The sequence below is a fragment of the Xiphophorus hellerii genome, chromosome 19 (genome assembly GCF_003331165.1).
Source record: "Xiphophorus hellerii strain 12219 chromosome 19, Xiphophorus_hellerii-4.1, whole genome shotgun sequence".
Classification (NCBI taxonomy): Eukaryota; Metazoa; Chordata; class Actinopteri; order Cyprinodontiformes; family Poeciliidae; genus Xiphophorus; species Xiphophorus hellerii.
Window position 1 is genome coordinate 9,731,336 of NC_045690.1, and position 238,104 is coordinate 9,969,439.

A 238,104-nucleotide genomic window follows, 5' to 3' on the forward strand; every position below is an offset into this window, starting at 1 on the left:
CAGTGATGGCTTTCCTTTAGGAGCAGTTAAAGTTTCTCCTAGTGGAGATGTGGGGACTATCAATACTTAGTATTCTGTCTATTCTGAGGATTTACTGTCTACAAAATCCTCTGATTACTAAGGATTTTGGAGAATCAGTTTCTCCAAAATTTGGAGAATTTAGAGAATCACTACAACCCCTGACTTGTCAAATGATGCAAAAGCTGGCCAAAGTATCAGAAAGTCAAGTCAAAAAAGGACTGTGTATGTTTTGTGCGACCAACCAGTTGTAGGACTTAAAAAAGTAGATGGGAGTCAGCAATCGTTTTCCAATTAAAAGAATCCAAAAGTGAGTCACATGATTTAAATTGGAAACAATTGCTCATCCAACAACTAAGGCTGCCAAATAATGTTTTGAAAGTATGTGTACAGAAACTTCTCACATGGATTTTATGCATGGTGTTAATGTCAATGCCGCACCACTCAGTTTTTTGTCCTACACTGATGGTGTCCATTCTGAAAGTTCACAGCTGTGCGGGATATCTTCTTATGATTCATGAATGGCTGAAGGCAGTGCAGAGGCGGCTCATCTTGATGGGTTTACAATGAAAATGTTTTGTGAGAGAAGCTATTAGACACTGTCTTGTCATGCAGTGCAAAATGTTCCATTAAATCTTTTACTCAAAAGGTTTTTTAATTATTGTGGTCTAAACTGTTATTAGTTGTTGGGATTTGCACTTAAGTTTCTGCTCTGTGTAGACAGAGGCTGGACTCCCCAATAAGACCTTCTCCCTGAATCTTTAACTCAAATCGCTTTGACTCCTGTCAAGATTAAGTGATATACTGACTAATAATATATCATAATCACAAATAATCTTCAAATAAAAGTGTAATATCTCTTTAATTAGGGATGATTCAGGGCTGTCTTTGCAGACAGAGTTAAGTGTTGATAAATAGTGGCTGACACTCCAACAGACAGTGATTCACAGAAGATAGCATTCACCTGTGCACGCACACAGACACCAAAATAAAATACTTTGGGTTGATAAGCCATATCTCATCTCCTCATGGAGAACCCATCATAGTGATTAAACAGGAAATCTGAAGGACAGAACTGTCTACGATGTTGCTCTGGGGTCCCCTCTGACAAGTGGAGTTTTTTCTGTCTGGCCAGGCAGACCTGAGGTCACATGGAGGTTGTGTAAATATACGCTCTCTCTTGGTGGGATGCAAGCTTAAACAGATTTTTCCATGACTCACCCCAGTGAATGAAGCATGCCTAGCCAAAATAAACTCATAACGCTGGTCCAAATCGACACAGGGAGCTGTTTAGGTAGCATAGCAGGGGACAGAAAAAGTTTTCTGTCGATTGATCTCAGTCATTGTTGATGCTCAATGATTCTAAGAGAAGAAGGTTTCCATTGGATGTGCTCAGTGGTTCTTTCCTTCTGATGTAATAGGCATCAGGCCCCGGGGAGCCATTTTGTAATTTCTATTTTTGTTTTAAATTCATCCTTTCATCCTTTTTTCCATCTAAGCGAGCATATTAACAGGCTCTACCTGAACTGATTTAGGTAAATAGGTCACTGAAACGAAGCAGCATACTTGCCAGAGTGACTTCTCAATCAAACAAAATACCCTTGAGAAAATAAAAACACATAATAATGCAATCTGAACACTTATGAGATAATGACTTGAAAAATATTCATGCCCTTCTTTTTTTTTAACCTTTCTTAATTGTGAGAGGAAGGAAAAGGTTTTTGTAGCAAATTTACTAATTATTTGTCAGTGAGGCATGTTTATTGATGATGGTTGCTAAGTAATATCTCTTTATAAAACATCTGAGTCCTTCACAAAACATCCACATTTATAAATAGATTAAATTACACAACGAGGGACACTGTTTAGGTGAAGGCACAGGATTTTGTCAGGGGTTTGGGAGTAAAATAAAAACAAAGGTGTCTCTTGCTGTTTTAGTCTTATTTTTCTTAATCTTCACAATTATGGTTGACTTTGTGTTGGTATTTCATATAAAATCTCAATAAAACACATTGAAACCTGTAACATGATATAAGGTGGAATTGTTCAAAGAGATGTCCAGAAATGGCAGGTAAATTATCGAGGGGTAAAAAAATTCAGTCCTCATAAACCTTGAGTATATTCATGCTTTTGATCCAAACTTTGTGTCAGTTTGAGTTATGGAGCCTAGGCGAAAATTCAAGCTGGGAGACAACACACAGCTGACCCACATCATCCACTCACCACGCCCCCGCCGCAGCCAATCAGGACCAGCTCGCCGCTCCAGCCAGTTGTTGTTCACGGATCCCTTCAAAAGGACAAGCTACCTTGGGTCTACCTGCTCATCAGCCGTGCTTCGACCCGCCTCCTCCCCATCTCCACCTTCATCCCGACAGACACCTTCCTGGCTCCCTCTGTGCTCCTTCATCTCAGGGTTCCGTTCCACCACCAGTATTCGGACCCGGGGGAAGACTACCCTGAGCTTCTCCAACCGATCACCTGGTCTTGGTGATCCTCAGCTCACAAGTCTTCTGCCGGGTTAGAGCGACAAAGAACTTTGTACTATTAAATCTTCTAACTGCTATTTTTCTCTGTGTGAGTCTATCCAGATTGAAATATTAGACTGTTCTCAATCTGCTTTCTTAAACAGCAAGTTCATGACATCATTACCTATGAATGCCATTGATTGTCTACTTTCCTAGCCTGACCCACAGCACGACTCAGGTCATTTGTGGTGACCTTTGTGTGTACTTTCAGTGACCCCGCATAAAGACAAATTCAGAGGAGAAGTCAGACATACGTTCACAAGTTTGCACAAGAGTTCTTGTTTGGACATTATTCTCATGAGGTTTCTCTCAAGGCAGACTGAGGTTAGTCTTAAAGTCACCTCACCTCAAATCCAATCTGTTTTTAACTGTAACAGACTCTGTAAAAAGAAACCATTTGAACCATGATTTAAACCTTTACTAACAAACAAGTCCCAACATGCAGCAAAATCCCAAAAAAGGTGTAAAAAGAAGGACACAAATGTTTTTACACGAATAATGTTATTGCACCATGTGAGATGAACATTTTTATAGCCTTTTGGGGTATATAATGTAGATATGTACTATACATCTACCAGCTGTGCAAATCTAGAGACTGAAAATGTAGCAATTTAAGACGTTTTCCTTGGCACATCATATTTGTTAAAGTTTGTAGCATCTTTCCAAGGGGATGGAGTCTGCAAACATCAATTTCAAAACTCTTCTACCAGTTGGATTTGTGTCTAGACTTTAATTGGGTCATTCTAACCCATTAGTGTTCTTTATGTTAAACCATTCAGTTGCAGCTCTGTATGTTTAGGTTTGTTGTCCTGCTGAAAGTTTGACCTCCAGAGCCAGCAGCCATTAGCAAATGGCTTGAGTGGACACCATGGAGAAGCACTGTTGTAATGACGTACAGAAGGAGGAGTATCGCAAAGGGTAGGGGGTTTTAAAAGAAACAGAGGCCAATTTGAAGGTGTCAGATGCTATTGCGATGCAACACCAAATTTTTTTAAGTTGTTTTTGATTTATATCTGTAACATAGTGACTTGATTATGGTATAAAATAGCCCCATATGCCTGGAAAATATATAACACTCCCTCTTTAAGTCTTTTGAATCTATCTCTTACAATTTCTTCTAAAAAAAAAAAATCCTATATTCAACTCAGTTCATGTCTTCTCTGAACAGCTTCCATATCCTGGCATCGCTACACTATGATGTTGCCGCTACCATGTTTTGTCAAAGGGATAGTGTATTCAGGGAGATATGCTGTGCTAGACTTGTACCTTAGTACTTGCATGTAAGTACCAAGGTAAAGTTTACATTTTAGTCTCATATTCTCATTCCTTACATGGATTCAAACAAAGTCTTTTTCCATGCCACTTCTGCCTGTTGGTTAGTTAGAAGGCCACGTCTTTGAATATTTCCAGAGCAATACTGTTCCTTTCTTCGTATAATGACTTGAACAGTGCTGCAGGAGATGTTCAAGGCTTGAGATTTTGTTTATAACCTACCTCCACTTTACATGCCACAACTTTATCCCTGAATGTTCTCGTATGTCCCTACTTTTCCACATCTGTGAATTAAAATAGTGATGTGAAGAAAAGCATATGTTTTAATATGTTTTTTTTAAAACACACACTATGTATAACGTGTGCTGTGCATTTTCAAGTAATTCCATCAGTTGTTGCCATCTAAGGTTTCCCATCTAAACTTTGAATCTATTCCTACTGTTAAGTTTGCCATCTAGTGTTCATAAATGCTGAACTGCAGCACTAAGGTGTTTTGTATGAACATAAAAGTATAGCCTGTGGGAAGCTGCCAAGCACTGCCTACATTCTGCTGTAAATTCCTGTTAAGCTTCTGTTTTGCAGTAAAAATTTGTAGCAACAAGCTTTTTTAACCTAAAGTCATCCAGAAATGTATATAGACACTAAACTAGTTAGACACTAAAACAGTGTATCTTTGGAAGTTGGTTCTTACTAGGCTTCATTGCATATATTGATAAATATTTTGTAGTCTTTTTTTCTCTTAATTGTTAAGAAAATATTTTAGTCTTCTAAGCAGAAAAGTAATTCTCCCATAAACCTATAAATTACCCGAAACAGAAAAGGCATGACACCAGAAGAACAAAAACTTTTTAGAAATAAATTTTACATAATTTAACCTCCGATTGGCTAAAGCTTTCACATTTTACAAGTGATGTCAAACCTGCTTCCAATCTGCAGATGACTTCCATGTGTGTATACCCTCTGCATACTTCAGTAGGTCATGCATTCTTTCAGCTCACATAAAATGTATCAAGCCAGAGGGTTAAAGTATGCTTCATCTAATTTCAGATAATTTCAAAAGGCCTATTTTCCTTTATGCTGCATTTACAGAGTCACACAGTTGTGTCTGCTTCACTCATAAAAGCCTGTATATTTATTCTACTAAAAACATTAAACTCAGCTCAGGCATTAAATGAAAAGCAGATTTCTTTCAATAATCATTTTTCAGTCTTTATATCTCCTAAGACAGTTTGATATGTATGGATGTTCTGCCAGAAAACTGACAGCAGGACACACATGGAACTTGGGGAAAAAAATCGTCTTTCATGTGCACTTTTGCTATCCACACATATGTTCTTTATTATATGCTCTATGACAGCCGGTACATGGAAACTCGTATAGAAAAACAGACTAAAACAATGAATGGAAACTAAAAAATAGAGATTTTAATGCTTGATAATGTAATAAGGTGAAAGAGGAGTCGGCTTTACATGAATTATTAGTCACAGATATCCTTTTTTTTAAAAAAAATGCAACAGAGATTGTGAACACTAGAGGGCGTAAGTGCACTCAGAAAAACCGAAGCAAACAGTCCCCTAAATATTACAATCAATTGTCTAGTATTTGCATGAGATAAACATGCAGACATGTAAGTCATTGTTTATCTTTTTAGACTGAAACAAGGAAAATAATGAGTCCAGCACACAGGAGAGCCAAGCTGGAGCACATAGCGCTTCTTGAATGAGAAAGCAGATGGGAAGTCACAGCAATGGTGATCCCAGGTCTACAGTTGTCACAGTTTTCACCACAGAAAGAGCAGGAGTCTCTGGTGTGAAGACTATCTGTGTTGTATGTTCTTGTTGTTTTCCTTGCTAAAAACATACAAATAAATGGCATGACAAGTATACTAGATATTTGAATCAACACTAAAATGGGAAACTGTATTTGTAACATGACATTTATTTCCAGTTATACTCACTCGGTTCATAGTAGTCGTAAACCTGCAGCACAGCATCCTTTACATGGGCTACTTTAAAAGTTTTTACGAGAGGAAGTGTGACACAAACTTCTGCCTTGGTGACCTGAAAATGACATAAGAAGATCAGTTCTTCAAGTTATTATGCAGATGAGGCATAACATCGTGACCACTTGTAGGTGAAGCGCATATGATGATCTCTCCAGGAAAAGAAGGACCAGACTAGTGGTCATAATGTTATGCCTCACAAGTGTGTACTAAAGAAACTAACAAGGCATTAGGCAGGCCTGCTGATGAAAATTGTTTTTTTGTTTTTATATATATCTACAGTACAGACCAAACGTTTGGACACACCTTTTAATTCAATGAGTTTCCTTTATTTTCATGACTACAGACATTGTAGATTCACACTGAAGGCATCAAAACTATGAATAACACATGTGGAAATATGCACTAAACAAAAAAGTGTAAAACAACTGAAAATATCCCTTATATTCTAGTTTCTTCAAAGTAGCAACCTTTTGCTGTGATTACTGCTTTGCACACTCTGCATTTTCTTGATGAGCTTCAAGAGGTAGTCACCTGAAATGGTTTTCACTTCATAGGTGCCCTGTCAGGTTAATAAGTGGGATTTCTTGCCTTATAAATAGTCATGAAACTAAAGAAAACCCATTGAATTAGAAGGTGTGTCCAAACCTTTGGTCTGTACTGTATATATCTATAAAAGTTGCAGTTGAGGGCATATTGAAATACTCTTCATACCTGTCCTGCAACTACAAAAGGGTGCCCTCTGCTGATTTTTTTTACATAACTCAAATGCATTCTTGTTTGATGAACTATACATATTATGTAAACATCTATGCAGATGAAGAAAAGAATTTAAAAACTTACAGAATTCAGGTACAAGCTGACTCTTTCAGGCCCTATGTCCACTCTCCTGATAAAATCCGCCTGGACTGCAGCTCCAGAGAAAAGACTGAAACCACTGAGCATCCCCACTTCCAGTATAGCCATACCTGTGTGAGCTATTGCTTGATTATCCTTTAATCTACAGAAAGTAAAATGAAATGTAAAAGTTTTACAAAAAAATATATAAAAATTCTAAAAGCATTCGGCATTATAGAGATTACCTTGTGCATACAGACAACATTATGTGATTGGAGTCATTGTGAGTAAGATCAACGTTTAATATGAATGCATCCTTGTCTGTGGTGAGCTCGATGTCCTGTGTGCTCTTTGTGTTGTAAAAGATGTTCACCTGGATGGAATCATAAAATTATTTTAAAATGGAAGCAAATAATTCAGACAAAGAAAGGTAAAGATGATAGCTTTAAGTGCTCCCTCTTATCTGGATTCAGCACAAGCTGACAGATAATATCTGCAGTCCAGATGTTAACTGATGAGCAACGGTTATCATCTGTACATTTACATGTGTTGTTTTGAATCCACTCTTCTAATCTGAGACGTGCTGGGGCATTTATCATGCACAGCTGCTGCTATTAATTTATTCTGATCATGTTCCTGTGGTTAAACAAGCTGTCAGCAGTTTGTAGAACCAGACATAAAGGAAGAAGAAAAACATCACTGCGCTGCAAGGGTTCAAACAAGAAATCAGAAAAGGATTACTGCAACAAATGCTTCTTTCAAAATAACAAACTTTACCTGAAATATGGCAAATCCTATTCCTTCCATGGAAATATTTAAAGGTAAATCTTCATCAGCATTAATCTGATAACACAGAATTGAATCAAGAATAAATAAAAGTTCAGCTTTTTAGAGGAATATAACAATCAGAGGTTTACATACAATCTTTATCAGCATAGATGCTATTTTTATAATTTGATGATGCAATGATTCTTCAATAATTTTTAAACAGAAATGTTCTGCACTAGTTTGATTCTAGTTTCTTCTTTTCAAATACACACAAGATTAAAATTATGCTGGCATACACATGTAGTGTATGCCAGCTACACACTTTTAGTAGCTGTAAGCAAACTTTTGGCATGTGCCTAAATGTTTGGCACATGCGGCTGCCACCATCATGCTTGACAGTACAATATTCTTAAGTTTGAAATTCTTCCCTTTGACTCCTCCAAACATATTGCTTGTCACAAAGGAATATAAGGTTGCCAGAATAATCAATATCTAGGTAACATCAACATAATCTTGCACACTTTTCTAAGTATTCTACATTTGAAATAATAGTTATGCATATAAACATAAATGATTGATTTCCTGAGATTTGTTATTTGTTACCTCTCTGCTTTGATAAACTCGATAGTTGGTTGAATTGATGAGAAACAGCGATGCAGTTGAAGACATGGGGGAAGATATATTAACCCTAAGATTGATGGCATTTGCACCACTGAATGCAGCGTAATAAGACAGAACCTGGAGAGCAACTACAGTGTCCTGCAAAAAATAGAAGCAAAACACCCTACAATTATCTCACTATTTACATTGTAAAACTTTGTACCAGACAAAGGTGGTAATTCATGAACCTTCTCAAGCCCGGTCTCACCTGAGTTGTTCCAAAGCCACCTAGATAGCTTCTCTGCATACTCAACCACTTCATGAGTGGAATACTTTCGATGAAGCTGCCAAGCAGAAATTGAACCAGCAGCACATAGGAGGCCATTTCAATCTGTGTTGAATGTTGCTGCTGGTTATTAGATCTCAGGCCTCCAGAGATTGTCCACATCATGACATCATCTTGGGAGGAGGGAATAGACAAACCATGAGAAAGTTTGCATCTACTTCAGCTGCTTTGTTAACACATGTCCATGTGCCAAAACATGTTTGTTATTTCAAGAAATGAAGGGTTATTCTGATACAATTTCAAATGAGTGTGGACTGATTTGATCAAGATTTAATCAGTCACAGCTTTGCAGATTATTTTGCATTTTTTATATCGTAAAATGCATTCTGACTCACCTCTGTAATCAGCTCTTCTAGTGAGCTCTATCATCACTCTCTCCAGTACACTACTTTTGCCCAGAGCTAAAGCATAAGCCACCAGACACAGGGTGTAGTTGCTGACAATACCACTGGACACTTTGCTCTCCAGGTATCTCAGGCTCAAAGACACATTGTTCGCATACATCTCCTATGCAGCAAGTAAATGCAAGCAAGTTATATTATTGCTGAAAATCAAAGCATTACATGAAACATCACATTACATGAAATGGACAGATCTTTTTGACTTACGGAGTAAGTATCGTCCTCCAGAAATGCCAGAAGTACATAAGCAGTAAGAGCAACGGGACTATCATCCTGACCTTCCCGCATTTCTGTGTGGATAAGCTTGCCGACCTCAGTAAACGCCCCTTGGGAATCTTGGTGTTTCAAGAGCCAAGCTGTGGCTTTGGTTAAGACTGTCTGGTCCACCTGCATGTATGGCTGAGCCTGGAGGAAATATCGCAGCACAAGGGCTGTCAGCCTGGTTCATAAAAATAGAGCAAAGATAAAGAGATAAGAAGAAATGATGAAAAAGAAAACAAATCAATTTCATCAAAATGCAACCAAATTATGACCTACCGAGTGCTACCAGAGGTGTCACTTTGTCCAAAAGCACTAAAGGAACCATCATCTCTTTGGTAAGAAAGCTGTTTCTCATAACCTGTAGTAAAAAAAGAATAAAATACATGTTCGTAATTAAACATTTAAGTGGCAGAACATTTACGAGACATCCCAAGACATTTAAGAAATTAACTTTGATGAAACACTGTTTTACGTTCTACTACAGCTATGTCCAAACTTTTTGCTGTCATCCAATGGGAACTCCTTATGAGCCAAATAGAATCTTTTCTTTTTCATAAAGAGGCTAAAATAATTTTGTTATGATTTTTTTTCTAAATTAATCAATTATTTAAATTAAATTAACCATTTAGCTAAAATAACTGCAATATTTTAACAAAATGAACAAAGTAACCCACATTTTGTCAAAATGGATCAGTAAATCATGAAAGAAAAAGTTTGTTTGCTGTGCTCAACAACAAGAACAGGATGTGTGTTACACAAAGTATTTATTGTACTATTACAAACATTTATATTATAAAATTTAAATTAAATAAAAAAATTAAATAAAGAAAAATAGCTTGTTCTGAACTGTTTACAAAAAGATTTTTAATTGTTAGTTATAATCCTACCATGTAATATTTATACTAATTTTGAATTACTGTATTGCACATAGGCAGTCAGAGGGCTTTAAGTTGCCCTAAGTCACACTTTGGACACCCATGTTCTCTCATAATGACTATGCATCACAGGATAACAGAGACACACAGGACAAATCTAGCCATTAACTGCAAATAGCTTTGTGAATTTCTCCAACTTTATTTGTAGTTTATGACTGAAATTAGTGTTGCACTCCAACTTACCTTGCATCATGTAGCGAAGAGCTTTGTTTCTGATCCCTTCATCATCCTGGCCTGATTTTTCCAGGTACTGGAGCACAAAGACACTCGGAGCAAAGTGAACCATGTTCTGCTCCCCACTCCCAGTAGGCAGATGAACCAGTGAATCCAAATTTTCAATTGACAAAGCCAAGATGTCACCTGTTAGATGAAGTTAAAGACGGGACAATTAAGCAGTATTGTATTATGTTTGATATCAGGATACAACAGTAAATGACCCAGTACATATAATTTTTTAATGTATAGGATAATATTTGCGAAAAAGCCAAATAACCCTATAAGCAAGGAAAGAATACGACTCCTATCTGTTTGTGTTAGGTGAGCCAAGTTAATATTATTAGATTATTAATTGAAGAATGAGAATATTGGAACATAATAAGATGAGCCAGAGAACATTAATGTATCTCTGATTATAAGTGTAAGAAACATTTCTAATTGCAAACTGACACAAAGCAAATGATGAACGTACCGACAAGTGCTACATGGGCCCTCTGGCTTCCTGGTACCAGATTTGGAGGAAAAGAAAAGGTCACAGATCTGGAAGAGTCTTGTTTCTCTGGTGTCATTTCCAAGAACAAGGTGTGAGAGAAGGTCTGTTCAACTCCTTCAGGCTAAATAAATAAATATAAATAAATGTAGATAAATGTATTATCAGATTGATGGAATGCCATATTGAATTTGCTTCAAGTTAAAAAAAGATATATATATGTATATATTTATTTTTTTTTGGTAAACTTGGTATGTCTATTCCTATCTCCTCATACGTCTTACCTTCACCCAGATTTTTTCAACAAGTCCATCTGAGGCTTCTGCAGACACAGCATCCACAGATATTTCCATCTCACCAAGAGCCAAAGGCCTGATAGGGAATAAGGCTGAAGCAGACTCATGACTCCGTAAGGTAATTTTCTGAGCATTTATAATAGATGCACCCCTTTGGTCCATTAAGACAAACTCAAAGCCATCACCCTGGGCTACCAACACGATCACCTACAAGAGTTAGACCAAAAATAAAATATATAAAGCACAAACTTAAAGAGCTATTGAACTGACTCCAAGTTACTTGAATTTATATTCGAAAAGAAAAGAAAGTATATGTCCTATCCAAAGATGTATTCAATTAACCTCAATTTCTTGCTCTAAATGGTTGATGACATTGACTTCCAGGATAACCTCCTCCCCTTTGATTAGGTGTGAAGGGACAACAAAAGACAAGGAGAAGTCGTTGGATATGGTCAGCTATCAGTGCAAAGAAAGAAGACACAATAATAAGTTGGGCAACAGAACTGGTTTATATTGAAGCACTAGTAGAGGCAAACATTATAATTTCATTACCTTTTGTGGTAGAGGAGTGAAAGCCAACCCCAGGTTCTCAGACACTGACACTGCTACAGCTCCTAAGCAGGTAACACCATTAGGTACTGTTATTTTCCCACTGGTCCAGTTCTTATCACTGAAAGACATGACGAGATAAAAAGATGTTTTGGACCATCGCTTTAGCACCACACTCTGTTCAGATGATTAGCTTTAATGTCTTACCTAACGGTTATATCCAACAATAGCAGAGATTCAGCAGTCTCCATCCAGTTGTTCCAGTATTGCTCTAAAATGGACCTATTAGATTTATCTTCTTCTTCACGTAGTTGACACAGAAAAAAGAAATCACATCATGTACCATGTATGAGGAAGAATTCCAAATGTGGAATGAAATGTATGCTATAAATGATTTTAAGATGATTTCATAATTATATATCAACTCTTACTGTTTCCAGGTCCATCTTCTTGGTTTTTCAAATAAAATCTTGCATTGGTCATCATCTTAAGGTAATATTTCTGCATGAAACAACACATCTTACTACACTTACTTCTTGAATTTATTTACAACTATTTACAAGAAAAATAGTACTTGTATTGTTTTCATTGTCAACCAGATTCTAAATTAAGTAAAGACAGACATACATTTACTCTGATACTTACAGAGACTCAACACAGAACACTACAGAGTATTACAATGACCTGTAGATGCCTGCTGGAATCTGCCAGAAATTCATTTATGGCTTAAGATCTGTAAAAATCTAAAATTTAGTTCCTTTTGTGCCATAAAGTCTACATACAAACAGTTTTATGTGTGATGGGGTATAAAAAAAGCATTCACTCGACAAGCAAGGTGCATTTTGAGTTTGAATTGTTTTAAATGGCAGGAATGTGTTTTTTTTTAACTGCCTCTGCTCTAAGCAGTTTGACCTAAAAGCAGACGTTCCCTTTGAGAGTACAGACTCACTGAATTGGAGGCATGGATGTTATTTTGATAACAGTCTCGGGACCATAGTTGCCTAAACGATCTCAAATGTTTTAAATAATTGATTCTTCACACAATACAGGCCACCAGATACCTTTGTTTCCTTTATATACTGTCATCAATCACCCTTAGGCTCTGTATAGTTCCCCACTGCTAGAACAACAAGTCATCTCCAAACAAAGCAGACAGATACGTTACATCATGATCCCCCCACAATGTCTTAAAGAAACAGCAGTGCTTAGATAACTGGAGATATCCCTTTGTAATCAAAACAAAGGAAGCAACTTTCTCAGAAATTTTAAAAGGTCACATTTCAGAATTTTGCAAACAAAAGTTGAACTTAGACCTTTTCTCTAATCCAAAGTGTTCTACTACCTGTTCAATTTTGTAGTCCAGGTCAGACTGCAGGTCATCATTTTGCATCGCTGTGACTGTGATTCCAACTTGAAACCTGGATTCACTGCCAGCCACACTGAGCGACACCTGCTCACCGGGCCGGGCCCTCTCACTGCTCCAGTTTAGAGTTACCTGAAAAGAGCAGGTAAACATTCTACTGGCACATCCATAAGGAGCGTTACATGTTTCTGTTATAAGAAACAGTATTTAAGCTGGTTTTATTGATGAAAAAAATGATAAAGCAACATATTTTCACACATGGTTGTACTGATGGATAGAAATGTAGGCTGTGTCACTGGTAATTTCCCAAGCAGAATGGCTGTAGTAGACAGTGACGCAGGCCTCAGGGTACCAGGACAGCTCTGGTGTGAGAGTGACTGAAGACGAGAAGTTCTTTGTCCCGGCGGCCACCACCTGACCTTTAGAGCTTATCTATAATTACAGTAACACAAAAGAGGCATCATATTTATAGCATATCTTGTATCCACTCCCAATTAAAGTATCCATATCCTTTGAATATTTTCACATTGTGTCACTTTATAACCGCAAACTTCAACGTATTTTATTGGGATAATTGTCCAACACAAAATATCAGCGAAATGAGATTGGAAAATAAAAAGTACATGTTTTTTTATCATTATTACTAAATAATTAAGTGTAGAGGGCATTTACATCCTGCCCCCTTATTATGATACCCCTAAGCAGAATCCAGTGCAACCAATTAACTTCAGAAATCATCTCATCAACAAATAGAGTAAGACAATATATTTTTTTATAATATTATAATATATATATCAATGTTTATTTGAAAATATTAATGAACAAACAGCATCATAAAAACCAAGAAACACAGGAGAAAGATCAGGGATAAAAAAAGTAGTGATGTTTAAAGCATATAGTTATTTTATAAAACACTATCCTAAGGTTTAAACAGCTCAGAGGAAATACTAAGAAACTGCTATCCAACTAAGATTACAGTCCATTGAAGAGAGCATTAATCAGAGGAAAGACTAACTAGGTTCATGGTAACTCAGGAGGAGCTACAAAGATCTACAGCTCAGGTGGGAGAATCTGTCAACACAGCAACTCACAGCAATTCTCATCTTCATAGGGGGGACACAAAAGTGAAAAAAGTGGTTTATCTACTAGTCCATGCAATAACTGACACATTTTAACTAACATACCACAAAGTGAAGCCTCTTTGGTTTGATGGTGCTCTCCACATTAAGTTGAAGTGGGAGTCCAATCTGAGAGTTAATGAGATGAACCACAGAATCTTATATTATTTCCACATGCAGTTAAATCCACAATGGTGCAGAATGTGTTTAAAATTTACCTGTGCAGGCAATGTGTTGATTGGGCCGATCTGAATATATGAGCCAGTAGGGGAGGAGTAGTTAGTGTACACCTTCAGGGTCTTCTCATTAATCTGGTATCTCGCCTGAAGATAAAAGTAACATGAAGAGTTTGAAATTGCTTCTTCTGTCAGATACACATCTTTGATTCCAGGAATTGTGTACTGTACTGAAGCCACTTATGTTAGATGCAAAAAAAAAAACTCAGAATGGTACTTTTCCTGGAAGATCTACTTCTGTGAGCTATGACTCATAATACTCACCTGTATGAATAGCATCTCTACTTGATCTTGTAATTTAAACCGTATGAGGACGTTGCCATTCTCAGGCACGGAGAAAGTAAGACTCGTAGTCGTTGAGTTCATCAAAGAGGATCTCTGAGTGACTTGAACCACAACAGAGTGCTTCAAATCCAGTGAGCTGAGAGACTTTCTGTCATATCTAACAATCCTGAGCTGTGAAATGCAAGAGCAGATTTATATATATTTTTGTAGGAGTTTAATACATTAATGCTCCTGTAATTATGAAATCACTCAACTTACATTTGTTGAGAAGTTTAAGGATGGCTTCAGAGTCGATGGGAAGTTAAGGAACATGAGCTGGAATTTGTTTCTCAACACATGAACTTCAACAGTTTTATTCACAGTAAATCCTGGAGCCACAGCAACAGAAACAAAATGTTGTGGTGAAGTGTTGAGATATTGAAGCCATTGTTTAAAATGAAACATACCTGTGGAGCCACTTTTAAACTGGACAGCAATGTGTAGAACATGACTGTTGCTAGTTGGTAAGAAGGAGTACAGAGCCTGAAGTTGATCTCTGCTGAAGAAAAACTGGGCTGACCCATAGATCTGAAAGAGGTAGGTCTATACTTGTCTATTCTTGCTTTAATTTACTTTTTATTTAAAATAGATAAGAGTCAGTCACTAAATCTCACCTGTTTTGTTTTGGTTTGCATAGATGGAGAGGTTATGTTGTTTATCAAAGGCTTTAAGGTGACATCTAAAGTTCCATGTGAAGGTTGTCCATGGGGATGACTGGAAGTAAAAATATTTGTAGAGAAAATAGTGTGAAACAGACTCAAAAGCTAGTTTACTAGGAACACCCAAACAATTGTTGGTCAATGCTTTGTTTCAGATTACACTGGAAACAAAGCTTAAAGGACAAACACTGACATTGCTGTAGCACAGTTAAACTTACAGTACTCTCACTGATCCTGAGATGTCATCTCCAAGAAGCACTTGAGAAGATGTTTTGACCATCACATCAAAAGGAGAAGCTCCTTCATCTGTCAAACACGAAATTATGAGAAAAATAAATATTCTATTGCGTTTGCTGAGGTTCTGCTCACCTGGATTTGTTGTGAATCAAGTAAAGTTCAGTGACATCCGGTATACTAAAAATAAACTCTGTTACATTTCCTTCTACAACACTGAAAGTTCTGGAAATTGTGATATTGTCATAATCTGTATAATATTTGGGCTACTGTTTCATCTGTGATTCCTATTTTGACATTTTGTTGTTTATTTATTTATTTGTTATTAATTACTTCAGTTCTCTGTGTGTTTTGCTGCTTGGTTTACTATAATTTGAGTATCAGGTTACCTTGGGGTATGTTCATACTCCCTGATGTGACCCAACTACTTTTTTAAAATAAAATACATAAGTTGAATAATTTAGGATTTTCTATTTTTTCTGTTAAATTTACAAGTCAATGTAATCAATTACAAATTTATTAATGGAACTTGACTTAATGCTCAACTAAAAACCCACCTGTTTAGGATTGTATTTGAAACGTAATCAATTACAAATTTAACCTGACTTAATGCTGTGTTTTGATTATTGATTCTATGTTGCATTGTGTTTCAGTGTTTGTAATGATGTAAAGCACTTTGAAATGCCTTGCTGCTGAAATGTGCTATACAAATAAAATTTGATTGATTGATTGATTGAAGTCAAGTATTTTTTGTCAGTTTTAAAAGTGCTAAAAAAAAAGTCAAATTAAATTAACAAAATAATTCAGTTTGACATTGACATCAACCAGTATCAATCAATTCAGATAGCGCTACATGTTAATTGGTCATTATATAAATGCTATTTGTAGAATCATTACCATGATGTTCCACAATGAAAGATTTCTCATCAGTTACACCCTGTCAAAATGAAAGAAAAGTATTTTTTTAAATTATTTTTGAGAAAAATTCTTTAACACAACATGATAAAGAACAAAAGGGAGTCTTTCAATCTTACGTTCACTGTTGCTGCGATCATCCATTGTCCAGGGCGAGACATCAGGGATAAACTGAATTCTTTCAAGGCAATCCCTAGATTTCCTGTGGAGTTCCAGCTTTCAACAGGTTTCCCACTGGGATCCTGTGTGTTAAAGGCACATTAGTCAAGGTTTTCACCTAACTAAACCAGGGATTTTCTCTAGAAAGCCTGCCTTACCAGCAGTGAAATGTCCACCCTGCCTTTGTATGGTTTGTTATCCAGTTGGAAAGTGACAACTCTGACGTTGACGGTGTCGCCCGGTTTGTAGCTTGATCTGTCCGTTTGTATGAATAATGAAACCGTCCAGAGGTTGTAGGTGAGGGATGTGGTGTTTGTGAAAAGGAGGCGATTCTCGCTGTAGCCCCTCACAGTTAAGTTTAGTAGTGAGTTTTGTGATAAAGAGCCAGGATACTGGGAAGATAGTCAGAAAATAATATCAAACCCGGATATAAACTTTCAGACAATTTTAGCAAAATTTTACTTGGGATTAAGATAAATAAAAATAAACCTCACAGGTGGAAGACTGAGGATAGTTGTAACACCTTTAAAAAGACAGAATTTTAGTATTCACTACCCATTTCAAATGTTAGCAAGGAAATCAAACTTGAATTTGTGAAACTGTATCACCTCCTTGAAATTGCCCTTTTTGCATGACTTTAGTGTTGCCATGTGCCATCTCAGCTGTTAAATTGCCATGGAAGTCAGCAAAAATAGTGATCGCGATAGTTGTGGGTGTACCAGCATTGAGGACCTCTGGACCCGAGATCAGAAACAACGTTGTACTTTAACAAAACAAAGAAGTGACATTAACCAAGCAAACTGGTTAAGTTGGTCTTCGGGGAGAATAAAAACTGTCACTTCATTCAGAATAAACAACACTGCTTACTTGGGTGAATCTTGTGTCAAGCCAGAAGCAGCAAAAGACAGAACGAGGGTCCATATTCTGTTCATGTTGTTCATCTGCGATCTCGTTTAAAAGTGAAACTTCAGTTCCACATCCAAAACTTGGCATGAGAAAATCCGTCTGACCATTTGAGAGAAAACGCTCCAACTGCTGTACTAAAACTAACTATAAGTTTTACCCAAATGTTGTCACACACAAATTCCTTGACAAAGATGAAGGGCGGAAGAGGACGTTCTCATATTCTTGGTACCTTCGGCCAGAGGGACAGGTTTCGTATTTCTTACCATTCATAGTGTTGTCTAAGCCTTATTGAATGCATAATCTGTGTCAAACATCTTGAATGTCTTAAAGCATACAAGCTTCTGTGGAATATGTGACGCAAACACGATTTGCAGGCTTTAAACATTTTATCAAATTGCAGCCACAAACTCCAGTGTATTTCATAGAGACTTTACATAAATGTGAAGAAAGGAAAATATACATGAGTTTCAATATTAAAAAAGTGTGCATTTCTCCCCAGTTTGCTCTATTTTTAGCTGTATTTTAACTCTCATCTCTGTCCCTGCAGATGAACATCATCTCCACAGCATGAAGCTTTCACCACCATTTTTCCAAAATATATTTTGACCTAATTTTTTCCAAGATGGCTCTGGGAGTATATTTATGGTGTCTGCATCCTCACAGTGTGATACTGCCATGACCATGTTTCACAGTGAGAACTGTGTGCTCAGTACAAGGTGCAGCTTTGCTTTTTGAATTTGCAGATAGGCAAAATAGTTTGATTTAGGTCTTTTCTGACATCACTGGTATGTCCCCTTCTTAGTAAGCTGCAAACTGGCCTCTGGCTTCAGTCAACAATTGCCGTTCTTCTTTACTCTCATCCGTAACTGCCAAATTTGTGGAGTACTCTGTTGTAGACATTATTTTCCCATCTGAGCATTACCAAATCTACCCATGGCCTCTTGACTTCTATTGATGCTCAGACTAGGTTGACGTCAATATCTTTTTACTTTTCTACTTTACATTTTTAGATGACAAATTGAGCTTTGATCTTTGAGGTGTCAAAAGCTTGGGATATTGTTTTATAACCCAAACCTGGAGATGATTCTACTTTAAATCTCTTCACAACTGACCTGTCAGCTGTGATGCTTGGCCCTCATGTTGCCTTTTGTTCACAAATTTTCTCTAACAAACCTCTGAAGATTTCAAAGAATAGTTGTATTCATAATTAAAGTTAAGTAAACTCCATTGCTCTTTAGCTGACTACTGAAGGTAAATCAGTGAGCCTAATCTTATTTAAAGGTAGCAGACTAAGGAGATGGATAGAAATGCACTCCAAAGATTGTAGTTTTAACATTAAAAAAATTGAAAAATTCAGGGGATATGAGAATTTTTGTAAGTTATTGCAGCATTTCCATCCATTTTCTTACACCCTTGTCCCTAGCGGGGTCGGGAGGGGTGCTGATGCCTATCTCCAGCTAACGTTCCGGGCGAGAGGCGGGGTACACCCGGGACAGGTTGCCAGGCAACACAGAGACAGACAAACAACCATACACACGCATACCTAGGGAGAATTTAGAGACCAATTGACCTAACAGTCATGTTTTTGGACTGTGGGAGGAAGCCGGAGAACCCACATGTGCACAGGGAGAACATGCAAATTCTGTGCAGAAAGACCCCAGGCCCGGAATCGAACCCTGGACCTTCTTGCTGCAAGGCAACAATGCTACCAACTGCACCACTGTGCAGCCTATTGCAGCTTTTATTAGAATAAATTATGCATTTTAAATCTATATTGAATTAATGTGCTGATCGTCACAAATATAAGCATGTAGAATAAGAGTTTACACTAAGGGTCCAGGTGGGTTTAATCACCAGGGAGTGATTAAATGTTTCAGAGGGAATCCTCAAGTTGGCATGCATTACCTTGTTTTTACCAGTAGGTGGTAATAAAGCCCTGCCTTTCAAATCAGATGCTCCTCCCAGCTCCTAATGGGGGAAAGTCTCACTGAAACTAACCACCATAAATGGATAATTTTCTTCATTCTTGTCACAGTAATTGTTGTTAAATGGCGTCACACAATTACACAATACTCACAGTAATATTTTTAACACTTTATTGCTTTGGAATAAGCTGTTCACACTAGTTACATATTGACATTATTTTACAGTGCAGCATCCAAAATTTGGCACATAAATCTTTGGCAACAGACATGTAGCAACAGCAGTTATGAATTAGTGAGGAAGCAGAAAGAAGTGTGATGGTGTTGAAACTGGATTTAAAGGCTTGTGTAAGCAAGTATTTGTCTTTGTCACGTTAGTAATTTTGTAATTCAGATCCCAGAGTACAAAATTCACACTGGCAGACTAAAAGGGTTTTCAGGTTGCATGTGGTCATAATGATCATTTTAGACCTGACAAAACCCTTGCTTCAGTCAGAGTCATTCAGTACTAATCTTTACTATGTAATCTGAAGGCACTTTACATATTAAACAGATACAATTCAAAGAAAAACAATTATATATATATATATATATATATATATATATATAGTCTAATCAAATCAATCATAAAGATGGGTTAAAATTCAGATGCTGATTCATACTGAGTTGTTTCATTGCAGTCAAATTCCCTTTTGTGACACAAACTGGTCAAAGGTTATCTATCAAAGTAAGGCCAGCAATTTCCATTACATTATTGACTTCACATCAGCTCTTCCTCTTGAGACATGAGGTGACAGTGGATGGTAGACTGCACTGTATCATTAACTTTGCAGCAATCTCTCATCCTGAGCAAGCATTTGGTAATAGTGGAAAGGAATGACTCCCTTTTAACAGGAAGAAGCCTCAAGGCTCTAAAAGAATCCAGATATGTAATGTAGAGCAATGGCATCTCCAAAGTGCACATCCGCAGAGTACCATGGCGTCCAGTAAATATTGCATTTTGCACATATAAAAGCAAAAGGCAAAACATATAGACAATTAAAACCATATGTAGAGGGAAAACTGCTTTTAGAGTTCTTTTAGTATACAGTACCAGTGTGGAGACACTTACAGTAACATAGCATCCTCCACAAAAGAATGCTTGGAAAAAAAGATATTCAATGCTTTTGAACATTGAAGGGCATGTTTCAACATGTATCAGTGCCGGAAACCCATAAATCCTACTAATAAATATAAAAAGTCGCAATCTGCCTATCCACAGTTTTCCAAAGCACTGTGGATTTAATTTATAAATTAAATAGTTTTATTTAATTTATAAATGAAAAAATTTCAAAAGCAACATTTTTGACGCATTTAGAGCCTTTAGATTAATCTTAATGGGAGGCTTAATTCTTCTGAAGACTTCCTCATCACTGCTCTCTTCAACAATTCTGTTCTGCACTGTCCAACAGATGACTTTATTATTCTTCAACTTGTTTTTGGACTGCCTTCTGTTTGCTTTCTGATTTTTTAGGGAACTAAACAAAAATGTATGTTTTTTGAATATCTTTTGGAAAGAAAATTTCAAAGAAAATTCTTAAAAGTCATGAAATAAGCCCTTTATTGATCATTCTCATTTTAAAAGATAAATATCTAAGAAATCGCTAAGTGTAAGTAATTTTTGGATCCTTTGTTTGTCTTCAACTATTGGTCATACATTTTGTATAGTGCACTTCCTTGATTTTATTACAAGAGCCAGTAGCTGTTAAAGCACACAACGCAGGTAATAACCCGTTGTTTTGACCTTTTCCAGAATAATTATATCTGGACCAAAATGCCAAGTTGCCTATTAACTATCAATTATTGCCACCATTTGGCAGAACTGGTGGAAGTTATAAAAAATGTGTACATTCTTCAAAATATTCCCCGTCTATCGCCTCAGCATCTCATGCAATCACATCTCAAAGTGATGATAGATGCTCTCCACATAACCCAGCACCCTCTGCCAGTCAGGCCCACCAGCTCGCAGCATCTCATCTGCTGTCTGTTGGAGAAATATTTCAGATAAATTTACCAGCTTGAACACAAACCAAATGTACGTTGTGCATGGAATAAAGGAAGTGACCTTTACCAGTGATGGGGAAATCCCCACAGCCTCTCCTGTTTTGAATGCCAGGCTGAGATTTTCTCGCTAAAAAAGGGACAAGTTGTTAAGTTAAGTTGAACATGAACAATAGCTTGGTCTTATCCGCAATACCAACAATGTGTGCATTTTGTACCTTGTTCTCAGGACTAAGGCTGCTGTAAGGGACGTGTGAAGGGAGGTAGGTGTGATAGACAGCACAGAATGCAAGGCCATCTGCCCAGCTGCTGCTGAAGTTTGTGATGTCAATATTCTGAATGAAGAGGAAAGGTTCATTTAACCTACAAATGTCACTCAACTCAGACAATAAAGAATCGTTCCATATTTTACAATCGTATTGTTTCAAATCAATACAGGATATGATTTTTCCGCTATTTGCATCTTGACTTGAATGCAGCATGCATGCCCATGTGAACTATTTGCCTGAAAATATATTTGGATTGATTTGTTGAGATCTAAGGCTCTAGTGATACAGAAAGGTATTTAAGGCTTGATGTCCTTTGAGTTTTGTTTGTTTTCACTTATGTAACATTTTGTGTTTTAGTGACTTCTTGTGTTTTTGCATTTTTGGTTACTCTCTCATTTGTTATCCAGTTGGTAATTTAGTGAGTTCATCTTCTTTAGTTAACTCTAGTGTGTTTCCCAGTAGCGTTTTCATATTGTTTTAGTTATTCTGCACCAAAATATCATCAGCTCAATCAAGATCCTGGCTTTCCTCCATCAGCTGCAAAGTGTTACTAATCAAACACCTGCTCCGTGGTCAGTAATCAATGCCCCAGCTTAAATACATCCCATTAAAGTCAGCTCCCTTCCATATTCACCTATTTGGACTGCTTTATATGGTTTTCCTTTATATCCCCCATTAAAACATAATTTGATACCACCTGCCTACTTCCTGTTAGTTGTTAGATCCTCATTCCAATCACATATCAGACTCCATGCAATTAAAAATATATGTAAACTGTATGACAGTTAAAAACAAGCTTCATGTAGCCCTTTATAATTAAATTTCAGTCATCAATAATATGGCTTTATATTGAATTTAAATCAGCTTAACATTAGTGGCATACATTAAGTTTAGTACCAATTACAGTTTTTAGTTCCTATTTCTTTTCATTCCCATCTATCTTTATGGTCACTAATGATAAAGGCCTTCAAATACTCTGTATTTTAGTTGGGTTGTCACCCAACTAAAAGCAATTCCAGTCCAAGAACTGGAAGACATTCTTTAGTTCAGTGTTTTCCATCCCTGGTCCCCAAGGCACACTGCCCTGCATGTTTTAGGTATTTCCTTGCTTCAGTCCAGCTGATTTCTATTGATGACTGATTAACAGGCGTTTGTTGTACTGCAATCAGTTGAATCAGGCACATTAAAGCAGGGAAACCTCTAACATGTAGGACAATGTGCCTTGAGGACCAGGGTTGGGAAACACTACTTTAGTTATTGCTTGAAATGTGGAAAGCCGAGACAATGTGCTAACAGTAATCTAGCTGTACTTTAAAGCATTTATTAATTAAAATATACTAACGGTGTTTTCAACCTGTGGAAACTGGGCCATGTGTTTAGCACATTTGGAATCCACAAAACACTAAACTGATTCTTGAGTCACCTTGTATCCTTGGGTTCTGCTCTGACACCAGCGGAGCAGCGAGTTTCTCTTTGAGCCTCCATGGCGACGTAGCAGTAGGTTGAAACCATCCTGGGACCTGACAGCAAGATAAAGAAAAAAGATCTATGAGCTTAACTTTTTGGTTTTCTTGTCTTTGTACAGCATTTTAAAAAAGGCAGGAAATTTCAGTAAAACGTCATTTGCAGCAGGGGGCATTTGTTGTCCTTAAAATGGAGACTTCACCAGACAAATTGGATGAAAAGAAACAAAACAACTTTAACAGGATGTGGCAATTCCACTGGCCTTGATGTCAGAGGAGCATGTGGCTAAGTGTGTGGACTCACTTTGTGGGTGGCAGCTCGGTGAGGGCTGAGTTGTACTTATTTAGAGACTCTTCACGTTTTCCTGCAAAGAAAACAACAGGATTTATAAAATCTCTCATCAGCAGTAACCATTTTTTAAAAAATATACTATAAAATATAACACCTTTATTATGTGCTCTGATCAAGTGGTCCTCAAAACAGCTGGTAAATAATTTACCCACACAGAAAAAAACAAACATTCTATTGATCAATTTATCTGTAAAATCTTAAAGAACATTATGTCAACCTTCTAAAATATCACATGATGTAAAGTAAAGCAATGCATTGACAAGACAACATTTACTTTCAAATACATGACACACACAAAGGTATCAGAATTGATTTGACCCTGTGCTTTTAATCTTTCTTGTCCTTTAAATTCTCCTTATCTTCTACTTGAGAGGGAAAAAACAGAAAACGTCCTTTTGGTATATAGTGTAGCTGCATAGTGTTTGCTTTAAAACTAAAACTTCTATTTTCTCATAGACCAGCAAAAAAAAATTTCCATTCATGCTCAGTGTTTGTTACATTTATTTGTTGAACTAAAACAATTAAAATGTATTTATTGTATTTAATTTAAACAAATTGATTCTTACACATTGTGGTCACGTGTTGTTCAATGGATTCCAATGCCTTTGACAATACAGAAAACACAATTTAATCACCAGGTAATCCGGGTTTTTCCGGACATGCCAAAAAACGTTCTGTAGCATGAGTCAAAACTCTAAGACACCTGGGTCGGACCCATATTTGAAGGCCGAATATAGGCCCTCAATTTCCACATCTATCAGTGCAGCTGTCCGAGGTTGGATTCTAGACTTTGGGATCTTTGTTGCAGGTCTTCTCTCCTCTTTCTCTCTCTACCTATTTCCAATCTGATCTGCTGCAAATAAAGGCTAATGCCAGAACAACCTTTAAAATGAGACACCTTATATTCTGCACCAATGAATCTTCATGCAGGTACTCCTGAAACATCACAGTAATTATCCTATAATAAGATAACATTATCTCATGCTATGCTACATCTGCACTGACAAACATTCACTTACCGCAGCATGTTGATTGCTTGGAGCAGCTTCAACAACCAGCAGTTCCAAACATTTAAGAACTTCTGATTATTTCCAATATTTATTATACCATTCGGGGGAACTCAAAGAACATTGACTTTTTATCTCATGATGGTAAAAGTAACTGTGTCCTGAAGAAAGTCAACACTGTAGATTGAGAGTTTCTTTCCAAATTCATACACAACGTACTATTACAAATACACGTTTTTTCCTCCTAACTCCCGATGGTGTCAATATAGGCTAGCAACAGATTAATTGTGCATCTCCAATCATCAAATTTAATGTAAATGGGCTTGAAAAAGATCAGTAAATGTCTTCTGATTTGAAATTTCACCTGTAAAATGATGCAAGCACATTGTTAACCAATAGTAACCAGTCATTTTGCTTAGTAATCTCCAAACAGAGTCCTCCTTTAAAAAAATCAAAGCATTTTCTAACTGAGACAATTTCCACCTCCCACAGTAAAATGTGGATCAATGTTTTGGTCAAGCCCCAGCTATCAACTTTGACCAATTTCTCTTTCCTAACTGAAGAAAAAGCATCACTACAGCACAATGCCATTACTCAAAATTATGAAGGCCACAGAATGCACCAAATTTTACTAAAAGTTATAAGAGCAAATGGATAATTAAAACGCTCTCTACACTTTGAAGTTGTTTATTTCCAAAACCTTTTTAAAGTATATTTCTTTTTCCTTCTAATTTACAATTATGCACTGCTTTGTACTGATGTATCACAAAACTATAATTGAATTGTGTAGTTGAAAAGGGACACAATGTTCAAGGGGTTTAAAGAACTTGCAATGAGAAGACAAAAGCTAATATGAACAAAGATGAAGAGCAAAACCCCACGAACCACAATCAGTGTGTGCAGAAGTTTTATAGAGAAACTAACCAGCATCACTGGAAAACTTGCCATCTTGCCAATCTAGACTTTTTCTTCCTCTTAGTTGCCCCAAGTTCTAGAAAACAAAACTTGTTTTAACTGACAGCATAGATAAGGGTGAACTGAACTTTAAATATAAAGTAATTAAAATGATTTTTTTGCCCAGAGCTTGTATCTCACCCTGTTGGTTGACCCCAGTGTTGAAGTGGAGTTAATCTGGAAGGTTCCATTCTGGTTGGCAGCATTGTCTGAAGACGCAGGCAATCTAGACAGGCTTCTAACACATAATAACAGACTTTAATACCTAGCAATTTTTCACTGGACAGTTGTTTCTCTCAGATCCAGCTTTGGATTAATCTGATGAGGCTGTCCTCATGTGGTCCCACGAATTTCTGAGGAAACAAATTCAGAAGAAACCACAGCAGCATTCCACCTCAACATGGTAATTGTTATCCTTCTTTGTATGCCAAAGATAATAATTACAAAAGACACAACAGTTTTGTTCAGAAAAGTCTATCAAATTACACACAACAATTGTACCAAGTGCAAATATATTTCCAGATTTTGGTCATTTTAAAGAGAGCAGTGGGCTTAAGAGTTTGTCTCACCTTGACCTCTCTGAAGTTGTTACCCTTCGTGAATTACTGGACTGAACATCTGGTCCGTCCTGATCCTCATTGGTCACATTTCTCAGGGAACTTCTAGTCATACCTTTAGAGTCTATTATTGAATCGTCCTCAACAACATTCTTCACTACGAGATTCTGACTCTTACTTTCCATCCTTTCTCCCCTAAGCCTGCACAATCCCCTGACCCTGCCCCGATTGGTCCCCTCTTTGCTTTCAGAGACATTGGATTCTCCATTGGATCTCTTTAGCTCCTGTCGTGTGTGAACTTCAGTTTTGTCTTGAACCTCGGTAAAAACAGACAGTTTTTGTCTGGTTTCCTTTAGTTCTCCTTGTAGAGTGACGAGCTGATTTTCAGCCTCTTTCTGTCTCTGCTGAGCAGCAGTCAGCTCCATCTGAATTTCCTTGTGGGCCATTCTTAACACCGTAAGCTCCTCTTCTGCCTCGGCTTTCAGGCGGTCAGCCACTGACACGGCCACCTGAAAGTCTGCCTGGAACTGCAGCCATTCCCCACGTTCTGTCTGAAGGGAAATAGTTGGCGTTATTTAAAAAGTGACATTTCACCTAATTTTAAAAAAATGACAGAGATTTTTAATGCACTAGTGATCTATAATTATTAAAAATATCCAAATGTTTGCCCCCCCAAAAGATCAGCTTTTTTAAGGTTAGTGATCAGCCAGACATCTCTAATAGGTGCACCTCAAGGGATTTCCTTGGTTCAGCACATGTGATTTCAATTGATGGCTGATAAACAAACTTTTGCTGAACTACAATCATCTGAACCAAATATGTTAAAGCAGAGAAACATCTAAAATCTGCAGGCCAGTGCCTTGAGGACCAGGGTTAGGAAACACTGAATTAGAGGATGAAAGGAGGTGGCTGCTGGTTGTTCTTCATATGAATATAAAGTCTATACAGTACCTTTAGCCTTCTGTGTTCATTGTGTTTTCCCATGTGCTTTTTACACTTTGCTAATGCTTACTTTATTCTACCTCTTAATGTTACCATCTATATCTCATCCTTTGTAATTAGTCTGGGAGTCCACAATGTATATCTCTGACAAACATTACTTGAGCCAATAGCTAATTTCCTTCCTGAGGAATTAACAATGCAAAACTCTTCAGTGTAGCAATTGCTACTGAGTAAGGAAGACTTAGCTGCATTCACCACGACTCAGCTGTTTAAAAAATGAAGGAAACAGAGGAAACAAAAAAAAAGCTTCAGAAGCTTCTCGAAAGAAGACTGGGTGGTCTCATCTAGTAGAAGCCAAATATGTCAGATACCAGGAAGCTAAGTGTATTGGGGAAAATTAGTTTCATCTTTTTAAAAACTACATTTCTGTCAGAGATTGTTGGTAGTACAGATTTCAGCTTTTATGTAAGAGTCAGCTTATTTCCTACATAAACTACGTCCTACATGTGTATCGTCTGTTCTGAAGCTGGCATATTTATATCAAATTAGGTTGTGAAAAGGAGCAATCAAATATCCATTTGGCCCACACAAGTTAAACCAAACTAAACAGCAAGTCTCAGCATGTTGAAAGGAGTGGAGCTCCAAGTCACTTCTAAAGAAGCATAACTAAATGGGTCAGAAGTGTTTAACTTTTTCTTTTTCACACCAGTCTTGTATTGTGAAACTGCATTCTATGTCTCAACTCCTTGGGCTGTGATCCAAAGATGTTCTTTTGTTTTTTTTACATCTGAGCAATATATTTCTGAGTAAGATTCTCATCAAACTGACTCTGTTTCGCAACTTCAAGGATGACAGAAAAAAGGTTTGTGCACATAGCATACTGAAATAAAGGGGAAAAGGCAAACATCAAACAAACAGGGATCAAAAGAGGAAATCTGAACCAGCAAAGCCAAGAGGTAACCGATAACAGACTATTGTGAAAGTCAAGGCAATGATTACTGTAAGACGAAACGCTAAAGGATATGGGGAGGGAAAGCAAAAATAAAAGTGTTTTAAATCACACATATTTAAAGCAGAGCTACGTGAGCCAGGGAATTGAGACTGAGAAGCAGAGGAGCTGGGAAGGTTGGGGAATTAAATGAAGAATGGATGGAGATGTGAGGAGGAGGGGAAGTCTGAGCCAACACGTTCCCTCATCTGACCAGTGACTCCAGACCGCAGCTGGGCTTGATTACACTGAATGCACATACACACACACACATAATATTATATTTCTTTTCCTCACTCCCACACATACACCCCTCTTTTTGTTCCACCTCAACATCAAACCTCACTGTTAACTTTACTGAAAACATTAAATGAAAAGAAACATGGTGTTTCCTGTTTGAAACTGTGCAAGTTCTGAATTAAGGAAATCCTAACCCCCACCGCTGTTTTTCAACGCTTGTGTCTGTGCAGAGTATTTCTTATCTGAATGTGGATGCACCAACTAGAGCATGTCTGTTTAAGGAAACAGGAAGAGGTGCTCCTCAGTTCATACCAAGATAACAGTGTGGATTTACACACAAACTGACCCAGTCCCAAAAGGCCTGACCTCATGGTCCCCTGCAAGACCAGATGAGGTATCCAACCTTGACAGGGACAAATGTACATCTATGCCTGTCTCCAGGCACAGCTGAAATCCTGACTGATCCTGGGAAAGGTCCAGCACACTTGGAAATGTCCTCTGAGTATGTTCCACCCATCTATCCCTTGTTCACCTCCACACCCAGTTTTAAGAAAACCTTCTTGAGGGAACTATCCCAACTGCGTAATGTTTCTTTTCTTCCGTTTTCTACTTTTCCACAGCCTGTAATGTGAATTCAGAGTGTTTGGAAAGCTCTTGAGATGTAGTGCCTGACAATCGGAAAATATCTTTTAAAACATTTTGTCACAGTAAAATTAGAAGAAAAGCACAAGTTTTGTGTCTATTTTCCTACAGTAGTTTTAAATCACTTTTTAAAGAGTTTAAGTAGGAAAATGTATTGAGCTGTGCTCCCAACTGATTATTTCCTATTTCGTGCACAATTGCTACTTCCAACTCCACCATGTTGAAAATGTTATCAAGTATTTTCCTTGGTATTGGTATCGAGTTTTAAATCTAAGTATCGCAACAACACTGCAATCTCTACTTTGAATCATGGTGGTGGCAGCATTATGCTGAGGAGATGGTTTTCTTCAGTACGGACAAGAAAGTTGGTCAGAGTGGCTGCAGAATATTTGGGACTGAAGCAGTGGTTTACTTTCCAGAAGGACAATGACCCAAAACATATAGCCAGAGAATGATTTAAATCAAACCTTATTCATGCGTCATCAAAGTCAATTAATTGAAAATCTATGGCAAGATTTTCATCTAATGTTCACTCTCCATCCAATCTGACAAAGTTTTAGCTATTTTGCTAAGATGGACTAGTTTGGGTTTCTTGACACTCAAAGTTGTTGAGAGTCTGACCCCCAAAAGACCTCCACTTTAAATGGCAAATGACACACTGGGGTTAATCATACTGACATACTGTAATAAATTTTGAAAAACAAATACGCTTTTTATTTATGTACTAATATATACATTTATAGATTCCAATGGCACAAGTTCTACAAACAACTCAACTTGAGGGGAGCCAAAGCCTGCAGATGCAATCACCAGTGAGCGACACTACAAATCTAGCAGAAAATGAACAAAATCCTAGCTGGTGCACAGTCTTCTTTGAACACGTGACTAGCCTGCATGACCTCCATGTGCAGGGGCCCTTTTTAAGGCTTGTTTGCAGGAGCAGTCTAGCGAGCAGAGAAAAGAGAACCAGCAGATCATTTCTGAAAATCTCCAGCAGCGTTCACCTGGAACTGATTCCGAAGAACGGCTTTGAGAAGGTATAACGGGAACACAAATTCACCCAGCCACCCACGCGGTAACACATATACATGCAATGAATAAGCTGATTTCGCCTTTGCTAGTTAAGACAACTGAAAACCATAAGCACAGATGGTGCTCTGCTGCTAGAAGTGCATAGGGAAAGCATTCTGACTCTCGGATAGACAGAGCATGACAGGAAGTCTTTTGAAAGTGGCAAAGAGAAAGCACATAGAAGAACCTTGCTGTAAAAGGAAGAATAGTAGGGTACTTAAACTGAATAAAAAAAGGGTTAAGAAATCTGGCCAGATATGGTGAAGAAAAATTCAAAGTTGAGCTCAGATAAAAGAATAAAATGAATGAGGGGAGAAGGTGAGACAATGTAGGAGAGGAAGCGTGAGATGAGTCAGGAAGGAGTACTGCTGCAAAAGTGATAATAAAACTATGCGGATTCGTGCTCTGTTTGTATTTTATTTACTTCAAACAGGCACAAAATAATCTTAAGGCTTCTATAAACAAGTGTTCATGCCCCGGGACCTTTTTTCCACTTTGTCACTTTACAACCACAAACTTTAATATGTTTTATTCAAATTGAGCTTCGCAGCATCTCCAGAGTCATTGGGAGTCTCTGATTAAAGTGCTCCTTGTGGGATCAGTCAGTTTACTACTGGAATTGTCACACCATGCACTGCTTTGTGTTTGTCTATTAAATATCCCAAATTAAAAAAACAGTGACATTTGTGATGGTAATGTGACAAAATGGCAATGAAGTTCAATGCACTGTAGACACAAAAACACTTGTGCCGTGCAAGGGCACAAGTGTTTTTTTTTTTGTTTGTTTTTTCAAAGCAAGGGAAAAAAAGGGGGAAAAAAATTGGCTTTGTAAAAATCTGCATGTATTTTCCTATGGGACACAAACAACAACATAGTCAGTTACACTGCAGAGCGCAACCCCCTCCACCTCACAGCAGAGCACAGAACAAAACAGGTTTTGTCTCCTAAACAACTGACTGTGAACCCCCACTCTCTACATAGCAGTTCCATTTTCCGCAAAAAGAGAATCCCAGGCCTTCAGAGAAGAGCGGGAGGGTTTAATAAGAGGAGCTCTGCTTGCTCATATCGCTCTGCTGAGGGCTCATGTAAACACAAGTGCTGAGCTGCCCCATTTCCACGACATGTTGGCCCCCTCTCAGTACTGTAGTACAGTTTTTCTAAGGTTTCCTGACCTGTGTGAGTCTGATATTACTAAGACCCTTATTAGAATGTGGGAAAGTTTACAAGAGATTGAAGAAATGATAGCGAAAACTTGGAGTGAATAAACTGTTCACATCAGTGAGAACTGGGCTACAGGAGAAACAATCTATACATGTAGACTGTGTCAGATTTTTAATTACAGATGATGGAAAAACATAATCTGCAGCAGATGAAGTAGGTGCACTTTAGGTCACATCCAGCTGTTCTAATCTGAGGCAGAGCTAGAGGAAACTAAGAGCATCTGCCCACAGACCTCATAAGGGAGGGAAAGGCATTAGAATTGAGTGACTGACAGGAAATTACCAAAGAATATCATCATCCTCATGAAAACACATAAAGCTTTAGCAGTAGAATAGAAGAATTCTCAAAAGAATTCAATTTTATTCTCATTGTACTCAGGTCATTCAGGTTGGGAATGTTTTTAAAATAGTTGAGTGTTTAGGAGGAAATGTAACTTTGAAGTTGAGACTTTTAACTTCTTACATCAAAGTGGGGCACAACTGCCAACATTATCTCATGTAAGGTGATTTCAGATTATTTCTCTCTCTTTCTATCTCTCTCTCTCTCTCTGGCCTCTGAGGACAAGCAGAGGACAGGAAAAGCTTTAATGAACAAGGCTGCAGCTCCCAGCAGGCAGAGTGGGGCTCATTCCAAAGTCTATTGTGGTTTGGGAGCTGGGAAGTGATAGAATGTGTGTGTCGGTGTCATCTCACAGCTGAAGGGTTATAGCAACCAACCTGGCTTGTGGATAACTTCCTGTTTACTTAAGAAAAGTAATTTATCAAATGTGCTGGGGAAAACAAGATTACTGATATCAAGCATGTTTCTGGAGGTCTAAAAACATAACATCTCATTGCATTATACAAAACTTTATTTATAGACTGAATTGTTTTTATTTTGTAAGTGTTGAATGAAAATTTAGTGGAAGTTCCATGTCAATAGAAATATTAGAAATGCATTTACTATGAGAACTGCAATTTTACCTGCTGCAAAGGCAAACTATAATTCTTGAATGATAGAAATATATGTCAGCACAGCCCTAATATGACTATTCATGACTAGTCAAAACTCACAGTGGGGACTAGCTATGTAAGCACATAGCTCAAAACTCACAAGGAAAGCTATTGCTTACCTGCAAAGTAGTCTTTAAACTTTTCACTTCAGTAAGCAGTTGCTTTAGTATCTCTGAGGTGAAAACAAAAATTATGAGAAAGAACATGCAAATCAAACAGGAAACGTGTCAAAGAAAACTTCTGCAGCTCAGAATCACTTTGTATTAACTACAGGATGAGAAGCTTTGACCAACTAAGACAATTCTTGCCTGTTGTGTTTGTGGTCCCATCCTTTCTGTCTGTAACACCCAGTGTAGTCCGGCACTCCTCCAGCAGTTTTGCTAGTTCTTTGCTTTGTTTGTCTTTGTCTTCATTACCCAGCAGAAGGGACTCATTCAGACTACTGTTTCTTTCTTTCTTGCTCTGCTCCACAGAGCTGGTGGAAGGTGGCGCGCTGCACACCGACGAAGGACTCTTTATAGGACTAACCGCCACACTCTTCACTTGGGAGCCTGAAGTTCTGGATGTAGGGGTCGGTAGGCCGCCATTTCTCCCTGAAGAAGCTTGCCCCTTGCCTGCCACAATACTGCCAGTTTTCTTGAGAACAGGGCTCACTGCAGGACTGACTGCAGAGCTGCTTGGGCCACCTGGTGGAGGAGGCTTCCAGTCAGGAGGGGGGATAGGGCTCTTTGGAGAGCATTGGTGTGGTTTCTTCCCACTCAAAGTGATAGTTGCAGCTGGTGATGGGGATAAAGTAGGTGATGTGGCAGGAAGTGGAAGTTGGGGAATGCTGCTCTGAGGAGATGAAGGTGGAGTGTGGAAACTCTCCAAAGGTGCCCCTAGGAATAAAAATCAATTAATGAAAAGAGACCAATTCTAAGTCCAATTGAGAATCTGTGCCATAAATTGGTATTGTTGTCAGAGCTGCCAACTATGGAGTCTGATAACACTTGAGTTTTTCTGCAAAGAACAGGAAAGGATTTCAGCACAAACATATCTGGTGGTGACATAACCCCAAAGATCTTCAGCTGTAATTATAGCAAAAGAGCAAAGCATGTACAGTTTTCATGCTACTTCACAATATGGTGGTTAGGGTTACACAAAAAAAAATTGAGAAATGTTCCAAGGGGTATAAATCCTAAAACAGTATTTTTAAAACAACTGAACGTGGAAGAGCCTGCAAGCATCATATTTTATGATCCGCAGCTGCAAGACACAACAAAATCAACAAAAAAAGCTGAATTGAAGCCAGAGTTAGGAAAATAAGCATTTAGTCGTCGCTAGTCTTGCTTGTTGACACTGAAAACAATATTCAGTGGGATGGCTCTCGCAAAACACCCAGGCTATAATCATGGAGTCAAATGCTGCAACGTTCATTTCCCACATTAAATAACACAGGAGGTGACATTTTGAGCATTGCAGCATTGGGCTTCCAATAAATTATCAGGTTAGGCACAAAAGCAGACATTATTTTCTCTTTCTGGGTTCAGCAATAATTATACCTTAACCAATAATAGGAAAAGGAGAGAACAGTGTTTTCTTTTCTTTCTTTCCCATGTTTGGGCAGTCGCTGCTTGACTAGCAAAGGGATTGTTTTTTTCTAAAGTGATGTAAGAGCTGCATTTGAACATTTGTAAGTTATGCACCACCTGCTGCAAAGAAAAACTCACTCATGAAGAATGACAGGATTGTCTAATAAAGATCTAATGCTTTTTTTATCTTCCATTCCAGCTATAAATATGCGCTCTCACTCATGTGTATGGGTGGTAAAGTGACTGAATAAGGTAGGATCTGAGTTATTTTAACAAAGTTCGTTTGTGTGTGTGAGGGTGTGTGAGGGCGTGTGCGTGCGTGTGTGTGTCAGACAGTATTAGGCCTCCTATGATTAATCCGCTGCCCTTGCAGTGAGCAGGGGAATTCTGCCGATTCATCACAGCTGGGTCGGCAGGCCCAGGACGAATCACACAGGGACGCAAGGAGAATGACCACTCACTGAGCAACACGAAGGAAGGCTGCCAAGATTCCTGCAGCCACACACATACAGCCTTTGCCTTTCCTTTCCTTTTCTTCAGTTTCACAATCACGACCAAGCCATCTTTTGGGAAATTTGTGTAGTTTTTCTTCTCTTCTCCTTTTTAGATACATTTTACTTTCTATATTACAAAAATGTTTTAAACATGATAGAAAAAAAGGGTTGAGTGGATCAAATCATCATTTACACCTCCCCAAAATGAACCACTTTCCAAAAAAGGAGCTAGAGTTCAGTTTACCATTAGTTTTAATGCACCCTAAAATGGTTTCCGACTGTTAGGATTTCTGTTTCTTTCTTTTTTTAATTTACCAATATTTACACACAGGCTGCCTATTTGCAGTACAATATTCATGATGATTCCACAGAAATAGGTTTTTCTGTGGAACATAACTCTATTTTTTTTGTAGAGCATATTATTCAAAAGAAATTGCAGCTTAGGAATCTGAAATGTGCAAGTGCAATGCTGCTTGCCATGTCATTGGTTATTAGCACTTCTAAATTGCAATGTAGCCAATTTACACCTGCCATTATTTTCTTTGATGATGACTGGCTCTTCCCTCAATAGTAAAATATAAGGGACAGATAGTAACTTCTGCGGTAGTGCTGACGGTTTCTATTATACATATTCAGTTAAGGTATTTATTTTGAACTATCAAAATAAAAAGGTGTTCTTAGAGGAGGTAACTTTGCAGATATTAGCTATTCACATTCAGCTGCGGTTCCTAACCCCTGCAATTACCAGAGGTCTACGCTATCTATTTCTCCAGCTAAAAAAAAACATGAGTTACACTGAACAGGCAAATTGATTTTAGTTCTGAGTATCTCTAGCTTGTGTTTTTGAGGACAGAGAAAGAGTATGGGTTAGCAAGTGGGGGGCCAGCAAGTGGATGCCCAGGACACCAATCTTGCTAGAACTGCCCCTGCTGAAAGCTGCATTTGGTGTGCTGACCTACCTGTGTTCCCATGGTTGTCCTTGGTGGAAAAGTTGCCCATCTTGCATTAACAGAGATTGGGCCGGGGAAGCGGCCTTGCAGGTACTTGTTGCTCTTCGTCCAGACCAGAGCTTAGGTGACCTGCACACATCCAGTAATTTGTCAGGTGAGGTCATGCAGCAGCAAACAGGCTCCTAAAAGTGTGTTTACCCGGCGTTAATAACGGACATTCGCCTGTTAAGAAAATCACAATGTTTACATAAGGAAGCTAAATTATAGTAGCTACTTGGGTGAAGTACTGAATTGAATTTAGACGGTCTAGTTTAGTCTAGTCTAGAGAGAGGTCAAAACAGAAAACAAAATAAGCTGATAGGAGCTTCAAATTTCAGAAGAAGAAATGCGCTTAACAAGCAAACGCACCAATCCGAGCCACTGTACACTCAACTTGTCCGAGCTGAATAAAATCAAACATCTTAATTCTAAAAACCTCTTCTCTCAGCTCAGAATGTTTTCCATCGCAAAAAAGTTTATTCTTCCATATCAAAGCTGCTAATTGTAACATGAAACTAGATACAAACCTTTAAAAGTGAAATAAGTAATTCCAAGAATCTTCAGATCTGCTTAATAAGTCGTCCTTCTGCTCCTTCCCGCTGTACTTTGTGTGTCTGAAGCGCTGCCCAACCAGAGGCGCTTCTTCTGCTGCTTTCTTCAGTGTAGAGACGCAAAGGCGGCTGCACTGATCCAGCCGCAGCTCTTGCCGTTCAAACTCAAACACAAGCAAGACTTTTCCCCTCTAAGTGTCGCCATGAGAGTAAACATTATAAAAAAAGGGGGAAAAGAAGAAAGAAAAAGTTTCTATCCACGACACACTAAAAATATTTGTAAACTACATCAACTAAAAACAAGTCCACATGTCTGTCCACTGGAGGGCACAGTTAGGCTGTGCTAGTGGGGAAAAAGACAACCCTCTGGGAAGTTATGACCCGCCCTCATTTGTCCCTGGACCTGATGAAGCAGATGACCTACTGACCCACTGCACCACAGAGCTTCTGCTTTTATTATTTAAATATTTATTATTTGAAAATTCTTTACAAACAAAATTTTTAAATATGGTTTTGAAAATTATTTACAAACAGAACTCTGAACACCTGTGGCTTTTGATTTTAAAGCCCCTGAGTTCGTAAAATTATTATTTTTTGCCTAATAATATTATTGGAAGTTTTTTTTAAACATATAATATTTTTGTATGTAGTCCATGACTACTATTTATCCTGGTGACAGATTCTTAGACCTATTAACAAATGTTAATAACAGAAAAAAATATCTGCACCAACATTAAGTTGAGCTCGAAACGCAATGTTGTTGTTGTTTTAACCAGTGATTGATTGCTCAATCACTGAACAATCAAGGAAAATCTAAATGTGGAATTTTGTATTAGAGTATCTACTGTGCAGTTTATTTATTTTAGTATTTATCTTAAAAACAAATTTGTGCATAATTGTGAAATTAAGAAAAGGGATATAGGGAATTCAAAACAACAAAACTCATGTCCTCACTCTGAGGAAATCTCAATTGTGAATAATATCAGCGGAGGTAATATGCTGCCGGAAGGATTTTCTTCATCAGGGTGATAGAAGCATACAGAGTTGAGATTAAATACAGGATTACCCTGTAAGAAAACCTATTAGAGGTCTTGAAAATTTTGAAGCGGGGTGTTGGTTCAGTTTCCAGCAGGACAAAGTCCCTAAACATTCAGCCACATCTAAAATGCAACAGTTTATTTCAAAGCATTTGCATGTGTTTGAACGGCCTAGTTCAAGTCTAAACCTCAATCCAATTTAGATTTTTTATTGTGACAAAAAACTGAATTATCCAAACATGTTTTGTCAGTATTCTACAGGTCACTGCAGATTATTTTCAAGAAGCACTTTTAGACTTTTCTCCCAAATTATAATGAAAAACTATGCAAAAACCATGATAGTTATTTCCAAAGTTTTGCTCCAAGTTTTCCTTAATATTCAGTTTAGATGCTGTAATCTTTTGATCTTATTGTGATAAGTGAATATAGGTGCAGAAATTGCCAATTTTAATATGACAAAATGAATACAAAGTACTTCTAGTCATCTTTTAAATTAGTTTAAAATTAATTCCTATATTTATATACAGTATATGTGAATATATATAATTCATGGTAGCTATATAACATGCAAACAGGTTCGACTTGTAAAAATAGTTTATATTATATATGATTTCTTTGTTTTAAAACTGTTTGTTTTTGACTACAGAATGTAAACATTTGCATTTCTCCTCAACAATGTTGTCATATCTTTCTAACAATGAACAATTTTAGCACATTAGGAATATTCTCTTGCTTCCCAGCATCCCATCAAACCAAAACAACATGGATTGTAATTTAACTAAAAACATTTATTTTTTTATACAAAAAATAGAAAAAACCCACAAATGTTTGCAAAGGCTGTTCGACTAACATTTGTGACTAAAGTGCAACAGCAGAAGTGATCTTGTGCAACATGAATTTATTAAGTATGAACTTCTACAGACAACATCTCTCCTTTATTTAACAGAGCTGAACTACAGTTCACTTATAACTAAATGTGCACTGGTTTGTGACACACAGTAAGCTGACAGGATGAATATGATGCCTTCAATCATCCCCTGCATTTTTAATCCACCACAACACAATATGTCAGTATTCTGTAATAAGGTGCAGAAAACTGAGAGAAGCTTTGCTGTGGTGGGGAGAGGAGCTTCTTCTCTCACTCTGATTGAGATCAATACGTTTCCAGAGGGCTCGGTGTGCAACGCTGCAGCATAGTGAGGATTTATCAAAGCCAGTCAGGTGCATTACACAGCCTTCAGCCCATGACCACAACGATTTCACAAATCCTCGGAGTGCAAAGCCTGAACATGGCACCCAAGTTCTGACTACTTTTTATCCTACAACAGGTAAAAAATGATTTGTCATACGTGTTACTGGTGGATTTTTCAAAATTTGTAACCATTATAATCACATTATGTAACTATAAAAAGATGCTGTCCAGGGCAATTATTCAGCATCTGATGCCAGTTGGAGCTGTCAGTGTCCCCTGCTGAGTGGATTATGACCGTTTTGGTGGAAACCTGCTGCGCTATTCTGAAGAAGCACCACTAGGGCTTTAAGACACTTGCAACCTGCTGCAACTCGCCACTCATCAAATTTGGCAGACAGACAAGGCTGGCTCTTCAGATGGATAAAAAAAGACTGGTCAGACATTCAACTTTCTCACCATCAGTTCTTTTCAAAATTCATAAATGTTCTCAGAAGTTCCTCTGCACCTCTTGCCAAGACAGTGTAATCCTGTGCAACCAATAAGGCACAGCACACGTTCTCAACCACACTCAGTGCCTCGACAAATCTCAGGTCCCCTTTTCCCTTTATGTCTACACAATTAAAAACACCAACATTCATTTTTTAACTCTGCTTATGACTCAGAGAAATGGCGGACACTGCAGGGTGAACGGCACATTGTTTGGTCACATAGGAACTGCTTGAGTTCCTCAGGTCTTTGTCTCTCTAATTCCAGATTAGAATAATGAGCATGTGTTGATTTTCCACCAAGGTTAATCCCAGTAGGACAGTTTATCCTGAAGGAATCACCACTCTGCTCTGCCTGACTGCCAGCACCAAGGTCTCAGACACAAAACCCTGCAATCATAATCCTGCACAATGTAGCTGTGCATGCATAGTTTACATTCTTGGATTTCATATTTTGAAACTGTTGTATCATTCGTCCTTCAGTAACACTCTCCATTGATAATATAGTCTGTGTTGTATGGACTACACCTGATCCATGTCAGAGAAAATACCATTGAAGTCATGGGCATCAATGTGCTGCTTAAGCACTTACAAGTAGCTGTCTGCTTTGTAAGACTCAAAGAAAGAGGGGCAATGCCAAACTTGATGCTTTTTAAATACCACAACTTTAGAATAGGGAAAATATTTCAAAATTAAACAATCTGACTCACTAAGTCAAACTCAACATGACTCTGGGAAGTTCCAGCATCTGTAATATACTCATCCAGTCACTCTTACTAACAAGTGTCCTGTCAGTGCCTTAAAGTTTGAGTTATTGTTACATCTATTGCACTATGTAAGGAATTCCATGTCATTATGGTTTTTATTTAGGGTAAGTCAGGTTACACTTACTCATATTCAGAGAGCACATGGGCCTCACTGCAGCTGCAACGGGCCAGCATAGCTACAATCTGAGATCTGAGGAAGTGTAGCTACAGGAACTTCACCTTCAATGCTTTATTTTCTAACTTTATGACATAGTAGATGTTTTTTAGGGAAATTTCTGGCCCACAAAGGACGGAGGTGGGATCTCCTGGGAGGTGGGAGCTCGGCGGGTTACATCCAGGACACAGGTCCTATGTGTCACAGCGCCAGGACCGCCGGCGTCAGTGTGCGTGCCAACCCAGTGCAGCACACGAGTGGAGGGCCTGTGATGAAGGGCCAACTGCCTGGAGCTGTAGCCACACATTCCGATCCCCACGGCCCCCAGCAGCATAGCCATACCAGGCATGGTCTTCTCAGCCGGAGGTGTCACAGGCATGTTATGGAACGCCTGGGTCTGACAGGAAAGAAAAAGCGACAGCTATCAGTTCTCCAACTAAACTAAACTGTGATTTTTCTCTTTAGAGAAAGAAAAGACTTGTCATTAGACACGAACAGTTTCATCTATGCCGCTTTATGGGACACAAAGATGAGCAAATCATAAAAACGTAATCCTTTCCATAGCTGCTGTGTCACAGGCAGTTAGGAAGCAATTCTTGTGTTCACTCATCCACTGCTCATATCTGTGTACAATCCAATGGACTGTCACCATCCGGGTTTCTCGGTTGTTTGAGACATAAACAACCACCACAGTGCAAAAATAAAAGCCGTTCCACAATTACAGGCACAGCAGCTTGGAAATATCTCCTAATTGTGGATCATGAATGTATATTAAGATAGCGCTGTGTTTCATCATCTTGTCACAGCGGAATTTATTGAGGCAATAGAGTGAAATAAATGTCAGCATTATGGCACCATATGGCTTAGGGGAAATCACTTTGTCAAAGCCAGTGCAGAAACAACTCATGGGAATTTTCTTAAAACCAGGATCAAGTTCAGTCATTAAAGCTTTTTCTTTTGTCTATTGGGTATTAAAAAACTTTGCTTCTCATGCAAAACATTAGATTATTTGCAAACAAGATTGCTCAAGTAGTTAGCTATGAACCTGGAACATACAAATTGAGATTTTGTTTATGTAAACGTTGAAAGAAAAGTTGTACTTTGCTCACCTGCAGCAGCCTGATGTAACCGGGAGTGAGTGTTGGGAGTCTGAAAAACATCTTGGAGCCTTCCACCATGGACTTCTTTTAAAATCCGATGGAAATCAGAGATAAAGGCCGGATCACCTGGGCTCTATTTTCTGAAGCTCCTCTCCCTGGACTCCCTGGATGGGATCCCCCACTGACGAATGGGCGGCCCTGGGTGGATGTGCTGACTGTCCAACCTATACTCTGTGCTCTGACATGAGACAGCCTGGTTAGCCCTTATACCGACTCCTTCCACTGTTTGCATAACAGGAAGGCTGCAGGAGGTGAGACTAAGGAGATTAAAGGAGCTGGGACACATGAACATGGACAAACAGAAACATTTGGAGATGTTTTCTAGATGATGCGTTGACATTAAAAATAAGATTGTAAAAGTGCATGACACTGCTCAAACATTTTATATTATGGTCAAGAGAATGTTTTGGAATAGACTCTAGGGGATTAATACCCCTGAACCTTTCCAGATTTTACCATAATATAATCACAGATTTCAGTGCCTCTTCCTATTAGGACTTTATGGGAAATTATATATTTTGTTGTACTTTTTATGAATGAAAAAGTAAAAATTAGGTCTGAAACCTCTATAAAAACCCAGCCAGTCAGCTTTTAGTAACCCAATTGGTTAATTGTGTTTTAATCTTAGTATGAGTTCTGCTAAAGCTTGCTAGAGAACATTAGAGAACAAATAGCACCATAATTGCCAGAGAACTTTGAACACAGCAATAATCGATACAACATCCAAAAAATAAAAAGGATTGCACAACTACAAACCTATCAAGATATACTTGCCTGTCTAAATTGGCTGGCCTTGTAATGACAATATTAATCAAAAAAGCAGCCAGTGGTAAACCTGGAGGAGCTGAAGAGATCAACATCTTATGTAGAATAATCTGTTGAAAGGACGGCTTCTTAGTTCTGCATTCCACAAACACTATAAATGTGTGATGACAATACATCCTGAGTTCACCACATGAAACATAATAGCATCATGCTGTTCTTCACCTGGGACAGAGAAGATGGTCACACTTGATGGGGAGAGTGAAATACAAGGCAACTGTAGAAGCTGTAAAAACCTTGAGAGTGGGGTGGAGATTCACCTACTAGCAGAAGCAGAATCTTACAAATTAAGCCTGGGAATGTTTAGATAATGCGACAGACTGGCGACCTGTCCAGGGTGTACCCCGCCTCTCGCCTAGAATGTTAGCTGGAGATAGGCACCAGCACCCCTCGCAACTCCTCTAAGGGACAAAGGTGTACAGAAAATGGATGGATGGATGTTTAGATGAAAAGATCAAAGGATATTCATTTCTGAATGGCTCACTCAAGTATAAGTACAGCACATTAGCATCATGTGTAACATCTTCTCCAACTACTGCAAAAGTCATCTAAAGTAAAAAAAAACACCAGATTGTGTCATCTGAATTTGCTGTTATTCTGTTGATGTCCAACATGGCCTCTTTTGCTATTTCAGCTGTTTTTATTTCAGATTTAATATCTCTCTTGACCGCCTTGACCACAGGGTTCTCGGTTCCAAATTTAATAATGAGGAAGCATTGCTGTGCTGAATATCCCTCGTTGTGGTCAAGTGAAATAGTCTCCAGAGTGAGAATCCTACAGTAACCCTGTCTCTCATCAATGATTATAAATCTGGCTCCTAGTTCATGTATCCATAAACAGTGTCAATGTCTGACAATAATAGGTCTTTTGATGCCAGAATTTTTTTGTTTGTTTGCGCAAAACAGATGCATATAAAAGTGCAAAACAAGATAAATCTGATCCAAAAGGCTGTTATGTAGCAGTGCGTAAGCCAGAAGATTTCTCCCCCAAAGCCACAAATATGAATATAATGATCAGAAAACAGATTTGTTGCCTGGAAAACTGAAATATCTACTATAAGACAAGTTAATAGGGGGAACTGGGAGAGAAAAAGAAAAATAGGACCAAGGCATGTTGGGTTTACTTGGCCAAGACCTTATGTATAAGAGATACTTTAATGAATGACGAAATCTAAATCATTGAGCAGTGGCTAGCAACCAAAAATGCTAATCTGGAAATGTACTGCACCAATTAATATTCTCAGAGAAATCCTTGATACTTAGTGCTGTGGTGCATTTGCAATTTCCTGACACAAGGGAAAACAATTTAGATAAAAATATATTTATGCAACCACAAACAACTATAACTACTTACTACTACTTAAAATATAAAAGTACAGCTCTAATAAAATGTACAATGCAAAAGTAGACTAACTTGTTGTATACTTCAAACTGAATTTCTTATTTATGACAAAATCAGCAAAGTATGCAAATGTACAGCTTTTTTAATAAAACAGGTTACTCAATAGATAATATACGTACATATTCAGTACAAAAATGTGAGGAGGATTATCTAAACCTGACACTTATAAACTCGCTGTTGTTGGGAAGATAATTAAGCAGTTGATCCAGCACTGAAAGGCCTCGAGCTATTAAACTAATCTAAAATCGGTCCATTAATCTGCAAATGATCACCCCTGTTTGATCTCACATAATCTCACAACGTCTGCCCTTATTTTCTCCTCTGGCTAATATCATAACAATGAGAATCTGAGCTCCCATCAGGTGCAGCACCTGGTCTCCATTCATCCACAAACACAGGCCACAGATGGCTGCCTTCTCTTAAAATACCCAGTCATCGCCCACACATATGTGTTGTGAGTCGTAACCTGTTGCTCTCCACTGGTGTGTGCTGTATCCAGAACAACACTTCCACTGAAGGTGATAAGTCTCAAGCAGCTTTGGCTAAGGCCACCGAACTGTCACCGTCCAGCTGAGATAATTATTTGGCCTTTCTCTGAACTCGTTGCTGGGCTGTAAGCTGTGGGAAACCGTTTTAAAATAGCTGCAGACAGGCATTCTACGGAAATCGCGTTAAATCCCCATGTGGTATAGGTTTAAACTGTTTACCAACAAGAGTGCAAATGTTACCATTTAAAGCACACAACCGGAGACATAAAATGCTCAGTATACACTCAGTGCATGGTCTGGGTTCCTTTAGCATAAATTACTGCATCAGTGCAGCGCAATATGGAAGCAATCAACCTGCAGCTCTGTTCAGATGTAATGGAAGCCCAGGTTACTTTAATAGAGGCCTTCTGGTTGTCTCCACTGTGGTCTAGTGTCGCCCCCCCCGAGCTTTTAGGTCGGATGATTTTGCTGGTTAATCAAGCTCAGTAACACCATGGTCATTAAGCCTGGATTTTTTATTGGCAGTGTGCTACACTAGAGTTTCTTGGTAGATGGCTATGATAACTTTGTACTTAATAAAACACAGAGGCTTGTGAAGTGACTCCCTAAATCATCACTGACTCATTCTACAACCTTTCAGACTTTTACAAAGATTAACTTCATCTGAAAGGACTTTGGATCACTATGCTGTTCCTTTTCTTCTTCAACTATATGAGATACTTCTGACATTGTCTCAGATTCAGGAGCATCTTAGCCCAAGGACAGTGACAAAATGCTCAAGCGTTGTATACATGTCTGATGCCTCTTACAGAACCAACTCCAGCCAAACACCATTCCTTGCGACATTAGACTTTTCATTAGTACGTTTTGATAAAGCACTCATAGCAATGTTTGATGTCAGTCACTGTCATAGCCCTAACAGTGGATTAAGAATCTTGTGTTGGTCTGGTGTAAATGTAACTCTTGAAAAATAATGTTTCAAGTGTAATGAACCCCTAGAACCAGATTTTGCTTACTTTTTTAAATAAACTACTTAAAGCAATCATTTTATGTAGATGCTCCAGAGCATAAGAATTAAATGACAGGGAAGTTAAGAAGGTTACCTAACTTTTAAAAGACTTAATTAAATGTCAAGAACCCCCTGGTGGTTAATGGGTGTTCACTGACTTCATTATTCCTTTGAGGCATTGATGTTTCTTGGCATCGAGACAAGCATCTGTTAGTGTAAGCCATACGTGTGTGGTGGGTACAGCGCGTCTGCTGTTGTAGCATGCAGGACCTTAGCAGGACACTTGTTGGAAATCGTGTTGAAAAGGTGTGAGGTCTCAAAATTGCAGAAGCAAAACTGTAGCAAACCCATTGTTATAGGTTTCTTTTTAAAATCAAATTAATATGATTAAGAAAAGTATAACAAAAAAAGCATTTTACACAGTTGATATTTGCTTTTTGACAGGATTTGTGAACTACAAATTATATCTACGTCAAAATAAGTCTGTTACATTATTCATGTTTTTTTCAACTTCAAGATAACTCATAAATGGAAAAAACGTAGAAATTGGGTCTTGTTCGCATAAATAAGGACAGAAAAATCCTTGACACAGCAATCCTTAAATGAAATCTTTTTTCATTTATTAAAAAAAAATTATAATTTTCAGTAGAGACCAAAAAATTTCCCAAAAAGCACAAATAACCCCTCTGTACAGTGTCTGGTTTTTAGTTGCAGATGGTATTATTGCTGTGTGGTTGGAAGTCTTGTCTCCTTGTCTCTCTGCATAGGAAGAATCTCTGTGATCCAGTATTTGAACAGGGAAACAACAGCATTGGCTTCCTCTGAAACACAAAAGGACAGACTGAATCCCTTCGGTTACTGCTGACAGCACAATACCACATGAACAATTATGGTTCATGACTGGTTTTTCTCACCAAAAATGTGTCAGCACATCATTTGAAAATCTGCTTCCCACACATTTATTTAGAGACATCCTCCATCCAAAAGACATGGAATCCTTTTTTTTTTTTTATTTCTTCTCAAAGTTTGAGCTCAGGTTTAACTTGTGCAAAAAGTAAAAACAAATGGCACAAGGAAGGCTTGTTGAGATGGCATTATTCATGGAAAGACTCCCAGGGTGAACCCAAACATGCTTAAAGGAAATCTGCTTTAAATCTGATCTTGAAGTCAATTAATTGCTATCCCTGGGGGGTAGATGGAATAAGAAGAGCTTTGGGAACTTTATTTGAGGAGCTTTAAAAGCACGCATTCACCTGGATTAGCTCCTGCATGACAGTGAATCTGGGTTACACTAAAGCACAAGATACTGCTTGAATAAGGTGGATGGTGTTTGAAATGCTGAATAAATCCTAAACATGTTCAGTTCAGTGATTCATAATGATGATGTCAAATTTAGAAGAGATATGAAATGTTTTCTTGCTTATACCCCTGACGGATTTAAATATAGAATTATTTTCATTGAACTAAGAAGTTTCTTTGGGATAGGAAATAACATACAATAGATGCAAGAGTGTGCCATTAATGTAGGATCAATTATATTCAATTTTAATCAATAATGCTTAATAAATGTAGTTCTTGTTTTAATTTACAGCTAGCTTTTTGCATGTTTCCACTGGTATTGTGTTGATTTACCTTTTGTGATTAGTTGTTGGAAGCCTTACGAATCCTAAAACTCCACATCAGAATCAAGTTGTTGATCTGGTTGGATCAATCCAAACCTTTAATATTACTTCCAGTCAGAACAAGCACCTTTATCAAACTAAAAGATGACTTTGAACATAAATCTGTCAGGGCTGTGAATAATTCTGGCCTTGGCAGTAAACATCAGTAGTCCGGGAAGAAAACATAATTATGACATAATATAAGCTAATAAAAAACACAATGAAGATTGTCACATGTTAAGACCCAGGGGTAGGCCTGTCACGATAGCAAATTTTGCTCAACGATTAATTGTCTCAAAAATTATTGCGATAAACGATAATATTGTTTGAAGACCTTTTTACACTGATTTAATGAAAATGACGAAATAATGCATGCAATTTCCTGCCAAAGTTAGATACACTTTATTTTCAAAAGAAGACTTAACACTTGAGCTGCTAAACAAAATAAACAAAACAACCAAAAACAAAAATAAAATGGATTCTCAGTCTCCATTAACAAAAAACGCACTTGAAAAAAAAAAAACTAAACATAAAGCCAAAGTGGAAATAAATACTGCATTCAACCAAAAGATTATATGAAGTCTGTATACTATGTTGCCCTTCAGTAATAATTAGATTTAAATAGAGAAGATGGGCACATCTGACTACCTGATGCAATAATTCACACTACATGATTTTTTGCTGCTATTTTTCCCCTTACAACAATCTTAGATCGTTGGTCTTTCTAAGATTGTGTGGTGTGTTACGGTAGATCGTCGTTGCCGCTCCGATCTAAATCAGGGTGTTTTCCCCGACTGGGAGCGTGACGCAGCCTATTGAATGTGACAGGTAGCCAATCATAAAGCACGGATTCTCCTCCACGCTTTCTGAGGGGAAATTACGTCGGGGAATCCCAAACAGCTGACACGGCGCAACCGGTGGAAACAACATTAATGTTTATTCAACATGCAAAGAATATAGAAATGACAAGGAGAGGAGTTGGAGCGAAATTGCTACCGCAGTTGATAAACCCGGTAACTTTTCAGCTGTTCTTCGTTAACGTGACGTAAATAGGTTATAATGATTTTCATTCAGTCAGGACTTTACGCTGACACTGGCCACATGCATTGCAGGTAGATTGTAGTAAAGCATTGATTAATGCCTGGTTTTAAAATTAGTTCACTGGACTTGTAGCCATTATTTTGTGCCCATTGTTGGACACCACACGGCAGGAACGAACCCGATCGAACCGTTAATGTGTTGTCTGTCAGGTTTTGAAAATGGGCCGACAATCAGCCGGCAGATCTAAGATCTTGTCGTGTGTGCTGGGCATTACACTAAGGAAATGAGGAAGGGAGGAGTCAGTGGAGAGCACCGGAGTTGAGCCTTTTTTCATTCAGTGTCATTAACAGAAAGAGAAAAAGGGAAGAGACGATAATGCCGATAATTAAAATGACGTCGATAGTTTTAATTTATCTACGATTAATTGATTTACCGTTTATCGCCACAGGCCTACCAGGGGGTATGAATACTTTTACAAGGCACTTAATAAAGCTATGCATCGTCTAACCTGTCTAATCTGGTGCTGAATTTTACTTGGATAAACTACCTTTTGCTATAAAAATAAGATGCCTCGTGTAATGGAATTAAAAAACAGTCTATACCTGTGAATAGAAGCATGACTCATACAGTAGGAAGATAGCTGCAGTGCTAGGGAGTTTAAAAAGCTTTGAGGCAGATGTAAAACGGGTGGGTGGAGAGGATTCTTTTGCAAAGCAGAAAACCAGTCATTTTGATGACACCTGAATCCTCTGGTTGGACTTTCTTCAAGCTCATTGAAGTAAGTCCGTGCTCATCCTATTCCTACAACACAATCTGCTTGCCCTCCTACCCCCAACTTCTCAGAAAAGGTTAGAATGAAATAGAGACAGGAGGTGTCTGGGGATGCAAGAAAGGTTTTGACTGGTGATGGCCTTAAGGCAAGACAAAACATGTTTGCTAAACCAGGGGAGGTGCAATATGGGCAAGATCACCTCTAGTATTAACCAAACAGAGACAAGTAGGTGCAGGTTTAGGCTGAAATAGGCAAGTGAGGGCAGGTATAATCAGCTGAGCAGTAAATATTAATAGGAGGCAAGCAAGAGCAGAGCGAGACAAGTATTAACCTGCAAGGATGTGTTTGAGAAGTGCCAGGGGCAAGCTCCAGCAACAACCATGGAGCGTCATTTAACAAACGCTTCTTACTGACCTATTTCCATTACACTTGCTATAATAATTTGACCCACCTTCAGACATATAGGCGTCGTTGTTGAGCTCTGCGAGTGCCGTTTCTAGACTTTGAGCTTGATTCTGTTGAATTAATTTTTTAAGACTGTACAGCTTGTTGAGAACAGAGTTTGGGTTAGATCCGCTTTCTAGACACCTTAGAAGGCCATCCACTGTAGCAGAAAGATGAGGAATCTTGATTCCACGAGGAGAGGCTGAAAATACAGTAAATTAAAAGTGGTTTGATATACAAGACATTAATGTAAAGTTTAAAATCTTATAAAGGACTAATATTAAAACATCTTCAATCTATCTATCTGTATGGAAAACGTTTGAGACAACATGGACAACACAAAGGGCTTCGAACACAATAAAAACAGGAGGGGGCTTCAGAAATATGTGTGACCAACCTGTCAGATTCAGTTGCGAAAAATGTTTGTTTACATAATAAGCAGCGTTATATTGTCTAACTTTTGTGAAGCTGTGCAAGATTTAAGTTTTTCCTAGATTATGACTTTCCAGTCCAGCTGACAGATCTGAGTGCAGTAACCGTGTGGACAAAGGTCTTGCTGGTCAGACAGCAGCCCAATATAAGACCACATTGAGGCTCTTAATTCTTCCTTTGTTCTGGTGCTGGAAGCTTCAAGTGGTTTAGAGTCATCAAATTCTTTCACCCTTTTCTTAAACTACAAGGAGGGTGAAGATTAGAATCAAAATTAGTACTTTTGTTATACTGAAAAAGTAATAAATCTTGGTAAATGTTAGATATTTCATTTTTCAACATTAAAATTCAAGTCACAAGAGTTGTCAGAGTTGAGTGTGCGACAGAGAACTATTGAGCGAGTGTTCGTGAGATTTAAATGCACACAAATTAAATTATTGTGTTTACATTGATATGTGCAGTCAGATCAGTGCCACTCCACACCGCATGCTCAACAAAAAGGCATAAATATCACAACACACAGAAAAGGCTGGGGCAGCAAAATACATTTGAATACACCCCCAAGCCAATCAGTGACTAGCAGTTTTCTGATGTTGCATTTCAGCCCGACTTAGCTCTCTTGAAGTGGGGCTGATGCCACATAACCATTACTAGTGGAAAACCCTTAGAATAGGGCAAAGTGGATAAGAGCCACATCATTTGTTTGGTTACGTCTTTCTTTGGATCAGTTCAGTAAATATGTTTTGACTAGGTTGACTCATTTCCAGTTAATTCTCTTTCAATCACATATTCAAGCATTCCTTTAAATGATGATCCTAAGTCTTAAACCAAAGAAATATACAGCGATCTTTTTGATTCTTTTATTGGAGCGTTAAATAGATGGTAAATGGAATTAAGTTATGTAGCGCTTTTGCAGTCATACTGACTGGGCCACATTCACCCATATTTATAGACCATTAGGAAACTTGGGGTTAAGTGTGTTGCCCACGAAGCAGGAATTGAACCTATAATCTTTCGATTTCAAGACAACTACTCTACCTACTAAGTCACAGTCATCCATCCTGCAGGGAAATAATCCATTCTATAGACTGAGAGCTGCTTTAACAAAGGGTACATGCCTCAGTGCAGAGACAATGATCAATGTCTACAATGGCCTGCAGTGGAGGTGCCAATACTCACAGTCTGACGAATAGATTTCCAGTGTTGTCTTCAGGAACTCTGACACCTCAGCAGCTTTTCTCTGGCTATCTTCCTCCTCCTCTTCATCTCTACTGTAAGTGAACTCCAGAGCAGCAGCACGGGGCATCAGTCCTAAGGACAGCAACTTCTCTTTGTGCCTCTTCTTCTTCAGCTTTCTCTTCTTGTTCCTGCTAATGTGCTCGCTTCCTTTGTCCACTGCCACCTGACTCTGACCTGACCCGTCGCTCACCGGAGGGCCATCTTTCCCAGAGTCTTGAGAAGGGCCTGGCTTCTTCTTTTTTCTTCTTCTTCTCCTTTTCTGGTCTTCCGCCTCCCGGTCTTCCACCTCCTTTTCTTCATCTTCCTCTTCATTGCTCCTATGCACACTTTCCTCTGTTAGAAGCGAGGGTAAATTGCTCGTTAGTGAATGTTTGAAACTATTGTTTCAAAAGCTCAAGACAATTTCCAGATATCTCTCCTCATTTTAGTTTGTAAGAGGATATATTCAAAGTCACCCGTTTAGATTTCCTTCCATAAACCCTCTCGTAATATTTTGAAGACTTGCAAAATCTTACTTATGCATGCAATTTTGATGTGTTGTTTTCACAGTTCAGAAAGAGAAAAATCCCATTATTTCTTGATGTCCCTCGGATTTAATTTCAAATTATTTTGCATTTTCTGTACATCAAAAGTAACAAGGTTACAGCTTTTTTCTGCTTTGCACTAACCAAATCACCAAGTACACATTTCAGTTAACATAGGTGATAATATTCAAAGAATTACAGTATAAAATTACACATACTTGTCAATTTTTATTTATGCCGCATCTAAAAGATGAATTGTCGGATGGCTGAGCTGAAGAATGGAGAAAAGTAAGGATTCAGTTGTAAACAGTTTTTCCAGGTTATTTGTTGTGTGTGTATTTATAACATAAGATGAGATAAGCATCTGTAACCGATTAATTTATCAGTTTGCCATCTGTGCAAATTATTTTGAGGAGAAACAAATATTTATTTAACTCAAATACATTATTTTTTATATGTATTATGTTTCTGGGTGTTTAGTATTCTTCCTTTTCATGTAAAAATGGATGCAAAGTTGGACAGGATTATTCAACCGTGCTATATGATCAAGCTGCTTCAGAAAAAACATTACAGCCCTATAAAGTGATATACAAATATATTCACCCAAGATCAACCATCAGCTGCACTTCAATAAACTTAGTCTCAGCTTTAAAAAAAAGATCATGATTAATTTTTACTGGTACTTCCAGTATTTTCCTGCATTGGAGCTATAAAGACAATCAAAATGAATGACTTCAATTCTTGGGAGAGCAAACCTAGTGAAAGCCCATCATAAATCTCTGTGAACTAAATGGTGCATGGCAATGTCCATAAATGTTAAGACTATGGCTGTCTTACCAGTAGGATCTTCTTCACGGTTTACGCTTTCAAGCTGGAAGAGTGTCACAGATTTCTCTGCATGTACATTGTAGCCTTGAGGAGGAGGTAGGACTGTGTACATCCGGCGGCATTGACTGGCTGCATTTTGTGGCATCTCTGCATCTCCTGATTCAAAGGTGATAAATAAAAAACATATAAATGTAATATAAAACAAGAGCAAGGATGTGGCAAGGTGTGAGCTTACCAAATGCATTTTCTTCTCCACATGTTCTTTTCACATGGGTTGTTGTGGCCTGATCTTCTGAAATGGCTGATAAGTTTTGCTCCTTTCCCTGAGTGGTAATTGCAGGATAGAGCTTCTGGAGAACCTTTGATTTAAACACTGTAGAAACAACACAGGGATATCTCTTAAATTGTTTTTTGATTTTTTTAAAACAAATCTCATTCCTTTGAGACTAGGAAGGGCCTTTTACATACAGTCCTGCTGAATCAAATGCTGCATCATTTGACTCTAATGGACCCGTCAAATTAAATAAAATCAAGCAAAATCGAAGCATGTAGGATTCAGTGTATTGCAAACATATTCAAATGCTTGAACTTGTTCATTTTTTACGTTACAGCCACAAAAATATTTTAAAGAGATACTTTAAAATATCTCTTTTTAAAGTATATTTTTAAAGAAAGATATGCAACACAAATATATAGCATAACTGATGAAAGAAAGCAATACATTGTTTTAGAAAATTAGAAGGTTAATTTGCGGGAGGGCACGTCACCCTGCCAGTTGCACTTGTGAAACATTTTTAATCTTGCTATGAATAATCTTTCACTTCACCAGCACGGTTTGTGTTGCTTTTTCACACACAATTAAAAAGACTATTGTAACAAACTGTGCAAAACTCGAAGAGTATGAATACTTCTGTAAGATTGCATCATCATCTCAAATGTGTCCTAACCACCAATATTAGAAAACATTATTCTCGTTTTTTTTTTTTTTTTAATTCTTTGTCATACTAAAAGAATAATAAAACTGCGAGGTGCCTTCACAAAAATCTTCATGTACACAATGAAGGATAAATTGATTAAAGTCATTACATTTAGCTACGCGAGAAAACTACAATGAAGGAGGAAAGAGTGAGACACGTGCATTTGTTTACAACACGGGTAGTTAGCAACTTAGCACGAGACTAAACCAGCTAGCTGCATTATCGAGACATATTTTTAGACATATGTTGTAGATATTGTATACGACAAGCTATTGTAGGTGACACAACAGTTATCAGCTTACCTTCCTTTCTGTGTGCCATATAAACATTTCCAGCGTTCTCGAAACGAGGAAGACGCAGAAAGCTAAGCAATTTAGCGAGCTAACTATGCTACCAACATTCTAGCTTCTGCTAATCCGACATTGGTTATCTGGTACCTCGCATAGTTATTTACGCGCTAAAGCTGGTCCACAATTATCCAACTGATTATTTGACTACGCATTAACTAGACTAAAGTTTGAAACTCGTCTCTTCCTCACCAACATTCACCGCCCACCCATTTGAAGGTGGAAACAAACAAGATCGCGAGGGTTCAACCACGGAGCCAAACTCTGTTCACTTTCCTACAAATTTTCAGTAAATTTACTTTTCTACATAAATAGCTTTCTTATTACGAGGGTTCAATACAGCGAACTGACGACTTTAACTCACTCTTCAAATCGGCAAAAGAATTGTGCTTGTTTTACACAATACCAAAAGGTATAGGAGGTTAATATAACTATAGAATAGTTTAAGTAGACGATTACGGGAATAATTGTTTACATAAAATAGGTAATAAGCTAATAAAATCTAATTATACACAGGACGAATTAATTTCGAGACTAAGGTTTTTAGAATGGCCCACATCCATTTATTCTGACGTCAACCAATCGATCAAGATAATCAAAGTTTATTAAATATCATGATTTATTTAAATGGATAACTTTTTTTCTCCTAAAAAGTGATAAATCAGACTAGAGCTCCCCATGTGTTTGACTCCTGTAACAACAACGACTTGGGGCGTGCGCACACCAAGCCTCGCTGTAGGACGGGATGGAAGCGAGATGAGAATACTAAGCAGGTACCTCATGGCTCAGTGTCAGCACGGGATGAGTTGAGATTTGCGCACCCATCAAACTTGGCTTGGGACCTCAGCATGTGAGCGCACTTTTGCAGAAGGAGGATCCGCCCAGGATGTCAGCTCTGAAGAAGGTAAACCCCCCTCCCCGCCCGTCCTTTCTCACCACTCTAATATCGCAGGACACATTTAATAATGTTACAGTAAATTATAAGATGTACCGCATGTATGACAGAGAAATGGGTATGTATTTAATCTGGGCTGGTTGTGAATTTTTTTTTTTTGTGCAAGGGAATTGGATGATGCATTATCTAAATGGTTTACACTTATCCACAATGTAGTTTGTTTGTTTTTTTTTCTTTTCATTGTTTTGTATACACATAATCTGTCTAAAACTACCCTTTAAAGTTGCTTTCATTCCATAGAAAAGCTTGTCTGAGGGGAGGCTAACGCCAAAACAGTCCCTGTTGTCTTAGATTAACTTCTAAGATTAATTATATATCTTGTTTAATCCACCTAACACATCCTTTTAGTGCGCAGTCACGTAATACTGAAAGTGCTGTGCTGACTGTAGTTTCTGTGGGTGGATGAGCTTCACTGACTGTCTAAGCACTGTGAGCAGTGCTGGCAGTCGTGAATGAAAGTGGTGGTTCTTGCAGCTTAACATATACAAAACTACAGAAATTTGAGGTAATATGTTACATAACACATTGCAGGGAAGATTTCAAGAGCCTATGCAGCATTCGGATTGAGTACTGTCTTGAACTCACATGATTGATGTGAGGAACAGTTGCTGTTAGGGAACACTTACGCTACAAGAAATTGTATCAGCTGTAAAACACTGACAAATTGTGTTGTTAAATATTCAGAGCAGTTGTAAGTGGTGATGGCTGAACTCCAGCTGATTCTCATGATTGAGTGACACAGGAAAGAAGTTGGATAGATTGCCTGCTTCAGCAGGTGAATAAAGAGCAAATGCACGGCACTCAGTACGCACCGTGAGTGACAAAGTGCTTGCTGGCAGCACTCACATAGTCAGACATCATAATCAAAGAGGCACTAAAAATAGAAGACCATATTCATTGCAACTCTTCAGAAGCTGTGTGGAGTTGCTGCTTCTTCACCCAAGCGGCTCAGAAATTTACCTGAGTAGTCCTCGATGTTGTACTCTCGACCTGCTTAGTAATATTGAAGCTTTTATTTTAGACATCAATGGTCAGGCAGTACTTTATCAATGAAACACATTTGCACGCATGAAACTTTGCTGTATGAAGACTTGGATAAACTATGCATTGAAAATCAGTCAATGGAAAACATGTCTGTATGTTTACTAAAGACTTGTGGTTGCCGTAGTGAACAATGATAATTATTAGTTTAATTATCCAACATCACATTAACAGAATCATGATGGTTTTCTGTGAACACACTGCTGGGAAACTCAGTATGTAATGTATGGATTATTGTGTACTTCACAATAAATAAATAAAATGAATTGTGAAAATGCTAAAAGAAAATGAATACATAACTTAACTTTTTGGTGGATAGGCGCTGCTCACTAATCCACATCTTTGATTAAAGAAAAATCTCATCACATGTGAGCTTCCTCTGCTGAACCAGGCAACTGCTCACACTTCCACTAAAAAGTAAATGATTCATATGAAGATTTTTTTTTTTTTACTCATAATTCTCACAATCATGCTCCTCTGAAAAGAAGACAGCCTAATTAAAAGATACCACTTGGAGTGGATAGATAAAAGACTAAAACACCTAAGACTGCCTTTTTTCAATAGATTTTCAAAGCTGTGAAAGCTTCCGCAGACGTTCGCTCTCACACAAACAAAAGAGCTTGCCTGGACTTTGCCTGCTTGGAGCTGGCGAGATGAAGCACTTTTAGTCTACTTGACGATGCATGGCTTCCTGGAAACTTTAATTACAGTGCCTCGCAAAAGTATGAATACTACTTTTCATTTTAGATTTTGTCAAATCACAACCACGAACCTCAGTGAACTTTATAATATTATGCGAGACCAGCCCAGAGTAGTACATAAATGTGAAACGCAAGAAAAATGAAGCGTGATTTTCACATTTCTTTTAAAGAGGTTGTAGGAACATAGTGCCATTTGATACCACAGTCAAAAAACTGTTACTTTCTGTTATAAAACTACCGCATATATCAAACATGAGTTGAAAGAAAATTTGACTCCATAACTTTATCCCTTGAAATTGATCCTCTGTCTCTTTAAGAAGCACATACTCTTCACGACACTCCACCTTCAGTACGTCATCACAACAATTCTTCTCATTATGCCATAAACATCCATTCTTCAGAGCATTGGACTGAGAAGTAGCTTGTGTAATAAGCACAGCAGATGTGAGGTGTTTGCTAATTGTTGCTGTCGCCAGTCTCATCCGGTGGAGATGAGTGGGGAAGAAACTCAGGGGAGCTCAGTGGAAGCTTGGCTGGAGACTGCAGTTCCGAGCAGGAACTTTGTAGAAATAGGTGGCGCTTTGTGGAAACAAGCATTTAAGCACCCCAGGGGAATTTCAGGGATTTTTCAAACATGCATGAAATAATCAAAGCAATACTCAAGGTATGTTTTTGATGAGAGAATAGCATAACACAGTATAAAGCTCAGAAGAGTTGATTTTACAAAACCCCCCCTATAAAAAGTAAACTTCAAAATTTTAGTCTAATTATTGGAATTCTATGGTTCTCTGGTGGTGGCACTTGTTTCAAGCTGCGTAAAAATGTTTTCACGGTAAAGAGGTTTTGTTTTGGTCAAGTCATTGAGAAACTACAACTAAGTTGCTTAATTACTAAAATTGTAGATATTGCCTTTTTGAGAAGGAAATGTTTGTTTTTATTTCCTCTAAAAAACTGAGCATCAGATGAGGAAAGATCATGCAACAGCTCCTTAAATCCTCCATAGATGATGAACTGATTGCAGTCAGGTGTAGATACTACAATCAGGCCAACCACATCCCCAGGAGGGATCCTCTGCCAGAGGAAGAGACTCACAAGTACAACCACACAGGATTCTTACATATTGTGCTTCAAAGTTGCACACAATTGTGAAATGGAAGGAAAATTAAGTATTCAAAATTCTTCATAAATTAAAACTTTAAAACCACAGATTGCATTTTCATAGAACCACCTTTCTCTGCAATTGTAGATGTAACCAGCTTTGCACATTTATGCAAGGTGAGTCTATCACATTACACTTTGTGATTATAACCAGACTAAATACCAAAAAAATTCAGTGGTTATCATTACTCTTGATAAGCACTTTTTAAAACGTGTGAAGAATATTCTTGGCACCACAAAAAAAAAAAAAAAAACACTGTAGTGAATGCAGACAGGACTGCTTTAGAAGTAAATTGTCAACCACTTAAGGTGGGATCATTTTATGAGGGGCCGTTTAGGACAAAATTTACGTTTTGTCTCTCACACACTACCAAAAACTCTCGCATACTCCAAAAAAGTAGCCACGCACACTCCAAAAAATTACGTTTTGTCTCTCACACACTACCAAAAACTCTCGCATACTCCAAAAAAGTAGCCACGCACACTCCAAAAAATTACGTTTTGTCTCTCACACACTACCAAAAACTCTCGCATACTCCAAAAAAATAGCCTCGCACACTCCAAAAAATTACGTTTTGTCCCTCACACACTACCAAAAACTCACGCATACTCCAAAAAAATAGCCTCGCATACTCAAAAAAATTACGTTTTGTCTCTCACACACTACCAAAAACTCTCGCATACTCAAAAAAATTACATTTTGTCTCTCACACACTACCAAAAACTCACGCATACTCAAAAAAATAGCCACGCACACTCAAAAATTACTCACGCACATTCAAAAAATACTCAAATTGCGTATACACACACTACTAAAATGTCACACACACACACACAAACGTTAACTTTCTCGCTCACATACACTGCTAACAGCTCGCACACACACAGACGTTTATCTCTCACATACACAAGACTAAAGTTGAACACACACACAGTACTAAGACTCGTTTTATGTATGTGTGAGAGCGAGACTTTTTATGAATGTGTGAGAGCGACACTCTTTATGAATGTGTGAGAGCCAGACTCTTTTTGAATGTGTGAGAGCGACACTCTTTTTGAATGTGTGAGAGTTGTCACGGAAGAGGCGGGGCATAATTTTTGGATCAAACTGCGCATGCGTAGATCCTAAACTATAAGTTTCGATTGTTGACTCACTGTATGTTCTATTACTTAGTATATTTGTGCTTTTAAATATATATAGAACGTTTAACTTTCTTGTAGATTAAATGTGCTATAGAAATAAATGAATCTGATTGATTGATTAAAAATAGCAAAATTGCTGTAGTACAATCTGTCCACTGGGTGCCAGATTGTAGCACTGCGGGCAGTCGTTGAATCGTTTAATGCGCCTGTCAAAGTGCTGGTTGCCTCCGGAGAAGATAGAATGGTGTTTAAAATGGCAGCTGCCTGACCAATTCTCTCTCGTTTCGAATTAGAGTTAGCCATGTTCGGTATAGCAAACTCTTTCTTCTTCGGCACTAGTTGGCGCCGGTTAATAATTCCTGTAATACTGGCACCCAGTGGACAGATTGTACTACAGCAATTTTGCTATTTTTAATCAATCAATCAGATTCATTTATTTCTATAGCACATTTAATCTACAAGAAAGTTAAACGTTCTATATATATTTAAAAGCACAAATATACTAAGTAATAGAACATACAGTGAGTCAACAATCGAAACTTATAGTTTAGGATCTACGCATGCGCAGTTTGATCCAAAAATTATGCCCCGCCTCTTCCGTGACAACTCTCACACATTCAAAAAGAGTCTGGCTCTCACACATTCATAAAGAGTGTCGCTCTCACACATTCATAAAAAGTCTCGCTCTCACACATTCATAAAGAGTGTCGCTCTCACACATTCATAAAAAGTCTCGCTCTCACACATACATAAAACGAGTCTTAGTACTGTGTGTGTGTTCAACTTTAGTCTTGTGTATGTGAGAGATAAACGTCTGTGTGTGTGCGAGCTGTTAGCAGTGTATGTGTGCGAGAAAGTTAACGTTTGTGAATGTGCGAGCTGTTAGCAGTGTATGTGAGCGAGAAAGTTAACGTTTGTGAATGTGCGAGCTGTTAGTACAGTGTATGTGAGCGAGCTGATAGTAGTGTATGTGAGCGAGAAAGTTAACGTTTGTGTGTGTGTGTGTGTGACATTTTAGTAGTGTGTGTATACGCAATTTGAGTATTTTTTGAATGTGCGTGAGTAATTTTTGAGTGTGCGTGGCTATTTTTTTGAGTATGCGTGAGTTTTTGGTAGTGTGTGAGAGACAAAATGTAATTTTTTTGAGTATGCGAGAGTTTTTGGTAGTGTGTGAGAGACAAAACGTAATTTTTTTGAGTATGCGAGGCTATTTTTTTGGAGTATGCGTGAGTTTTTGGTAGTGTGTGAGAGACAAAACGTAATTTTTTTGAGTATGCGAGGCTACTTTTTTGGAGTATGCGAGAGTTTTTGGTAGTGTGTGAGAGACAAAACGTAATTTTTTGGAGTGTGCGTGGCTACTTTTTTGGAGTATGCGAGAGTTTTTGGTAGTGTGTGAGAGACAAAACGTAATTTTTTGGAGTGTGCGTGGCTACTTTTTTGGAGTATGCAAGAGTTTTTGGTAGTGTGTGAGAGACAAAACGTAAATTTTGTCCTAAACGGCCCCTCATATCATTTCTTATTCATTCATTCACTGAAAACAGATGTGCTACTTTCCATTCGCTGAGTCTCACTGTTTTTCCCTTAAACCTTCATGTTTACGCTTTTGCCTATATTCCCTTTTTATTTACACCAGGCACTCATTTTTTCTCCCTTTTCTGTGGTTTTCCATTATTCCTTTTATGCCTCTCTTTATTCACTGAAAGGTGTCCCTGCACATCTGCTGTAGTTTGGCTTCAGCAGAGGGAGCTGAGGATTGATGGGTCTTCTGCTTCATGGATCAAATGACAGCCAATTGTGTGTACCTGTAAAGGAATCTGTGTGTTCATGTGTGCCTGGTACGCGTAGATGGATTGACTTAGTGCTAATAGTAGTCACAAATCTTTCATGTAGGTGGGTCTCAGTGTGTTTTGCCATAGTTTCTGTTAGTGCCGTGTTGCTCACATATGTCTCAGCTGAATTCAACTCTTTGCAGGGTTAACTAAACCAAGCCAACTTTTTCTCATAAAGCATAATACATATGCTGAACATAAAAATAAATAACACTTATTAGAATGTATCAGAAATAAATGCAGTGGTGTCATAATTGTGGGTTTGTACGTTTTGGCTATTTCCTTTTGTTTAGTTCTTTCTCCTTAGTTCATTTTGTTGTCTTCAGTTTAGTTTATATTTGCTTTTCCTTCTATCTGTGTTTCCCCTGGCTCCATGTTCATTACTAATTAATTACAAGCACTTTTTAGCAAAAACTTTGAAATCAGGGAACACTAAAGTGATCAGAAGTGTGAATGAGGCATTTTCTGATCCCATGGGCACTCGTTTCAGTGGGAGCAGCCTGCACTTCTTCTTCTTCTATTACTGTCCATTTTATTACACCAGATTTTACTGGGAAAAAACAAACAACCTAATTTTCGGAGCAGCTGTCCTTTGATAGTTTGCACAAAGATAAGTGACCACGTGTCTCATCAGCTGCAGGCCTTTGAAAACCTCTTACTGAAGACAAAAAGAAATCATCCTGTGCTCTGCTTTTAATACTTTTTTTAATTACTGCTGTGATTCTCTTGAGAATGCTTGTTTTGCAAGCATGTCTTGCAAAACAATACTGCTTGAAAAAATGTTTTACAGTCAAGATCCTTTTAAAGTGCATGGATTTGATCTGAAACTGAAGGAGACCACATGTACAACAAGCAACAAAAAAGCAAGATTTTTGAGAAGGGCAAATAGGAAAAATAATTTAGCTCCATTGAATTGTCTGCTCTTTTAATTACCTTATTGTGGACAGGCCGTTGAATACTGTATATTGAGAGCATATAGGTAAGTCAACGCTAGAAGCATTGTAGGGATATAAAATCCCTACAATGCTTGTTTTTACTTTCACAATGTGGTCTCAAAATACTTAGTGATTAGAGAGAAACCTCTACCTCAGTTTTTGTTTGAGAAAAACTGTTAAAAAAATTAACAATAAAATATAAAAAAATCCTGATTTTATAGTGAGTGCTTCAGCAATAAAATAATTGAAATAGATTGGAAAAAAACTGAATATATGGGGTGACTGACCTTTTTTCATTCAGTTTGGTGTATTTTGTCAGCCTTCTGATGGACTCTGTGGCTGCTTCCCTCTCTCCAGTTTTTAAAATCCAAACATGTTGCCTTAATGAGAGGCAGGCAGTTCCTTTAGCTTCGTCTCTTTGTGTTCCACCCTTGCATCTGAAATGTTTAGATAGTGCAGTTCTGTTCCACTTGTAGTTTTGGCCATCATGCATGTTTCTTAACACATCTTAGTATTTTGAACCACTCTAGCCTCTGTCCACCTCGAGGGGCTTGCACCATTTCTTTGTTGGTACTTTAAACTGCTGGGTTAAAGTATTTGCCCCTTGGTAGATTTAATCTGTTTTTGTGTCTTTTTAACTCCTATTGAAAATGTTCAACTAAGACTCTTCCCGCTTAATAATGTGCTCATTCTTACCATGTTGCAGCATCTTGCAGCAAATCAAAATCAAATCTATCTCAGTGGCCATTACCTACTTTTTGCACTAGTCTAATTATTATGAGGCCTTCTAGGAGTACTTTCTTTGTTATTCTAATTTTCTATAAGAAAGGAAGTGGCTTCATGTAAGTGCTGAACTAATCTAAAGCTAAGCTAATCATAAAGCTTTTTTCAAAGAGATCCAAGTGTAAGCCCATTAATAAAAAGCTGATTTAATTCTCTGAATTATGTTATTTGTAATCTTCGTTGTATAGACACATTTTTGCTATGATTTAGCTTTATTTAACATGTATTTATAAATTCCCTGCGTACACTTATGATGCATGAAGGTATTTTTATTGCACACATTATTGAAGGGAACTCAGTGAGGCCTGAGTTTACTGTGTCATTAACAGACACAGCAAGTACAAAAATAGTACGATAGTGAGCAAAATTATTTTCATGTGCTCAGTGTCTACAGTGCATTGCGATTTTTAAGAAGCAGCATGTCCTGGCAGCCAGCCATCACCACACTGATGGTTGCACTCTACTCCTCAACAGCAGGCAGCAAGATATCCTATTATGCATGTGCCACTCGTTGTAATTGCCTGTATGCTGCAGATGCAGTGTGGAAATTAGAAGCGAGTCACTCTACTCATGTGTGCACTAGTGTCAGTGTTACCTGGCCCCCACGCTAACTAGTAGTGAGAGTCTACAGTGAATAAGGCTTTTGTATGTCACATTAAGTAAACTGAAAATGAAAAGGCAAAAACTTTTAGTTGATTTTTTTTTTATTATCATTTTGCAATTGTTCTTTTCTAAACATAGGCTCCAGAACTGCTGTTATGAACCATGTTTTCATCCTCATCTTTGAGGAAGCTTCAATCAAAAACTATCCAAAATCATCTCCAAGACTAATGGGTAGTCAAATAATCATCACTGGGGCTGTTCTCAGAAGGCAACTTCAAATGATCTGTCTTATTTGGTTGATTTCAATTAATAGTTATACCTTCAGATACTTCTTTTTTTCAGTGACTTCAGCAAACAGGGCTACTTTTAAACATTTTAGTATCTACCACATTTATTGACAGACTAGCTAAAGATGTGTAAAAGGCTTTAACATGATTTCATCTTTTATTGCACTAACATTATCTGCAGATATTCTATATTTAATCAGACATTTAATTAAATTACATTTATCTAAAGAATTGTAAAGCCCCTTATGTCCAATTTCCTTAAGCTTTTAGTTTAGATTCTTTAGATTCAGTCTTTAAAATGAATATCTCATCAATGTAGGAGAGATATGTGTTGATTTTGATAAGTTGAATCAATTTTGATAAGTTTGATAGGCTGAACTTGCTCAAATCTACAGGCAAAGAATGGTTTAACTCAATCTAACTCTTAATATTTGCAGAGGGGAGCTAGTTTTGAAGCAAGACAGCAAATGCATTTGATTTTGTAATCATCATACTTTTTCTGTTGTTTTTATTCTTAATCTTTAGCCTAGTTCTGTTTATTCCCTGTTTTCTCCCTGTTTTTACATCTTTGTTTATTTGCCATCTCCCCAACCCCAGCTTCCCCCCCACAGCTGTTCCACATTATGTTAATTAGACTCTCAGGTTCCTCACTTTAGCAATCAATTCTCCACAGCATTTAGGCTCCCTGTTGAACGTCTTGGTTTGCTGAATTTATCTGCTTTATGCTGTTCCGGTCCTGTTTTCCAAATGTTTCTGTCTGTGATTTCTTGGTTCTGTTTTTTGTTTGTTTGTTTTTTTACCAGCAGCATTTGGATCCTGTAAAATTACAAATCTTGACACGCTGACCGCTCAAGAAATACAAAAAAATATTTAGCCAATAAAATCCTTTCCCTCTCTTCCAACTAATCCAGAAAATATGTTATGAGCTGTAAATAAGTGGGCTTTGTTCTGTCTTCACATTAAATTAAACTATTGGGTTAAAATTGGTGATTCAGATCAGCAGATGTTCAAATTCAAGTTTGTACAAATACCCATGTCCCAGTTAAATGTGTCCACATGTCTATTATTGATGTGTTCATAAAAAAAAATTAAGCACACAACAGATACGCTTTTGTGCAAATCTCCAGTCGTAAAATAACAAACAGATGTCCTACGACTTTATGCATGCAAAATTCGAAGCATTCTTTCCAGACTCCAATCTTTTTAAAGTGTAAATGAGAGGCAAGTAGTAGCAGTGTTTCTGACAGCTTGTTTTCCACACTTGTCCGATACAAATGTGCAGACCAGTCAGCACCATTAGTTCTATCTGACTGTCATGGGTTTGTGTTTGATTTATACCTCTTTTAAGCTTTCTGATCTGCAACCTTTTTTGCAGGCAGTGCATTACAGTATCTGTCCATTAATCCATCCTGTCTGTGATTTAAACTGCAGGCTTCGTATTTCAGTTTAACCAAATTAGATCTTTTAACATCGACTATGAATACATACTAAACTTTAGAATCTATGTAATATTACTTTTGTCATGACAAGTGTTTAAATGTTGTATGGAAAGGTTTATCCTTTCTTTTGCATGTTTGTCCCACTTAAAATAATACTTTTAGACATCTTAGTCTGGCGCTATGTGAAAAACCAACCGCCATAGTTGTAGTTGTCATCTAACCATGACTATACTTTTTTTTTTTTTAGAAAGTCGAGATACATTTTTTATTTTATTACTAATTACTGACAGACCTCTGTGTTTAAGATATTACTTAAATGAATATAGCTGACTATATGAAATAAACTAAAAGATCTCAGAAAAGCAGCACATTATTTCTCAATTTGAAGAAATTCAGGAACAGATTAGAAATAAAGTCACTGAAAAGTCTGGAAGAGTATACACAGTGCTATGTCTTTGTGACTAAAGTGAACCAAAATGAGAGTTATTATCTACAAATAGAGAATAGGAGTGGTGGTGAATCTTCCAGTAGAGACTGATCAACCAAAATTACTCCAAGAGCAGATTAATGACTGATCCATGAGGTCACAAAAGAAGCCAGAACAATATTCATAGCTCTGCAGGCCTCACCTGCATCCATTAACGTCAGTGTTTGTTTCACCAATAAAAAAATAAATAAATAAATAAAGTGGCATTCATGGGGAATATTAGAGGTGAAAACCAGTGCTGACCTAAAACAACACAAAGATCAGTTTCAGATTTGCTATACAACATGTTAACATGTTGCCATTCAAAAAAATTATAAACTCCATGGTACATTTTTAATGAATATTGTGTGAAAGAAACAAAAGTAGAATAATCTTGAAATACTTTTCACATCACTGCATATAAATATATTTACTCACTGAAGTTGTATGTACATCCTCAATTCTCATTAGCAGTTACCATTCTGACAATTTGGTTTGCAATGTCTCTTTCATTGGACTGAAAAGTAGCTTTTGAAAAGTCCGCTGCAAGTCAGAGCATTAATTACTAAAAACAAACTAACCATGCACAAATTCCTCTGAATTTCATCCAATGAAAGGTGGTATATTTCTAGATCTTTCTGAAAAGGTCCTTGCTATTGGAGCCCAAATGTTATTTTTTGTGCTCAACATCTATAAAGGAATTTGATCTCTTTTGCTTTAGTTTCCTCAGTCTTTTACGCTGTCCTTGGCTTGTGTCTAAACACCATCTGTTAAGAGCTTGTTGCCCCAAATTAGCTGGAAATGAACAATAGAAGCAAAAAAGGAGTGGTGGGTGTCTTGGCTGTTAACACACCACCACACCACTCTAAAGACCTGTGAGACAGACAGGGAAATAAAGAACCCATGAATCTATAGTGTAATTGTTGTTAGGAACAGTTTGATTAATATTAGTCCTTTCTATTCTTCCTATTAATCCAATTAAACTCAAATAACACCTATAAAAGCTCTGTTTATTTTCTTTAATTATTGTGGGCATTTTGCACTTCAATTTTGGTCTTATTTGATCATTGTAATTCATGAATTAACCTCTGCTGTTCTCTATCTTTTAAATTCAAAATATATATTTTTAAAAATATATTTTGAATTTATTTCAAAATATTTGAAATAAATTGAAAATAAAATTTCAAATAAATAAAATCCCATTATGACTAAATACATCCTATAAATATAGTTAAACAGTAAAGAATATAAACAGCAAAAAATATACAGGTACCGAATATGTCCTGGTAATCATCTTCAATTTTGTTTTTCTCAGAAAAAGTATCTGCCTCCAAACACATTTTTATTATACAACATATTTCTTATGTTCATCATAGTTTCTTGAAAAACATGTCATTTTAAACCTTTTTCTAGATATTATTAGTATAAGGTTATTGTTGGTATAGAAAAGTGTATGTGCTTAACACATTTTGTTTGATAATTTCATCATTGTCCAGTTGAATTAATTCCTGTTTTCAAATATCTTTTCTCTCTTTGGGAGAAGGACTGTCATGTTCTACCCTCTTTAATTAAAATGAAGGCTTATCTGATGTTTCTTATTGAATCCCTGAGAGAAACAAAATTAGTTTGACAGATGGTAGAGCCTGAGATAACCATTTAAGTGCATATGTAAATTAATAAGGAACAGAATAGTAGGACAAAAAGTAAGAGTGCCTGTCTATATTAAATCTCTACAGTGGTTACAGACTGTGATGGAGTTGTCAGTCAGCTGCAAGGACAAAGAGGCATTGTTAGCCCCTTTAAAACCACATCCTCCTTTGTCTTTGTTCTTATCATTTTCTCCTTGTGGAAATCCTAAACAATAGCGATAGTATTCTGTGTCACAGCAAAGCTTAATGAAACCATTATCATGGAAATAAAATAGATTGCAAGTTTAGCTTTCAATATTGGGGAAAAAATGTAGGGGGAATAATGATTCAAAATGTTTGCAGCTCAAATTTAACTTCAGATTGGTTAAAGATTTAGTGAACTCACGGGATATGCTGTAAGCATGCATTATTGATTAGTGTGACCACCTCAGGCATGCGAGTAGTGCAATTATGTTTGCAGCCACAATTCCCTGGAATAACAAAACTGCTGGTGAATCAAAAGAAGGCTTGTGATTTTACCACCCTGTTTTTCTAATGTAATTTTAATGATGGAGGATTTTAGATTTTTATTCATATTCACATGCCATTTCACCCACCTTTGACTGCATGTGGACAGAATTTGAAATAGGGAGTTTATAAATGCATCTTCCATGTGTACATACCCACGCTGCAACTATCATTTTGTGCTGCTCTGCTATGATCAGTGTGCACGAGAACAGTCTTAGAGAGCTGTGGAGGCTTCTGCTTTGATGCTAATGGTGTCAGAATTGGGTATCTGTTTCTGCTCTTTAAATGAGGATCTCAGCATGCGTCAGTGCGTCTCCTCAGAACTCCAACTTGTTTATGTGCTTTGAGCTTCTGTGATATTAATGTCTTTCTTTCTCCCTTCTTTTTTCCCTTCTGCCACAACCCCGTCTGTGCAACCCTCATTCCCATGTTGTTTCCTGGAAGGTGTTACCAGGCATACTGCAGAAACATTGCTGTATCTTACCTGACAAGAACACAGGTAAGGACTGAGCAGAGGGTCCCCTCTCTTCTAAACCGTCAGCTCCGGGATAAAAGCAGAGTAACTCATGATTTTAATGAGTGCGTGGTCATGCTGAGGTATGGACAGTCAGATGGGGAGGGGAGGTTGTGATCCAGGGGGGTGAACATTTGTCTGTGTTGTGTTCCTCTACAGCTTGATGGTAATATATTTCACATTAATTGTATCTTTCTTGTTCCTCTCTGTCCAAATGAAACTGATGTCAGTTTATGATTGTAATTTCCTCTTCAGCGTTCTGTAATTATCTTTGAACTACTAAACTAGCACTAACTAGCAAAATTACCAAATTTCGACACAGTCCAAAAAACATCATGGTTTTAAGAGATGCACAGAGAATTCAGTCTCCGAACAATTTCGAGCTAGATTGGCCCTTACCGGTAACTGGGGGGTCAGAAACTAAAAGAATCCGTTTTTGAAATAAAGGCTGTTCTGACAAGGACACTTCCATGTGAATGGCATTACTGAGTGGAAAGAGATTAAAGTTGACTATTTTCAGTATGGTATTTAAAAATAAAAATAAAACTTTCTGAAAGATAACTTTTTTTCTGTCTGTGGCCAACTTAATATCTTTGATGGTATATACTGTAAGTTTTCAGATTACCAGCAACTATATTTCAAAAAAGGGACTAGCAACAGGTTTTTCACCTTTTTTCTGGTGAGTCTAATGTAAAGCCATGAATCGTTTTCGTTCTTCTCGAGTGCAGTGGTTGCTGCCCTCCTGAAGCACTCACAGGGTGTGAAGTCCTTGCTCAGCAGTCCCTTCCAGCTGCAGTCAGAGCCCCGCCCTAGCTACTTGTCCACCCTGCTAATCAATCGTGCATATGCAAACCCTCCACTGGCTGATCCTCTTACAGTCAGAGCAGGATGTAAATAGAAAATTATTGTTTTCTAAAATAAACAATTTCTGTTGACTCTTTTGGCTCAAAGTTAATGTGACTCGTATACAGAGAAAGTCAAAAATGATCATCTTTCCCTGTCACTTGCAGGGTTTAAATAGATCACAGGGTTCAAACTGGACTTTAGTAAAGTAGACTTAAAAAGTAAATTGAATGAATAATTTTAAAACGGTTAAAAGGACAGAGGAGGTAAGAATGGAATAGATTATATAGGACAGAAACAATGAGACATTTTTAATCTGTCTATTATAAGATACGCTGGATTTAGAAACATTGGCAACTTTTTGGAAACTAATGTCTTAAAATATTTTCAAAAAAGAGTTTAGAAATGGTAGCTACTCACTACACTAATTACTCTTATCACATTCTAAACTCTAATAATTTTGTGTTTCATTTACAATAATCATACTTACAAGCTGTACAGCACATAGTGGGAATTTTCTTGTTTCTATTACAAATAATTAATAAGTGCTTGTAGCATAAAGAAAATAATAAAATATTTGAACTCTATTTTAGCTATTAGAAGAAAATTACATTTCAGTAAATTATGAGCAATTCAAAACTTTCTAGAATGTGCAGATTGTAAATAGGCCACAAGTTGATGCATCTCTAGTTACTTTAGTTTATTTGTCAAATTTAATTGACAAAGGGAGGGACACATTTGGGAGCAGTTACTGTGACTTGTGATGATGATGGGCTTCTTCACATCATTTCAGGTATGAAGAGGTTGCTGATGAAATTGAAGAGCAGGGAAATATATTCAGGTACCTGACCACTGTTCTAACCATAATGACTTCCTTTGTATCTTTTTATGGGCGCTCCTTTTTCAACTCAACCTCCCTAGCCCCTCGATTGCAATGAGACCGCATGCAAATGGGTTCACACTCCATTCATCTCATTACCAAAGCTTCAGATGCTGCTCGGGTTGCAGGGGGATTGTTTTTTTGTTGTTGTTGTTTTTTTAAGGCTCATGTCAATTTTGTTATGGTAATAATGCACTTTTAATTATGACCTTGGTCTTCTCTTTGGCATTTTGTTTTTTTGTTGGTTTTTTTTTAGTTGCTACTACAGCGCATTGTCCTGATGTGCCAGACAGAATCACAAAAGGGTGGAGCTGCAACCTTGAGTGTAATTAAATACACTGAAGCTTGCTACCAGGCACATGTAACAACTGTAAGCCATTTCCATGTGTGAAATTAATATTTTACATACTGCCAAAGGCACTGTACTTGCATCCAAATAGTTTAATCTTTTTCACTGAGAATTTGGGGCAAAGTTGTGTTGGATAGAGCTAACCTTGCTTTCACTTTAGGATTTCTGCATCTGTATTAAGTGTGCAGGCATGTGAATGCAATCGTGGTAGCAAAATAAATTTGGCTATATTAGCTTGCGCCCTCAGTTAAGGTTGTGAAGAGCAGTTCACCTCTCTGAAAATCATGCTTTTCTGACTGAATGCATTTGTAAGAAAAGCACACAGCACATCACTTAGAAAAAAAACTGCTCCATTAAAGTTTATTGATCACTGCTGAGCTGAATGAAACCAGGGCTGCTGCAAAGTAGCATTTACTTTGGCATCCTGTTGCCATAGAAACGAGACTTGAAGATTCTCGCTTTGTGTTCAGTCCATTTTTTAGAAGCATTACTCATTTGCATTGTTGTCAGATCTTGAATTTTAAGGTGATGGCCAGTTGCTTTAAGTAAATACATCTTTTGGTTATGCTAATTAGAAAGTACATTATAGTTCTAATCTGATCTGAGGACACTTATTGGTGTAAAATTTTGAAGTGGAGTGAGGATATTTATTAAGCATGACTTTATAAAAATGAATTTAATCACTGCTGAGCAGAATGAAACCAGGGCTGCTGCAAAGTAGCCCTGGTTTGTATGGTGACTGTATGCTGCATTCTGTGTTTTTATGTTTATGTGCCCTGCTGTGCTATGTTATATTGAATTATGGCGCCCTCTTCTGACCAGCATCTCAGATCTCACAGTTTGCACTCAGAAAGTTCTCCCATCTGTTCTCAAATTCTTCTCTGTGCTTTGACAGCATTTGCATAAAAAACTGAAGGGAAGAGTCTTATCCTTCACTCTGCCTGTCACTGGCATCCCCCCCTCTGCTCCTAATGGACTCCATATGTAGAACTTCTGTCCTGATGAGCACTCTGTATTCCTATGCTTCTCATTCGCAGGCCTTTTCTATTTATACACATGAATTAATGTGATGATTTGACAATTTTTGGTGCCTCTTCTCACGTACTTGCTTAAAGTTCTTGCATCCTGCCATCATGGTCTTCCTGTGGCTTTATCAAAGCCAAATTCTTGCGTCTTAGCGATCACATTTTCAGAGCCAATGAATGAGGATATGAGGGATTTTGCTGCACATAACCAGTAGAATTTAGCGAATGTCTCACAGAAGCTGATGTCTTTATTTAGGTGTCATGTCATTACAATAGCTGGAACTACACAGTTAAATACTTACATTATTTTTTAATGTATTGGGAACTTTCCGTTTAACATGTTCTTATTCTTGGAGATTTTATTTTGTTTCTCTAATACTTGCTAAGTTTTATTATCACATGCAATTGCTCAAATTTATCTATGATGCTGCCTCCTTGTTTAAATTCCTGCTGTTCATAGTGCAACTTAGCCTTATTGTTATACATATTTTAAAATCAGGACGTAGCTGTGGCTAGGCTTGTGTAATACTTACTAACAGCATGCAACACTTTCAGTTGTATGAGTAGAGCATTCAAAGTAGTAGCTTTGCATGTTGCCTACCAAAAAAGGTGTAACTCTTTTGTTCTGGATGCGGCGGCATAAAACTTTTCAAAAAGGTCCACTTTTTCAGGCATTCGTCAGAATCAAAAATGACTAAATCTGCAACAGACCTTAACGTTGAACATTATGCTTTACTTGCTAATAAACTCAAAACATGATTTCAAGGATACTACATTAAAATACAGCAAATAATATAGGAAACAGTTTTGTGACACAAACTTTTTATATAATAAGATGAATATTTGTGCTATTTTATGCTTGTTTAGGCTAATCAGCTGTTCCAGTTTTTTCCTTGCACCTTTATCTCTGAAGTACGTGTTTGTGTTTGTCAGCGCAGCTCATAACATTTTGTTTTGAAGGGTTCCTCTGAAACAAACTGTCAGGTCTAAAATACCTATTAGAGACAATTTAACAAACACAAGAAAGACAAGAGAGTTAGATTCTTTTATACTCGCGAGGAGAGCAGACAGAGAGATGTTTCCAGTTACAAATCTCCGACTACTCTGGAAACACATCTGTCTGTTCCTCTCTTTTATTGATCTTTAGGAAACCCTGCCACACGGGGCGCTGCAACTCTAAAAGGGTGGAGTCAAAGCATTCATCACATGGTTGCAGCGCTAAATAATATTCACTTCTAGACACATGTTATCTATACTCTAAATCTTTCTTGCTCCAGGCCCGGTGTGAAACAAGACACATTGCATAGCTTCAAAGCAACGGCTTTGTATCACAAAGCAGCACAGAGCAATTAACACCTCTGTCTTGTAGGAAGTCCTGCAGGGCAACAGCTGCTGAGAGTAGCTGTCACCCCTATTTCCCAGGGCAGTCTCAGGATAGAATCAAAGTTATTTAACACACAGAAACATTATCTAAATGTAACTACAAGGCTACATGATACAACAAATATTTGATAATTACTAAAAATACAATTTACCTAACATTTCCCTCCTGTTTAACAAATATTTGGTGTCGTCTAATATCCCTCCAAAAACAGTCACTTCAAATGATTTCCGCTGGGAGTTCATTTTTTGGAAAGCAAACATTTTTACACTCAGGGGTTATACCCAGTCCAAAAATTAGGATCTGGATACCTGTCAGAAGAAGAGTCATCATCAGAGTAGGCTTTGTCAACATCAGATTTTTTCTCTAATAAAGGATACATCCGTGCCATCTGGTCCTCCATGGGTGAAATCGCTGTGGTAATGAGACGGTTAAACAAAGAACGCAGGCACAGAACAAAACAACATCCACACAAAGTCAAAATTGCAGCAAAACTGCAATTGATACTAAGACAGAGGACACAAGGTTTCTATACTTCCCAAAGGCATCCATCCATGCATCCCACATGGAAGTATCCACTCCAGAGTGTTCCTTCATTTTGCCATTAAGGGTGCAAAGCCCTGTAATGGCCTTCGTTAAGCTTCCATCAGCTGCTGTATTGTTTGGTAAAAATGTGCAACATTTTTCTCCAAAAATCATGCACACCCCTCCTTTCTCAGCCAGCAACATGTCAAGAGCTATACGGTTCTGGAAAGCCATCAGTGAAGTAGCAGCCAGCTGTTCATGCACTGCCTCGAAACCAGCCTGTGTCCAATTTCCCAGTTTTTGCACATTGTAATGGATGTAATTTATTCTGTCTACGTTTTTGTCAATCGTGCACCACCAACAAATTGTAGATTCAAAACCAGCCCCGACCTGATCAACTAATTTATATTCATCAGGCACTCCACGAGGGACTCCGATGGCATCGATGTATGTCGGATCAGTATCTGTATTTTCCATGTCACTTCACGTTTCTGTAAGTGTTGCCTCTTCTGAAATAAAACACTAGACAAAGAGAGTATTAGATCTTCAGCAGATGTAGGATATACAGATACAGGTACTAACAGAGAAACTAATGCACAAAACCCTGTTACCACCAGCTTCAAAAGACATGTTTCCAAAGTAATGTTTTGCCAAAATGTTAAACATATGCAGATCTTTCTCTTAAACCAATCTTATAAAATAAAACTAAACAAACAAAACAAAACAATAAACAAAAGCTTAAAATTTGCTGCAGTTGTACAGTTTACATTTATCATCAAAACAATGAATATCAATGTGAATTAGACAGTCCAGTTTAAATTACTTTTATAGTACAAACTGGATCTTACTGGTTATTTGTCTAAAACATTCAACATGTTTTCCTTAAACAAAAATTCAAAAGAGTTAAACTTAGAGAAATTATAATGTCATTGTATAATTTAACAAATCTAGACATTTTCAGAATATATCAATTTTACCTAGGTCTTTTACTTGTCGTTGAATTTAACGTTTCATTCAAAATCGTTTTAAATGGATGTAAATCAAAACAAAAATCAAGTTTAGAAAAATTATTATAATCCCACCTGAGTACTTTTACTGATTAGTGATAACTTTAATCAATAACAGATTCTTCAAAACATTTCTTTAAACATTTTTGCTCCATTAAATTAATGCTCTGAAAATGGCTAACACAATAATATTTTTAATTTCTATAATTGTTTTCCTAAGTTAATTTATCAAAATATGCTTCAGTAATTGCTATAAATTTGTTATCTATTGGTTACAAAATATTTTAGCCCCCTTGTCAGAACATCTTTTAATGGAGAACGACTCAAAACCATTCAAAAGAAACATCTTTCACCCGACCATATCTTTCCTTTCACTTTTTATGTGTAACACAGATCAAACATGTTCTTCAAAAATAAAAAATTTTATTTAAGTAATATAAAAGATAAACCTATAACAATATTCTCCCCCCTGTTGATGCATTATCTGCTAATGCATCACATTTCTACGACTTTTAAATAACGATGTTGATAAAACAGGTTTATGATGTTCCCTGAGAAATTCTACCAAATTCAATGCTGCCTTTTTCCCAAAAGGTGAAACTCGTCAAAACAAACAAAACAATTCATTTTAGCATGCTTTAAATCTTCAAGATTACTATTTTCCCAAAACACTTCATGTTACAGTTTTAAAACTCCTTATCTCATTTAACTCTTATGATTGTCAGATAATTTATTTTACAAACTCCTCAAAAATTTTCACTAGTGTTTGACAAGGCGTGTGTACCAATTTAGACTCTGTGAAGGTTTCGCATTAACCAGCCAGAGAGACGTTGAAGAAAATTCAAAAACTATAGTCTACAAAGAAAATCCAAAAATGATAAATTGGGCCCAAACTAAAATCAACATAACAAAGTACAATTCAGTCGGTAGCAGAACAAACTCAAGCACAAACTGACTTAACAAACAAGACATGAGGGGAACTTAAATAGTGGCTGATCAGACCATTAACACATAATAGGGGTAATTAACACCCAAAAACCTAAAAAATACTGGTCAAAATATCACTAAATCTACAAATGAAAGAAATTAAAATAAAAACCAAATTTCCCCTCCCTGGGTGAACAAATGGAATGGCCCGCTAAGGAAGTTTGACACCCATATATGGACACCAATCAGCTGGAGCTCATCTGAATGATGAGCAACAGGTCCAGAGGAAACTGGTAACTCAAAAGAAAGAAATTAATTTGTTATATTTAACAAATATAAAGAACGGACACTTACAGTTAACTAAATGAGTGCACAAACAAATAGCCAACCAAAAAGTCAGACCAACGAAAACAAATTCAAAAATAAAAAGATCACAAAGCAAATCTATAACCCCACCATAAAATCCCTCCCCCACTTCTCGGAGGGGCCGACTTTATGGCAGGAAAGAGAGCCGATAAGGATCTCAAGAGGAACTCCTAATTCTTTATTAGGCTTTTGGCACTCGAATCATCAGATATGTTTTAGTTTCTTCTAGTTTTAAAATTTGAACTTAAAAACCTTTTGTTGTTCCTCTACTGATATTTTGTCAAGAGGTACTTTTAGATGTTGGGAGTGAAAGTGATTTACATCACACCTTCCCGTTCTGTCTTGCTGAGTTACTACAAGTGGGGGTTGCTTCGCACTTAAAAATAGTGGTATGCTAAAGGCTTCACATGTTAATTAGTTGAATCTAGTGGGGGTAGAAGTTACAGCTCAACTCTGTGGCCCCCCTGCGGAGCTGCTACAAGGGGGGGGCTGCAAGTCTCCTGATCTACATTATTCTCTACAAAAGTTCCACCAGATCCACTTTGATTAACCCATAAGTTATTTCTAACTTAATATTATCCTTCAACAACAAATTTGTACAGTGTAGCAAACTTTTTCTATATTCAATCAATTTCTAGTCAACAAGTGAGTTACTTCTATTTTATTCTGTCTTCTTCATCCATAATTCCTGTAGATTTAATAATATTTTATCTATCCTAAAGTTTTGATCAGTTTAAAAAGACTGATTTTGAAACTATCTAGAATCGGTTGCATACTACAGTTTGTTGTTATCGGAGCAATGCCTCTTACAGTTAGAGCCTGTTTCTATTTATTTATTAACTTTATTTCCTTATTTCATTTGCAGCCCTCTCTTCTTTCTGTAGGCATTTTTTGAAATGAAATGACCTTTTGTAATGCATTAAAAGTTCTTAAAAAAGAAATAAATCCATAAATAGAATATTTTAATAGGTCTGCACGAGTTACTGGTTTTCCTGTAGAAGTTATCATACCCCTATTTTGCCAGTACTGTGCAAACGTGTGTACTGTTGCAAACGCATATTGACTATCGGTGTAATCGTCACTGCTTTATCTTTCATTAGTTTACAAGCGGTGGTTAGCGCTATCAATGCTGCAGCCTGAGCCGAGTAGTGTGAGGGAAGTTTTTCAGCTTTTAACACTATTTTTTTTTTTTTTTTTTTTTTTTTTTTTTTTTTTTTCAGTCACTACTGTATAACCGGTTTGAGTTTCCCCTTGTACATTTTTCTTTGAGGAACCATCAACAAAAAGTATTTCACCGTGATCTAATGGTAGATCTTTTAAATCATTTCTACTCTTTGCATTTTGTTCTGCCATTTCCTGACAATCATGCTTTGTACCATCATCTGGAAGAGGTAACAAAGTTGCAGGATCTTAAAATCGTGCATCTTTCAATAGTTAGATGAGGTTGTGATAATAATGTACTCATACAGGAGAGATGCCTCGCAGGCGATAAGAAAGTCATATTTGTTTGTAATAATAGTGCTGAAACTGCATGTGGTACTTTTAATGTTAATGGATGAAACAGTACAATAGGAGCACTAACTTCTACTGCCATAGAAGCAGCAATCACTGCTCTCACACAGGGAGGCTGGGTACACGCCACACTATCAAGTTTGGAAGAAAAATATGCTATTGGTCTCATTTTATCACCATGTTGCTGAACTAGCACCGAGGTCATATACTGACCTTTGCAATCCACCATCTGGAAAAAATGTTTTTTTTTTATAGTCTGGTAAGGCGAGCGCAGCACTTGACACTAGGGCCTGTTTTATTTCACTTAGTGCTGTCTCTGCTGCCTCTGTCCATTCCAAAGAGGAAGACATTTTCAGATCCTTTTCATACATTAATTTGCTTAAAGGGGCCACAATTTCTGCATAGTTAGGCACCCAGTTTCGACAATAGTTAGTTAACCCCAGAAAAGACATCATCCGTTTTTTTTTTGTTTTTTTTTTTTTTTTTTTTTTTTTGCGGTTTTGGTGCCTGGAGAATCGTTATTTTTCTATCCTCCATTATGGTCCGCCCTCCTGCACTTAAATTATGACCCAAATATTTTACTCGTTCTTTACACAGTTGGAGTTTATTCTTATTGACCTTATGACCTTCCTCAGCTAAATGTTTTAGAAGCGCTAAAGTGTCTTGTTTACAGATTTTCATGTTTGGAGATGCTAATAAAACATCATCTACATATAACAAGACTTGGCTCCCTCCTGTGCATCTGTTTTTAAAGGATAATGCTTAACTTTTGGTCTAAACTCTGTTTTGGGTATTGTTAAGGAAATATGGCTATTTTTATGGTTTAATATAGTTAAGCTAATGCCATGTGCGTTTAAATAGATCAACATTCCTATCTGGACAAGCTGATGCAAGGTAGGACTTCAGAGCCTGGCAAGGCTGTAACTTAAAGCTGCCATAAAACAAACATGCTCCTGAAAGGCTTTAAATTAGGAGGCCATAAAGAATATCTTCCCCGGCTCACAGGTCAGAGGTCGGGGGTTTCCCAGGAGCGTAGAGTTGCATCTGGAGTTGTTCACAAACTTAGGAATCTTGGAAACACTTAGGTTTAATTTCTGATATACTTTGTTAATATTAATAGCAATAGTGTGTTAGATTAAAGTATATTACCAAAGCTCCAAGTACTAATCTAGTATATGGAATGTATTTGAAAATGTACTAACTATAACAATATCGGAATCAAGAGAAACGCCTTCACTAGAAAAGGGAATGCTCAATAATAAAAATGCAGACAACTGTCCTGTTTTTGCTTTTAAACATCAGCTGTCTCCAAAAGCGCCTTTTTTATATCCTCCAGGGTCCACGTTCTATATACCAGAATCGTGGGCGCTGCTCCATCGTCCCTTACAGTAGGATTTGCTACTTGTATCATAGGATAAAGATCAGTGTGTGTGTGGCTGACTATTTGCCTCTTCTGAAGGGCAACATGGGGGAGGGAGAAAAAGCCCAGTGGGAGCTACAGCTCCCTGCACCAAAATTTCTCCCCAGTTCTTAGACCACTTAAAGTTTGCTTTTTGTGATCTAGTAATAGATCCCTCACTACCTTTTTCATATTGTGGGGGTGAGGGCAAGTCGGGGTATAGTTTTGCATTTTGTATTATTTGTTTCTCACCTTCTGTTTTGTTATTTTGGTATTTGGTAACTTCAGCTACGTCCCCTCCCCCTCCTGCTGCTCCCTGCTCGTCTGCCTGCCTTTTCACACTTCTGAAACTTGTCTCATCATCCTCCCTTCTATAAAACATCAAATTCTTTGATTTCTGTAGGTTTGACTTTGTTTTTATTTTATTTTATCCTGCAATACTGTTAGTTTCTGTGAATTTAGACGGCCGTCAAAGTTGTAGTTTGTTAACCATTTATCTAAATATTTTATTTTATGCGGATCCTGATTTTCAACATATTTCCAGTCATTTGATTTCAAACTGTGTGTTGGCTTATTCTTGCTTATACTTTGCCCATTTTTTTTATTTATTTATACAATTTAGCCCAGTTTGTCCGACTCATAGGGAATCCTATAAACTGGAGATCTTTTCAGCAGGCCAGCAATTAAAAATACCTGTAGTGGTAACCCCCGCTTCAACTCTTTCGAGTGGGGGGTTCTTACCTCTGCATCCAGGACAGGTTTGCTGGTTACAACCCTACTGTTTTTATATGAGATAAAACACCAAATGGTATTTAAATCTCCAATCACACTCACAATCATACGTTTGTTGCGGAACTTAAGCGCCTGCTCCGCCGGACTCCGCCATCCGTTCCAATTACAATTTTACTTCCAATTTATTAAATTTTACTGCAGGTTTATACTAGGCTCCGTGCGCCTGTTGTTTTTCCACGAACTTTTGGCCAAGGGCTTCGGACGCCCTTCACGGATATTATGTTTTATTTTTACCTGTTAGAGTCTAGAATGTCCAGGGTTTTCTTATTCGCGCAATGACCCTCAGTCATTCGCCACACATTTAAACAAGAATCTACTCACCCTCTCCTGTCTTCCCCTCAGAGCCGTCAACCGTAAGATCCCAGCAGGCAGGCAGAGCGCCAGCCCTTTAACAGGTTCTGATAAGCTTCCACTAGGAAACTTGCCGTGCGCACGGTCTTTACTGGGGTCCACCATGCCCGCTGGAATCCTTCCGGTATATTGGCATCCGGCTGCGAAGGACCAAATAATGTCAGGTCTAAAATACCTATTAGAGACAATTTAACAAACACAAGAAAGACAAGAGAGTTAGATTCTTTTATACTCGCGAGGAGAGCAGACAGAGAGATGTTTCCAGTTACAAATCTCCGACTACTCTGGAAACACATCTGTCTGTTCCTCTCTTTTATTGATCTTTAGGAAACCCTGCCACACGGGGCGCTGCAACTCTAAAAGGGTGGAGTCAAAGCATTCATCACATGGTTGCAGCGCTAAATAATATTCACTTCTAGACACATGTTATCTATACTCTAAATCTTTCTTGCTCCAGGCCCGGTGTGAAACAAGACACATTGCATAGCTTCAAAGCAACGGCTTTGTATCACAAAGCAGCACAGAGCAATTAACACCTCTGTCTTGTAGGAAGTCCTGCAGGGCAACAGCTGCTGAGAGTAGCTGTCACCCCTATTTCCCAGGGCAGTCTCAGGATAGAATCAAAGTTATTTAACACACAGAAACATTATCTAAATGTAACTACAAGGCTACATGATACAACAAATATTTGATAATTACTAAAAATACAATTTACCTAACACAAACAAACAAAAAAATCAATAGCCAGATAGTATATTTCCCCTGCAGTATCCACAATACCTGCTTATCCTTGCAGAGTTGTGGTGGGGCTGGTACCTATCTTTAGCTGTCATTGGGTGAGAGGAGAGGTAATTCCAGGGCAGATCGTCAATCAGCCAGGACAAACAACCATGCACGCACTCCTACCTAAGACAACTTGGAGAGACCAATTAATATATATATAATTTGTTTTAAAACTCCTTTGGAAAATCTCACAAACCTACATGTAAAGGGGTGTTTTAGTCCTAATCTTACTCGATCCTACATAACTCGGCAGTCTAAAAAGTTTTCTATTTTATTCAGAAACAGCAAAGTCCCTGAGCTACAACAGTTTTAATGGCTCTTGTGCCTTATGGAGCCTCTGTCTGGAGTCACAACATGTCCATCTTAATGCTTCACATGTCCTGTCTGAGCTTCTTCATCCCACTGTGAATCTTTCTGACGTGAGAATGAAACAGCAGCTGCTCTATTAGCTCGCGTAATTAACGGGCGGGCTGTCGCTTTCCTCTGTGGTGTTGTATAGAACACTCTCGCAGTACATCCTTCCCCACATTTCAGACACTTTGCTTCAGATATACAAAGAATATTCAGAACTTATGTAAACTTGACTTGCAGGGAGAAGAGCAAATTGATGAGAGCTGGCAGTCTAATTCTTTCCTAATTCCTGCAGTGAGTGTTTACCCTTGACAACCAGCTCATCAACTCTCTCTTTTCCTCGGCACTCCCTCCAGCACCGTGAAGGCAGACTCACTGAACTGTTAAGAGTGGATAGCTTTGCAGCAAGACTTTTTTCTTCCCCTCTGGAACACTTCCTCTAAATATACAGACAACCGAAATTTCAAGTTATTAGTATACAAAAAGATCCAGTTATACTGCATCATAAAGAAACTTAAAATTTACCATATCCGATTCTTTTGATCAGCAACAAAATAAAAAAACATTTCATATAGAAATTATTTTATTGGCCTAAGGGATGCATTATCTTTCAATTGATTATCTCCTGCATGATTATTTTCAGCTCTTTGCATCTCACCTTGGTAATAAGATTATTTATGTTTGCCAAACTTTTTCATTATTGTTATAATTTTATTTTTGCAACAGTGCTGGTGTAGAAGTTACTAAAGGTCTTAAAAATTTAACAATTGAAACTGATGCTCTGTGCTTCTTGACTATCTGTGGACTGGCTTATCCCTTTAGTTAATAGGTTTTCATTTAAGTATGAATGGTTCAAATATACCTCACAGTTAAGTTCAACCGGAGAGTCCAGTACAGTACCATTTTGAAAAGAACCACTTGGTTTTGCCTTATTTTTTTCAATTACTGGTGTGACAATTTGATAAAAAATGAACAGCCACAGTTTTTTTGGAATGATGAAAATCAGAGAGCCTGCTGATATTCCATAATTTAAGTACTGGTATGTATTTTTTGTCCTTGTCCCTGTGGAGACTTTTCTCATTGAAGTTAGTCAGGAGGACACCTGGCCTCAGTAGGCTGCATATCTTAGCCTTCCTGACATAATGAGTAAACTGGAGAGGAAGATTTGATTTAACATGGAGTCTGTAAGTCGTTTGGGTAGCTTAACAACAGATGAATGACAATGCCATAGAGTTCAGCAAGAAAGGCAATCTGTTTCTGTTGCTCTGCTGAAAAGCTTTTCATTTTCTCCTCGTCTCTTTGCCTCCCTCCTCATCGGCTCTCTGATTACTTCAACACATTGTGTTTCTGCGCTCATCAACAATCAGTTCACAACCTATACCATCCACATGATTAGAGCTGTAGTCTGTTTTCACTGTTGCAGCAGTAAAAAAAAGAGCTAACTCCTTCTATGTTATGTTTGTCAAAACAGAATGCCAATCCTTTGCAACAATATAAAATTTCACTTTATCAGTTTTTTACCCTCTAATTTTCACATTATAACCACAGATGAAAACTTATTTTGTTGGGATTTTAAGTGTCTAATGTTCTGTTTATAAAAAAGGAAGCATGATGATAAATAAAAATCTGCACAGCATGAGGTGAAAATATATATTTTATTCTCATACCTCTAAATTAAATCCTGTGCAATCAAATACCTTTGAATCATACTGAATTACTAAATAGAGTGCAGCTGTGTTTAGTTTAATAGTATGAAAACATGTTTTTCTGTTAACTGGGCAACTTTTTGCATACACCCCAGAATCTGGCTTGTCTGAATGAAAGGAGAAAGCCAGGTTTGAAAGAAAGTCATAAAAAGTTATCTTTTGAATACTGCAAGCATGAGGAAAATTGTTCCAGTCAGATGAGACCAAAACTGTACTTGCTGGTCTACATGCAAAGCATTAAGTGTGCCATGCAGCACATTGCAGTGTGGGTGCTTGTCTTCAGCAGAAACATGGAAACTGGTCAAAGTTGATGAGAAGCTAAATTTATAGCAATGGTAGAAAGCTACAAAAAAATCTTGAGATTCCAGCTAAGGCTCACGTATAGTCACCAAATGCATACTCATACCACACTTTCCACATTTTATTACTAAATTATTTATCCATTTCCTTCTCATAACCAATTGTACGCTGCTTTGCCTTGGCTTATCATCAAAGCCCAGTAAAATAGATGGATGTGTGTGGTTGTGTGGGATTATGCAACAGTAGATATATTTTTATTGTATGCTGAGTTTATTGTAATAATGTAATTTGTTGGCACAAAGGAAGGTGGCTTTCCTCAAGTTTCCTCTTGGCGTTCTTTGAGGGAACCCAAGAGGAAACTGCATCATGCTACCTGCATGTTAATACCTCCTGCTTTCATGGAACAGCTTGATAGAATTGGGGTTGCAAGGTGAAGTAAGCGGGTGATTGTAAAAGCTTGTCTGTAGTCTGCAGCATGGCTGATCAGTTAGATTGCTTTCTGAAGTACAAAGTTTCCTCAAAATGTATCCGTGGATAAAGATGGTCAGAACATGCAAAAAAATAATAGCCTGTGGTGATACTGAAGAGAAATGCTTCACAATTAGTTTCTATGGATAATCAAAGTTATTTCACATGAACAGGAGAGCACTAAAACTTTAAAATTATTTTAGTATGTGTTTAAAAAGTATAATAAGAATTAATAGACTTTTTTTAAATTGCACATGCACTTTGTCCCAAATATAGGTGTGTTCTTTCTCTCATATGTTTCTGTTGCTGTTGGCGCTTTCTCCTCTGTCCTCACATTACATTGGTTTTCTCTAAGTTCAGCTTTTGGAAATTTTCACAACTGGAAGCATTGCTAATTTGTGCAAAATTGCTTGTATTAATCTTTTGAATGAAGGATTAAGGATGCTACTGAGCGTCATGTCAACATTTTAGATGAGTAATGGAAAAAACAAACCTGTTCTATAAATACCAACCCCGCAAATTCAAAATAGTTTTCTGCACCCTTGTCTGCCCAAAATGAAAATAAAAATAATATCCACTCACTCATTTCAGGCTTCTTCTGAGGTCAGGAATGTTTGGAAGAATACAATGTCTTTAAATTACACACCATGCAGTTGTCTCCTGACATTGCTGTCATGCTCTTCTGAAGCAGTCCAACAAGCCATTTAACTTGGCATTTTGCAAAGACATTTGTTTCTTACGTAGATGCTATCAATAAAAAAAAAAAATCAAATGATCTATGGGAAAAATATAGAGATGAAACTGATTTCCGAACTCCTGGCAGTGTAGAATTTAGCTGTTTCCAGTTTCCATTTGGCAGATCAGGACCTGTTATCCATAAAAATCTCCCAATTCCGGCTCATTTTCTGAGTGGCTTTAGAATCAGTGACAAGCTAACTAACAGATGTATATAGATATAGACGATATGAAAGGAAAAGACTTTTCTTCTATGAATTATTTTTTATTTATAGCAGCCACTCCTGTATGGTTAGTTGAATAACCTCAGTTCTAGGCCAGAAGAGAGGAAGATGAGGCTTTCCTAAAATGATGTGATCCAAATATTGCCTGTCAAACCTCAAACTGTGTAAAATTGTGGAGATTTCATGTTTATGACAGTTCAGCTCAGATTACAATACAGTTAATAATTTTGAAAGGCTGTGTTGAATACACAAACATTTTCCTCTTTAACGTCAAGCAGTTGTTCTCTTTTTACCTTCTTTGATCCTGCTTCTTTCCCTGCAGCCCATGTTGTTGTTGTACTCAATGTTCTGAACATGTTTCTCCCACTGCTGCAATTACACTGAAACAACACTACTTATCCCAGTTCTCATTATTAACACGGCGGCGGTTGTGAGTAGATGGTACTCGTTTAATAGCCTGAAGCTCTCTGATACCTGACAAGGAGAGTTGAACACTTCTCCTCTTGTCTCAAGCTTGCAAACAATGCAACAATATCAAATACATAGTATCCCTTTATTTTTTATTGCATGGGAACCATTGTGCGCCCACAGTTCCACTGCTGTTTAAACAGAACTGAAATATAAAAATGAAAACGGCAGTTTCATTGGCTACATTTGTCCTACTGTTTGCTGCTGTCAGATGTGTAAGTCCCGAGAAATGGGTGATAACTCATACTATCACCTTTAACAAAAAGAAACATTTTCTCTGCCTGTCAGCCTGCATTTTTGTCTGTGTGGTATTTACAGAGGCTCGGATTTAGTTTTGGTGCTATGATTGTAACAAATAACAGCAGCCATGTCTGCTTCCGACATCCGTTTGTTTTTAGAGGAAAAGGACATTATCTGTGGAGGAGCTGCAGCCAGTGGCCCGGCAATTGGCTGCATGGAGAAGCTAACTGTAATGTGATTTTTTTTTTTATTATTATTTTTTTTTCAGGATCAAATCAAACATGAGAGAAAAAACTCAAATTGTTGTTCTGCTCTGATATTTTTCTCTTGAACATATATTGCTGGTATTTGTGTGTAGATACAAATATTCTCAGTAAAAAGACAATATTTTGGCAATAATTTTTATGTTCCTTGTTTTTTACTCTTGTGTGAACATTATATAATCCGTTCAAAGAAGTTCCATTAAATATCATCTGACTCTAAGTAAAGATGCAGTGTTGCAAATATTGAGGGAAAATGGCTGTGACACATAGGTGATAAAAGCATTAATAAAGTTGAAAATGTATCACCTTGTAAAATGATTAGGTGTATATGCAAAAGTTTTGCAATAACCTGTAACTAAATAGGAATGAATAATAGTCATTTACACATACACACCCTCAATTTCAATCTATAAATTGAAAAGGGTTTTTTGTTTACCTACGATCATTTCTTTTTTCTTTAAAGTCAGTGGTGTGAATACCTTTATCACGTTTTCTTGTTTATGCAACTCGGATACCACCAGCTTTAAGCAGATGGTATTTTTTTTGTACATTCCATGTATCACAGGTCTGATCTGGGAGAAATAAAGAGTCTATTTGCTTTTATTTCTAAATTTTTGTTTTGTGTTGTGTTGACAAATTTCCTACAAGACATAGTAAAATCACAAGTAAAAATCATTTAACAGCTTGTGACACTGTGTGGTATTTTTATTGCACAAAATGACCTCCGGTTCATTCTGTCTATAATCATTTGAGCTCTGCAATAGAGCAATTTTGGGAATAACTGGCAAAGTACAACCCCTCACTGCTTCTGTAATGATGTTCTGCCTGTTTGAGTGCGCCTCTTATGGTCAGAACCATGCATCTGACTGGTCAGATGATGAAAGATGACCAGTGTCAGACTCATTTCGCAGCTCATCAGGATAATGCAGGCCTAACGAGCAGAGAGCATTTGGGTGAATAAAAAGAATTACAAAGCTATAAAATAAAACAAGCTGTAGAAGTGGTTCACTATTAATTTTATTAAATATATTTGATTAAAAAAAATTAAAGACCTTTGGGATACCAGTGGTATTATTTTTGATATACATTTAATTTTGTTTAGGCATTCATAAAGTATTTTGGAGTTGAATTGAACGGAATACATTGAGAAAGTCGGAGTATAAATCATATAGTTTATTTATTCAGTTATATTTTATCAGTCAGCACGTCCCTTTGTTTATCTGTGATGTGCTTTTTAAGATGTATAATCTGTATCCTGATATCCTGAAGATTATAATGGATGACCATAAATAAATATATCGGTTTTAATGGAAAAGCAAATCCAGATGATAACTTAATATTTCAAGCTAAAACCAAAAATTTGAGCAAGAGTATAACATGCATAGTACAATGACCGTCTTAAAATGTTGGTTGGAATTATCATTAATAAAGACATACAAGTACTTTGAGGAAGCTAATTTCTACATTCCCATTTTGTTGAAAACTTAGGCTTTGCGTTATCAAATCCTGGAAAACCTAGAAATTTGAGTCAGAAGAAATATTGAGTTTTGAAATGGGTAATGACTGTGGGTCAAAGTCAACAGAATCATAAAACAATAACAACTTTATCTGCTTTCAAGATGGATCCCATACATTTTCTGTCAAGAATTGAACTCTCTGCTTTGCAGAAACAGGCCTTACGCTCCAACACGCTGTCACCTATTGATGAAGATTAATGAAGAAATGTCTCAACACAGCAAACAGAAATAGACACAGTTGATCAGAAAGCACGTTGCAGTTACTAACACTGTTAAACACAAAATCATAGACTTTTCTAATATATTTACTGTGTGCTGTGGATATTTAGGCCAGAGTACTCATCATGCTTTTACAAAGAGTTTGTATTTCTTTAATTAGACAGATTTCTGTAATTCATTTTTGCCACCCTCAGATATGAAAAACAACACAGTAACTCTCATTTGTATGGATGCAGAAACCAATTTTGCTACTCATGGCCAAAAAAAGGAAACGCTCCAAGAAGCCACTCCACCCAAATGAACAGACAGACAGTTATGAAGACACATGGCTGTTATCTTGTCCATCCATCTAGTGTGCCTGACAGCACAGACCTAAATGAGAGCCTCTTGGGACCACCACAGGGGGAACCGGGGTCTTATTAGGACAGCAGTGATCGTGTTCTTCCCTTCACTGTCTAGCATCAGCAGAGAGCATAGGGGATTAATGATAAGGACACGCAAAGCTGCCTTGAACTTATAAATTGCATTGTACATTATCAGTGGAAGTGGAAGTAAACCCAACCATTACTCTATTTTAAAGCTAACTGTATTGAGAGGTTACAGGAGATTAGTGAGTAAAAAGTAAGTAAAAAAAAATGTCAATGTGTTTGATTGAGATTTATGTGATAGCCCAACACGTATGTGCATGTGATCGGATTTAAAATTATGTGGGTTTTCAAAATTCAAATACACATATTTTACAAAAGTTTGTTATGCCTTTATATTAAGATGCTCTGAGACGATATTTTGTTGAACTTTTTGTTGATCTTTTTAGGGTATGTCTCTATCAGCTTTACATATTTTGGAAAATATATTTGTCCCACTCAACTTAATCTCTGACCTGTCTAGAGTATTTATACTTAAATAAAATTACAATCAGGTGCAACTGGTTGCAATGGGCTTTATGTAAGATTATAAGGGTGGCTGGATGCAGACTGTCGCACTTTATAAATATTTCTATTTGAAATTTTTTTTGAAAACTAAGTAGCATTTTCTTTCTACTTTGTAACTTTGTTTGACTCTGACATACAATCCTTGTAAACCTTACGGTTGTACATTGACATGTGAAAGCTCTTAGAGGTATGTTGCTTTAGCAAAGTTCTTACACATAAGGTTTTATGTAAATGTTCACGTTTGCTCTTCTACTTTTTCACCTTGTAATTTTTTTTTTTCATTTGGAAAGAATCCAGAGCCTGTGAATATATACAATCATACTTTGAAATTCTTATGACTTCTGGGAAGGAAAAGTAATGATTATCTAATAAAATCTGTGTTTTATAGTAGCAAAACATAATCATCTGAAGTGTGTTGGAACTCTTAAAGGGCTGCTGAATAATAATAGTTGGAACTACTATTTTGAAATTACAGATGAATTTCTTAGATACACCATGAGATGGTGCTATGTGTCTAAAATAGGAGCTTTACTTTGGGTTGGATAATTACTTTATTGTGTACAGAAACATTGCTCATGTCTATGTAGAGGAGTGCTGATTAATGGCTTTTAGCTTATTAATTTAAATATTATTTCTGGTGGTTAGGCATAGATGGTTTGTTTCTGGAGGTGAAGGGCTGTGCAAGGACACAGGAAGCTGTAGCTCCAAAGCTCTTTTAGCCACTTTTTCACTTCCCAGCCTCGTAATAAGATTCACCCGCACTGCTTAGCATTCACCTGTCATGGACTATGAGTCAGCTTATCTTCAGTCGACAAGACTGAGAGCCTGAATCTCAGTGAACGGGCCTTTGCTATAGATTTTTACATCACTTTTTCATGGTACAGATTGCCTGGGAGGAAACGGTGCTGGAATATGGGCTATGAGAACAGACCAGGGACCCGTGAAGAATTTTCTTTGCTCTGTGGCATCAGGATGCATCAGCTCAGCGAGTTTGTTCTGCTTGCAGCTACACATATTAACAACAATTTAATAAGGTTTTAAAAACCTGCTAAAATAATCAGACTTCAATTCAAGTAGGGAGGGGGGCTTAATTGAACATCATACTAGTCCTGTATGCAGGCTTGGAGGATAATTGAAACGTAACTGGAGATTGATGATCAATAATTATTTTTGATCTTTTCCTAACTGCTTCTAATCTGTTCCCATATGTTTTGTTGTGATCAGTATTCCCATATAATATTCACTGTTTCTCGTTTATTATTCATAGTATTTTGACCACACATTAAAACTTTCACTGTTGGTGCCGTTGAATCACTTGAAAAATTGAGGCAATTAATCAAGATTGGGACACCCATTATTACCATTAAGCTCTGCCAGGAAGTGATCTGAGTCAGCATATATCGACAAGAGTCCATTTAAATACTTTAATTATTAATAAGCTGCCCTGCATAGCTGGGGATTTACTCACAACAAAAACCGGAGGCCAAATGCTAATTCTGTTGAGATTCAAGTAATGTAAAGGTATAGGCAGAAAAATATGCAGCACTTTTCAAAACTACATACACCCCTTAAATGTTCTTTGTGTTGGTCTGTGAAATAAAATGCTGACATTTTAACAAAGTGAGGTATAATTAAGTACAAAGAAAAGATTCATGATTTCCAAACTTTTTAAATAAATGAAACATGTCTTCCATACATTTATGTTTGTTGAATCACTTTCAATTGTAATTACAGCTGCTGGTTTTTAGTTTATGATTTTACCAGTTTTGCCACTTTTTCTCTGTAAAGCAGCTCAATTCAAGGCTAACGTCTTTCCACAGATTCTTGGCTGAATTTAAGTTTGTGCTGATATAATCTATCGATCTAATTTGATCTGAACAGTGACACTGCAGCTCTGGTGCAGTGTTTGCGAAAAACATGTCAGACCATCAGACCTTGCTGACGTAATTTAATATCGTCCAACAAAAGTCTTAAAATCATTGACCAATGTGCTTTTTTTCTAACCTTGCTAATATATTGCCATTAAGAAAAGTCTCAGAAATCGTAAAGTTGTACAATCTGACAAGAATTGCACTTGCGACAAAAAAACTGTGCTGAATGACAAGTCTGTGACCAAATTTTGCAGAAGTTGTGTCATCTTTGCTTCAGATATCAAGTAATTGGTTGCGATGGACTTTATTTAGGGGTCACAGAAATAAGAGTTTGAATGCAAATGCATGCCCCATTTTTCAGGCCTTTTTAATTTGAAAGTTTGTAAATAAAATTAAAGTTTTTCCATCTACTTCACAAAAACATATGTTTTTTATTCACAGTAAATCCCACTAAGATAAACAACAGTTTGTGGTTTAAACATAACAAAATGTCAAGGAGTTCATAGACTGTGAGGCAATGTGTTGTACCTTTCAATCTCTCATTGATTTAATTATTTTTATCCTAAAAGCCAAAGCAAAAACAAAGAAACTTATTTTGTTTTGTTACTGATCAAAAGAAGCTGGACACATTCTGATGTAGCACTCCAGGAGTCAACAGCTAGAATTGCCGTTGTCTGCCATCGGTGTGGGAATTTGGGAGATTGCTGATGTGTGAAGAGTTTTTTGAGGAAGTGTAGTCTGCAGACACGGACTCACACATCATCCCCTGTCCAGTCTTTGTAATGGAGCAAGCCACCATGCAGAGGGAACATGAAGGCCAAAGCTGCCATTCATCCATGCTGGCCAGAGGCCCAGAAGGGAAGGAGGAACACCGATAAAAGGTTGCTTGAATTTGTGTCCCTTTCTTTCTTTCTATTCTCCCTATGAGGGAAAAGAAACAAAACTGTATGTCATCACTTGGTGCTGTGTTTTTTTTCCTTTGGGGTAAAAGTTCTGAAAAAAATCATACCTTTCACGGAGAGATGCACTTCAGTATTGTGCTCTGACCAAACCTGTTTCCAAATCATTTTTCTTTCCCCACTCTAACCTTCATCTTATCTATCTGTTCCTGTCCTTTACTCACCTTCATTTCCCCATCCTTGAATGACTTCAACATGTTCTGCCACTCGCACTGTCCTTTTTCCACAGAGCCGTTTCTATTATATCTTATTACACATGCTACAAAAAAGGAAGGAAGGAAGGAAGGAAGGAAGGAAGGAAAGAAAGAAGGGAAGTAGGAAGATTCATGCATGACAGGTCTTAATTCTTTTTTGTCTTTAAACTTTCTGTTCCACACATGTCCCTAATGTTATATTCGTTTTTTTCTTGTGGGGCTGCTGCCAGCTTTTATTCCTGGTCACGTAAAAACGCTGCTGCTTAATGTGCCGTACAGCTGGGCACATTTATTCTCATATATTACCTCTGACCTCTGAAGGGAAATCTTAATTACAGGAGTGTGATCTTTTGACCGTGTGTCTTAGTTTTTTTCTTTTTTTTTTTTTTTTGACAGTGCCAGCAGTCTATTGCAGATAGAGTGCCTCTGTTATCACACCTGGCTAAAATATAAAATTGAAGGATTATACTAAACCCTAGCTGGGTGACTGTTCTTGTCACCTCTGTCACATGGATTTCAGCATGCCTCTGACTTCTTCTTGAGCAAGAAAATAGTTTTATTCAGTGTATAAATAACATTTACTGAGTACTGTTTAGTGCATTCAGCCCATACAGTAAATTTATGTAGAGATTTATCTGCTGTGTTTCAATGTTGGTGGCATTGTCTTGTCTGGTTTGCTATTATACCTGGGCTGTGAGAGAAATAGATGGATTAAGAATGAATGAAATGAAAATCTAGACAGAGAGAAAAAGAGAAAGTGGTAGATTAAGGAGAACTGGTAATGACAGACTGTGTGGAGGAAGCAAGGCTTCTTGAGCACAAGGAAAACAGGCGGAGATACTGTAGCAATGAGGCATTATTGAAACTGAACAGTCTTGCAAAAGTACTTACATTACTTGAACTTTTTTTTTTTTTTTTACATTTTGTAGCAGTACAGAAACCTAAAGACATTTTGTTGGAATTTTAGCTGATAAACCAACCCAAAGTACTGCTTAAAATTATGTGGAAGAGCATAAAAACAGTTCTGGCATAGGTTTGCATGCTGCCCCACCCTCTCAGATAGTACAAAATAAAATCCAGTTCAACCACTTGCCATCAAAAGAACCTAATTAGCAAAGAGTCAGTGTGTGTGCAACTTCATATCATTAGGAAAGGATTTGAGAAGGTCTCAGAGATTTGTTAGAAAACATCAGTGAATAAACAGGATCACAGAGACTTTACAGAAAGTTGTGCAGGTCTTTAAAGCAGGGTTAACTTATAAAATATATGCCAAGCTTTAAAGACCTCACTGTGGAAGAGTTGCACAAACTCTTTTCAGAAAGAAAGAAGTCTCAGATGATCACAGGCTACCACAAGCTGTAATGGAATAATTTAGATTAAACTATGCTTGTAAAAATGACATGAAAAATATGTGATGCTTTATTAGAACATTCAAAGATGCTTTACAATTAAATCAGTCACACTGATGATGGCAAGCTATTAGATTGGCAAGTTACATTCATATTTATGTTATTTTAAAACCATGCATCATTTTCCTTAAACCTCCCAATTATGCAATCGTTTTATGTTGTTGTTTGCACATATTTGATGAAAATGAGAAAATAAAGATTTCTTTATCAGTCTTTTGATAATCATACATCTGCATTTTCACGCTTTCAGTATAGTTTGTGCATGATTTATGCCCCGTCTTCCTGACAGGACATAAAAAAATCTAAACAACATTGCAGTTGTTTTTGCTATAAAATGTTTTACATTTTTCATTTTGCAGAGTGCTTTCAATATAGAGAAACTCCACATTTCACCAGGGATTTTTTTTTTTACATTGAACAATTGCTACTGGCATATTTTTTTATTATTATTATTTGTGGATTACACTTGTCTTAATTTGCAATATGCGATGCACATGAACAGTTGGAGGATTATTAAGTCTGATAATCCAGTGCCAGACAAAGAAAACACTGCAGATTCTATACAAGAGATTAATCATGTTGTAGCATTTAGTGGCCACTATGCATTTTAAAAAGCTTATTTCTGACGGTGTTCAGCTGCTAGCTTTAAAAAAATATCTGGAACCGCTCTGTCTGGTTCTAACAGTTGGTTTGTGGCTGGATATGGCTATCCTTTAGTATTTGGCTGTGTCTAGATGATGTTATAATTTGTACCTGCAGGGCTTTGTGTACTGACCATTACATCACCAAATTTAACATGCACAGTCATTGTGCACACACAATTGCTGCTTACGGTTGTTGTTTGCACCCATTAAAAGCTAATTTGCACAGCTATAATTGTGACAACCGGAGCACAGACGTGGTCACAATCACTGTGCCATCCAACAACTTCATTACAGCAGTCATAAGCAGAACCAAATCTGGTGGTGTAGATGAAATTTGTTATTTTAATTTTTTTTTAGTTAAAATTAAATGAAAAGCTCAAGGGAATGGCTCTTCAGCAAGCTCAACTATAGAATAACTATTTTCTAATACCCCACACCGATAATGAAAAAACACAATGTCAATTGGAAGTTATAGTTTATTATTTTCTGCCTTCTTGAAGATTTAGAATGGTTTGACCCTTTTAATGGCACAATAAATATTAACTACTTGCCTCAGATTTGGGACAGAAACTTCCTCAGAGTATTGGTCCTGGACAGATCCTGGTTAGATATATCAGTTGCTGAACAATGGAGGAAAATATCCAGCTGCAGAATGAGATTGATGAGATTACAAATTTATAAAATAAACTAAGTCACAATGCATTTATGTCGTTACACAGCAGCTACACTATTTGCAATAGGATTAATAGGCAACTTTGATCTGTGTTGATGAAGCTTGCCTAAGAAAATCAAACCCTCAACATATTGAAAATGTTGTGTTCAGCTGCTTTTCAACAAACTACGGTACATAGTAAATGGCCTTTACTTGTTTCATGCCTTATCTAGAGCAGAGGACTCAAAAGTGCTTCACTGAGTCACTCATACATTCATGCACTCGTTCATGATGGTGGAAAACTCTACGTACATTGCAGCCACACAGACACAATCACCATTCTGCCTTCTGACAAACACCGGCATTAATTTAATGAACATGATCTAGGTTAGCTTCTGTCTCATGACTTCAGTGTCAACAGGCAGATTTAGTTTTTTTTTTTTTTTTTTCTTTTTTTGGAATAATATTATAAAAGACACCAAATATTGTATAAATTTCAAAAATACTTTTTTGATCTTTAGAATAAGATCAGATATAAGCTTGTGTCAGACTAACGGTGAATAATGAAGAAGAAAGAAGTTCTGAGATAAGGTTATTTTTTCTCCCTTCTGCAGACAAAAGTTTATTTATTCTCATGTGTATTTAGCACATTGAATGTTTATTTATAGACAAATAGGGCATTTTTTTATGTAGCAGAAAATTACACTTATTTTTTTCTTGATAATTAATAAATTTAACTTGGAAATAAAACTATGTTATAGTTTGAACAGACACTTCCTATAGTTATTCATCTTTTTGTGCACATACACAACCGCTTTGCTTTGTGTACAAAAACAGACTGCACAAAGTCAAATCAAGCATATCAACTTCATTACCAACCATGGCTTTCTTTTCTTCTATTTCACTTCACATGGGTCTTTTCCCTTCCACTTCTAAAGGCAAATTTGGGTTTCTATAACAAGACATTGGATAAAATCTCTCTTCAGGTGCAGTCTCTGAGAAAATTCACGCCCGTTTGAAATAGAATTTATCAACAGATATTTATCTATATAAATACAGTCTGTGGTATTTCACCCAGTTCATCATTGTGTATACACACACATATCTCATGTGTTCACATGTTGGTTGCTCAGATTTGGTCTGAATGGTGCAGACATCAGCGAGTAGTACATCTTGTGTTTTTGACTCTTGACTGGGTTCAAGATGTTCCCAAACAAATGAACTGAAGGGACCTTTTTGTTTCTTAAATGCTGCCACTCCTGTTCTTCTTCCCGTAGTATTTTCATGTATGCTGACTCTTCAAAGCACAACCACCCTTCTAAGCATCCAAGTTCAGGCAGTGAAAGAGGCGGAAGGATGCATCAGTCAGCAGTCAAACATAATTGCAAAGCGGAGTATGGCTGACTAATTAAAAATAGAATGCTCTCATACAAAGTGAGTGCTTTAAACTTGACAAGCTTAATCTTATTTCAGATAAAGATGAGAAGCAGTTCTTGAGTTGTCTGGTCGTATCATGAGAGTCAGCTAATAAATAGTGCAAGGTGGACTGACCGATAATACAAACTGAATGCACACAATGTAAACACTATGATGTTACCCATTGTTCCTGTCGTTTTGCTACCTCCCTCTCTGCTCAAGACATGTAGATTTTTCAGTCATGGTTCATAAAAGAAAATGCTCTATAATTATCCCTTTCTCCTATCAGCAGTTTGGACCTATCGAACCCACAAAACGTAACACTTTAAGTGTTTCACGTTATACAGAAAATTTGAAACTGGAATTTTCATTTTTGACATTTATTGGTTAAGAAGAAGTTTAACAGTACATTCACCACATCCCGCAAGTTCCCATGAACAACTCTTCAAGATCATTATCCAATTATGTCTGAGTGTCTGAAATAGAGGTTCTACATATTAAAGAACATTGATTTTCTACTATTTTTCCATATTAAAAATTAATACCTTTAACTTATTGTAATGAGTTTACACATTGCCTGTAATTTAAGATTCTAAACGCAGTAATAGTAACACTAATAACTTTTGTTTAACCAAGTTTGTCTCACTGCGTTCAAATATCACTTTTACCAGAGATACCTGAACAAGAATGGCAGCATAAAAAACCCCCAAACATTCAGTTACAACACACGGTTACAAAATAAAATATATTCAGATATACTTGAGTAAAGTAAGTTTAACCTCTGATTGCAAACTGTTCCATGAGGTTGTAGCAGAAAAGCTAAAAGATTTCTCCCTTTTTTCTGCTCTGAAGTGAGGAACACTAAAAGTTTTAATCAGGAGAGGCCATTGGCCTTGTTTGAAGTTTAAAGAAGATTAAATATATGATGCTGTCCACTTGAGACTTGCTCAGTAAATCAAAACATAACAATACCCAAGCAGATGCACTCGGCCATTTTACTTTATGATACAAAAGACAGTGATGAGTTGGGGCTCTATAATTTGTGATAAACCTCAAAGCGCCATGATGTGCACAATCCAGCATGTGAAGATGTCCTGGAAATGTGTTGCTCATGTCCTCCCTTCAACTGTCCGACTGTTTCACTCCTAATGAACAACTGAATTTATCATAAAGTACATTTTGAAGCTGTAGATGTCTTACTGTAGTAGCTTGTTCCTGGTCTTTAGCAAAGTAAAACAATAAAATAAAACTAAACTAAAACACACTAAATTGCCATTAGCTTGTAATAAACCCTGTATTTATGGGTAAATCTATGGTGAGGAGAACAGCACCTCTATCTCGGTGTATTTGAACAGCCATGAGCCCCTGCAGTCTGTCAGATCAGATAACCGGCTGTTTCACATAAACCACTGTGATCCTTTTGTCAGTTTTTGCTGCGCTGCTGGTAATATCCAATAAGCAGGCAAATATACACAAGATTTACTATGATGAGGGAGGTTTTAAGATGCTGTAGCAAAAGATTATGTTGTTGCACCATGAAGTAGAAGGACAATTTTGGAGGTTCTAAACTCTGCTGGAGGATAAGGAAATCAGTGATGAGTTTACAATCCTTACTTTTGTGAAAAGCAAATCTTAAGAGAATAGAGGGAATTTTGTTTTACAAATTGTGACTTTTTAAATTAATTGCACAAAATTAGCAGAAACAATTTCCCTCTTCAAAATAAATGAAGCATGTTAATTGTTTGCCATGAATTCATTTATTGTTTCTGTCTTTCAAATTACAGTTCATTGACCTGACTGTCAATGAACCTAAGGTGGAACACGAGTTCACAGTCTGCTCACTGTATTTTTATTTTATTTTTTTCAGTAAACATCAACTGTGACCACTAATTGGTCTTTCTGCAGCAAACACCAGATGCAGAGTTCAACATATGCAGACAGAATTTTCTGCAAGAAGACCTATGAAATTAGTTGAAATTGCAAGTTAATGATCAGTTAATTGGTGCTTTAAGCAAGTTTAGAACAAATCTTAATAAGGAAAGACATTTCTATTTGTTCAGTGAGCATCATGTCTCTGTAGCCATAATTTTGTCATTATGTTTAATTTTAATATAGACCTGAATGCCCTTATTGCTTCAGCTAGTGTAATGTAATACTCTGACCTAATTTAGGACATTTTTATGAGACTAAACTAAATATTTTACATCTGACACTTTTTACCATCAAGCAGTTTGTCTTAACAGACATTTGTGAAGCACCCTGAAAAATCAGGAACAAGTTGCCAGGGCAGAAACTGATACAAAAGATAAACAAACACCATTTTCTGAGAAAGTGGTGTCTTTGTTTCATTTTTTAAGTATACTTATTGAAATCATGAAGAAACCACCCCATGCTTTAAATATGTGTGAATGCTTTTATTGAAAAATAAAAAAAATTGGATGATATTTAAGTGAAGGTTCAGTTCCTATTTTGTATGATTAATTTCATTACTTGTGTCAATCCCTTTTCACTCAGTTCATCTCACCTGGTATTGAGGGCCAGTGTGGGAATTAATCAAACCTATGATAGTAGGATCCAGTAAGGTATAATCTCCCTGATTTACTCCTCATTGAGCTCACAAGACCTTTTCTCAAATCTAAATGAGATCACCCTCCTTACAGTATGTGCAGTGATACACTGAAGCTCATCTCATGAACATAAGGCTGTATTATATTTCAGGGCAAGCACTATTTGTCTGCATCAAGTGCCTTCTTTTCATTAGTTCTGACTCTGAACCTAGAAATGCTTCCCTCTCTGGGCAGTGCAGTGATCATCATTTCTCATGTATCTAATGCATCTCATTTTCTTTTACAGAAATATAACAGTAAAAAAAGTTAAACACACCAACACATGTCTTGTATTGCAAAGAAAGATCAAAAGTTATTATTGGCTCATATCATACCTTTAAAGCATCCGTGTCTTCAAATTACTGAAAGCGATGTCAAAGTAATCGTAAGCAGATATGAACATTTCATTTAAGCTTTGAGGGCATAAGAAGTAATTGTAAGATTGCTGAAATGGAAATTGGGAATACTGTGATTGAGAATACTGCACACTGTTGATCATGTTTTTGATCATGCACCTTGCTGGAGTAAGCACACTCTCGATTTACACCTGGCTATAAATATTCATGCTTCACCACAGTGTGTTACAGGATTGATGCCTGAGATAAATTAGAAACAAACTGCTGACGGTCTCCAAGCTGTTTCTAGTCACAATCTGAGCCTTTAAACATAAAACCTGTGATTAAAAGCTGACCTAGAAGAAGGTCTCAAAACAAATGCTGTAAAATATTTTCCCCAAAATATGCTTAAAGAAATGTTTTGGTTAAAATAGATTCAAAAAGTTGAAAGAAATGGAAACTCCAAGAAGAAATGTCAATTGTTCCTGTTTTCACAATACGGTACAAACTGGTTCAAGTGTTATCTGTCAGAGGGAAGATAGAACACTGTATGAAAAATTAAGGGAAAGCTGACATAAGTGAACGTAACAGAAATAGTCCCATTTTTATAGTGCTTTTCTTGTCTTGCTGGGCACTCAAAGTGCTTTTGCACTACAAGGCTCTTGCACTCATACAGACAGAGCATCTTTGTCTATTTTTTATGGGCTACACAATGTCAGTTTTTCTTTCATATATACAATTGTAAGTCAATGAATTTATCAAAGTGAGATTCATTGTGTTGCTGAAGACCTATTTGGCAGCAAAAATAAGACTGAACAATATTCTGACTGATATATAATTTGTATTCCTTTTCATACACTCCTAAAAAACCAAATAAAACGGTATTATTATCTACCCTTCCCACCCAACCTTGTGAATTATTTCCTTTTACAAATCATTAACTCACCCCTGGTTATGTGCCTGACTCAGACTCAATTCAATAATCCCCTAAATAAAAAAAGCTGAGTTGATCCAGACATGTCAAACTTGCTCTTCCCTTTTTATCTAAAAACCTGGATTGTACTATTACCACGCAATTCAAATCACAACTTACGAAATGTCTGAACTCGAACAATCCAGGTTTTGTTTACAAAGCAACACTGAAATAGCTCCCCTTAAAATTACAATTTAGATTCTTATGTCTTCTAACTCTGAATCATCTGCCTCGATGTTATTACACTCATCTAAATCAACAATTCAACCTTCTCATTGGCTTCTCTTTCCGCCATTGTGCTTCCCAAGATTCTGTGCTTAACCTTCGACTTTAATAAGGAAAATTGACTACATCTTTCTACATTTCATTGGCTACTACAGACTCCATTTCCATTGTTATACTGTTGACACCTACTGTACGTCTATCGTTTGCAAAATCTCTCAACTGGTCTTTACAACTGTTTTCTTTGACTCAAATACAGTAAATCTTCCAAGTTAATAGACCAAAATCTTGCTCCATATCTTCTCACAACTTCTGCCTCTTCTGCAGCAACCCCTTATGGACAGCAAAATCAGAACAAAGATCTTATGAGGCAGATACTACGCCATTTCCAAACTGTACTCCACTCCTTTGCTTACAATCATTAACTTTCAACCTCCTACGTCTTCCTCTCAACACTAATCTAAACTTAGGGAGCCAGAACCTTCTCCAATTGCAGTGCCTTCACTCTGAAACTTTCTTCCACAATTTACCAGGGACTGCAAAAAATATCACTTCTCAAAACTCATATTTCAAAAAGTCTGGTAAGTACAAATATCCAGATGGTTGAATCTGCAAACTAGAGAAAAGAAAAAAAACATGAGAAATACATATTTAAGACTAGCATTTTCAACTAAATTTTGTGATAACTAGTTAAGGCTATGAATGTGAGAGAGATCCTCCAAGCCCTCATATTTTAAATCTGCTGTGAATGATTTGGCCACCTCATCACTAGTGTACACTAGTCCTTCTCTGTGTGTTACATACAGCTAAGGCATGGATCGATGCTGCACCCTGTAATCTCGACGTATTAGCAGCTTGTGAGGTTTGTCTGAATTAGGTAGCTCCTTTAAATGCTGCAGGCGACATCACCTTGAAAGACTACAGTACAGCAGTGGACGTGCTTGTTTCATAACAGTCAAGCACACACCCTTTGCACAAACAAAATATAACAGCAAATGAAATCAGAAAGAGCAGATAGATGCAGAGAGCCATTATTCTGCAAGCAGGCCCAGATATGCCAGGAATACAGGCACAGAATCAAATTAACTCTGGATTTGATTTGTCTGATAGACCTAGAGGTTTCCTCTTGGATGCATTTAATGTCGCAGTGATTTTGCTGTTTGACATCGTGCAGCTGATAACAGAGGTTTTGATGTCTGTCAGGTCAGACCTTTTGGGCTTTCTTTAACTAGTTGCTAAGCAGGGTTTTGTAGAAATCTAAATAAAGTGTTCTCATTTAAAATACTTTAAAACATATTTGAAGCTATAAGCTTTATTTTTCTGTAAAATCAGTTCAACTGTAGAGCAACATGTCGTGATCAGTGTTTATGAGTTTCGCTGTTTTGTTGTACATCACTATTAGCCTTTTAAAAACCAGTACCAATGACACTATTTGTGTCATACAGATGGTCTGGGCTCTTGGCTGTTGAGAAACAATTGCCTCCTGGAGGAGTGGACTGTGTTGAAATTTTACATTTCATTCAATTGTTAACATTTGCCCGTGATGTATGTAAAGCACCAATTCTATGCTAAGAATATGAACAGAAATTGCCTGCGCTGTAAACAGTCATCCTTCACTGCAAAGAGAGAAGTACCGGTCCAAACAAGGCCACTGTTAATGTTAATTCAAAATTTGGAAGTGTAGCCAAAACGTACTGAACAACTTTGTTCACTTCCTCCGCTGCCATTGCTAAAACTACAGGTAGAATACAACTCTGAAACAGCACATAAAATCAACGCCATTGTTCACAACTTCTTCTGTTCGCTGATTGGCCCAGAAAAAAAGTCTATTGGAGACAATACAAGTCAAGGGGAGAAAGCAAAGACTGTGCTGTTAGCAAATGTTTTTTTCCAGCAGAGTTGCACAGAAAGGCAATGGCCAGGCAACATCACTATTTAATAAAGGTAAAATGTAGCTTTCCAAAAATAAGCTTCTAGGTGCACATGCCTAAGATGACTTGACGTAGAGTTTTTGTAGATAATGTTTTAAATCTCCAACTATTTTTTCAGCAAAACTGAGGCTTCAAGTGTTACTTCCTCTGAAAATGATCACCAGGGAGACAGAGTTATAATACATATAGTACTTCCAGGTAGCCTCGCTATGCATATAATGCAGTTATGCCTTCACCAACTTTCCTATCAACACCAGAAGGTAGAAGTGGTTAAAAAAATCTCATTATTCTGAAGTTAGACTGAGGGAAGGGTTTGGGCAAGCTGAAGGAGTTTTGCCTATACCTACTTACTTGTGCAGGGCAATAGGGGGACTCAGACCTGTAACCTATAAATGGAATCTCCAGTTGCTGTTGGGCAAAAGGCAGTGTACTGGACTAGTTGCCAGTCCTTCAACACATGGGAGACACATAGGACTGACACACTCATAACTAAGAGAATTTTAGAGAAACCAACCGAAAGTAACATGATTTTGAACTGTACATGGAGAGAACCCAGTCACTAGTACATCTCAACCAATCACAACCAATAATTTTTCTATGCACTTCGCCAGTGCACAACATAATGGCCACCAAAGGCAAGAGCAGTGATAGCACAGTCTGCTTTTTCATTTAAGTTAATAAAATATAGCTTTATTTGGAGATTTTTCTGATAATTAGTCCCAATCAGGAAAAATGCTTGAGAGGACTAGCATAGACAACTAACAAACTGCCTACATAAAATGGGATTTATAAGCACATAGTCTGCAAGTAATTCTCAGAAGTGGTGATTGACAACTTGTGACACAAACTATTAGAAACACAAAACTTCTGGCAGCTTTCAGCTGTTCCATTAGTGACTGTCACAAGAATAATGCTTATTAGGGAGACATGCAAAAATAATCTAAGTCTCACCTTTCTACACATAATCAATCTCTGTTTTGTCAAAACATTTCTAGTATGCCATCTTTGATGCCATTCAAACTCTGTAAGTTGATCTGTGGTTAGACATATCACTTAAAAATGCTGTTTTCCCAAAAAAGTAACTTCATTTGATTAAAGTGAAAATACTCAGATTCAGCAATGAATTGTTCTCTTGTTTGTGTGCCTCATTTGGCAAAAAAGAAAGCAATGAAATGATCAACTTTTTATAAGCAGTCTTCCTTAGGACTTTGTTCAAGCTTCTGTATTTAATGACATCTTCTTGACAGAAAAACAATCCTTCCTCAGATTTTCAGGATGGTACCATTAGAGATGTCATCAACCATAAATGGAGGTGACTTTCCATTTTCAAATGTGTATTATGAAAGTATCTTTACTTCAGAAAAGTTGGATAGGTCAATTGTGATTGAATTTAAACTATTAAATTAGTTTAAAATGTTTAAGTTTCTTGCCTTCCAATTTTGAAGATGTATCCCTTTAAACATTTATACAGCTGTCTGAGCATAGATTTGAGAGAACATGTATAATGTTCTATGAAACTTCAGTACACTTTCCCTTTTCTATTTTTTTTTTTTTTTACATTTTGAACTTGTTCTCCATTAACCATTCCCTCAGCACTCTGTGGCCTTCATAGTGTTTGGCATGTATGTCATTTAATGCTGACAACCTGCCCAGAGCAAATCAGCCAAATGCAACAAGACAGATGAGACGTGCCCCTTTTGCACATCATTTAGCAAAAGTCATTCGACAGCACCGATAAGGCCTGCCGGTGAATGACCAGAATGAATAGTTAACAGTGGCTTCAACCTCATTACAAGGACAAACTGCATACAGTAGAGCCTTGATAAGTCTGGCATGCCCCTCCCCCCTTTTGCTGTTCTCTGTTTGAATATGAAAGGGAATAACGCTTAATGCTTTTTCCTTCGTGGATGGTGGCTTGTATGGGACAGCGACCCGTGAAATTAATATTTTTGTGAGATGAGATTTGAGTCACTAATACACACACACACACACGCAGACACACCCCCACACACGCGCGCAAGGAACGCCTAATTTTCTAGCCGACTGAAAAACCTCCTAACACAGGAGAGCAGAGATAGGTATGGGATGTGTAGAGCTTTGAGAATGACAATACATAAGCAAAATGCAGAATAAGGATGGAAAAAGTAAATTGTAATATGAGGTGCTGGACCTACTTCTCAAAAGTTGATAAAAATAATCCAACATCAACGAATATTTTTTCAAGCAATGACCAGTTCCACATGACTCTCTTAAAAAAATTAATCATAATAATAATATTTTAAAATACAGTACATGTCATGGCAGTATAATATGAGACAGATAATCTGTGAAAAAAATTAGCTCCTCTGCCTCCTCTTCTCTCTGGTCCTACTTCCATTTGCATCTTCAAAGTGGGCGACACAACAGAACATACATGGCAGTGGATAGAATGAACCATCTGTTTATGCATCTGTCATTGGTTTTAAATTAAACCAATAAAGGGTTGCCAGCAAAACCATTTGGTAAGTCCAAGTTTCATTGAAGTTGTAGAGACAGATATTTTTATTTTACGGATGTTGTAGAAAGACAGCTTAAACAAGAATTTATCTTCTATGGCAGTCAAAGCCCAAACTAATTCCAACTTTAGTTTGGAATTATACATAACTGAAAGCTTGAAAAGATAGAGCCTTACTTTGCCATCGGTCTGAGCAAACAGCTGTCCTGTATGGTAAATTTAAGTATTTTTTAATTAAGAATTCTTAGGAAGAAGCTGAAATCATCCTACGATATTTTTTTAGAGATGGAGAGATGTTCTGATCTTTTTTTTTTAAATTTATTTATTGATGTTTTACTTTATGTATCAGGATGTTTTCTTAGATTAAACCAGGGAAACTCAGATGAAGGAAAGCGGATTTTCTATGACATGCTGAGCCATATTAGTGCTTCATTCAGGCTGCAAAAGAACCAGACTTTTGTAAGATAACTTAAAGGCAGTGAGCCCTGTAAAGCAAAGTGGGTCTGTCTGATCCAATTTAGCTTTCAATCTCTGTCAGTTTTAGAATTGTTTCTTTTGTCTTCTTATAAATTAGTAAAATCCATTTAAAACCACATATGGTTTCTCACGTACATGGCATGTAATCTGTTCTTGTAATATAAATAATCAATGATTGCTCAGAAAAAAAAATATTTTGAATGCTGTTCTTGTATGTTATTATTAAGAAAAAAACAACTGCTAATCTTAAGGTCAAAACATAAATTTTGAGCAGCGCATGTTTGTTTTTTGTAAGAAGAAAAAGTAAGCAAAGTGCCATGAAAATAAAAATTCTACATGTGTCAATCTGGTAAGCCATCTGATCTAAGATGAGCTATAGTCTTGTCAAGAGCCCTGACAGCCCGTTTCTTTCATTGTCTTCCCTTGCTGTCTTCAATTTTTCTCATCTCATTGACGCTGGAAACAATATCAGCATTATATATGCACCAAACTTTCTGCTGAAGGACAATGAATTTTTCCTGCAGGCTCATAAATTACCACTTCACCTGGTTGTGCACTGTAAGAATGCCGGATGCTTAGCCAGCCAGCTTCATTTCTCAAGGCTACAGATTTGGATTGACAGCCTGTCTGTCCTGTATGCCACTGTTTGTCACCGAAGCTTTTGGGTTGCCGGGAAAAGGCTCTGCCAAGTGACCTTGAGCCCTGCTGAGGCCGAAGGACTCCAGCTAAAAGCCTGTTCCCCTGTTACAGCAGGCAATAGATGTTTCAGCCAAATACTCTATAAGAGGGATTGATCGCGAGCTAAATGTGCCACGTTGTTGAAGTGTATTCAAACAAGTATTCTTTGATTCTGCATAATATTTCAGCATCATATTCATACTCCTTCAAGCACATGATTTGATCACGTAGAGAAACGGGTCAGAAGTTTTCATATAGTTTTCAATGGCATAAGTTTGAATTTAACCCTTTCATGCATAGTGGTCACTACAGTGGACAGCTATCTAAAAGCCATTTTCTTGTGCTTCCTGTGGATTTTTATGTTATAAATGCACACAGACCACTGAAGTGGACACTAATGCATCATAAAATATACCATCAACTACTGGCCATCAGCTGCAAATGCAAGAAATTATTTTTGTTAAATACAATATGGCCGACAGACAAAAAAGCATGAGAACAGACCCAGTCCCTCCTTCTACTGTAGACGACTCTTGCAAGTAAAAATAATATTGTGACATCAGATAACCCCTAAGGAACAATACTACTGATGTATTTTTCAAATAACAACTTTGTAATTGGACAAAATTACAATTGATCACATAAAAAAAAAATATATATATTTTTACAAAAAAAATGTTCCTACCTTTTTTTTATGCCTTAAGAAAAAATTTTTTTAAAATGGAAAAAAAATTCTGACACAAAGGATCATAATTCATGCATGAAAGGGTTAATTTGGAGCTTTTAATTATGCACTTGACTTTTTTTTTTTCCCCAGAGTATGGTTATGATTCAAAATTCAGATTCCAATTATTTTAAAAATAAGATTTGAAAATTAAATGTGAATGTTTCTCTTCTTTATGCAGGGTCACATATAGGCTCAAATATATACATACAACCCCAACGACTTATACTTTAAAGTCCTTCGACAAGTTGCCGAGCAACCAGGGAGTTTTATAGAGATATGGAAGATCCTAGCATAAATCTGGAAGCATGTTTAATCACTCTTCTTATTAGAATTACGGTAGTAGGAATCATATGCATTGTTCAGTTTGCTGCCATTTGCCTTGATTTTAGCTAATTTTCTGAAGGGAAAGCCCTCAGTCTTCCTAAAGACTGAGGGCTTCCTAAAAACATCAAAATACCTTTTGATGTGTTTAACATCATTTTCATAGACCACCCGACTGGGTTCAGTTTCAGCCATTTTGCCCCACTGATGGGAATTTGTTATAATGTTCAGAAACAACTCAAGAACCACAAACATTAAAGCCTATCATATACTGCATGCTATTGGACAGTAAGTGTCAGAGTACAGTGATGTCAACATCTTTGAGGGTGTCAACTATGAAAGAAGCATTGCTAAAAAAATAATCAGCACCTTCAACAAAGGACTGAAATTCATAGCTGCTAGATAAGACAAGCTTAATCCTTTAAGGAGAGTTTTCTGGCAAATTTAGAAATGTTAAGCTGCTTTTTCACCATACCAGCAACAATGCTTGGACAAGTCCAGGCATTCAAACCTATCAGTCTCTACCACCTGTCAAGCATTTCCATGTTAGCATCATGCCATTGGACTACTGTACTTACCTGACAGTGATACCTACACATTGCATAAAGTGGGTGGAAAAAAGGAAGTTGAGACTACATTCGAGTTCTTCAATTTCCAATTGGAAAATGACCCCCAAAAATCCAGTTAATCTTCTGGAATAACTCTACTTGAACCACATGGAAGATTTGTGAAATATGTTTAAAAGGAAACCAATAAATGAACTCTTCCAGTTCTCCCTCTTTCTAAGAGACGTTTATCTGAATATCAGTGGCTAATAATACATTTTGAGTTCCTGTTGTTAAAATTTGTAGAAAAAGCCTAAAAGTTTATGACATTTAAGTTCATGATATGTGTAAAAGAAAAAAAACCTTACAACTGTCACTATCTAATTTTAATGTTAGTCACTTCATTTTTTAACTGTTTTGGCCTGAAATACATTAAAAAAAAATAGAAACCGTGTTTGGATTGTGTCAAGCATTAAGAACTGAGAGCACAAGAAAGAGAACAAAGAATAATAATAAAAAAAACATTGTCAGTGGTGGTAGACCTGTCAAAATGGTGAATATGTTTTTGGAAATTGCTCCTAACATGTTATCAGCTGAGTAGTACTTTCAACAACCATTTCCTGGCAAGGAAAGGAAAAGATATTGCATGTCATGGAAAAGAAAACTACAATAGTGGCATGAGAAAAAATAAGCCTCTCGCTATCTTGGTCTATTCATCTCCTCTGTTTGTCCTCCTATTGTCTCCATTAGTCTTCATTTGTTCGGGGAGAAGCTCAATAAAGCGGAAATACGAGGATCCAGACTCCAGTCCCACATTTTTGCTCCCGCCGAGCTCGTGGAACCAGCAGCAGTAAATGCCTGTTTTTCTAGTCTCTCTCCTCTCTTCTCTCTCTCTTCCCCTCTCTCCTCATTCTGCTGCACGCTGCTCAGCTCTGCTGCAGTGGATGGTCCTCACGGTGCGCTCGCAACTCGTCTGAGTGGAGGAAGGAGACCTGAGAATCTCTCCTTTACTTCCCCAAAAGGCAGTATTTCCCTTTTAGGCAATCATCTTTCCACCATCCACATGCCTGTAATCAGAATGCCTGGATGAATGTGGTGGTTGCAGTCATAGAATAGATGAGAGAAGAAGACTTTTCCATGTATGATCTTCTGCTATCTGCGGAGAACCGAGAACCCCTGCGCTCATAGATGCTTCCTGGTTGCAGAATAGGTGTAAGGTAAGTTCTAAAGCTTGAAGTTGTTATTTTAATGCAGAGTGCCAGTTTCACCCTTTTTTTAAAGGGTCAATATGTTCTAATGAGGACGTATTTGTTGAAGTTGAGTGCAAACAAGTTTAGAATAAGGTGTGGGTAGCATCTGACATGAATGCATTCGTAGTGTATCTTTGGGGGTCTGCAATGCTGAGCTTTTTGTCAGTGTGTTGAGCTTCTATCACATGCCAAAGACCTCTGCAATAAATCCTTTTCGACTGCACCAAATTAAAATTGTTAACTCTTTCACTCATCTGTGCTTATGTGTTTGGACACGGTTTACATGTTCCACACATTTTCATTGGTGATCCAACTGAATTAGGCAGCAATGAATGATATATCCGAAAGATGCAGGAAAGAACTAGGCTTTTTTTATTATTATTCCAGGGGAAACCCTGCAGCGGTACCTCACACTTAGAGTAATTCACGAGAGATGAGCTGTGAGGTTGTGTGACAGCTGTGTGCATCGAGGGCACCACTCTATGCGTGTGCTTGCGTGTGTGCGTGTGTGAGGGGGTGCGCAGTGTTAGTGTGGGCGTTTGCATGCGTCTCATGAAAAGTGGAATAGGTGAACTCTTGCGTGGGCAGCCTTTGCACTGTTTTGTGAATGAAGTGCTTTTAGTCTGCACTCAAGGAGAAATTGGCATGTTTACGTTTCTGTGCGTGTTTTCCCTTTTAACATATCAACTGTCGCTCATCTGTTGTCTCAATTTGTGAGCACACACGTCAGCAGCATATACCCTCTTCTGGGAAATACCCGGGAGCAGCACAGTGCCAGCTCTATCAGGTCCTGGCTGGCGTTTTATTGGAAATGGTCACTCTCCCAACCCAGGTTCCACGCTTTCCCAGGCTGCTTGGTGAAGCAAAGAGGCGCTGCAGTCAGTCAGAGGAGATGTTTGAACATTCATGTTCACTGCTGCACTGCAGGCAGACTCTCTCCCTCCAAATCTGCAAAGGGGCCAAGCTTTCCTTTGGCACAGACAGAAGAGGGTTGATTTGAGAGGCTCTTCATTGTTAGTTCACACTTGTAATCCAAAGCAACTTCCACAATTCTGTTGGGTGTATTTGCAGGTGATGGGGTACTCATCATTTTGGAATTAGCTGTTGTATACATGAGCAATTGCTTGGCTAATGCCACATTTATGCAAATGCCTCAATATACACAATGTGTCTATGTGAGGAAGGGAACCCCAACTAGTTACTGTGGATCTCATTATTCAAGATGGCCAGAATTTTAATTGGCTATTTCTCATTTAAAAATTTGTCAATCAAAAACTCTCTGCATTCATCAAAAAACAATCTGACCTGCTGAAATACTAAATCTCTGAATAAGTAGACTGAAATTAGTCCTTTATGACTCAAAAAAGGAAACAAAATTGAACAACCGGTGAATAAAAAGTTTCATAAACAGTGTATCTGATAGAAATGGACATATACAAGGAACAGCCATGTTTGAAATCTTCTTGGATTATGATGAATCTAGGATGTTTCCAATTTGTATTTTTTAATCCCTCAAATTGTATTAAGTTTTCAAAAACCTTTCAGCTTACAAACAATATAAACAACTTCAACTTGATTCCAGCAGATTTTGATAAGAGTTCTAAGAGAATCACCAGAAATCATTTAAGCTGCATGGTCCCAGTAGTGTTAGGGTGGTTGTCCATATGTGAATGTTTTTGACAGAATATTGGCTCAGTAGAAAATTACAACATAATGACAATGAAAGCAACCATATGGTCACCACCAGCTTCACTGCCACAGGCTCCCACATATGTAACAGCACTCTGAAATGTTAGATATTCGTATTCTGTAGCTTCATGTATTCCCAAAACACCCAAGCATTTACATCGATTTATGTAGAGGGAAACAATTGACTACTACCAATCGAGAGGCTTTGCTTGTAGTCAGTGTTGACTTAGAATTCATGCCTTAACCAATTAATAAATAGCATTTTAGAAATTATATTTTTAGACTTGAGAGCTTGTAAGTTCTGGTTCAATAGGCCAAAAAGCTTAAGTATATTAGTAACTGATTAGAATTGTGTTTAATTCAAAACAAGACTTCCACTTCTATCAGTAGAAATTAAGGGCTACATTGATTGTCAATATAAATTTTAAAAATGTTGAAAATGTTTTAAATTGCAAGGTATAAACATCGTTTTTGTACAGTAGCTCAAATTCATTCAGATTTGACTGGGGTTTTTTTTGTTGTTTTTTTGTTTTCTACTCGAGCTACAGATTATGAGCTGGGTTTGAAACATAAATATGCTTTTATTTTAACAATTTGATTTTAGCTCTGACTGTATTTGAGTTTTTCCCTGTGCTCAAAAATCTTTTGCAGCCTGTAGTTAGTTGTCTTCTGTGAGATACTAAGAACTTAAGATGTAGTTTTATAACTTACCCTGCTTTAAACGTCCTTCATCCCTGACATGTCTGCTCACTCCTTGTTCTTCATTGTGCTGGTTGTTCACTAATCAAGAAAAGAATGCAATTGAGGTTTATGACTTTATGAATTTTGACAAAGTGTGAAACGGTACAAAGAGTTGAATCATTTTCAGGGTATCATAAATTGTAATGTCGACAGTTTAATTCCCAGTATTTCAATGTTAAGCTAAATGAACAGAAATTACCTTTTAAAATTCTGGAAAAATAATATTCCTCCTTTGAGGAGAGTCCCATTTGTCTCACAAAGACATAGAGCTGTAAACTAAAATGATTTACACAGGGCCAGTCTAGTGACCCCCATTTATTTTTCTGTCATACCTGAAGTGTTGTCCTGTATGTCCATTGGCGGGTGTGGCATTTTAAACCCAGAGTCTACATTAACTTTACTGACAGTGACAGTTCAGGAGTGTCTCGTCAGTGCCCATGTACTCCTTTGGGTTTGTTTCTTTGTGCCCCAGTGCCTAGTGTCAGAAAATACTTTCCCTGTTGGTGCTATTCATGGTCCACATTTTTATTTGAGTCCTTTCTGCATGCATTACTTCTGACTTATGCACTGCACCTGTAAAGAGTGAGAAATGGACAAAAAGAGCTTCAGCTAAAGCACAGATGAAATTTCCATTGTTTGTGTTTTTGGTGGCTCACCTTGAAATTTTGATATTGCCTTGATGGTAATCTTCACTGAAGCTCAAATGGTGAAAGAGAACAGAAAACTATTTTTAAGCTGTTAACTAAGGACAAGTACCAGTAATATAAGATCTCTAGTGAGTATGGTCTCTCTTGGTATGCAGTAGTAGCAGAAAGTGACACACTCTTACTAATAGGGCTGTTTAGAGAGGCCATTTTGCTAATTTTTGGACTGGGATAAGGAGCAAGATTACCTCTGGCCTTGACTTAAACCAGGGGTTGAATCAAGGCTTGTAAGGCAGTTTAAGCACTGCATGACCATATAGTGGAAATACTATGAAGCTTGCCCATGTATGTTCAGTATGTGCACTTAATACTTTGTATGGTGTTGTTTTTACATAAATTTGTGCATCAGTGCTGTGCTACATGGAGGCAATCAGCCTGGAGTTCTACTGGACTGCTAAGGAAGCCCAGTTCATGTTAAGGGTGGCCTCAGCTCATCTGTATTGTTGGGTCTAGTGTCTTTTGTCTTTCTCCTGACAATACTCTATAGACTCTCCTCCATGCATAAACTAGGCCAGTTTGTTGAACAATGAAGCACATTAAATCATTATTAAAGCAGGTGCTTTTGGCAATGTGAGCAGAAGCTAAATCCTGCTGGCCATTTGAAATTAGCGTCTCAATGAAGATCCTCAGTAGAGGGAAGCATGAGGGGATCTAGAATTCCCTGTTAGATGGCTGGACTGACTTTGGACCTGATAAAAACACAGTGGACTAAAACAATAAATGTGAAACTGAAATAGGATTTTCAGAAGTTGGAAGCCACAATACTCTAATCATATCACTGTGTGTACTAAATCTACATAAAACAGGCACTTTACTTTTTGAATGAGGTTGTTGAAATAACTTTCATGTATTTAGAATCACTTCTTAATGAAATGGATAAATGAAATTTACCAGCAGAAAATTGTTCCAATGTTCACCCGTTCCGTGGAAAATTTATGTTACAAATTATGTCGAAATAAGCCTCTTTAATGTTTTAAACTAGGATGAGACATTCCACCTACTGTGGTTGACCCGCTGCTGTTTTCAGTTGAGATTATGTATGTTTGTTGGATGTGTTTGAGCTTGCATGAGGCTTGAGTAAGAATTAGTTCTCAATCTATCTGCTGGTGTAATAGTTTTGACTTCATGCTGGGTCCAAATGACTCTTTCAGTCCCTCTCTTTTTTGGAGCGCTCACACAGAAACATGCACACACCAGCAGTAAACATGCTCTGTGTCACTGAGGCCCCAAACAGCTGACTCTTCGGAGGAGAGCTCTCTCCTGATGGGAGTCTTGAACCAAACCCAAAGACAAGAGAAGAAAGCTTTCCCTTCTTCTGCAGATGCAGCATCCATCTGCCCTTTCCTCATTTTCGGTCTGTCACTCACCAACACTCGCTTTCTCTCTTTTCTCTCTTCCCCAGTAGTGAATAAGTTGCAATGCATTCTCAGCCACTGCCATACCTGAACTTCTAAGCTACAGGTAAAAGATTAAAGCCAAATGACTTTTCGGCTGAAACGGAGCTACCTTTTTGCCACTTGAAAGCACCACTCAGTCCTCCTTCTTAACAGTTGCACTTGAATAAGCTGTGATGCTTTTTCTTCCCTTAACTCCAACAACAGTTTGCTGACACACCTTCATTCCTCTGGTATACAGTCAAAGGATGATAAACTGTTGACTGCTCTGCTATGCTGCCTCTGCTTCCCTGGCTGGCAATGCAAAGAGCACTGCAGAGGACGAAAGGAAACACAAATAAGGCTGATGCTGCAATTAAAATAAAAGTGTCAAATGCATACTGTGATAAGACATATAGAGGTTGTTTTTGTGCTGAACACATTAATATTGAAACAATTGAGACTCCTGAAAACTTTTAAAACTGTGCTGATAATGTTAGTCTATAGGCTTAAATGGCCTAGATAATCTTTGTGGCAAAAGTGCTAACTTTATTCTTATTCTATGTCATTAATAAGCAGCCACGTCTATTTTACCTACTCCCATTAACAGTTTGTTGTGTTAAAATTTAAGACTCTCTTCAAGGCTCCATGGTTACACATTTTCATCCATGTGCAAAATTGCAAATGTGATTTTGAGAACATGACTGAAAGTACTTTTTTGTTTCAAAATAGTGTGTTGAAATTGTGTATTTCCTTTGAAAAACAATTTTAAACACTTATTGTGATTTATTTGTTTGATACATTTAGGATTTGTAGGTTTTCTGACTTAAAAAAATATGTTTGATCTGTGATGTAGAATCAGGCATCCTTATTTGAGAAGACGAATACCTTTCTTGGATCGATTGGTAAATTCCTGATCGGGACATACTAGTATGAATCTGTTCTCGGAATATAGTTTTATTTAGTTTTAAATTTACATGTTCCTTCAACAAGCACATCCACTGGCAGCACCACACATCCTAGATTTTCTATCTATCTTCACTTGTGATATGTAGTTATTACAACCACATAAACATAAATATGCCATTGTTGGGAAGGAAGAAAATTGTAGAAAACTGAATGCTCTGTGTTGTATAAAGTAGTAGGACAGCTACAGCTTATTATTTTGATTAGCTTAAAATCCTGTTTGTTTGACACTACAACACAGGACCCATCTCCTTTAGTTGCCATGGAGACAGCATTAGGCAGTGGTGCCTCAATGTTTTTTGTGTTTCTTTACGTAGCCCCATGCCAAGCCATCCTGCTTGTTGGGGGCTCACCCGTGCCAACTGCGTATGTGGGCGGATAGATGGGTGCATGCGCATGTTTTACTGACTCTGAGTGAGTGGGAGAGAAAGGAATGGAATATATCAAAACAATATGGGGAGGGATCGTGATAATGAACCAAAAAAAAAAAGCTGGGGGAAAGAGTGACATGAAGATAAATTAATGATGAGTATGTGTGGGACAAATGCACTATGATCAGACCTACATTACGTGCGCACACAGCATTTCCAGCAGAGGATGATGACAGTACGCACATGTGAGTGAGCAGGGTAAGTGTGTGGGTGGAGGGATGCCGCAACAGTGCAGCTTATTCTGCCTTCGGTTTGATCTCTGCAACTCTCTCACAGGGGTTCTCACTGCATTACTTCACAGTGGTTCACACAGCTTGATGCCAAATACAGACTGCCTCTCATTATTTCATGGCATGACAGTCTGTAATTGACACCATGGATTTTGAATTCTGGAAACAATCTTTATTTTTCAGCAATATGAACATTAGACCTGGTTCAAAACTAAAGTAGTCACTCACTGCATATACAATTTGGCATGCACTATTTTTGTATTCTTCTTTTGTGACAATATTCTAATTACTGTTACCAAATTCATGACACATTTATGTATAATTATAAATTAGCAGAAACACAGTCATTATTCTTGCTTCAATGTATTGTTACTTCTGGTCTGAAGGTGTCACTGTTGGATTTGTAGAATAATCTGTGTTGTTCAAGTTCCCTCTCAAACTCCTGCCACTTAATTGTGCATTTACCTCTCATTTCAATTAGTCTTTGGGAATTTCCGCTGCATTAGCATCACTGCTTGTATAGACCATGTTCTCCACTACTGCAGAATCAGCACAACTGGAACTTAAATATCACTGGAAGAACCTGATAGTAATATTGTTTTAACTTCTGTAAGCCACACAAATGCTTCACTCACCTCAGGTTGCTGGATGCCTAAAACTTAAAGCGTAACTTGAATCATCACTTATCTGATTAATTTGGTTCATTATTGTAAAACCAATTGCAAGCTCTCAGAGTACTGCATTTTCTTCCAAAATGGTTAGTTGAGCCTCTAAATTTACCAAAACAAAAGTAGGGACATTAGGATCATTTCCCAACCAGTCCTCCAGTATTTCTACCTTTCAACTTCCCCCTCAGTGAGTTAATCAGTGAGTTTCACAGTCACCTCCTCCAGTGTTTTGGATCTTTATTTTTAATCCACTTTTGCTTTGCAAACTTCATTATAGATTGATTTATCATTGTGTTATCCTTACATTTTCTGCTTTTTAGTGCATACACAGATAACTAATTATTGTATTTAATTTAGGCATGACTATTTTTGATATATTATCCTGTATTTTGCACAGGGAGTGCTGGAAATAGCAGTGATTGATCAGACTAGTGATGATTTTCATGATGTCAGCATGATGGAAAATTGATTATCATTTAGACCAAGTTTTGTTTTTTTATAGTGCAATGTATGTTTTTCTGTATTTTATGCAAATTTTACTGCATCTTTGTTTTATAATGTATAATATTCTTTAGCATTGGGACTGCTGTACAAATTCTATTGTTAAAGAAGGTTTGGCCTCAGACTGCACCAGAACTCCAGAATCTGTTAATGATGGACATAAACTTTGACGAGCAGTGGTCACATGATGGTACCTACATATGTTCAGCTGGAAAACAATGTTTCAAAGAGAAAACTGTATTGTCTCTGGGAGAATTGAGTCATCACTGCTGAAATTGCAAAGTGAAGAAGTAATAGGAGTGTAGAGGGTTACTGTTTGCATCGTTCAAGCATAACCAAGGGTGAGGTAGGAGGTCTTTCCATGGATATGGTCCTCTGAACATGATTTAGTTGGCATTTCTTACAGCTGTTTCAGGTTAACAAAATATTCACACAGCATTGTGAACAAATACCTTGACTATCACTGCTTAGCTTTGTCTTAACAGATCTCTCCATTTAAATTAATATACAATTCAGGCTCATTTTTTATTTATTTTTTTTACATGTCACTGTTTATAGAACCCAAACACAGTTTTTTATCTGAATGTTAAATAATCACCACAGGGATTATCTGGAAGCTGTATCAGACCACCAGTTTAGTCTAACTCTGCACCTATTTTCCTGTCTGTGTCTCTTTTCAATATACAGTACAGACCAAAAGTTTGGACACACCTTCTCATTGAATTCAATGAGAAGGTGTGTCCAAACTTTTGGTCTGTACTGTATTTCCTTTCCTCTCATTGAACATTAAAACATCAAATTTCTTATTGCTAACAAGAGTTTCCATTTTTTGTGTTTACTCAGTGCTTTTTTTCTCCTGCAATACAAACATAAGCAATATTTGCTTTTGACTGAACATCTTGAAAGGATCTTGAGAGGAATCAGTGCAGCAAAATCTCTCTGAGAGACTCCCTCAGTACACAGATCTTACTGCATCATGGCCCAAATCACACAAACAAATCACATAAATCCCTTTAGACATATGTAAATATTATTTTACAAGTTTTGCACATCTCTTTCTGTATATCCCATTACTTGCCCCAGCTTTAAGAAAATATTCAGTGCATTGAAAAGTGGATGATTACTTCTAGAAACACTAGACTGTATTGCTTTCTAAGTTGAGATGAGGCATGCTAAATATACATGCTATTACACATTCACAATGTTTTGGACTCATCTGTCCTAGGTAGAGGGGCAGGGAAAAAGTAAGACTTCGACCAGGAAGATGCTAAAAAAAAAAATGCTGTGCTCTTTATATACTCAGGGATAAACCACAAATAGGATCAGTCTGTTGCTACTGTGCTTAATTGGAACACCTGCTTGTCACTGAATTAGCATTAAGTCATAGACTGCTGGTGAGAAGTTTACAGGAACTCATCATAAGCTTGAATATTATATTAGTTTTGGACTTTTAATGATGTATGTAACTATGCATGGATGATCTTTTGATATACACCATATAACTCCAAGCAGGGTCAAAATTCTGCATGCAGACTTAGCTATATTCAAACATCTCAACTAATAATAGTTTAAAATTTTAATGCATGTTTGAGATCATTGCCTTGTTGAATAATAGTTTGTTTTTTTCAAAATGTGACATTTGAGGTTAGATGACAATATGACAATAAATATTAAAATTAAATGATCATTATCAAAATGACTGAAGATCATACAAAAACAAGTCCCTATTTATTGATTTGGCTTGTCTCCTTGCCAAATCCTTATTTATTAAATCCAAATATGCAAGTGGGACAGCACCATGAGGTTCTTTATGAGGTAAAACTGTCCTGGGAGTGCGGGCAATCTGGCTTCTATATGTGGCATGCCTGAAATGCTTCAACATGACATGTGAAAAGAAGAAATTAAACTCAGATAAATCACAAAACCATTATGACATTCATGGTATTGATGAGTATAAATACCAGATGTATTTTCCCAGCAAACTTCCCTCTATTGAGTCATAAGATGGAGCCACTAAGTTAAATGAAACAGGCAGTCCTGTTTGTAATGAACATCCACTATCCAAACTGAAAGGCACTATTTTAATAGTAATCTTTGCAGAAAATGTTCTTCATCATAAATATGAAATGGTGTGATGAAACAGTTTGAAATAAAAATTATTTTATTCATTCAGATGAACACTATTGGTGCATATTTCAGTGATCTGAATGGAAAATACTTTCAGAGAATTGAAATTCACTTGATGTTCTTTTTTTAACTACTTCACTTGTGTGTCGGCATTTTTTTTTTTTTTTGACAAAATTAGTTGAAAAGAGGATTCCCAACGTTTGCTTTATTTCAAGTCAAACCACAATGTTAACAGAAAAACAGTAGACAGGCCTTTTGGCCATGTCTCTAGAGAGACATACAATGAAAGGATGTCCAGCAGGTGTTTTTTGAGATTTGTGAACCTTTTTTCATACTTTCATGAGTAGCTGGTGACTTTCTCTGTTGAAAGAGGTTAAAACAGCAGCAAGCATATTTGCAGGACCAACAAAAATAAGCAAACTGTTTCAGGGTGGATAATTGAAAGAAACAGGAAATTTCCTTGTGGGTCGAAGGCGTTGGCATTAAAATTAAGTCAGTGCACAGGTTAAAATAAAAAAGGCAGACTGGGCTGTTTGCATCACTAGCATGCACTCTCTGGGACAACCAATGGTCACTGTGAAACTATCAGTGGAATGGGCCATGTGACCCTTACAGTCCTGTAAGACAGGGGCTGACTGCCAGTTACCACAAGAGTATCGAGCTGTTGTGGACCTTTTTCAGTTATCGAGCTGCTACATGTCTCTGGGACATGCCAGACGAGATGAAAAAAACTACAGGAATACAGGAAAATCACTTAAAAGTCTCTCTTTCTTTATGCTCTTCCGACCTGAGAGATGAAGTAACAGTAAAGTTTCCCTTAAAGTCATCAAATAGCCTCCAAGGTGCTATTTTCTAAAAGACAATGTGAGTCCTTTTGTTGTTGTCTACTATCGCACACCACTTTACACAGTTAATGATCACAAAATACCATTTTGCCCACAGCACCTCTTATTAGGCTGAACCTGGTAAGCTTCCATCCAATGACCACAGAGTGGGAATTACTGCTGAATTAAGGTGAACAATGCTTTGTTAATTCTTTAGCGAAATTATATTTTACAGTACAAATTGCAGAGGAACAATTAAAAAATAACCAGCTGAAAGTAGGAAGTGAGAGGTAGGTTTAAAATACTGCAGAATGTGACAAAAAGCACTTTGCTGTTTGGTGTTAGGATTGTACTGCACAGCAGGACCAATTTCCACATTAACACCCTCTCTGTTTTAGCGCTGTAGAAATGGGGCGCCGCTGTGATGATGGTGTGGCTATCTAACTTCATTTTAAGGTTGGTGTGTGTATGGGGGATAAACACATCTTCAGTCATTAGTCTACCTCCCACGTTCTTCCTCTTTCTCCTCTCACATACCTGATCTGCGGCATATTGAGCCAGAGACCCGCTGACTTGTAAGAGATGGGGTCATTAGGCCAAACACGTGCTGCTGTGAAACCCACTGTGTACCACATGTCTAGTATTATCACCTACAGACATGACAATAGATGAGCACATTTGGATCATTAATCAAAGTAGAGCACAATCAGGGTTTCAGTCTGTTTTCATTCTCAGAGTCCCTAAAATACGATGTCTTCACCATGGATTGTGTGTATAGAAACCTTGTCTCCTAGTTTTGATCTCTAAATTTAAGCATTGACCTGCCTTTACCTCCCCAAATCCTTGCAACTCTTTAATATGAAGCAGAGCTGTTGCAGGAGTTTGATTGAATGACTTGAAGTTGTCAGTCAACAACAGCACGTCAAAGAGTAAATCCAATCTGTAAATTACAGTGAGGATTGTGGGTGATATCAGCGAACAGATGCACAGTGCAGATGGGTTGGTTTTCTTTCTCTTTTTTTAGTAAGCGTACAAAGCCAAATCTCAAAGTGTCCACAGGGCTTTCAGAGGGCTTGCATTTGTAATATCATTCAGACTGGCAAGCAGAGCGTTTAAAGCTAAGTGTTGGAGATGCATTGGGACCCATATTGAACCATTTTAAATTATAATGTTTGCTGCTGCATACCAAAGAATTAGGATGAAGACTTTAAGTACCCATATATTGAAGGTGGGTCTCTCAAAAGACATCAGTCCAGATTTTCCTAATGAATAGGAGGGACACAAGATTGAATTTCATTACCATGTGCCGGTCTGAATAATTTGGGTATCCGTGAGGTTGTGATCTCATCACTAGGATGTCATTTTATCTTGACAATCTATCACTTTGTCTAAATGGTTAGCTAGAAGGTTATAAAATGCAATATTCCTGAACAATCAAGGGTATTGTATAATTCATTCTTTTTTTCTTGTTTTTTGTAAGATCTGAAAAATCAGATCTTACAAGTTTTAATCAGCTTTGAGTTGGAGCTGATTAAAACAATCAGTGTAGAAGTTCTACATCAGTCCCAAGTGCTTAAATAGAAGGCAACTGAACTTCTCTTGTGTCTTGAAGACGTTTCAGTTTTCATCCAAACGGTTTCTTCAGTATAGAAGACAAGACTGATACATTGCAGTCCGAACTATCACAACAACAATCCTAAACTCTAATGAGTCTTTGACCCTATCCTTCATTCACCTTATTGTTTGGGTGGTTTTCATTTCACTCAAACATGTCACCCGAGTCAGAGTCACATTTGAGCTGCTTTTGTCACCTGTCCGAGGTGATGTCCAAACTGATGAACCCTTTTGGATGAGAAAGGAAATGTCTTCAAAAACAAGAGAAGAAGTTCAATTTCCTTTTGTTTAAGGTCTAAAGATGTCTGTTTACCAACATGTAGATAATTTGGGGCAGAGCCAAAAGAAAGAAATTGTGCCACACCATTGCTATTTAGAGGTACGACTTTTGAATCCAATGAACAATGCAGGACTTGGACAATTATCCCCATGTCTCTATCAAAGCAGAGGTGGATAAGCTTTGTGAGTACATACTGTTTGTGGTTTATGGACTAGAAATTGTGGGATTTTTTAATCTTTAGTGCATTTGTCAAAGAGCAGAACAAAAAATAAAACATTTTCAGTATTTGACCTGCTGATAACCAATTAGAACCAAACAGGGGGGGAATTATGTGATTGCACTTTCTGGAAGATGGATTAGTGCATCTCTGAGAAAAAAAAAAGACCATATCTTTCTTCAAACATCATATTGAAAAGCAAGAACAAACATTTTACTTCCTTATATTTAAAAAAAATCAAAGCAAAAAATATTTGTGAAATACTTTTATTCTCCTCTCAATCAAGTGTTTGCGGACAACTCCATTGTCCTTTCAAAAACCACTCCTTAAAGATTAACAATTGCTTCTTTTCAGCTCATACCCCCAAGATTTTTCCCCGCCTTTCCCTTCTTTATATATTATTTAAACTCACATTTAAGGTGTTTTTATTATTCATGTTTAAGTCATTCCACTGAACGTATTACCAAAACTCAATTCAATTTATATGATAAAAACATTCTCAGCATTCACAAAACATAAATAATTTCCCAGCAGTGAACACACGTTGTTCCTGCCCATGTAGTTGCTGCTGCCGCCAGGCCGATTAGAGCCAGTGCCTCTAGGCCATTACAACATTGATTGGAATCATATTTTGTTGCAGAGGCGGCAGATACTGATCGACAAGCAAACTCCTACGCAGGTTCCACATATGGGAGATGATGTGCTTGCTATTAATTAGATCAGTCTGGACCAGAAACCAAGAGTGAATGATGGCTTGTATTTAACTGAAATAAATAACCAGCTTTGAGGGGGAAAATGTAAATGGCGTCTGTTCCCTGGAGTGTCCAATCCCCCCCAATACAGTTACACAGCACAGCTCTGTCTTTATGATTTAGACTCTGTCACTTTGGGGCTGGCATGTAACAGTCTTCATGTGTGTATTTTATGACAGAAACCACAAATACATTCTGATCCCACAAACAACTTGCATGATGAAACATGGAACACTCTTGTTTTATTTCCACATAATTAAACTCCAAAACATGTGATATTCTTTATCTCTCATAACCCTGCCCATTTCTTCTAAAGTCTATAATTTGTCCCAGAGTTGCTTTGGAAACTGGATGATGGACTCATGCATCATCGCATGTTTTTGACCCTCAACCAACAAGTCGTGACTTGACTTTTATCCTTGGAAATTCAAGGCTGATTCTGACAAAGACAGACGGATCCCATAAGTTCCAGCTGTTTATTCTTGCTGGGCCATAAATCTCTTGCTGCTGTCTCCATACAGACAGACTAATGGAGATGCGACTTTCTTTCTTTTATCTCTTTCTCGCTGTGAAATTGATGTGTGAGCAGCTAAATGTAGACTCAAAAGGAAACCATCTGTGAAATGTTGATGCAAGCACTTTAAAAAAACAACAACAGTTTTTCTACCTGGAATTGTAAGTCTTTAATCATGTCACAGGAGCTCTATTTTTTACATTTTACATTATAATCATGTCACAGCTCTTATTTTTTTATTGAATTCCTTTTGCATGTAGAGGCAAATGATGAAACATGTTTAAATAGTTGCTTTTCAACATCACCATTTGATTTTATACATGAAATAGCAGAAAATGAGAGCAAGCATTTTGTGTGTGTGTGCATATCACCAGCCTTCATGAAGCACACGTTATATACAAGATTTGACTTGCAAATTTGACCATATTTAAATTTTCCCGCTGATAAATAATTGAGTATAAGGAATGAACACTTTTAATGTTAAAGAATGTTTTTTTCTACATTTTATTTAATTTAAAATAGTTTGATTAAAAAACTAAATTCAGTATTTTTTTCAGTGGATTGTCAAAGTATTCATTGTTCTTGAACTTGTCCAGAATTTGTCAGGGTTGTGTATTGGGATTTATTGTTATAGACCAGTGTGATGAGTATCTTTATTGTCAAATGAATGCAATTTTATATCATTGAAAAATAACACGTTTTGTCATCAGTGCTTTTCATTCACTGGTGAACTTTGCAGAAGTATGAAGAAATTACTTCCTTTTCCTTATTTGGGTTTGTGAATCTAAGATATTCAAGGTTTCTACAGATTAGCATATTTTTCAGCTGCCATCTTTAAGAGGTAGTTTTCATATTCAAAGAAGTTGAACATAAAGAAATCTGCTTCTTTTTCAAAACCTTTTATTCTAATAGCCCTAAATAAATTCCATCCCAACCAGTTACCTTCATAAGTCCCCCAAGTAGTCAGTCCATCTGTGTGTAATGTCATTTTAGCATAAATACAGCCAATATTCCCCATGGTGGTGGCAGTGTCATGCTGTTAAGATGCTCTACATGTGCAGGAACATGGAATCTTTTTTAGTTGGTGCTTTGGCTGTGTTCATTATATTAAACATAGCTTCTTCTTTACTCACTTTCTACAAGACCAAGTGCAAAATGTGAGGTTAAACTTTGCCCAAATTATAGATATAAACCATTGTGTTTACAGTTCTCTATTTCCTTCTCCATCTGCCTCATGGCCATTCACTATTGGGTTGTAGGCAAACATGGAAGTGACATTTAAAAATAAAAGCAGAGTAGTGTGAAAACACCTTCAGGTGGTCACAGCTGCCAGCGCTTCCACCCACAACAGCCATACCGGGCCAATTGCTGCATCAGATGAACTGCTAACTGCTCTGGTGAATGTGCCCTAGTATTTGAATGAGCATGACTCATTTCATTATACAAAGAATAAATGTTTGGAGAGACTCAACATTCTCCATCACATCACATTATAAATGCCATGTTAACCTTTTTTTTTTTTTTTTTTTTTTTTTTTTTTTACTTAAATGAGCATCTCAATAAATTTGAATATCATTAAAAAGTAAATATGTGTCACTAGTTCAAATCAGGTGTGTGTGTACACATACACACAACATATGATACGCGGTCTTTGGGGGGACATTTAACTTGTTATTCAGTTTACCGTTGTTGAAACCATCTGCAAGGATGGTAATGGACAGAAGGTCAATCTGCTGTATTCAAGCAAAATAATGGGAAGTTGAGTGCAAGAAATGAGTGTGATGGAAAAAGTGTGCAAGCAACGGGGTTAACGGGGTTGTGAAAAGTTTGGATTGAAATTTACAAGAGGTGGACGTCATCTGGAGTCAACAACACCAGACAAATCTAGTATGTGGGCTAAAACTGCAATTCGTTGTGTTAAGCAACGACTGAACTAGAGACAATGTTGGACTCTTTATACTGATGCTAAAAAGTAAAAGAAGTGAACTGTTGGATCGAAGCCCGAATTCTGGTTTTCAGATTAAAGTTAATATCATTAAGAGACCAAGAATCCCAGAGTGGAGCAACACAGTATTCAAGTTGGGTCAGATCTCTCTCATTGTCACTTGACAATATTTTGGAGATTCTCCACTTGGTTTAGTTCAGATAAGCTTATTGACCAAACAAGAACAGTGATAACATGGTACTTAATCCAGGTAATGGGATCTTTGGCTGTGTGAGCAGATGCCAAGTCCTGCTAGAAAATGAAATCAATTTCTTTGTAAAAGCTTGTCAGCAGGGTTATCCAAAAAGTGCTCCAACATTTTTGAATAGATGGCCTCAAAATCCTCTCAAGGCTATATTTGCTTCCATTTTTCTTTTGCTGATTTGCTTTGCTTTGTTTACCACACTTTTTCCTTGCGCTCAACTTTCTATTAATATGCTTCGACATAGCTCCTTGGGAAGTAATCTTTACTAATCATGTTTTGTGGCTCACCATTGACTGCAGAATGATTGTCAAGTTAGCACTTGTTAAGCTAGGCCATGTTATGGCATTCTGATTTATTGAAATTTCACCTGTAACTTGTACTATGCCAGAGTGTTTAATTGCCTCCCTTTTGTGAGTAATTTTCAGTGTCTGTCATGTGAGCTGTGCAGAGCACCTTTTCAAATTTGCCCTATCTACAACCAGCTACCACTTAGTCACGGCTACTTAAGGACAGCTTTGATGGACTCTGTTGCTGTCACACTGCTAGTTAGAGCTTGTTAACCCAGACACTTCGAATACAAGGTCATGTTTAATATACCCCATAAGCTCGTACAGAGTCTCTCATTCTATTAAGGGATCCATTCAAATATATGCTTACATATAATAAGGGAACACAGTTTTATGTTGCATATTTATGTCTGATTTAACACAGGTGTGTCCTGTATTGTTCATGTTGGTATAAATGCACATTGTGAGTGGGGCTCATCTGTTAACACTCGGCTCTTTGCCTACCACTACCCATCTATTCACACCTTTTAGTCAGCGCTCAACCACATAGCAGTGGGAACTTTGGGAAATGTTATGAAGCAGACTGTCAGCATCAGCATGCTCTTTCCACATTCATCACTCGTCTACCTTTCCTCAGAATAAGCCTACATTTTGTTCGAATCAAGCAGATTAAGGTGAATAAATGGTGGCATGAATAACTGAATGATTTTATCTCTCCAGCGTTCCCACCATCAGAGTATGAATGAAATAACATCCTGTGATAGATGGTTAGAGTTGTGCACTTATAAAGAGGACATAAAAGAGGCCCTTTATGTAATATTTATTGGATTTGCAAATACAGTCTTGCTACGACGGCAGGACTCATAAGCATATCCATAGGAGATGACCTCGCATCATGCAATATTCATCTCACTGTCAAAGAAAAATCCTATCCCTGGGGTCCAACCTCTGACTCCAAGCATAATCAAAGGACCCTGGAGTGGGACAAGTAGAGGGAGGGAAAGAGCGTTCTGCCTCTGCATCTGTCTTCCTTTCTCGGCTGGAAGTGGGCCACAGTAAATCAGCCTTGCTTGAGACTGCGGATTAGCTTTATGCTTATGCATCTGCTCTACGCAAGAGCTTGCAAGGGAAAACACATTGCACACAGGAAGGCAAAACTGTAAACACCTCACCCCCTTCTCTTGTTTTTTCTCCCTCCTTGCCCATTGCCATGGCAACGGGACAAGAGACTTGGGCTTCCCTGTTTGTAGACACTTTGTAGCCCCATTGGTTTTCTTTCTAAGTGTATAATCAATAAAGGTACCCAATATTTGTCCTTTGCAATTATGGAACACTGAATGTTAGTTTTGATTCTCCCTGCTTATCTCTTTGGTCTCACTTTAAGTCCTTTAAGCTCTCTGGTTTGTTTATTAGGTGCCATTTCTCATGTTTCAGGTTTCTAATGCTGTTTGCCTTTCTTCTCATTCCTGGAAGGTGTAGCATATCTTTTCTCTGTAACATTTGGCTCTGCAGAGAGACATGTACTATACTGTTGCCAGGCTACAGAGACGGATAAAACATTGTGAAGAATTCTCCATAATGAATGGTCACATTGGATAGCCTTTGGCATTAAGGAAGTTTTGAAATTATCACCTTGAGATGTACTTGTGGCCCTGGTCCATATCTATTGCTGTTGCTTGTTATTCCACTCCGTGTGTCTATGTTTTCAGAGCAGATCCAAATGACTGGGACCTGGCCTTTTTGAGCTCTTTGTAACCTTTTGGCTTTTGCAGCACAAACATTTGCCCCTGGGAGGTTTTCCTTTAGAAACAGAAGCATTTATGCTGCAAGAAGCCATAGTTCCATATCGCCTTTCCATCAAGCTGCTAACACAGATTCATGCTTAGTAGACAGAGAGGGCCATAAGGGAGAAAAGTGCACACAACCATTGCAATGATAGAGTGTCAGCAGAGGCAACAACACGCTGTACTGAAAGCCCAGCGAACTGAGTAGTGTTTACATTTATTCAGCAAGCATCAATGCGTGGAAACAGCTTCATATGTGCAATATAGTCAAAGCTAACAGAGTTTCTTTGGATTGTGATTTGTATCTGTGGGTGTGAGGTTCCCAGACGTACTTCCTTATTTAGTCTTCCTCGCTGCCAAAAGCAATCAGCAAGATTGTATTGATCTAACGTTCTACTGCAGACACTCTCTAAAGGTCTATTGTTGCAGACAAAACTATTACTTTAAATTGTTACTGAAATGATGCTCATAGGTGCCCCACCCTTTTTTTATAACACTACACGAAAAGAAAACTCTTAGATGTTTCTTGGCTCCAGCATCATTTTTCATCCCTGAAAAATCTTATTGGTTTTCTTGATTCTAAAAGGTTTTAACTGGTTGCACAAAAGATATGTTTTGACACTTTTTTGATGCCTGAGCTCTAAGTCTGTTAATCTTGATGATTATGGCTTAAACCTAAAAGTGATGTATTCAGACATATGTGTGAAAAGTTGAGTGGAAGAGAAAACTGTGGTGGAAGAGGATGCCCAAGCAATAGCGATGCCAGTGCCAGGCAAAGCCCATTTCAGAGTTTAGGCTAAATTCAAAAAGTGTTTGATTTACCTTTTCCATTTCTTGTCTTGCCACTCCTGCTGAGCCATAGACAATCAGAAGAGTGTTACCTGGCCTAGTAAAAAAAAAGAACTGCAGTACTTTTTTCAGATTAGTCCTCCATATACCCTGCTTACATCGCCATTCCACTCCCCCACAGAGCGAACTGTGTAGTAAAGCACCCATTCAGATTGTTTATACTGCATCCGCACTGCTGCACGAAACACCGCCTTGCTCAGCAGTGTGGGCACACTGACATCCATGAAAATTGGAATCCATCTTGTTTTTGCCTGCTCTCGCATTTCCCACACTATTTCCTTGGGGTTTCCAGCAGACCGGAGCCTCGCGTAGTGTAAATCAGGATGATCAGAAACATTATCTGGTCCACAGTGCACTTCTCTAGGGGACCAGGGATGAATGCAGTCTTAATTTTGGGGTAAACTTTATATTTCACTTAGAAGGCTTAAGGGAAAGTGGAGAGAGACAGAATCTAAGTTGGTTGAGGTGCACTGATGATTCGAGGAGCCATGTCTTCTGCTCTGTTTGGTTTTGAGTCAGTATGTCCATCTACCGGGTTATTTTAGAACAATTTAAGCTTCCTCCAGCTTTATGAAGATTCTGATTAAATTTTCCAGGAGGACATGGTATCTGCTTACACTGAAGGATCAATACCTGCTTTAAAGACCATGATGTTATTTATTAGTAGTTTTTTTTATTTAATTTTTTTTATTAAATCTTTGAAATAAACAAACTTCAGCAATTTACAAGCTGGCATTGGCCCTCGTCATTGTTAAACAAAAAAAAAGAGACATCTTCTATTGTAATCTGGACACAAGTCATGAGAACTATATACACTATATATAGAGAAAACAAAAGCTTATACCGGGGCTTGAGAAATTGTGTTAATCTAAATACCTCTTAGCTTCTAGGCAATTTAAATCAGTGTTATATCTTTAAATTTTGAGTCTTTAAGCTGCACAATTGAGAGATAAAAGAACATTTCTAGGAAGTCCTTTGTGGCTCCAGAAGGAGACACGGGGTACTCGATAAACAGACAGTGGAGGATATAATTTGCGTCATCACTGATGGATGAAAAGACTGATAAAGTATCTCAAATGTTAAATTAAAGTAAGCAGAATGCTAGCCTTTGTTGCTCCATATATATATATATATATATATATATATATATATATATATATATATATATAATTTTTTTATATAATGTAGGATAAAGTAGGATGGTCATTTGGTGGTCAGTATGCACAATAAGAACATCTATGGCTCTCATTCTGCCCTTGTGGCTTTCTTGTAGGATGTTTTGGCTTTGTTTCCTCAAGATGAATTTACCAGTTAACAAAGACACAGAGTGACAAGGCACAGCTCCAGCATAGCCACCTAGTGACATGGCTGACCAGGTGTTAGACACATCCCATGCAGCCTCTGGGCTTGCTTCATCTGCTTGCTCCTCACGGCCCATTAAGTTCATTCCGGGAGATGGAGCATAATGTGATACCCTGGACAGTAGTTGTTAAGCAAACATGCACACAGAAATATCTGCACACTACATCTGCAGCACAAATATTCCCCAGACATAGCAGCCAGAGCCAGAGACAGCAGGTGTGTAGCTGCTCAAATATGTTCTGCCGCAATGTTGGTGCCAATCTCCCACAAGACCACAAAAAGTAAATCACGTGGAACAACGGTACGACATGATGGCAGGAAAATGAGAGAGACAGCAGGAGTTTGGAGGACGTGGAAGAAGAGGATGGTGTTTGAAATCTGTGCCAAAATTTTGGTTGCATCTGCATCCCACACAGGAAGAACTTGTTAGAAACTCTTCACTTTTATTTAATATTTTTGACACATGTTGGGGATTTTTGAAAAAGCATTAAATACATGATTAGTTTGATTAAAAAACTTTAATATTTTTAATTCATAAAATGACATTTGTTGTGAAAAAGAAAAATTGTTTTAAAGGTTTTTTTTCCCTATTATAGAGCTTTAAGAAGCCTCTTTGCAGTGCCAACATATTATCAAAAAATGAACACACATTCACACAGTTTGATATCTGATGCTGCTGAGAGTGCTGATAGCCAAAAGTTTCTCTTTAAAGAGTGAACAGTCAGGCGTTGTGATTTATCAGTGAAACCCTCCCGTCTCCCCATCTCTCCATCCACTCCCCTCACTGCCCAGCTCCTTCCCTCTGCCCCCTTCATGTCCCTTAGAGTAAAATATGAGCACAGTTGCTCTATAAATCTGTGCTGGAGATAATGAGAGTTGGTCCTCTTAGTACAGTGGGCCTCCAGCCAAGCTTGGTGCCTGTGACATCATGCTTTGGGGAAGTGAGAAGATTGATGTGTGTGGCAACACTATGCCTTTGCTTCCTAGGCAAGCACACAAAGTGCCCAAATTTAAGTGTGCATGTACATGTGTGGTGTCACATTGCTGTTGTGACCTAACATTGAACTAGAGGTTTGAGTTTGTCTGGATTCAGAAGCATTTTAATTTTTCTGATCTTTCACTAGGATATCTTTCCAAATATCCTCTGAGTTAAACTCATCACATTAAAGCTAGAATTTGCCTAATTTTGGACTTAAACAGAAAAGGTGCGATGTGAAATACATCCATCATGTTTGTATGCACCAAAAAGAAACAGAAGCAAATGTTTTTGTTTTGTCCAGAATCAAAAGGCAATACTACAATAAAGTTCTAACATCTAACAAAGATGTAGACAAAAAGTGTTTTCATATAACATAAATTGCTTAATATTTGCACCTGGTGAGTTTACATGTGTTTCTTAATAAATTTAAAATTATTTTATAAAAGTTAATTTATGTCAATCACTTAATATAGTCGAGTAAAACTCAACCTTTATGAATAGACTGTGCAAAACACTTGGAAAAAACATTCTGTTGGTTATGGTTCATTCCAAATACAAATGGTCAGCAAAATTTTATTTTTTGTAAGACCAGTAAAAGATTATTTTTGAAATGTTGCATATGGCTAGCCATTTGTGAGGAAGGCAGCTGAGTTCACAGTTGTCATTGACCCCCTTTACAAAGAAGATAAGCCCCAAAAGGTCAGTGCTGGCTGTTTGCAGATTGCTGTGTATTAATGGAAATTTGAATACAAGAAAAACCTGTGGCAGAAAAAAAAGTGCACAAGCAAAAGGGTTAACCACAGCCTCAGGAGGATTGTAAAGCAAGGCTTGTTCAAGAATTTGGGAAAGGCTCACAAGGAATGGACTGCAGCTGGAATCAGTGCTTCAAGGGCCACCAGATGTAACCATGATATGAGCTACAACTTTAACAAAAAACAACTGGATTGTTGCTCCGTGGACCACAGTCTTCTTTTCAGATGAAAGTCTGTTTCACATTTCATTTGCAAAGAAAATTCACAAAGTCTGGAGGAGGAGTGAAAAGGCTCAAAATGTGAGTTGCCTGAGGTCCAGTGTGATATTTTCACAGTCAGTGATGAGCCAAAGAGACATGTCATCTGCCTAACAAAATTCAACGTCAACACAGTGGTAACCAGGACTCTTTTCTTTGCAGCACTTCCCCCATTTCCCTGCTGACAAGTTTTATGGAGATGCTAATTTAATTTTGCAAAAGGACTTGGCACCTTCCCACACTGCCAGATGTACCAATACCTGCTTTTATGATCATGGTTTCACTGTGCTGGATTTCCCAGCAAAGTCATCTGATCTTAAACCCACAGAAGATCTATTCCATGTTGTAGACAGGAAGATGAGAAACATCAGACCCAATAAAGCAGATGAGCTGCAGGCCGCTATCAAAGACCTCGACAGAACTATGGCTGAATATGGACAGTCATTTTTACTAAATTAAACATTATTGAAAAGTTTATTTATTTCAGTAACTTAGCTCACAAAGTGAAAACATCATATAGAATAATTACATATTGACTAATGTTTTCAAGGCCTTATTTCTTCAATTATGATGATTTTTCCACTTACAGCTAATGAAAACAAAGCATTTAAGATTAAAATATTAGACCAATAAAACATTTTCAATTCAGAAATATGGACTTTATGAAATGTATGTTTCAAAATCTGGCTTAAATGTTATTTTCAAAGAGTACTCATTGGAATGCAAAGTGTTATTTACAGAATATTACTGTACTGTACAGTTTATGACCATACATTTCAGTAGGCTGAAGTCTATGTTTTTTGATCATCTTATGTGACATTCAAAAAATATTAAGAAAAAAAAGAAATTTGGTGGCCGTTAGTTTAGTAAGCCATAATTATAAAAATAAATCAAGATAATTGCTTGAAAATGTTCCCCGTTTTTTAAATTAACTATTGAGATAAATTCATTTTGAGGGCATTTTCCTTTTTTTAGACGCATTTGTATTATTTAATTAGAGACAAACTGTTGACCATTGTTTTTGTTTCTTTTTTTAAAGGACTATGTTTGACACTATCCTGAGTGAAAAACAATGCATTGTTTTCCTAATGGAGAAGAAGCACAAGTCTGACACTTTGACCTTAGATCCGCTTTTGTCCATGTCACACGTTATTTCTCAAGCATTTGTGAATCCTTCAGAACCGGTATAGACAAATTAACTTGAGCACAAAGATAAATATTTGACTACAGATGAGTGAAGATAAAATAAGCTAACACAATGTACCAGACAAATAGAAAAAGAAGTGAAATAGTCTTTCCATCCTGACTCCATTATTTGGTGTCAATGTGATCATTTGTGAGGCTGAGTGCTCCTGATAGATGCTTCAGGAAGTGAGAAGGGTGCTGTGGCATGAAGAAGGTCATCAATATCCAATCTGAACAGCTTTTTTCTGTCCACTTTTGTTTGTATACCTGTCTTTTCTTTTGCCTTTCATCATTTTACATTGTGTCCTTCTCTTGTGAGTGCATATGTGTATACCTCTATCCTCTTTCCATCATCCACACCTCAGCATAGCCGAGAAGCATCAAATATCTCAAATACAGTCTCGGCTTCGTGTTTCAATCTTCTCCTCCTTTGTGAAATATTTATCTCCCTCTGACTTTCCACTTCCTTTGCCCCTCAGGAGTCAAGAGAAACCACCTATAAATCTGACCCAGGAGCCTTGAGGTGAATAGAAAAACGACAGGATGCTTTACCGCCATCCCTTTATACTGACCTTCAGTTCCTTTTATCCAACAAATCCAACCAAAACCCCCACCAACACACACGGTTTCTGTCTGTTTTTCCGCTTCTTATTCTCGCAGTGGGGCTGTTGGAGAGTGTGTGAGGCCCAAGGACTGACATGGGAAGCAAACTGTTAAGTGAAATGTTTCTTCTCTTTCAAACATGCAGAGTGTGAACACACTTTGTCCATCCGTACACCCAATTACAGAAGCCAGGATGTATGCATGCTCACAGAAATTAAGTTTTCACTGGCATTTGAACATGCTGTTGCACACTTAATAATAAATCAGTGTGGTGTTGCGCAGGTTCTTTTATTTTGACAATTGCTGTGGAAACATGAGAGCGACAGTGAGCGCCTTCACTGACCAGCCGTTGCTACGCTTAATTGCCGTTGGCTCGCTCACAAATAAATATTTACGACATGAGTCAAATAATAAATATTTACAATACAAGTCAAATAATTAACTAAACACTTCCACATATATACCTCGCTACTCCGCCCTAGCCCACCTTCTCCACAAGAGACATAAACAGCAGCGCTAATTGACATTTACCTGTGGAAACATGAGAGCGACAGTGAGCGGCCGTTGCTACGCTTAATTGCCGTTGGCTCGCTGAGTCAGGAGTGCTGCTCACCGTGCTCTATGTGCCCACTGGTGGCGAAGCGTTGTCACTGCAGTCCAGTGCATCTCAGTAAGATAAGTGGAGCTTAACAACACAGCCAGGATAAGAAAAATGGAAGCAAATAAACAAACAGAAAAGGGAGGGGGTGTAATTACATCTGATGTCCATTCTCTCACCAATTTTTGTTGCACACTTAATAATAAATCAGTGTGGTGTTGCGCAGGTTCTTTTATTTTGACAATTGCTGTGGAAACATGAGAGCGACAGTGAGCGCCTTCACTGACCAGCCGTTGCTACGCTTAATTGCCGTTGGCTCGCTCACAAATAAATATTTACGACATGAGTCAAATAATAAATATTTACAATACAAGTCAAATAATTAACTAAACACTTCCACATATATACCTCGCTACTCCGCCCTAGCCCACCTTCTCCACAAGAGACATAAACAGCAGCGCTAATTGACATTTACCTGTGGAAACATGAGAGCGACAGTGAGCGGCCGTTGCTACGCTTAATTGCCGTTGGCTCGCTGAGTCAGGAGTGCTGCTCACCGTGCTCTATGTGCCCACTGGTGGCGAAGCGTTGTCACTGCAGTCCAGTGCATCTCAGTAAGATAAGTGGAGCTTAACAACACAGCCAGGATAAGAAAAATGGAAGCAAATAAACAAACAGAAAAGGGAGGGGGTGTAATTACATCTGATGTCCATTCTCTCACACTCTCCCCTCAAAAATGAATGTCGTCCCGACATTTGGGTACCCTAGCTTTACAGCAAATAAATCAGTAAACATGCTGTTTTGATGCTTTACAATCATGCAGAGTTCTTCTAAGAAGGAGTCAGAATGAATGTTCAAAGAGATGCTATGCTGTTTCCAGTCCGAAAATATGACATGTATCTCCTATTAATATCACATTGTTGCAGTCGACGTCATTGTGCACGATGACAATCCACCACTTGATCCGCCAGTAGCGTAAATATCTGCAATCTCTTCTGAGAGTAAGGTACTTTAACTTACAAGTAAACTCTACCTTCAAAACATGCTAAAACAGATACCCTGGGTACTCATATCATCCTAACTAAAACATATCAAAAGTAGTTAACCATGCAAATCATTATAACTTATTCACATCACATAAAAGGCTGTCCCAGATTATGGTAATTAAATCTTGACATAGGTTTTCTTGTTCGAAAAGGATACCTTCTCACCCTGCGGGGTGATGTGTCAGTCTCTTCTGGGTCACTGTCAGCTGACTGGTGAGACTCATCTCCACTGTTCATGTTCTCTGGATGAAAGTCTTCTTCTAGTCCATCCATGTCATCACCAAGAGTTGGTTGCTGCACTGGTCCACCACCATCAGCTATGCAGTCCCTTTGCATGTCCTCGTTGTGTGGGTGGAACTCTGGTGCCTCCACTCTCAGCTGACTCTCGATGAGTTGATCTGACTCCATGTTGTGATGCTGTAGAGGTGCATGAATGATGGCTTCCCAGTCTTCTTCATCATCTGAGCTATCTGCATGTCTCTGCTCCTCTTTTTCTTTTTGGGGTCTTTTAGGTTGAGTGGTTACTTTTGGTTCTGTTGTTGAAAGGAAATCGCATGGAAGCAGCAGATTCCTGTGGATGGTCCTGATTCGCCCTTTTCCACTTTCTGGGTGAATTTCATACACAGGGCTGTCCTGATATTTTCTTTCTTTAACAATGTACACTTTATCTTCCCAGAATGCTCTTAATTTTCCTGGTCCTCCCTTCTTATTCAAATTCCTAACAAGCACTCGGCAACCTGGATTCAACTCCCCTCCATGCAGTTTCTTATCATAGTGAGTCTTCCCTCTCATCGCCTGCTTACTGGCTGTTTTGGATGCCAACTGATAGGCTTCACTCATCCTTGTCCTCCATCTTTCTGCATAGTCCTGGTGAGACGAGCTTTGGTTCTTTTCGCTGAAACCGAACATGAGATCGATGGGGAGCCGGGGCTGACGACCAAATAAGAGGAAGTAGGGAGCATGGCCAGTAGCTTCACTGCGTGTGCAATTGTATGCATGGACCACTTTTGGTAGAGAAGATTTCCAATCTTTTTTCTCAATTTCTGGCAGACTCCTCAGCATAGCAAGCAGTGTCCTGTTGAACCTTTCAACCTGACCGTTACCCTGCGGATGGTATGGCGTTGTTCTTGACCCCTTGACCCCACTATACTTCTCTAGTGATGCAAATAATTTGTTTTCAAACTCCTTTCCCTGGTCATGATGCAGCTTTGTGGGAAAACCAAACTTCAAAACAAAATCCCCAAATATTTTCTCTGCAGCTGTTTTGGCCGCTTTGTTTTTGCAGGGATAAGCCTGGGCAAACCGTGTGAAATGGTCCATCACTACAAGGATGTACTCATACCCACCACTGCATTTCTCCAGATGTAAGAAATCAATGGAGACTAACTCAAATGGGTATGTAGTGATGATGTTGGTAAGAGGGGCTCGAGTTGATTTATTTGGCCGTTTTCTTTTCAAACAATTGCATACACGAGTGACATAGTGTTCGACATCACCTTGCATGTTAGGCCAGTAGAAGCGATCTCTGACGAGATGCAACACCCTCTCAACTCCAAGATGACCCATCTCCTCATGAAACTCCTTAAAAACAAGTGCATGATACTTCTGTGGTAGAAGGAGTTGTGAGCGACTCGCTGTTTTGCGGTGGAGTAATCCATCTTCATCCATGTATAGTCTGTGTTTTTGTCTCATTAGCGCAGCAACCCTCCTGTTGCCCTTGTGCCAGCCACGTTTTGGCTTTTCCTGTGCACCAACACATCTCAATACTTCACTAATCACTGGATCATCTTGTTGAGCTTGTCTAAGAGCTGCTCTACTTATATCATTTACTGGTGTGTTAGCTGCATCACATTCTTCTGTGACCAGGCTGTTGATGGTTGCTGGGCATAGCCATGGCTCAGACTCCTGAAACTGAACAGCAACTGCTTGAATAACACTGTTCATCACCTCTGGGTGTACTATCTGTGTGCAGGTTTGCATGTACTCCTCCATACTGAGTGACATTCGGGAGAGGCCATCTGCATCTCCATTTACTTTGCCTGGGCGATACTTTATTGAAAACTGGAAATCAGCCAGTTCAGCAACCCATCGATGAGTGGTTGCATTCAATTTAGCTGTGGAAAGCACATATGTAAGAGGGTTATTATCAGTGTAAACTGTAAATGGTGGTGCATAATAGAGATAATCTCTAAACCTCTCACATATGGCCCACTTCAGAGCCAGGAACTCCAGCTTCCCTGAATGAAGGTGATAGTTTTTTTCTGGGGGTGTTAGAGTTCTGGATCCATATGCTATGACTGCTAGAGTTCCCTGCTGTCTCTGGTAAAGCACAGCACCAAGCCCTTCTTGTGAAGCATCACAATGTAGAATGAACGGCTGTTCAAAGTCTGGATAACCCAATACTGGTGGTTTCACTAGAAAATCTAATAACTGGCAAAGCACCTCTTGATGTCTTGTTGACCATATAATTGGCTGTGATGATGGTAACTGTCCACTGTTCTGATTTCGTTTCCCTACACCTCGCTTTTTGTGTTTTCCTTTTCCCTTTTTCTCAGGGCTTGAGGAGAGAAGATCATAAAGAGGCTTAGCTATGCAGGAGAAGTTTGGGATGTAACTGCGATAGTAGGAGACAAATCCCAATAACTTTCTCAGTTCTCCCACTGTGGAGGGTTTTCTTTCTCTCAAAGCCTGTACAGGAGCAATATCTGCAGGATCCACTGTGTATCCATCTTTTGTGACCAGCTTTCCAAGAAATCTCACTTGGTTCTTGAAGATGTCACATTTCCTCGGTGTCAGCTTAACTCCTGTTTCCTGATAACGCTGCAATACATTTCTAAGATGATTCAAGTGGTCTTCAAATGTTTTAGAGTGCACCAAATTATCATCCAGGTAAGGCAAACACACCTCATCACGTAGCCCAGCCAGGCACTCTTCCATGGACCTCTGAAACTCTGCTGGTGCTGATGATAATCCAAATGGTATTCTCACCCATTCATACAGACCCCATGGCGTGATAAATGCAGTGAGCGGCCGACTTGATTCTTCCAGGAAGCCCTGATGATAAGCTTTTCCCTGGTCAAGGACAGAAAACCAAGAACTTCCAATCAGGCTGTTTAGCATGTCCTGTATGCGGGGAATGGGATGACGGTCTGGTAGAGACTTCTTATTCAACTCTCTGTAGTCACAGCACAGTCTGAGACTACCATCCCTTTTACGCACACAGACTATCGGGCTAGAGTAGTTTGACTTAGACTTTGTTATCCAGCCCCTATTTAACAAATCTTCAAGATATTCTTTCACCTCGTTGTGCAGTGGTTTTGGAACAGATATATATGTTCTAGTCACTGGTGTGGGATCTTGTAACCGGATTTTGAGCTGCAGTGAGGGGATGGTTCCAACATCATAATCATCACGAGAGAAGGCTGCACACTCCTCTCGAAGTAGTTGTTTAACCAACTGCTGTTGTGCTGGGGAAAGGTGGCTGATGGGAACTGGTGGATCCCATCGATTTTCACTTTCAGCCCTGCTTTGGTTCTCCTTTTCTTCCCCTTTGCTCTCTGATCCCATTGAAGTTCCCTTTCCACAAATAAAATTTGGTGTCTCCATTTCATTTACTTCTGTTGGTGCCACATACATTGCTTTTACTGCTTGGATTTGACCCACTTTGCTTTTGGAGGGTAAAACGATATCATGAGCAGTATCATTGTTCACTGGGATTCTGAAGCAGGACCAGGAACTCTGTTGTAAGCACACTATTCCTTCTTTAACCCTTAGTCCTTCTGGTAGCTGTGACTGTGACAGAGGTTCAAACAGGACTCCTTGCTGACCTGCGAGCAGACCAGCTCGTGTACTGCACTTCACCATCTTCATCTGGCCAGCTGGGATGATGAGATTTTCTCCTGATGCTTTAACAGTACTAATGCCCTGTTCCCCATTCATATTTCTCATGACTTTTAGAAATACCTCTGCCTTCTTACTTTCAATAGAAAATGCTGTACTGACAGCTTCTGTAATGATGGGGGCAGGATCTACACCCATTTTTAATAGGTATTCAATCACATTGTAACCAATGATTGGTTCTTCTCCCACCGCATCCTCTTCAGCAACTAGAACTGGCACCCAGAGCTCTAGCTGTGTTTGACTCACTGATGGTAATTTAAATTTTACCTCAACCCAGCCAATAAAAGGGATTGGTGTCTTATTCACTGCTCTTCCATCCAATATTCCAGGTCCAATAATTTCAGTGAGGCTTCTGATAGTAACATCGGGGAGATTCTGCTTTCTCCATTTTTCACTCATGAGGCAGACCTGTGATCCAGTATCCCATAGAGCTCTGGTTTCCACTCCATCCAGCAGGCAGATAATGGTACACTTCTTTCCAATCAAGTTGAGCAGTTTGTCTCTTTGTGATGGAGAGAGGAGGTTGACACTAACACTCTCATTCCACTCAGATGATGCGTGTCTCACTGCTTCCATACACTTAGGTTCTGAATGGTGTGTGATGTCAGTGGTAAGCTTGTGTCCATTTTCTATTTGGTCACTTTCCTTTTTGTCATCTCCTGTTGCTGGTACCGATGTCACACTGCTCACAGACATATCTGCTTCTCCGGGCCTATCTGATGTGTTTTTAACAAACCGACACCCACGTGATAGATGCCCACTTTGTCCACATTTGAAGCAATGGTCACAAAACTCTCCTCTATTGTTGTCCTGACAGTGTTTACAGCCACGTCTCCGACTTGGTCTTGACTTGGAAACAGGTAAATGAGAGTCATTAACCAGCCTCCTGATGTCTTGCATCTCACTTTTAAGTTGTCTGATGGCGTCTAACAGCTCAGTTTCTGTGTGAGAGGCAGGTGATTGCACTTTTCCAGTTTTGTTCTTTATCCCGTTGGAAGATGGCTGTTCTTGCTCCCAAATTGCTCCAACTGTTGTTTTGGGGGCTGACTGTGCTTCTGCTCTAACCTCCCTCACTTTCAGATCTTTATTGTTCCTCCTGAACTTCTGTTGCCTTTCCCATTCAATGCTGGCTGCTTCATTAGTCTTTGCTATCAGTACATCATCTGTAACTGTCAGATCATCCAGGGAGTTCTTGAGCTGGTGTTTAACATTATCATTAATAAGTCCTGTTCCTACTGCTCTCAGAAACTTCTTTTGAATCAGTTCTGGGCCATAATCCCCTTCTGAACCAGGTTCTCTAGATGCAGCGAGCAATCTTTCTTTTAATTCTATTGCTCTAAACAAGAAATTTTGTGGAGACTCATTACTATCCTGCGTAATGTTAATTAGACGATGGTACAGGTCAGTGGAGCTATCTTCCTTGTAATGTCCCTTTAATATTGTACGCAGCTGTGCAATAGTAAGGTCTGTTTTGATCTCTAGCATATCACGGAGCGGTAAACCTGGGCTAATAGCTCTGACCACAGCCTCTATGATCTCCGCTTCACTGTGATTTCTTTTTAGGCCCATTTCAATCTGATGGATCAGGTTTGAATAGGACAGTTTGTCTCTCTGACCTCTTTCTCCAATTTGGCCATTAATTTTAAACTCTCTTCTTATTGTAACTTCTGGTGGACGTGTTGCAAAGGGGTTGGCAGGTTGTGTTGGAAGTGGTGATGTTTCCTGTTTTTTCACTTTGTTTTCTAATTTTGCCATTTCTCCCTCTAATTTCTTTGTTGCCGCCTGGAAACTTAGCTGTAATGCTGCATACTGTTCTTGTAAATCTATAAGAGCAGCATTATCCTGATTCACAGTATCATCAACCATATGTGACATCTCATATTCGCTCACTTCTTTAGCTTTTGATATTAATCTGCTGAGGAATTCACGAGCTACATCCTCTTCCTCACTCTCCATAGCTGTATCTACAGCTGCATCTATTAGTCTGATCAGCTTGTGCTTTCTGGTCTGATTTTCTGTTGAGACTTTTCCATATGAACACACCTCTTGTAGCTGGTCCACTTTCAACCGCACCAGGGCCTCGCTCAACTGGTCTTGCAGTTGCTCCAACTCCATCGCTGGTGTGTCACAATCTCCTCTCTCTTCCCTGAAACACCGCTGATCCCCGTACGGGCCACCAATTTTTGTTGCACACTTAATAATAAATCAGTGTGGTGTTGCGCAGGTTCTTTTATTTTGACAATTGCTGTGGAAACATGAGAGCGACAGTGAGCGCCTTCACTGACCAGCCGTTGCTACGCTTAATTGCCGTTGGCTCGCTCACAAATAAATATTTACGACATGAGTCAAATAATAAATATTTACAATACAAGTCAAATAATTAACTAAACACTTCCACATATATACCTCGCTACTCCGCCCTAGCCCACCTTCTCCACAAGAGACATAAACAGCAGCGCTAATTGACATTTACCTGTGGAAACATGAGAGCGACAGTGAGCGGCCGTTGCTACGCTTAATTGCCGTTGGCTCGCTGAGTCAGGAGTGCTGCTCACCGTGCTCTATGTGCCCACTGGTGGCGAAGCGTTGTCACTGCAGTCCAGTGCATCTCAGTAAGATAAGTGGAGCTTAACAACACAGCCAGGATAAGAAAAATGGAAGCAAATAAACAAACAGAAAAGGGAGGGGGTGTAATTACATCTGATGTCCATTCTCTCACAATGCTAGCAGTAAATTGTTGTCCTGTTTAAAATTTTGTCCAGCCTGCGGAGCTGTAGAAAATGGTGAGCTGCTCATCTCAATAGAAATTTGTCATAGAATCAATCAAAGGGAAGGCACTACTTCCTGTTTAATCTGTTTTTTACTCAATGCTTAGTCAAATTGTTGACTGCTGGTTATTGTGCAGCTGCATTGTGGGCTGTTTCACAATATAGTTGTATAATTTCAAAAAAGCCCTGTTAATTATGCCAGCTACTCCTTTTATTTACATTAGTCTTTTAGAGTGATGGCATTAGAAGGACTTTCAAGTTATTTATCTTATCCATAATCAAGTCCATCTTTTCAACTCGTGAAGTTTGTGCAATTCTTGTTGTTCGTAAAGTCAAAGAAAATAAATTTGCTGCTATCTTCAACCCGTTACTACTGTCTCATTGTTGAAAGATGCTCCTCGCCTTTGAGATAAGTGGCCCCATTGCCACTTATGCATCCACACAGACAGAAAAGACAGGAGGGGATTCATCTTGACGTGCGATGTCTCTTTACTTGAAACAGAATGACGCCGTTTGTCTGTAACTGAAGGTCGAGCTTGGATCCCTCGCTTTTGTCAGACAAACCACCCACTTCTTTTTTTGTCTGTGCCCAGTCATAGAAGCCAACTAAAGGCTTTTGTTGTTTTTTTTAATATTTTTTAAACCCACTCCAGAAATGCTGCTTGTAGTTTTCTGATGTTTTTTTATCCAGAAAAGGAAATGTTAGGCTTTATTTCAAACACTAGCCATTTGATTCAAGGTAGCTATACCTTTTGCTTTAAAGAAGTAATTATGGTAAAGCTGCCTTGCATTCTTTCATATAGTTTTATTTGTGCTGTTTTCATGCATGATTCTATGAAATTTATTTTTTTTTCACCACACCAAATTTTACTTAAAGACTTATTTCATCTTTTCCTTCATGGTGATTACTCTGACCGAACTGGGCCTAACTGGCATGTAATGTACAAATCAGACAAAGTGCAATAACTTGAGAAAAAGACATTTGTCACAAGTAAAGTCTTTATGGTTTATTTTTAAAAATATATATTTCTGTTTGGAAAGGGCTTGCATTTTCATGGAATTCCCCTTTTATTGAAATTCAGGTCACAAACTACAATACATTGTAATTTGTACATAATAAAATAAAATAAAAAAAATACTGAATCTGCAAGGAAGCCAAAAACACGTCTAAGTTGTAACTTCCTTACATTTTTTAAAGCACTCCAGTGACAACACATCCATGTATATTGACCCTTAAACTGTTATTAGAAGTTGTATACATAAACAGTTATTAAGCTGCTCCATATACAGCATACAGCGTGTATGCACCATATAGCATAAACGTTTGTGTCAGTGCAGGTTAATTAGCCTCTGAAGAGTTGAGCAGGGTTTTTACTGCCAGCCTCCAGCCTTGCACTCAGCACACTATCTCCTCTGAGAAGTGCTACATCAGCTGCGGGGGAGGACTACTAGTTTCCACAAGACTAAACTGAAGATGGATTGTACCGCTTAAGAGGAAGGTAAACCAGAATTATTGCCCAGTCACATAAATAACAGAAAAGTGAAACATTATTTTAATATGAATTTTTGAGAATATCTTATTTAGTCCTGTGGATAAACCTTGGTAATGTGTTAAATTAATAAATATTTTGAAAGGCATAATTATTATCTTCATTGTACTTCAGTCAAATTTAACTTCATTCAACAATGGGCCCAGCTGAAATTACTTGACCAAACAAGTTTTTTTTATGTGCTAGATGATTCTTTCTACTAGTACAACTGCAATTTATGCTATACATAAAGTGCAGTTAGTATAGTGTAGTACTATACTATACTATACTATACTATACTATACTATACTATACTATACTGTTTTCAGTGTTATCTTGAGTTGTAGTTTATGCCTTGTCTCTCATCCCCTCGTCTTTATCAGACCCCAGAGACATTCAAGCAAATTCAAGTTGAAGTTCTGGCTAAGCCACTCCAAATTCTCAATATTACTTCCAGTTTGAAGAAACATCTTGGTAAAATTAAAGATTACTTGATACCTAAAATTTCCAGGAAAATTTAATTTTTCTTCTTAACTGTAATTGCTTCACTTTTAAGTAAATCAGTATAGTAGTGGGCAAATTCTTTCTGTAATTTTTTTATCCATTCAACATCTCTTAAGAGTTTAAACCCAACCTTTATTTAGCTTTATTCACATAATCTCTGTGCTTCCAGACCTAGTATGAACAAATGAGGCCTGTAAGCTTTTCAGACAATGTCAAGTTAGCTGACTACATGTTTTAACTTTCTTTATACCCTCTCACCTACTGCATCTTGCTGCACAAGTTTTCTACCTTGTTTCGTAATGTCTTATGTAACAATTTGTTTCTTTCTTTAGAAAACCAGCATTCTTGAAAAAAAAAATGTGAGTGGAGAAACACAAGCAGTCTTATCACCAGCTAATTAACACCTGTATCTCACCATATGACTGGAAGTAAGTGAGGGAAGGCAGAGAGTGAGGGTAAAAGATCAGCTACCGGGAAAGATGTGAGCAAGCTGTGCTGATATGGAAATTGGGGCTTTAATTATAGATGAATACATTATCAGATCAAGGCTAAGGATTTGTTTGGCCTGTGTGTTGCATGTGGAGACTGGCTGATACTGAAACGTCACCACAGACAGGCCTTTGCAAACATCTCTATGTGAATTCTCACCATTCAGAATCCAGTTTTCATTCAATCAGCATGCTTCGTAAGACTACCATACAGCTTGAACTGACTCACAATGCATAGTGGGGTGCTTTTCAGGCTCCCTTTCTTGAAATGGAAGCTGTAACTAATGTAATGGAATACTAACTTTACAAGGAGTGAGATTGCTGTATAATTCAGTCACTTACTTGGAAACGTTTTTCTAAAACCTCAAGTCGCATACACTTAAATCCAGTCACTATTATGCCATGGTCTTGCTTTCAAAGAGGCCAATGGTATTAATATTTGGCTTTTACACAGACAGACTTTAATGAGTCTAGATTGTACCTAGAAGCCACAAAACTAGCATACTAAAAATACACTACTTACGTAGATATGTAATTAAAACATATCATCAGCATTATAGTAGCCACAATGAAAGATCTGCTGTATCTCTTTGTTCTACAACACAAAGAGATGCACCTATTACCGCAACTGCTTCTCAGACCTGCCAAACTCTCATGCAGAGAAGTGTCTGTTATTGGCTTTCATCAGACACCTCATTCTCTTCTCCACCAACTCCCCAACAGAGTCATCTCTCTCATCCATTACAGAGACACCCTGTTACCATCCCGCGCAGTGATGCTGTTACCCCAGCAAACAACACACTGCTGACCACAACTGATTGATAGAATATGTTTAAGAACTGACCGCACACACTGAGTGTAATTAAAACTGTGATTAGTTTTGTATATCATTGGTCTCAGGGACGGAGCTTCAGGGGAGGCTGGGGGGGCCGGATGGGAGGCAGAACATGACTTCAGGGATCCAAGCCTTTATCACTGATTAGAGCTGGAGAAAAGCTCTCTCCTGTTGAGTATGGTGTATATAGGATTAGATAATATGGTGCCCCAGTCATTGTTGACTCATGGTTGCTAAAACATTTACCAGACCAACTGATTTTAGTGACATAGTGGATGTAAAATATTGAATAAAATGTTGTGCTACATGACTGGCTTTATTTTCACTCTTACATTTAACTTTATGAGACACAAAATTACAAGTGGATTGTCCATATTGTTTCCAAGTGTATTCTGGGTAAAGCTTGTCACCAGCCGCCCACCAACATCATCATCAGTCACTTGGCAACAGATGGCAAACTAGCTAGAGCATTTCTACGGACTAAGTTAACATGAGTGGAGCTCCATGGAGTGGCAAAGTGAAAAGGATGGAAAAAAGAGAGCAAGGACAAGCCAAAAACTATTTTGTTCCTCGTCTTGGAGATGAACCGGACTTTTTTGTTGGCAGCGATTCAGACCCGTCAAAACTGCCAGCCCAGCGAAGTTACAGGCAGCAACTCTGACATTCACAAAGTATGAGTTAACTGTAGACTGATTGTAAATTGTATCAGCCCAGCCGCCTAGCTTACATCCCCTTTTCTCTCTGTCGGTGGTACAGCGGTGATGTCAAGAACTGAAGGCTGAATTATAGTCGCGCTTTTGAAAGTTCGAGTTGAGCGCGCTTTTGAGCCAAGACAGCGGTATGGCGTTTATAGTTAAGGTTTACATTGTAGCCACCTAGAAGAGCATCTTCCAGATCGTCCAGCTTTTGTGAACGGCGGCGCGTGCGATCCGCGCTGAGTTAGAAATATCCAGAGGAGCACGAGGTGCTGCTACACACTGCGCATGCGGCGCGTGCCCCTGCGTACCCGCTTCAACGCGCGTTGCTGCGTGCTCGGTTCAACGCGTCAACAATAAACGTAGCTTCAGCAGTTGCTAGCTGCTCCAGGCTCTGAGTTGAAATTGATAAAGTGTCAAAATGATCCGAACCCATCCATGGTTCTGAACTGCTTTGAATTTGTGTTGTTTCATCGTTAGTGACCAGTAGCCTGATGTTTCTGTTGTTCTCTTGGTTTGTTGTACTTCATGTCAGATGGATTTCGGAATGACATCTCTGTGGTGGTGAAACTTGTAGGCTCCGCTGCTGCAGGCATGTCTATGTTGTAAATTGAAATTATCATGAGCTTTATTATTTGGGTATAAAGAGCCTGGTCATTAGCCCCACCCTCCGGCCCGACACCGACTTGTTCCGCTACTGATTGGTCTTGTTTTCACACAGCAATTGTGAATGAAGATCCAAAGGTCAAAGAAATTTTTACATTTTATATTTTGAGTTAGGCTAACAACAATGGTGTACAAATAAGATAGACATGAAATGAAAAACTATGGAATTGTGCAGACAGATGCAAATTGCAAATTGTTTTCTTCTGACAAACATATTACCTTTAGTGATTGTTAGACACTAATACAGACCTATGCACATGCTTTTACAAACACATTCAATGGCTTTTTGGGACAAATTCTGATTCTTATCTTTGTTGACGTATTAAAGATACCAAACTCATATGGAGCCAAATTTTCAGAAGTTCTACTCATTTTCCTCCCAAACGCCAGCAGCAATTTAACAGTTTCAATTGGTAAAGCTAATGAAAATTGCCCAAGCACACCCACGTACTGTAAAAACACCCTGAGTAAAATCAATATGTGCTCCACAAAGGAAAATTCAAGAACGTTTTAAATTTCAACAGACAGGACAAACTAACAGAGCCAATTGCTTTGACTCTGTGGAATTGCACTGTGGGGAGTGGGAAGTGAAAGTGCTAATTAAACCAGTAAATTCTCTCTAGGCCTCTCCTGTCTGCTGCTGCACCTGTGCCACTTCACAATAGTCAACCCCACAGTCTGCAACCTTTAAGCTGCTAATAAAAGGTGCAATAAAATCTTGGCTGTAAGGTTATGTCTATCATAGAACCACATTTTAATCTTTTAACACTGTTTCTAATGGGCTATTGAGATTAATTTTACATCAGATGTCAGTAACAACCAAACTAAACCAGGTATACAAATAATTCAACATAAACAAGAGTCCATACAGTAAATTAGTATTAAACTCATTTTTTGAAATGTAGTAAGGACTTAATAAGTATTTCATTTTTGGTAATAACATGGTCAAAATGTCACCTGTATAACAAAACTAGTTATACAAATTGCTTAGATGTGATTTTGAGATAATCTTTCAAATATTAATGAACCTTTCTTGCTTATAAGTTTTCAGTTGGATTCAAGTTGGGTGTTTAACTTGGTAGATTTGTTTTCTTTTTCTGAAACAAACTAAAACTTGGGATTCTTATTTTGTTTAAAAATTCCCCTTTGAATCATCTTCAGATTCTTATGAACAATCTTCCAATTCAATTCTAATTTTATCCCTCATTTATGTGAAGTCTGCCAGTACTGTGGGAAGAAACTGGAGAACCAGAGAACCCACAGACATGCAAACTTCATGCAGACAATTCCAAGCTGGAATGCAAGGAATTTGTGCCAAAAACTGCACTAATGTGAAACCTGTAACATCAAAAAAGTTAAATATTGTTGTCATCTGAGGAGAGTATTCTTCCAGTATTTCATTAGCATTTGCCAAATGTTCAAGCTTTAAAAGAGTTTCAAGATGCTTGTTCTGTAGAAATGTGATAATATGTAGCGAACACTTAAGTGTGGAATAATTGTTTCTGCTCATCCCAGGTCTTTTGAAACTCTCCGTTTTATTTGATTGGTTCCTTATAACACTTTCTGATTATTATTTTGACTCTATGTGAGGACCACCTGACTATGGCTGTTTTATAGCAAAATAATGAAGTTACCTTTTCCCCTTCAAGTTTATGGCACCCTTAACCAATGCAATCAGAATGTTGACACAAAGTCTTTGAAGGTCTTGAAAGAGCTCTTTGCTTTTATTCATCATGAGATCATTCTGGTGCAGGTCCTTGCTAATGAGAAAGCTTTTTATGGGAAATCAATCAGGATTAAGCCAGCTGATGTTAACTTGCACAGAAAGGGGATAGGATGGGGTTTTTTATAAAATTGGACAGATTTCAACTTGTTTCCTTGCTTTTTTCTTTTCCTTCATGTTTTCAAAAATTATTCCCTGGGTGATTCAACTTTATTGCACATAATTTAATTAATGGATTTTTTAAATTGAAATTTCTTGTATGCATGTGTTTCTTGGGCTGCTACTGACATCTGGTGTGAATTTAATGCAAATGGTCACTATAGAACTATACTTGATATCAGGCAGTAAAATAAATAATATAACTTGACTTCATTATCTACACTTGTCTATATGTAATGAAATGAATTTTCTTTATGTAGAAGTTGTTCTGAGACAGTGTAAAAACACAGGCATCAAAATCCCCAGGCCAAAAAAGGCCATGTTGCCGAGGAAAGCACCAACAGGCAGTTTAATGATGAGATGGCTGCAAGGCCATGACACTTTACAACCAGCCCACACTGACAGCAAAAAAACACCCTTAAAACAGCTTTTTAAAGAGAGCACTTTCATTCAACCACTTCTCACTGCAAGCTGTCGTCACAGACTGAGGTCATCTCAGAGAAAAACAGGGAGACATTGCTGTACTTTAGGGCTTGGAGCATTTTGCAGCCATGTTTTGTTGTGTCTGTGTCCCCAAGACACAACAACAACAAGGAGGAAATGAAATGGTGGAGTGATACAATAAATGGACGTTGCCTTTGATTGCTGGAAGTACAATATACACCAGTCAACCCATGGCCACAATGTTGATGAAAACAACAACAACAACAGCAAACTCTCTTTGTATTTTTAGCAAAACAAGTGAAGCCAAGTTTGCTTCTGGTCTAATTAAGCTCCTAATTAGCAGTAATTCGATGAAGGAGAGCCTTGGCATTAAAAAGCAACATTGCCTCTCTTTTTGGCCACATCAAGAACAAGACAGAAACACTGACACAACAAAGCCAATTTTTTAATTTTTTTTATCTTTTTTTTTATGTGAGGGCCATCTGCATAACACATGGCTGGAGGACATAACAATCACTTTCATCACTGTTCAGCTCATTACGCACCAATACCAACACACCGCGACATAAAATCCCCTTCAATAATTTTGTATGTTTAAACAATAATATCACATTTTTTGGAGGCTTCCTATAATGTTAGTAAGTCCTGATACTTTATTTCCAATTGATTAATTTGGAGATACTCAAGCTCACAGTGTGAGGTTTTTTCTGTTTTCAAAACAATAACAATATTGAGAACGTGAGCTATATGATTTTTGCTCTAAACTGCGTGCGAGGTGGGAATCCAGGCATGACTTCAAATTAAAGACAGAAAAAATGATGGATAGTCACAGACATGATTTTTTACACATTTTTGTTTGTTCTCACTTGTCTTCACAGTTTCACCACCTCCGTCTGAGAGACATGACAGTGATGAATTGATACAATATGATTCCTCATTCTTTTCCTCTATTTGATGCCTGCCTCTGCATTATTTTATCTTTTCACGCTACCGCATGTGGCTGATGGTCATATTATGCATGGTGGCTAGTTTTCTATTATGTTGCACATGGGTACCACACTCCAAGGACATCAAGGGCAGAAAAAATACTGGTTTGTGGCTGCCTATTTTTTTTTTTTTTGTTGTTCACTCCATCTCGGTTGTTGACAAAGTGTGTGAGAGGGAGAGAAACAGAAGGAGAGAGGCCGAATCATGAATAACAGTTGATATTTTCACACAGTGGGCGGAGACAGTCGTGTTTGTCCCCACACACATGCTCAGTCATTCACGTATGTCGCCTCTATTAATCTCCTGTTGTCTCTTTTTTTGGTCCTTGTTTAGAATCACAGTGCACACTGTGTGGTGAACCAGAAGGTGAGTGGGCCTTGCCATTCCCCCGAAAGCTCTTGTCACCGTCATCAGCCGGCTTGTCATTTGCAGCTAGTAGAGAGTGGGAAGTAGAGCGAGGGCGACACTTTTCTGCAGTACTTCAGTCGTCATTCTAGACTGCATCTTTCTGGTTTTTGATTCAGTAAAGTCAGAGAATAACAAAAAGTGCATGTGGTGGATGGGAAAGCCGTACAAAGTGTACTCTTAGAAGGTTATATTTATAGCCCTCTTGAACTTTTTTTTTTCACATTTTGTCACATTACAACCAAAAACTGATGTGGGTTTTCTTTGGATTTAATGAGATAGAGAAACACAAAAATGTGCACTACTGTGAAGTGGAATATGGCATAAATAAAATCTGAACACTGTGTGTTTGTATTCAACCGCTTTTAATGCCATTAAAGTCATTTCGGCTCATAAGGGTCCACGTGTGTGTACTTAAATGTCAGTACAAATTTAGCAGTTTTGTGAAGGTTTGCAATAGGACATTAGTGAACAAACAAGTCAGATGTAGAGAAGTTTAGAGCAAGATATTGTTTTGTTATTAAAACAGTTTCTCAAGTTTTCAGCAGATTGCTGAGCACTCTTAAGTAAGACATTGAGAAATGAAATATTCCAAAAATGAGATGCGGTCATTCACCTTGCATAGTAGAGCAAGCAATCAACATATTAAATTTCAAAAGCAGCCAAGAGAGCCATCATAACTCTGGTTGAATTGTAGAGATTCACAACTCAGGTGAAAGGCAGTTAACATGGCAACTCTTAGTCATGCACTCCAACAATCTTGCCTTTAGGGAAGAATGGCAAGAAGAAAGCAAGATGTAGTGCTGTATACAGTGGCCGATTTGTATCTAACGTGTTCTAGATAGACATGATCAAAACTGGATGTTTTACACTGCATAAAAAATATGTGAAAACTGTCAATCCCGCTGGACAAACTGTCTCCAGGGTGAAAGATGGTGCTGTCAGTATTGTGCTGTAGGACATGAAAGCAGGTCAGAATTAAAGGGAAGATGACTGAAGCTAAATTCTTTAAGAAAAAGTGTTCGGGCCTGAGAAAAGACTTGAGACTAGTGCAGCTTCTCTTTATAAGAGGACTAGAACCATAAATATACATTTAAAGCAGCAATGAATCACTTTAGACCAAAGCATAGATGGCCTGGTCAGAACAAATCCAACATAAATAAAAAGAAAATTCTGTGGCAAAACTGGAATTGTGCTGTTTACAGAGACTTTCCATCCAGTCTCATCGAGTTAGAACAATTATGCATATAACAGTTCAGTTTTTATCTTAAAAAGTAATTTAAAAAATAATACCTCATTTTGCACCTCATTCTGTTTGTCTATCACCAAAAATCCCCCCCAAAATACATTGAAAATTTTGTGGTGAAGTGACAAAAGTTCAAGTGTGATAAATACTGTTGCAAGCATCTGTGTCCAAATGTGTGAATCTATGTATTCTCACTTAAAGCATGAAGGCTGAAGAACACATCTTCAGTGTTGTCACAAACCGCAAGTGCTACAGTTTTATATTTAGTTCAATGTTTCAGTTTGTGTACACGTTCTCATAATGTGTTTGAATGGCTGAAAGCTGCAAATCTCTCGAGTTTGCCACTAGATTAAGTGCTCTTTTCATGCGGCTGACACATTCCTCATACTTCAGACCCTGAGTGCCTACCATTTCCATATGTTTCTCTCTGTTTTATTCCAAAGCCTTTTTCTTTGCATGTGTTCCATTTTAAGGAGGTGATTTTTCTTGAATGTGCTTGATGGTTTTCACAAAACCTGACCAGAAATTGCCTGTGAATTCAACAGGTGAAAGCAAATAAGTAGAGCTCAAATGTGTTCCCCGATAGTCTCGGTGGCACATGTGATATTTCCCTGTGGGCTTAACCATGTCCAGGAATCAGCCATGTGCTTCTAAGCCAAATAAACATTATTCTGGGTCTTAAGAATCAATGGGGCTCTCTCTGCTTTGCTTGATTGGATTAAGACGTAACCAAATCGAGCATGATAACAGTGTTTTTGTGACCTTCTCGTTCAGATTTGAAGAGAGGGGAAGCTAGTGAGAAGTGTAGGCAGTGTGTGCATGTATGGATAATTTTAATGGGAAAATGTGTGTCGCTTTCTGGCTGAAAGGGAGATCTTGAAGCATCAGGAAACTAGAGTTTCACAATACTTTGAGACATAGTCTTGAGGGTTCCCATAATTATTTGTGTGTTGCTTCTTTGGACTAATGTGATTTTTTTTAGAGCTGTCTTTGTTAGGATCCTGGGTTAGTAGTTGTTTTGGAGTTTGATTTATTTGTTCTGGTTTTATTCTGTGTTCCTTAGTTTCCTTAATTAGATCAGCCTTGTTTCTGTTTTACTTTATTTCAGTTAATAATTAGTATTCTGGTTTGTTTATTTTTATGTCAAGTTATTCTTTGTGCTTTAGTTTAACTATGTTTTTTATGTCTACTCATTTTTTAGTGTTTATTTCCTAGTCCCATGCGTAATTTCCATTGTCCCCTGTGCCACTCCTTCTCTCTCCCTCTCTCTATCTCCATCTTTCTTTTTCTCTTTCTCTCTTTCTGTCTCCTCAATCTGCCTTCTGATTTCTCTCCTCACACCTGCAATCAGTTAGCTAACGAGCCCGGATCCATTGTTTCAGCTTTCAACCACCCAGTAGTCAAGCACCTCTTTCTCAGTTACGGTACTTCTTTCTGGTTCCTTCTGTTACTTCCCTGTTTTACCTTGGGTGTTCCCCATATCTCCTTGCTGGTTTTTCCTCTGTGGATTACGGTTTTTCATCTGCCCTGGCTCCTCATGCTTTTTGTAAATTTGTATTTACATAATTTTCATTAAAAATTCAAATGCACACACCATTTCAAAATTTTTACATTTTAATTATTGATTAAAAAACTCACATCTAGTAATTAGTTCTAAAGTGTAAAAATGAGAAGAAAATCTGACTAATTCCACAGTTGAAAAACTGGTAAAAATAAAATGTGGTCTTTGTCTTTTGCACAGAACTCCACTGGTTACCTGAACCACCAATCTACAGAGAAAACAATACTGTCACTTTAATCCCCAGTGATAATTCAACCCTAGGAAACAGATTTTTATATCAAGCGATACACATAATACGTCCTTCCCAATCAACCACAGGACATCTTGAATACTGATCAACATATATTGCTTGCATCGAGTGATGACTTCGTCAATTTCCATTTAACAGCTGGTTGCTTCTCAGCCTGTGGCCTGCAGGCATATACAGATAGTGTTCAGAGCTGCTCCTAGTGCAATATACAACACATCTGTATCTGTCTGACAGTCTATCTGTCTGCCTCTTCAAAGTAATAATTTTCTATCTGGAAGTATTCTAATGTGTTGGAGGGACCCAGTCAAAATCCTGACTTAAACCTAGTACAGAATATGTGGAGGGAGATATAAATGAGGGTGATGTTAAGGGCCTTAAAAATAAGTTTTTAAGTTAATATCCACCAAAGATGTAGATTTAGACTGATTGATCCATAGACTACAGATCTTTTAGGGACTTTAAGGATGACTCAAACAACCATCCACTTCCCAACCACATTAAAGCTTTAAAATTGTGATTGTCTTTGGCAACTGATTTCTCGAGGAATTTTGTTGTAAGCAATGCACAGTTTGCACAATAACTCCATATGCTGCGGGCACAGTGCTCAGTGAACATACAGAATGACTCTGTGTTCAGGTCATCCATTCTGCAGTGACTCTCCATGCAAGAAGACCAAAGGCATTGTTCATTACCAATTACAGCTTTTCTTTGGATTGTTGGGAAAAATTAACCATGCCTCAAACGTGCTTCAACATATTGGAAGAAATTACTCAACAATGGGGAGGGAAAGGCACAGTGCAAAACACATAGACAAAATAAGTATTGTTCCAAACAGAAACATAAGAAACTAAGAGCTCTGAGCTATTACTGAGCAATGGTAGGGAGAATATTTTTCACCTGACTTCAAACTTGACCCACTGAAGACGAAGGCTAAAAGATACAATCAAGGTCAGATGAGTGATGTCAGTCTCTTTTTGCATTACTTGTGTGGAGGCAAGGAAAGAAACTGTTTCTTAAGAGAAAATTAGGCGCCCGTCCTTCAGCTGATGCAACACTGAAGCATAACAAATCCTTTACTGCCATCAAATGAGGCAGGGAGTATTTCATCATTAACCAGACCTTCACAGAGGCCCTGAACTTCTCTGAGAGAAGAAAAAAAAATAACATGACAGAAAAGAAAAGGGCAAAGGGAGGTAATGCATTTGGGATGCGATGGGAAGCAAAGATAGGATTAAACAGGGAACTAGGAGTGAACTTGTTAATGGTATTTATGGTTGGTTTCTGAATTATTTTAACTACCATTGTAGAAGAAGATAAAATGGTGGGTAATCAAAACTTTTTTATCACAAGACATTACTTTGCATTCTAAGTACATTTAGTTTGCTTCTCATGACTAAACAGTTTCCTATTTCAGCATTAATCCATGCACCACATTCCACAGCAGATGTCTAACTTTTTTGCATGAAGTAACATTTAGAACTGTATTCATCATTGCTTTCCAATGAAAACAATGATGACATTTTGAGCTCAAAGAAAAGAGAAAATCCTTTGTTCCAGTAACGAAGTGCCTCACCTTGTTCACAACTAATTAGCTCCAGCTCTTTCGGAAGCAACTCTTTGCTTGGCCAGAGTGAACTTCATAAATTTGTTTGTATATCGTGTTTAAATATCCCCAATTTCCAATTTAAACTTCTTGGTTTAAGGCCTTGACTTTATTATTTCAGCTAATTTTTAAGGAGATATTTTTCTTCTGTTTTTGAAAAAGTCCAATCCAAAACATTGTTTCTCTATATAAGGTTTCTCAAAGCTGATATTGGCTTCCTTTTGTTAATGTTGTGCGGCTGTTTCATATTCAGGCATGGCATCTATGGCTGTTTCCCCAAGAGACCAAACTGCATCTTGGAGTTATGGGTAATATGATTAGGTCTTAATGCACATTCCCTCTATGCACAGAAACCTTGTCTTTTATTAAATTGGGCCACATGGATTTTTAATTTTCTGAAAACCATTTACATTGTATGTGAGCTAGAGGAATAGGATGCTCCTATTCCTCTCCAGATTGCTGACCAAGGTCAGTATTCAATGCAAAAGAGTGCTGTTGGTAGGTGTGAGCAGGGTACTGATGCTGCAGAGTATAACAAGACGAGGTTAAACAGCCATAATAATCCACTCTGGTTTCAAGTGCTTTCTGTCCCTAGTTATCTAAAAGAGAATCATTTTAGGTTTTGGCATAAATGTGTTGGTTTGAACCTGTACAGAACTGTTTAGTTTGTACACAAGTGATGCCTCTCAGAAGACAGAATTTATTTAAGTTTTCAGGTTTTTGAAAGCTAGTTAGACCTTTATTTTGTCTGGCAAAACATTAAGAACAATTTCTCATTTACATCGTCTGAAAGAGGTAAAACAAAAAGCAAAACAATTGCATAACTCCTTAAAATGGTCTGGTCTGTTAGCCTTTTTAGGTCTTCTTAAAGCTGCCATGAGAAGTACCTGTTTTTTTCCCCCATTTATCCAGACATATTTGTAGATGTAAACATCTACTCTGACCATTCTGTAGTCTAAGTGCTAATGAAAACTGGAGCATAGAGAAAACATACGTAGCATTTTGGTTAAGAAAAGATTAAACAAATTCATGATGGCAACCATCAGAATTGTAAATGCATTGTAAACAGGGTTTCTAATGAGCTTTCATTTTATGTTTTAGTACAACAGTCCTTAAAAAGGATTGTTCTGTACGATCTACCGGTCCAAGTCATTTACCAGCAGGACACTATGTTCCAGTCAAATTCATAGGATGATGATTATTTAATCCCAGATGCAAGCAACTAAATTGAGCTTCTTGTGTAGGGAGGTAAAAAAAAATTAGCCTGAATGATGGCATGAGGAGCTTTGTCATCCAGGGGAAAAGCTCAGAGTTGAGTCACTGCTCCTCCTCTTTGGAGTCAGATGAGCTGGTTCAACCATCTCATCAGGATGCCTTCGGGCCGCGTTCCTTTGAAGCCATTGAGAGGAGATTCTAGTGTAAATCCTGAACTCACCGTCTGGAGAGGATATAGCTTCTGGTCTAGGAACAAGTTGAGATCCAAAAGAGTGCTGGAAAATGATGACAAATGGGTGGATTGGAAAAATACTAATTATTTTTGTACTTTGTGCTAAAAATAATTTGTTGTTTTAGTCCTTGGTAACTCTGTGAATTGAAAATTCATGGCTCCAGTTACGTCATCGTAAAAAATATGACATTCAGCTTGTCATGTCTCCCACATTAGATTGAGGACGGCAGCTTTCCTGGTCTTTTTCAGCTTTGTTCACAGGAACCGAAGTGCCGTAATGGTCAGCGTTTCAAAATATTTCTGCAGTGCCTTTTTCAGCCCTGAAAGGCCAACACATTGTTTTAGCAGCTTAGTGTTTGTGGTGATGGCAAAGCAGCAGCTTTCTGTCACTAAAAGATAGTATATGGGAGGGAGTCAGTGGAGAGAATATGACAACTAAAAGATGCCTGGAGCTGACCAGAGCAGGAGGGGGATTTAGAAATCATGCTATTTAAAACTCCACGCTGTGATTTTTCCTTACACCAGCCAGAAGGAAAAGTGCAGTGGACAGTCAATCCTTTGACTTCATTACAAGTAACTAAAGTTGCTCACTCTGCTTTCTCCACCTTCACTGCATTTTTTTTTTTGAGTAACACACACGTACACAAAATCCCAAAAGCGGCACTTATTGTCACTCAACTCTCCTTTCTTCCCTGCTTTAATATTTTCACACTTAATACTTACCCTAGCAACATTTGAAGTGGATTTTTAATGGCTTAGGGGGCAGACAAGTTTGACATATAAAATCATATCACGCAAACATAATGAAGAAGTCCATGAGGAGAAAGTTGTGGCAGTTGGATGGCACTGCCTTAGATATTTCATGCCGTTTAATCTGGCATGACAAATGTGTGGGGATGTAGCTGTTCTGAGGACCGAAATGGAACACCTCTCCATTTCTCACACTCTGGTGCCATCGATCTGTCTGCCTCTGAGTCACCAGGAGTGCCAAATCAGCGGCTGAAGTAATGAGGAGCCAAAGATACAGAGGAAGAGCTTCCCAGCAGTCTTTGTAGAAGTTGGAATCAAAGTTGGCTTTTGTCTTTTTCACTCTACCACTGTCACAGATTTAAGTCTGAAATTTGACATTCGAAACTCTAACAGGTACAACCATGCCACAGCTGTTACAATTCTGCTCAAATCTGAGAACAAGGTTTTTAACAAGGTTTGGAGGAACTGTGAGACTAATCTCTGGATGCTTTATTTGGTAAGGAGGACACTCAAAAATGAATGCTTCATCATGGCCAATCACCATGTAAAACAAGGTTAAGTTGTTTATGCCAAGCTCATTTGACAAAAGTGTGCCAAGAAAATATCTCCCATATCAATACTCTACCACAACATGCCTAAATACAAGGTAGAATTGATCAGTGTCTTATGCAGTTGATGCCACGTTCTAGTCCTGCTGTCTGTATATTGCTTTGAAAATTAGATTCATTAGAACAGGTAACTTTTCTCAGATCTTTTATTGTCCAATTTGACTGTGTGTGAATTGTTCCCTTAGTTTCATATCTTCTGAGTAAAATGGCTCCTACTGTGGCATTCTGCTCCTGTAGTCCCTATCAATGTTCAATGAGTTATGCTTTCAGAGATTTTATTTCTCCACATACCTTGGTTGTAACAAGTTTATTTGAGTTTCATGACATGAAGGTTTTCAGTGTGATGTTGAATGTTAGTTTCCCACCATGTCGTTTTGCATGTATTCCAAAAGTGTCAGTTTTGGTTTTATCTGACCTTCTTTCACATTTAATTTTTCAGGTATCACTTGTGCCAAAAACAGATTACTGATTAGATCACTTTTGTAAGTTCCAGAACACATTTTTTAGAAAACCCGTTTCTTTTCTTTTTTTTTCATTCACCTCAAATGTAAGCCCCACTTTGGTTGGTCTTTTTTACATAATACCACAATAAGCTGGTGGTTGTAGATGACAATATTGTGTATGAAAAGTTCAACTGTCACTATGAACTACTTTTAGAAAGTTGGAGTGATGCAATACTCACTGTGACAGTCTGTTCAGTGTATGGGCTCAAATGCAGGGACAGCAGCAGTGAAAGGACGATGACGGTCAATTAGACAATAACATTTATTCCTGATATTTCCACCTGGAGCATGAGGTCAAATATAGGATCAGCTTAGAATGGTCATTAATATTTTGATTCGGGAAAGAAAGTAATGTTTAATGAGGTACTTTTTTTTATTATGATCACTTCTTAGCTCATTGACATTTTTCTCTCTTTGTTCAATTTATATTCTTCTAACTGCTTTTAGTTCTTTTGCAGAACTAAAAGCATCCTCAACTTCAGGATCTCTGTACTGTGTACTGCCTATCATTTATCCAGTCTTCTCTCTTTTACTTCAATTTCTCCTGCCTTTGTCTGCTACTTAATATGATTGTCCTTTGCTTCCCTCTGCTGTGCCCACCAGAACTGGGGTCTTCTCCCTCAGGACTCTGCATCTCTCTTCAGAGTTCCTTATTAAAAATCCAGACCTGGCCTCTGGGAGTCCCTCACTGTTTTCTTCCTATTCTTACCTTTCTTTCCATTTTCTCTTTAAACACAGACACAAAAGCATGGGGAAAAGGTGATAATTTCTCTCTGGTTTTTCACCCATGAACTCTTCACATTTTCAGCATCAAGAACCAATTAAAATAATGGGACTAAAACTCCCTGAATGAACCAGCACTACCATCTCTTCACTTCTGTTTCTTTTGTCACGCTCACTCTGCATATTTGATCGAGGCCCTCTTATGTATCTTGTCTCTGAAAATTAATCACTGCTCCCTGAAATCATGGTGCCTTAGCGATGCTTGTGATTACAGAGGACCACAAATTTGCCATATTTAAGCCCTAACAGATTTCTTTTGACAATAATCGGTGTCTTGCCACGGTTTTATTATAGTGAAATCTCTGCAGCTGCTTCTCTTGACCAGCCAAGCGTCAGACAGGTGAGAGATATCAGATGATGCACTGTGTTGCCTCTGGATCGCAAGCACCCTATTGCTATGTATAGGTTGTGAGTTTTCAGAAGAATGAATCTACAGAGTTTGAGAGCGATGGCTGCTGTCAGACAGCAGCACTGGAGAATCAGGAGCAATTTTGGTTACTCTTGTCCAAATTTCCACTGGATTTTCTTTGCTGGGAAAAACTATTTGCTCTCTCACAAATTTGTGTTGTTTTTGCTTTTTTGGTCATATTTGCATATCCAGGTCATCAAACAAACTTTTTTAGTAAACAAAAATGCAGAGTTAATACAAAGTACAGTTTTTAGACGGTATCTTCTTGCAGGATTGCTTTAATGCAGCCACTTGAATGACCACTTTAATGTCATACCACAACATCTGAATTGGATTTAAGGCCAGACTTTGACAAGGTCACTCCATGCTATATATTTTTTAGGCACATGGTGCCATTTTATTCCACAGTCAAGTAACTATGTTTTCTTCAGTTGTTAGGAAAGTGTTGTATATATCAAAACAACTTAAGAGAAACTTGACTTTGCCTCATAGCCGTATGATGCCTTGAAATTGGCTTCTGTCTCTTTAAGAACCTCCTTCTGTTTCTGGTCATTTTTCCCCTTCAGCTCATCATCACAACAATGCTCTTCCATGCCGCCAATTGGTGCAGTTTAAAACGGTTCTTATCAGTGTTGCAGTTCATGTTATTAAGCTCAGCAATCACCAGTTGTTGGTAATTGCTGATGCCACTAGTCTATTGGGGCTGAGTGGGAAGGCACAGGGGACAGGGTTCTTTCTGTGGTTTGCTGGAGGCCCAAAGCCTTTAAGCTTCCACATACTTAATCTGAACAGTCGATGCAGAGTCAAGTGGTTGTGGTCTGTTCATATTTGCACACACCTTTCTGGTCTGCACACAGCACAGTGCAGACCAGCTGGACAAGAGTTCCCTCTCTCTTCCTGCATCTTCTGCTCTGTTTTTATGAAATGATCACAGAGCAAATGCCACACCTTTCTGCAAACACTCTTATCTGTGTTCAAAAGTGTTACAGTTTCCATCCAGAACTTATCAATCTTTTGTGAGTATTTTATTATAGCCTTTTATTATAGGAGTTATTTAAAGGAAAACCATACAAACAATTCCTCGCCGTACCGGATAAACGTTGCTCAAAAGTATTCATTTCTGCTGCAGATAAAAAAAGAGAAAAAAACAGATAGTGGAGCACTTCAGTGAATTGTGAGCAATTCCATTTTCACCTTTCTGAATTTCCACTCGAACACCAGAGTTTTATTCATATTGCCTTGCAGGTCAAAGAATGAGAGGTCAAGTCTTTTTCATTTTTAACCAAATTGACACTTGACTTTGCGCCGCCACTGTCCTTTTCCTGTGGCCCGGCACTCATCGGTTTATTTTGGCAAAATGTTTACAACTCAGTGAGTTTAAACAGCTTGAGGTCACACAAAAACAAATCCCTTTATGTAACAATGAGTCTCAGTCCTGTATTGGTGGCCTATGACAGATGCTGACACTGAATCACCATGACGTGGAAGATAATGAATACAGCACACGTCTTACAGTAGGACATTGGAGTTATTTTTTGCTCATTTGGCAGATGGCCAAACACTGTCCCTCACTTCATGTGGCTTGAACTGTAGTTCATGTGATTGCACCAAAATCACATTATCATGCTCTGACTCAGAAGCTCCAGGGAAAGAATATTTTTGCCTTAGAATCGCATCAGCCTGTACAAAATGAAGCTTATTTTCTATCTGGTCTGTCCTAATGAGAGTAGACATGTTTTTTTCATAATATTGTTGATGTATTTGGGTACATGTGCTTCTGCTGTGAGGGATCTTGGGGATACGGTACTTCAGTGACTACCCAGTGTACAGCTCTATTAGCTCTTAACCTCAGTGCAACTTAGGTGAACACAAAATGAGCTCTGCAAGTCGGAGAGATTTCCCTTCGGCCCAGACATCATTGCCGCTGCAGTCGAGCTAAGAGCTGGTAGCAACATAGTGAACATATGCTCAAAGGACAGAATAATTGGCGAGGGTGATTAAAAGATGCTCGGAAAATTGTCAGTGACAAAACTGGATTCTGCATAATTAAACCTTACCTAATAATTCAGATTGACAACCGACTGCAACCTCTAATTAAATTGCTATTTAACTCTTTGGTGCATCTTCTGTAGCTTACTCTCAAACTAAATCTTAAATGGAATTTTTACTCTTGGTTCATTAAAGAGTGCCCTTAATGAAATGTACACAGAGCCCTGACTATATAGATGTTGGACAATAAATTAGTCAGTATTTAGAAAACAACAGAGAAATGCTTCTGTGAAGGTGGTGAAAGACATAATTGACGCAATGAATGGCTAACCAAAATGTGTTTCTCACCTTCTCACTTTGAATTAAGGAGCTCAATGACTGTCAGGAAAAAATATCTTCCTGACAGTCATGAACTGCTGAGACAAGAAAGCATGAATTCATGTTGCTTTCACCAAATTCAAAAGTCTGAATCTGAAATGGAGATTTACCGGACATGTTTGTCTAATCAGACACTGTCAGATTAGACAGTTTTGGGTTTCGGTGACCCAGTGTAAATTGTGGTGTGAATTTCCTCTTCTCAGCAGGCAGGGGTGGCACAGGCTTTGAAGCTCTGTGTTCAGATATGGTATTCCTTCACATATCTCCGTTGTAATGAGCAATTATTTGAACTACTGTTGACTTTCTATCATCTCCAACCAGTCTTGTCATTTCACGGAGATCAAAAAAGACAATGTCCTCTACACAACAGATGGATTTTCCTTCATTTTTGATCATTCTCTGCAAACTTGAGAGATGGTGGTACATGAAAATCTCAGTAAATCAGCAGTTTTGGAAATACTCGGTCAGGCTACTCTGTCATATTCAAGACAGAGTAGCTCTTACATCCACTTTCTTTCCCATTCTGATCTTCAGTTTGAATTTGACCAAGTTGTCTTCATCAAATCTAGATGCTTAAATGCATCGACCTTTTCTAATTATGCACATCATCTTTCATGCAATAATGTACGAGAGAGACCTGGAAGAGTTTGAACTGGTTACTTTAAAAGTTAAATTCCGTTTTTTGCCCAGGGCTTTGCTATTCACTGGCTATACTGAATGACAGTTGAATTTATTTTGAGTTTCTTTAGATTTTGTTGTATATTTACCTGCCTTTACGACCAGGTCTCTCTAGCAGATTTGCAAACCAGGAGAAGTGAATCTGTCTCATACTAAAAATATTTCATACTCCTCCACCCTGCTTCTCCAATAGTGACATATAATGCTGATAAATAAGGCAGTAACAATGCTCGCTGCTCCAAATACTGGAGGAAACTGTCATTTATAATAAAACAGTATTTTCTCAAGCTTAGCTTTTCAGTCTCTTCTTGCTTCATTTCCTCGCCATCAGGGAACATTTGAATCATCAACAAGTGATTTCTCCTCCTACGTGAGTTATGAAGGAGGGTTGTTTGGAAATCAGATCTCAATAGAGTTGGTTTTAGACAAAGCAGTTATGCAAAAAGCGCTGGAAAGCTACTGAATGGATGTCTTTGTTCAGGAAGTTGACCTGGTGCTCCTTAGATGTGACATGCGGGCTTCTTTTTGTGGCTGCTGAATGTGTTCAATCAATTTACATCCTTTGACCAACTACCCTTGTGACACGCAGGTCAGTCAGTGTATGATAAGCAGCACCAGCCTGACAGTGACTCAGGATCGAGGGCTTAGTAGTGTCTGCTGTGCTCTCACCTCTAAGAACCTACTTCCTAAAGGGATAATTTTGACAAAGTAATGTCTGAGTTCTATGTGGACATAACATTTTTTTTATTTGTCTCTGAATGTGCTGTTAATAACCACATTTGTTCACCAAGTTTCAGAAATTATACCTCATTCCTTTTGAATTCTGCAATTGTGAATTCAAGTCGCAGTATTTACTTCTGGCATTGCACTTTAAATTTTTCACAAAACAACATTTCCTATGTAGTAGCTCTTCTCAGGGTTAATTTATGGACTCTAATTTTAAATCAAGGAGAAAGACAAGCTGGACCGTTTGTAGCTCAGTTTATGATGGATTGTTTAATTCATGGCATTAAGTGTTGTATCACATTTGTCCAAGATATTAATTTTCACAACCTTTTTACATTTAAAATGCCAATGAGCTCTCCCACCATTCCCACAGCACGTCAGTTTCTACTGAGCAGGAGGGTTTTTATATAAAAAGTTAATAGGGGATTTTCTCAAATATATTCTATATTTTTACAGTGGGTGACACTAAATGTTCAAACAATTCATCACTGTCCTCGAGTATTTCACCCAGTTCTATTTCCTCCTAGCACCTAAAAAGTCTCCCTTAACATTTACAGTCTCATTCACAGTGCCAAATACAACACTTATAGGCATCTCAAGATGTGTGAAAAACCTCAAAATAAACACCTCTGTCAACTGTTAACTGTTAACACTGAAACTGTAAGAAAATCCAAACTGTAATTTAAATACTTTCAGGTTTTTAGGTGGACGTAATTCATGTTAATGAATAATATCTTTATTATTTTTTATGTTTTGCTAAATAAATTACATCTAACAATTCCAAAAAAAAGTAAAAAGATCTCAAATAAAAAAGTAAGACCATCTAATTCAAAGAAGCAGTAGACAATTGGTTAAAGATACTTTGACTATCAGCATTGACTTTGTCCAGATTTATCACAAGGCCCTACATTAATGGTTGAGTCATAGGGTAAAACGCAGGAACTCCTTAATTAGCAGCATTTAACTTTACCTCTTCATGTTACACCAGCTCTTTGCTCCTTGGATGCTGTGAATGTAGCTCATCTGGAACCACTCTTTGCACATTCATCCCTCTTAATCTTGTTTGTGATCAGGTTTTTGCTCTAAGCAGCCCTATAGTACTTAGTGAGTGATGCCCTGTTCTCTGTAAGAGTGTGCAGCATTAATAACACAAAGTAATTACTTATTATCTATTGGCTTTATCTAGTTGACAAAACCCATGGCATTACCAGAAAGCTGAACAAGCGTCAATTAAACCATAACTCCTCTGTGTTTGCATTTGTTCGGTGGTAAAGTATGACAGGTGAAACATAATTAGTTATTAAATTGTATATAATTGACCGTTGAGTGAAACAGATTCACAGCATGTTTCATATATCATATGTTAATTCATGCAGAACAGCAGTAATCCATCGTATGTATGCTTGGCTGCATGCTTGTCTCACCTTGCACCATGCTAATTTATACTTCTGTTTTGCTCCAATGGGCCACTTTTCTCTGCTGCTGTGCAGCACCTGTTCTCATTTACAGTGGGATCACATACTCTCACACAGATTTCCCTGAACGCAACAGTTTGTTGACTCTGAGTCACACCTGCAAATATTGAACACTTTGTAATTCATGTTTTCCTAGACTCAGTAGTCTTACTGACAAGGAACAAGAGGCAAAGAAGTGAACAAGGATGAACCGGCTCCAGAAATAGTTTTGTTCTCCTTTCAATTTTGACTCCCGGTGTTCATTAAGTGATCTTTTATTTGCAGTCAGTTTGCAAATTCACATATTTCAAGCCTGCAGGACAAAAGATAATACAACAGTCAGGTGGAACTGAGATGCAACAATAGAGCTGTTAGTGTCTACCAAATGTATTTATACACCTTTAGTTGTTTTTTTTAATGTTCAAATGATAGACCATTACAAAATAACATACATTTGTGAAAGAAAAATGCCTAATGTTATATTATATATATTTAGAATAATTTATAGATAAAGAAAGCATATAAATATACAAATTTGAAAAGTTTGGTATGGATTTGAATTCAATCACCTTGATTCAGTACTTAGTACATTCAACTTTAATTATAATTGCATTTGCTATTCTTTTGGGCTATGTCTCTATTGCTCATCTAGAGCCAGACATCTGACAGATTACATAGAGAGTGTTTTGTCCAAGTTAAAAATAAACTAACTCTTTCACAGCATGATGCTGCCACTGTCATGTTTTACAATGAAATAGTATAATAATGGGGTGAATTTTCTGTTACATATAGCATTATACTTAGCGCAACAATATCATCAACGCAATATCAGTGTGTGCAATATTTAAATTGCAAATGACAGTTGGGAGTACTATAATTGTTGGCCAATATATTCCAAGTGTTATGAACTTGCATTTTCCATGCTAATGTAACATTTAGCCAGTTGGGCAGTGTCTCACAACAACAGTTGCTCACATCGGACACAAGTGACATTGTCCAAAATCCTCGAAGGTCGCAGAGTGGTGGAAGCACAGATGAAAAATACAGGATACAAGAAAATAGGCATGTATTGCACTTGATATTGTTGTCAAAATATTTATCAAAATTCTCACCATCACAGATTTAAAATAAAGTGCTAGATGGTGCTAGGAATCTGTGATGAAAAGTTTTTTTTTTTTCTTTTTTTCCATTTATTTATGAGTAGTACCAGGAAATATGAGAGAAACCAAGTTGCAGTAGGCCAGCAAACCCTCCATCTGTATTGACTGTAAAGACTACATGTTTGTGAGAAAACCTTTTGCTGCTGTTGCTAAATGGTGACCCGTCTCTAAACCACTTTCCCTCAGCATGCCTGTCATTCTCAAGCTGACAACACACAGATTCTCACTCATAACTACACATGTGCGAGTCAGTCTGACATGATGAATGGCTCCAGCTCACCTCACAGAGACTCAAAAATGGCTTGTTGACAAGATTCAGTGGAAGAGGCTGCCAGCAGACCCCTGGGGGTGAGAGTAAAAATAGCGTGAAGTAGGGATATCAGCTGAGAATGGTCTAGAAGACTGGCCTGTCATCAATCAGTTGGAACACCTGCTGTCAATCTGCTTCCTCTGCTACTGTGTGTTTCTTCCAGTCAAACAGCAGTCCTCATCCACTCCTAAAGCTGATATCCATGTTTTCCATGTTTCCTTTCGTCACATTATAGCTCATTCTGAGGGATTTTGGAGCTGGTGACTCAATCACCCAGCTGTCTCCATTGAATTATTACCAGAATCATGTATTTTTAGTTACTGCCTGGGGAAGGTAGTAGGCCCAAAGGAGTGCTTTTCCCTGATATTGACAATTAAAGCTGATTTACCGTAGTGTACGTGGAGAAAGCATAGTGTGCTTAAAAATGAGAGACATGCAGAAGTAAATAATCTGTTTAACGTGGATGGACCTGAAAAAAATCACATTCAGAAATATTACTCATAAAACTGACGGTTATGTGTAGACAGGGTATTGATTCACACCTTAGGTTTAGGAGCCCTTTCATCTGATATTGATTTATAAGTAAGTAAAACTGGCTTATTAAATAAAACAAATGCACAACATTACACTGTAAATGTTTGGTACTGGAACAAATTTCCAGTTTTGGTACTGGAAATGAGCTCCATTTTGGTACTGGAGCTCATTTAATTTAATATTGCATAGTTTCAAAAAGTTTACCAAGAGAAATTAATAGTCTGCTAAACGTTTGTATTTACTACAACTTCTCTGATACCCAAAAATACATTACACAGCAACCAATTAATTTGGAAGTCGGAGTCCACTTCTGTGTAATTTAATGTCAGTATAAATCCAGATGTTCTGTGAAGGCCTGAGAGATTTGACTCAACTACTGTATTTGTGAAGCACTCCACGAGAGCATATTTATGGTTCAAGATTTGCTCAATCATAAACCAAGACGTGTGACATAAGTGTGTATGAGGCCATATGTATCCACAGGTGATGTACACTGTAGGCTACTTTATGATCTCATTGAGAGAAGACCCTCCATTATACCAATTATAAATACAGAGAAAATTAATTTGCTATATTAACCTTGCAAAAATCTATATTTTTTTAGTACCTCTAAAGTCAGGAAACTTGGCAAAATAGAGGAAAATAAAGTTGTTTAAAGAACATTTTTACCTTGACTAATATTATGCTTTCTTGAAACCAACATCTCTGCTACATCATCTGTTCATGTGCTACAGCAATAATTGAGCAATTAAATGAAATACGCTTGGATGTGAATCAATAATTACTACAGCAAAAATTGAGTTTTGGCCAGCCCAAGTTATTTCTTGCTTATCATTTTGGGCAGAACCAGCTTTACTAAGTTGCGACTGAAAGTGAACCTTTTTTTCAAGCCCAAGCAAATTATAGTGTTTTGCAAAAGTATTTATGTCACTTGATTTTTTTTCCCCCACATTTTATTAAGTACGAATCACAAACATCAACATTATTTTATTGGGTTTTTACATGATAGACCACTACCAAGTATAAAATTGTGAAGTGTGGCCTGCATTTAAAATCACTCCATTTTATTCTACTAACCTTTACCACCTGTGTGTAATTTATTCTCAGGGCCAATAGTAACCCCAGAAGAACTGCAAAAAGTCACAGCCAAGGTGGTATTGACAGTACAGGTATTAGTCATGCACTTCGCAAACCCGGCCTTTATTGTACAGTGGCAAGACAAATTCCTTGTTCAAAGAAAACTACAGAAAGTCAATTCTGCCGTTTATAAACAGGAAGGCAGGGGACACTAGAAAGTCCTTTTGTCGGAAGTAATGCTGTTAGAAGCTGCTAGAGAACAACTTTAGAGCTACAGCCAGAGCTACAATGGCAGTGTTTAGATATCAATGTGCTAGAATGGCCCAGTCAAAGTCTAGACCTAAATAATATTCAAAATCTGAGAAAAGTGTTGAACGTTGCGGCTGATCTACTCTCGAGCCACTCTCGAAAGAAGAATGGGTAAAACTGGAATATCTGAATGTGCGAAGCTACCAGAGCCCCTGAATAATCTGCAGCTTTAAAGTTAGTGCAAGGGGATTTCAGAAAGTTGCTCTTCCTTTTCACTGCAGGGAAATAAGATTGGTATTGTAAAGGAAAATGATTATTTTTGGTGTTTAATACAGCTAATATATGACATGTGTAAAGGTATAGCCAATACTTTGGAACAGTTTTCTGTGGAACATGTGGGAACTGACAATAGCAGATAAAGCAGGGCCTTTTCCTCCCCCACTGACACACAGAGAGCAATAAAATTTGCATTCCGATAGAGCAGGAGACTCTTTGGCGCCAGGAATCTCCCCGTATCAGGCAAAGATGAACACGAGGTGGTCCGACCGTGTACTTAGACAAAAACCAGACATCTTTGCCGTAAATCAGGGAGTCCTAACTTTCTTTGGGGGGCCGAAACAGGTCTCTGATTGGTTGAAGAGCAGAACGCCTTCTTTGCATATATTAAATAGGGAAACGCCTCTTTAGTAAAATTCCAGGGGCAGCACCGGAGAGTCTCAGAGAGTTTTTGTCCATCTTTTCTCCACGTGGGCCCTCTTTGTCTGTCTTATGTGTTTCGTGTTGTCTGTTTTCCCCTTGTCTGTATAAAATGTATATCTCTGTATCTCTGCAGCTTTGTTGTCGATTGCTTTTGTCTGAATTAAACTCTGTGATCTGTGACGTCATTCTGCTTCGCCGTAGTTTTGCCGGCCGTGACGACATCTGCTCGCGACCCGGGGTAACAGGAGGAAAGCAGAGCCATGCTTTTTCTAAAACTTAACCTAACCAAATAACTTTCCTTCTTAACAGTATCTTGTATGGGCAGTGGTGGGAAGTAACGAAGTGTACTTAAGTACAATTTTCATGTATCTGTACTTTACTTAAGTAGATTTAATCACGGATACTTTCGACTTTTACTCCACTACATTTTACAGTAGGAGTGTCTGTACTTTCTGCTTCACTCCATTTCTACAAAAACGTTGCGTTACTCGTTACATCCAAGTCGCATTGCGCTTTTTTCGTTAAAATGTGAAGTTCAGAGACTTGAGGATAAGCAATAACGTAACTTACTAATTACGTGTGTCTGTCTGTTGTTTTTTTGTGTCTGTCTGTTGTTACCCATCGACACCCCCTTTCACTCGCACGCGGCGTCTAAGACATGCACAGTGGTTTTCTCTGAGCGGGAGAAGATGTCTATCTAATTGTCAATAATAGAATACCGCTACATAAATCATCAGATATGGTGACATGTAAATTCAGCAGCCCTTCACTTTCACAGACAGTGGGGACTATGTCCAACTTTTATCGTCACTTGGAAAAGAAGCTTAAAGAAAGGTAAGCTGTGTACATGATGTTAGCAAAGCTAACTGTACAGAGACACATACTGTATGTTGCATGAAAAAACGTTGTCACTCTTTGTGGTGAATTGTTGTGCAGAGGTGTTGACGGATGTGTCGCATATACTGTATACTTTTGTGACCAAAAGTCTGCAATATATATTCCTGAACTATCCGATTCTTCTGAACGGCTCTTACCTGGCAGTAGTTATTATTTTATTTAATTAATATATAGAGAGATTTATTTAATTGGTGAATAAATAAAACAAGAATGTATAGAGCATGCAGAGCATGATCATTGCTCTTTGATTGTTTTTGTCACCTGTCATGGTGGCGGATGTTACAGCAGGAGAGGGTGAGAAGAATCACAATGCTCTCCTTCTGCTTGGTTACTTCTTGCTTGTTGCACCTTGAACAGTGTTCATAGTTGAGCGTTGTTTACCATTAGGGCATTGTCTTAATTGCTATGTATAATGGTACAGATAGTTGTGGTTTCCATTTTGAGTGGGAATAAAAATAGCAATAGGTATTTTGTTCCATATAACACAGTGTAACAGGTAAACCTTTTATGGATGCAAACTCGACTAAAAACCCACCTGTTTAGGATTGTATATGAAACGTAATCAATTACAAATTTATTGATGGAACCTGACTTAATGTCGTGTTTTGATTGTTGATTCTATGTTGCATTGTGTTTCTATGTTTGATATGATGTGAAGCACTTTGAAATGCCTTGCTGCTGAAATGTGCTACACAAATAAAATGTGATTGATTGATTTCTGACATGGGCAACAGGGATGTTTACTTGTAAAAAACCATTCACTGTCAGTTGTCCTTTACCTTTACTCCACATAGTAACATGCAAGCCTGCTCTATTCAAATCAACTTGTGCTTCTGTGTTTCTTGGTGCATTGAACTCTAGTGGCACAAAGATCATTCATGGGCTAATTAATCAATTACTCTTATCAGCATTACCCTTTAAATGTTGCTAATATGCCTCATTTCTGCAGATCTGATTTTGTTCAGATTAGGATCACAGAAAATCTTTCAGTGCTCCGCTTAACTTTGTGCCTGTGATGTGCTGTCTGACATTGGAGGGAAATAAGCAAGGGTTTAAGCTGGACTGTTATTATCACTGCCATCTCCAAAGAAATCATTACGGCCATACGCCAGCATCTGATTATGGGACTGCAGAGAGGAAAATAACTTTAGGAATGAAAGTGTTTTTAATTTGTCTTTGTTAGGCTGAGCAGTGTGGGTGACTCTGCGGGTGGTATAGTGCTTTGAAGATCAGTTTTGTTATGAGATATCTTTTTAAGGCAACTGTATCTTTACCGTCATGAAACAGTATCCTTTAAATTGGATGCAGATATAAATCAATGCAAAATTTAAACTTGAAATAGATTCATTACACATTTTACATACATTTATTTCTGTATTTTTTACATAATTCTGGCTAACATCTAATGAAAATCTAAAATTCTGTTTCTCAGAAAATTCAAACTAAAATTTTATGAGCATAGAATGATTCTATAAACACATGATTAGAAATAAAGCATTCTAAAATCAAACTCTTCAACCAGAGCATCACTAAACTGGATCCTAGGTGCGTGAATAGAAAGGCACGCAGGTTCTGCTCTTGTTTTGTGAAGATTTTAGTTGTCATCCAGAAGGTTTCTTCAGTTTTGAACAAGGATAACAAGTATGAGCTGGAACAGCTCTCAGTGGGATTTGTGAGTTTTACAATAACAGTTTTTACAGCTCTGTCCCAATGTTAAATTAAGTTGAGTAATAACTTTAACTGAGATATGCAAACATGTTCAGTTACAAGCATCTAACCACCACTTGTATTCTCATTGAATCATTATATGCAATTTTATATTCCTGAATGCTACATATTTTTCATAAGATAACAAAATATCATAATAATATATAGGACTATAAATAAAGGATTTTAATACAAAAATGTTACCTGACACACTTCTAGGGGAGAGTAAGCTGCAAAAAGTAATCACTGAGGAAGATGATTGTTCGGTGTGTTGCATCCAACCATATAAATACAAGGCTTAGGGGACGAAAAAGTGTAGTTGAACATAGTGCACCCTTCACAGGAATAACTGCTCCACTGATAGGATTGTGACACAGAGCACATTTAAAGTTTGGGGGTATGAACTGAAGCTAGAGATGTGTTTCAAGAGCCACCGCACAGACACTTTCCAGGGCAAAAGCTGTTGCGCCCAATTTATTAAGACAATTCTTAGCCAAAGGTAACATCTTAAGGAGAAATGGGAGTGGACTGTTTCTCGTTCGTTCCAAAACCTTTTGCTGAGTTAAAGGCTGTTCCTAACTGACCTGAGCTTCTCTCACGTCAAACCACACTGATGCAGAATTTCATGCAAAAGAAGCTGCAACCAGAGTGCATAGACTGTAAAATACGGGAAGGTAGACTGACAATTTTAAACATCAAAAACTTGAAAATTTTATGAGCATAGAACAATTCTATATCACTCTTTGTGCAATGAATGTCTACATTATAAATTTAACTTGAATTTAAATAAATTATTTTTATTTCAATACACATTTACAAAGATTTTTTTTAATTTTAAATGGGCTGCAATGTGAGACTCACTTTATCTCAGTTTTTCCCCTGAAGTCCTCAATTGCTACAAAGACAGTAAAACATGTGAACTACAGAGTATGTTGCTACGGCAACAGCAGTGCTGAGGCATCCTCTAACAAGTTGCCTGGGAATGCAGTCCTGGCTGTTGCATAAGACGGGACCTTCTCTCTTCCTCTCACTCGCACATGCTTGTGGGGCTTTTCCTGTGGCAGAATTTCACATTCAGCATGATTTATTCATAGATGGATAACTCTGCTGGATATACAATTACACAAAATGCAACCCCCCCGCCATCAAACACAGTTTGTTTTAATTAGGGTTTGCGTACTTGTACCGGTGGCATTGTTGGACTTCTGTTTCTGTGGTTGATTTGGGTGGAAATAGGGCTTTGAAAGCGCTAGGTTCAAGGGATTGTGGTTGAATAAGAAATAGGAAAGCAGCAGGCATATTTGGCAGTACTACCAAGTTATGTGGGATAAAATTACCACACTAAATATCAGTGTTAAATGTTTTCAACCCCAAAAACTCAGGGATTACAAAGCCTTAAAAGTTTTCATTCTAAGGAGAACAAAATCTGCTGATCCTTACACTGTGTTTTATTTCTTTTCGTCACCATATTGTTCTGTCCCCACTTTGACTGGCAGAGGGAGAGAGGAGCTGAGGAGTGCTGAGCGTAGCACAGATAACACGCTCCATCATTAGCTGACTCACGATAAGTATTCTGACGCTCAGTGGCTTCTCTTTATCGAGCCACCGTAATCTTTCTGCTGCTAAATACTTTATGGAGGCATTCAACTCACCACAACGTAAGTAAAATTGATAGTTACAGAAGAAAAATAGCAATTTTTGGCCTTTTGTGACAGACTGTCAGTTGCCTGATCATTTTAAAATACGTTAGTAGAGAAAGTGATGGACAGGAATATTCTTATCTGCAAGTTTAGCTCCTTTCCTGAAGCTGTTGTCACCATAGACTCCCCCTGAACATGCAGCGGCATACACAACTGTCTTCCCTTGAGCGTTGCTGTTGTTTACAAAATCTCAGTAGACAATACCTACTTGCCTCTGCTAGCTCTTCTTCACTCTAATACATACAACCTGCTGTGAGAAACATTGTGGGGTGTAGTGTTTGATTGCCAAGCAAGAATGGAAATGGAAACAGTCTCTCTCTCCTGTTTCTCACATTCAAATATGTGTGTGAGCATCAGTTTGATGCAACTGGAAGCACAAGAGGCAATGGTGCTGTAGTTGCTTGGTGGTGGTGCATCAATGGAGCACCCAAACAGGGGGAAAAAATCCAAATTTAAGGAAATGTTTAATACCTTGGTTTACAGAAGCAAAATCACAGTGGCATGAGGACTGGCGATCAAAAACTGTTGAAATGGAACAAAGTTTAAGAAGGTAGAAGCAGGAACTAACAGAACAGAATGGACAAAGATCTAAGTAAAGGAAGCTGAAGACAATTGACTGCATAATCTTTCTGATTAACAGAAAACAGGTGTGCTATTAAATAACTTGTAAGTTTACAACAATGTAGCTGTGTGCTCAGTGGTGCCATTCACTGACACCACTGGACCATCTGACCACCACCAGCAGGCAAGGACAGTGAAGTGTCTTCCCCAAGGACAAAACGACTGAGACAGATGGAGTGAGGATTTGAACTGACAACCCATTCGTTACAGGGCAAACTCCTACTGCCTGAGCCATCATCAGCCTCGAAACCTTTTAAAGAACAAATTACCTGTAGTGAACTGGCTTTTAAAATATAGGGAAGAAAAAAAATATATATTTTTTTTGGTTAAGAAAATGTTTCTCATGGTCAAAAAATATTACTTGTTGCTATGTAGTGGCTTCTTGTATGGAGAAGACACCTTATATTTTTTTCTTTATATTATCCTAATACATGTCGTTGATGCAAAATGAAAACTTTATCCAGTAGGATATTCAGTCAAAATATTATCAACTAGCATAACTGAACAAATAATTTTTTAGGTAATTTTCCTCCTGTCTAACTGCAACAGGATCACATCCAAGCTTGATTATAGTTTAGCTTTGACAGCAGTTCAAGAGTGAGAACAGCCATGCAAATGTATGACAAATGCATCAGTGACATCTTTTGTCGTCAGGTCTCAGCACCATGTCAATCAGCTGTCAGGAAAACATCAGGATTTTTTTTTCCCCTTTTGGGGAAAAATACCTCTAACAACAGATTAGATTCTAATTGTTCTCCCAGTTTGCTAAAAATCACATTCGCAGTGGAGGCACCATAATATCAGTTTATATCCATGTGTCTGACTTGACATCTCTGCATAAAATGCTCTGTGCTGTCACCTGGATGGACAAGTGACAAGGATATCTCCCAAAGACATATGTCAGTTCTAACATTGATTGGCGCTGACAGACTTCATTTGTTGACTCCTCCAATTGAATAGCTCAGGGCAATTCTAATTTTAGTCTTTAGGTCACAGTTTCCTTCTTCTGAGTTTCTAAAATAAACATAGAATTCACACAGCTCTTAACATTTAGGATTTTATAGGAAATCCCTGAAGCACAGTTATTATATAAACCTCATGTCTTCTATTACTTGAGATATCTTAGCTTTTTCCATTGAAGCACTGGGGAATATTAGACAGTTTGATGCCAGGCGACAAAGAATTGACACATTCCCTCGCTGATGCATAACCTGAAAGATTGTTTTACGTGTGATGCTTCAATGCTGTGACTTGGTCTTACCTTCATCCAAATCCTCTCTTAAACAGCAGCAAGTCGACGTGGTTAGGTGGTATGCTAACACTGCCAAGTCTGAAGGTCGCATGCCTTTGATCTCTCAGTCTAGTGCAGTGCTTTATTATCTTTTAACTTTGTTTTCAACTCCAGTTAGAGTCTCAGCCAAGGGAATAGTGGGAGCTGTCAGTGATACTCAGTGAAGATATAATGCTATTTAAATGCTAATGTGTTAAGAGGAGCAAAACGACCTTTACTCACACCATGCATGTGAGCAGATTGAAAGCCCCAAACAGAGGCCCTTAATAAATGAGCATCTTCCTCTGACTCTGTTGGCCGTCTCTGCACACCTTATGTCAGGTATGATGCAGGTTTATCACAGTTAAACCACAGGGGCTTTTAAAATCTGAAAGAAACAAATTCAGTGTGCATGTAAAATTCAACACTGCTGAATGAGTCTATGTTACTTCTTTTCTTTTGTTTTATTTATTATCAGGGAGTCTGTAAAATAGTCTTTCTTTTGAATTACATGATTGCCCCCAACTTACAGTTGAATACTATGCACCATAATATAGGGTTACCCTAACCCTATAGCATACAATTTGAAAGTACAAGTAAAAGGTTTAATGATCTGCAAAACCTTGTTTTCTGGATCTGAAAGCACAAGCAGACAGTATAAGAAAATTTTATATGAAAAGTGTTTTATTGATTTATGTTTACTCTCATTTGATCTAATAAAATCCTTAATGAAATCCAGTACAAAAATTGCTTAAGTACAGATATATCTTAAAAATAAGTTGTTAAACGTGATGATCTTGGGATCAGCAACTCTTTAGAAACAACCCAAATTACTTCGATCTAAATTACCCTTTAGATCTCCTTGTTTGATCTTTACTGAGTTTGTTAGACTTTGCCAATGTTTTGAGCACTGTTCAGTTCCATGCAAATCCTTTTTACTCAGGCAAAGGAAACCTACCAGCCTCGGTTTGAAATTATATAATAAATTTTAACTTGTTCACCTAGTAATGTTGGAATAGAAAAATATATAGCAGATTTATGTTGCATTATCAAGCCACTTTGGAAAAAGATCTTCCAATTAAATTGATAAAAGCTTAAAGTTAATTTTAATTTCATGTATATGTGCATGCAAATTTATAACCTCAACTGTTTGCCAGTCATAATTGTCTCTCTCTTTGCTTTTTACTTGCCAATCAATGGCACAGATGATTTTTCTCATGATGCCTCAGGCAAATACAAACAAGCCCTCAAAATGCTTCTGAAGATATGTCTTTCAATAATGTCAAAATGTATTGCTTCCATGAAAGACATGGGAAAAAATAAAATCAAGAGAGACAGAGAGAGAAGGTATACAAGTCTGTCATCCGTCGTATAATCCCAGAAAGAGTGTGTGACTGTGTAGGAAGATAATGTATTCAGCAAGCATCTCAGAGGACAGCTGTCAAAGAAAGGCCTTGGAGTAAGATGGTGACTTAACATCAGACATGAATGTAGCATCATATAAATCAGTGATGCGCCGTCACCCTTCTGATTGCAACACTGAGCTAGTCTGAGTCAGAGCTGGAACATTCACAGGATTTGGCCTGTTTAAAGTTTGCTCAGTTGCGCCTTTGTAAATCTGATTCCTCTTGAGTGAACTTGTCCCATCTTTTTCGCTTCCTGCCTCTTGAATACTTGGAGTACTCTGGATTAATTTTGCAAAAGGCTGCCAAGTAGTGATCCTCAGAAGATTGGTAAACACAAGAGTTTGTTTTGATCTCAGTAGATGGAGGATGGGAGGAACACAAGCGCATGGCAGCACCGCACAGTTGAGAATTTGAAAAAAAGGTTTGGAACTTTGAATAAATTTAATCCAATTTGATAGATGAAAAGGATCCTCTTAACTGTGGTCGTGTTTCAGTTTCAGCTCGGAAAACAGCCTTGATAAAACACAGGGTTTTATGAGAGATGCTCGCTGAGGCAAAATAATTAGAAGGAAAATCCTGAATCCACAACTTCTTTGAAGCGGTGACGGGACCCAGAGGAGCTGAAATCACCATGTTTGCTGCAAAAAAAAATTTGCTGCAAAATATGTTTAAATATTTTTGATATCTTCTGTTTTTGCCTTCTTAAAAACAGGGGAGTATAGTGAAGTATAGTGAGAACATGTCCTGGTTATGGTGACCTCAGACTGTGCCCAACATTCAAGATACGGGAAGTGGCAAACACAGACAAAAGAGTGAGGTCAGTCTGGTCTCAAAGAAATGGCTAAGATGTCTGGGGCCTCTCAGCACTGCTTTATGTGGTGGTGCAACATAATGGGTTAAAATGACCTGGCGGCCCTGTATTTCAACATCAGTGTAAAGGTAATGAGAAACTCTGTTGTTCTGAAGAAGTGAGTTACCTAATTTGAGATGAGGTAGCATAAAACTAGCAAAGTTCTCTTTAACAAAGTAGGTTTGGCTAAAGAGATAAAATACAGCGACTGTTTTTTTCCATGCCAAAAGTGGCACTAATATTCCAGAATTTGTGTTTCTTTTCTTATTATTTTGATGTTCAGTCTTGGTTTTGGTTGAACTGGCAGCTGAAGGGTTAGATGTGTGGTTCCAAAATTCTACCATTTTGTCTAAAGCTGCTCTCCGCCACCCACCCTCCCACATGTAGCTCATAAAAACTCTCCTTCGGTTTATGAGGTTACAGCCTGAGTGTTGGTCTTTATGAGGCGTATCTTAGTGAGGCAACGGAGCTTAGCTTTGTTATCCTGTTTGTTTCTGATTTCATAAGAACAAGGTAAAAAAAAAAGGTTTCCAAATGTTCCTGAGTGAGCCTTCTTTTCATAAAATGTTTTAACCTGCTGACTCTATATTATGAGAAATGCTAAGAAAAGATTCCTGTCAGATTCCTGCCTACTTTTACTCTGTTGCATAATTTGACATATTTTACACAATGTTTCACACAAAAATGAAGAAACTATCATACCTCATAAGTTTTAAAAATGCTCTTGGCATCAAACTGCACCGCACACCTTGTAAAATGTTTATACCTCATTTTTACATTGTATGGCCAAACAACCGTGATTTATTTTTGTATTTCATTAGAAATGTATGCACCACATCAGCTGTTTCTTACTTAGAAAATGGATGTACAGTACAGACCAAAAGTTTGGATATACCTTCTAATTAAAATGGGTTTTCTTTTTTTCATGACTATTTATAAGGCAAGAAATCCCACTTATTAACCTGACAGGGCACACCTATGAAGTGAAAACCATTTCAGGTGACTACCTCTTGAAGTTCATCAAGAAAATGCAGAGTGTGTGCAAAGCAGTAATCACAGCAAAAGGTTGCTACTTTGAAGAAACTAGAATATAAGGGGTATTTTCAGTTGTTTTACACTTTTTTGTTTAGTGCATATTTCCACATGTGTTATTCATAGTTTTGATGCCTTCAGTGTGAATCTACAATGTCAATAGTCATGAAAATAAAGGAAACTCATTGAATTAAAAGGTGTGTCCAAACTTTTGGTCTGTACTGTATATCAATACATGTTTTTCAAATTATTTTTAATTTAATGATTTTTAATGCCATATTTTTATGGGATATAAAAATGTGGCAGGCATTTGTAAACCACTTCAAGCCAATACATTTAATTGTAGAACCAGCTTTCTGCAGTTACAGCTGCAAGTGGTTTGATGCATGCCTCTGACAAACTTGCCTGTCAGTTTAATTGGGCAGTCTTGTTTTGGCAGGTATGCATCTGTGATAGGCTCTTGCCATTTTCAAATGATGAGCAGTGAGATTTCCAAAGCTTCTGCCATTGTTTTGTAATTTTTTTCATGAGGCTTTTTATTTTCTAATGTTTTCTACTCTACCTGTGACACCTTACCTGCACAGCTTGATTTCCTCACAGGTAGAATCTGTTTAGCTGACATTTAATGGAGAAATTCTGGGTTTTACTTAGGGATATTAGACTTGGCTGAAAATAGTAGGGGAATTTTTTTTTACAATTTTTCTTAAAAAGCACAGAAAAATTAATTTCAAGTCTGTAGTGTAGTGTGACAAAATGTTCAAGGGATGTTAATATTTTATAAGGCACTGTAAAATGTCACTTAATTTTTTTCATACCTAATTCTGAGTAAAATTGACCATTCTAAATCTCAAATAGAAGCTCATAATGAGGTTTAGCGGCAAGCTAAATGTTTCCTCCAATTCATCTAAATTTATTACAATATAAAGCTATCATGTTTGCCCTTGATGACGGATCACAGAGTTGGTTTTTAATCTAAAGCAACAGGACACCCAGAGAAAAAGTGAAGGGTAGTAGATTTGGTGATCTCCTCCCAAGGACTTCTATCTGGCAGTGTGCCTCACAGCGCACTCCTCATTTCTTTGACAGATGACGCCGACACGGCAGAGTGATAGGCTATTATTTCACTTTGCATTGGATAAATGGCAATGCAGGCTTTTACCTGTCACCTGCCCTTTCCTTTTATGTGTTCTCTACTTTTTTCTCCTTTCTTGCAGAGTTATACCATCACAGATGTGATTTGAAGGGTGCTATAGAAGTGCTGAGATTTAGTTCCTGCAATCTGTAGATTTCATGTCCACAGGTTGGGGGCTTTTTGTTGCCCTGTAGCTGAAGTGAGTGAAAGAGGTGAATAATGATCGTAATGTAGGTTAGGAGGTCCCTCATTGTTAGGTGTGAAACAGCTTTCTCTTCTGGTAAAATGCTTTTTATGTAATTTTCCTTGTGTCTCTCTTTCTTTTACAGACCAGCAGTATTCATGGTCACCCTCGCAGTACTTCGATGAGGAAACTTACTCCCCTGCACCCAGGAACATGAAGGGTCTCTCTGGTGGCCGTCCTGCCCATCTCCAGTTAACATCACCCACCTCACCTTACACCTGTGGCTTGGCCGATTGTGACCACTCCCTGGATCACCATCTTCACCATGGTGACCCTCGGTCACCCACCTACCTCCTCAGCCCCACTGACAGCTGCGCCCTTGAGAGTCATCACCGCTGCTCCCCACGGAGTTCCATCCACTCTGAGTGCATGATGATGCCAGTGTCACTATCAGCCACCGACCACTCTATATCCAGTAGCACTTTCCCTCGTATGCATTATGGCAGCGCTTCGAGAGATGGAGGTGGAAACAGTTCTGGCGGTAGGGATTCTCGGGACGACGGTGGCTCCTCCTCACACGGTGGCAGTGGCAAAATGAACCGGATCCCTGCAAATCTTTTGGATCAGTTCGAAAAGCAGATGCCACTGCACCGAGACGGCTTCCATACATTGCAGTACCAACGTACCTCCACCACAACTACAACCACAGAGCACCGCAATGAAAGCCCCGGCCGAATTCGCCACTTAGTTCACTCAGTACAGAAACTCTTCACAAAGTCGCACTCCCTGGAAGGATCCTCCAAGATGAATGGTACCAAAAATGACTCTCACAGGGATGGATCACATCACCACCATCACCACCACCAAGGCCACCACAAACACAGCAAACGCAGCAAGAGCAAAGACCGCAAATCTGATGGTGGAGGAAAGCAGCGCCATGGCGGATGGTGGAGCTCGGATGACAATCTTGATAGTGACAGCACGTACAGGACACCGAGCATCATGTCGCGGCATCCTGTCGACCACATCACCCACTGTTACCCAGACTCAATGCACAGCCACCTGGCTGGGGACCTGTCATTAAAGACCTCCAAGAGCAACAACGACGTCAAGTGCTCTGCCTGTGAGAGCATTAACATGGCACCTGAGGGCAAGTTCATGAAAAGGAGCTCCTGGTCAACATTAACCGTCAGCCAAGCCAAGGAAGCCTACAGGAAGTCTTCACTCAACCTGGAGAAACCCATGACACCCGCTGACCTCAAACCAAGCTTGAGACCATGTCACTATCTACAGGTATGTTTCATCCAGTTTACTGTCGCACTCTACTTCCCCTCTGGAGGAGCAGTACCTATAACAACGTAATAGCTTCACTCAAGCATTACAGGCCTATTTGCTAATATTTTTTCTAGTATGATTTGGTAGACTGATAAACAGTTGGTAATGCTATTAACTTATGGATTAAAAAAACAAGCTGGCATTTTCAATGGTCATACTTCCATAGAGTCGCAGCAGCAACAACAATGAATATTACAAACTGTGACAAATGTAATAAATGTACATGTTAAATTATACAATAATATCATAAATACTATATAAAGATATGTAAAATAAATCAAATGCATTTTCTTTAGATTTGTCACATGACTAACAATTAAACATAGAGAGGACCTCCTTAAAGAAGCCTTTAGGAAATGACTGCGTGTGAGGCTTTTATGAGATTTTAACCTCATAAAACTAACTAATTAGAAATATATGATGTGTATTTGAAACCAACTCAGAATATTCACTATCTAAAAATCAGAGATGTCTGGCATTACAGTTATTGCAGTGCTAACAATGCTAAATTTGCAAAATCTTAATAAAACTAGTCAAAAACAGCTTAACAAAGATTACCATTTGTTATTTATTTTGTTTTAATAAAATAGCAAAGTGCTAATTTATTGAGCTGTTTAGTGTGATTTTCTCAATCTCTCCTGCACAGAGATGGTTTGCGTTCAGCTCATGAATAATTAATGGTTCTTCAAGAGAGAGCCATTTGTTTTTGAGGTACATTGTCACTGAAAATAGCAGATACTGCATGTAGCAGCTTTTCAGACTACTGTTCAAACATTTATGCCCCATCAAAGCTAAACAGTTGACATCAGCATTTTTACTTATTCAGTTCTTAAAGTTGTCCATTTCCTTGTCTGATTTAGTTGTGAAGTAATTTTAAGGAAGTGATTCTTTGTGTTTATCAACATGTTTTTTCGACCTGGAAATAACATTAACCTCTTTGAATGATTTAGCCAGTCCTGACGTAACTCTGACAGTGAAAATGTAGAGAGAGTTGAAGATTAGGGGGATTCCCAGGACATCTTTCAACCTTAAACACTTTGAGCTCATCACCAAGGAAAAAGCATCAAACTACCAGTGACACATAATATGCAACAAATGTTTTTACAGTGAATAGAGAAAAGGGTAACAGGATCACTACTTGACTTGAAAAGTAAAATACAGATGACTTATATTTATATATAGTATATGAAAATGTTCAAGGAAGCTTTTTCAATCAATACATAGAAAAAGACTAGCTTTCCTTGGCCAGATTGCAATTGATCTAAAACACTGCATTTGTTTTGTCTCTGTTCTGGATATTCGAATGTGATCCAGTCCTATGGCACAGCATGTGGCTGCCAGTAGAAATAACTAGCACAGCAGGACAAATCAATTAACTCTGTAAATGATCTCCGCTGGAGGGGAAGATCTGGCAGAATGAGAATAAAACAGCAGAAATCAATGTAGATTTTTACCTCTTTTCTTTTGCTGTTGTATGGGTTTCAGCTCTGACAAAGATTATTTCGCTCATATATGAAAGATTGTATGGGAGTAAATGCAGGAGGGGTCAGCATATTTTATAGAGTATCTTCCTGGAATATATCTGTATGCATGTATAACAACTCATATATCTAGTAGTCCTCTGGATGAATAATGTCAGTAGTCAAAATAAAGTGGACCCTTGAGTGGAATTTGAAAAAGGAGACTGTTTCATGGTAGAGTGTGATGTGCAAACACAACTGGCATAAACTAAACTGTCCAAATGAAATACTCTGTCTAGTTCTGATTGGTGTATTTTTTTGAGGTTCATTGACAGAGAAAGCACTTCCCCAATCTTATTTGTTGTAATTCAGCTAAGTGAAGTCCACTGTTGAACAGAAAGTTGCAGTGTTGGCATCTCTATCCCACTCTACCTTCCTTCCCTTTGGTTATCCAGCTGAAGTAGTGTCCAAGTTGCAGCACTATAAACATTTCTAAAAATAAACCTCAGCTCCTGCTCCCTGCCGCAGGGCTATATTTAGCTCAACATTATCAATCCAATCCGCAAACGCAAAGGGTGAGACACATTTTCCCTCCCCGGAGGAGAATCAATGGGCACTCAGGGACCTCTCACATAAGATGTATTGAAACAGAAGGCAGTTAGAGAAGCATACTGCTGAGGTTTGTGGCTCTCTGATGCTTTAGGATGCAGAAGGTGGCGGAAATTAGATGTCTGTTTTTTTGCTCCTTTTTAGCCACTGTTGATCCTTACAGCAGCAGCACTCGGACAGGAGAACCCAGAACCAATATTCAGGAAAGTTACTGCACAAACCGAGGGGTCACATTGAGAAGTATTCATGTCCTGCTGCTCATATCAAATTGGAAAAACCCTAAAATATCTGAGCTGTATCAACATAAATTATACTCAAAGAGTGTGTGTGCTAACTGTGTGTCCGTGTGTGGGGGTGTGAGGAAGTGTTATTTCATTTTATTGGACACCAGATGGCTTGATGATGTGCTAGTCACCTTGTTTGCGTCCTTGGCTGATGACACATAAATGAAAAACTTCTGAAGCGCTGTGAAAGTATGAGATTGCAAACAGAGAAAGGTGTCAGTCTGAGGCTTTGCACGTGTATTTGAGACAATGAATGTGTCTGTCTCGGAGCTCCGTAATCTAAAACTACAGTGCAGGTTTACACACCATTCTTTTGAACCATTTTCACATGTTGGAAGTTTCATGATCAGTTTGCTTTCATATGATTTAAAAGTTTGGATCAGATAGTTGATACCTGGATACAGCTGGGTGTTCCAGCATCAGAATGATCCTAAACACATCAAAAGTGGTTTGGATTAGCTAAAGCCTAACATTAAACCTCTGGAACAATGCTGTGGGACTGACCTAACCCCATTAAAAATGTAAGGAGTCAACATATGTATCAAGAAACTAATCAGTTTAAATCAACTTTACCAATTTTCCCAGCACTCATCAGTTAAGTGATAAAATATTCAGCTATAATTTTCCATAAAGGTTGATGATCACTCCAACTTGCAAATTTCTTTGTTCTTACGAACTATGTGTTAGACTTCATTCTAAAAGATGTAGTCTGTGCGCCTTCACGTTTCCATTCAACTTGAACAAACCATCAGATCTATAACCATTTTAACAACAACTCTCCGCCCTTGTCATTAGAGAGGATAACTATTTCAACAGTTTTGCTGATAGGGCATTGTGCTGAGATTTAATTAGCCAATTAACTGCCAAGTTGGCTTGCCATAGGTGAACCTTTAGAGAAAAAGAAAGTCAAAACTCTGAACACAGGGGGTTCCCTAAAACTTTCTTAAAGGAATTTTGAGTGAGTCGTGATCCACTGCTTCTTAAGATTTCATCAAAAACAGGTAAAAATTAACAGCTTCACATGTGTCATGCTTGTCTACAGACCATGTAGAACGGTGTCACCCTATGCTATTTTTGGGACACACTTTATTGCAGATTTCCAATGTTTCCCTGCTCCACTACACATGACCCAAATGAATCAACCACTGTCATGAAGCTTAGTCTTGTTAAATATTTATCAACTTTAAAAGGGGCATTACAGGAAGAAAATAGGGGCAGAGCAGTGTGCTTTGATCATAAAGGATTGGAAGCACTACTCTGGAAAAAGTACATCATTCATGCTTGCAAATGTGGTCATTGCTGCATTGTCATTTCTAACACTGTGCATCTGTCTCTGGAAAAGCCAATTTAAAAGCAATAAAAAGTTATTTTTTTAAAGGTGTACAAATGGAGGCTTGCTATGTCAGATTGTTTTATTAAGTAAGACACTAGCCAGAAATCAAAGTAAATATGGTATTGTAATATTAACATTTATTTACAATAAGATGTTTTGCAGCAGAATGCAACAATCTTTTGTGAGCAAACTTACTGAGTTATATTGTGAATCAAAAATATATATTTTTTCTAGTTTTACGTCTGGCTGCCAGGAAAACTAAGTACATTTTTTAAGTGAAAACTGTAATAGGAGCAATTTCTGCTCTGTTGTGTCTGCACTTGGGTGTGTCTTTTTAAAAATAAGGCACTGTAACCGTACTTTAGTAATTTTGGACAATTTGGCTTACATGCAAAATGCTTTGTGTCGTGGAAAACTAAAACTACACATCACCCTGAATACCCTACTGCCAGAACTAAAACTGAATTGGCATAATCATTTTTTGGAATTACCTAATCAAGATTTTGAGCTTAATCCACTTGAAAATGTGTGATACGATGAAAAAAAGTCACACAATTCAATCTGACTGAGTATTGGCAAGATTGCAAAATTAAAAAAAATAAAAAATGGGGAAAAAGTTATTTTTCTAACTGTACAAAAGGTCCACAGTGGGAATTGCAGCAAAAATTTGTTTTGTGTTTTCTAAATTTATAAATTCTTTTAAAACAAAGGTGTGCATAATTTCCTTACCAATTCAATTTATGCACAGTTCGGTGTTAGTCTGTCACAATTAATCTAAATTTCGAGTTGCCAAATAAAGACCTAATACTTTAAGCCACGAATATGAATTGTTTGTGCAACTGTTTTTATTTACTTGATTGCGGAACATTTTCAAGCTAAGATCTGATAACATAAAATGTCATTAAACAAGAAAAGATTACTGATCAGCCATCTAAATGCCATGTGGGGGAGTTTATCTAACAGAAGAGATAACAAATGTTTGAACTGTATTAGGAGTTTTGGCAGAGAAGTAAAAAAAAAAAAACCTCCTCCAGCATCCTGTGTGTCAGTTCAATCTACTGAGGAAAATGAAAGAATAGACTCTGAGAAAGTTGGATTATCCATGACTGAATCTTTAAGAGCTTTATCTTTCTGTTATCCATCCCCTTTCTGTCCTGACCAATTCTTCATCTTTCTGCATTGTACTTTTACCTTTTCATCACTCAATCTGTGTCTCAGTCTACCTCACACTATTTCTTTCCTTAATGAAAGTGACTTATTCTTTTTACAGGAGGCTAGATAGGGTTGCAGAGTTAATCAATGAAATGCGTTGCTGCACAGTGGGATGTTCAGTTCTCTCGCTTTTCCCTGACACATCACATGCACCAAACATATTCCCTGTGCCCACAAATCTGATCATCAAGCTGGCCTTACTGTTCAACACTTACCATACTTCCCCAGCCTGTCCAGTTATGCGGTGAATGAGAAACTGGGGTTATGTAATAGCATTGCTAAAATGCTCACAGCACCTGCAGAGCTGCTGTTGGAGTTTCTTAAGAGTGCCTTTGTTAAAATTATTCCCCCCTAGAGATGTCTTACAATCATTGAAAGATTTCCAAGTAATTAAAAAGAATAAGACTTCTGTTATTGTTAAAAAAAGAATGTTAAATATAAAGTTTCACACTTTCTCTGTGAATTTTCTCACAGGCTTCACAAATCTGGCTTTATTTCCACAAAAGGTTATTTGGGCACTTCACTGCTGACGCTTTCTCATGTTAGTTTAGGAAGAACAAAGTGTAAAGTTTTGTTAAATGTGTAGCTACCGTTTCTTGCATATGAAGAAAGGTGGGTAGAAAAGCATAAAAATGTTTAGGATCTTGATTTTTTTTCTTGTTCCAAATATTGATATGCACTTCACACTCACTGGGACCCCTGCTTAAGGTTTGAAGAAAATCTTACGATAAAGTAATTGTTTATTGCACCTGCTGTTAGTGCAATAAAAAGACTAGCATAACATCTAACTGAATATGCTTGTCAAGTTCTTTTCTAATCTGTGCAGGTTTCCCACTTGAAAAGGGATGGATAAATCGATGCAAACTTTCATCAACAGGGTTTACTCAAAGGACCAAGCAGTTTTCTTCATTTTATCCTCCATTTATTTATTAGTGCGTGTCAGTAATGTTCACAATTGGCCCAGAAGCAGGTAAAAACCTTTAAACAAACCCAAAGAAGAAAAATAAATAGTTACTAATCAGTATGTAAGTTTACATAAATTTTACTTAAACTACAAAGGAAATGATAACAAACTATATGAACAATACTAAGCAAATCACAGTGAATCAAACCCACAAAGTAATTAAAGTTAAATGAACAAATAACTAAACTTAAGTTCTAACTTTAAAGTACATTTCAAATTAATATTTACATTTACATAATTTTTACATTTATTTGAATATACAAATATCTATTTTTCAATATTTGTCATAAATATTTATTTTATAAATATAAATAACTTCAAGTTGTTATTCTTCCTAATCTAATGCTAAATTAATCAATAGTTGAACGTAACACCCAAATCCAGTATTCAACAACACAACAATCAGTTCGATCATAAAAATCAATCAATCAACGCCAGACTTCACCACAATCCACCGCTTCAGTTCAGACGTTGCTGTTAATGGGTGTTAATGGGCCGGCAAAGCTGGAGGCCCGGCTGGAGGAACATGGGCAACCTTGCAGTCCGATCTAATAAACAATACAGCTTGTGTCTTACCGGTTGCCTCTCCGTCCGTCTACAGATTCATCCAGATCTGCACAAGTTGACCAGGATCTCTGATGAAAAGAGTCCCCAAACTCCCGTCTTCTTTATTTGGCTTTCTCTTCCGCTTTTTTTTTTTTTCCATTGTCCCCAAAATCTTGACAAACCGTCCCTGAATTTCTATTATTCATTTTTTTTGACAAATTAAGCTTAATTAAATGCATCACTTGGCTTTCAAACAGATTTTCCAAAGTGACAAGTATTGTTGACTGGTTAAATTTAAATTAAATTTTTAACAGATAAAAAAATTACTCTGAACTATTTTTCAAGTTTTTGAAAGAGTCTGACTCCAATTTAAAACTTAAAAGATATAAAAAAACTTTTAAATTATGCTACTGTTAATTTTCTTTTAGAATCATTGGGTGATATATGTGTTTTCACAGCAGTCAGCAAAAGCTTCTTGCACTGCTTGCTGTTTCTTTTTTGTATTCAGATGGAGACACCCCACAATCTACACAGTTTATCAGCAAATCCAAATTAAACAAATCTCACCACAGCCTGTGTCTGTCCTCTGGCGTTCTGCTCATTAATTAGATGTCTAAAAATATCAAACCCCTCCAAGACTTAATTAACCCATCAACTCCATTTGGTAGAGGTTGTGTGCCTTTCTTAGAAACAGAGATGAATGACTCTTATTAGTGTCTGTTTGAGTTGGGATTCCAATGCATGTTTAGAATAAAAAGTATTAAAGTAAATTTGATTCTCTGTGTCTGTCTACAAATTGTTCTTTTACCCTTGGCAGCAATTTAATACTCGACACATTATTGTAAGTGTCATTTAATTTTAACGCCATACCCCACAGTGTTATAGAAAATTATTTCAGCTGAATTCTTTACTTTAGTTTTTGGAAAAAAACAATTGTTATGGATTGATTGGTCAGTCAACCTGGCCATGGTGTGGCACCAGACCATGGTGCTGGCCATGGTGTGGCACCAGACCCACATGATCCTGAAAGGACAAGAGTGATTTAAACTGCTTCAGGGCTAATCTCCTTGCCAGGATGTTAAATGATGAAAGAACATGGCGTCAGGAAAGATTTTATTCATCCCAAAGATTTTATTAGTTTCTGACAGTATCATATTTTATGACTGCGTGACATAGCCAAGGCCTGTGGAATTTAAGACAATCAGTGGATTTGGTGACTTAATAACAAAAAAACCAGACAGGAATGTTTGCATTCACTCTATGAAAATACTATCTTTTTATTCCTCGACTTCATGTATAAATTTCACACTAAAACATTTGTGTAATGACATGGCAAACAAACAAACAAACACTGGTTCAATGTAACAACAAAGTTGTCCTCACATTTTTAATAAGATGCCCCGCCGCCCTCCTTCTAGTAACCCATTAAAATTACATAACAACATTACCGTATGTATAATGACATGTAGAATTAAAAACTCAGATTGTTTCTTTCCTGTATGAACATGGCTCAGTTTGTATTCTCACCACACCTATGTTTCCAGGAAAACATGCTATACTTGAAATCGGTTCCTACAATTAAATCTACATAATGCAAATATCAAAGTGCATTAATCTGCTTTGGTGCTTTTCTGCCTACATTAAGATTATTGTTTGCTCCACATTTGAAATTTAAGACCAGCTTTATATTTTGTGCTGTGGGAAATATTTACTTCCATCTGTAGTAAAACAGGCGGCAAGTACAAATAGGTCTTCCAGTGATGCTCATGTCTGGATATTTAATTACCTGCTTTAATGAGAGGAGGAAAATTGCGACATGTATTCCGCCTGACTTGCTTTGATGGTGGTAGCGAGAGCTGCAACAGCATGAGCAAAGATGGCTCCTATTATTCCTGTCCGACAATCGTCTGTCAGGAATCACAATTAGCAGAACAATTGAATTTACAAAGTTTTCAGCAGCTTGTACTCTGGCCAAAATGGATGACATTTTGTATACTGAGCAGCTGGAGAAACTGCATGGATGATTAAAGTTATGTTGACTAATCAAGAAAATGTCTGTGCAGCTCAGCGGGTGGGACTAATTGTTTGAGAAATAATGTTTTAAGCCATAAAGTGTCTATCATTTTATTCGTCATTTTAGCTATTGCTAAATCTAAACCCCAAATATGTGCTGCCACCACAATCTTCAATATATTTTAATGGCACAGTAAACATTTGAACACATTTCTAAAATATGGGTACAGAATCCCCAAAATAAAATGCAGTGCAACCAATTGCCTTCAGAACTCACTTTCTTGGCAAATAGAGTTGGCTCGAATGTGATTTAATATTAGCAAAAATACATCTGTTCTGTCAGGTTCCTGAGGTTTGTTGAAGAACATTGGTGAACAAACAGCTTCATTAAGACCAATGAACACAGGTCAGGGGTAAAATTGTCAAGAGGTTTAAATTCTATGCTAGATCGTAGCAACCATCCCAAGCTTGAAGAAAATCACTGTTCAATAAATGATCAGAAACTCGAAAGAATGGCACACAACTGCAAACCTACCAATAATTTGTTGTCCACCTAAAGGAAATTAGGCCTTCATGGAAGAGTAACAAAAAGAAAGATATAGGAGATCCTGTTTGGCTCAAGCCTGTGGGGTAGACATCTAACATTTTAAAGAAATGCATTGGCCAAAAAAGGAAAAAGAAAGAAATGTTTGACAAAAAATAACGCTGCGCATCACTCGCAACACATCATCCCCACAGTAAAACAGTAGTGTCAGCATTATGCTGTGGGGGTGAATTTCTTCAGCAGAGAGAGGTAAGATAGTAAGAATAAAAGGGAAGAATAATGGAGACAAATGCAGGACAGTTCAATGTAATACAAAACAATACTTAATGCAACATAAGGTAAGAAGTAGAATCAATTTTCTATGTTCAAAATTATTTTAGTCATATAGCTATTCAAATAAATAAATTAATATACCATTTAGAGATTTTAGTCCACAATAAAAGCACTGAGTTGCATCCTGCATGTCAGGAGATAGGAAAACAAAACAATGTTAGTCTTGTGTCTCTTCTTACCAGGTACCCCAGGATGAGTGGGCAGGTTATCCTGGTGGTGGAAAGGATGACGAGATCCCTTGTCGTCGAATGCGAAGTAGCAGCTATGTCAAAGCCATGGGGGATGAGGAGAGTGGGGAGTCAGACTCCAGCCCAAAGACATCACCTCAGAAGTCGGTGCGACCAGATGCCCTGATCAAGGCCATCATCAGACCCAAGGACTTGCTGGACTCTCAAAGGTATTGCTTATGCAGAACCAGAAATCTGTTGTTCATCATTTTTGTCTCATTTTTGTTTAGTAGTTTTGTTTTGGGATTTTTGTTGTTTTTTTATTCATCAATTAGTGCATACTAAACAAACATTACAGACCAGAAAACAGAGGTATTGATCTACAAAATAATAACTTAGACAGTTGTTAATTGCATAGGTAATTAACAACAAAAAAGGTGCAAATTAAAATAGACACATTTAAAAGATAAAAGATAAAACACATAACATGCCCGAGTGGTGTCACAATAAGAATGGAATTATTTAACATATGTGGGTTAGAATAGTTTTTTTCCTTTTCTTCTGGGAAGTTGTTTTCAGTTTTTTTTTCCTTATTTCTAATTTTCATTATTGGGGCCTGCCATAGCAATGCATGGAATGCACCAATTATTTTATTGTCAATAGAACGTCTCTTTGATTATTCTTTGGTCACCGCGTGCCCACTCACAAAAGAGGGGCCAAAATGTGCGGCTCGATCTCAGCATCTGGGCTATTACTTTTATTGGGGCTTTGAGTAAAAGTAGAGACGTAATTAACAAAAAGCTAGTAAAATTTCCAACTGCCGAAATTCAGTCAAAAGACCAATATATTATAAAACAGACATCTGACATCTAATATTAGCGTGCCTAAGGCTGTGTACTAATATTAGCCTTTTCCATAAAATAAGCATTTTAGCTATTTCCTTCTCCCAGGTTGGTGCATTAACATTAACAAAAAATATTAGCATTTCACTGCCACCCACTAGTGCACTGCCTCATTAGCGTTAGCCTCGTGAAGACATGAGTGTTTTTTTTTTTCTGGTAACGAACTGCCACGAAGTATAAATCTGATTTTTACTTTTGTGTTGAATGTCTGTCATATATTTACCACCAATGACAAAAAGATAGAACATTTTCACTTTTCTGCCAAATTCACCAACTTCACAATTCTTGTTAAGTAGTAAGAAGAACAGAAAGAAAATCATATGTTTTTTTGAACAATAACAATATTTGTTGTTAATCTGTTGCTAAGAGATGAGCGCGTTTTCTGGTAACCAAGTGCCATGAAATAAACATTTGGTTTTTACTTTTGCAAAATTTACCAACTGTAAGTTTCTTGTGTCAAAGCAAGCAGTATTTCATAAGAGCTTATGTTTTATAAACAATAATATAACTTATTAATTTGGTGTTAAGAGATGAGGGTTTTTTTTCTGGTAACGAACAGCCACGAAGTATAAATCATATTTTTACTTTTGTGTTGAATGTCTGTTTTATAATATAATTACCACCAGAAAAAAATCACTTTCTGCCAAATTCACCAACTGCATAATTATTAAGTATAAAATAATTTGTATTTCAAATGAGTAGACGAAATCGTATGTTTTTTTTGAACAATAACAATAATCAGTTGCTAAGAGATGAGCGTGTTTTCTGGTAACCAAGGCCACAAAGTAAACATCTGATTTTTATTTTTGCAGAAGTAATAGTCAGAACACAGTGGATTAACATTAGCACAAAGATTAGCATTATCATTAGCCATTTCCCTAGCCTTTTTCCTAAAATAAGCTTTTTATTTTATTTATTTTCTTTATTTCTTTCTTTTTATTTATTTATTAGGCGTGTTTAGCACACTGAATGGAGGAAGTCAATGTAAGACAACATGCTAGTGATACCCCACACGCCACTTTCAGCATTTAGGCTAACATTAGCATTTTGGCTAATTTTAACTTGTACACCAATTTTAACATACTGAATGGAGTAAGTTAATTAATCAACATGCTTGTAACGCTCCACGTGATATCGAGTACATTGCAGCTTACTTTAGCATTGATGCTAATTTTTAGCATCAAAACACTGGGTTCCATCCAACAGCCATACTTTGGCAGGCCCCGTTTAAATTTCCTTATAAATGTTCTAGTTATAATTAACCTAGGGTAAAACAGATATTTTGTATGGTAGTTTTTTTTTTTCTTTTTTTTTGAATGATGATGCTTATATGTTCTGTTTGTGTGTGGTACTGCTGCATCAGGGAAAGAAAACTCTCAAGACACATTTTATTAAAGGGAAGCTTTAGTGTTTTTTTAATGGTCATATATTTCTTTGTGTTTTCTTAAGCTGAAAAGTGAAAATATGCGTATAATTTAAATATTTTTTTCTTCTTTACACCTGGATTGATTTGCCATTGCCATTTTACATGGTCTTCCAAGGTGCATCTTCAACAGCTTCAGTGCTTTTGCTGTCAGTAAAAGTGAGCTGAGATCTTCCAGAAATGTTTTATAAACTTATGTACCAGTGTCAGACAGTTCTCTGTCCTTGCAGTGGAATTTATTTTATGTGTTGCTTTTTAATGAGTGTGTGTCAAGGCAGCATTTCATCTCAGCTCACTGTCAGTGTTGTTATTTTCTCATGCACATTCACCTCAGTGTTCATGTTTCATGTAGAGCAACAACATTTCATCAATGTCAAACTGCTCATATCTGAACCTGGTGCTGCCTGGAACTCCTCCATGGATTTTTCATATCGGCTATAAGAATGAAGTCAGCAAATGTCTTAAAAGAAGCAGCCAAATAGAACAGTGAAGTGATGGGGATATTTTGGTCTAAAGTAAGAGGACAAATTCTCCTTGTCTGAGGCATTTATTTATCCCTAGAAGTGGTAATGTTTTCTTTACAATTTTAATGTATACAGTACATTCACCAAGTACTTATTGGAAGTTATTTTTTGCATGAAGTACTGCATAAACGCAGCATTGAAGGTATCCAATGGTTCTCTCTGAAGAGGATCAATTTGAGTATGGCTAACAAATGATTTTGAATTTTATTAGATAGTATTAAAAAATGAGGATCATTATATGCTAGCTTTGGACAAAACGTTTGGCTCTTTTCCTCTTTAATCTTGCCCGGGATCTTCCGAGTCCTTGGCGAGTGACGCTCTCCGTGCAGCGACGTGCAGCGACCGCGTGCTGGTAAAACGAAACAACAACAAAACGTGTTGACGTCACAGATCACGGAGTTTAATCTCATACAAAGCAATCGACAACAAAGCTGCAGAGGAACAGAGATATACATTTTATACAGACAAGGGGAAAACAGACACACACGAAACACAAAAGACAGACAAAGGCGCCCAACTTGGAGAGAAAAAGATGGAAAAAACTCTCCGTTGGCTTGCTGACTTGTACTTTTTAATGAAAGAGGTGTTTCCCTATTTAATATATGCAGTCAAGGCGTTCCGTTCTTTGACCAATTAGAAACTTAGAAACTCCCCTCATCACAGCCCCGATGTCTGGTTTTTGTCTAGGCGAAAGGGGGAACCACTCCGTCTTGGGCCGTGCCAGGTACGGGGAGAGGCGCCAAGAAGTCTCTTCTGCTCTCTCGGAATTGTAAATTTTATTGCTGTGTCTGTCAAAAGGGGGAGGAAAAAAGGCCCTGCTTTGTCTGCTGAATTCCCAACTGCTCAACAGAAACTATTCCAAATTAAAGTGTTGGCTATACCTTTACACATGTCGTGGATTAGCTATATTAAGCACCAAACAATAATTATTTTCTTTACAGTTCCCCCTTTTGAGGTCTTCAAAAAGACCTCAATAAAAATTGATTAAGCCTTCTAATGCAGAACCAAAACTATGTATTAAAAAATAAAACAAAACAAAAAATAGAAAACAAAAGGTTGACGTAGCCTAATTATATACAGTTCCCCCTTTTCAAACAAAACCCAAGGGTAAAAACGACTTATCCTTACAGAAATATAAAATCATAAAACAAAAACACAGGATAAACAAAACCCAAAGTGCACAATGAAAAATGAAAAAATAAAACAGGGACATACATAGTAAAATTAGTAAGAAATGCTCTGCAACTTAAAAGACAACATTCACCACCCAAGTACAACCTGTCAAATGAGAAAGACACAAAATTACAATCTGTTGCTCGTCTTTTTCTGTTTTTTTTTTTTAAATGTCCATCGACAGTCTCTCAAAAAATATGAAGTCTTCGTCAAGAAATGTTCAAAAATTGCGCGCAAAAAACGAAACGAAAGTCCTTTCCAGAGTTCTCAACGAACGAAAAACACGCAATAAAGATTAATGTCGATGATGATCCTCTTGTAGCCTGATCTTCTTCGACTGGAAACCTCAAGAAACGACCTGTCACAGGTCATTACACAGACATTTTGTGTTCAACATGAATTTCATTAGCCTCAGAAACACAATTACCACATTCTTTAATATCATCTTCATTACAGTCAGCATAATCAAACGATGGTTTCACCTAAAAATAAATTTGTTTTGTTATTTTCCATCCAGGGAAATTATTTTAATCCTTTTTATCAAAGAACGCAGACTTTGAAGGAGACCACATCCGCAGGGCACCAGGAAACCAGCTGCAAAACTATAATGACAAAACAGAGATCAGATTTATCCAAAGGCATCATTCATTTGTGTAATTCAACACAAACATCTTCAATTCACTTTGTGTTCAAGTGAATCCTCCAACGCTCGTGGCTCTGTGGCTGTTATCTTCGAAATAAGTGTGAAGCCGCTTCTCCAAGCAGCCCCACCCCCGCCTCGCATGACACAGCTTGTATGACAGAGTCCAGAGTCCTGGAGCTCCGAGCTCCAGGGCAGTCTGTGTGTAAAACCATGAGCAACACATCCTGTGAAGCCTTATCTCCTAGTTTGTCCAGTTCTGTTCATCAAATGGTGGATGTGATCCCTTCAATTTACGTTTCTATTATAATATACTATAGCTCCTAACCGATGGAAAACACCAAAACCCTGTAATCATTTGCTTCAAAAGACATGTTTCCAAAGTAACATGTTCCCAGAATGTTAAACATATGCAGATCTTTTCTTAAACCAATCTTGTAAAAATAGGATTAAACAAACGAAACAAAACAATCACAAAAACTTAAAAATGTAGTTGTAAAGCTTACATGTACCACCAAAAAATGAATAACAATGTGAATTAAACAGTCCAGTTTAAATTACTTTCATAGAACAAACTAGATCTTATTGGTTATCTGTGTAAATCATTTTACATGCGTTCCTTAAACAAAATTCAAAAGTTAGACTTGGAGAAATTATAATGAAACAAATCCAGACATTTTCAAAATACACCAATTGTACCTAGGCTTATACTTGTCGTCGAATTTAAAGTTTTATTCAAAATCGTTTTAAATGGATGTAAATCAAAACAAAAATCAAGTTTAGAAAAATCATTATAATCCCACCTGTGTACGTTTCCTGATTAATGATAACTTTAATCAATGACAGATTCTTCAAAACATTTCTTAAAACATTCATGCTCCATTAAATTAATGCTCTGAAAATGGCTAACACAATAATATTTTAATTTCTATAATTATTTTCCCAAGTTAATTAACCAAAATATGCTCCATTATCACTATAAATTTATCTATTTTCTCAAAATATGTTAGCCCATTATCAGAACATCCTTTAATGGAGAACAACTCAAATCCATTCAAAATAAGCACTTATCAGACATATTCTTCAAAAGTTTTGTTTAAGTAATATAAGTGTTTCAGTAATCTAATTAAGTAATATAAAAATAACCCATAACATATTCTCCCTCTGTATGATACATTACTGGCTAATGTATCATCAGTACCTAATATGTTAACTAACGATGTTGATTAAACAGGGTCATTATTTTACTGAGAAATTCTACCCAATACCGCCCCGTCCTAACAGGCAAACTGTCAAAACAAACAGAACAATTTATTATAGCATGCTTTAAACCTTCAAGATTACTATTTTCAAAAAAACATTTCACATTACAGTTTTAAAGCTCATTATGCAATTTTACTCTCATGATTTTCAAATAATTAATTGTAGAAACGTCTCAAAAATACTCAGCAGTGTTTGACAAAACGTGTTGACCAATTAAAAACTCAGTGAAGGTTATGCATAAACCAGCCAGAGAGACGTTGAAAGAGAAAAAATATAGTCTTAGTTAAGAAAATCTAAAAATGATAAATTTCGAGAAATACTGGTCAGAATATTACCAAATTTACAAATGAAAGAAATTAAACTAAAGACCAAAGTACCCTATCCCCTGGTGAACGGGTCCAGAGGAAACTGATAACTCAAAAGAAAGAAAGTAATTCGTTATATTTAACAAAATAAACAAAGAACTGACACAAATAGCCAAATAAAAAATCAGACTAATGAAAAGAAATTTAAAGATAAAATCCTAAACTACTCACTACTACAATTGTAACTTATATTCAGACAGTTTATCAGGAGGTATTTTAAACAATGGGGGAGAAAATCACGTGCCTTACAGCTGCTCGTTCTCCCTTGCTGAACTTCTGTGAGCAGAGGTTGCTTTGTACTTAAAAACGTGGTTTGCAAAGAGGCTTCACATGTTAATTAGTTGAATCTAGTGGGGGTAGAAGTTACAGCACAGGTCTGTGCCCCCCCCCTTTTGCGGAGCTGCTGCAAGGGGGCTGCTGCAAGTCCCCTAATCTACATTATTCTCTAAAAAAGTTCCACCAAATCCTCTTTGATTAACCCATAAGTTATTTCTAACTTAATATTATCCTTCAACAACAAATTTCGTAAATTTTAGCAAAGTTTTCTATATTAAATCAATTTCTATTTAACAAGAGAGTGACTTCTAATTTATTCTGTCTAATTATCAGTAAGTCCTGTAGATTCAACAATATTTTATCTATCGTAAAGTTTTGGTCAGTTTGAAAAAAGACTGATTGTAAAAATATCTAGAGTCAGTTGCATATTGCAGTTTGTTGTTATCTGAGCAATTCCTCTTACAGTTAGAGCCTGTTTCTCTAAAGATCTGTTCTGTTTTTTGTCTGTATCCTCAACTCATTAAAAAAGTCCCATTGTAGTAAATTGTATTTCATGCTATTTACATTTTTATCTACTAATTTAGTGCATAATGCTATACACAGTTTTATTTTATTTATTTCTCTACCTAATCAGTCATGTATTTAGCCATTTATTCATTCACTCTATTTATGTATTTATCTAGTAATTGGCCAAGACAGCATGTCTACAATCCTCTGTGACCTAATTTTCTTGGCTTATTCTATCTTTCTTTATTTATTTATTTAACCTTAGAACCCATAATTTATTTTCAATTTTGTTCAGATGATTTATTTTATCAAGGTTCTATCCTTCAACAACCTTCCAATCTTTACACTGCAGGTCACATTTACTGCTGTTATTGCCTAATTTTAATAATTTAGTCCAGTTCAACACATAGGGTGTCCTAAAACTGGAAATTTAACACCACGGGACAGCACTAAAAAATTGCTCTGTATTTTATATGACATGAAATACCCAGTGGTATTTTATCTCCAATCACACACTCTGTCAGACCAACACGAATGACAACACAAACAAAAACACACAACACATTACAGAAAACACAAAACACACACATCTGTCCAGGTTTTATATTCAGTCAAAATTTCATCAGTCCCCAAGTGTCAGTCTGTGGTCATTATTCTATCAAATTTAACTGTAATTTTTATCAAATTTTCTGTAATTTATATCAAATTTACTGAAGCTTCAGGAATTGTCCAATGTTTTATTAACATATTTTCATGTGTCAATTTAATTAATTTTAAAATCCAATCGTCAGGAACCTTTTAATTCCCCGTGCACGTTTAAAAAGAGAGACATCTCAAAGTTATGTAAAAATCAAACCACAACCAATAATTTTGTTTTCTGGTACCAGTTTTATTTACTTATCTCTTATTTTATTTATTTATTTATTTTTAAACTAAACGACCACGTGTTCGCCATCGTTCTACTTTCCCCGTTAAGACTCTTCAACGAACCCCGACCATAAAATAGCGTATAGCACGTGTCGCAACTCAGTGTCCATAATAACTTCACAATAAAACGCAGCAAAATCAATGCAAATTCACACACACAGCGCTATCCAAACAACTTAACACTCTGCTGAAACACACAGCCAGCCCGAACTCGTGCACGCGCACACACACGGACACGCAGACACACATACGCACACACAAAACTCTGAGGACAAACAGCGCACTTCCACGGCAGCCGGCACACAAAGCAGCACACACAGAGAGAACACAAACACGTTTTCAGACAAACGTAACAGACAGACGGGGAAAAATAAAATGCCGGCCAAAAAAAATAAAAGATGCACCATATCAAAGCCTACCGCAGGCCATTTATAAAGTCTACCGCAGACTATTTGTCAAAGCTTCCCGCAAGCTATTTTTAAAGTGTGCCAAACACTAATACTTGATTCCTTAACAGTCTACCTCAGACTATTGTCAAAGCTTCCCGCAAGCCATACCCAGAATGTACCACAAATTCTATCTGTCGGTCTACCTCAGACCTGTCTAATCCAAAAAACAAAATACACCTCAAAGCTTACCGCAAGCCATTTTTTAAAGTGTCCCACACACTGAATAAACCTACCCCAGGTTATTTTAAAATCTAAAGCCTACCTCAGGCTATTTTCAAAATACACAATTCCTAAATTTCTTTCTTTAAGGAGCACAGCCATGGGTCTCCAGGGAAAAAGACATAAACTTAAGAAAACCCAGCTTTTACAACTGAGGGAGCGCAAAATCCTCAGTCTGAACCCGCTACGGTCCGCTGTACATGCGTATTTCCATACAGTGTACCACACACTCAAAGCCTACCGCAGGCTATCGTTAAATTCCAATTATAACTAACAACAGACTATTTTAAGACAAAACTATCCACCCCTGCAGCTCCGAAACGTGGCTGCACACAACAAAAGAGTAATTAAAAAACGTCTTACCGCACCAGCCGGACGGATCGATCAGGGAGAGACCGCCACCCGCCAAGATTCCAGAACCGGACGAAGCCCCCAAATATTAAAAAATGAGGATCATTATATGCTAGCTTTGGACAAAACGTTTGGCTCTTTTCCTCTTTAATCTTGCCCGGGATCTTCCGAGTCCTTGGCGAGTGACGCTCTCCGTGCAGCGACGTGCAGCGACCGCGTGCTGGTAAAACGAAACAACAACAAAACGTGTTGACGTCACAGATCACGGAGTTTAATCTCATACAAAGCAATCGACAACAAAGCTGCAGAGGAACAGAGATATACATTTTATACAGACAAGGGGAAAACAGACACACACGAAACACAAAAGACAGACAAAGGCGCCCAACTTGGAGAGAAAAAGATGGAAAAAACTCTCCGTTGGCTTGCTGACTTGTACTTTTTAATGAAAGAGGTGTTTCCCTATTTAATATATGCAGTCAAGGCGTTCCGTTCTTTGACCAATTAGAAACTTAGAAACTCCCCTCATCACAGCCCCGATGTCTGGTTTTTGTCTAGGCGAAAGGGGGAACCACTCCGTCTTGGGCCGTGCCAGGTACGGGGAGAGGCGCCAAGAAGTCTCTTCTGCTCTCTCGGAATTGTAAATTTTATTGCTGTGTCTGTCAAAAGGGGGAGGAAAAAAGGCCCTGCTTTGTCTGCTGAATTCCCAACTGCTCAACAGAAACTATTCCAAATTAAAGTGTTGGCTATACCTTTACACATGTCGTGGATTAGCTATATTAAGCACCAAACAATAATTATTTTCTTTACAATAGATAGATAGATAGATAGATAGATAGATAGATAGATAGATAGATAGATAGATAGATAGATAGATAGATAGATAGATAGATAGATAGATAGATAGATAGCATTTATTGTCATTGAACAGAATTCAACGAAATTTCCATTGCAATGTAAGCTATATTCATGAAAATACACAAAGGAAAGACTTGAATTGCACTACTGCGCATGCAAATTTCACTTTTTAAATTGTATTACTAAAATAAATTTAAAAAACAAACTTTATCTGGTTCTTTTTTGTTGTAATTGTCAGTGATTTTAAGCTTAACGCTGTTTTAATGGCTGCAAAATAAGCACACATTTTTTTTCTGTTGAATTCCATAAAATTACAGTGGCTGTCCTATTTTTACAAAATTAATTCAAGTCTTTTACCCCACCAATCAAAATTAGTGTGCAATATTTTCTTTAAGTTTTATTGATTAAAAAACATGAGAATAAATTCCGGTACATCTATGATTTTTCATGCCTCAAGCATTGTATTTATGAAGCCTGTTCTGCTATTACAGGGTTGCAAAGAAGACTTCCCTGCAGGTTCACTGCCACTTCTCCATAAATCATACAACTTGCCTGCAGGCAAACAGCATAACTTATCTTGAAGGCATTATGCAGAGATGACCCTGTATCTAGATCCTTGATGAAAACTGTGATAATATTCAGAATGACAGTAAGAAACAAATAACAGATTTTAATTTTGTCTATTTTTAACTTTTCAGATTAAAATCATGCTCGGTGTGGATTCAAACTAAAATTCTTCACCTTTAGTTATGGACAGTTCAAATTTCAAAAGATAAAAAAACATTCTCGAATATGTTGTAAAAATATATTCAAGAAAATTTTGAGGCTGTGATAACCATAAAGGTTACTTTGAGAAAATAGTATGTCAGGAAATAGTGATCAAAAAAGCTTCTGGAAAGAAATTGCTCTCCTTTGTAAAGGAACCTGTATTTGCTTTGACATCATTGGTATAATGTGTAGCTCTTTAAGAAAAATATTTGCACCTGTTTTAGAATAAGTCTGTAACTTAATAAATAGAAAAATAACATTTTGAATACTTTCTAGTAGCAGTGTATTAAAATACTTGCACGCAAACACGACTCATGGTAAGAATTAATTTTTTTCCATGATGCTAGAGAAGAACGCAAAGACCCAAAAACACGCTATTACTGTCAAATGGTTCCTTTTTATACCCACATAATAAGCCAGATATTTCCCTCCGTGGATGCATAATGGCAAATCGAATGCTATGGGTTGTGATCAGGGAGGACCATAATGATATTTGTCTCAGTAGATGCAGTCATTTTGCACCTTTTACACCTCTCCTAGATTATGCCGTAATGTATGGTGCTGCCACAGCAAGGCTTCCTGCTTTTTTGCATCATGTAAAGCTCCCCCTCACTTTCCATTCTGAATAGCTGTAAACAGTAAATGATTTATGAGGAAGCAACAGCGGGAAGGGATATCAATAACAGTTATTGTACTCCAAGGCCTCGCTGAATAATCGGCTCGCTCGGTGGTTTAGACCGGGAGTGTGCTGAGCTCTGCTAAAAAGCAAGATATTGACCAGGACGCCTCAGACTGTGTGGCCTGCCTCTGAGTCCATTGACAGAAGCAGCCGTGTTATTGAATCTGCAGGAGAGGGTTTGTAGGTTCTTTCATTTCCAGTCCCACAAGTGTCCCCAAGGGTGTCATTCCAAAGCATCCTTTTACCCCGGCAAATCCACTTGAATGAAGAATGCCAGGATGTGGCGTTGTGATATTTTTTTCTGATCACAGAGACAAAAGATTGATTTTGTTGAGCATCTACCATGCCCCTAAGTGTGTTATATAGTCCTTAAAAAAAGGCCCCAATCAAACAATGATTAATAGAAATTTGGACGATGTTTAAACAGTTTCTCAACCACGTTATGCTACATTTGTAAACTCTTACCTGCTAGTCCACAATCAAACCAGATGAACGTTGCACTTTCAAATTGTCTTAGTCCACATAGTTGCATGGACCTACTACACTTAATGCTTAACCATAAGCCTTCAGTTGGATGCCAGGGTAAGAAAATAGCTATTTGGGAATCATTTTGTAGATGCATAAGAACTATGTCAAACTATGTTACCCTTTGTGGTTTATGAAAAAATAGGAAAACGATCTTTATGTCAGGATGCTAGTGACAGTACCTAAAGATCATATTTAAATCTGATCTTTTGTTCATGGGGTGTCACTGCACCACTGGTTCACATCTGAAGTTCAGATGACTGAATAAATAAATTGCAAAACTTTCCACTGGAAAATGATCTGATGCGGGCATAAAAATGTGAAACTTTGAAGTATTATTTAAGGCCATGCTGAAGTTTCTTGAGAGGAAATTTTAAAGAGATGTGTGACTCAAGACTTTTGCACAGTTGTGCATTACACAAGGTTTTCCTGACAATAAAACGTCAAGCATTGACAAAAATTCTATATCTTTTGGTTATGTAATGCATAATATTATGTAACATTACCGTGTCAATTGTTGCTTCAGGTCTTTTCAATGTTTCTTCTTTAGCAGTTGTGCCTCTGTTCATTTCTGTTTCCAGTTTGAATCCACACAAATGACTTTTCCAATACTTGCCCAGAAATACTTGCATGGAGAGCCTTTATGCTTTTACGGTTCATTGGACATGTTGGGATGGAATTAGATTGAATTGAAGACAGAAGGTACATAGGTTAGATTTCCTTTGCACTTGTAACAATTTGATGTCCCTCTGGGGCGGTTCTGATGGGCCAAACACAAATCTGACAGCAGCGACTCCCTGAAGCAAATCGTGTTAAAGTGAGAACAGGCTGTCAAGTTGTGTCACCTCCCCTCGTCTTTCCTTCTTTCAAGCTCTCCATCACTCTTACAGTTGACAGGATCTTTGTTTGTCCCACCAATGAAGGAACGCATCGTCATGGGTGCACTGAGCTAGAATAGCCTGAGCACTTGAAGTAAAATTAGATGTCAGTGAATTTGTTAATTAAAGATCATTTACCCACCCTTAACCCCAAACAGCTCTGATTCTGTGAGTTAAAGACCCGGCAGCTTTGATAAACCCACTTCGAATCAACAATTTTTTTGCCAGTCAGACCTGCTGAAGATTTTTAAAAACTGTATAAATGGTGGGGTACTGAGTGACATACAATCATTTTTGCTATTAGCACTATTCTAAATAATGAATGCATGAAATCATGTGTCACATTTGATAACTTGTAATGACGCAAAAGCTCAGAGGAGCATTTCTGTTTTGACATCCATCCCATCTGACCTTGTGCTCGAGCTAAAAAACAAATCAAATCACCTCATTTTTGCTAAACAAAAGATTTTTCTTTTGCCATACATAAATGACTGGCTTCGGGCATGACTATAAGTAATTAGTGTTAACACAGGCAATAAATTCAGTTCAATAAATCCTGATGAACGCTTTGTAATTACTCATTCTGACGGGATTGCTTTATGTACAAGCATATCTCCTAAAGTTCTCAGGGTCAGAGCACAATTCCAGTCTATTGATTTGTGCCTACAGCTAATGTGTCATGCATAATTTGAGTGATTATCTGTTTGCACGGCCTTTTCCCAACACATAATTATCTGTATTTGAATGACACTGAACACTGTGGCATTTACAAACCCTAATGCCCAAGGCTCTCAAGTTTCATCAGAAGTTGAGACTCATGCACTCACTCTAGATGGGATGAGCGTGTGGGAGCTGGATGCAGGACATGAGGCTGCACCATCCTTTACCTTTAACTTCTCTGCCTTTACTGGTCTAGGGATATCTTCCTCTTTATTTTTCTGAGTTCCTGCCACAGTAGCAGGCTAATACTTGCCCAGGGTACTGAGGGATCATGTCCTCAGTGCTTGAGCAGACGGGTTCTTGTGTGGGCATCTGGCCACCGTGGTAACTGACGTACAGGCTCAGCCTTCACAAATTCCCAATTAGATTTAGGTCTGGACCTGGGCTACATCTTTCTAATAAATGAATATGGTTTGAAATAACAATTCTGTCGTAGTTCTTCCTGAAGGGATAATTTACCTTCTACTTCAAAATTCCACACTACTTCATGTTACTCTGCCACATACATTACCTTCAAAATACATTTAAGTTTTTGGGTGTAAAGTTGCAAAATAATAAAAAAAAAAAGTTCAAAGGGTTGATAATTAGCACTGTGTTTTCAGAACATTCACAGGACTGAGTTGTCAACATCTTTCTTTTTAGGAGAACATATATATTTGAAACCTAATATTTTTTTAACACTGGAAAAACAAGTTAAAGAGACAACTTTAACACTTATAATAAAAAGAGAACTTAGTCACCTACTGACAAAAACAATATAAAAATATATACTATTTCTCCACTGACCAGAAAAAAAACACAAAGAAAGCTGTTCTCCCAAACCTGTTTTGAAGTATTTTATTTACCAAAACATTATGCAACATAATTTCTGAAACTTCAAATGTTTTCTCTTCCTTTTACATTTTGTAGAAGACTTTCTTTCAAACTTTCACATACTTTTCTGTCTCTAAACTTCTCTCCCTGAGGAATACCTTTCCAGAAAAATATACTTGCATCTTTGAATCAGTTCAACAGTTGGCTGAATATTTTTGCTTGTAGAATGACAGACAGGTGAATGTCTCATTCCCCAATGTCCCTCACCTTGATATCTGCCGACAATGGAAGTGCATTAGCACCAATCAAAAACATTATAGGAAATTTGCTGCAACATGATTTGATAAAAAGCAGCCAACACATTCCCAAAACAGACTCTCTTCTCTCAACTGTAGAGATAATATCTGTGCATGCCAGCTTCAGTCTGATTTTGTCAGTTAAAAGCTATATTATTTTTTTTTTACATGGTCTCCAGGAAGGGTCTTTTTTTAATTATCCACTCACTAACTACAGGGTGAGAGAGGTGGTTTATGATGGAGTTTAATTTTTTGTGTGCAGACTGCATTTTATCATTAAATGCTTTTGGTAGGATATGGTGCTAGACGACATCTTTGTGCATTTACAGAAATCATAGCACCCTTCCCATTACACACCGCTTGTGTTTGTGTACATTTTTTTAAATCAAATCATCAACCAGACCATTTTTTCATACTGGTGGTGACACACTCTCACCTTTGGTCATAGTGTATCACCCTAATGTTTGCAGCACTTTGGTGAATACTTCCAAGCAAACATTTAATGGGTTACAAATTCCATTCGGAGCTGTATTTCCATTGGAGTCTTGCTGAGAAACCTCACATCCCATCCAGCAACTACTCATGGAACCCAATAACGTTGTTTTTTTTTCTCTACCTACAGTTCTTACCGCCTGGATAAAATCAACAGTGACATGCATAACTACATCACCAATTTTGCTGCAGACTTAAGGTGAATACAGGCTTACTCTTCTGTTGCTTTCATGTTCTCACTGATTAGATTTAACCTTCCTGCTAATATGCTAAATATTGACTGCCAATGAGAGATTGCCTGTGGCAATGCACAATTAAAGATGAGGTGATAAATATCAAATAAAGAAGATTTGAATAAACAATTTATTTAAATTATTGTATAATCATTTTTGAAATAATGGTATAAGAATGTGAAATCATTGCATCAAAAATATTAACTTAAATTTTAGTTAATTTTCACTCAGATTATTCCTCAGTGCTCTATTTTAGTGTATTAGTATTTAGTATTTTAGTTTGAGTGAGGATGAGAGGAGAGCAGCATTCTGGATCAGCTGCAGCTGTCTCACTTTTTAGGCAGACCTGAGAAGATACTGATGCAGAAATCAATCTGACTAAACATGGATATGTTTCTCAGGATCCTGCTTGGACATCATTGAACCCTGAAAAAGTTCTGGAGGTGCTAGAAGACTGACTTTTTATTTCCTTTATGTGCCTCTGAAAGTTCAGGTCATTACACCCAGATTCTGGTCCTGATCAGTTGTTTCTAGGTGTTAAGCTTTGTGCTGACTCGTGTTCGTTCATCTTTTGGTCCAAAAATAATTACTGATTTATAGAGCCATTTCAAGCAGGGTTATGTATAATATAGTACATAACACCTTACTGCTCAGTTCATCAGTATTTGTGGCCTTCATACATCTGATCTTTGTGAAAAAGTGGTCTGGTTTGAAGTTTGTCTCAAGCCATACAGGTGCTTTAATTAGATCAGACTCAGAGTGAACATTTTGGCCTAAATTCATTGTGTTTTGTGTGATCTAACACTAAATCATGCACATTACCTTGAACATGCCATCTTAATTTTGTGACATAGTGACAGCATCATGCTGTGGGTATGCTTTTCTTTTGCATAAAAAACTGTCAGGATTCTCCTACAAAAAAGATTTTTCATTTCAGTTGGATTTTCCTGGTTATTATTTAGATTTGGGCATTCCTGGGTGAAATGTAAATGGAGGCAAAACACTTGAGACCCAGGGAGAGGTTTACCCATATACTGTACTATACAACCAAAGCTACTATGGAATGATTTTGTCAAACTCATCCATGTGTTAGAATGCCCAGTCCAATTGAGAATCTGAAAAAAAGAGTTTAACATTTATCTCAATCTGAACTAACTTTTCTGTGTCTAAATGTTCAGAGCTAATAGAAACATGCACTTTGGCTCAATACATTCACATGCCAATATTTTCAGGTTTCTTTTTGTAAAAAAATCAAATAAAACAAAGTCATAATTTCCTTCTCTATCACATAAATTCCAGTTAAAATATGTTGACATTTGAGTTTGTAAAAATTTTTAAAAGCTGTATATTTTACAAGGTGGTGTACAGTGGACAATCGGTATTGGAAAACTGCAAATATTTAAGAGTCCCTCAAATTCTGCCTATAACTGCCTATGTCAGTATTTTAAACACCAGATATAAGTAATATGCATTATACAGATAGTGGAAATCATCTTACCACTACAGCACAAGATATTATCTTCGGTCTTCCTTTTTTCCACTCTTGGGAGTATAACCAGTTAGCGCCAAAGACAATAAATGCTGTCCTTGCATTTGCAAAGCAATGCAAGCCAATAGCATGTCAAGTTGCATTGTGTTTAGGTATTCCAGATTGATAAACTGCATTTTTTCTCTTCGCTCAAATATTTTAGTTTTGTGCTATGTGAAAATGTGCAAATGATCACATTTTCTGTGAATAACTTGCAGTCATGTTCTACAGAAATATTCCCAAATAGATGAATTCATTAATACCGAAAAGTGAATAGGTAGGAGTCCACTGTATTTGTCTTGGGTTAGAATATTTTATCTTATGGGGTTAATTATATAATTAGCAAATCTTCCGGAAAATTGGTTGTGAACTTTTTGACATTTTCCTGTTTCTAAACATTAGTGTTTATTTGTAAAACAAGCCTAGGAAAAACTTATTCATTATTGCCAGCTTTTAGAAACAGACCCAACTTTACTTCCCTAAAGTGTTTTACACCATATTCATCAGTTTGCATACAGCTGGTGTCTTCCTCGTCTTCTCTCCTGCAAATTTTCTAACCAGTAATGACTTTCTGAGCATCTCTCGCCAAGTACATTTAATTGACATGGCTGACTCTGGGGTGATCTTTCAAAATTGCTTGCTCGCTAACTAGCTGCTGATTTGCATTTCCCTCATTTCCAAGCATTGATCGGATGTTTCTGCACAACAGAAATCGAACTGTCTTACAAAGGACACCAACAAGCATATCACTGTAGCAAAGGAAAGGGCTTCCCTTCTTGAGAGACACATGAAACTGGTGCTTACACGTTACACCAGATAAAGAAATTAGATTGTATTTAACTGATTTATAAAAAAAAAAAACAAACAAAAAAAAACCTCACTGACATTTTCTTATTCTCGTTGTCTATTTAGTCAGAACTACCACTTGCAGGCTACCAGGGAAATACACCCAAGCCTTGCCTTGGATCCCTCCATCAACTACAACTCGCCCAAGTTTCGTTCCCGGAACCAGAGCTATATGCGGGCTGTCAGCACGCTTAGTCAGGCTAGCTGCGTCAGTCAAGTGAGCCAGGTGAGTGTGCAGCATAAAATCTGCAACATGTCTTTCAAATAAAGACAGCTGAAATCTGAAGTTAATGAAAATCAACACTACTTTTTACATACATACATGACATAGATATACAGTATGTGTTGGTTTTTTTCTGATTTTAATTTAGCTACATATCTTTTATGCAGTTTGTTTCACACTGTTAATCTGTGCTAATTAAGACACTCAAACAGGTTGCTGAGATATTCATCTACTTCTTGAAAAAAGAAGCTTATTGATTTGTTGTGAGTACTAAAAGCTCGGCTAAATCCCCTCTAAGTCCAAATCTCAGTAGAACAAGATGTTTATCTTCATGGTTCTTCATGTTATCTGATGGGAATATAAAATTGTTTCTGATCTGTACACTGTTTGTGATGAATCGGTACCAGAGACATTACTGAATATGTTATACCCACAGCATCACAGGATAAGATTAAGCTCACAAACATTTATATCCCATTGTCTAACATTTACAGAGAGCCGGGCGCACTGTAATGCATCTAAATGGCATTAGCCCACAGGTCCTCATCTTATACATGGTGGAAATTTTGTATTGAAAAGAAAGCTTTTCCACTGATTTATTAGTAATACTTATTTTTAATGATTATGGAGAAAAACAATGTTTTGCTTAGCATTTTATGACAAACCACTTTACTTCTCCTTAAAACCAAAGAACACTCATTTGTTACAGGTTATACATTACATCTTTAACATTTTTCCTTTTCATCTGTCTTCAGATTTGTAGCTTCCAACAGCTTTATATATTTACATCTCAGAAATTGAGAAATATGCTTAAATGCGTGAAAGCCAAATGTGATAGGGAGGGATGACATTATGATTTAAATATTTAACTGGGACAAGAATGCATAACACTAATTTGAGTTTGCAGTGTGAATATACAGTAATTTATTCATGGAGGTGGAGAAAGTCAGGAGGGCTGTTGTTTGAAAGGAGTAGCTCGGATGCCACTCTGAGGAGCTCTATGCAATCAATTCATTCTTTGGATTATTTTGTTGAGAATTACTGTAGATTAAAAAAAAACACACACTTGGTAGTCTGACTGTTGAGTCTGCCTGAGCTAATAAGCTGTGTACTGTGTTCTTAACCCACAGCTCTTGGTTGTTCAATTTACACCTAACATTCCAATTAATTCATAATCTATATGTAAAAAGTATTTCCAGCAGAGAAGGTTTTTGGTGGCTCGGGATAACTGTGTCACCCATATTTCCTGTTTAGATGATTTTTATAGGGAAAAAAAAACTCAATACAAACTTTTTTGTATTGCCAGAAGACAGTTACACATTCATTCCCATTTATAAGGTTTGTGTCAACACAACAAGAGATTTCCTGATGGTGCAGTCATAGATCTGTATGTTTTCTGGCTCCAACATTTGGAAGAATAACTGTGTCTATTGTTTCCTTCAGGTTAGTGAAACTGAAGTAAATGGTCAGTTCGAATCTGTGTGTGAGTCGGTGTTCAGTGAGGTAGAATCCCAAGCCATGGAGGCACTGGACCTCCCTGGATGCTTCAGAACCAGGAGCCACAGTTACCTACGAGCCATCCAGGCTGGATACTCCCAAGATGATGACTGCATCCCCCCCATGGCGTCCACTCTTACCTCCACTATCAGGTCAACCACAGGTGAGGACAAGTTAGACAGTCCAATAAATACATCATGGAGTATTGTGTTTTGTGAGAAAAGGATCTAACAAATTAATGCAAAAACATTTAAACTTAAATTTGTAGTAATGGATGAGTATAGAGCAGTTAGTAGCAACTAGTTCTTATATTAGCTGCATGAATCACTTTTTATGTTTCCATTTTTGTGGATTATTGTAATTGCAGCTTGTGAGCTATGGTCATTTTGGAAACAGTCCTTGATTTGCTCATCACTTCAATGCATCGGAGAGTAAAGCTATGAACCCTATTGAAAATCACAAATTGTGTGAAATGAAAATCAAGTCAGAATAGGGACACAATGGATTCTTTCACTGACTTTTCATATGGAGTTTGTGGTTTAAAGGTAACACATGGTGCATTTGCTTTATACAGAACCTTCTTTTCTTATATCCAAAGTTCTGACTGTTCTAAAGAACATTAGCTCCAGAGTGGTAAACCCTCTCTATGGTTAAAGATTTTTGCATTACCCAATTTATTTTTCCAAACTCATTTTAAAACTTTGTGCTTCCACGAAAAAAAAAATTAAAATCTCTCAACAGAGCTCAAAGTTATCGTGTCTAAACTTCAGTACTGAAAGATGTAAAGATGATAATGATTACACTGTAAGATATACTGATGCTGATTAGTTGGTACTGAGCCTTGGTTATAATCTACTGGTACGCTGAACTTCCTTCATGGCTGCTGGATTCACAGATGAGACAAGACTGTTTTGAAAGGATGAAGAATATAAGAAGAAGAATAAGGCTCGAGAAAACGTATGAATGGATGCTGCCGACAGACTGGGGTTTTGTAGGGAAAGTTAGAGGTCTGAACATCTGGAGATGTGCTCATGGTTAAACAAATGTCTGCTTACACTGCTTTCTCAATACCCTTCAAAATATTGCATCTGTAAGAGACTGAGATCTGTGCAAAATTGATTCAGCTGCTCTTTTCAACAAAGGGCAATTATAGCTTTGATTCAGTCTGTCTAATTGGACTTCACTGTTTCAATAGGGTTCATGCTATACTTTCCCGATTGACTAGAGAAGGTTTGGAAGCTTTGCTCATCTTTACTCTTTTTACTGCACAAAGTTTTTCATTGTTTCTTTCTCATCCAAAAGCTGAAGAATAGAAGTGCAATTATTTTTCACAGCCCTTTTTATTACAGATTCTCATTTCATTGATGGACTTTTAAATCTAAAAATTTCAGCTTTGTGCATTGAAAAGTTGTAAAGAATGCATGACACAATTAAGGTTGAGAAGGCAGTGTAAGCTATTACTTGAAATGGATCAAAGCGGGAATAAATGATATTATCCATGTTTCTAGAACTGTATTGACATTTATAAAGTGAGAGTTCCTCACCAGATATTTCAATACAATGTATAAAATGACACAAAATTAGCATTTCTTGACTGTCTGATGTTAAACAAGACTACATGTTTATGTTTTAGGTCAGCCCTAAGTTATTTTAAAGCTAAAATAATTAGCCCTATTTGCCAAATGTCACACAAATAAAAAACAGAGATGTTTTTTCAGCTTTTCTTAAGTCAAGCATTTTACCTAAATTTCCTTGCTATGTAGTAGAATTGCATTTTCATTGTATCGCATGGGTCAAATATTTTGGGTATTTTTCGGCAAGCTTCTCACAATCGTTTTTCTGGAATTTTGACCCATGAAACCTGACCGAGTCAGGTTTGTTGACTGTTATGAACACACACCTTTTCAGCAATGCCCACAAGTCATCTATATAACTGAGCTCAAGACGTTGTGTTGGCCCTAAAAATCCAACCTTTTTGGTACAACTTCACCTACTGTCAGGGCCTGATGATATCTGAAGATGTTGCTTAAATATGTTCACTATGTTTCTTTATCAAAAAATAGGACTTGTCTCTAAATAATTAGAACATTGTCATAGAGTGCTTTTATAAACTCTAATCAGGCCTTTTTATATCACCTTTGAAGCTGTAGCTTCTTCTTTGCAGAAAGTCGTTTTAGCCTGTGGCTGTACAGGACTTCTTTCAATGTGGACAATGATTCAAGTAGTGTGTCGTAAAATAAATTTACAGCTGTACCTTGAGAAAGCTCAGATGCACTATAAAGCTATGACATATTCATCGTGGCTTTTCCAATTCAATGAAGGCATTTTGCGCCTTCATTCATAAATATGCAATTTATGTAAGTAATTGTGATAATCCCAAATGACCTAAGATGCAAAAGTGTAGTCTGGTGTAAAGTGATAAATTAAAACAAACAAACAAAATGATCGTGTCTTTTCATACAGTGTATGTACATGTCTGATTTCAAATTTACTTAGAAGCTAATTGGAATAATTCTCTTAAATTATTGCTTGAATCCTGATATCACAGATATGTCTTGTTTTGACTCAAGGCATTCATAGCATGACATAATTTTAACTATTAAAAGCACAATATCTCCAGCTGTTCATTCATACCTGTGGCTATATTACAGATTCATGTTTACATTTGTCTTGCAGACAGAAATTATGTGCAGGAAGAAACTTGTTTACCTGATCAAGACAGTATACCTGAGGATTTGGCAGATGCAGCCCCATTGACACATGATGATCTTGGGTGCCCCATCAGAAGAGACAGGCTTTACAACCAAGATGCTGTGGGGGCTACTGCAAAACCCATATCTGGGCCACCTGTTTCTCCAAGCCTCTTTCGATCCCCAAGATCTAGTGCTCCTGAAAGACCTTCACCAAAAGCAATCCAAGCTAGTATAAAAGAGTCTGCCACATTAGCTGCAGCTATCAGCATGCAGTGGAAGGAAGAAGTTTCCGCCATGCGTCGAGAACTGGCTGAACTCAGGCGGGATCTATGTAAGGAGCTTCGTGCTTTCAACAGTAATTTCAACACTTTCACACAGCATTACAACACATGGTCTCCTCAAGGTGGTGGAATGGCAACAGGAACTGGAGCAGGCTTAGGCAAAGGTGTTGTGACTGGTTCAGGAACAGGAACAAGAGTGGGGACAGGCTTTGGCAGAGAAGGAGTTGCAACAACATCCACAGACAAAGGGATTGGGGGAGCAAGAGAGAAAAATCCCCAGATATCCAAAGTATCTGTAGGGATTCAGGCCAGAAGCAAAGCCCTGGTAAGACAAAGCACTGCAGATGCAGCTGTTAACTGTCCAGAGGAGAATGAGGAAAAGAAAAGTTCTCGCCGAAATTTGCCAAAACAGCTTTCAATGGACCCAAGCATTCTTGCTTGTCCGCAGTCCATGTTTGTAGAGAGTGCCATCCCACTCTCTCTAGATCCAATACTTCCTTGCTCAAGTAGAACAGTTAAACCAGAGCCAATTGATTCCTCTATGGTATCGTCCACATCTAAGCCAGACTTAGAACTGCTATTCAAAGATAATATAACTTCATCTGCTTCTCTCACAAATGAGGCAGTAATCACTCAGGAGACAGCTTTGCTCTCATCAGAAAAAGTCCTCGAACACCCCCAGGATTCATCTACAGTGAAACAAGAAATCCTTATCACTCATCAACTAATAGATGTGGGCCCAGCTAATGAGTCCCTTTCACTTGCTAAACAATCGCATACTGATGATACAAAATCCCAAGTCCCAGAACAAATTGAAAGAGACAAGATAATACTACCATATCCAGTCCCTACAGTTACTGTGTCTCCACCAGAGGAACATGATTATGACATAACCCCAAATCAAGAGACTGATGATCCTGTCAATGTTGAGAAGCCACAGGCCATCCATCAAGACCCACCTACAGAGTCTTTACATCTTTCAGGAGCAGAGGGATCTGAACCTAATGATTCAACAGAGATAGGGTCAAAAACATCAAAAATAACCTTGGTGTCTTCGTCAAACCCTCTCAAAGATACAACACCAGTCTGTGACATTCAGTCAACTGATTCTGATAATGTTAAACCAAATTATTCAGAAACTGGGATCAAATGTCCATCTATAGTGGTCTCAGAGCACTTTGATGTAGTATCTCCAGCAAGTTCAACTGATAGTGACACAAATCTTTATCCTAGTATCAGTGATCCTGATTATCCTTCTGAGACTCCTCCAGAGCAAGTAATTCCTGGTCCAGCCTTTGCTTTCAGTTCAACAGAATCTCAGCCAAACACTGACCCAGAATTCCAAGACACAGAGTGGCCACCTCTTCCAGAACCGCTGGATAACACCCCTATTTATCATGCTGATTTAGTCCACTTTGATATAGTCATGCTAACCTCACTGGATCAAGATGACCTTGATTCTGTGTTTATGGACCCTGAACCAGAGCCTTTCAACCTGAGTGCAGATTCATCATTTAATGTTGATGATGTTGAACCTCCTTTATACCAGTTTGATTCCCAGAGCTCCCCTTTACCAGATATAGATACTTATGATGATAATTCAGAAATACCCAAAGTACTAATTCCACAGGTCACTGTTACAATTTCACCACCCAGTTCGGTATCCCCAGATTCATCACTGGAAATAGACTATGGACCTACAAACTCAACACCAGATCCTGCGCTGCCTGATACAGAACCATCATCACCAGACTTTCAAGAAATTCCTTCATCAGATGATGTGATGACCGAGACACTGGAGTGTGTGGCTGTATCCCAGGAGACTGCAGGTCATGTTGAAGAGGAGATCACAGGCAGTTCAGAGAGATCCTCAATGGAGCATGGCTTTTTGTGGTACAGATGGCAGAAGAGAGAAAAAAGGAGAGACAAAGTGCGCAGGAGTGCCAGTGTTGAACTATGGAGTGGTAGATATGAATACAACAGTTCAGAAATCACATATGTGTCTCTTACCCTTTGAGCACATGCCTCATTCTCAGCAGACAAAATGTAGCTCAAGTTATATTTGAAGGTCATTGTAGCATCGAGTGATTTGAAGTACAATACAAGGACCTTAAAGAGGCATTGGAGGAATTACTTGTCTCTAGAACATTTTCATGAAGAAGTATTGGAAAGAAAGGGATTGCCAGAAACAAAACTACATTTCATGGATCACAGGACACAACAGGAATGTAGTGACGCCTCTGTGGTGGCAGATATGCTGACTGTATTTAATATTCTTTAAACCAGTGGTTCCTAAACCTGGTCCTTAAGTACCCTCGCGCTGCATGCTTTAGACGTGTTTCTGTTCCAACACACCTGATTCAAATGATTGTATGGCCTCCTCTGCAGCCATCATATGCTGCAGAAGACTGTTAATCAACCATTTATTTAAATCAGGTGTTTGATTGGAAGCAAGGAGATACCTAAAAATGCAAGCTACGAATACTTGAGGATAAGGTTTGGGAACCACTGCTTTAAACTTTAGAAATATAATTAAGCAGCTACCATTGCTGTAAATCGTCATCTGTGACATTTTTAAATGTACTACTTAAAATCTTGAAACAAACTGATTTGAAATGTTCTCGTATTGTCATAGTTTTACACGTCTGTTTAAAAAGAGACACTGGTTAACTGGTGGTACGAGATCCTGACAATCGTAAAAACGATAGACACTTTCTCTGAATCTATTTTGAGCTGCTTTGCCACTCTAATATGGAGTGAAACATGTATTGGTAGTTATCATATAACTATAAAGGTGCACTGTTTACCACGTGAGCTGTTGGATGGACTTCTGATGCTGTGAAATGCTGTTTGCACAATCTTAGAGTGAGATTGACCACTGTACTGTAACAGTTGTAACAAGACAAGCCAGAGGGAAGTTGTGAAATATTATTTGTAGCTTGAAATGGTTAGAAACCCTCCCCACATTAAAGCTAACTTGAAAAAAAGTTGCTTTTTTTTATAAGATATTATTGTCCTTCATCATTATGTTCATTAACATGTTAAGATGTTAATCAGTCATAATTGGTTTTGCAAAATGCAAGTCTGCCTTTCATTCGTACAATTTTCCAAAATAAAGGCAGATTAAGGTAAATAGTTAAATATTACTTTTTGATGGAGTAAATTTTTAATGAAACAACTGTATCTATTTGGAAACCGAACTAATAATTCACCCTTTTGACTATTTGTGCAGTTACAATACAGTTTAGATATGTAGCATTTTTGGATGCAAAACAAAATCGCAAAATGCACACAAACACTTTGGTATCAAACCTTCTCCACATGCAAACACATTGCTGGATTGAAATATATGTAGGGGTACAAGCAAATCTTTAGTTTTCCTTGGTAGATATATTTCTATTAGGCCAAACAACATGAAATCAGCACCGTATGTTGTTTTAAATTCAAAGAAATCAAAACAAGTTCATTTAGATTTTGTGCAACTGTGCAAAGATAGTCAGTGCAATCACATCCAAGTGGTCAGTTTTGGTTTCATCAAACCATACAACATTCTCCTATAAAAAAAAATGGGTTGTTTATGATTTTTGCAGAAAACATTAAATAACCTTCAATTGTTTGTTTGTTTTTTTCTTCAGCAGTGGAGTCTTAAATTGTGAACATTCACAAAGATCACTGCTTTTGGGCTCATCACTATATATTTACTTTGAAAAAACTGAAATTGTTACCTAATCATTTGCATGTGGTCCTTTGCTCTCAAATCCTAGGAGAACTCATCTGTTTAGAATTTTGACTACAAGAAATTTCAAAAGGAGGACCTGGTTGTGACTGGTTGATGGTAAATTGGTGTCTTAAATTGGTGTACCAATGGGCTCAGAATATAATACAAAAGTAAAGAAAGCACTCCCTGCTTGTACCCATGATGAGATGTTTCTTGAGTGATGCTTTTAAAATTGGGAATCTTTTAATTGACCATCACTAATGATTAAACTAGCTGATGTTAGAGGATATGATCACTTTCTAAAAAACACAACATTTTAGCTAATTTATTGACTTTTTATGCCTTTTTACCACTTTTCTTCATACTTATTCCCTTGGCCATACCACCTTCACATGAACTTATAAAGGACTTGTTTTGGTTTCTTTGTATGTGCAGATTGCTACCAATAATGGATGTGATTTACTGAGAAAGATATTGATGTGTGTAATGCTTATATTTCCCTGTCTATTCCTTAATTTGAAAATATATAAATACTGTACATAAATTATTAATTAATAACTTGACTTGTCTGATTATAACAACAAACATAGCAAGAGGTGTTTGTGTATTTTTTTAATTTAAATATATCTTTTTCCTCAGGAATCAAAGTTTGAGAATGTAATACCAATGAGACATAAGTGTAATTACTTGTTGAATTGTGTTTCTTCCAGAAAAAAAAATTTGTGCACCATTGAGTGGCTATTTTTAACATGTGTGACACTGAATGAAGAAATTACTGTTATAATGGTGCATGACTGATGATTGCCTCAATATTTTGTGCATTTCATATAACGTGCCTCAGTCCTTGGTCCAGTGCATTTTGATTTTCAGCACAATGAAAGGAGCCTCCACACCAATGGAGACGCAGAATTCTGTACCATTAATAGTATACAAGCCACTCACAGGATGTATTCTATATGTTCTCTCAGTCTGTTTAATTGGCTCTATATGTAATAGCCAACTCAAATGTGGATTCTTATAAAGAGCTTTGGATCCAAATTATTTTTCAAGCCGAACATCAGAAGAAAATCTTCTTGCGTATTATCTTGAATTGATATATACTGTATATGCAAAGCACTTTATGAAGGTTTTCTTAATTGGATGAATCTGAAAGGTTTACGAAAGGCAGGGAAGTTAATTGGGGTTTTTCTGATGCATTTATTTTAAACATATTCACCCAATGAACCACTTTTTATCACCCTGGGCCTCTTAAGTGACATATTCTTCTTTTGTAAAATGTTCTCGCAAAGTAGCACACTGGTATTATGTTTACATGTAACATGAAGTCCAAAAATAAACTGCTTCAACAGTCAGTCGTCCTTTGAGAAACACTGAATTGTTACCGATGAGCCGTTGACTTGGGTTTGTCATTATGAAGGATTTACTATGTTATTCAGCTGCAAATAAATATGTGGTTTTAAAAAAGAAACTAAATACATGATATTTTATTTAATCTATTTTTATATCTAAAAATTATATTATCAAAATCTTTTTTTTTCTATAATTTTTCTCAAAGCTTGAAATTGATTGACTTATGAGAAACTGACTGGTAGAAATTCAGCTTTTTTCAGAAAGCCAGTTCTTTTTTCTCCCAAACAAGTCTTATTTTATTAGCATCTGCAGCCTCATATTTTATCTTAACTTTAATAATATGTATGTTTTGTGTGATGAATCCGTTTACATTCAGCGTTTCCTATATGTGAAGTATTATACTTGCTTAATTTTATGGTTTTGTTTTGTTACAAAAGCAGGCATTCTTACTTTTGTATAGTTTAACGAAACTTTAAAGTTAGTTATTCCCTTCACAAGTCCTAACCAACAATAGGAAAGAGTAGTCACAACTGATATAGTGAAATGGTCGTTACGTCTGTTTTAGTTCTCATCATTCATCATTTATTAGAGCAACAGTGGTGACAGTATGGTTGGAGTTACTTCACCGCCTTGCCTGCTGTCGCCAGTGCCTGGCAACCTCGCTGCTGTCAGACTGTACAGTTTTGGCTACAATGTAGTAACTCACCACCATCAGCATGTGGTTGTGTGTGTGAATGGATGAATGTACTGTAAAGCCCTTTGGGGTCTTCTGGACTAGATAAAGAGCTATACGAGAACAGGTCATTCATCATTTTGCATACTAGCAATGTTATATTCCTCAACCTTCAATGGAGGGGCTCATCATTGTTTTGTGCTGCTATTTAGTGGGTTAAAGTCTGATTCCTATTGACATATAAAAGTTTCTGAGTTTAACCTTGACAGATATAATGGTCGATAGTGCTTTCTCTTCTGTCATCAGACATATTTATGATTGCATTGTATTCCAGCCTCTTTTAAACACAACTAACATCTGCCATATCACTGGAACACACAGCACTAAATGCTGAGTCTCCTCCTATTGTGATCTATCTACTTGTCATGCATGTAACCTGTGACATAAAGATGTTTACACGTCCTGTGAGGATGCAGTATTTACGGGACCCAAAATAAATGCAGTTAAACACTGGTTCAACGGTTAGAAAGAAGTTTAGGACAGTAAATAACCTCCCTGTTATTTGCAAGACAGACTGGCAGCAAAATTATATTTGCAGTTTTATTGCAAACAGTGATTCATCACTGTGTTACTTACTTTAAAAATTTCCCCAGCCATCCTGAGTTGGTTAAGTAAGCTTGAATAATGATTCATGCAGTCTGCGATTTATATGTTGTGGCTATTTTTGAGTTACTTTGCTTATTGTTTTTGTCTGCAGTGCTTGTGCCAATAATGGAGTCTACCATCCATCTTCCACCTCCTCCAGGTCATTTGAATATCCTTTAAAGTCAGCCTTTTGCAAAACAAGCGCCCGTATTTCTTTTGTAGTGATAAATACAAATGGGGAGAGAAAGAGACACTTAATGACCTGACACTCATCTCCCCTCCACTACCACAACCATCCCAAATCCTGACACCTGTGTTGGTATACGAGGCAGGCCTGATAAATAGAGGGATCTGAAAAGTGATGGAGTGTTTGAATCGCCACCTGTGTGTCTTCATTTAACCAGAACATCTGGCACAATGGTAGATGCTGGTGTCAGGTTTCACTGGCGTTCAAGGGAGATCATTCAAACGGTGTTCACACTGAGTATTTTGACTCTCCTTAAAACTTTCCTGTGCTCCATTTCAAACATTTTAAGTGTCTTGCTAAATTATTCAAACCCATTAAACTTTTTTAATATATAACATAAAAATCCTTGTTTCTTATGTTATTTTATGATGCAAACAAAAGTACAATTCACTAAATAAGTGTGATGTAGTCAATACAATACTGTGCAAACCACTTTTCACTGGATCTTTGCTGCAGACCTTGTCATGTACCTCCACAAATTAGAAAGGTAGTACACACACGTACCACCATTTTAGAAATTTCTTTGCCCATTTCTCTACTCAAAAATACTCCAGATGTCCATTCATGGAAAACTCTCTGAGGCTTCACAAAACAGCTGAGTTTATTGTGAGATTAAATCGCAAACGAAGGAACTTGTTTTACTGATAAGTTCTAAATGCAATTGCTTGAACTGAATATTATGTATGTATACCAAAGTGAGAACATCTTAGTACAAATGCATGCTATTTTTTTATGTCTGAAGATTTTTTTTAACTGTTTTTTTTCTTCTGACACTACTTTCTGTTTCTTTTTCCGTAAAATTCCCTAAAAATGTGTTAGTTTCCAGTTGTACAATCACAAAATATGGAAAGGTTCAAGGGCTATGAATACTGTTGCAAAGCAATGTATAGTCTATCTTCCAGAGGGATTTGTTTGAGTTGTGGCCAAGCTCTGTTCATCTAAATGCTGAGTAGTAATGCCACAGCCAAGAGGGCCACAGGAATTATGACTACCCTTTGCATGACTCTCTGGCTAATAATGGCTCTGTTTCTGTCCTCCTGCTGAATCATGCCCTCAGAACGGGTCATCACTTTCCTCCCTGGATCGTCCCACACTCCCAAATATATCCTCTCTAGCTGTAATGTGCACAAACATGCTCAAGCGGATGAAAACTCAAACGTATCTGCTTTTCCTGCCCTTAAAATCCCCAGTCTACCTTGTGTGGTGATCTGTTTTTGTTTTCTTTAGCATGCATGGCTGCATCCACAACAAGTTCATTTTGGCAATGTGAGTCATTAATGGCTTAGACAAAATACGCTGCACAGATCAGATTATGTATTGACTTTAAAAATACAGGTGAACAAAAGGCTAAAGGTTGTTAGAGGGCTTCATTTTCACAGTAATAAATGCAATTTGTATATTACAAAACAAAGAGCCCTTTTTTCTGGCACAATTTGCTTATGTTGTAATTATAGTGTTCTGCCTGCATTGTAATTAAGTTGTAATTCTATTAATTCAGCATCACAGCTTTTTTGAAGCTTGGTCGGAGTTTGAGATTAACAAAAGGGTTTTCAACAGATTTGTGTGATGCATTATATGTACAACAGAAAAAAAACACAGATTACCACATCTTAAATCCCTAACAAAAATGATGAACCCACAATATAAACTTCAATGAGTGATTTTCCTTCTTTCTTTGGTTCAGAGTGGAGTAACTAAACACTCTTTAAGCTTTGATCAAAAATGCATGAAGCATACTTCTGCTTTAAATGTTTCAGGATGAAACTCCACTGCGTGAGCTTTTATCTCAGAGTTAGAAAATAAAGACAAGTCAAATCTCAGAATGTGTTTGTGATCTGTTCATCAGTCTGTCATCCTAAAGATTAACTCCAACCTCTCATTTGCATTTCAAAAAATAATCCCTCTTCTTTCTGTCAGCAAATGGACGTAGTAAGAAGAGTTGTCAGCTTTCCCTGAGCAGGATCGTCCGTACGGGTGCTATTTATTGCATCCCTAATTTTTCCACCATTACTCATGCCTGATGACGCCTCACACTGCAAAAATTTCCATGTTTTCTCTGCTCTACAGGCTTGTTCATTCGTTCAGTGCTTTAAAATGTTTTATGATACTTCCAACCATTTTTTTCCTCTCTTGTATTGTTAAATATAGAAAGATCGAGGTAGAGGACCTTTTCATTTTAAAACACCAGCTAAACACAAAATCCTCGCTCATCCAGAAGCTGTTTCTCACATGTTAACCAGGAAGAGATATAAAATTAACTCCATAATTTTGTATGGAGTTATAAAATTATGAAGTTTTTTTTTATAAACATTTAGATGAAGCATGTTGCAAAATCGTTTCATCTAAAACATTCTTGCAACATGCTTTAGTTGAAACGTTGCAAGAATAGATCAGTTTCAGCAAAGGTAAAATGTACAATCTTTATATATATATATATATATATATATATATATATATATACCAGTACATTTGTTGTGTTTCTGAATTGAAGAAAGCATTCAAAATTCATTGAAAGAAAAATGAAAATTTCATTCTCACATTTCTGGAAAACGTCTAATGTACAATATGTCCTACTATAATTAAGAGCTTTGTATTCTAGTCGTCATCCTCATGTATTTTTTGTTTTTTTTATCTACACTTCTTTTGTTTTTCAGTGTTTTAAACCAGTCATACACATGATTTCCCTAAATATCTGAATATTGAAAGAAACCATGTCCCTTAGACATCTCAATATTTAAGGAAAGCATGTGTATCCTGATTCCTGGGATTAAATTGCAAACAGTCCTGGTTAGAAATTCTGATCTGGTTACAAGTCATAGAACGTCATGGAAACTCCTTTTATTTCTCAGCTTACAAAACCACAAGCTGTTGAACAGGAAATAGTGCATACTGTGGTGTGAAATCAATCTGTTTGTTCCAAATAATTTATTCAGGTGTACTGCGTCAGGTGTGTGGTTCCCATAGTTCGATGAGGAAACATCAGCACAAACAGCTGTTCAGCCAGAGCAGTACTAAACAAAAAATATTCAGAGATGTTTAGACAAAACCTCTTTTGAATACAATTAAAACATTCATATTTTGATACTTATGATACCACAGGTATGGAATATAAAGTTGTTCTTACTACATCTAATTTCGAAGTGGCCACAAGAAAAAAAGTGAAAGGAAATGTAATGTCAAATCTGACGAGTTTTTTGTAGTTACAATATTGCCTATAGATTACACAGTTTTTAGATTCTTTTTGATTGAGTCCAACTATTTAAATGCACATTACTAATATATGAGTAACTATAATAGATAGTATTAACAAGAATAAGCAGCATATTTTATGGTAATATGTTTTACTGAAAAAGGTTACAAGTACAACGTGAGTATTTTTGTTCTTTATTTATAAAACAATAATCTGCTCCTGGATAATTATTTGATCATTGACTTTTAAAAAAATATTCCCCTATCTTTTAGCCATCACCTACACACCTAGCTACAAGAAGACCCCCCCTCCAGTACCGCCCCGCACCACCTCTAAACCACTCATCTCCATCACAGCCCAGAGCAGCACTGAATCCACCCAGGATGCCTACCACGAGGGGCGGCACCCTCATGGCGGTCTGTGGGGCCCTGATGGCCTCGCTCTTGGGCTGACGCCAGGAAGGGCCCTCTATAACTCCACCGACAGCCTGGACAGCACCAAGGCCGTGACAATAGCCATGGAGGCAGCTGGAATCATGGCAGGGAAAAGGCATCCATCCACAGACTCTCACAGCTCAGTGCTCACCTGTGACAAGGCAATCCTGGTGTCCAAGGCTGAGGAGTACTTGAAAACCCCACGGTCCTCTATAGGAATACAGGTCAGTCATCAGATAAATGTGCACAGCAAAAACATCCCTCACTTGATCACATGAGTCCATCAATTCTCAACTCTAAATTATGCAGAGCTTTAATAATCCAGAGAAGTATCACACTCATAAATTCAGCAGAGAAACAGTGCTGTCCTCTGTGCAGCTAAAAATAGCAAGAGTGAGTCATCGCTCCGCAAACCATTTAATTAAGATTCAATGCAAGCTGGAGCAGCTTTGGGTGAATGGTAGTATACTTATTGTTTCATTCACTCCTCCCTTAATAATGCTGCCCTTCCCTTGTTGTTTTCAACCACACTGATAATTCAACCACACAATTTCGATACTTGTGTGGTATCGAAATTGGTACCTTAATCACCTTAAGGTAATTCATACCTATATTTAGAAGTTTTTCAAGTTTTACGTGTTGATGATCTCCTACTGTTATCTTCGTCCTGTACTTAGGGTGGATTTTACTGATGTAAACAACTTGTGTTGCTTTAAAGACACAATCAAATGGCAAGATCTTTTTTATTAAAGCTACTCACATTTTCTTATCTTGCTCTATTTGCCATCATTTTGAAAAACACAGGTTACGTGAGTCTTAGCATTAGAAAATCGAAGGAGAGTTTTGGAATATCAAGTCTTGTCATTTCTTTGAAATGTGTCTCACATTTTATTAGTGTGTGTAAACTGGGATCAGTGGTGTGGAATTCATAGTTTTTGGCTACGTCATGACCATATATGTTACTTTTCTTTTTTTACAGCTAATGATCAACTGGTCATCTATGAAGGAAATGGATGCTATAACTACTATCATGATTTAATTTCTCATTTTGTTCTTTCTAGTTCACTTCATTCTCCCGTACCTTCCTGTACCCACACTTTCTGTATTGTGGTTTTCATTCTGTTCTTACTTAGATTAATGTTGAAATTGATATATAAATATTCCTTCTTTGTTTGTTTCTTTCCTTCCTTGCAGAGAACTCTCAAATTTTAACAATGTAAAAGTATGAACTGAATGCCCAGTCTTTTTGGTCACATTCAGTTTTATATAAAACCATTGAAATGAGTGTGTGGGGAAAAAAAAAAAACACTGCTCTATCAAACTCAGCCAGGAGGTTCTGAATTTCTTTAAGTTTGTGCTAATGAAATCAAAGTAATGGCCTTCTCCTTTTTCCCAGAAAGTCTGTTACTCAAGATTGATTTAACACCCAAATTACATTAAGTCTATTGATTGCCAGATGTTGCCTTAAAGGCACCAGTCAGTTAATGAATTATTTCCTTCCAAGTCAGTTGATCCTGCTGTTCATGTTTGGTTGAATAATGCTTAGCGAATATCTAGCAGACATTTTGCTCATTCCGAATATTTTCATGTAATTTCATCAAGTCAAGCGGGGCTTGTTAATTTACATAGAAACAAAAGAGAGATGTTTTAGCAGATCCAAAATTGAAATCCTGATCAAATATAAAATGTGAGGGCATTTATGCCAGAATTATTTAATTTCCTAAATGGCCACATTGTGACTCAACTAACATATGGAGTGAGACAGAAAATGATAACCACAATGATACTCTGAGCTGAACTTTCATTTTCATGTTCTCAAATACTGGGTCACATTAATCTTCAGTGTAACAAATCTCCTTTAATCCTATTTGCAGCTCTAACAAGGGAAATTAATGAAATTCCACTAGACCACATGTCAGAATGTATTGATTTTAAATAGTATGCTGATTAAAGTACACCATGAAGCATAGATTATAGGCCACATTTCAAAATGTTCTGGATTCTTTTCAAGTACATTTCTGGTCAATAAAACTGACATCACTATTAGAATACCAGTAAATATTAGAATTTTCTTATTTCATTGTCCTTTGTTTTTATTAGAACCTTTTCAAGTTGAGAATTCCTATTTTTCTTAAAAGCTTTTTTTCTTCAAAAAGATTTTTAAAAAGACTTAAATACAGCAGCAGGGACTCCGTTGGAATTTCAAACATCATTGCATAGCTGGAAACCCCTGCTGACCTCTTTTTCATTCTATATAGACATTCAGCCTTCTCTTCCACTTGTGGTGTAATCAGCACAAATTCACCTTCTTCTGGATTGATTTGTATCCTGTAAGAGGTCAGCCAGATTAATAATGAAATCTTTAACCTCATGGACAACAGTCTTGTCTTTACTTTCCACAGCGCCTCCCACAGGGACCACTTTGAAGCCACTTTCTCTGCACTTTTCCTGTCTTTAAACGGCAAAGCAATTACATTCTCAGCATACTCTTTTAATTGGCACCATCGTGATGAGGTCATGTAAACAAAGGGGTTGAAACTTAAGCTTGAAAAGTTGCCAGGTGTATATCTTTCTGCTGATGCTCATATTTTCCACACCTGTTCTATCATTGAGACTGTGATCATTGAGACCGTGTGTGTGAAAGCATGTGCATTCCTAAGTGTTTCTGCGTACATACACTAAAGCACCTTTAGGGTAAGTAATCCTGTTGGACATAAATTGCACAGCCCCCTGACTATTTTGTCTTTCATCAGTCCTCATTCTCTTTTCATGAGCAGGACTTTGCTCTGTGTCTAAAACAAAGTAATGGAGGTCACCTCAGCAAGCTGCCGCACACTCATTTCCTTCTCGCTAACAGCTTCTCTCAGACACCCAACAGAATACAAAATAGATCTTCAAAAATGTCACTCCCCGACTTAAACGCTGACCACTTTATTCCAAAGGTTGAGTTTAAAAAAAAGGGCCTTGTGAAATTATTTGCACCCCTTTAACTTTTCCACATCTTGTCACAATACAAACACAACCTTAAATTTGTTTTATTTGGCTCTTATGTTTTAGATCAACACAAAGTAGCAGATTACTTTAAAATGGAAGACATATGTTAAGACTTTTTACAAATAAGAATTTGAATGATGCTACAGGAATTTGTATCCATCCCTTTTTTAATCTGATATCCTAAATAAAGTGCAGTGTTATCCAGTTCCTTAAGAAATCAAATAGTAAATACGGTCTATCTGTAATTTATCATTGTAAATACAGCTATTCCATGACCTTTGTAAATCTGGAGGACCTGCAAAGATCCAGATCTAGTCATATAAAACAGAAACTGAATTTTTTGTGCCCTCATCTTGAACACTAACTGCATTTGCTGTGGGGAATAAACCATAGTAAAGACTGCAAAAGACTTGAGATAGAGCAGAGGTTAAACTTCTACCAGGACAATAACCCTAAACCAACAACCAGAAATAGAGTAGAATGATTTAGATCAAAGTATACATCATGATTGAAGGGTCCAATCAAAGTTAGGACCTAAATTCAGAAGAAATGTGTTTTGAAAAGTGATGTCCATAGGTGCTCTCCATCTTATTTGACTTGGCTTGAGATATTTTGCAAAGAAGCATGGAAAAATTAAATTCATTCTCTAGCCACTAGAGAAATACCCCAATAGCCTTACAGGTTTAATTGAAGAGAATACAAACACACTTTACACTTCTCAGACTTTTATTTGTAAAAACTTTGTCCCTTTCAACTTAACAACTACGCATTACTATGTCAATCAAATGAAGTTTTGTAATCTCATAAGGTTAATGAATATTTTGCAAGATAGTATATATGCCTTCAAAGGATGCATCCACTATTGCTTACCAGAGCTCTTCTATCACAGTAATCCTATTGCAATGCTTTAAAATGATTTATTTATTTGTTTTGGATTATTTTGCCAAATTTTATAGAAATGAAACTTGGGGTAAACATATTTGCAAAAAAAGACATGCAGCCATAATTATCCTGAAGTTATGTCAGCATGATGTGTTTTAAGCAAAATGTTAGCACCATGACAGAGAGCAAGAGGCTGCCAAAAAGCTGAGAAGGCATTTTTTCATGAACCAAATATTAGACAAATTAACTCCAGTTGACATGAACACACATCTGGGCATTACCAGAGTAATTATGCTTGGCTGTAGGAAAACAGTGCTGGCAATGTGACTGCATTGCATGCACTGTTTGATCCTAAATAAAGTCGGGACATATGTTAGTGATACAGAACACACTTAAAATAACTGTCAAAATATGGCTCCAAAATGTCCAATAAAACATGCAAAACTAAATGTTTTCTCTTAATATCTGGATTAAAAACATCAGCTTTTTTATTTGTTACCCTTTTTTAAACCATAGCTGGTTCTGTCACATAGAAAGAAAAGACTCTCTAGGCTGAACAGAAGAAAAAATATTCAAATGACAAACAGAAATGTCTGTCAGTCTGCAGAGAAAGAAGAAAGATTGTGGCAGCAGGAAATTAATGTGAATGCTTCACAGAGAGAGGTGAAAGACATAATTTGGGTGGTGATGAACAACAAAGAACAAGAGAAAGAAATTGTGAAGAGACATAGTTAAAGTGAGAAAGAAGATGGTTTTGGATTTAGACTGCAGGGAGTGCTACATGGTGTGATAAGAGTGTTTTAGTCTGCAAACGCTGTTGGATATGTACAGTTGTGAATCATGCCAATCTGGCTGATTCTGACTTCTTTTTAAGAACTACAAAGCAATGAAGTATAACAGAAGCATTCAACAGATTTGTTTTCTAGTCATGTTCATGTTCATTTATTAACTGTTTACAATAAGAGCTGTGTGACAGCATCAGCTGTTAAATAAGATTTTATGTTTATTTTAAAAGACAAAATAATTATTGAAGTCATATTTTAGACTGTATTTCACAGCTTATATAAGGTGTTTACAATCTCTGGGCCATCTTCGAAGACAGACAAAGAGTCTTTGAAGACTCTTTGTGTGAATGTAATCATGGCAACACATGGAAGTATTGAAAGCAAGTGTTAAGGCAAGATAGGTCTTTTTTAAAGGGTTTTCTTGGCTCTAGTGGCCTTTATTTGACAGCTTGTGAGAGGGGACGAAGACATTCGGCAAAGGTCAACAATCCTTGAACTTGTGATAGCCGAGTACATGGGTCGCACGCTTTATCCCTGTGCCACTACCACCCCACATAGATTATTTTTCTAAACAAAATCTGAGATCTAATCAATATTATGGACCCAAACTAGAGGTCAAAGAGCTAATAATAACCTCAATAATATTAGCAAATTATTGAGGTGTGCCCTTCTTAAACAACTGCCTCTGTGGGCATTCCCACAGAATATTGATTCTTACCTGAGCACAAACATTTCCTAAATCCTGCAAACAATTCGTGCATTCAGCCTTTCTGGTTTCTGCTGCAAGTCGTACTCTTTTTCACAGCCTGAATTAACCACAGGCATTTTTGAATAATGTAATAAAACATGTAAGTTACTTTTAAATAAATTTGTACACCTCTGTGCTGAACATCTGCTTACTGCTAACTTTAAGTCCTCTTCACTCAAGGAATGCCGCTAGCAGACACAGTGGTCATTCACCAACTGCAAGGTTAATGGTATCTCGGTGTCATAGACACTCAGGGCAAGAAACTGAACTCCACGTTCTAGATATGATCATTATTGTGTGTGCCTGAAGAGAGAGAAAAGAGCAGCAGATAATTCATCTAACATACAACAAAAAACGTGTATGAACGAGGCACTAAAGACTTTTCAAAATCTAAGAAAAGGCTCTTTGTAAGTATGAATCATTTGGTATTGAGTTCCCTTTAGTAAAAAAAAAAATAAAATAAAATAAAAAAAAACTTCCTGCCTCCTTTATGTATTTGGTATATCATCAGTTGTTGCCTATTCTTTATGTCTTAGGCATTATTTTCAAAACTCTTAAAGGCATTATCATAAGTGGCATCAATAATAGCTGATCCTTGTTAGTATAACCTGTCAAACTACAAATTTGTAGTGTTTTTATGATAGTCTCTATATTTGTTGAGAACAGCCAACAATGATGCCACACAACATTCATTGATTTATGTAATGTTAGAAAACATTAGTAAACAAACAGCAAGGAAGACATTAGACAGCTCAGGGAAACACTGGCATAGAAATTTTAAAATGGGTAAAATATGCCCTAAGCTTTGAACATCTCACAAAGCACTGTTCAATTAATCGTTTTAAAATAGGAACAACATGACACAACAACAAGCCTCCAAAGGCATAGTCTCGCACCGAAAGTGACAGGCTAGGCATGGTGAGCATTAATCACAAAAGCAGCCCATGATATCTCTGCACTGAACATACAGCTGGAACATCAATGAGATGGTTTAGATGAGAGAAATATTTTTTGCGTCGTAATAGCCTCGTCAAAGTCAGAAACTAAGTTCAATTGAGAATCTGTGGAGACTCAAACATTTCTGTTCACAAACTCATTCTATTATAGCAATAAAAAGTGGTTTTATGATGTATCTAATCAGGGTTGTATCCTTTGAGTTTCCACATCACATTACATTTTGTTGCTTGATCCCCTACTTGCAGTCTATTGAAAATACACAGAAGTTTGCGGTTGTAACAACAGAAAATGCTTAAGTGATTATGATAATTTAAGTGTGAGCATGCATGATTCCCAGTTGCTAATGTTAGCAGGAAATGCTTCCTGCGCTCTGCCACTCACTGCAGGAGAAAGCATTTGTTACCCGGTGAAAAATAAGTTGGACTTGATGTTTCAGTAAAATAAAAGCATACTTCAGTCAGGGTTAGAGAAAAGAGAGAGGTTGCAGGTGACGCCCTCATAAAATTCAAACTCTAAAAGATGAAAATGACTCGTAGTGATTAGTGAGCCATTTTTCTGAAAATCTAGAAGCAACCCACCATAAACCCGCAGCTGCAATTTACTTTTTGCTGTCTGATATAACATTTCCTGTTTCAATTAAATTCATGAAAGTGCTAAATTCTGTACAAACCCACAGTCCATAGTAGCAGCCCTCTGCAGTCTTTTAGTCTTTGCAGCCTCTAATAAATCATACAGTGTTTACTTTCTGACGTGCCATGTACAGTTAAGTTGCTCGGTCCAGTCCCAACCCAATAAACCCAGAGGCACAGGGGAATGGCAGCTCACATAATGAGAAGCACTGTTGGTTTTTATCGTTTCTTCAACCAAGGTGGAAGCAGCCACGGACTCGGAGTCTGAAAGCAAAGGCTCACGGGAGTACCACTCTGTCGGGATCCAGGTGGAGGATGACAAAAAAGGGTGAGCTAATGGTGCCTAGGATGTTACATTATTATAAAAATTCTGCCTTTGATGTTTGAGCTCTCTATAATAAATGCTAGCCCTGTTTTCACTGCCATTACATGTAATTTTGTTGATTTTCATTCATCTTCTGCTTTGTCTTTCAGACAGGGAAGGTTCAAACGCTCCAACAGTGTGACGGCAGCTGTTCAAGCTGACCTGGAGTTGGAGGGCTTTCCCATTATGGAAGACAAAGGTCTGCAATTTGGTGGGGGCTTTCAGCGTCATTCAGAGCCCAGTACTCCTACGCAATATGGAGCAGTGCGCACTGTCCGTACGCAAGGCCTCTTTAGCTACCGTGACGATTACCGCACCACCGCTGAACCGTCCAGTCCACGCGAGACCACCAGCGAGACAAGCTGGCAGCTAGAGCCTCCGTCCCCACGGGAGAGTGCAGCTTCGGCAGGTGAGTCGGGAAGGGTGTCTCCGTGCCTCCGGAGAGATGGAAGCTGGTTCATGCAGCTGCTCCACACGGAAACCAAGAGGATGGAAGCCTGGTGTAAAGAGATGGAGGCAGAAGCTGAGGAGAATGACCTCTCAGAGGAACGTAAGCATTCCATGCTTTACATGTCAAGCATGAACCAAGGGTCCTCAGTGGATTGTAATTGTAATGAAAACATATCACACTGTGTCTCTTCTTCAGTTTTAGGTAAAATTCGAAGTGCAGTGGGAAGTGCTCAGCTGCTCATGTCTCAGAAATTCCAACAATTTTACTGGCTGTGTCAGCAAAATCTGGTAAGACAAGGTTATGTATTAGAGATGTCAACTATTTGTACTAAGCTCTACATGCTTTTTTTCAAATGAGAGGCATGCTAAAAAGCATGATTATAATTTAAAAGGGACATTTAAAGAGCACATAACACAATTTAGAGCTTCAAGACCTAGAAATCTTGAATGAATTCTGGGTTTAACAGAGTAATTGTGTGGAAAAAGGGAGAAACTTCCACAATTATTTGCATGACCCACAAATATAAAGTATTTGGATAAAAAGAGTTGCTGACCGCCTTTAGAGATAATAATAACGTTGCTGGTCAGAACTGGAAAATATCTACCTGAATGCACAAGCAATCAATAATCTTTAGTGGTAAATTACAGAAATACTTAGTGAGAGTGACAGTTTAAGTTGCTTGGACTCTCAGACAACATTTCTCCTGACTTTCTTCTCCTTACTAGATATATCACCCTATTAATCAAGAATTCAAATTGGATACTTAGCTAACATCTTATCTTGAGCAACTATGGTGTTATGAGTTAATGTCTGAGTTCAGCATTCCAAAAACAGCATCAACACAATGTTCTTGAATACCTAGTTCTCACTTTTTCCTTTTTATTGTTTTTGTTTTTCACTTTTTCTGACACCTATTGACAGTACTGTCCATCCCCACTTGACTTGGCTTAACAGCCATAGGTTAGGGCAGTGGTTCCCAAAGTGTGGGGCGCGCTCCCTAAGGGGTCGCAGTGCAATTGCAGGGGGGACGTGGGAAACGGTATGGATAAATGAAAAAAAAAAAAACAGTTACACAAAAGTGTTTCACTGTAAAGATGGTTTGTAGTGTGTTTTGTTGCAACCAGAAGTGTGAAAAAAACTTCAGTAGAGTTTGAAAACAAAATATGTGTATAGGTTTATGTCTGGTTGAACGATGTTTGTGCCCAGTTGATTTTTTTTTTTTTCTTTATTGTAATGCATAGGGGGGCCCAGAAAATCTTTGGGAACCACTGGGTTAGGGTAATTTGATTTGACATTGAAATTAGAATAACTATCTTGAGATACAGGCCTGAACACAGTTGAAAGGAAAAAGTTGTGAAAATTAAAATATAAGCTCTCTGTAGAAAACCTTTTACTTTTCTATTGCAGCGTTTGACATGTTGGTGTACAAGCTTTAAATGGGTCACACTGGTTTTTGTAGCACTGGTTAATGAAGTCTAGATTGAACTTTGGAAAATCTGACTGCAATTTTCTTCATAATGCATTAATCACTTCACATTCTTAAATTAAAGGATCACAAAGGACTGGACTGCAATTTGGAAAAAAAAAACATTGTGTCTTTAGATGCAGTCATGTAACTTCACAATCTTTATCCCCACCCCATTTCAGACATTTAGTACTCTACAAGCATATAACAGCTGCCTGAATATAGAACAGATTTAAGCAACATTGTCCATCAACAACCATCAATCATCTTATTTATTTGAGCATTTCGAAATGCTCAAATAAAGGAACATGGGTGGGTGTGTAATTAGTAATTTAGCTTTGAAATGAACATGTGCTTTTGTAGCCTGTACCATGCACAAGATTGGAGATTCTTCTTCTATACTTGTGCTCTTTGTAAGTTGTTTTACAGAACACAGTCAGGTAGGCAACTTTTTAGATGAAGCTGGTTTGCGGTTATGAGAGATAGAGTTGCTGTTTTTTGCAGCATGCAGCAGAAAACACTCATTCAGAAGGAATGGCACCTGGGGATTAGATAGTCTGAAGCAGCCTTACAGGAAAAGGCAAGTAATTTTCCTGCTAAAAGAGACAGTGTTATGTAAGTTTAGGGAAGAATTTACTTTAGTTAAAAAGGTCTGACCGCATAAATCTATATGTAATAAAAATCACTATATTTTGACTTCATCTATGAAATCCCCCACAAACTTGAACTCCTCAATTAACTTTCTGAGAGTCTTATTTGAAATGTTTCAAAGACAGACAGCATATTTTAAGTGCTTCATTGGGGGGAGCTGAACGGCTTAATATTCAAAGCCAACCCTTAAAACTCCCAATTCAAATTAAATCTTACAACTCTGGAAACCTTAGGATGTTTTAAACTTGGCATCTAATGTGCATAATAAAGCACCTGGCATGCATAGGCTTTCAGTTTGTATTTGAAGATAAGAGTAGTATATCCTATTCCCTGTTCAGAGCTCTTGGCTCTCTGTTGGCAGAATTGTTTTAATTCTATGTCATTGGAGGGGTTTCAAACATCATCTCTGACCTTTAGTTAAGACTAAGACAAGGCCAAACCCTTGATATAGTTTTTTATGAGCTGTTCAGGGATGTTCTAGATTCACATCAGTCTTCCTGTATTACCAGTGTGGTTGAGGTTAACTGATGGCTGAATGTGACAAGTCATCCAGATGTTTTCCGTTATTTACAGCAAATGAATTGGTGAGCACACTGACCAAAAATGTATTCTTTTGTCTTCTTTGGGATCATAAAGATGTTTTTTGCCAAATGTGAGAAAGGACATGTGTGCTCTTTTTGATCAGCAGTGCTTTTTACCTCGGAGCACTCATTGCCTCTCACTGTCATTTGCTAGTGTCCCAGAGCCTTAAAATTGGCTTTACAGCCTTTTCCAGGTTGATAGATCTCACTGACCTTGTTTCTCCTCATATCATGCTGTCAAACAGGTTCTATTTAATTAATTTCTTGATTTTACAGGTTTGGCAGTAATCAGGTTTGAGAAAAATTGAACTCAGCTTTTCAAAAAAATAAAGAAAAGAAAAAATAATGGTTAATCACAGTTTATTCATGATTTAACACGTTGGGCAATTTCTTTTTTGCATAGGTCTCTTTGGATTCCTTTTCTTTTAATAAATGAAGTCATCATTTGAAAATAAAATTTAGTATTTACACAATCTGTTTCTGACTGATGTTAAAATGTGTATGATGATCTGAAACATGGAAGTGTGGCCAAACTGTAAAAACAAAAAATATATCAGGAACCAAATACTTTTTCAAAGCCCAATAGAAAATGTATTATAGGGAAAAAATTAGTTAAAAAGGGGCGACAAAGGAAAATCTGTAACACTTTATTTAAAGGGGTGTGCATAAGACTGCAGTGGCACTGTCATAAACATGGTATAACACCTGTTATCAACATTAAGGTGTCTTCATGAATGTTTATAGCCATTGTCATGAAGAGTCATTCGGTAAATAATGGCACTTTCCATGCAAAGTTCACATTTTGCATGAACATTTAATGCAAGTCTTAACGGAACTGTGCATTAAAATTGTCATTATTCACCAAATGACACTTCATGACAACAGTTCATAAACATTTATGATGACTTCTTCATGTTAATGACAGGTGTTATGTGATGTTTATGACAGTGTCATTTCAGGCTTATACACATCCCTTCAGATAAAGTGTTACTGGAAAATCTTAAGAATGCAAAGCTCTGCTACAGAATTGTGAATTTTATGAAACCATTATACAGCAACAAGAGAAAATCAGCAGTCACATCATCTAAATGTCACAAGAAAAGGTATCTCTGGGTTATCAAATTGCCATGTCTATTTGTCATAAAAATGGGTGTAAGAAATATAAAATCTGAAAGTTCTCTTGGATCTGTAGATTTAGAGATCAAATCTTTGTTGTGTTTCATATATAGCCTTATTGAATAAATCTGAAACCAGATATTTTGCATACAAAGTAGAAATAGTTATAATTGGTAGACTGACCTTTTCTTGTTTTTGCTCATTTAGGTATACTATAATATATTTGTATTTTCTAAAAAAAAAAAAGGGAATTAAAAGGTTTGCATAAACTATCTTACCATGTGGTAGACCTGCCTTTAAAGGTTAAAGGTTATTACCACATTTCAATTCAGTTTGTTTATATAGCGCTAATTCACAACAAATGTCTTGAGGGTCTTTACCAAAAAAGTATTTAAATGAAATCACTTAAACTTGGAAATTAATTTTATTTATCAAACAACACAGAAAATCAAATTAATTTTTCAAAGAAATTTAAAGTTTTTTATCCAAGGAAGCCCATCAGATTTGAGTCATTGACTTGCAGCATTCAGCCCTCTGGATGAGCACATACAAACAGCAGAATATCACTTGCATTGTGTCGTTGACATCAATCCCTCTGAGCATGATTGTAGTGACAGTGAAGAGGAAAAACTCCCCTTTGACAGGAAGAAACTTTCTGCAGAACCTGACTCAGTACAAGCGGCCATCTGCCATGACCAACTGGGGTTTTGAGAAGACAGAGCAGATATGAACTGATGTAGGATTATTTTCTGTGTTGATTAAAGTAAAAAAGTTAATTAATGGATGTAATTAATGTATGGTAGCATTATCTCAGCTGATGAATTGAGTTTACTCACTATCCTTTCCCACCATCCCCAAATTCTTTTAAGGTGGTCTCTTGACCTTTCAATAAGTAATAAAATCTCTCTCTCTGCCTCTTTTTCTCTCTTTCTTTCCTTCTTTCTTTCTTTCTTTCTTTCTTTCTTTCTTTCTTTCTTTCTTTAATTCTGGCATTTAAAAAAATGAAAACAGTTTTGATAATCTTAGCTGGAAACAGAGAAGGTCCTAATTTATTCATACTGTGGGCATGGCACTGACACAAAAAGTGTATTTTCACAAAGTGAATAACAATTTTAGGAGTCAATATACTTTTAAGATAATTCCCTAGCATGGCTCACAAGTAAAACATATCCAATCTGTTGCATCATGCTGCTGTTACATACATGATTCATTCATGACTGAGATTCCTCACATGCTTTTCCTCAGGCTCTTTTGTGATAAATATCTGCTGTGATGAATTATCTGAACAGATATAAAGATGGTTCACAACATAAGGATTACGTTTCGGGAAAAAGTTCTTATAATCTGTGGATTGTGATGATATTCCTTTTAGGCACATTGTCAGCATGATTTAGCACCCAATTAGTTATTGTTCTTTTACACATCATTTTGTTTTATACTGCTTTAGAAAATATGGATGAGTTATTGTGAAGAAAGGTGAAGCAGAAAACAAATTTCTATATTAAGTAGGAATTAATGATTCGCTAAAACCTGAACCAGGCCAGCTTTGGGGACAGTGGAGCGTTTCTCAATCTGTGTTCTCTTCATCTGCAAAATCAAATGATTAATAGGACCAACGTGACAAAGACAGTTTATTGTTTCATATCTCGTCCATGAAAATATGCCAGATGTAGTCTCCCTACACTCTGATTTTTTTAAGTCTGATAAGGACACCTAGTGGATTTGAGCTGAAATGCAGTAAGTAGTGTTTCCTGCATCCTGCATTTTCTCCCCAGGACCCTAGCGCCATGCCGCGACCCACCTCTCAGGACCTGGCTGGGTTCTGGGACCTGCTGCAGCTCTCCATTGACGACGTCAACATGAAGTTTGACCAGCTGCAGCAGATAAAGAACAACAACTGGCGACCAATTGACAGCCCAGAAAAGAAGGTAAGGAGTCAGAGTCCAGGTTGGTAATTTTTTTTTTTTGTGGAAGCAAAAAGGAAAACACACATGCAAGTTGTAGGCGGGGAAGGGGACTTATGACCATTGTCTCCATCTTCCTGCAGCCACCAGCTCCCGTACCAAAGAAGACAGTAAGACAGAAGAGTGCAGTGACCAGGGAGAAATCCCTGGACCTCCCTGACAGGCACCGGCAGGAGGCACGCCGGAGGCTCATGGCAGCCAAACGTGCAGCCTCTTTCCGGCAGAACTCAGCCTCAGAGAGAGCGGACAGCATTGAGATCTATATTCCAGAGGCTCAGACTAGACTTTGAGAAAACGTTGGATCAGGGATCTGTACCTTTCCCTGCTCCTGTGCTCCAGCAACTCTAAAACTAGCCTTTTTTTCTAGACTGCTTCTCTTTCAACTCCTCCTTTATCCATCTCTGGTCCGATAGCCATCCTCAGTGCCCATCACCAATATCACTGGACTGTAGGATGTGCCGAGGCTCGACTTCCATTGCCAAAAACGTACATCTGACATGGGTTGGTTAGATCTTTGTGTTGGTTTGTTGGTGATCAAGATCTATTATCTCTCTCATGTCTTGGATGGACACATCTGTAGTTGTTCAGCATTTGCAAAGTGCCATTTTAAGAGGAAGAAAAGTGCAGCTTTGAAAACCTTACCAGCAACCACACCTTGGAGCTAAACATCAATGTTTTTATTTGGAGTTCTATGAAATTGGTCAAAGTTTATAACCGTTCACTATTTTTTAGTCTCTACAGATTACCTTTGCTTCTGCAGTCTTTAAAGGATTGAATCAACGGCTAAATATCACCAATTTGTTGAGTTTGAAAAAGTGCCAATGCTTGAAATACCTCAACTATGTGCACATGGTACAGGTTACCTATTCAAGGTGCTTCAGGCAATTCCTACTACGCGTTTGATTGGTTAGATGTGAAAAATGCAGCCTTTTACCATGTTTAGTCATGATAAAATATGTAGGTGTGCATCTTAATAAATCTAAATATAATTGAAAAGTTTATTTATTTCAGTAATTCAAATCAAAAAGTGAAACTCACAAACCAATTATTTCACACTTAATTGGTAATTATGGCTTGTACTAATGAAACCCAAAAATCAGTTTAACAGATTTTGAATATTATGTAAGAGAAATTTTAAAAAAATTATTTAATTATAGTGAAATGTTTGACTGTACCTTTTTCAGTCACAGTTTTCCTTCCACTCAACTTTCCATTCATGTTATTCTAATGAATGGAAGATTGGTAAAAAAAAAAAAGACTTTTTGTGGCTTACCCTCCTTGTGGAGTTTGTATTTAATCTATGTTACATACCTTTTCCCTTTTTGATGTGAATGTCTTGAAAAAAATGTCTCATTTAATCATATTTTACTTTATTCAGATGCACCCAAGTTCAGTGACTTGGTGTAGAAATAACATCTACTTGCTGTTTAATGTGCACCTTTCACAGCGGTTTTCTAAATATCCAATGTTCATGTTGCCATCTTTCAGACATTTACTTGAAGCTGTAAACCTGCAAGTCTTGTGCCAACATTTCATCATGTCAATGCAGTAGAGAAGAAACAAAAAAAACTATGAAAGTTTATGTAACTCCTTAGATTAAAATGTGTAGACAAATGCACTTATGCACTTAATATAATTCTCAATATTTTCAAGGGAAATGTACATAACCAAGTTCATAATAGTACTGTTGTATTTTTTTAATTGTGAGTGGGAATGTTATGCTGTTTTATCCCCCTCCTTATGTTTGCTTTCGAAATATCTGGATGATCAGAGGCACATAGAATTTTGCTGCTCAGTTTTCATCATTTCCCAAACACTTTCAAGTTGCGCCTTCAGTCCACAGCTAATGAGGACTGATAAGAAGTAACCATCAAAACATAAACAAAATGTCAATATTTCTTTAAGCTATGAACTGCTTCTTGATTTTCAAATATACTGAAAATTATCATAACGAAGTCCCTCTAACGAAAAGATCAGAATTAACAAGCTGAAACTGGGGCAAAGGATTTCCCGGGGGATGCAAATATTAAGTCTCAAATAGTAGAAACTTCACAAGTATATTCCTAAAAACTTGCGTTAAATGGGATATGATGAGGATAATGTTTGAAATAACTTGAAACAATGCTCAAACAAGCTGTTTCTCCTCCCCACTATGACAGAAAATAACTATTTGAGGGAGGATTCATTCGAAATCAACACAAATCTAGTCAGAAAGAACATTGTATTCTACAACTTTTGCTCGATTGGGGTATTTTCTTGCAAAATGTCTCCATTTTTGTTCGTTTGTTTTGTCATGGTGAGTCTCAGTATGTTACATACTGTATGTTACAGTATGGTCAAATTGGCAGTGCAGATTTTGCTTTGTGTGTATGTTAGTTAAAAAGGTCTATGTCTTGAACAACTGATGATAAGATAAATAACAACCAATTTTTAGATATTTCTGGTGGGTAAACCTCTTTTAATCCTATTAATAGTTTTATGTTTTGTTTTATTTAAACTTATGTAAATCATTGAGATGGCGTGATGTGATCTCTGCTGATCTATTATGATCATAATACATTCCACTCTTCTAATATTTTGCAATGAGAGTTACATTGTACATTAGTATTTGACGTTTATGGACAAGAATTGAATATAAGTTGAAATTGATCTATGAATGGATATTTTCTCAATAACTGTCACAAAAATTCAAACATTAAGCATAATTGTATAGGGTAGAATAAATGTAGCATTTGAATGCATTTCTTCCACTCTAAATTGAGCTGAGAAAAAGTATTGTCAACATGAACGATAAATACCAGTTTGAAATAAGGCAAAAGAAATAAATTGAAACCAAAATAAAACTATTACTTAAAGATTCCTAGATTAGACTTTTTCTCCCTCTGGAAACAAAAACTAAGTTTTGTTCTCCTGACACTGATCATTAAATGCTTGGGAATCTGAGCCAATATTTTGAGGTGGATCAAAATATTGGCTACATGTTCAGTCAATAGTTTTTCAGACTAAAATATGTACTACATTTTTCAAACCTCCCTCGTTGAAGTGAATGCTTTCATCAGAAAATGTGAAATTGTGAATTTCAAGAAGTTTAACAGGTGAGATGCTGCTAAGACCAAACTTAGGATTTGACTTTTGTTGAACTTTATTGTGCCAAGTATATTCATATAACACAACTGATGAGTAAAGTCACAAATTTTGCAAGAGTACTTAGGTGGCTTAGGCAGATCTAAAGTGTTTTTTTTTAACTTAACAAATGCAGTTCAGGTTATAGGGTGTGCCAAGCTGACCTCCAACTGCATGATGCAGCCCTCATGCTCATTTGTACTCAGAACGTATATGATCTCATCACAAGTACACACATTTTAATTTCACCTGTGCTGATACCCATAAATCTGTGAACTCTTAATTATATGATGTTAGCACTAAGTCTGAGCAGTTCCTTACTGTGTGTTTGCTTTGCTTCACCTTATTAAAGGGTGAGTTCAATAGCAATTAAAGACATTTAAGTATCACTGAAACTTAAGTATAACTAAAGTAAGTTTCAGTGTCAAAGTTTCAGTGTCAACGTTGCCATTATATTGGGTGATGTATACTATATAATGTGTGACATTGACCATTATAACAAAACTAACAGAGAAAGTTTTAGCCTGGTAGAATTTTGTTTAAAATAAAACAAATATAAAAAGTGGTTGAAATATCTGATAGGACATTTCTACACATAATATATGTGTAAACATTTAAAAATATAATCTAAAACAGAGTAAAGACCATTGATACAACTTAACATTTTGTGTGCCATATATATAAAACTTATGATTCTTGATACTTAAAAAAATATACATATACATATACTGTATGTTATATACTGTATATACTGTATGTATATATATACATACTATATATATGTTATATATATATATATACAGTATATATATATATACAGTACATACTGTATATATAGTATATATATATATATATATATATATATTTATTTATTTATAATTACATTTTTGACAGAGCCACACACACTACTAATATTATGTTTACTGCTTATAGAAGATTTTGTTCTGCAGCTTGACTAATAAATGTTAAGTCATAATTTTACAGGTTGGTAAGATTAATGTTTGACATAGGGTCAGGTGATTTGGTTATCATTTGCCTAATCTCAACAAAATAATCCCTTGAAACTTTTTTTTTCCTCTTAACTCAGGTTACATTTATCTATTAATATTTTATGTTTAATAATGTGAAGCATCTATATGTGGCAAAGAAAGCAAAGACAGAAAAAAATCAATTTGCCATAATCGATGGAATCATAAGTTATGTTCTCTACCAAAATGGTAGACTTGACAAATTCTGGACTGCATGCCTGACATTACAGCTGTAGTATAGCTTTAAATGGGTACAACATTCTCAAAAAATCTGTAATGTGGCAAAGAAGTCTCCAAAGAAGAGTGGACTCAGGTTCCTCTACAGTGATGTAAAAGATTGTTTTCCAGTTACTGCAGAGTATTAATGTCAGTTGTGGCCAGTTTAACTACTTTTTCACATGGAGCCAGGTTGGTTTGGAGTATGTCTGTTCCCTTACTAGTTGAAGTCATCTTTTGAAAGAACCTTTTTGTCTTTAGTCTGGTTATCTTTGAAACTGAAGTTTGCTTGATAATCTGAAATATTTGTGTGTCACAAAGTCTGATGCAGAGGAAATCTGTAAGAGTGATAAGTATGAGAGTGAGTTCATACATAGTTCTGCCGTTTATGCCACAATTTAAGGAACCTTTAACAGTATAACACTGGATTTCCAATTATTGCCTGTGTGTTTGATGCCAGACCGTTGGCAGAGCTGACTCATTCTCTGCTGTTGCCAGAGTGGCAGGCAGCAAGACGTAGAAAGACAGACTCGGCCTGACATATGCTGGCTTAAAGGAGACCGGCGCTCTTGCACTGAGCCCTGAACTGCTGGTGTTGTACGCTGTGTGTAGCTTCAAGGCTGTTCAGTGAGAATGGCAAGGCTCTGCACTGGGTAATTTTCTGCCTGACTTTGACTAAGCAAAGCAGCTTATGTAAGATTTTTGGTCCTTGGTGAGATCAAGCAAATACCCTCCAAGGCCTTTCAGAGCTTGTGTTGATAAATGTGTTGCTGAATAGCAGCCCACACTGTAAAACTTTAAGCATCAGCACTACATGCATTGGCCTTTGTGAGTTTCTCCCAGGCTGACTTTGTTGAAGGCTGTCAATGAAGTGACTGTGAACTATCTTAATTATGCAAAACGAGCAGAACTAAGTAGAAGTCTTGCATATCCATTACGTTGGTTCAGTTTAAAATATGGCTTCCTGCTCCTCCAAGTAGCACTAATATCAACAAGACCATTTGTCTAGTAACGTCCATGAATGAATAGCACTAAGTAGCAATGCAAGATCAGTGCCAGAACTCACAAGGAAATAAAAAGGGATCGATCAGACTTGAGCAATAGAAGTAGGCCTGCTTCACCATATTCATATAAAAAAATATGTACAATCATGTTAA

General features: G+C 37.5%; 4 protein-coding genes and 2 long non-coding RNA genes across 13 annotated transcripts; 2 read left to right on the top strand and 4 right to left on the bottom strand.

Annotated features, from left to right (window-relative positions):
* Nucleotides 1-5,217: 5,217 nt before the first annotated feature.
* On the bottom strand, nucleotides 5,218-17,619 carry LOC116709654 (CD109 antigen-like). The gene is made up of 32 exons (XM_032548314.1): nucleotides 17,392-17,619; nucleotides 17,133-17,287; nucleotides 17,019-17,047; nucleotides 16,683-16,916; nucleotides 16,485-16,607; nucleotides 16,348-16,387; nucleotides 15,435-15,522; nucleotides 15,172-15,271; nucleotides 14,965-15,085; nucleotides 14,777-14,886; nucleotides 14,498-14,689; nucleotides 14,216-14,320; nucleotides 14,064-14,126; nucleotides 13,138-13,311; nucleotides 12,859-13,011; nucleotides 11,948-12,017; nucleotides 11,724-11,817; nucleotides 11,520-11,637; nucleotides 11,310-11,423; nucleotides 10,956-11,174; nucleotides 10,654-10,795; nucleotides 10,149-10,325; nucleotides 9,307-9,388; nucleotides 8,977-9,208; nucleotides 8,704-8,875; nucleotides 8,291-8,481; nucleotides 8,026-8,181; nucleotides 7,432-7,497; nucleotides 6,900-7,027; nucleotides 6,661-6,817; nucleotides 5,773-5,875; nucleotides 5,218-5,665 (listed from the first exon to the last, which is right to left on the bottom strand). Exons 1-32 carry the CDS (start codon nucleotides 17,463-17,465, stop codon nucleotides 5,463-5,465), a joined length of 4,185 nt encoding a protein of 1,394 aa, XP_032404205.1. The 5' UTR covers nucleotides 17,466-17,619; the 3' UTR covers nucleotides 5,218-5,462.
* A 3,159-nt stretch (nucleotides 17,620-20,778) lies between these two features.
* LOC116709377 (cytospin-A) lies at nucleotides 20,779-36,150 on the bottom strand. 3 transcript variants are annotated; one of them, XM_032547870.1, is made up of 12 exons: nucleotides 35,672-36,150; nucleotides 35,115-35,234; nucleotides 32,399-32,968; nucleotides 32,210-32,262; nucleotides 26,007-26,545; nucleotides 25,579-25,672; nucleotides 25,408-25,474; nucleotides 23,429-23,489; nucleotides 23,085-23,181; nucleotides 21,611-21,727; nucleotides 21,463-21,522; nucleotides 20,779-21,375 (listed from the first exon to the last, which is right to left on the bottom strand). In XM_032547870.1, exons 2-12 carry the CDS (start codon nucleotides 35,152-35,154, stop codon nucleotides 21,286-21,288), a joined length of 1,788 nt encoding a protein of 595 aa, XP_032403761.1. In that variant the 5' UTR covers nucleotides 35,155-35,234; nucleotides 35,672-36,150; the 3' UTR covers nucleotides 20,779-21,285. The 3 variants fall into 3 exon arrangements, with proteins under 3 accessions (XP_032403761.1, XP_032403759.1, XP_032403760.1); XM_032547868.1 differs by having other exon boundaries at nucleotides 25,579-25,675; nucleotides 35,672-36,148; XM_032547869.1 differs by having other exon boundaries at nucleotides 25,579-25,675; nucleotides 35,115-35,287; nucleotides 35,672-36,148.
* A 6,627-nt stretch (nucleotides 36,151-42,777) lies between these two features.
* erich1 (glutamate rich 1) lies at nucleotides 42,778-52,678 on the bottom strand. Its single transcript, XM_032547871.1, has 6 exons — nucleotides 52,428-52,678; nucleotides 51,384-51,521; nucleotides 51,158-51,304; nucleotides 49,737-50,129; nucleotides 48,136-48,330; nucleotides 42,778-45,031 (listed from the first exon to the last, which is right to left on the bottom strand). The coding sequence occupies exons 1-6, from the start codon at nucleotides 52,444-52,446 to the stop codon at nucleotides 44,931-44,933; spliced, it is 993 nt and encodes a 330-aa protein (XP_032403762.1). The 5' UTR covers nucleotides 52,447-52,678; the 3' UTR covers nucleotides 42,778-44,930.
* Nucleotides 46,015-47,468, top strand: LOC116709379 (uncharacterized). The gene is made up of 2 exons (XR_004336857.1): nucleotides 46,015-46,129; nucleotides 47,370-47,468. It is a non-coding gene; the product is annotated as an uncharacterized LOC116709379 (long non-coding RNA).
* Nucleotides 52,679-52,808: 130 nt separating the features above from the next.
* dlgap2a (discs, large (Drosophila) homolog-associated protein 2a) lies at nucleotides 52,809-236,012 on the top strand. Of its 6 annotated transcripts, XM_032547866.1 has the most exons (13): nucleotides 52,809-53,376; nucleotides 66,413-66,467; nucleotides 175,733-176,880; nucleotides 186,403-186,617; nucleotides 201,566-201,634; nucleotides 204,109-204,268; nucleotides 205,709-205,925; nucleotides 218,832-219,217; nucleotides 226,228-226,316; nucleotides 226,463-226,902; nucleotides 226,999-227,090; nucleotides 232,392-232,544; nucleotides 232,664-236,012. In XM_032547866.1, exons 1-13 carry the CDS (start codon nucleotides 53,359-53,361, stop codon nucleotides 232,868-232,870), a joined length of 3,249 nt encoding a protein of 1,082 aa, XP_032403757.1. In that variant the 5' UTR covers nucleotides 52,809-53,358; the 3' UTR covers nucleotides 232,871-236,012. The 6 variants fall into 6 exon arrangements, with proteins under 6 accessions (XP_032403757.1, XP_032403755.1, XP_032403758.1 ...); XM_032547864.1 differs by having other exon boundaries at nucleotides 226,463-227,090; XM_032547867.1 differs by lacking the exon at nucleotides 201,566-201,634.
* LOC116709380 (uncharacterized) lies at nucleotides 192,793-207,293 on the bottom strand. Its single transcript, XR_004336859.1, has 3 exons — nucleotides 207,283-207,293; nucleotides 202,311-202,314; nucleotides 192,793-192,850 (listed from the first exon to the last, which is right to left on the bottom strand). It is a non-coding gene; the product is annotated as an uncharacterized LOC116709380 (long non-coding RNA).
* Nucleotides 236,013-238,104: the final 2,092 nt, after the last annotated feature.

What these genes read in the sequence shown, in the direction of transcription:
- dlgap2a (XM_032547861.1), top strand. An exon ending in GACTTGCTGGACTCTCAAAG is followed by an intron (nt 186,618 to 201,565) that starts GTATTGCTTATG and finishes CTCTACCTACAG; the next exon opens with TTCTTACCGCCTGGATAAAA. An exon ending in CACTATCAGGTCAACCACAG is followed by an intron (nt 205,926 to 208,438) that starts GTGAGGACAAGT and finishes TTTGTCTTGCAG; the next exon opens with ACAGAAATTATGTGCAGGAA.
- LOC116709377 (XM_032547868.1), bottom strand. Translation starts at nt 35,154, where the DNA reads ATGGGCAACTTTTCCACCAAGGACAACCATGGGAACACAG. An exon ending in GGACAACCATGGGAACACAG is followed by an intron (nt 32,969 to 35,114) that starts GTAGGTCAGCAC and finishes TTTTATTCCTAG; the next exon opens with GGGCACCTTTGGAGAGTTTC. An exon ending in ACCGAGCTGCCACCCACAAA is followed by an intron (nt 23,182 to 23,428) that starts GTGAGTCCACAC and finishes TCTTGCTGTCAG; the next exon opens with GTCCCAGGATGGTTTCAACC.
- LOC116709654 (XM_032548314.1), bottom strand. Translation starts at nt 17,465, where the DNA reads ATGAACAACATGAACAGAATATGGACCCTCGTTCTGTCTTTTGCTGCT. An exon ending in CTATCCTCAGTCTTCCACCT is followed by an intron (nt 16,917 to 17,018) that starts GTGAGGTTTATT and finishes CTATCTTCCCAG; the next exon opens with TATCCTGGCTCTTTATCACA. An exon ending in GACACCTCTGGTAGCACTCG is followed by an intron (nt 9,209 to 9,306) that starts GTAGGTCATAAT and finishes TTTATGAACCAG; the next exon opens with GCTGACAGCCCTTGTGCTGC.
- erich1 (XM_032547871.1), bottom strand. An exon ending in TGGAGAAGAAAATGCATTTG is followed by an intron (nt 51,305 to 51,383) that starts GTAAGCTCACAC and finishes CCTTTGAATCAG; the next exon opens with GAGATGCAGAGATGCCACAA. An exon ending in CGACGCCTATATGTCTGAAG is followed by an intron (nt 45,032 to 48,135) that starts GTGGGTCAAATT and finishes TTTGTGTTTCAG; the next exon opens with AGGAAGCCAATGCTGTTGTT.